The 278,790-nt window shown below is 49.2% G+C and overlaps 13 protein-coding genes and 3 non-coding genes across 25 annotated transcripts in view; 10 read left to right on the top strand and 6 right to left on the bottom strand.

Annotated features, from left to right (window-relative positions):
* Dpysl5 (dihydropyrimidinase like 5) overlaps positions 1–40,828 on the top strand; it is an 85,536-nt gene extending 44,708 nt beyond the window's left edge. Inside the window, exons 3-13 of the mRNA XM_051172444.1 lie at positions 20,617–20,775; positions 21,281–21,460; positions 22,433–22,501; positions 24,912–24,956; positions 26,525–26,600; positions 27,596–27,752; positions 32,300–32,441; positions 34,379–34,521; positions 35,432–35,639; positions 37,556–37,724; positions 40,621–40,828. Coding sequence (XP_051028401.1) covers positions 20,617–20,775; positions 21,281–21,460; positions 22,433–22,501; positions 24,912–24,956; positions 26,525–26,600; positions 27,596–27,752; positions 32,300–32,441; positions 34,379–34,521; positions 35,432–35,639; positions 37,556–37,724; positions 40,621–40,706 — 1,434 coding nt within the window. The 3' untranslated portion in view covers positions 40,707–40,828. The remainder of the gene's footprint in view (positions 1–20,616; positions 20,776–21,280; positions 21,461–22,432; positions 22,502–24,911; positions 24,957–26,524; positions 26,601–27,595; positions 27,753–32,299; positions 32,442–34,378; positions 34,522–35,431; positions 35,640–37,555; positions 37,725–40,620) is intronic.
* Positions 40,829–58,964: 18,136 nt separating this feature from the next.
* On the top strand, positions 58,965–108,467 carry Mapre3 (microtubule associated protein RP/EB family member 3). 2 transcript variants are annotated; one of them, XM_051172605.1, is made up of 7 exons: positions 58,965–59,141; positions 104,150–104,277; positions 104,904–105,049; positions 105,625–105,826; positions 107,157–107,311; positions 107,399–107,551; positions 107,637–108,467. In XM_051172605.1, exons 2-7 carry the CDS (start codon positions 104,157–104,159, stop codon positions 107,703–107,705), a joined length of 846 nt encoding a protein of 281 aa, XP_051028562.1. In that variant the 5' UTR covers positions 58,965–59,141; positions 104,150–104,156; the 3' UTR covers positions 107,706–108,467. The 2 variants fall into 2 exon arrangements, with proteins under 2 accessions (XP_051028562.1, XP_051028490.1); XM_051172533.1 differs by having other exon boundaries at positions 59,002–59,141; positions 105,625–105,781.
* Positions 108,468–112,057: 3,590 nt separating this feature from the next.
* Tmem214 (transmembrane protein 214) lies at positions 112,058–120,003 on the top strand. The gene is made up of 17 exons (XM_051172684.1): positions 112,058–112,244; positions 113,069–113,268; positions 114,214–114,364; positions 114,560–114,694; positions 114,916–114,998; positions 115,352–115,457; positions 115,541–115,622; positions 115,900–116,001; positions 116,363–116,504; positions 116,861–116,952; positions 117,235–117,283; positions 117,463–117,576; positions 117,779–117,896; positions 118,601–118,697; positions 118,874–119,042; positions 119,185–119,330; positions 119,509–120,003. The coding sequence occupies exons 1-17, from the start codon at positions 112,100–112,102 to the stop codon at positions 119,633–119,635; spliced, it is 2,058 nt and encodes a 685-aa protein (XP_051028641.1). The 5' UTR covers positions 112,058–112,099; the 3' UTR covers positions 119,636–120,003.
* A 2,187-nt stretch (positions 120,004–122,190) lies between these two features.
* Positions 122,191–122,293, bottom strand: LOC127196905 (U6 spliceosomal RNA). The gene has a single exon (XR_007831572.1). It is a non-coding gene; the product is annotated as a U6 spliceosomal RNA (small nuclear RNA).
* Positions 122,294–129,066: 6,773 nt separating this feature from the next.
* Positions 129,067–129,155, top strand: Trnay-gua (transfer RNA tyrosine (anticodon GUA)). The gene is given in 2 exon segments: positions 129,067–129,103; positions 129,120–129,155. It is a non-coding gene; the product is annotated as a tRNA-Tyr (tRNA).
* A 355-nt stretch (positions 129,156–129,510) lies between these two features.
* Positions 129,511–129,583, top strand: Trnaa-agc (transfer RNA alanine (anticodon AGC)). Its single transcript has one exon. It is a non-coding gene; the product is annotated as a tRNA-Ala (tRNA).
* A 383-nt stretch (positions 129,584–129,966) lies between these two features.
* Agbl5 (AGBL carboxypeptidase 5) lies at positions 129,967–148,738 on the top strand. Of its 6 annotated transcripts, XR_007830046.1 has the most exons (17): positions 129,967–130,126; positions 130,339–130,563; positions 131,172–131,432; positions 131,634–131,805; positions 132,103–132,266; positions 132,947–133,124; positions 133,541–133,719; positions 134,122–134,578; positions 135,163–135,332; positions 135,653–135,788; positions 136,806–137,008; positions 137,534–137,748; positions 145,696–145,851; positions 146,759–146,871; positions 147,161–147,207; positions 147,649–147,782; positions 148,158–148,306. XR_007830046.1 is itself a non-coding variant. In XM_051172773.1 (16 exons), exons 3-16 carry the CDS (start codon positions 131,218–131,220, stop codon positions 148,327–148,329), a joined length of 2,577 nt encoding a protein of 858 aa, XP_051028730.1. In that variant the 5' UTR covers positions 129,967–130,126; positions 130,339–130,563; positions 131,172–131,217; the 3' UTR covers positions 148,330–148,738. The 6 variants fall into 6 exon arrangements, 5 of the variants coding, with proteins under 5 accessions (XP_051028730.1, XP_050995543.1, XP_050995651.1 ...); XM_051172773.1 differs by lacking the exon at positions 147,649–147,782 and having other exon boundaries at positions 148,158–148,738; XM_051139586.1 differs by having other exon boundaries at positions 147,649–148,300.
* Ost4 (oligosaccharyltransferase complex subunit 4, non-catalytic) lies at positions 148,561–149,842 on the bottom strand. The gene is made up of 3 exons (XM_051139782.1): positions 149,838–149,842; positions 149,575–149,712; positions 148,561–148,795 (listed from the first exon to the last, which is right to left on the bottom strand). Exon 2 carries the CDS (start codon positions 149,709–149,711, stop codon positions 149,598–149,600), a length of 114 nt encoding a protein of 37 aa, XP_050995739.1. The 5' UTR covers position 149,712; positions 149,838–149,842; the 3' UTR covers positions 148,561–148,795; positions 149,575–149,597.
* Positions 149,843–154,954: 5,112 nt separating this feature from the next.
* Positions 154,955–162,838, top strand: Emilin1 (elastin microfibril interfacer 1). 2 transcript variants are annotated; one of them, XM_051139898.1, is made up of 8 exons: positions 154,955–155,575; positions 156,597–156,722; positions 157,045–157,265; positions 158,423–160,342; positions 160,959–161,084; positions 161,496–161,513; positions 161,643–161,780; positions 162,157–162,837. In XM_051139898.1, exons 1-8 carry the CDS (start codon positions 155,406–155,408, stop codon positions 162,492–162,494), a joined length of 3,057 nt encoding a protein of 1,018 aa, XP_050995855.1. In that variant the 5' UTR covers positions 154,955–155,405; the 3' UTR covers positions 162,495–162,837. The 2 variants fall into 2 exon arrangements, with proteins under 2 accessions (XP_050995855.1, XP_050995916.1); XM_051139959.1 differs by having other exon boundaries at positions 155,442–155,575; positions 156,535–156,722; positions 162,157–162,838.
* A 404-nt stretch (positions 162,839–163,242) lies between these two features.
* On the top strand, positions 163,243–174,148 carry Khk (ketohexokinase). Of its 2 annotated transcripts, XM_051140049.1 has the most exons (9): positions 163,243–163,720; positions 167,091–167,207; positions 169,006–169,140; positions 169,332–169,466; positions 170,785–170,857; positions 171,842–171,988; positions 173,428–173,516; positions 173,596–173,753; positions 173,841–174,148. In XM_051140049.1, the coding sequence occupies exons 1-9, from the start codon at positions 163,629–163,631 to the stop codon at positions 173,924–173,926; spliced, it is 1,032 nt and encodes a 343-aa protein (XP_050996006.1). In that variant the 5' UTR covers positions 163,243–163,628; the 3' UTR covers positions 173,927–174,148. The 2 variants fall into 2 exon arrangements, with proteins under 2 accessions (XP_050996006.1, XP_050996089.1); XM_051140132.1 differs by lacking the exon at positions 169,006–169,140 and having other exon boundaries at positions 163,246–163,720.
* Positions 174,149–176,259: 2,111 nt separating this feature from the next.
* On the bottom strand, positions 176,260–179,793 carry Cgref1 (cell growth regulator with EF-hand domain 1). The gene is made up of 5 exons (XM_051153350.1): positions 179,670–179,793; positions 177,778–177,843; positions 177,603–177,673; positions 177,367–177,488; positions 176,260–176,812 (listed from the first exon to the last, which is right to left on the bottom strand). The coding sequence occupies exons 1-5, from the start codon at positions 179,753–179,755 to the stop codon at positions 176,336–176,338; spliced, it is 822 nt and encodes a 273-aa protein (XP_051009307.1). The 5' UTR covers positions 179,756–179,793; the 3' UTR covers positions 176,260–176,335.
* A 15,448-nt stretch (positions 179,794–195,241) lies between these two features.
* Positions 195,242–200,584, top strand: Abhd1 (abhydrolase domain containing 1). Its single transcript, XM_051140258.1, has 9 exons — positions 195,242–195,447; positions 198,072–198,232; positions 198,529–198,711; positions 198,834–198,879; positions 199,084–199,196; positions 199,313–199,486; positions 199,628–199,676; positions 199,948–200,113; positions 200,201–200,584. Exons 1-9 carry the CDS (start codon positions 195,310–195,312, stop codon positions 200,407–200,409), a joined length of 1,239 nt encoding a protein of 412 aa, XP_050996215.1. The 5' UTR covers positions 195,242–195,309; the 3' UTR covers positions 200,410–200,584.
* Positions 200,585–200,905: 321 nt separating this feature from the next.
* On the bottom strand, positions 200,906–204,328 carry Preb (prolactin regulatory element binding). 2 transcript variants are annotated; one of them, XM_051140371.1, is made up of 9 exons: positions 204,004–204,327; positions 203,307–203,496; positions 202,679–202,899; positions 202,427–202,507; positions 202,209–202,333; positions 201,872–202,045; positions 201,649–201,721; positions 201,335–201,494; positions 200,906–201,121 (listed from the first exon to the last, which is right to left on the bottom strand). In XM_051140371.1, exons 1-9 carry the CDS (start codon positions 204,136–204,138, stop codon positions 201,027–201,029), a joined length of 1,254 nt encoding a protein of 417 aa, XP_050996328.1. In that variant the 5' UTR covers positions 204,139–204,327; the 3' UTR covers positions 200,906–201,026. The 2 variants fall into 2 exon arrangements, with proteins under 2 accessions (XP_050996328.1, XP_050996396.1); XM_051140439.1 differs by lacking the exon at positions 201,335–201,494 and having other exon boundaries at positions 200,929–201,121; positions 204,004–204,328.
* Prr30 (proline rich 30) lies at positions 204,152–206,652 on the bottom strand. The gene is made up of 2 exons (XM_051154569.1): positions 205,718–206,652; positions 204,152–204,461 (listed from the first exon to the last, which is right to left on the bottom strand). Exons 1-2 carry the CDS (start codon positions 206,650–206,652, stop codon positions 204,152–204,154), a joined length of 1,245 nt encoding a protein of 414 aa, XP_051010526.1.
* An 11,141-nt stretch (positions 206,653–217,793) lies between these two features.
* Positions 217,794–222,370, top strand: Tcf23 (transcription factor 23). Its single transcript, XM_051153363.1, has 3 exons — positions 217,794–218,149; positions 219,291–219,533; positions 221,986–222,370. Exons 1-3 carry the CDS (start codon positions 217,931–217,933, stop codon positions 222,160–222,162), a joined length of 639 nt encoding a protein of 212 aa, XP_051009320.1. The 5' UTR covers positions 217,794–217,930; the 3' UTR covers positions 222,163–222,370.
* A 51,857-nt stretch (positions 222,371–274,227) lies between these two features.
* The window catches only part of Slc5a6 (solute carrier family 5 member 6), a 6,921-nt gene continuing 2,358 nt past the window's right edge, over positions 274,228–278,790 (bottom strand). The window contains exons 6-15 of the mRNA XM_051140562.1: positions 278,388–278,528; positions 278,095–278,224; positions 277,490–277,578; positions 277,110–277,222; positions 276,792–276,859; positions 275,890–275,976; positions 275,602–275,783; positions 275,316–275,419; positions 274,979–275,094; positions 274,228–274,794 (exon numbers count right to left, since the gene is read on the bottom strand). Coding sequence (XP_050996519.1) covers positions 274,654–274,794; positions 274,979–275,094; positions 275,316–275,419; positions 275,602–275,783; positions 275,890–275,976; positions 276,792–276,859; positions 277,110–277,222; positions 277,490–277,578; positions 278,095–278,224; positions 278,388–278,528 — 1,171 coding nt within the window. The 3' untranslated portion in view covers positions 274,228–274,653. The remainder of the gene's footprint in view (positions 274,795–274,978; positions 275,095–275,315; positions 275,420–275,601; positions 275,784–275,889; positions 275,977–276,791; positions 276,860–277,109; positions 277,223–277,489; positions 277,579–278,094; positions 278,225–278,387; positions 278,529–278,790) is intronic.

The following is a 278,790-nucleotide window of genomic DNA, read 5'->3' on the forward strand; positions in this document are numbered from 1 at the left end:
AAGATTGAGGAATTCAAGGTCAGCCTCAGCTGTGTAGCCGTCTTGAAGCTGGCCAGGCTACGTGAGACCCTGTCTTACAAACAACAATGACAAGAAAAATCTTAAAAACTATAGAGGATGGAGGCCCAGCGTGGTAGTATACGCCTGTAATCCCAGCAATTCCGGAGGCAGAGGCAGGCGGATTGCTGTGAGTTCAAGGCCAGCCTGGTCTACAAATCAAGTCCAGGACAGCCAGGGCTACACAGAGAAACCCTGTGTGGCGGTGGGGCAGGGGGAGGGGTGGGGATACTTACCTAGTGACTCTAGGAAGATAAAGCTGTGGCCTAATGTGGCCTAACTAAAATAACAACTTTCTCACTGACCTATACAACGTCTACTCTCACACCCCATTATAGCGCTGGAAAAGCCACACTGGGAGTGAACTAAGTACTGTAGTATTTTCAATTAATACACAATAGTTAAATGAAGCCTGCTCTCCTGGTGAACGCTGTCCTTGGGGAGAGCATGTACAGAAAGTAAAGGCTATGATGAGTGTCAATGTCCTGAAAACACCTTGGGCTGGACACGTGGTTCAGCAGTCAAGAGCACTTACTATTCTTGCAGAAGACCTGCCTGGGTTCAGTTCCCAGCACCCACATGACAACGCATAACTATTTATAACGCCATTTCCAGGGGGATTTTCTGCCCTCTTCTGGCCTTGGCCAGTACTGCATGTGCTTAAGGCACAGACATACTTGTAGGCAAAATAACATACACATAAAATAAATAAGTCTTAAAAAAAAAAAAACAAGTTTATTGAGGTATGAACATACAGTAAGCTACATATTTTTACTTTAATTATTTTGAAATTAAAATATAGTTATATCCTTTTTCCTCGTGCCTTTCCTTCTTCTAACTCCTCCCATGTACCCTCCACCTTAGTCTCTCTTTTCTATAATTGTTGGGGTGTGTGAGTGTGTGTGTGTGAGAGAGAGAGACACACACAGATAGACAGACAGATAGATGGACAGAGACAGGAGACAGATCCTAAATATATAAACACAACCTGCCTGTCCTTATGTTACTAGTATGTATATGGTTTTACGGCTGACCATTTGGTATTGGCTAGCCAAGTGGCAGCTACACATTTTAAAGCACAGGTTAGTACCTTTGCTGTATCTGTATTAACTGGCACAGCATCCCAGTTAATATAAGAAACACATCTGTCGCCCCCTCCCATAGTTTCTCCACATCCTTGTAACCTTTCCTGTTCCTTCTGGCCTCCCTAGCCCCGGGTATCCGCTGGCCACCTCCCACATAGGCTAGTCTGTATTTCCCAGCATTTCTGTATAGCTGAGATGATGAAATACGTGTCCTTTCTCCCCTCCTCTCTATCTGCTTTCTGGCGTAGCGTTATCATGTGTGGGGGCCACTGCAGACAAAGCACCTATGAGCATCCACGTCTCTGTGTTTGGACATACGTGGAAAGTACTTAGAAGTGGCTGTCTCATTCACACCGTGGGTGTGTGTTTGGCTCTTTAGGAAATCATCAAACTGCTTCCCACGCTGATTGCAACAGTTTGTTCCTCCCAGCAGCTGCTCTGCCTCTCTGCAGTCACGATAGGCCCGTTTGTTGACTCTGAGCCATTCCGACGTGTGATGCGTCCCGTTGTGCTGTCCATTTACATTTCCCTGATGATGGAGGCTGAATACTTCTCCGTGCTCATCTGCCCACGTGTATCTTTGGTGAGGTGTCTTATGCCCTTTGCAAGTTTTAATTCGGTTATAGGAGGGTGGCTCTTATCAGCAAGAGTTGTTTATGTGGTCTATCTGCTTTGTTGGCTATCTGCTTTGTAAATATTTTCCTCCAGTTGCTTACTTAGTTTTAACAATGACTTTTATTTAATTTGTTGTGTACCTGGGGTGAGTGTGTATGTGTGTGTGTGTGTGTGTGTGTGTGTGTGTGTGTGTGTGTGTGTGTAGATGTAGGCACACAGTAGCCACAGCACCCATGTCAAGGCCAGGGGACAACTCGGGTGGTGTCAACCCTAGCCTCCTATTTTGTTTGAGATGAGGGTCTCACTTGTAGCCCTGGATGGTCTCAAACTCGCTACATACACCAGATTGGCTTGGAACTTACGGCGATTCACCTGCCTCAGCCTCCCGGATGCTGGGATTAAAGGCGTGTGCCACTGTGACTGCATGAACCAGGTGTCTTTTGTTTCTGTTGCATCTACTGAGCTCGCTGGCCTTGGACTCCTGGGAGTTCTCCCATCGCTGGCCCCCATTTCCCAGTACAAGCATTAGAATTACAGATATATCTGACTTCTGTGTGGGGGCTGGGGATTCAAACTCAGATCCCCATGCTTGCACAGCCACCACCTTTCCCACTGAGCCATCTTCCAGGCCCCTCAGCAATGGCTTTTAAAGGGTAGATGTTTTTTATTTTGAAGTTCTATATGTTGATCTTTTTTTCATCTTCTTTTCTTTCTTCCTTTCTTTCTTTCTGTGTGTGTGTTGTTTTGTTTTGTTTTGTTTTTGAGGGCAGGGTTTCTCTGTGTGTAGCACTGGCTGTCCTAGACTCTCTTGTAGACCAGGCTGGCCTCGAACTCACAGAGATCCACCGGCCTCTGCCCCCCCCCCCAAGTGCTGAAATTAAAGGCGTGCGCCACCACGCCAAGCTTCATCTTTATTTTCTTTATAGTAGAAGCAAGACGTTTTTTACAAAATCCGTAGTCAGTAAGGTTTTTCTACCTCCCCACCCCACCCCCGCTTTTTTGAGGTGTTATTTTTATTTTATGTGTACAGGTGTTTTCCCTGCATGTAACACGTATGTGCACCATGATCTTGCCTGGTGCTCAAGGAAGCCAGAAGAGGGCATCAGATCCCCTGAGACTAGAGCTACAGATGGTTGTGAGCCACCATGTGGATGCTGGAAGTTGAACCCAGGTTCACTAAAAGAACAACCAGTGCTCTCAACAGTTGAGCCATCTCTGCAGCCCTCCTATATTTTCCACTTTCTGCTGTGTGAACGAAATGCCACAGACCGTAAAGATTAGAGATGTATCAGCTCGCTGAGAGTACCTGCTTGCTACATCATAAGGTGGCGAAAGCCACCACAGGGCAAGAGAGAGCCACTGCCCTGGCTTGCCATTCACGTTGTTTCCAGGAAGCTGCTGTTGTTTACATTGGGAGCCTATTTTCATGGGTCTATTCAGTCCCACATCCAAAACCATCAGCATAGGAACTTAGGGGTTACACTTGTAACACATGAACTTCCCTTGCTTGTCTTCTGAGACAGTAATGGGTGTATAGCAAGGGCTGCCTCTGCCTTCTAAGTGCTGGGATGATAGGCATGCACCAGTCCATCTGACCAGCATGTGACTTTGGAGAGACACATATCAGCCATTACAGTTTTCTTCTATAATTTTAGCCTCGCATACGTAGGCCTGTGACAGTTTTCAGTTAGTTTCCCTGCATAGCACATGGTAAGTGTTGGTGCTCTGTTTTCTCTAATATGGCTGACAAGGTGCCCCAGCACCATGTATGTGACATGTTATCTCCCCTGTTAAAAGTCAGCTGGTCATAGGTATTTCTGGATATTTTTTTCCTCTTCTTTCTGGCCCTTCCAGATTTATCTGTCTTCACACCAGAACCACGCACTCGTTTATAGCAGCTTTAAGTACGTTCCTCAGAGCAGATAGAAGTAACCCTTCCAGCTGTGGCCTTGTCTTTGGGCATCCGTGTACACAAAACCACCATTTTTAGTGCCGGCTCTAAACCAAAACCCTTGAAGAACGAGGACTGGGGTACCAACCAAGCACCTGACAAACGTTCATGGTCCCAGCACAGTTCCTTCCCGGGCAGATAAAAATTTACATTTTTTATTTTCTTGGAGACCAGGACTCCTGTAGCTCAGGATGACTTTGATCTCCTGGTCCTTCTGCGTATACCACCCGGGTGCTGGGATTCAGGCATGTGTCACCATGCTTGGATTTTGTAGTGCTGGGCATCGACCCCAGGGCTTTGTTATATGCCAGGTAAGCTCTCTGCCAACTACTACGTTCCTAAACCCTCTTAACTTCCTTATGTTACTCAAAGGGAAAAATGTTTATGGCATGATTATAGATATTCATGTAAATGTATGTATGGTCTTTGTATAACCCTCCAATTTCAAGTGTGAAAATGTGACCCAACATGGGAGAGAGTTTGTTCTACATTCAGGGTCCCTGGGTTGACTAGAGGATCCTAAGCCAACAAGACACGGGTAACTTGTCCTAGACTGAAAGCCTAAGCACTGTCAGATTCCCAGCTTCTTTGTGATTGGTTTCCTATCAGGCCTGGGCTGGCTTCTCGGTTCATGCTTGTTCCTTGTCTCTCCCTTTGCCACACATAACACACTTGGACTTGGCGTCTTTAATCTCTAAGCCCCAGACTCAATGGCCCTGAGGTGGTCTGTTTTCCCCACCATGTAAAAACCAGAGTTCAAAATGAGGCATATTCAGACCCAGCAGGCTGGGGATCCCAGACCCCTGCTAGCACCTGGAAACATGTCACTCCCCCCAGGACCTTTTCCTGGTATCCCCTTGCTGCAATAGGAGGGCCCCGACCCCCTGTCTGAGCCATCAGACATCTGACTTGTGGTTCAGAGTAACTGTCTATCCATCAGGCACCTGTCCTGGTTTTTCAGAAGCCCTCTCCGGCAGATCTTGCAATCTGTCTGTCCTTCCTAGGTGGGAAGCTGTATCTCAGAGGTCATAGCATTTGCCAGATTAATAAATGGCAGGGCATGCAGGGGTGGGAGGGGACACACACCTTTAGTCTCAGCACTTGGGAGGCAGAGGCAGGCATATCTCAGAGTCCAAGGCCAGCCTGGTCTACAGAGTGAGTTCCAGGATAGCCAGGGCTACACAGAGAAATCCTGCCTCAAAAAAACAAAACAAAAAATAAATAAATACAGTAAATGTGGGACATGCCTGGCATCCTTAACAGTTTTATGGCACTGTCGCCACTTAGCTATGGGACAAAATCAAGGCCCTGATATCATTGAATCACCATGCACAGAGAACAATTAGGGTTACAAGCACTTCAGACTGGAGCGCTGTTCAACCCTCCTCTTGGGCATCTGTAGACAGCCTGGACTTTAACTAAGCATCTGTGGGGCCTGCTGGTCCATAAACTTTCCCACTTTGAGACTTAGAAGTGCCTTTGCTAGAGAGCAGGATGACAAAGGGTCTCTCTGTGCAGCTCTGCCTTAGAGCCGTTTCCACAGGCCCCCTTGGCTTCTTGAGCGCTGGCAGCCACGTTCCTTCTACTACACAGCTCCCTTTGAGGCTCATCTCCGGTCTCCATGGTAACCGCATGTCGGGAGACCGTCTGCACAGCGCTGGGGCTTTGTATTAAACACAATGAATCTAAATTGGGTGCTCGGCAGTGAAGATAAGCATTCTGGATCAGAGAGAGGCCCCCGGCTCCTCGTTTCATAATTTTAAATGTTGGTACAATTCTCTGTGTTAGCCCTATAATTCAAGCCCCAGCCATAACTCTCCTCTATGTCAGCTACAGCTAGGTCTAATTTCCCTTGCACCCTTTTCCATTCTTTGAATTTTGGAAGTGGGGAGCCCCTCGGTCATACAGGGCTAGCCCGAGCTGAGGGAGCACTAAAGTGGAGGTACCCTGGGGCTGTGCTCAGATGGGCTCTCACTCAGTTTGCCTTCTATGTCCCACTATAAAATGAGAGGAGTCACTCCATCCTACAATAGTTTTTTTTTTTTTTAATTATGGTGGTAAATAGATCTAATGTGAAATTTCCCACTTTAACCATGTAAGCATAGCTCTCTGTGGGATTTAGGTATGTTCATTTGGACACATTGCCACCAGTATGTCCAGAGCCTGCCGTCTTAATCGCAGCTCCCCACCACTGAATGCTAAGCCTGCTTCCTCCTCTCCTCCGTGTAGCCGCCGCTCTGCCGTCTGTCTCCTTGAGTGTGACTGGCACGACCTGCATTTGGGTGGAACCCGACAGTGTTTGTTCTTAGCGGCAACTTCCTTCCCTTAGTGTAATGCCTTCAAGGTTCGTCTGTGACGTAGCCCGTCAGAAGAATGTTCCATTGTGTGCACAGACCACATGCTCCGACCCTCTCACCTGCGGCTATGGATGGAGCCTTGGGTTGCCTCCACTCTTTACAAATTGTGACTGCTGTGGACACGGGTGTGTGCATGTCCGCTCAAGTCCCCACATGTAAATTACAGAACATTTTTTTTTAGACAAGTTACACAGCCTTGCATGGCCTGGAATGACAAAACTTTCCCTGGGAAAACACACACACACACACACACACACACACACACACACACACACACACACACACTCATCTCAGATAGGGATCCCATGACAGATTCCACCAAAGTCCAACTTGATACCAGTGAGTTGTATTGGGGTAACTTACCAAAGTGTGGGTGAGGGGTTACTTACAGAAGTGACTCAAAGACAGCTTTAAGAACAATGCCCACCCCAGCATGGGCAACAGCTCACAGAACTGGGAGCCTGGAGCACACTGCACAGCCTGCAGGCAGCTCAGCGGGTCGGAGTGTCCTTTCCAGGTGCCTCCAGTTGGCCTGAACTTCTTCCAGGCACCTCAGCTGGGGCCTGTTTCTTCCAAGCAGCTGGTCTGGTCTCAGCTTTGCTTGTCTGAGAGTCCGTCTAGCTTTATACTATGATAGGGAGGGGCCTAATGAGTCTGGTCAGTTTCAGGGACTTCCTGAAGCTATTTTGAGTTTTTTTTTTAATCTTCCTGTTTAAAGAGCTTCCGTGTAGGATGGAATGTTTCAGTCTTACAAGATACTGTCACAGAACAAGCACGTAGACCAGGCAGCCTTCCAGCTCACGGGGACCCATTTCTGTGGATGCTTGCATGTCTGTCTCCCTGCCCAATCTTGGGTCCTTACCTTGACCAACAGAGCCTGTCTCTTAGGCCAATTACCCTTGGGCACCAGTTCTCCAGTTCTTCTGTGGAAGGAGATTGGCTGGCCTTTGTAGAGAAGTGTGACATTAGTTTTCCTTACGTAAACCTAAGACTGATGTGTATCCATCCTTCAGATCAGTACGGACATATAATCCATTATTAAGAAAAAGGAACTTACATAGTAATTTTGAGGAACATTTTGTCATTTTGAATCCTAGACTGTCTTTGTAAGTAGCTTATCAGCAGCAGGAAGAATGGAGACTTGGCCCAGATGAAGAACATTAGCAAATGTTTGGGATTATGGATGGGAGGTAGCTGGATAGAAATTATTAGAAGCAGATGGCATGGGATTGGGGCAGGGATCCCATACCTGCCCCACTATGGGAAGTAGTTTAGGGGATTGATATCTGCCCTGCCCCAGGTTAAATAAGGCTATTTTAAGATATAAAAGCTGTCTGTGTCTTGATTGATTGCTAGTGGGTTAGAAAATACTGCCATAGCCAGGCATGGCAGCGTATGCCTTTCGGATCGATGTGAGTTCGAGGCCAGCCTGGTCTACAAAGCGAGTCTCAGACAGCCAAAGCTACACAGAGAAACCCTGTCTCGGAAAACCAAAGGAAAAAAATAAAAAGAAAATACTGCCGTAATAATAAACATTATTAGGCCATAGTGATAAACTAACCACGGCAGGAAGGTGTATACCACTATTTCCAGCTTACAGAACCTTAAAAAAATCTTTGTATTTACTTTTCGGCATTTTCATACATGTACACAATGTGTCTTGATCATACTAAACCCCAGCTCCTCCCTCCTCATCCTCCACGCCTCTCAAAATATCTCCCTCCCACCTTGATGACTTTTTTGAGCCCTGCTGGACTGTCGCCCGAGCCTGTTGGCTTGAGCCTGCATAGATAAGCACAGCTTCAGGAAGCTCAGGCGTGCACAGCCACACCATGTTTAAAGATAGCACATTTCACAGCGCCCCTCTTTTTTCTTTCATTCCATCCTCTCTTCCACAGTGTTCCCTGAGCCTTGAGGGGGTCCATACAGATGTCCCACTTAGGGCTGAGCATTCCACAGTCACTTATTTTCAGTACTTTGGCCAGCTCTCACTATGGAGTCATTTTGAGGATCAAAAACTACAGTGAATCTTAAGAACATCGCACACAGTAGGCTATCAGTAGAGTTAAGTTTTTTTTTTTCTGAAGTTAAACCTGGGAGTTACTGTCATGGTGGGCTGATGACTTCAGCGAGGGCGATGATGTCATGCTATGCTAGTGACAGGTTTTGTCTGTCTCCCTAGTCCCTTGTGGAAATTGATTCATTCTAGGGCTTAAAGGAAACGTCTTAGCCGTGGGAATGTGTGTCATGCCCCACCGTAAAAACCATGCATGCTTTTATAGTCCTCCCAGCAATTGAGAGCCATGTATTCCTAACTTCCAAAATGGGAGGGGAAAAAAAGCCTTTAGGCCCACCGCATAGTCTTTCTTGTCAGCAGTCTATTTTAAGCACACCCTCCAGGAACCCCTGAAGCTGAAGGGGCACGGCTGGAGCCTGAAGGCTCTCAGAGGCTGATTCTGAGCCTCACATCTGCTCTCAGCAGCCCAGGGGAGTGTGGGCGTGGGGGCATAGATGCCTAGATTGCAGCCTGCGCCATCTCTGAAAACCCTGGACGATGGCGGTGTCTGCCGTCCATGGTAACAACTAAAGATTAAAGGTAGGACCCGCCCCTGCACCCATCCGCGCTGCCTATGGCAATGAGAGACAGGGCCCAGGGATGGTCTGGGTCTGATTTCACCGCATCTTCTATAGGAAGCACTCTCTTGCTGCCCTGGAACGCTCCAAGTACAAGAACCTCGGACCTTGGATCCATCTTTCCCTGTGGGGTCTGCAGTGCACCTTACCCAGCTCCTGTCAATGGTCCTACTGCCAGCCAACCCCGCTGGATGCAACAGCCCCAGCCAGAGACAACCAACTCCCTTTGTATACAGGAATGCGTGGCAGACAGAGAGGAGATTAGGAGCCCTTGTCCAGCCTCCTTCTGGCCAGTCCAAGGCCTGGATGCCCCGCGGCACTCCTTATTAAAACACGAAAGGAGGAGGAAACTTGGATTTCATAGCCGAGCCTACGATTTCCTTTGACTTCTCAGCAGCGGTTTGCTGCAGGCTATGTATGGGTATGCACCCGCTGAGCAGAAGCCGGGGCGCCTGAACACGAGTGCTTACAGAAGGCCCCCGTCTGCTCCCCTGTGAGAAGGCCCTGCTTTTTAACCTCTAGACTCTTCCTGGAAGCCAGCCGGTCTAGGAGTACCAGCACCTTGGCTTCCATGGCTTCGTGCAAAGCGGGGCTCCTTGGGGATCCCCTGTTGGTCTCCCTCCTGCTCTTGTCTGCAGCTTTGACCCGATACTATTTGGCCTCCTCTAGGGTCTAAAACCAGACTTTTTTTTTTTTTTTTTTTTTTTCCCCTCTGAGTCCTGGTATTTCCCCAGAAAAATCTGTAACCAATGACTCCTCTGTTTAACTAAAAGTCTCTAACACCTGTGGACACCAATTCAAAACCCTCAAAACCAAGCAAGGTCCTTATTTCTAGCAACAGCCTTTCCTCTGCCATCTTCAGAGACTGGTACCATATCCACCCAACCTGAGCTTCCTTACCAATGTCTTAGTTAGGGTTTCTGTTGCTGTGAAGAGACATCATGACCAGGGCAACTCTTTTTTTTGTTTTTTTCACCCTTTCTTTTTTTGGTTTTTCAAGACAAGGTTTCTTTGTGTAATAGCCCTGGCTGTCCTAGACTCATTTGTACACCAAGCTGACCTTGAACTCACAAAGCCCCACCTGCCTCTGCTTCCCGAGGGCTGGGATTACAGGTGTGGGCCACTGTGCCCAGCGACCATGGCAGCTTTTATAAAGGAAAGCATTTCACTGAGGCTGGCTTACAGTTCAGAGGGTTAGTCCATTGTCATCATGGTGGGAAGCATGGCGGCACGCAGGCACAGACGGTGCTGGAGAGGGAGCTGAGAGTTCTACATTCTTATCGGGCAGGCAGCCAGGCAAAAGAGTGAGCCATCGCCTGGATTGGGCTTCTAAAACCTCAAAGCCCACACCCCTGTGACATGCTTCCTCCAACCAGGCCACACCTCCAATAACGCCACTCCCTATGAGTCAGCCACTCCGTATGAGTCAAAGAGGGCCATTTTCTTTCTTTTTTTTTTTTTTTTTTAGTCAACAATGTATTTTACTATACATCTCAGATTTATACATTTCATATATGCTTTTAAAGCTTCAATTAACAGTTCAGTACAAAATTTATATATATATATATATATGTGTGTGTGTGTGTGTGTGTGTGTGTGTGTGTGTGTGTGTGTGTGTGTGCAGCAGTGGTTCTCAGGCACAGGATTTAGGAGGAGGATGGAGGGGGTCTTTTCTTGGCATGTACTGCACACTGTCAACCATGATAGTGGAACGCGTCCTTCTGACTTAGCTGCCTGATTGAATTTTACTACGGCAAACAGTTTGAACATGTATGCTATTGCTCATTGGAGTGATAAGATTTGGAAGTATATAGCCTGTGTTTTCATGAAGTCTTTTTCATGCAAACTACCACAGGTAAGATCATCCGACACCTACCTCACTCCCACAGCGGAAAGTCCAAGTCAAGCTTGCCAGCTTCTAGTTGCACCCTCTCCATCCTTGCCTCTTGTCCCCGTGCATAACTGCACTGCACTGCACTTCTAGAAAACAGAGCACAGAGGGGTCTGGAGATAGACAGTGGTAGAGTGTCTGCCCAGCAGGCATGAGTCTCTGAGTTCGGTCCACAACACTGGGTGAGCCAGGTGTGATAGCATGCCTCTGTCACACTAGGGAGGTAGAGGCAGGAGGTTCAGACAGTCAAGGTCACCGTCAACTTTATAGCAAGTTTGTGGCCAGCTCAGCCTGTAGGAGACCCTGATGAAGAAAAAAATGGGGGGAGGGGGCAGGGAATGACACCTACAGCCCAAACCAAATTTAGCCTGCGCCAGGACCCTCTGCACTGTGTTTATGCTAGATTTCTGCTGGCTCCCAGACCCTTTTGTTAGTCATTCCCGGCTCTCTTCCTCAGCTGTCTCAGCCTGCTCTCTCTTGCCCAGCTCCTGGGTGAGCCCCATGACTCCCCGGAAGTGGATTTTCATGTGCATTTCCCGAGCTTCATCTTGGCTCATACCAGCTTTCAGGGCATTTAGCCTCACTTCCTGGTCTGCTAGGAAGTGTGGGAGCAAGAGTCTGCTGCCTCAGTCTTCTTGGTGGGCCTCTGATGGTCTCCTCCCGTGTCCACACCCTGCCCCCAGTGGATGGCAAGAATAGGTAGGCATAGCAACTTAGCCTCCTCATCTGGCCAATGGGGATAGAGCGCCTTTTAAATGGGGTGTTGTCGGAAATAAGCAAAGTACACAGTAAGTGCTCAGTTATGTTAGTATCCGTGATTTTTATCTCCATCTGAATGTCCCTTTATCAGCTTTATCCCATGATATCTAAAAGGCCCCTCCCCCTCTCCTGCTACTTAATTTTCCCTCCTCCATTGTCGAAACTCCCTTCCTCAGGAAGCGTGGTTCAGTACACCCACCCCACCCCCGTCCCAAAGTCCCGATTGGTCACCCCACACTGCCACTGGACTCTTCCACAGCTAGATTGACATTCTTGTCTGATTGCCTTGGTCTTCCTCTATCACCTGAGGCTGGCCTTGGCTGCACTCAGCTTATAGCCAAGATCCAGGAGAAACCCATCGGCTCTCAAACCGGCCTCTTCCTGGACTGTCAAAGTAAGAGAATGACCTCAGGGCTCTCTCTACAGGAGCTCCTAAGCCCACACTCCCCGACCCCTCACTGCTACCACCAATGTAAATACAAGCTGACAAACACTGCTAATTGCAAGGATTCCAGGCTAATCAAGGTCCGTGCATTCTGGCCTAATTAGACTTTCCACAGCCCAAACCGAACAGGTCCATTCTCCGTCCGGTGCCCCAACTTTGCCACACCACTCCCTACTCTGAGTGCCACACCTACCTTCCTGTCCCAGCGTGACCTTCCCTTACAGCAGTCCTCTCCACATCCCTGAGGACTTTGTCTTGCCCTGGCTTGTGTTCCCACAGCATCCCGAAGTCGATTCTATTGGCAACGAGCATTTCCCCCTCGTCCTCTTTGCCAGTTGGACTCCACTCCATAAGACATTTATTTTCTTGCTTCTGAGGCACAGCTACACAGATGCTGCTTCCAAGTCACTGCTGCCCACAGTCACAGTTTACTGAGCTCCTCCTGTGCAGGCACAGAGCTGGGCACCTGACATGCATGGCATCACTTAATCCTTTTTTTTTTTTTTTAATTTTCTACATTAGTGTGTTATGTGTGATCAGACTTGGCAGTAAGCATTCAAAGGCATATATCCGGTCCCACCACTAATTCTCATAGCCGCCCCATGAGGGCTGTGTTCCCACCTCCACATGCAAAGTGAGCAAATGGGGTTCAGAGTGATTAGATAACTGCTGACGGCCTAACAATGACTGATTTACAGGACTGGGGTGCTTTACTGAAAACTCAGGGTCAACAAAAGCCAAAAGAGATGAAAATTTATTTATTTATTATTTGCTTATTTGTTTGTTTACTTATTTTCAGAGTCAGACTTTCTCTGTTGTAGCCCTGGCTGTCCTGGAAACTAACTCTATAGACCAGACTGGTCTCAAACTCAGAGATCCACCTGCCCCTGCCTTCCAAGTGCCGGGGTTAAAGGTGTGCACCACCACCCAGCTGGGATAAAAAATTTTAAAGTAGAAAAGAAAAAGAAAGTTGGAGTTTTGCATAGTCCAGGCCAGTCTGAAAGGTACTGTGTAGCTGGGGCTGTCTTTGAACTCATCCCATCCTCCTGTGTCCACCCCCACATGCTTAGGTTACAGTGTGCATCACTACACCTGCCTCCGGAACACACACACATGCACACATACACGTACACTAAGTTTGATTCTTGTCCAGGTAATTTTTCCCTTAGGTTTAGCGTTCACATCCTTGAAGCGTCGGGCACACACATAGGAAAGTGTTATCCCTAACACGTGTCATGATTGAATGCTGCCTGTTTCCTCTGAGGAAAGCTAAACAAATGAGGTGTGAGTCTTAAATAGAGGAATGTTCGGGATGAGCACACGAGGAGATCATGAGGTGGTCTACATCGTGAGTTCCAGGCCAGACAAAAGTACATAGGGAGACTCCGCCTCAAAAACAACAAACAAGCAAACGCAAATCAATGAAAGAGCCGATTTCCAAGAAGGCTAGTGAGCAATAGATAACTGAAAGTGAAGGATGTTGCCCCAAGTAAGATAGAAACCACTGAGCCAGTGATTTTTTTTTCAGTACTTAGAATATGAATTTTTTTAAAAAGTGATTTTAAAGTGAAAAGAAAACGTGGTTCAGCAATTTTTTGCAAAGCAGATCCACGTAAACAAGTGATGGCTTTAGCAACTTCATGAAGGTACATCTGCAAAACACAGCTGTATTGGTCTGTTTACTGTGGCTATAATAAAATACTAGAGGCTGCATGGTTTATGATCAAAAGAGGCTTAGTTTGGCTTATAATTCTGAAGGGCCAAGGCCAAGGGGCTGCATCCGGTGGTGTGGCCTTCTTGCCAGCAGTGTCCTAAAAGAGTTCGTGGGGGGCGGGGGAGAGTGCAAGGTGTTACATAGCAAGAGACAGGACAAGTATGTGGCCATCTATTCTCTGGTCTTGATCCCTACAAGACCATAGTCTTAAATCATGAGGCTACACTCTATGACTTTGCCTTAATCACCTCCCAAAGCCCCCACCAGAAATGGTAATGGGATTTTTTTTTTTTTACCCTTTCAACATCTCTCAGTGTGGATTAAATTTTAACACACAAACCACTAGGAAGTGATGCTCAAATTATATCCAAAGCGTAGCAACATCAGATATTTGTCCTTTGAATCTCAGTATAAACTCCCTTTAAAGTGAGTTCGTCAGGCCGTTCGTCAATATAGCAGAACCGTAACCGTTTCCTTGCATATTCCCCCACCCGGCTCCTCCACCTCTCCCCGCACACCCCTCCAGGATCCTGCTCACCAGAGCGTGTACTCTAGGGAAAACCCACAGACTGGCCCTGGCCCACGTGTCTTCTCAACAGCAGAGGACAATGTTTGACCTGTTAATTCTTGGCCTTGGAGCAAGACAAACTGCATTACATGGGAAAGCATTGGGGGAGGGTCAGAGGGCATCTCTGTAGGAAACCGAGGGAAACAGCAAGATCTGTAGCATGCAGCGATGTGGGAGATACTAAGAGAATGATTCTTCAAAGCCCTTTGCATAAAGCTAAGAAGGGCCAACATATTCTTCCCTCCTGTGTCAGCAAATAAAGGTATCTGAGTGACCACAGTACCTGTGCAGTTTGCTGAGCTGCTGTCAGGTGAGCATGCAGATCCCATGTCAGGCTGTGTGATGGAATGCACTTCTGAAGTAGATGTCGTGCATAAAAGGTTGGATTTTAGTACAGGTTCTGGCTCTTAGCTAAATCTATGCCTGGAAACTGTGTCATCAAGTGGATTATTATATGATTAGTGTTTTTAGAGAACAATTAAGGCTAGTATTCCTGTTCATCAAATAAATCCAGACCTACCCAGCAGCATGCCCTACATGTCAAAACCAGAAATCGGTAGCCTTTTTGAAATAGTAAAATTATGTTTCACTCCCTGCCAGATGTGCACAGTGGTGTTTTGTGACTCCTGGTTAGATAAGTGGTCTTCATGTCCACATTAACTGAAAGAGGTGTGAAATCCTAAAATAGAGTAAAAGCCATGCCCATACACATGGGAGGGAAGGCATGATTGGAGAGAAGTGAGTGTGCATGTTCATGCGTGCGTGTGTGAGTGCTTGCATGCATGCGTAAAAGGCTTGGATTGCTAGACAGTGTGGTCAACCCCCAAATTCAAGGACATCCTAATGGGTTCAGCTCTTCCTTCGTCAGGCAGGGTTGTTGAAGGTCTGCCGGCTCCATAAAGTTGCATGTCCACTTCCTGCTGGTGTGCACCTGCATGTGGGGTCTGCTCACACACACATGTGGGGTCTGCTCACACACACATGTGGTGTCTGCTCACACATACATGTGGTGTCTGCTCACACATGCATGTGGGGGTCTGCTCACACACACATGTGGGGGTCTGCTCACACATGCATGTGGGGGTCTGCTCACACATGCATGAGGATGCTGAGGCATGAGGTGAAGCAGCTCATGTTGCCAAGGGGCACCGACAACTTGATAGTGCAGTGTGCATTTGTAAAATCCACTAGGTAAACAGGGAAGAGAAACCTGGCAGCCTCAGAGCAGTGATGGTGTGAACAGCACAGGGGAGGAGCATTGGCTGTATCAGCATTAATACTTCGTTAGAGACTCCCTCAGGCTAGAGAGACCCTCAGCAAATAAGTCACAGCATGAGGACTGGCTTTCAGGTCCCCAGAACCACACAGAAAGTCAGGTGGGTGTGTCAGGGAACCCTGGGCCAAGCTCGCTGTGTAGACTGGTCAAATCAGTGAGATGCTGCCTCAGTGAATACAGTGGAGAACAATTAAGGAAGATGCCCTTGCTGACATGAACGTTTGGCTTCCGTGCAAATGCAGATGAACACATGAGAATGCACACATATGAATATGCACACACATACATACCCAAATATACAAAGGAAAAAATCTCATCTGGGGGTGTGTCTCAGTGGCAAAGCAAGGGTTTAACATATAAGACCCTGGGTTCATACTGCCGTTCCCCTACACACACACACACACACACACACACAAAGCAGTATTTATCTGGAGCAAAAATGTTAAAATTATTAGTAGCTGATAAATTTGTGTGATAGATTCCACGAACACTTTTTTTCTTTTTCTTTTATTGTTTTTAAAGATTTATTTACTTCATTTATTGCATATGAGTGCTTTACAGAAGAGGGGAGCAGATCTCATTATAGATGGTTGGGAGCCACTATGTGGTTGCTGGGAATTGAACTCAGGACCTCTGGAAGAGTAGGTGGTGCTTTTAACCACTGAGCCATCTCTCCAGCCTCACTTTTTTTCTTTTTAAATCTTTGGTGCATTTACTCCACATCTGAAATATCACATAATTGTAACGCCTTTCACCCATGGAAACATGGCTGGCTAAATTTAGTTTTAGCTTTATTTGTATAGTACATATCATAAAGATAACACTGTTTTTAATGTGTGTTGTAAAAATTAGTATATTTCATTTTTTAAAAATTTAGAAAAGAAGAAAAAACAACTCAGGACCATTCACCCCAAAGTGGCCATTGTCAGAATCCTTGGCATGCTTCTGCCTGTGTTTCCTGTAGCGATTCAACGCAGCTCTACGCGTCTTGCGAACACCTGAATCTGCTGCTTTGCTCAAGGCACCTTTCATGTTAGGAGCAGGCTCGTGTTTTGTTTACTTGACAAACTAGAGTCATTTGGGAAGAGGGATCCAACCTGAGAAAATGTCTCCACCAGACTGGCCTGTGGGCAAGCCTATGGGCATTTCCTCTTGCTGAGGGATGTGGGTGGTGCCACCCCTGGGCAGGTGGTCTTGGGGTGCATTAGAAGCGTGAGGAGCAAGTGGTGGCCTCTGTATCAGCTCCACCTTCAGTTCCTGCCCCGCCTGCCTTGGATGGTGGGCTGTGAGTGGAATTCTTCTCCGCAAGCTGCTTTTGTCTGTGCTGTTTCACCACAGCAGCAGAAGCCCTGAGGCAGCCTCCATGAGCGCCCTGCTGCGTTACTGCCTTCAGCTCACCTAAGCAACAGTTTCTGTCTAAGCGGCCATGACGCGTGACAGGCCCACACCACATAGCCCTAAACATGCCTTTCTTAAAGCATCAGGGACAGGACAGTGCCTTGTTCCCCTGGTGATCTGTGCAAGGCCCTTCTGTGGGGTGACGATGACAAGACTTGTCACATCTGTGCTGCCATAGTGTTCCTGTGAACACTGAGCCCAAGGCATTCATCCTGGGCATTAGAACTGTGCCTGTTTAAAAGGCCAGCTGTGTGTGTGTGTGTGTGTGTGTGTGTGTGTGTGTGTGTGTGTCCGTCTGTCTGTGTATGTTTGTGAATCTGTGTATCTGTGTGTGTGTCTCTGTGTGTGCTTGTGTGTCTGTATATCTATGTGTGTCTCTGTGTGTCTGTCTGTGTGTGTGCCTCTGTGTATGTCTGTGTGTATGTGTGTGTGTATGTGTGTGTTGCCTGTGAGGGAATGTACATGCCCAAGTGTCTGTCAGGTAGGCCCTGAGCCCGCAGCTGGTGGGAGGAGGGTTTGCTGAGCCTATGAACTCTGGTTTGGAGGCCCAGAGTAGCAGTGGAGTAGCAGTGGAGTAGCAGTGGAGTAGCAGTGGAGTAGCAGTGGAGTAGCAGTGGAGTAGCAGTGGAGTAGCAGTGGTAGTAATAGTAACATTGCCAGTGTGCCCTTCCAGCTCCCCACAGCTGTGTGGCTGCATGTGGAAGTGCAATAGATTCGGAAGTCAAGAGCACTGCTCTGCATGCTTTCCAGAACTCCTCAGTTCTCCAGACTCCAGAGGATGCTGCTCAGGGCCTCCGACAGCCTGCACTCCCTTCCTCTCGGGGCTCAGAGGCTGTGTCTGCCTAGTGTCCCCTAACCCACACCCAGACCACCGCTGGCCCCTGGAATTCCCTGAGTAAAGGCCAAGAGCCCTTCCAGGACCCACACGAGTCTGAACCTCTCTTCTTGGGGATCATAACGCCAATGTCCAAGGGTGGCATTTTGCAGCAGTGAACAGCGTTGTGACCCGTGTGCTCAGCATGCATCCAGGGTGGAAGCTGTGGAGTGTGGCGGGCTCCGTGGGAAGCCAATGTCTCTGCACTGTAGCTCAGTTTCAGAGGCCCTTGTAGGGACATATTTGTCATAGTCAGAAGATAATGGTTTGTTAGCTCATGTATTTGGAGATTGGGCAAATGAATTGCTCTTCTATCCTTGCCTTGGGGTCCTTGGGCGTTAAGAACATCCTGACTCGGGCTGGAGAGATAGCTCAGTGGTTAAGAGCACCACCTGCTCTTCCAAAGGTCCTGAGTTCAATTCCCAGCAACCACATGGTAGCTCACAACCATCTATAAGGTTACCTGGTGCCCTCTTCTGGCCTACAAGTGAACAAGCAGACAACAATGTATACATAATAATAAAAATAAATCTTAAAAAGAAAAAAAAATAAAAAGAACATCCTGGCTCCTTTATCACTGTGCTCCCCATGGGTTCCCCCCACCCCACCCCCACCCCCTGTCCTCAGCTGCTGCTATGTTGAAGGGGCACAAAGGACAGCAACTGAAAACCAAATAAGAATAAAACAATTTAGGGCATCCAATACTAGTGTATCAGACTCCCCGTGTGCACGTGGACAGGTATGGAATACATGGCAGGACAAAACAGAGTACATCACCTGCCATGAGCATGCGTCAGCCTGGCAGGATCCAGCAGAGTGGGGGAACAGAAGCCAGCTTGGAAACTACAATCTGTGCGTGCCCCATCCCCACCCCCACCCCGCTACTACATGTGTTACACAGAGCTACCACCCTCTGTGGGCTGCTTTGATCAGTGCAAGAAAGTCAGATCACCGAGGAGCTGAGATTTTTCATTCTTTTGTTGTTGTTGTTGTTTTGGTTTTTGTTATTGTTATTGTTTTCTATTATTTCGAGACAGGGTTTGTCTGTGTAGCCTTGGCTGTACTAGACTTGCTATGTAGACCAAGTTGGCCTCGAACTCACAGTGATCTGCCTGCCTCTGCCTCCTTGAGTGCTGGGATGCTGGAGAGATGGCTCAGAAGTTAAGAGTACTATCTGCTCTTGCAGAAGTCCTGAGTTCAATTCCCAGCACCACATGGTGGCTCACAACCATCTATAATGTGCTCGGATGCATACTGTATACCTAATAAATAAAATTAAAAAAAAAAAAGAAAGAAAGAAAAGCGTGTGCCACTGCACCCAGCATGATTTAAACACACCAATCAGGACGGCACTTTACCATTCCAGAAATGATATATTTTCTAGCCCTGTGTGTGAAGAACCCTCTCTTGATTGTTTTAATCATAGCAGGGTTTTATTTCGGAACAGCACGGTTACCCGGAGCATCCTTTGGGTAATGTCAGTTTTGGAAGTTCACAAAAATCACCTGCTCAAATACGTGTTCTGTTTTGAGTTATGGAAGAATTTAGTGTGGGTTTAATCATTCCCCCTCCCCCCACCCCCAGGGCTTTGTTCTGTGATTGTGAGTGAAACTTCTTAAAATTTTCTTCTTATGGACTGAGGGATGGATCAGTGGTCAGAGTGCTTCTCACAGGTGTGAGGACTAGAATTCAGATTCCCAGCACCCAGCCTGGGAAGGTGGAGTCAGGAGACCCCAGAGCAAACAGGCTAGGCCTACTGGCTCGACCAGCGAGCTCTGGGTTTGATGGAGACGCCTTGCTTAGTGGCTAAGATGAAAAAGTAGTTGAGGATTCCCAGCATCCACTTGAGCCTCCACACACACACACAACCATGTGCATGCGTACTTCACACACGTACTTGCCCACATACACGCAAACACACACCCACATGCACAAACACACAGGAGAAATGGAAGAACATCCTTTTACAGTAGCGCTTTGTGAAGCCTGTGAATTGTGGATCGTTTTTCACTTGTAAATTAGACATGCGTCTAAAAGTGCTCTAACCTAGATAAGACAGAAATGAAGCTAATATGCCAGGGGCAGGGACGGGGACACGGGGTGCGGGGACAGGGGACGAGGGTGGGGGGGCAGGGACGGGAGGGAGCAGAGTAGGCAGGGGAATGAGGAGGAAGGGGCTGGTGTTGAACACGTGTGAATTTTTTTTTTTTTTTTTTTTTGCAATCCCACACTAAAACAGTACTTTATTTTGTAAATTTGACCCGTTCATTTTACTCCCAAGTTAAGCAAAACAGTTTCACAAGAAGGGACAGGAAAAAAAAAAAGAAGAAGAAGAAGCGACAGAACAGCTGGACCGTGGTGGTGCACACCTTTAATCTCAGTGGGGGGGGGGGCGGATGGGAAGCCAGGGTGACAGAGTTAGGCAGCTCTCTGAGTTCAAGGCCAGCCTGGTCTACAGAGCAAGTTCTAGGACAGTCAGGGCTACACAGAGAAACCCTGTCTCGAAAAACAAACAAGCAAAAAGGTGACAAAACAGTATCTTCAAAATACCACATTACACACTATGGTTTAATGTATGTATGGAGCTAGATCACCACATTCTATACATGAACTCTTGATTATGTGTCACACTGTATATACTTGGTCTTTGAACATGTTGTCTATATCTTGGGTTTAGCCAAAAATCCCTTGGAGGGAGAGTCTACTGAGAAGATAGAGGCTAGGCTTGGCCTTCGCAGTATACCCAGTACTTTTCCCAAGAAACCAAGCTAGAACTCTGTGTGAGGAAAAAGCAGGTTTGTTTGCTGGACCCACAGGTCGGGAGAAAATCACCCGTCACCCCTCTGAAGCTCTCCTGAACAAGTCTTGCTGCGTCTGATTCTCACAATCTCCATGGTTGTTCTGGGTGCACCCTGCACACTGTGTCTCCCCAGGCTAGTGGCTTAGGTGCAGGCAGAGCTGTGACCAGCTGCCTCTCCCCCTCTTCCTTCAGGCAGCACTGGTTGGAGGCACCACCATGATCATCGGCCATGTCCTGCCTGACAAGGAGACGTCCCTTGTGGAAGCCTATGAGAAGTGCAGGGGTCTGGCCGACCCCAAGGTCTGCTGTGACTATGCCCTCCATGTGGGGATCACCTGGTGGGCGCCCAAGGTAACAGTGCTGATGGAACCCCCAAAGGAGGCACCCAAAGTGGTCTGGTACACAAAAGGTTGTGTGTGGCTGGGGCCTGGTGCTCTCCTGTGTGCATGGACACTCTCCCACCACCCCTCTACCTTCCCTGTGGGCCAAACAAAACATTTAAGTGTCCGTAAAGATGGTGGATGAGCCTGTCCTGCCTAACTTAAAGAACCCATTTCCCAACATTCACAGTGAGGAACAGAGCCCACGGCCATGAGCCAGACTCGGGAACACTGGCTCCCTGCCCTAACTGTTGGTGATCAGTATGTCGTGATGTGCACGTGAGGTACCACAAACACCTAGTGAGGAGGAACGCTGAGTGGCCAGCTCAGGCACAGAGCTGTGTCCTGTGTGTGCTGGGAGTTTGAAGCCTCTGAGACAGTTAGTCGCAGCCCTTCTCAACACTGCCGGGCCCGTCCCTTCACTGGGCCACAGCTGCTGGTGTCACTTGGCACTGACTTGGCCTTTTACTCCCCAGGTGAAAGCGGAAATGGAGACTCTGGTGAGAGAGAAGGGGGTCAACTCCTTCCAGGTGTTCATGACCTACAAGGACTTGTACATGCTTCGAGACAGTGAGCTATACCAAGTGTTTCACGCCTGCAGGGACATTGGGGCGATCCCCCGGGTCCACGCTGAAAATGGGGAGCTGGTGGCCGAGGCAAGTCTGCAGTTGCGACTGCTGTGTGGGGGTGGGGCCAATGGAGACGCTGTACGGGGACACTTTGGTCACTTATCATTGTCCTTCAAGGTTCTCATAAGTCAAGCGGTAAATTGGTGTGAGATATGAACATCTGGGCTGCCAAATCTTGATCTGAAATCCAAGATTTACGTATATTCATACGTATTATATCTATTATATAATACGTAACTATTTATTTACATATATATACATATATTTCAAGAGGTTTCTAAGTCTTAGATGGTAATTTACTATGAATGTTACGATATTTAAATTCTATTATAGCAAACTAATTTAGAGCATCTCCTGGGAATATTTTTTGAGATACAGCATGCAAAATAAACAGCAACACTCCCCTTTGCTATGTGTCTTCATCAGAACTGTTACATCGTAAACATCTCTGGTACAATGAGCAGACACCTTGGTTCTCCTAAGTCTTGGGGTGAAGCTAATCCTATGAGTCACTGATATCAGAGATATTTGTTGAGATTTCCAGGCAGGCATGGTGGCACACGCCTTTAATTCTAGCACTTGGGAGACAGAGGCAGGTGGATCATTGTGAGTTCAAGGCCAGCCTGGTCTACAAAGTGAGTCCAAGGCAGCCAAGGCTACAACACAGAGAAACCCTGTCTTGAAAAACAGAGAGAGAGAGAGAGAGACAGCGCTTGATTTCCAGAGAAGCAGCTTTAACTTTTAAACCAAGTGGCGGTGTTTGTCTTTGGTGTCCCATGCCATTGCTTAGTGGCTAGGTTGTATTTTTAAGAATAAGAGATATTGTCCAGTCCTTAAGAAGTGAAAAGAGAATCCGGAGATGTTTACATGAGGCCCCAGTTTATCCTTTGGAAAATGTACATTACAGACGGAAACATACTAGCATCCTCTACAGTCGCTTAGGTTTGGTAGTTTCTTGTACCTCTGTAATTCTCTTCTCTTTCTCTTGCCATTATCCAGGGTGCTAAGGAGGCTCTAGATCTGGGTATCACAGGCCCAGAAGGAATCGAGATCAGCCGTCCAGAGGAGGTGAGAGAAACTTCCCGTGTCTGCAGTCAGCTTCTTCTCTTTCATGAAGATCTCTTGTGTTATTTAGTTTTCTGTCACTGAAAATAAGGCTGAGAGAAAGATGGTGGTGATTTTTATTAGTATTATTAGTATTAGTATTAGTATTATTACTACTACTCATGGTTTCAAAGAATTCAGTGGCTGTTTCCACTTGAGCATAGTGACAGGCACATGTGGCAGAGGAGGCCTGGTCGTGTGATAATCAACCAGGAAGCAGAGAGTGAAACAGGAAGTGGCCAGGGAACTAGCAAGGAAGGACCCGCCGCCCAGTTGTCTCCTTCTTCCAGATCAGCTTTGCCTCTTGTTTCCAAAAATACCACCACTATCTATAGACCAAGAAATGGTGCCCTGAGACTGTGGGAAATATTATGTATTCAAACCGTAACAATGTAGAATAAATATGGTACACAGCAAGTTTGAGGCCAGCCTGGGCTACATGAGACCCTCTCTCAGAAAACAAAGAAAAGAAAATTCCGTCATTTGTAGTGGGGAAATACATATTGCATAATTCTCCCCCGTGGGTGAAATTCCCGTCCAATGCTTCCCACAGAAAAGCTTTCTCTACCCTGAGACCACCTTGGCTTTCCTCAGAAAGGCAGGGTAAACCCCAGCAATCCCCATTTAATTCTAATTTCAAGGCCCTGGAAAGACCATTTCCAGGCGTCACTTTACCCAGAATTGAACGTGGAGACAAAAGAGACTGGCAGAGTCTTCGTGTGTTAGAAGAAAATTAAGCTCGAAGCCAGGACTCTGCATTCTGGGGACTAGATTCTAACCGACGGGGAGTTTGAGCCCTTCCCACCAGAAACAAAAAGCACGTGGCTGCCCATGCTCTCTCACTCACACTAGTGGAAAGGAAAGGCACTGCGGTCCTCTGCTTAGACCCCTGTGCGCCCTTTCATGGGGCATTGACTAGGATAGCCAGTGGTCTACTCTGCTCGGGTAGGAAGCCACCTTGTGCTAGTTACCTATTCAGACATTTTCACCATTTGCAGCAGAAGCCACCCCTCCTTTCTTCAAAACCCAAAACGAAAAGTAATGGGAGGATGATATGGAATCTGTATTCCCAGCTCTGTCAAGGCCAAAGCAGAAAGAGCCCAGGTTCCTGGCCAGCCTGGGCTACATAACAAGAGCCTATCTCAGTCCACCAATCAGGGTAGTAATTAGATCCAGAAGACCCGATGTGTGGTCCTACCATCACCCACGAGCCAACTAGGCCTGCCTTCTTCCCACCTTGGGCCTGTCTCTGTCAGTCACTGGCTTAACTATAGGTCCTGTTGGACACCTCAGAATCAGTAGAGAAATGTGCAGCAGGGCTGAGAACAAAGTGCCCTCGGTAGATGTCCGCCTGGCCCGTGTGGTGTCCTGGTACCCCCAACACCACCTAAGATGGCACCTCTAGCACTTGAGAGGCAAGAAAATCAAGAAGTTCAAGGTGACCCTCAGCTATGTTGTGAGTGTAAGGCCCGCCTGGGTTCCTGGAGCCTCGGAGCACTCGATTCACAAGGTGGATCTGTGACAACAAGGACGACAAAGGGCCGACTCAGACTCCGCCCTTGGCTGTCTGTGCCAGGCAATAAGAGGAAAGAGCAAGGCTTTGCCTGGTGGGTGGAAAGACCAATGCCTGCTATCATCAGTATCTGCTGCCTAGAAGGAAGGGACCCAGGTCCGTGCCAGGGCAGCCTGACCCTCCAGAAAGCGTTTGACAGTGTCTAGAGATGTTTTTAGCTGTCTCAGCAAGGATGGTGGATGGAGTGATGCTGAGGTCTGAGGGCTAAAGACGAGGGGAGCCGCCGCAAACAGCCCCAACCACAGGACTGCCTGGGCTCCAATGTCAGTGATGCAAGGGTACAGAAAGCCTGCTCCAGGCTAATCTTGATGTATTTCCTGCATTTCTGTGATAGCCACTGCGAGAATGCATTAGCAGACCGGGAGAGTGAGACTCTAAGTTGTTTGTTTACTATCCTTTCATTGGCTTAAAACATTTGTAAAGAGTTATTATTGCTTTGTCGGGGAGGAGGGATGTACACTTGTGTCAGAGGACAGCTCTGTCAGTTTCAAGCAACAAGCTCATGTCACCAGGCTTGCCAGCAAACGCCTTTCTAAACCCTGAGTACCATCCACCAAGGATGCACCTGGTATCCTCAATCCTGGCACTCTCCTTCCATGGAAGCCCTGGTGGATGGGGCCTGGTGCCCCTGCGAGGGTCTTGCTGCTCTCCACAGCCAGTCCCTGTGGGTGAGGCCAGCCCCTCTGCTGGGCCAGCTGCTCCAGCCCTTGCTATACAGAGAGCGCTGGGGCAGATGCAGCTGGCTTGAAGGAGATGATGAAGGGGGGAAGGGTGATTACTTCTTGCCCTTGTTTTTAACAGCTGGAAGCTGAGGCCACTCACCGTGTCATCACCATTGCCAACAGGGTAAGTAGCTGCCATCCTCCACTTTGGGGCCACGGCGTGAACTCATTTACTGGAGGCCAGTGCCACAAGTGCCTCTCAGGACCCCAGCTGAACAGATGTGTTAGTCCCAGGGTTCCGGTGCACATCCCGCCCACCCTGGCTCTCGCTCCTCAAGTATAAATGGCATGTGCAGTTATAATTTAACCCTTTGCTTGCCTACGGCGGGCCTTTGTTCTCAAACTTCTTTCCCTGGTTCCATTCTCGCAAAGCCACTTAGCAAGGCACCCGTGGAGCGTGGCAGGAACCAACAAAACGATGATGCCAGAAACTAGAGCCTTGCTCTTACCTAATAAATAAATGCTTTCAACATGCACGTCACACACACCCCTCTGATCCGCTACTTCATTATGTGAAATCGGAGTTGATAGCATCACTTACTCGGCCCTGGACAGCTGCTGGGCCTCAGAGGAACCAAAACCGAGGGAGAGTGCTACGTGCCATGAACAGGCCACCCTGCAGGTGTCACTGAAGGGTTTGATTTGCTCAGATAGTCTGAACTACAGGCTTTAGAAGGATTGATTTCCCACGGTGTGGTTCCCAGGTGGCTATATCAGCATTGTGTGTCAGAATTACAGACTCAGGAACCCAAGCTGTCCGGCTGCAGAGGGACCCACTAAGTCATAAACTGGGACAGGGCCCAGCAGCTGTATTGGGAGTATGTTTGCTTTCCCCGAATCCTATGATTCTAATGAGGGCTCCAGCTTGGGACTGTCCCCTCAGAAATGGCCTGGGCTGCTGCCCAAAAGGATGTAAACCTCGACGTGTGGTCTTAGGAATGTGGAGGACAGGAGGCTGCATGTCACCCAACCCTAGGATTAGCCAACTCATACAGAATCTAGGAAAGTTTCCTGTTAGCTCAAGGTCTGGACCTTGTTCCATTGTCATTGGCAACAGTTACCATACCAAATACTTCCTGATGGATACCCAGCCTGTAATAAGGAAGGACCAATCTTCAGCTCCTTGGTTCTTAGTTCAAATGTGCCCAAAGAAGTAGACCATGGACAGTATTTGCACAGTGCTTTAGGAGAATGACTGGTCAGTACGACAGTCTATATGTTTGCGAGATTAGTGTGTCCAGCCTTAGACTCTGAGCCTGGTTTTTCTCTTGGGTCCCTTGTATCTGTTGACAAGGTGACCTTCAGACCACAAGCATCAGAATGTCAGGTACAGGATGTAATACCTGACTCTTTCCGGGTCATCATGTTTATGAGCAGAAAGCATAAAGCAGCAAAACCTCACAAGATCTGAGAAAATCTGAGGTTTAGACTCACCAGCTGCAACCTGAGGTCACCTCCTGGGTGATCTCCAGCACTGGCTTCCATCTGCCTCTACCTTGCTCCACACACTTGTGCAGTCGGCTATGTGCTCAGCCTGCCAGCCCTGCCTCCCAAGCATAAACTGTCATCTAGTCATGGGTAACGAGTGACGCACAGGCATGTATGTTGGTGCGGGACTGATGGAGGGGCGGTTTGGGGTGTGTGGCTGCTTTATGGGGGTTACTGCTACTTCCTGCTATCTCTTGCCTTTAGACTCACTGTCCCATCTACCTGGTCAACGTGTCCAGCATCTCTGCTGGTGATGTCATTGCAGCTGCTAAGATGCAAGGTGAGTCCTAGGCGTGCACCTCATGCTGTGGGGATGACAGAAGGGTCCGGCAGCTACCATTCTGCCAGGCTTGGCTGCTGAGACCAGGGATAGCCTGCCCTTCCCATATCTTTGCAATTGTCCACCTCAGAGTGCCCTGCGCTAGCTAGAAGCAGTCCCCTCCTCACATGTGTATGCATAGCAGCTTTCTAGAAACATCTGTCAGGTAAAATGATTGGAGTCCTAAATTGATTCACTAATTGGTGTCTTTGGGGGGCCTGTTACATTGAACTAACAGGTACCTTGGCAAATAACAAAATTCTAAACCAGTTCCAGTGGGCACGTCAGGGAGCAGGATGGAAGACACTGGTGAAATAACAGTGTGTGGGCTCAACTTGAACCCTGTGTCTGACCTCTGAGGGACATCTGCGTGTCTCCTAGGACTGGGAGTACTGAAACTATTAGCCTGGGATGCTGTAAGGGTCTGGTGACAGGAGAGACAAAGTCAGGACAGAACCCTGGGGTGTAATCCAGGAGCATGGGTGCCATAACCTTCATAACATTTGACATCTGAGCCCCACCTTCTGCCTCTCCTCCAGCTGGAGTTCCCTGTGGGATCCCAGCGAGGCTGTCGGCCCAGCTTGCTGACCCAGCATCTCCCAGCGCCATCAGATCGCCTGCCTCCCCAGAGAACAGGCTGGGCTTCCCACAAGACCTGGCACTACACGCCTGCCGTACCACCACCCTACCTTACTCCCCACGCTATCCATATACAGTGGCCCCGGCTACATCAGACTCCTTAGAATTCCCTTCTGTCTCTCCTGGCCTCAGAACCCATGTCCTTCTCTTCCCAGGGTCAATAGAATGAGAAAGGCTCTGGGCTCTTACATGCCCGAGGGAGCTGGGGTGAGCCCTTTCCTCTTTGCCTTCAGCTCCTTTACCTGTGTAGTGAGAAGCACAGCCCAACCCCCTCTTAGGCCAGGGCTTCCTAATTATGTTTTTGACTCTTCTTCCAGGGAAGGTGGTGCTGGCTGAGACCACCAACGCCCATGCCACTCTCACAGGCTTGCACTACTACCACCAGGACTGGTCCCATGCAGCCGCCTATGTCACAGTGCCTCCTCTGAGACTGGACACCAACACTTCCACCTACCTCATGAGCCTGCTGGCCAAGTAAGGTGTTTGAGCCGGACAGCACTCGGGTGTGGGGACTTCAGGCCTTTAAGATGGCGTCCTCCAGCTCTAGAAACCAAACCTGACCTGGGGTTGGTTCTGTGGGGCCCACAGGGTGATGTGGCATGAACATCCTTCTCCAAAGCCCAACAGTCACTTGCTGTCGTTCTTAGCTTCTCTGACAGCTTGATTTGGAGTGAGATCATTAGTCGGCATTTCAGAGGCCACTGGCACCTTACCCTGAAGCGCAGTGGGGAGCTGCGAGATGGGAGCCAACATCCCCCAATATGTGTGATCCTCTCTTTTCCTGACTGTAGTTTATTGTTACTGTAACAAATTGCCGGAGGGAGCAACTTTTAAGAGAAGAAGAGCTAGCCAGCACCGTGGCAGTGGCAGTGGCGCAGGTCTGTAACCCCAGCACCCAGGCAAGCAGAGGCAGGCAGATCTCTGTATTCAAGGTCAGCCTGTTCTACAAAGCAAGTCCAGGGTACATAGAGAAACCCTGTCTCAAAAACAAAAAAGAGACAGACAGACAGACAGACAGACAGACAGTCCTCCATGAAGGCATCGGAGCAGGCAGCTAAGACTTCATATCCCAGTGGATCGAGAGACAGAGAGCAGAGGAACGCTGGCTGTTACCTGGTTTTCTTTCCTTTTTGTTCAGCCCAGACCCTCAACCCTTGGGATGGTACTGCCCGTATTCTTCCTTCGATCCTTTCTAGAAAAGCCCTCACTGACACACCCAGAGAGCACCTCACTAATGCCCTGGCAGTTGACGTGGGCACTAGCCATACTTACCTTCACATCCCCGTGGCCACCTCGGTTTCTCTGCCTCAGTTTGTCCCTTCCTCCTCCTGTGCATCCTTCCTCCTTTCTGTCCCCTCCCTGGTCTCTCTTCTTCCCTTACACCCTCTTCCAACCTCCATTCACAATCCCCATTCTGTCTTGTGCTCAACCCCTACCATGAAGAAAACAGTGGCAGGAGCATTCTGGACTTGGCAAGGCACAGTCACGAAAGGTTGGCTTTGTTCCCATGGCAGCTTGTAGAGTCTTTATCCTCTGCTACTGGCATTCTGGGATGGGACATCACTTTCTCTTCTCTTTGGCTCTGAAAGTCCTGTCTACTTTAGCGTCAGCTCCTAGTCCAATTCTCCAGCTCTCTCTGCTCATCCTGAGGCAGATGGAGGGGAAAGAAAGGTGCGGCATCTTCTCTATGCCCAGGCATGTCTCTTGGTCCTCTCCCAGTGCCAGCAAGAGCCCTGGGGAGGCCGCTTACACCAGGCCACTTACTACAGTGCCCCAGCCTGCAGAAAGCTCATGGAATTTGACTGTCCCTTTGGTGGGAAAGCAGGCTGGACTACCTGTGTCTAACCCAGAGCCTGGATGTAAGGTGAACTAGTGGGGACAGGGTACAAAAGCACCTCTCACGCCCTGGAAAAGAAGTTTATCTTTGGGTCCTGACATGAAGTTTAGGTTTCTGGAGAGGCAAGAGGCACAAATAACTAAGCTATACTGGTCAAGGTGTAGTCTTGCCCAGCACTGAGCCATTCTGGTCTAGGTCCAGTCTCCTTAAAAGATCGTCCAGCAAGTCGTCAGATCTGTGTGAAATCTCTTTGCAGGGACACATTTTTCCTCCTTCTCACCAAGCTACCATCTACTCTCTCAGCATGGAGATTCCAGAGGAAACTCTAATTTAATGGAGGTGTTCAAGTGACCCAATAAATAAAGGGAGGAGATATTGAGGAAGACATCTGATGGCAACTTTGGGCTTCCTCATGCATGTTTGCACGCACGTGCACCCACACACATGCAAACATGCACAATACCCATACCTACGTACCTACATACATACATACATACATACATACATATTTTGTAAAGCACTATGATCTCTGGATTCAAATCCAGAGAATGTATTGAAAGACTCCACTTGCTACAAGCAGATTCACCAAAGACACACAAACACAGTAAGTGTCCAGTCCACCCATACTCAAATAGACAGGAAAATGAATGTTCATTGAATAATTTAAGTTTTTATATTTAGCCTGCTTTCCCACTTGCTTTAATTATTTAAGCACATTCTCATGTAAGAATTATGATTTCATATAGTAGAGAAATAGTCTTCATTCCTTTTTAATCGGTGCACATTGTAAATGTGTGCTATTTTATAGGATTTGGGACACAATTTAACTATTTATAGGATTTTGTGATTACTATAATTTTCTTCTATAACATGTTATTGCTATAATTTATGTGATAGAAAATGCTGGCTGGAAAGCCGAGACAAAGTTACCTTTCCTACAAGAGAATCTGAGTTGCTTGCCCATCATTTACTTTATGGTATAATTTCTTAGGTTAAACATGAGTAAAAAGTACAACTCACACTTGTCCTTTATGTTGAAATCTGGTTTCCTGGGCAGGTGAGGTGGCTCAGCAGGTAAAAGGGACGGTGGCACCAACCCTGACCACCTGACTTTGATCCCCAGAACCCACATGTTAGAAGGAAGAACCCACTCCTGAAAGTGGTCCTTCTGAAAGTGGTCCTCCTGAAAGTGATCTTCCTGAAAGTGATCCTCCTGAAAGTGGTCTTCCTGAAAGTGGTCCTCTGAGTGCTACCTGCTTCTGAAGAAGCTGAGTGCTCAGCTAAAGGGTGGGGGTTGAGCCTGAGTTTCAGGGTTAGCTGGCCTGCAGCCCATTATCCTGTGTTGGAATCATCTCTAGCCTAAGCTCTCTCTGTTGGGGGAGTGGCAGCACTGGGGAGTCGGGGGTGGGGTGAGGGCGAGGGTCTCTAAGAACCCTGAGAGTCCATCATTTCTCATGACTTCTGCAGGGGCAGGGAGCCTCGGGGGACTATAGAACACTCCTATTCTGTGGATGTCTCTTCCTGCCTCCACAGCCCAGGGCAAGGTCAGCCCTGTACGCCCCCACACCAAGAGCTGAGTCATCTTGCTGTGGATTTGCCAGGGACATTAGTCTTTGGCAAGAGCCTTACTGACAGGGCTGCCAGCTCTCTATGTAGCCTGACTGAAAACTGTTCAGGAGCCTCAAACAAGAGCTACTCAGCTCCCAGGGCCTCTCTTGAGTGGGCGGCCTGCTTAGCCCATGCGCTTTCTTGCTTGCTTTCTTTTTAATTTATTTATTTATTCATTTTACATCCCAGTAGTAGTCCCTTCCTTCCTCTCCTCCCTGTCCCACCCTCCCTCCCCTATCCCTATCCCCTTATCACTCAAAAAAGGGGAGTCCCCCTACCCACCCACCCCAGATCATCAAGTCACATCAGGACTGAGTACATCCTCTTCCTCTGTGACCTGGCAAGGGGGGAAATGATCAAAAAGCAGGCAATAGAGTCCATGTCAGAGACAGTCCCCACAGCTCGGGCTCCATGTGGGTCCACTAGCCCATGTCCTGGGTAGTCCCAGCAGTGTCCCTGGTTCCACAGGATCCCGCTTCAGCCAGGTCCCTCCCCGGGGTGTTTTGCCCTAGTGGCATAAGCATTCTCATTGCTGCAGCTTCTAGTAAAGAAATCTCTGAACATGGGTGCTCTGTCTCCCTCCCTCTTTGGCAGAGAGCAGGCCACAGTGTGCTTCTTTAATCGCCCTTCCCCGGTTCTGATTCTGCCTGAGGTCCTGGTTGAGTCTTAGTCACCTGTAGCCCTAATCAGCTGAAGACTTTGTCGTGGATGCTGCTGTTGACATCCCATCATCTTCCAGACAGTAGCTTGTTAAGTCTTGGCACTCTTTCTCTCTCTCTCTCTCTGTCTCTCTCTCTCTCTCTGTCTCTCTCTCTCTCTCTCTCTCTCTCTCTCTCTCTGTCTCTCTCTCTCTCTCTCTCTCTCTCTGTCTCTCTCTCTCTCCTCTGTCTCTCTCTCTCTCTCTGTCTCTCTCTCTCTCTGTCTCTCTCTCTGTCTCTCTCTCTCTCTCTCTGTCTCTCTCTGTCTTAAGTTTAGCACTGAAGCTTGGAGAAGTTTTGTCAAACACCTGCTGGGACAGTGTGGGGCAGGCTGCAGTTGGCATGTGTGCCCTTGACATTACCACCACCTCTCCTATCTCCCCCTAGCTAAACCTTAACTGGTGGGCAAGTTGTCCTCTGCCCAGTTTTTGTTGTTGTTGTTGTTGTTGTTGTTGTTGTTGTTGTTGTTGTTGTTGTTTTTCAAGACAGGGTTGTATATCTCTGTGTAGCCCTGGCTGTCTTGGAACTCACTCTGTAGACCAGCCTGGACTCAAACTAAGAGATCCACCTGCCTCTGCCTCCACACTGCTGGGATTACATGCGCCATTGCTGCCCAGTTCCACCCACTATTTAGCAATCACCAACCCAAGCATTTACTGGAGTCTCCACTCTGCACAGATGCCAGTTCTGAAGATAGATAAATTGCTCATTTAAACGAAAGAAATAAAACCATTAGAAGTCATGCAGCAGATAAGCTTCAGAACCAGGTTAAAAATGGATTCTCTAGGGCCACAAGCCTAGGCTGTCCCCTTCAACTTGTCCTCACCCTCGGAGGCATCGGCCTCCTGTCCCCTCGCTGGTCATTTCTCTCTCCACAGTGACACTCTGAACATCGTGTCGTCAGATCACCGGCCATTCACCACAAAGCAGAAAGCCATGGGCAAGGAGGATTTCACCAAGATCCCACACGGTGTGAGCGGTGTGCAGGACCGAATGAGCGTCATCTGGGAGAGGGGAGTGGTAGGTGTCTGCAGCCTCGCCCGCGCTGAAGATGTCAGCAAACCTCGCTCGTGCTAGGGTCCTCTAGAGGAACAGAGCTGGTGGAAGGAACATATAAAAAGTTCTAAGAGTGGCTTACAGGCTGGTCCGACAATCTCTGTCTCCAAACAGAGAGCCCCAAGTTGCGACACTTGTCCAGCCCATGAGGCTGGATGTCTCTTTTCGTTGGAATCCCAAAGAAACAGGCTCTAATATCAGCTAAGGGACGCCTCAGCAGCAGTGTACCCCACACCCAACTTGCCAGCCAGAGTGAGAGCAAGCAGACAAGGAACACAAGCTCCTTTCGTGTCGTGTGTATATCCCTCACATTCCAGTCAAGCTGACCACCGGGAATAGCCACCCCAAGACAGCTGACCTAATCACGGCTCCCGTTTGAGGCAAGAAGTTGGTAGTGTCGGCAGGTGACACGGTCATGCTTACCTAGGACAGCGGCACGTACATGGGGCGGGGTGGCCGGGGGGTGGGGGGGACTTTACATGTAAGCCACTGTGCCTGGCTACCATACGTCGTTTTAGTAAATGAATTCATTCTTTTTTTTCCTTTCATATTTTAAATCATTTTTTAGTTTCTTCCTAGAGCACTACAAAGTTGTGGACTTTTTATAACACTGGGTTTTTGGTTTTGGTTTTTTTGTTTTTGGTACTTTCGATCTAGCCCAGGCTTTCATACATGCTAGGCTGGAGCTCCGCCTCTGCCACCATCCCTTAAAGTGTCTTTTTAAAATTGCTACATAATATTTTCTCCAATGGAAATGCTATATTTAATTCTTCCTTTGAAGCTTTTGGCTATTTCCTGTTTTCACACTTCAAAGGATGCTGAGCGTCACCATTTCTAATTACTTCCTTAGGACAGATTCTAGAAGGAGATTTTTGGGTCAAGGGATATGAATATAAAGTTCTGGGTATATTTTGTTTAATTGAATTTCAAAAAAAAATAAAGGCTGGAATTTCATTTGAATACCACCTGCCCTGCCCATGATGAGTAAGTATTTTTTGGTTTTTATCTATCATGGAATGCACTCAACACTCAGTATCAGCTCAAAGAGATTTGAAGTCCTGAAAAGCTCAGGGAGAGGCCAGGAGTTAGCTCAGGATGTGTCCCTTGAGGGAAGGCACACAGCTGGTCTGGCGCAGTGCAGGCAGCTCTTTCAGAGCACAGACTATGCAGTAGCCTCCACCCCCCCCCACCCCCCCAATCCCCTTACCCTGCCATCTAGCCACAATCTCAGGTGTTCACAGTCCACAAAATATTAAATGGAAAACTCTAAAAATCATTCCTAAGTTTGGGGGAGTTGTTTGTTGTCTGAGACAGGGTCTTACACTGTATCCCAGGCTGGCCTGGAGCTCACTAACCCAGGCCATAAACTCACAACAGCCCTAGGACTGCAGGCATGAGCTACCACGCACTATACTGTAATTATTAAATACGTTTTGTTACAATATGTAGTTAAATTGTTCTATTGTATTAGCAGATGTTAGTCTCCAGCTGTGCCTAACTTATGAGTTAACTTGGTTGTAGGTTTGCATGTTTAGGAAGCAAGCCTAGTATGCATAGGGCTCGGTTCTCTGTAGTCTCGGGCATCCTGTGGGGGCCTTGGGAGAATTCCAACAAACAAGAGGGGGTGTAAGCTCCTTCACATGAAGTGAGGCCCCTTAGTCGTCCCAAATGGACACATAAGTGGAGCTGCGAGTTACCAGGGTGGCCAAATGGGTAAGGGTTAAAGGAGCAAGCAGATGCCAGTCGACTCACACGAGACAGTGCACATAGCACTGTTCGCCTTAGGACCACAGACGTGACCCTTGGAGATAAAAGACCACAGGCTGGGTAGGTAGCAGATGCCTGGGGAGGAAGCCACACGTGCAGAGCCAGGCTGATCTGACACTTCTGCCACATTCCAGGTTGGAGGAAAGATGGACGAGAACCGTTTTGTAGCCGTCACCAGTTCCAACGCAGCCAAGATTCTCAACCTGTATCCCCGCAAGGGCCGCATCATCCCCGGAGCTGACGCCGATGTGGTGGTGTGGGACCCGGAAGCCACAAAGTAAAGCTTGCCACTAGCTTCCTGGCGTTAAGGGGGACTTGGGGTTTTTTTGTGCAGTGGGGAAGGACTTGGGATTTTTAAGAACTTCTATTTACAGAACTGCAAAGGCAAACAATCTTTGCACCATTTCTTCCTTCCTTCCTTCCTTCTTTCTTTCCTTCCTTTCTTGTTTTGAATCATGGTTTCTCTGTGTAGCCTTGGCTGTCATGGACTTTGTAGACCAGGCTGGCCTCCAACTCACAGAGATCCACCCGCCTCTGCCTCTCCCTGTGTGCTGGGATTACAGGTGTGCGCCACCACACCCAGCTTCTTTTCTTTCTTTCTTTTTATTTATTTATTTATTTATTTATTTATTTATTTATTTATTTATTCACTTTGCATCCAGTCGTATCCCTCCTCCTCTCCTCCCAGTCCCACCCTCCCTCTTTCCTCATCTCCCCTCCCCTGTTCCTCAGAAAAGGGGAGCCCTTCTACCCTCCCACCCCAGCTCATCAAGTTGCATCGGGACTAAGCGCATCCTCTATCTTTGCACCATTTCAAGTGTCGAGAAATGTGACAGTGGCATGCCAGTGACCATCTTCCTTTCATGCTCTATGTACACCCATTCCTTTGTATATCCGTGCGCAATGTCCCTCTGCCCCTCTTCTGGGCACCAGCTAGATGGGGAAAGCACACGCCTATATAACCTCCTTTTACATTCATTCTCTAACGGCTCCGTGTCCAATATGGCCCCATATTCGAGAGGCTGGGGGTGAGGGTTTCAGGCCAAGCATTGTGAGGGGATGGAGGGAAGCCCATATCAGACAGCTCTGGGTACCATTCCCTCCCGTTGGGCAGCCTCTCTTCCCATCAGGAGGCGCTATCTCTACATGTGCTCAGGATACCGTGTCCCACCTTCGCCTCCCACCAGGACCATCTCAGCCAGCACCCAGGTGCAGGGTGGAGACTTCAATCTGTACGAGAACATGCGCTGTCATGGCGTACCGCTGGTCACCATCAGCCGGGGACGTGTCGTGTACGAGAATGGCGTCTTCATGTGTGCAGAGGGCACCGGCAAGTTCTGTCCCCTGAGGTCCTTCCCAGACATTGTCTATAAGAAGCTGGTGCAGAGAGAGAAGGTAAGGTGGGGCTGGAAGGAGGATGTGTGGGGAGGGGCCGGGGCCCTTGTTGGAAGGCATCTTCACTGTCCCCCCTTTAACTCTCAGACACTGTCATGTTATGTGTTAGTTATTTTTGCATTGATGTGACCCGAATGCCTTCAGAGAGGAAAGGGTTAACAGAGCTCTTGGTCTCAGACACTTTAACGTAACCAGGTGCGGTGACCAGGTGTGGTTTACAATAATGGGACTCTGTACAGTGACTGTCCACTTGCAGCAGATGGGGAAGAAGACAGAAGACAGAACTAGAGGCCACCTAGTAACCTTCAAAGGCCAGCCATGTCCCATATCCTGAAGAGCCCAGGGCCCCCAGCCAGGGAATAAGCATTCAGAAGGTGACCCTATGGGAGACAGTTCGGTCTCGAGCCCTCACACACACAGTTTCCCCTGGATGCTGTCTATCACCTTGCATCCAGAAGAGTATGTGGAGGGGCAGGAGAGATAGGGGGGTTGGAAGTTTCTGGTTTCCACCTCTCATTTTGCATACATCTGTGATGATGGTGCCGATGTGTGTTGTGTGTATATGTGCATAGAGTGCCTATAGAGACCAGAAGTTTCAGACGTGCCTGGAGCTAGAGTTGCAGGCTGTTGTAAGCCACCTCGTGAGGTGCTGGGAACCGAATTCGGGGGCCTCTGCGAGAGCAGTACACATTTTTAACCTCTGAGCCATCTCTACAGTCTCAATAGATGAAATTTAAATGGGCAAGCAGAGAGGGAGCTTGGCGAGTGTGACTGTGAGCAGCGAGGTCCTCCTGATACACAGGCTGGTTGCTCAGTTCCTTTCCTCTCTTGCTAATGCCACGGGGGCCTTCAGAGATCCTCTGTGTCTGTTGTTTCTCTCAAAAAGACTGGGCAGGCAGAATGCAACATTGTAATTGAGGTTCCATCCCAAAGGATGCAGTGCTCACATCCCATCCCAAGGATACAGTGCTCACATCATATCCCAAGGATGCAGTGCTCACATCATATCCCAAAGGATTCAGTGCTCACATCCCAAGGATGCAGTGCTCGCATCCCATCCCAAGGATACAGTGCTCACATCCCATCCCAAGGATACAGTGCTCACATCATATCCCAAGGATGCAGTGCTCACATCATATCCCAAAGGATTCAGTGCTCACATCCCAAGGATGCAGTGCTCGCATCATATCCCAAAGGATTCAGTGCTCACATCCCAAGGATGCAATGCTCGCATCCCAATGATGCAATGCTCACATCCCAAAGGATGCAGTACTCCTATCACATCCAAAAGGATGCAGTGCTCACATCACTGCTGCTGCTGCTGCTGCTCCCTCAGCTACCGCAAGTACTACCAACACACTTTCTCCCCCTCACAGTAGCACTTTTAATATAGTGAATCGCCATAAATGACCTAGGCCAAGCTAGCCCTACGTGACAGAGCTGAAATCGGATCCTTGGTGGTCTGGTTTGGGCAGTATAACTCCTGACCCGTTAGCATTGCTTCCAGCAGTGCCCCATGTCCAAACCAAGTGTATCTAGCCTGAGTTTTCACCGTGTTGTCAGGCCACAGGACACGGTCTGGCCTGTTGGGAGCCTGGCACCGTCAGGACACCACTGCATGTGTGTCACCATGCTCACCACGGAGGAGTTATTCAACTGTTTCCTTGCCAAACTCCCCTGGAAGGAGTCCGCCCCTGTGGAGGGCAGAGACGGGGGCACCTCCTGCACATGAGCACATGCACGTGCATTCACACACTCGTCTTAGCAGCAAGAAAGTCATTCTTCAGCACCTGGGACATGGAAGCAACACACCTATCACCTGTGCGTCCTGGGTACTGTGCGTAGCGGCAGCTGTTGGTGGAGACGGCTGCAGCTGTGCACTTGGCTCTGACGTTCCTGTCTTTTCTCTTCACTAGACCTTAAAAGTGAGGGGAGTGGACCGCACTCCCTACCTAGGGGACGTCGCTGTTGTTGTCCACCCTGGGAAAAAAGAGATGGGAACACCACTGGCAGACACTCCCACAAGGCCCGTCACCCGGCATGGGGGCATGCGGGACCTTCATGAATCCAGTTTTAGCCTCTCGGGTAAGGAAGGGTGAGGTGTGGGGGAGCTGGCAGACAGAATAGAGGCCCCGGAAGTGGCTGCAGCCTGCAGGTCTTTTGTAGCCATGAGATGTGCAGCACACGCTGTTAGAGGCAGATAGGCTGAAGGACCTAGGAGAGCTCACTAGCTGCTAGACAGGCCACAGGCCGTTAGACACACTCCCTAGCGGTATGTTTCTGTCATGCACCTCACTGTCCCCTCCCTCCCAGCCTCACTGCAGCCCCTATTACCCTGTTGCTCTTATTACTTATTTCCGCCCTCTGACCTTCACACATCACCTCACCTTTTCTCTGCTTTCACTTTTTGTTTTTTTAACCAGGAATTGTATTATATAGATTTCAATAGCTTTAAAACGTTTCTTTCTTTTGGCTCTGGCTCCCAGTTTCTCAACTTACTTCCATGCCCTAGCTCCACAGAATCCCTAGGCCCCTCTGTCAATCCCCATTTTTATTACCGTGCTCTCCCAGTGACACCAACAAGTGAGCCTGGGACGCTTTATACCTCAGACGTCCTGTGGTCCTTGCGTGGGGACCATTACCTCATAAACGATGAGGCGTTCTCAATGGAGAGCAGACAGAGGCTGGAAGGGTGGTAGTCCTTCAGGAAGCACCGCCACGGTTTGAAAGGGCAGTGGCCCAGCCTCCTTGACTCCAGGACTTGCCAGAGAGAATCCACTGCAGCAAGGGCTGCCTCTATCTGGGCAAGAAAAGCAAAAGGAACAAAAGCATAGAATTCTAAGGTGTTGGGAATGAGGACCAAGCACAAGCCATCCCAGGGTGAGAGGCCTAGGACCAGTTGAGACCCGCCTACTGAGACTCCGCCTACTGAGCTCCCACCCACTGAGGCCCCGCCTGCTGAGGCCCCACCCACTGAGCCACCGCCTACTGAGGTTCCTCCTACTGAGGTCCCTTCTGAGACCCCACCTATTGAGTTCCCTCCTACTGAGGCCCCACCCGCTGAGGCCCACCCCCCCACCCCCCCACCCCCCCACCCCCCCACCCCACCCCCCACCCCCCGCCTACTGAGGTTCTCTCCTACTGAGTTCTCTCCTCCTGAGGTCCCTCCTCCTGAGACCCCACCTACTGAGGTTCTCTCTTACTGAGGTCTGTCCTGCTGAGGCCCCGCCTACTGAGGTCCCTAGGTGCCCAGCTTTGTGCTGAGAGCAGCTTGTGCCAGGGAAGTGTGATTACCCCGGAGAGTGCTGATGGCCGGTGGAAAGGAGTTCTCCAAAAACACATTCCCAAAAGGGCTAGTCGCATCGACAAGTGGTGGTGCATGAGTGCTGGGTGGTGTTTCCAGAGCACTGTCCAAACACATGGAGGCTTTGCCAGTCTGGGACGTGTGGATTCCTAGGACCCGAGCATATCACAGGCGGCAATAGCCGACCCCACAGGAAGTGAAAAGATCCTGGGACTATGGGGCCTGACTTGACAGTGTCTCCTTCAGGCACAGCAGACCTCAAGTTGCCTGTCAGCTCTCTTCCAGCCCCAAGTCTTAATCTGTTGAAGATGAGAACACTAGACCTTCCCTTCTTAGTCTTAGAGTTCCAAGGAGTTGGGGTCATTGGCGTATGAGTCTTTCACTTTCCAGAATAGTTACTGGTTTCCTGCTCTGTCCTCTGGTCTACTCACTGAGCCCTGTGCATGAAGGTCGGTGTGGTAACTGGCTAACCCCTTTCTTGCTCTGGTAGCACAAGTGAGTGAGTGGGAAAGCTCGTGCAGTAGGCTCTGCGTCAGGAAACCTGGGTTCAAATCCAGGCTCTTCAGACCTCTTACACTGTAAGATGTGGAAATTATATGTCTCTGGTTTTCTCGCCCAGATAATGGAATAGAGAAGTGAGGATTAATTGGCCGAGTACCTGGAACTGGGGGGATGGCTCAGTTGGTAAAGTAATAGCTTTGTAAGCACAAGGACCTGAGTTCAATCCCACGAAACTGTAGTACCGAGATTGCCCAGATCGTGAGACCCCCAAAATGGCCACCAGGACTCGATACAATGCAACATACACAACGTCCTGTATTACTGGCTCAAACTTCGGATCACAATCCTTCCTGACGCAGCAGGATAGGAGAGTGACCCCGAGCTTCAAGGGCAATGGGTTTATAAAGGAAAGCGGGGACCCCGGGGATTGTGGGTCCCGGGAATGTCAGCCTTTAGCCAGGTTTGGGGGAAGGTTGGATCTTCAGGGAAGTTGTGGGTCACAGGAATGTTAATCTTTAGGCAGGTTGGGTGGAGACTGAGTCTGGAGGGGATTTTTTTTTTTAATCTCAGAGGAACATTGGGAGCTAATTGTATCTAATCGCTCCGGTGGAGCTTCTGGGGACTGCTGGCAGGTCTAGTTTATGGCAGTGTGTGGTCATTCCCGGAACGCAGGGAGAAGTGAAATCACCTGGAGGACAGGTTCTCACAGAACATTCACGGACCACGGCATTATTTGCAGAATATACATTACATATAGAATATGGCATTAATTTTGCCCTTACAAAACCATTGGAAAAGTCAGGCATGGGGCTGGAGGCTTAGCAGTTAAGAGCATGCACTGCTCGCCTAGGGGACCTGTGTTCAGTTCCCAGGTTCCCAGCACTCATTGCCTGCTGTCCAGCAGCTCACAGCCTGCTCCAGGGGGATCCAAAACCTCTTTGGGCGCATGCATATACCAAACACAGCCCCACGCCTGTCTTAAAGTGGGTGGACAGCATTATCTGGCCTCCGTGTACCCAATGAGGGCCACACGCCCGTTAAGGAAGTGGTGGGAGAGGAGAAAGCAAGTACCCACACACGGTTTAACTCAGCCCCTTGGTCCTCGCGCTGAAAGGGCAGCCTTTAACCCAGGCGGCAGCTTCAGTTTGGTTGACTCGCCCTGCTTCCTCCCTGCAGGTTCTCAGATTGATGACCACGTTCCAAAGCGGGCCTCAGCTCGGATCCTTGCGCCCCCTGGAGGCAGGTCGAGCGGTATTTGGTAAAGGCTCTGACCAGCACTGCCGCCCCCCAAGTGAAGATGCTCCACCGCCACCCGCCTGCACACCTTCCGGCCACAGCTGCAGCGGGTGGGAGAGGTTGGGCTGGGCAGCGCACCATCAGTGGGGGGCTCCAGGAACCAGGGAGCCCTCCCTTTGTCTGAACATGATTCACGGGGCTTTGATCCACCCCTAACAAGGCACTTTGAGCTGTCCCTCATGCTCTTCCTACCTTGGCCCTGGGGTTTCTCTGGGCCCCAGAAGCCCACACTATGCACAGCACCCAATGCATAGCACCTGGCCCCGCCCCTCCTCTCACCTGGCCCCGCCCCTCCTCACCATGACCTCCTGTGCCGGCTCTGGGAAGGCCCAGACTTTAGTGCCCTGCCCTGCTGCCTACACAGACAGGTGTCCAGAGCACTTTAGCAGACATGTTTTATAAGCAAGGCCTTCCCCTCTCACCCTATAGGCCCCATGGTGACATTTCCCAAGTCAGACAGGTGTCAACTCCCCAGTCATGCCCAAGGTGTCACATCTCTCCTGATTCACCCCAGCCATGATGGGTACAGTCGGGACACCCAGCTGTGGCTGTGCTTGGGACACCCTGTGCCCTTTGCTGGCCTCTTTTCACTCCCTAACTCACACCCTCTGAGAGTCTCCGGCCTCAGAAGGGTAGCTGGGTGGGCACGGGGCTGGTGCCAGGCGCGTGTAAATGGTTTTGTTTTGCACGTTTGGTTTGCGCAGTGGTTTGGTTTGACTTGTTTGTACACCCTGTGGAAAATGACGGTGCTTCGTGTCACTAGCATAGCATAGACTCTGGAATAGATTTGGTTTGTAGGAGATGCTGCAGTCACGGCCAACCAGACCGTACGGGGCAGAGGTGGGGGCAGGCTGGCCCCCTCCTCCCAGCCCAGGGTCCTTCTGCTTCCTGAAGCCCTGGACCATGACTCCCCTATCCTACACCCTTACCTCCTCCCACCTTGCTACGTTCAAATGTCCTGGATGCTGACCCTGGAAACCTTCAGGCAGCAAGATGGCCCCTCTCTCATCTCCTCTCCTGGTCACTCCTAGCACTAACCCCACATCCACATGCTCACACCCCTACATACCTTCCTATAACTTGCCCCTGCTGGGCAAGGCCTAGCTACTCCTCCTGTGTGACTAGCAAGAGGCTCATACCTGCTGAGAAAGGGAGGAATAGGAGAGGGTTGGCCAGCCAACCACCAGGGAAACAGGCTCCAAAACACAAGGCTGCACTGTGCCATCCACTCCACAGCACAGTGCTATAGGATCCTGCACTCAGCGCTGTGCTCTTGTTGGCCACTGCCTGGGCCCTGCCCTGTCTCAGAAGCTCTTTGGAGGTTCTCATAGGTGGCTCCACAGCCTGGAAAGTGGCTCAGCTGTCTGCCCCTGATAAGCCTCCCCTCCCCACCCTTTGGCAAGTGATCTCACATTTGTTGGAGCTCCCCAAACTTACCAGAGGTCACAGAGATCTTGGCCCTCATCACAGCATTTTTGTGCTGTTTGGGGCACATCAAGGCACTTCCATGACCTGGCTCTCACCTGCTGCTCTTGGCAGTGAAAGGCTTACTACTCTTTCCTCCATCTCACAGATGAAAACCGAAGCCCCAAAAGTTTAGGCCTTCTGGCCCCAGAAGTGTTCATAGCTGCCCTCGGCTGTCTAACCTAGCTGTGGAAAACAGTTGCGGCGTTATGTCAGGCCCAAAGGGAATTTAGCCAGCTAGAATGTTTTCTCCCTGGGGGGCCCACTCTGCCTTGCTTTGCGCAAGTCATGGGCCAACTAATGTGTGCACGTGGCTTGAGCCCAGACTAGAAAAATATTGGGGGCTTGTGCGTGGTTTTAGTTGCATCCTCACCTTGACTCTGTCCCTGTTATTCTCACTTGGGAGCTGAAGGGACAGATAACCCAGGGGCACAGTAGCTCCTGACCCTGGAAAAGCCTTCATGGGTAACAGAAAGTGTCTGCCTCTCTGTCTCTCCTCTCCCCCTCTGCCCCTCTCCCTCTCTTCTTCTCTTTCTCCTCTCTCTCTCTCTCTCTCTCTCTCTCTCTCTCTCTCTCTCTCTCTCTCTCTCCTTCCTCCTTCTCCTTTCCTTCTTCTTGAGGCAAAGTCTTGCCTATGTAGCCTGGCCTTGAACTCACAGCAGTCCTGCCTTCGTTTCTCCAAGCGCTGGAATTACACACATAAGCCACCATAGCTGGATATACATCACCTTTGTCTGTTTCTGCCCTTGCTGGATCATGGGCCTTGGGCAGATGCCAAAGATCCAAGGGGTGGTAGGGCCAGCGAGGCAGGCCACCTGGCTCAGACCAGGAATGCTTTACCTACTCTGAGTGTCTCCACCCGATAGGCATGTGATGTGCGTGGTGGGAGAGTGTGTGTTCAAGGAGCCACTTAAGGCCTTCCACTTCACTTACCCCCACCCTTCTATAGATCCAAGCCCACCCCCTCATAGACTGTACTCACCCAGGAGCCCAACAAACCATCACCCCCCAGTGTCCACTCCCTGCCCCATGCAGAGCTCCAGCCGGCCCCATCACAGGTCCAGTGGCTGCTGGCTGGAACAAAAAGAGTCTCTGGTTGCACCGAATGCAGCTCTCAAACTGGTCTTGTACTTGCTGAATAAATACTGTTGTTCTTGCCTTAGCTGCTCTCTAGGTTTGTGGGGTTAAATTACCAGAAAATTGTACTACTCTGTGTGTGCGTGTGGGTGGGTGTGGGTGTGTGCGTGCGTGTGCGTGTGTGTAGTGCTAGGAGTCCACAGTAGGTCTCTTATCAAGCCAATGCTGTGATGAGAGCATCTCTTATGTTGACCCAGTAACCACAGAACCACATGGAAGCCAAACCCCCTCCAGCTGCTGAGGTGGCAGGCACAGCCTGGGGTCAGAGTGGAGCTGTTAGCACCCCAGCATCCAAGTGACTTCCTCGCTCCTCTGTAAATGTCATGGTGCTAAGGTTGTGTCAATACCAAGAGGACACTTGGTCCTGTGCTTTGGCCATCGTTTGAGGCAAAAACAAAACAGCCCAATACGTTGTGCTCTGGTGCAGGTTTGTATTAAATTGTAGCTACTTCTCACTCGGCCTCTGTTGTGTTTATTCAAGAAGAGGTAGCCTGACAGAAAGCCTCCTTTAAAGCGGCTATGTGATGCTTCCGTTGCTAGGAGAACAGCTTTGATCCATCACTCTGATCTGGTGGCAGCTCGCTGGGTGGTCTGGGCCAGGTCTGGTGGAAATATAAAAGGAAAAAGGTTAAAAATAAACATTTGTTTTAAGGGTCATCCCTCACTGGAAAGCCCAGAATTTCTGATGGTGGAAAAGAAAACTTTTCAGCCATATTTCCTGGGAGAGTTGGCATGTTATCTGAAATAGGAAACATTAAAGGAGGCAATAGAAACAAAAAAAAACAAAAAAAAAAAAAGGATTTAGGCTTCACATACACACACCTACCCTTTGGCACTTGTTTCCCTAGCTACCATTTTGGAAGCCTACAACCCGGATTCCATTCAGTACAAGTTGAGAGGCTATATCCTCATAAAGGCATGACAAGTGAGTCATCCCAATGCCTCTGTGTGTCTTTGAAGGGCTTTTGTCTGCTCGTTTGCTTTCTAGAACCCCACCTTTGAATATGGCCACTAGACCTCAAAACCTCTTGCATGTGAAGAGGGGTTATCTGGCTAAACTCACACTAAAATGAGTGAAGTACAAGCCACAGTCACAGCATTTGGAAGGTTGAGGCAGGAGGATCGTGAGTGTGAGGCCAGCCTGGGTCACATATACATAGACCCCCGTCTCAAGTAGAGTGAGTGTATTGTTAATTTTGGTATTTACTGTGGGGTACTTTGTGGTGATTTTTTTTGGTTTTTGTTTGTTTGTTTGTTTGTTTGTTTTTCAAGACAGGGTCTCTCTGTGTAGCCTTGGCTGTCCTGGACTTGCTTTTGAAGAGCAGGTTGGCCTCAAACTCACAGCGATCCACCTGCCTCTTCCTCCTGAGTGCTGGGATTAAAGGTGTGCACCACCATACCCAGCCTTGTGGTGGTTTCTTAATCCTCAAAGACACAACCCTAATGAGAAAATTCTAGATTATGGAGAAAAATCTGCACAGCACACTGGGGAGTACAGTAGAGTTTGACTAACTGCTCCAAATCTATAGTAAATAGATGGACTGAGGCAATGGCAACCTTTAGTTCCAGTACTTAGGAGACAAAGGCAGGCAAGGCTACAGAGTGAGACTCTGTCTCAAAAAGGAAAGAAAAGGCACTGTCACGTGGGATAGGCTGTTTGCATCGCACAAGGCAGTGTATAGGTAATAAGCGCTTGGGAAGACAGCAATCCTTACTATATGTGCCATTGAAAAAGAACCACAGTTTTAGGCTTGAAAATTAGGATCAGACAGGAGAGTCCTCAGCCTTGATTTCTTAACTTGGAATTACAGGTTGACTCACAGGCGGGCACAAGTGACATTAGGAACTGTGGAAGGGGTTCACGGGAGCCCTAGGTTTGAGAAAGAAACAATGATACTGGGAAGGATGGGTGTTAGCGTCCTAATTGATAAAAGGGCTTTTACTTCTTTCCTTTTATTGCTTTTGTTGTTTTTTGGTTGTGGGGGGGGGGGGGGGGGCAGTTGCTGTTATAGTTGTTTTTGAGACATGGCTCCGGCATGGAGCCATGTAGAGCAGGCTGGCCTTGAATTACTATATCTGTCTATGAGAAGCTTTCACACAACATTGCCAACACACTGAGCTTTTAACCCACCCACTCTTCTCAATGTCTGGCCTTACAGTGATATCCACATCCTGTGTGAGCACTGTCTTCTGGCTAGTCACATGGGTGCAGTGGAAATTTTCCTTGATAGGCTAGTTTTGTTCACATAAGAAGGAGGCCGTTCTTTTGAGATGGGATTTCTGTGTGCCATTTCTCAGTGCACAGACTGACAACATGGTTATAGGAACTAATGCTCTCCAAGCCCCTCTGGAGGGAAACTTGCTGTACATCCAAGGCCACTGAGCTGAAAACGGTCGCATGCAGCTCTATGTGCTCCGGTGACATCATCTTCCCAGTACTTCTTGTGTTGCTGAAATTCTTCATCGTAAACTGGCCTGAGTTTGGCAGGGTTGGCGACCTGGGAGTCCCTCTCTTGATCAGTCCCCGGCCATGCCACATTCAAGGTGCCTGAGGGGTTAATGTCACTAACAGACTTTTCAGGAAAGGCTTTGACCCCTTTATTCCTGAGGGGACAGAAACTCCTGGAAAAATACCTGGAGAGGCCCAGGCACGTGCTGAGTCCCAAGGACAACACCTTAGAGGCCTGCTCTCATGACAGCGCATCATCAGAATTTCTGGTGGCTCAGAAGAGGAACTTCAGGCCCATCTTAGGAAGAGTTGTTATGTGGGGGCTGCTGGCATTTATTTGGATGTTCAACAGCCAAGTCTCTGTGAGTAAACCATCTGTGATGTGACCCTAGTAGTGCCTTTATTCATAATGCTTTGTAATTCCTCCTTGATGTCTGCACTGTGGTTTTGAAACTCCCAGGACTTGGTACCAGAGGCAATGAAAGAAAGCTACCTTCCATTCATGACTCCGTTCCTCAGATGCCACACTTTCATCTAGTATCGTGGTCATGGGAACTGGAACCCAGCTCCATTCACTAATCAGAGCCAATACTTTGGGGAACCATAATGGTTTAACCCAATGTGAGCAGAGTGGGGCTCCCTTCTAGACCAGAGGACTGGTCATGGGGCAGTTTTGTCCTCCGGGAGACAAGCATAGGGGTTATTTGGACATCCTTTTGGCTGTCACAACTTAGTGGACTATGGCTACTGGAATCTGGTGGATAGAGCTCCAGGACACTGCTGAGCAGTCTATTCAGGGTGTGCTCAGTGCAGCCACCACAATAAGGACTTGTTAAACTTGAAATGTCAACAGCAGTCAGATGAAGACAGTCTGCTCTAGTTTAAAGGTGGCATGAGATCATTACTTTAGAAATTGCATAAGGAAATTTTTAGAAGGAGGGAGGCAGAACTAAGTTTATGATGCAGGTCTGTGTGGCAAGGCATTCTGGATAAAAAGACGTCACGAACAGAGCTGTGCCACAGCATCCCAGAAGTAGGACCCCAAGGAGCCTTACCATGTTCTTTCCCATGGCTTCATCTATCTGTCTCTGCCACCAAGATCAGGAACCATGTTGTGCAAGATTCTGCTTGACCACCATGCAATGCTACAGGAAATGGCTATGCATACAGATTCAATTGAGGCTCTAAATGGAGAGAGAGAGAGAGAGAGAGAGAGAGAGAGAGAGAGAGAGAGAGAGAGAACACAGTAAGTGGCAGCTTGATCACTGTCACATCTCAATACCCTAACCATCAAATGTATATATTTTCTTTGATACCTGGGTGTAAACTAAGCCCCTCTCCAGGAAATATCTTGTGGTGGGTAGAGGAAAAGACCCTTCTAAACTCAAGGAAGGGTGCTTGGGAGGGAAAGTGGGCATAATGCTGCTTGGAAAAGAAAGTAGGTGTTATGGCCAAAAGCAAAATTCAAAAAGAGTACGTGATAGGGTGACACATCTGGAGTGGCTTAAGTAGTCAATAAAGAAGCAGAGTCTTAGCTGTTTCCTTGACATATTTTTCTCAAGTGTTAAGGGTAATGTGTATGAACAACTTCTGAGATCTGTATGCTCAGCTTCATAAGTCTGTATAAAATGACTGTGCAGATGGAGACAGAACATTGCTGCACTTGAGAAGTTGGTGAGCCCTTCCCGTCATCAGTGCCCACAGCGGATAACTGCTTCCCTGGCAAATGAGTGTTGTCTAGTTTTGAGCTCTGGTTGATGGAATCATACTCTTTGTCCTGGCTCTGTCCCTCAACACTAAGTTTTTAACATGTAGAATGATGCATCTTGTCTATTACATGCAGTCTTGTCTAAGGTTAGAGGTGCCAACTTTGTCAGCAGTGTGTACACACACACAGAGGAGCTTACAGGGCAAGTGCGTATATACATGTACCGGAAGTGTGCAAAGTACCTTCCTGCTGGTGTAGAACAAGACTGTGCAATTCAAAAGTGAAATTTAAAAAGCAGGAATTCCAGTTCTGATAGCATCAAAAAGAATAGAGAGCACTGAAGGAGATGGCCCAGTGCTGCTTGCTTCAGTTCCCAGCACCCATATGGCAGCTTGAAATCACATGTAACTGCCATTTGAGGGAACTGACTGCTTCAGGCTCATGCATATACATGCACATACATGCGCATACATACGCTCAGCACACAGACATATGTGTAACCATTTTTAAAATAAAAAGGATTAAGGTATTTAGCAACAAATTTAGCAAGGCAAAGAGAACAATTGTGCTCTGGAACCCGTTAAACTTCCAGGAATGTTTAAAAGATCTAGACAAATGAAAGATGATTCATGGCCACGAATCTAGTGGTTTCATATAGTTAAGGTGGTCATAGTTCCCAAATGGATCCATAAATCCTGTAAAAATCCCCATCAGAATTCCAACTGGATAACTGGTTTTAAAATTGATTTGAAACCGCAAAGGACTCAGAGGAGTGAAATCTGAAAGGACCTGCTGAAACCATCATTACTCCTTTCAGGAAGATGGAGCCCCCAGTGACCTAATTACCTTTCAGAAGGCCTTCCTCTTAATCTCCTTCCACATCAGCCCCACCGCACTGAGGACCTAGCTTCCAACACAGCAGCCTTTAGGGAGCACACTCAACCCTTATCCAAACCGGAGCAAGTACACACGCAACATGGCAGCACTGAAGAGATTTGGAGGACACACACGGTCCCCTTCAGCTGGCAGACTATTGAGACAATGGATGCTAAGAACTGACATTACTCCCCCACCCACCCCCGAGAAGTCTCATGCTGGGGAAGGAAAAGCCTGAGACCTTGACATCAGCCAGAGGGGACTTGTCTCCTGGAAGGAGACTGCACACTAAGCTGATGACACAGGACAGACTGCGAGCCAACAATAGAAGTCAGTGTTGGGTCAGAGAAGGGCAGGACCAGAACTGCCCAGTTAAGCATACCTCCTGCCCTCCAGTTAAACCTCATGCCAGAACTCTGAAGATGGACTTGGGGCACCACTGACCCTCTTTACTTGTTCTTCCAGGGTGGACACATTGAATGAAATCTTTTTCTGTTTGCTACTATTACTTGTCTGTTGAGGATGGTGGCCCAGCCTAGCTTGTCAGAGCTGCCAGGGCCCAGACTCTGACCCTAACAACTCCAGTAGCAATTGCAAGATGATTCAGTGGAGAAAAACGGTTTTCTCAACAAATTGTGCTTAGACACATGGATATCCACATGCGAAAGAATCGGAACCGGAAGTTTGCCTCGCAGTATGCAAAACTCAGCCAAAATGGACCAAAAAATTAAAAGTAAATCTAAGAGATAAAGCTACAAAACTTTTAGGGAAAAAAGCTTCGATCACACACACACACACACACACACACACACACACACACACACACACACACACACACACACCGTATATGTATGTACATACATTTTATTTCAGTGAAATCTAAAAATTTGTATGTCAAATGAGACCGTCATACATACGGGGGGGGGGGGTCTTCATGCCTTGGAAAATGTAGAGAAACAACTGGCGAAGCAGAGGATTCTGGGACAGGAAAGTCTTTGGTATTAGCCTCCTTTGGCATGCCTTCTGTCTTGGCCAGAGCAGCAGCGGCCAGAAAGGTGTGCCTTTCCTTGCCTCATCCTCACCCACTCCTAGCCCGGCTTCCTGGAGGTCTACCAGGGCTTTTCCAGGTTGAGTGGGCTGGACTAGTCATGGTACGTCCCAGAAAGATCTGCAGATGGCGCTCTAAACTCATGAGTGACTACTTTGGCTTAAGCCACAGGCCACTAGAAAGTGAACAGGTAAGGCTCAAGGAAAAACAGCCGGTTTCTATGCTTGGTCCTGGACTCCAGAGCAGCTTACAGCGGTGCAGCCAGCATGCCACTGAGGGACCATAGCAGTTTTGCTCATATCTGGAACTCCCGGAAGAGAATTGACTCACCCCAGTCTCCAAATAAATAAAACAGGACAGACACTTAAATTTGAACTTTACATAAAAATAAGTATGTCATGAATAGCGTTTGTGGTATGCTAAACTGAAAAGAAAATAACAATTAGAATTTACTTTTAATTAAGATGTCACATACTCATCTGGTAATTTATGTTTGGCTCACCTGAATGTTCCACCTTTCATTTAGTAAGTGCCTATGTGTCATCTACTGGGCCTGCATTAGATAGCACAAAAGTGAACGAAGGACAGTCCTACAGAAGAGAGTTGAGGACAACACATATTGACAAATGGTTGTAGTCTAAAGTAGAGCAAGAATGGCAAAGTGTCAATATTGGTGTTAGTCATAACTTCAGGGCCTACTTCTATTTGATTTTTGTTTGGTTGCTTGGTTTGGTTTTTTGAGACAGGGTTTCTCTGTGTAGCCCTGGCTATCCTGGACTCGCTTTGTAGACCAGGCTGGCTTCAAACTCACAGTGATCTGCCTGCCTCTGTTTCCTGAGTGCTGGAATTAAAGACATGCGCCACCACTCCAGGCTCTGGTTTGGTTTTTTGAGGCAGGGTTTCTCTGTGTAGTCCTGGCTATCCTGGAACTCTCTTTATAGACCAGGCTGGCCTCAAACTCAGAGATCTGCAGGCCTCTGCCTTCCAAGTGCTGGGATTAAAGGCATGTGCCACCACACTTGGCTTATTTGTTTTATTTTGTTCGTGTTTTGTTTTGTTTTTTCTCCTTTTGGTTTTTTGTGACAGGGTTTCTCTGTATAGCCCTGGCTGGCCTCGAACTCACAAAGATCTGCCTGCCTCGGCTTCCCGAGTCTGAGACTAAAGCTAGCACACACCACTCCTGCCTGGCCAGAACTTAACTCCTAATGTTCACTAGCTCTGTAGTCTTAGGCACTGAACATCTCTGGGCCTTTGATGTGAAAATGGGAATGTTACCACTTGGAAGATGCCCAAGGAGCACTGCCCACAACAATCCACAGAGGAGATAACACTAAAAGTCACGGCGCAGTGCACAGATGCTCAACTAAAGAGGACACGCCGTAGCTTAAGTCTTAGGCCTGAAACAGCTGCTTTTATGTTTGTAGAGAACCATTGACATGGGAAGGACACAATAAGAGTGGAGAATGAGTCAAAATGGTCAGACAGTGTGTCTAGTGTAGGCAGGAGTCTAGACTCTTGTCTCCAAGCAAGTGTTTCGCAAACTTCAGCATTCAAATAGCCCCACACGCATGGGCGGTATCGTATGAAGACCTTCTTCACTGGAACACCAGCTTTCTTTAAAAGTCTTATTTTCAAAATCATGAGGTTTTGCATCTACTTCATATCTTTAGTCATTTTGGCGAAAATTATATTGCTAGCAGTGGTGGCGCATGCCTGTAATCCCAGCACTCAAGAGGCAGAGGCAGGAGGGTCTCTGAGTTCAAGGCCAGCCTGGCTGGTCTACAGAGTGAGTTCCAAGTTTCTACACAAACCTGTCTTGAAAAACAAACAAGCAAACAAACAAAAGGATATTGTTGTTCTTGCTCTCCAAACAAAACCAAACCCGGAGAATGTGTATCTTCCATTCTATGTATTTATATGACTTTCCCATTAGCCAGTTAGTGAGGGAAAGCCATAAGATTTATGCCCAGGGTTATATATGTGAAAGGCTTTAACGCATAACAAGAGTCCTAAGGCAGTGATGTTGAGGGTGTATCACAACTGGGGAGGCTGACAAGAAGAGCAGTGTGAGATAATACAACATCCTAGGTCAGGGATGGCCATGGTGAGGAAGATACAGGAGGAAAGGCTCAGATGTGAGTGACATTTCATAAGTAGAATTGATCATGATGGAAAAACCATCCTGGGAGTCGGGGAGAAGGGCAAATTAGGATCACACCCAAGTCTGTTTGTTTGTTTGACACCATCAATAACATTGGGACTATAGATATTGGTGGGTGGGGAGGGAGAATACACTTCATTTAAGCAAACTGAGCTTTTCATGTTGGAGATGCCTAGAAGGTCTAAGAGGTGGAAGACTGACTAAGATGGAGGCACAGAGAGTCAGAGTTACAGGAAAAGATGAGGCCGTTCAGGGAACATGTATGGAGAGAAGAAAGCAGACAGAATGGTGGCCGAGAACAAGGGGAGCTATTGTCGGGTGAGGGCAGGATTTCAGTCTTTTTTTCTTTTCTTTTTTTTAATTTATTAATTCATTCATATTACATCTCAATTGTTATCCCATCCCTTGTATCCTTCCATTCCTCCCACTTTCACCCTATTCCCCTGCCCTACGACTGTGACTGAGGGGGACCTCCTCCCCCTGTATATGCTCATAGGGTATCAAGTCTCTTTTTGGTAGCCTGCTATCCTTCCTCTGAGAGCCACCAGGCCTCCCCATCCAGGGGACATGGTCAAATATGGGGCACCAGAGTTCATGTGAAAGTGAGTCTCCACTCTCCACTCAACTGTGGCGAATGTCCTGTCTGTTGGCCAGATCTGGGTAGGGGTTCGAAGTTTACTGCCCGTATTGTTCTTGATTGGTGCTATAGTCTGAGTAGAACCCCCGAGCCCAGATCTGCCCATCATAATGTTCTTGTCAGCAGAAGAATGGATAAAGAAACTGTGGTACATTTATACTGTAGAATACTACTCAGCTATTAAAAACAAGGAATTCCCAAAATTTGTGGACAAATGGATTGAACTAGAAAAAAATTATAATGAATGAGTTAACCCAGAAGCAAAAAAACTCAAATGGTATATATTCACTTATATCTGCATGCTAGCCCAAGGGGCATGTCCCATGAAAGTCTTCACCTACCAGGAAAGTGGGATAGATGTGAGGACATCCTATTAGGACTCTAGGTGAGAGAAGTATGGAGAATGGGGAAACAGAAGGATCCAGAGGGTCCTAGAAACCTTCAGTCTTACAAGATGAAGGGGTTCTTCTGAGGAATGGTGGTGAGAGGAACCCTGGGGACCATCCAGTGTTTACGGTTACCCCTATGGGACAAGGTAGAGTGGGAAATGTCAAAAAGTGTCATGGCAGAGCATCAAACTAACAGGCAACAAAAGAAAATATGAACAAATTGCATTTTGCAATCTTTTTTTTTTTTAACTTATACATCAAGGGGGCTGGAGAAATGGCTCGGCTCTCTTCCAGAGAACTAGGGTTCAATACCCAGCACTCACATGGCAGCTCACAACTGTCTGTAACTCCAGCTCCAGGGGATCTGACACCTTCACATAGACATGCATACAAGTGAAACATCAATGCATGTTTAAAAAAAAAAAAACAGTATCAACAGAGTGAAAAGAAAACCCAGAGAATAAGAGAAATTGATGGCAATTTATATATCTGATAAGAGGTCAATTGCCAGAAAACACTCAACACTAACAACAGGAAAAAAAAAAAAACAACTCAAAACAATGAAAAAGGGGATCCTAAGAGACATCCCCCCTCCAAAAAAAAGATGTATAGGTAGCCAATAGAATATGAAATAGTCTCAAAGTTAAAGGCAAAGTCAGATTATAATGAGAGTCCAGCTCACAGACAGTATGACAATTATCAAAAACAGAAATAATAAATGTTTCCAACAATTCCACTTCTAAATATATGCCCCAGATCATTTAAAACAAGTTCTCAGATGTTTGTGTGCCTATGTTTAAAGTAGCATAGAACACAATAGCAAAAGGGTGGGTAAGTAAAGTGTGATCAACATACAAAGGTGTATAATTTGGCCTTCAGAAGGGGTGAAGCCAGGTATGGCGCACACCTGTAACCCAGCACTTGGGAGGCAGAAGCAGGAGGACCAAGAGTTCAAGGCCTGCTTTAGCTACATACTGAGTTTAATCAGGCTACCTAAAACCCTTTTAAAAAATAGGTAAGCAGATAATAAAAATACATTATTTGTCATATATTGAGCATGAAGATAAATTGTCTGGACTGAGGAAAGCTCAGTCAGTAAACCCCAGGGCTGATACAGATGTGGTGGTCCACATGCAGAACCCCAGGGCTGATACAGATGTGGTGATCCACATGCAGAACCCCAGGCTGATACAGATGTGTTGGTCCACATGCAGAACCCCCAGGTCTGATACAGATGTGGTGGTCCACATGCAGAACCCAGGCCTGATACAGATGTGGTGGTCCACATGCAGAACCCCAGGCCTGATACAGATGTGGTGGTCCACATGCAGAACCCCAGGGCTGATACAGATGTGGTGGTCCACATGCAGAACCCCAGGCCTGATACAGATGTGGTGGTCCACATGCAGAACCCCAGGCCTGATACAGATGTGGTGGTCCACATGCAGAACCCCAGGCCTGATACAGATGTGGTGGTCCACATGCAGAACCCAGGCCTGATACAGATGTGGTGGTCCAAATGCAGAACCCCAGGCCTGATACAGATGTGTGGTCCACATGCAAGAACCCCAGGCCTGATACAGATGTGGTGGTCCACATGCAGAACCCAGGCCTGATACGAGGTGGTGGTCCACATGCAGAACCCCAGGCCTGATACAGATGTGGTGGTCCACATGCAGAACCCCAAGCCTGAACAGATTGTGGTGGTCCACATGCAGAACCCCAGGGCTGATACAGATTGTGGTGGTCCACATGCAGAACCCCAGGGCTGATGAATTTACAGATGTGGTGGTCCACATGCAGACACCCCAGGGCTGATACAGATGTGGTGGTCCACATGCAGAACCCCAGGCCTGATACAGATGTGGTTGGTCCACATGCAGAACCCCAGGCCTGATTACAGATGTGGTGGTCCACATGCAGAACCCCAGCCTGATACAGATGTGGTGGTCACATGCAGAACCCCAGGGCCTGATACAGATGTGGTGGTCCACATGTCAGAAACCCAGCCTGAGACAGATGTGGTGGTCCACATGCAGAACCCCAGGCCTGATACAGATGTGGTTGGTCCACAGGCAGAATCCCAGGCCTGATACAGATGTGGTGGTCCATATGCAGAACCCAGGCCTAGATACAGATTGTGGTGGTCCACATGCAGAACCCCAGGCCTGATACAGATGTGGTGGTCCACATGCAGAACCCCAGGCCTGATACAGATGTGGTGGTCCACATGCAGAACCCAGGCCTGATGACATGATACAGATGTGGTGGCCACATGCAGAACCCCAGGGGGCTGATACAGATGTGGTGGTCCACATGCAGAACCCCAGGGCTGATACAGATGTGGTGGTCCACATGCAGAACCCCAGGGCTGATACAGATGTGGTGGTCCACATGTAGAACCTCAGGACTGAAGAGGCCAAGAGAAGTAGATCCCTGCTACTCACTGGCCAGCCAGCCTAGCCAACTTGTCAAGATCTAGGCCAGGGCAATACTCTGTCTTTGAAAAATTAAAAACATGAGCCACACCTAGAGAACAACATTCAAACTCCAGTGGAGTCAGTGAGAGAGCCTGCCTCAAAAAATAAGGTAGAGGCAGGATGTACTGGTTCAAACCTTTAGTTCTAGGACACACACACACACACACACACACACACACACACACACACACACACACACGGTCCATACTTTTGTCATACAACTTGACCTTTCTCCCATTGCCTTGCCAGGGGTGTGTTTGTGTGTGTGTGTGTGTGTGTGTGTGTGTGTGTGTGTGTGTGTGTGTGTGTGTTTCTAACAGGATGAGAATCAACTATAGAATTTTGAAGCTAGGTTATGAAAGAGATTCTGCTTTTCTCTTCACTGGAACATCTACCCCTAAAGCCTTCAATGACTATGTTGCCCAACTACCCTGAAGCCTCCAGATGGTAGGAAAACCAAAACTAGCTCTGAGATTCCATGAAGACAGGAGGTTATCCAGAAAGGCCCTGATATATAAGGCATCATTTGACTGCAAGGACACTAGAACCAGCCAAATGAGGTCATCTTAAACTCCTAGCCCACAGAAATTAAGATAATGAAATGATTGCTTACACCATAGAAGTTATGGTGGCTCGTTCTGTAAAATCAGATAAACGAACAAACCTTAAAATGTTAACACAGAGAGCATCTGGGAGACGACGGGATAAGTAGAGTGCTTTCTAAAATGACCCTCTTGCCTGTGATGAGAGATGATGACTCAATAGTCACAGTCTTTCATCTCAGGATTACTCAGGGTTTGTCTACACCACTCAGGTCTACACCTGCAGCTTCACAAAGGGGAGGAAAAGGAACTGAGTTTGTAATCCCACCCCTGTATTCACAGCATCCAGACACCTTGTGGGTACGAGCCATCTCTGCTCTCCAGTTCTGTGGCCAGGGGCAAGTGTGAACTGTGATCTACCTTTCTAACACTTTCTCATGGGAATTGTTTGTCAAACAGAACTTTTCCCTGAAAATTGATTTAAATGGGAGGGGAAGGAGAACTACTAATTCACTAGATGTCAGGTCTCCTATCTCTCTCTCTCTCTCTCTCTCTCTCTCTCTCTCTCTCTCTCTCTCTCTCTCTCTCTCTCTCTCTCATCTCTAATCTGTCTCCTCCATTGTGTGAGAAAATTCCTAGCCCACTGAAGTTAAGATAATGAAATGACTGTTTACACCATAAAAGTTATGGCGACTTGTTATATAAAATCAGATAAGTATCAAACCTTAAAATGTTAACACAGAGAGAGTCTGGGAGACGGGATAAATTGAGCAATTTCTAGAATGATCCTCTTGCCTCCTGTGTGATGAAAGATGATGATGTCAAAGCACCAATTCAGGGAGACTACATCAATAGTCCCTACTAATCCTAGGATAGAATTCATGGAAACCAGACAGGGAAGCTTGGAAGAGAAAGGCTAACTCCTAAGTCACTCAAAGAAAGCATAACATCTCTGGCATGTCAATGTGTGTTGGCACATATTTTTTTTACATATTTTATTGGGTTCTTATATCTACCACCCTTGTCCAAGCCAATCCCTTCCCACACTCCAACGCCAGGTAAAAGAGACAGAGGTTAGAGGGGAAAGGAGATGTAGGCTTCTTTAGACTACTTCCTGCTGACTAGGGTGGTTGGGTTTCTTGGGGCAAGTCCAATCTTCATCGTCAGGATATCCAGCAAACCATCAATAGCAAACCTGACAGTAAAAGCAGCAGCTGGATGAAGCAGCAGCAGCAAGGGGGGAGAGGCAGGCAGCAGGGAGATCAGTAGCCGTTCTTCCTCCTCCTCCTCCTCTTCTTCCTCCTCTTCCTCCTCTTCTTCCTTCCCCTTCTCTTCTTCCTCCTCCTCTTTCTTCATGACCCAGTCCATCTCTGGGCTCTGGCATTTACACCCTCTCAGGAGTCCCCAGAATTCCAAACGTAATCTATCTGCAGCTGGCAAAACTCACACCCCCTGCTAGTGCCCAAGACAATCACTATTTGGCTGCTGTGTGCAATATGAGGCAGCCCCATATCCCACACTTGGTACTAAAACATAAACATGCTTATATAACATAACTGGGTTTTTGTTTTGTTTTGTTTTTTTAAGAAACCAAAACTCTCACTACAAACGTGTCCGGAAGAATCCAAAGGAATGTAATCAGATTACGCTTGTATTCATACAGAGTGTGACTAGAGTCAGGAAGGGGAGGAGGAGGAGGATATCTTCAATCAGTGTGAACGTACACTTCAGTGGAAATACTTATGGCTGTGTGGAAGGGAGGGCTGCAGAAAGTGAGGCTTCAGGAGCTAGGAAATGCCGGAGCCTCGCTTATTAGATGACCAGAGTCTTGGTACGAGTGTGGGCCAGCTAAAATAGCAGCTGCAGTAGTTAATGACAAAGTATGTGCATAGACAAGGAAGGTCTGGACTGAGAGTCTGAGGCGGTTAAGTCAGAGAAAGGGGGAGAATGAAAACCTTTGTCTTCACTTGAGTCAATTACATAAACATTTAGTGGGACGCTTCTGTGTGTCACATTCTGCCCTAGATGCCAAGGCAGCTGATGAATAAGACAGAATTCCTGCCCACTAGGACACGGAGTCTGACTGCAGAGACGGAAAGACAAATGTAAACGAAGGACACTACGGTAAAACGTGTGTAACAAAAAAAGGTGTGCACACGGAGGGTTCAGAGGAGACTGTAAGGCATCCATGGGACCCTGGGCTAGGCGAGGGAGAGACAGAAGACGTCTGTACCAAGACACCAAGCCGATGAGATCTCTCAATGCTGCTGGCCAGGACGAAGTCCCAGAGACACTAGTGTGGGCCAAGGACTGCAGGCATTGAGAGGAAGAGGAGGTATCAAAACCTGGAAAAGAGCCACCAAAACACACTTGAAACAAGGAATTTGGGGACATGAATGGGCATGTCGAAGAAGGACCTAGGCGTGAAGGAAAGAGTCCACACCAGCTAGTGGGCCAGAGGAAGGAACAAGAGCTGCTGGCAGGTGCACCGGGAGAGCGACTATACGGTGGGTAAACACGGAGGGGAAAGCTGAGCAGAGATGGTGCATTCAAGGCCCACCGAGCTACCGGTCTTTTGTTTTTGTTTTGTTGTTGACAGAGTATGTCATTCCATAGGCCAGGATGGCCTTGAGCCATCCTCCTGCCTCCACCTCCCAAGTTCTGGAATTTTAAGCGTGAGTCTATAATTCACTAGGCTGGGAGAACCTGTCTCAAACAAACGGCACACAAACAAACCCCTCAAATATGTGTTTTAAGTGCCATTCTGTTAGCCCGACTTAGGGGTGAAGGTGCAGGCTTCCTGTGGGAGGCTAAAAGGGGTGTTTGATCGAGGTAGAGAAAACTACACTCCTGTGAAGATTAGAGTAACAGACCGCGATTGGAAGCCATAAAGCCAGAAAGATCATCAAACCCGGCTTCGGTCCTCCCACGTCAGCGAAAGAGAAGAAACAGTCTCCACTTTTGCCTTTGCTGAAGCGGTGAGAAAGATCCCACCATCCCGCTACTGCGGAATCAGGAGTAAAGGCTTATTCCTTCAACTAGACAGGGTGGAGGAATTGTTACCCTGTTGCTAAGGAAAAAGGAAGGGGCTGTTCCCAGTTGCCATGGTTACGAGGTAAAAGCGTTCCCTCGGTACAGCCGTACGTTTACCAGGCGGTTTCTTCTCCTCGTAACTATGGCGATCTAGAGGGATTGTTCTCATCTCCCGCACCTCTTGCCGCCGTTGCTAGGACGAGGTAGAGGTAGGGGTTGTCCGCCTCTCGCCGCCCGGTTGCCGTGGAGACGGCGGGTGCCTTGGCCCCGCCCGCTCCAGCTGACAGCGGTGGCCGCATCGCGCCTGCGCAGTGCTCTCGTCCCCCGCAGTCTCTGTGCGTTGAAGCCGGAGACCGCGGCGGCCTCTGCTAGGACCCTCCGCCCCGGAGCCGCCGGCCGGAGCCGCAGCCTCTGCCGCAGAGCCCCCGCCTCCCGTCCCCCTCCCCTGCCGCTTCCGCTGGAGCCTCCTCGCGCACTGTGAGTCGGGGCTGAGGCCACGGTCGCCGTGGGGCTGAGTCAGCGGGAGGCCCGGGCCGGGCTGGGGGAGGGGAACCGGGCTCCCCATCTCCGCCAGCCTCCACCCCCACCCGTGTCCCGTTCCTCAGGTCTTCCGTCCTCGGTGGCCCCCTCGGTGGCCTCTGGAGCCAGGCCTCCCCAGCCACTCCTCCTACCCTGTCCTCCCTCTCTCCTTCCCTTTGGACTCACCTAGGGGTTCTTCGCCTCTAGACGTGGCGCTGTCGCACCTTTGCCCATGGCCTTGTATTTTCCCCCAAACTCCCTCCTGTCTGCCCTTGTCCCTTGTCCCTTCTCTTTCCTCCGGGGCCTGACATCTCCAGGCGTCTAGTTTCCCTAAGTGATATGCCCGAGAAACAGTGACAAGGGAGACTGCCAGTGGAGACTTGGAGGAGGGGGACGTTGTATCGGTCCAAACCTTGGGACCCCAAGGTACTTACCCACCCGCGCTCCAGATCTGCTCGTGCCCGAATCGGCTTAGGAAAGCAGGCCTGGAGAGTTTAAGGAGCTGCAGAGAGCCGGCGTGGCTTTCCGAATAGGTTTTGCTGAGAGGGGTCAAGCTATGTTGTGAGCACAGGGCTCCTGCATGGTGGCCTCCTAGTGTGCTGAGCCACTGCCCTGGCCACACTGTGCTGGGAAGAAAAGGGAGTGGAGGGAGGGGGACGCGGTTGGTTTGAGAGCTTAAGTTCTCGTGCTTCCAGTGCGGTTTTTTGTGAATAAGCATCCTTCAGGACTCTTTTAATGTCTTTTCTTTAAAAAGTCACATTACAACCTTGGTATACATGAGGTTTGATTTCAGACCGGTGATAACAACAGCAAGTGCTTACTGATTATATGAGGCGTTTCGGCAGGACTTTTTTTCCAATACTTGTGTATTTGGTGAAGAAACCAATCAGGCAATCGGGGGTTTTGACAGTCTGTTTAGAGCGGCACTGGGGAGCGGCTGAGAGCCCCTCAAGGAGTAGCTGAGGCCTGTATCCATGCCTCCTGCAGCTCTGAGGCTTGGTGGGGGCTGTTGCCTGGTGGGAGCAATTCCCAGGGTTCTGTTTGCCACCCACCAGCTTGCCCATTTTGCAGTACCTAGTGTTGAAATGGAGTCCCAAGCTATTTAGAAGCTCAGCTGAAGCCAGAAAGTTCTTCCCAGACATGCCCCAACTCGAGGGCTCATAACTACTGTGTGTATCTCATTGCCAGCTTCCTTTGAGTTCTTTTTGTTTTTCTCTCAGACTTCAATGTAGTGTTAGGAAATACATGTAAGGCAGTTCTAATGAACAAGGGGCGTTGAGTCTGTTTGATTATTTTTGTTTGCTTGCTTGCTTGTTTGTTTAACTCCAGGCTACAAAGGAGGGGCGTAGTTCACTCCTAAAACTCATGCTGAAAGACCCGCTCATTAGGAGTTTCTGAGATTGCAGAGATTTTGCTCCTAGGCTCTGCTCACTCATGGCCTATTGGCAGCCTCCTCAGGGCCACTCCCTGCCCCCATGCCTATCAGATTAGTTTACAGTAGCAAAGACGGCTGTCACCCTAGTTTTAAACATAGAGATGAAGTTCAGGAAAATGACAGGCCCCCATCCAACAGTGGAGTTTGTTCTGTTGCAAATGCCAGTCTGGGGTTTGGCGGGATGCACCTGCCTGTGGTGCAGTGGGGACTCTGGGGCCTGGGAGCTACATTCCTTCTCCTGGTCTTCTCCGTGGTCGCATAGCTCGCCCAAATACCCGAGGAGGACAGGAGGAGACAGCTGTGCTGGAGAGCTGCTCTTCCTGGGCTGAGTGTATTTTGGGAATCAGTGTTATTACTGGGGTGGAGGGTGGTGAATTAAGCAAGAAAATGTGTCAAGGCTAGAGAGACCAGGCAAGGGTGAGGTGCCATGTTCCGTTTGCAGTTTGCTGGGTGATAGTACCTTTTCAGAGCATCAGAGCGGCTTTCATATGGCTTGATTCGCCTTTGAAATCCATACCAGTGTTTTATGAGATAATGACTGAATGCTTATAAACTGATCGTCTTAAGAAACAAGACTGGGACCTCCCTTATAGGCCTGCCTGGCTGCTATTGTAGGTAATTGTTCAGATCAGGAAGAGGGGCATGGTTTGGATAAAGTCAGACCAAAAGGTTGTGTGCCAGACCTTGTGGTTTTATAGCACTGTATTTCCTTGATCTTGAGACAAACCTGACATTTACTGACAGCTTTTAGGTAAGGTGTGTGTGTGTGTGTGTGTGTGTCTGTGTGTGTGTGTGTGTGTGTGTGTCTGTGTGTGTCTGTGTGTCTGTGTGTGTGTATGTGTGTCTGTGTGTGTATATGTGTGTCTGTGTGTGTGTGTCTGTGTTGTGTGTCTGTGTTGTGTGTCTGTGTGTGTGTGTCTGTTGTGTGTGTGTGTTCAGAGCTATATCCTAGTTTCAGAAGCATGAAGCAGGAAGCCTTGAAGGAGATATTTGTGTGTCTTCAAGTTAGAGTGACATTTCCGCTTCTCTGAAGATGCAGGGCTGCCCCACCTAAGAGCCTATACATTGTCAAGGTGGGCATCTCTGAGGCCCTTCTCCAATCCCGCGCTCTCTGTGGGCTCAGGTGATTAACTAGACGCAGGCAGGCTAGTAGCCACTGAACAAAACGAACTTCCCATATGAGCCATATGAGCCATAATAGGGTACTCTCCAGAAATGTAGCAGACCTCTTATGAGTTATCCTTGAATTTAGGCAAGGAGCATTTTTCAGAAAGTGAGCAGAAGATGTCATTTTGGGGACCAGAATGCATGGGCTGTGGTTTATAGACATGTCTGTGAGGATCCTAGAGTCATTCAGAGTGATAAGAATTCACTAAGTGAATGTTGAATTTCTCTCCCTTTAGAGTGTGAGAACTGGGCAGGACACAAGATGTCATAATGTTCTCATTTCCATGTTTTGATGAGACACTAAGAGTTAAGTGACTCGACTAATGTAGGAAGTATGTGAAAACACTGTCAACTGTCACCATGCAAATGACTGCTGGTGATTATTAGTGTCTGACTCAGGATTAGAACTCACATTTCCAGACTGGCGCTATTCTACATTGCCACAGCACTGCATTTGTCACTCTTAACAGTACAAAGGGCTTTAATAAAAATAATTTGTAGTCTGTAATTAGCCCTGTAGACAAAGGCTTCTTTTATTGTCTGAGATGTTGCAAGGCCAGGCAGAATGTAATGTCAGAGTGTCTAATTAAATATTTATTCTTGCCACCTTAAAAAATAACAAATTTTCCTCACACATCCTAACTTCGGGAGGTCTTCTTTTTAAAAATATGCATCCACTAACAGAAAGCAAATACAGAGCTGGGTGTTGAAGTCTTCTCAGCCTATCCTTGAGGCTGCTTCATTCCGCAAAGCAAGGAAGAGAGGGTTGAAGTGGGGCTGAGAATGGGAGCGAGAGAGACAACATCAGGGCTCCCTCCCAGCTCTCAAATTAACATTGCATAAGTCCTGAGAGCCACGCGGATTTTGCCTCCCCATCCTTTGGAAACTGAGTTGATCTGGCCTCTCCAGACAGGTAGATCTGAGCACAAATCCCAGTCCTTCTACTTCCTGGCCGTGTGACGCTGAGCAGGTTACATAACTGCTAGGTGTTAGTTTTCTGGACGATGGCCATCCCACAGTTCTCACCTGTAAGCCTGGATGGTGGCTGTCCACAGGGCTGTCAGAGGATGCGAGTAAGCAAAGCATGTAGAGTAGCTGCTTGGTAGCCGGCAATCATTGCTTCCCTTTACTGGTGCCGTGCATTTAAAAGTAACGCCTCAAAGTTTGACATGAGAAGCCCATCTTTTCCTCAGAGCCTTGCTAATGTTTTCCACAGAAGCAGAGATTTGTCTCGGGAAGACTTGAGAGTTGCAGTGTCCTTTCAACTGCCAAATGAGAGAGCGTAAAATGAAATGGCCCTTTGTCTCGGTGCGCTCAGCTGACTTGGTTGTCTGACAGCATGGCCAGGCCTGAGCTGTTGACTGGAGCAGAACACAGGCTGATGTGTTGTGAGGATGCTCAGTCCTCCTGCTGGGGAGGCTAATCTGAGGAATAATCCTAATCTGAAATAGAAAAGCTGCTGAGGGCTGGCCTGCGTTCCCGTCCCCTGCCGTGAGCGGCGCACATGACCCATGCCTTTGCTCAGATCAGTCTCTGACCCCGTGGGATACAGAGGTCATGGGGAAAGAGCTCTTCCTCCTAGGACTGAGGAGAGGTAAGGGGAGGTCATTCTGGATGGAGCAGTTGCAGAAAGACTCAAGGCCTTTACCAAGCCATTGGCAAAACACAGAGGGATCCAAGTTCCTAGATCCAGTCCATTTATATACAGGCCTCTCCAGACCAGCTCTGCAGCAGGCAGAGGGGCCGCTGCCATGTGCAGCCTCAGGTTCAATCCCCCGTCCTGCAAATAAACTTGGGAAATACTTACCTCTGGGAGGCAGGATGTGGGTGTAGGGAAGGGGAAAGGAGACTCAAAGGGAAATTTACGTCCTGTGCTTCAGTATTGGGCCTGTTGTTATAAAACACACAGTTTCATGACGTGGAGAAGGTCAATAGAGTTGATAGTGCGCGTATCACATAGTGCACCTGTCAGTAAACACATTTTAATACAAAACCCCGGCTGGAGTGCTCAGCGACGGGGCAGTCAGCGCTAGGTCCCTTCCTTCCACAGACCAAGCCGGTGGCCGAGCCAGGCTCGTGGGTGAGGAAGGGCCCTCTGAAGTGGCTGCTTCCCAGCAGCCCAGAGTGCTTAATGAAATGCCTACTTCGCCAGTCTCCTTGTCCCTTCTGAGAATAGTCCCCTCCTCTGACCAGCTGAAGTAACCATTACTTCCTAATAAGATAATTTAAGTGGCATCTGCCCACGTGACTTTTCCAGGAAGTCTGCGAGCTGGACATGGAATCCCAGCACTCAGGACAACCTGGGCTACACATTGATTCCTCTTCTCAAATAATAACAACATTTTAAATCCTGTGCCTCTAACATCACAGGAGCTTGAAGCTTCAGGGGACCTCGCTGGAGTATGGATACATTCTGAATCAGGCCTGGTGGACCTTTTACACAGTATTAACAGTATCTGGCTAGAGAGATGGCTCAGCAGTTAAGAGCACTTGCTGACCTTATAGAGGCCCTGGGTTTGGTTCCCAGCACCCACATGTTGGCTCACGGCCCTCTGTAGGCATCCATGTGGTGCATATCCGTGCAGGCAAAACGTTCAAGCACATCAAATAAGTAAATCTAAAAAGAAAGGAGGAAGAACTGGCTCATACGGCGTGATAACAATTCACGACGTAGTGCTGAGTTTTTAATTTTGTCATCAGTTGACCAGTTGTCATTTTCAGCCAGGTGTCCTGTTGACCATAGAAAGATGACAAACTTAGCAGTTGAGAGTATGCTTTTGGGTGCTTACCCAGAAGTTGCATGGATTGTGCTGAGTAATTTACAGTCCGTCACCTAGTATTCCCTTTGGCTAAAAGTACAGGTCTCCACAGTAGCTGGCCAGGGTTGGTGAGGCATCCAGTGGCCAAGGGTGGATTTTCCCCAGTGTGATGTTGGCTGGCTAGTTCTTCCACACAGTAGATGGTGTCTTCCCCAGCTCCATGCTCTACCAGCTTTGCCGAGCTGCCTAGATGTTGTTTTCCAGTTTATTGTCATAGCATCAGTGTTCTAAGCTCTGGGTGCTTCATTTCCCTCAAGTATATAAGGATTTAGCCATCTGAAATGTTTTGACTCAATACAAAATTGTTTTTTTTTTAAGATTTGTTTATTTATTATGTATACAGTGCACAACCGATCATGTTATAGATGGTTGTGAGCCACCATGTGGTTGCTGGGAATTGAACTCAGGACCTCTGGAAGAGCAGTCGGTGCTCTTAACCACTGAGCCATCTCTCCAACGCCAAAATTATGTTTTTCATGAAACTATTTCTTAATATATAGAAAATGCATACCACTTATATGGTATGATTAAAATAGTTGAGCAAGAAGCATGACTCTAAATCTGCCTAGTAGTTCAGAATATATATGTGTGCATGTATGTGTGTGTGTTTGTATGTGTGTGTATGAGACATGTAGAGGCTTAAAAGGGCACATATCCTTAGAACATAAGTTGCCATTTTCAGACTATTTAGGACCTTTAGTTAAAGGAGTATTTAAATTATGTAGATTTTTATTAATACATTAATAATATAAAATATTTAAAACAACAGACTTGTTAGCAGCCAGAAGTGTTGGGCATGGTAGCCTACACCTTTAATCCTAGCATTTGGGAAACGGAATTAACCAGATCTCTGTGAGTTCAAGGTCAGCCTCTCCTATGTACTGGTCTATACATAATTCCAGGCTAGCCAGGCCTACAATGTGTGACCTTGTCTCAATCTTCCCCGCCCCACCCCCCAAAAATAAGTAAAACAACCAGAAGTATTAAACACTGAGGACTGGTCAGATTCACAGAAATAAAATACTACATAGGCATTAAAAACATTCATCTAGGGCTGGAGAGATGGCTCAGAGGTTAAGAGCACTGACTACTCTTCCAAAGGTCCTGAGTTCAATTCCTAGCAACCACATAGTGGCTCACAACCATCTATAATGAGACCTGGTGCCCTCTTCTGGCCTGCAGGTGTATGTGTAGGCAGAGCACTGTATACATAATAAATAAATCTTTTTTTTTAAGACATTCATTTAATAATATTATTGAGCCCTTGTCTCAAGTGCATGCATGTGCTCACACTCACACACGTACTGACATCAGAACTTCTTATAAAACAACGTCTTATTCAAAGCAAGCTATGAAATAGTATGCCAAGGATGCCATCCTATTACGATATGAAGTATGAAAAGATACCAGGAGACTACCCACCAATTATAAATGATTGTCATTGAGTGTGTATTGAGGGTTTTCTTAATGTTTTTCTGTTTTTTTAAGCTTTTCCTTATTAAACATCAGTACATTTTACCTTTAAAACCAGCGACACAGATCTCACATAATAGAGAAGTCTCTCTCTCTCTCTCTCTCTCTCTCTCTCTCTCTCTCTCTCTCTCTCTCTCTCTCTCTCTCTCTCTCTCTCTCTCTCTCTCTCTCTTTTTTAATCACAAGATGTTTAGGCTTTAAATGTTTACAATGTTTCTTTACTATGGGGTATGCACACTCCATGAGGGCAGCTCACAGATGGTTCTCTGTTCCCTCTTTCCACCATGTGGGCCTTGGAGAGCGCACCTGGGTCCTCAGGCTTGGCTGAAAGCACCTTTAGTCACTGAGCCACCCCATCCCCTCCTTGTTCAGGATACTCGGGGTTCATTTGTTATTTTGAGGCAGGGTCTTCTGTGGCCCAGGCTGAGTTCAAACTTGCTGTGCACCTGGTAGATAACCTTACCTGTACTGAGCTCATCGGAACGAGCCACCGTGCCTGGCTTTATGGGTTGCAGGGCTTCATACATGCCACTGAGCTGCATCCCTGGCCTGGCATTCAGGCTGAGTGGCTGTTCGCGCCACCGTCACCCGGATTCTGTACACTTCTCTGAGGTGGTTCTTTAGGTAGTGCTCTCTTCTTTTGAGAGAGGACAGCATGTGCCTTAAGCATGAATGTGTCTTAAAACCACAGCTGAACAGCTTGAGTCCATCTACAAATGAAACAGTCTCTCTTGAAGACATAAGATGTCTTCATCTTATGACAAGAAAGTGAAAATTGGGCTGGAAAAATGGCTCAGCAATCTCGAGCCCTGGCTGCTCTTGCAGAGGACCCGGCTCAGTTATCAGCACCCACATGGACGCTCACCACTATCTGTAACCCCAGTTTCAGAACACCCAATGCCCTCTTCTGGCCTTCTTGGGCACTGCACATGTGTGTTACATATACATACATGTACACAAGGCACCCAAATAAAAATATCAATAAAGATAAATCTTTTTAAAATAGGTCTTTAAATAGCCTTATTTGCCTCTTAGCTTTTGCTGTCTAAATTTATCAGCTGGAAATGACAGGGGCTCTGGTTTTGGTGGCCTGCCTTTCCAGGAGTCTCTGAATGGCCAGACCCCAGTGCTAGTGCTCTGAGGCCTTCCTGTAGGCTTTACTTTGTGCTGGATGTACATATTCCTGTTGGAACTGTTTTCAGTTTCTGCTCACACCTGCATAGCCTCCTTCCTTTCTCTGTCCTTGGTCCCATTTCATTTGTCCATCAGCTCAGAGCTCCCTTTTCCTTCCAGGATAGATGTGGCTGTCTGGTTAGGCTGTTGCCAGTAGTGGGGTCTGTTCAACTTTAAACTCTAGGGAAGAGATACGCCTGCCTCCTCCAGGGGATCCAGGACGTGGAGTTGAGAGGCATATGGCCTGCCCCACAGCTTGGCCTGTGTTGCAGTAAATGTTTGCTAAGCAGGGTCTGTCTCTTCTGACTACCCTAACACTCATCCCAGATGGGGCAGACACAAGGCCTGCCACCTGCAGTTATTAGTGAACAAGTCTTTGGTCATGGCTGGCTGGAAAGGCTCCACTACGAAGTGATTGTTGAACAGTCACCTTATCTCGAGGCATTGTTGTCCTGGTCACCTTGTAATATGATATAAGCATAATATAATGTCCCAGTCACCTTGTAGTGGTGTTTCCTGATGGGCCAGAAGTGAAATCTTAGCTGTCTTTAAGTCAGCAAGATCATAGTTAGGATTAATGTGTGTGTTGCCATGTGGAAGAGGCAGGTCTTGGACCACTAGATGGAATTTAATATTCCTTCCACATGGGTAGTGTTGTGCTGAAGGCTTATCTCCAGGGGTGTAAAATGTACCTTGCAGCCAGACTTCCGGGCAGCACCAGACTCTTGGCTGACAGCAAGCCCTCATCCTCTTCCTTGCAGGTCTTTGCCATTTGCCAAGGACTCTGATTTTGTCTCTGATTTGTTCTGATTTTAGATCCGTAGCATTCACAGCTGAAAGCTCGCACTTGGGGCATCCTATTTCCACCCTTAAGTGACAGGACCGCTGCTAAGGATGGAGATGTGTTAAGCTGGCTCCAAAATAGCAAGCTATAGTGTCGTGAGACAACTCGATACGACTTGTATTCCCCAGAAAGTGTAGCTTCCAGGTTCTAGGCTATTCTTACGTTGTCATCACGAGGCCTTGTAAGTCGGGCAACAGTGCCTCACTGGTGTTTTCTCCGACTTGTATGCAGTACGTATGATTGCTATGCACTCATGGTGATCCAGCTAGCTTTTAGTTAGAGTCTAGTGTTACAGTTGTTTTAAAGAGGTCTTCGCGTATTTAGTGGCATTAAAGAATAGGAGCTAGAGCCCTCCCCCCTCCATGTCTATGGATTCAACCAGCCAAAATGCAAACCTTGAATTCTCCATATGTGAAGGGAGGTGTAGTCGTTGGGAATTACAGCATGTGGTCATTGCTTTAAGTATTACGGGTAATATTCTGTGTCCTCCTGCACCATCCACTTGACCCTGACCCTGACTTAGCTTGGGGGGGGGGGTGGCTATGGCTAGGCTGTTTTATAGAAGAACTGAGCACAAGACGACTTTAGCATCCACTGAAAGGTCCTGGAGCTAATCGCCTATGAGATTGTGTACCAAGGGACAGCTGTATTTGGAGACAACCATTCAGTGCAAAGGAGAAAGGAGGCAGTAAAGAGTTGTCTTTGCGACACCAGGGAAGGGAGCCTTCACAGATGAGGGCACTTCTCCCTCTGAGACTGGTGGAAAGAGAAAGTGGCTCTTTTTACCCACTACGTAAAGTTCAGGGAAGATGGCTGGCATCCTGGTAAGAAATGACCTTCGCTTCTTCTAAACCAGCGAAGGTTGCTTGCTGAGGAGGAATGAGGGGATTGTGGTGGGAGATGACGGGTCTTCAAGGCCTGAATTAACCACAGTGAGGACTTAGCCTGGGCATTTGGAGATGAATAAACATGTTATTGTTCAGGGCAAGGGCCCATTTGGGCATATGAATTCATAATGCGCCAGGTCTCCGTGTTGGCCAGAGACACAGCAGGGGGCAGGGGCACCAGGATTGCTGTTGTGTGGCATTTTCCAGACAGGGTTTCCAAGGAGGCAGAATTTAGAATAGCTATGAAGCAGCCTGCCCTAAGGCCAGAGGTGAAAGAAAAAGATCTAGATTTAAGCGCAGCTGGCTGGCCATCAGAATGAGGGGGCAGAGTAAGTAGAGGCCCCAGTGGGAAGAGAAGGCAGATTTTGAATGAGGGAAGAACCACAGAAGGTTAGAGACCGAGGAAGATCTTCAGTGGAGTCTAAGTTCTAGCCATGGCCACTTTACCTGTGTTTACCTTTGTGTGGTGCCTGGAATCGTTTTAAATGGACATGCCTAACTAGCTACATTTTAACAGCTAAACTCTCAAGAGAGGAGGCGGGGCTTTGTGGCGCAGTCTCGCTGTGACACTGATGAGGGAGACATGGAAATGGAAGGAGATCTAGCTCTGTGAGTTGTTGGAACTGAGAGGAGCCTCTGAGTGTCAGCGGTTCCTCGGTGGTCCCAGCTTGTCACCACGATGGAGGTGCCTGGCCCTCGCACGCAGAGCTTAAACTTGAGGCGCTGGCTTCCTGGGGCTCCACAGCTGTATCTTAGATGTGCAGCTGTGTGTGTCAGCTTGCTTCTTGTCCTCTGCCCACATGTACTTCCCAGCCAGTTTTGTTTTGTTTTGTTTTTTGTTTTTTGTTTTTTTTTTTTTTTTTTCGAGACAGGGTTTCTCTGTGTAACCTTGGCTGTCCTAGACTCACTTTGTAGACCTGGCTGGCCTCAAACTCAGAATTCCGCCTGCCTCGGCCTCCCAAGGACTGGGATTACAGGCATGCGCCACCACGCCCAGCCCAAGCCATTTCTTTATGGCCCTTTGTCAGCAAAGGACGACCATCTCTGTCTCCACACGATCAATGGCACCCTGCCTAGACCTAAGTGCAGTCTGTGAGTGGATTTCTGCCTTTACTTATACCCAGAGCACAGTACTTGGTGCGGTGTGTAAGCTGTACAAACTGTATGTAGCAGTCCTTTATTTCTCACTTATTTTCAAGGTGGCCTAAGGCCCTTGCCGCCACTGACTTCTCTGTCCTGATGTCCTTCTAAATCACCTACTTTGCCGACCCTGACTGATGCCCTTGCTGTGGCCTTTCACATGCTAGACTCAGATTACTCTTATCCTGGACAACTGAAGGCATTCGCCCAGCTAGTGCTGCGGAGCGGTCACGGGGCTGGTGACCAGACCCACAGGGTGGAAACCTGAGGGAGGTCAGGTGCGAGCCTGAGTGAGCAGCTGGAAAAGCCGGCCTGCCTCCTCCTTCCCTGGGCCTAAACTGAACCTAAGCCTTCCTTGCCTGGATGCTGTGTTGGTGCCCTTTCCTGAAAGCTGGGGCCTAAGCAGGAGCCTGGCTCCCAGCCAGTCCCCACAGGAAGGAACAAACAGCCGTGTGCAGGCCTCAGGCCAGGTGGGGTAGAGCAGAGGCGCATTGTTTTACAGGGAGAATCAAACAGGCTGTTTGTAAACAAGCCTCATTCATGGCGTTTTCTCCCCCTTTCGCCTACCCTGCCTGGGAGAGGATCATTAGTGCTTGCCTGGTGATGGTAAAATCAAGGGAAAGACCACAGCTAATGGACTGCAGTGCAGTAAAGAACCTGGATCCTGGACCTAGGAGATTTGGGCTTAGAGTTATGGGGCTTTGAGAAGGCCATAGCTCTTTGGTCTTGGTTTCTCTTCCTGTACCATGAGCATGCTCTGTGTGTGCTATGCCCTCTTCGCAAAGCATCCTTCCCTGGCTGGTTTAAGCTGGTTTTCCTTAACCTCGTCCATTCTGGCCTAAGTGCTACTCACACACAAAGCATTCTGTGGTGTCCAGGCCTGTCCACTGTGGTAGCTGCTGTAGTAGCTTCCTGTCCCCGTGACCAGATACCTTCAGAAATCAGCGTAGAAGGAGGAAAGGTGTATTTTGACTCACGGCTTCAGAGGCTTCAGTCTGGTGTCAACTGTTGTTGTTGCTTTGGGCCTGTGGCAAGAAGAGTGTCATGGCGGGCGTGGAGAGGGGCATGTGGTAGAGCAGAACTGCTCACTGGTGACCAAAGGAAGGGAGAGGGGAGGAGGGGAGGGGAGGGGGGAGGGGAGGGGAGGGGGAAAAGGTAGGGAGAAAGGGGAGGGGGAGAGAGGAAGAGAAGGAAGAGAAGGAAGAGAAGAGGGAGAGAGAAAGAGGGAGGGAGGGAAGAAGAAGGGGGAAGGGAGAAGGGGCAAGGGGGAGGGAGGAGAGAGGGAATACACCCCGGTGACCTGACCCCGTTTGGGTTCTACCACCTAAGGGTTCCACCCCTCCCAATAGGACCATATTAAACCAGGCCTTTAATAGGTGGGACGTTGAGAGACATTCCAGATCCAAACTATAGTAGGCCCCATGATAGGCTTTTCCAGATCACAGTCATTAACAGGCGAGAGCAGTTTATTGGGTTGTAGCCATTGTTTTTAAAATGAACAAACCAGGAACTGGGGATATAACCCCCAACTCATGGGATGCTGAGCACCACATACGCTGAGATGGTGGTGCACACATAATCCTGGCACCGAGGAGGGGGCGAGGCAGGAGACCAGAAATGTAAGGTCATCCTTGACTACATAGTGAGTTTGAGACCAGCCTGGGCTAGGTGAGACGTTTTAGCTGCCCCAACCCAAGAAAGAACAGATCGGAAAACGCTGGCAGCCAGTTACTTATGTTAAGGATGCGAGTGCATTAGTGAGTCATTTGCTGCTACATGCACATCTGGCTATACGTATGTTAGGTTATAAAATGTATTTTTATAAGTAGATTAAAGGCCTCTGCTTTAGACGTGTTCTCTCCCAGTATTTGTCCTTTGTAATATTTAATGTGCTACAGCAACAGTTTATAATTATCTACAGTTGTGGGTGTGATTACGCATAACTAACAGGCTCCTTGAGGCAAAGACCAAGACTGACTGACTCATCCACATAAGAATTGGTGATGATTTGGATGTGTCATCGTGTGTGTATGTGTGTGTGTGTGTGTGTGTGTGTGTGTGTGTGTGTACACATATGGTCTGTATGTCTGTGATGTTCGCATCTGAACACATATGTGCAGAGGCCAAAGGAGCATGTCGGCTCCATCCTCTACCCCTCTTCACCTTCTTCCCTTAAGGCAGAGTCTCTCACTAAACCTGGATCCAGACTGGCAGCCAGCAGGCCCCAGCATCTCTCCTCTCTGCCTGCCACAGCGCTGAGGCTACAAACACCATCTTCAGTCTGTGTGTGGCTCTGGGGGCTCGAACTCAGTCCTTAACACTTGCACAGCAAGGATTCCCCGGCCCAGGGGGATAGCTGAGGATCAGCTTGGCATTGCTTTCTGGCTTTCAGAGCTGTGCTGTTGCCAATCCTTCATCCTATAGAGTGTCCCTGGAGTGAGCAGACAGTGACAGCGACGGTGAACTGAAAACCTCAGTCAGTAATGACACTGGAAAGTCCACCCAGCCCAGCTGTTGGAGGCAGGAGGCAGGCTAGGACACATCTGAGCACCCTCCCCCAGCAGCAGCTTCCATTCTCTTCGGGGCCCTTCTGTTGGGGTCTTGAGGACTGAAGCGCTCATCAGGGGCTGCCATACTTTTCCTTGAGAGAATTCTCTTGAGAACTTTCGTGCCATTGCTTCAGCCCTGTCCTGATAACGTCTGCATCCATGGGTCTGCTTTTTCAGAATTTGAAGGAGAAAAAGGTTACTCTCAAAAGCTTGCCCATGTTTTCAGAGAAACTTTCAAGAGTGACAGATGTTTGAAGTGGGACTCCATTACCTGTCCCCCCAAAAATCACTGCCACTCTTCAGTTGAGCGGTCCCTTTTCCTACACTAATATGTTTTATGTGTTTGGTTGGTTGGGTTTGTTTGTTTGTTTCAAGACAGGGTCTCATTATGTAGCCCTGACTGTCCTGGAACTCATTCTGTAGACCAGGCTGGTCTCATAGAGATCCACCTGCCCCTGTCTCCCAAGTTCTGGGATAAAAGGTGTGTGCCACCATGCATGCCCAGTTCTAATATGTTTTTTTTTAACAAACCAAAACTCGAGGGACTGGAGAGATGGCTCAGGATGAGAATGCCTGCTGTTCTTGCTGTGGACCTAGGCTCAGTTCCTAGGACCTATGGTGGCTCACAACTATCTGTAACTCCAGTTTCCAGGAATCAGATGCCTTTTCTGGGTTCCACAGGTACCAAACATGTATGTGCTGTACACACGTGCACGCGCATGCGCATACACACACATACACACACACACACACACACACACACACACACACGCACGCACGCACGCAAACGCTCAAACACATAAAATAAAAATAAATATTTAAATTAAAAAGAAACACATTGAAATCTTACTAATTTTCATTTATAGGAAAATTGAAAGAGTAGGCTAGGCATGATGGCACACATCTTTAATCTCAACACTTAAGCTGAGGCTGGAGGATTGTGAGTTTGAGGCCAGCCTGGGCTACACAAGATCATATGTCAAAAACTCAGAAAGAAAAAAACTAAAATCATTTTTAATTATATACTCAGAAGTTGTCCTAGGGTAGTTTAGCTGGACTTCAGCACTACCTAGTCTCTTCAAGCAACCCTAAGTAGACACAAACCAGGTGTGTGTGTGTGTGTGTGTGTGTGTGTGTGTGTGTGTGTGTCCCTCTAGGTGACTCTGCACAAGTACCTCCTACAGAAGATTTCTTGCCGCGGCGCTGTTTGCCTTGATGAGCACAGGCTGCGTCTCCTTGCATGTTCTCTAACTGAATTAGAGTCGTCTGCCCCCAGGGTTGTGAGCAGCCATGTACCAGCCCCAGGCCGGAGTCCTGTGGGAAGTGCTGCCCAGTGCTCCCACAGCACTGGTGTTCATTCTGCCCCCAGATTATGTTGCATTATTTCCAAAGACTGAAATAAGATATCAGGAACTTTGTTCTGAACTCACTCTTTGTCCTAGTTAGGGTTACTCTTGCTGTGATGAAACACCATGGCCAAAGCAACTTGAAGAGGAAGGAGTTTATTTGCCTTGTGTTTCCACATCACAGTTGGTCACTGAAGGAAGCCAGGCAGGAACTCAAGCAGGGCAGGAACCTGGAGGCAGGAGCTGACGCAGAGGCCATGGAGGGGTGCTGCTTACTGGCTTGCTCTCCACGGTTTGCTTGCTTGCTTGCTTGCTTTTCTTCTCTCTTTTTTTTTTTTTTTCTTTTTTGTTGTTGTTGTTGTTGTTGTTGTTCTGGGGGTTTTTTGTTTTGTTCTGTTTTGTTTGAGACAGGTTTTCTCTATGTAGCCCTGGCTATCATGGAACTTGCTCTGTAAACCAGACTGGCCTCAAACTCAGAAATCCATCTGCCTTTGCCTCCCAAGTGCTGGGATTAAACATGTGTGCCACCACTGCCCAGCTTCAGCTTGTTTTCTTGTAGAACCCAGGACTATCAGCCCAGGGAAGTGCCCCCCCAACAATGGCCTGGGCCCTCCCCCATCAATCACTAATTAAGAAAATGCCCTACAGGCCAATCTGGTAGAAGCGTTTTCTCTCAATTCAAGTTCCTCCTCTCAGGTGCTGACTTCTGCTTGTGTCAGGCTGACACAGAACTAGCCAGCACACTCTGCGAGGTGCTTCTGCAGTACTCTGCCTTGGCTAGACTTACCTGCAGGTGTCAGACTGCAGAGGAGCTGCAGGGACACCCTGGGTCCCATTGCTGAGTGCTAGGTGCTGCCTGCACGTGCTTCTGCTCTCAGAAAGGCTATTGAAACAGAAAGGCTGGGCTGCTCAAAATACTTTTCTCCCCTTTTGGGGAAGGCCGTTGTCAGAGTCTGCCGGCTCCGCCTGGCCATGCTCCAAGCCACTGAAGTACTGCATGACGTTCTTGCCCACTGTATGTCACACCGTATGTCATAAGAGTCTCTTGTGTGTATCATTTCTCCATGTGCACACGCTTGCACAGGGGGACTCCTGAGAGTTAGTCTGAGCAGGGAGAGCTATTTCTGTAGAGGTGGCATGACAGAAGTAGGCCCCGGGGAGCCACCACAGCCAGTGGGGCAGCTGTCATAACCAGAACAAACACTACAGAGCCATACAATGGAGAGACTTCTCAGCTTAATGGGCCTAAGTGACAGGAGATAATGTGTACAGTGATTTTTCAATTGCACCTCTAAGAACTTACAAATGTAGTTGCTTAGAACAACACAGTACCATCTTAGGGCTCTGGAAGTGGGTTAGTGGGCTGAATGGTGCCTCCCAAAATGCCCTGAATCCCAGAACTTGAGACTATTACTTACTATGACGAAAGAAAGAACATCACTTTGTATGGCAAAGGGGGTAGTTAAATTAAAGATCTGGTGGCACACACAGTTAAACCCAGCACACAAGAGGCAGAAACAGTCAGGCCTCTGTAGGTTCAAGACCAACCTAGTCTACATAGTAAGTTCCAGGACAGCCAGGACTATGTAGAGACCCTGTCTCAAAACAAACAACAAACAAACAAGTAAAGATCTTGAGCCTGGGTATCTTGGTAGACCCTAAATGCACTCATGTCTCCTTACTGGGGATGAGATGTAGCTCAGTAGCTCAGTGGTAGACCACTTGCCCAACTTGTGCAAGATCCTGGGTTCTGTCTCCAAGCAGGCAGGCAGGCAGGCAGGTATGCATGCACACACGTGTGCACATGCACACTCTCTTTCTTTCACACACACACACACACACACACACACGTGCACACACACACACACACGTGCACACACACATGCGCGCGCGCACACACACACACACACACACACCCTTATCTGTATGTGTAGAAGAGGTGGAAGGATTTTGTGAAAGAAGAGGAGACTGTGCGCCACAGAGGCAGAGACTGAAGTGGGGTGGCTGTAGCCAAGGGATGCCTAAAGCCCTTGGAAACTAGAAAAGGAGCCAGGAGCAGATTCCCAGAGTCTTCAGAGGAAGAGGTGCAGCAGGCCAACACTTGGATCTGGGCTTCTGGCCTCCAGGGTGGTAGGGAAATGAATGTGTGGTGTTTTTTAGCCAGCCGCCTGGTGACAGTTTGGTGTTGTAGCCAGAGGACAATTGGTGGGTCAGAGTCCAGGTGTTGGCAGGGCGTTCCTTCTAGAGGCCAAAAGTGAAAACGTGTCTCCTTGCCCTCCTTCACTCGTGAGCCTGAGTCACTCTGCTTCTGTCACTACCCTCCCTCACCCCTCCAGCTTTCCATGACCCTCCTGGGTTCACCTAGAAAATCCAGAAAAGTCTTTCCATCCCCAAGTGCTAAACTTTACCACACTGCAAAGTCCTCTTTGCCATCGAAAGGACAGGGTCAAAGGTTCCTGGCATGAGGGCATGGGTTCTTTGGGAAGCTTAACACAACCTAGACTCTTGAAGGGTGTGGGAGGAAAGGTGGATCTGCTCACCACATCTCAGGGTGTTTCTGGCAGATGCTGTTCCTTAAAGCTTGGGAGAGTCGGAATGAAGGAAAGCACTGGGATTGTGTGGACCACATTACTCTCCCGGGTTCCTTTAGGCAGAAAACATACACAGGTCTAAATGCGCAGTGACTTTTAAAGGCAAGGGTCTGGGACTGGCTGTGAGGCTGTTTGGGGAGAGGCACTGGCACATTGTCCAGATGACACGAGTTCAATCCCCAGGTTCTACAAGGTAGCAGGAGAGAACCAACTCCCAAAAGTGTTGTCTGACCATGCATGCCATGGTACACGTAACATCTGCACACACACACACACAGAGAATTAAGTAATAGGCGACGGTGTGAATGTGACCTGGCTTAGATGAAGTCCTCCCTTGGGGTTTTTCAGGGACAGTGGAGCAGAGGGACGTCTCCATAGCACTCAAGGAGGACGTTTTGTGCAGCCACCAGTTACAAAGCTGGTGAGGAGATATTGTCCGCCAGAGATACAGCACAAGAAGTGAGCACAGCGTGGAGGCCAGAGGTGATAAGAGGTGATGGGCGAGTGTTCATACTGAGAGTTGCGGGCTCTGTGGCAGGTGCTGAGGTTCTCATTGCAAAAGATAGGGGTGTTGGCCAGAAGGGAGAAATGAGGGGCTGAGGAGTGCCATGTTTAGCACTTCCACTTAGAGAGAAGCAAGCATGGGGCCAAGGGACCATGTGCTATTGCTGCTGAAGGCAAGTGGTATTTGAGGCCGCTTGAAAATACAGGGACTGGGGGCCTGGAGAGATGGCTCAAAGGTTAAGAGCACTGACTGCTCTTCCAGAGGTCCTGAGTTCAATTCCCAGCAACCACATGGTGGCTCACAACCATCTATAATGAGATCTAATGTGCACTGTATACATAATAAATAAATAAATCTTTAAAAAAAAAAAGAAAGAAAGAAAGAAAGAAAATACAGGGATTGGAGAAGTGGCTCAGCAGTTGAGAGCACTAGCTGCTCCTCCAGAGAACCCGAGTTCAATTTCCAGCACCCACATGGCTGCTCACAACTGTCTATAATCCAACTTGCAGTGATCTGACACCCTCACACAGACAAACCTCCAGGCAAAACACCAATGCACATAAAATAAATAAATCATACACACACAAACACATATATATATACACATCAAGACTATTAAAAGTGGAGTCCCAATTCTGTTCCCACCTGTCTCTCCAGCTCTGGAAAAGAATGATTTCTTCCTTAGAAGTAAATAAAGCGTCCTGCTTGGAGAGGATGATAAGGCATTTATTATTAATGTTTATTTTCACATTTACAGATGAAAGGCATGCTGACTTCAAAGCGGTAGATTGGGACTAGGAAAGAATTAATTCTTGACGTTAAATTTATTTGCTAGAAAACTCTCACGCCAGTTCTGAAAAGTTTCTCATGGGTGAAATATAAAGTTGAGAATTTCAAAAAGATTTGACAACCAATTAAAGGATGAGTAAACAATTTATTAGGACAGAAATGTTCGGGTTCCTAGGCACCCAAACTCATTTCTAGGACGAGGCCCTAGACAAAAATGACAGCAGGCAACCACATCAGGCATGCCGGGAACAGGGAGAGGTTCTAGCCAGATCTCACAGGCTCTCTGCTGTGCCACCTCCCTGCTTATGCGAGGTCTCACTATGTAGTCCTGGCTGGCTTGGAACTCACAGAGATCACCTACCTCTGCCTTCTGAGTACTGTAACTAAAGGTGTGAGCCACCATGGCTGGCCCACAGAAGCCTTACTTCTGCTTCACCTCCTTTGTCATTATACAAAGATTTGAGATTCTAATTGGTGGGGTTCACTTTTGTTTATATATGTTATTAATTTATTCATTTTACATCTCAGTTGTTATCCCATCCCTTGTATCCTCCCATTCCTCCCTCCCTCCCACTTTCCCCTTACTCCCTCCCCTATGACTGTGACTGAGGGGGACCTCCTTCCCCTGTATAGGGAGGGTATCAAGGCTGCTATCCTTCCTCTGAGTGCCACCGGGCCTCCCCATCCAGGAGACGTGGTCAAATATGGGGCATCAGAGTTCATATGAAAGTCAGTCCCCACTCTCCACACAACTGTGGAGAATGTCCTGTCCAGATCTGGGTAGGGGTTCAAAGTTTGCTGCACATATTGTTCTCGGCTGGTGCCATAGTTTGAGCAGGGCCCCTGGGCCCAGATCCACCAGCCATAATGTTCTTCTTGTAGATTTCTAGGACCCTCTGGACCCTTCTATTTCCCCATTCTCCCATGCTTCTCTCACCTGGAGTCCCAATAGGATGTCCTCCCCTTTGTCCCACTTTCCTGGTAAGTGAAGACTTTCATAGGTCATGCCCCTTGGGCTAGTGTCCAGATATAAGTGAGTATATACCATTTGAGTCTTTCTGCTTCTGGGTTAACTCACTCATTATGATCATTTCTAGTTCAATCCATTTGTCCACAAATTTCGAGAATTCCTTTCACTTTTAAAAAGAGCTTTTTGAATACTTGTTCTAGTTAGAACACAAAGTTAAGGCAGTGGTTCTCAACCTTCCTAATGCTGTGACCCTCTCATACAGTTCTGCATGTGGTAGTGACCCCAACCATAGAATTATTCTGGTTGCTACCTCATAACTGTAATTTTGTTACTGTTATGGATTGTAATGTATATATCTGACATGTGGGATATCTGATATGCTACCCCCCAAAAGGGGTCATGACCCACAGGATGAGAACCACAGATTTAAGGTTAAAAGAACCCATCCCACAGCCACTTTTACACAGACAACACTGTCAACATGCACACACACACACACACACACACACACACACACACACACACACCAGTCTAGATGGCCTAGAACTTACTGTGTAGCTGAGAATTACTGATCTTCCTGACCCCACCTCCCCAATGCTGGCATCACACGCACATACCACCACACTGATCAAGCCCAGGGCTTCGTGCACACTAGCACTGTGCCAGTCAGCATTCCCAGGCCCCAGAGTGTACCTCCTAACCCACTGGCCTGTGCCACAGTAACATGGCACCAGTGTCGCTTGTGAACCAGCTTCCTGATGTGGTGGTAGACGGTGTTCCCTGATGGCTTTTAAATTCAAGGCCATTCCCTCCGTCTCAGCATTCTGTGAATGTGTAAGATAATATCTGTCCCCCTAATTTTTAAATTTTACATATCTGATCATCAGGAAAGAACAATGCATACATTTATCTGTTTTAGAACTGTTGGCAGCAAAAACCAATCAGCTAAGTGTCATAACCTGTGACCTACCCCATTGATGGGTTTTTTTTTTCTTTTTACATCTATATAAGATGGCAACAGTTTTTTCCAAATTTTTGTTCTTCGCATTGCATTTATCCCATTCCAACATTCTGGACCCAAGAGAAAATACTGAAATGAGAGGAAACCACAGAGCAAGCCACCATATCTTGCAGTGACTTGGTTTCTTACTGGTCAGGAGCAGCTGGAAGTTGGACTTTGGGTATGTTCTCTGGAGCTGAGCTCTCGGGCATCACCCTACCTCTGACTCACCCGAGAAGCCTGTGGAAACGCCCACACATCCCCTTCCCTGGGCTGACCTTGGAATCAACATTAATAACAGTCCACTCTGCCCATCCACACTGAGTTCTGAAGGCCTCTGCTCTAAGGGGCTTTCCTTCTTGAGGTCAGACTTGGCTTGAAGAGCTTCATCCAAAGCCAAAAGGGATCCTGCCAGTCCCCAACAGGAAAGGGTCCTGTTCTGTGTGTCCCTTTGACCCAGGAGAGAGCTATGCATGACTCAGCATTACCTGCAGGGAAGTCCCAGCTGTACCATTCGCTGCCACCCAACTCATTCATAAATAGCCTACAATTCTAGCATGGTGTGTTCCAAATTGTTTTGAGATGTCGCTGGCTTACCTCTTTCATTGTGTGATGGTGACTTAGGGTCTTACTGCTGTGAAGAGACACAGTGGCCATGGCAACTCTTATTAAAGAAAACATTTAATTAGGGCTGGCTTACAGTTTTAGAGATTTAGCCCCTTATTGTCATGGCAGGAAGCATGGCAGCATGCAGGCAGACATGGTTCTGTAGAAGTAGCTGAGAGTTCTGCATCTGGATCCCCAGGCAGCAGGATGAGAGTGACACTGGGCCTGGCTTGAGCTTCAGAAACCTCAAAGCCCATCCCCTGTGACACACTTCCTCCAACAAGGCTGAGCCGCCGCCACTACTCCTTCTTCTTCTTCTTCTTCTTCTTCTTCTTCTTCTTCTTCTTCTTCTTCTTCTTCTTCTTCTCCTCCTTCTTCATTTTGTTTTTCAAGACTATCCTGGACTCGCATTGTAGACCAGGCTGGCCTCGAACTCACAGTGATCCACCTGCCTCTGCCTCCCAAGTGCAGGGATTAAAGGCGTGCACCACTTCTTATAGGCCTATAGGGGCCACTTTTGTTCACACCACCACAGATGGCATACCTGAGTTTCCTTTACCCCCTAAGAAGAAAAGGCTATGAAGACTTTATGCTTTGTTGGGCATCAGGAAACATCCAGTAGTCTCCAGAGCCTCAGGAAGGCCCTCCTTGGTTTGGGTACCTTGCTGAGCTGGGCACTGTACAGAAAGCTCTGCATGCTCACCTTAATTGATAATGAAAGACACCCTTTATCTGAGTAACCCAAGGAAAGGGACGATAATATGAACAGAATGACGGGCAGGCGTGACTTTTCTCAGCTTCAGTGTTGTTGCAGCCATGCTGGGAGAGTCAGCTCCCCCTGCCTCTCACACTCTCTGAAAAACAGAAAAAGAGGTCACTGCCTGTTCCCGCTGCCTGATCATCAGGAGTGTTGAGAAGGAGGTCACCGCCTGTTCCTGCTGCCTGATCATCAGGAGTGTTGAGAAGACTGAAATTTTCAGATGAAAGATGATATAAAACTCCAAAGTGAAGAGCCGGCTATAGGGCGAAGCACTGGGTGACTGCAGAGGAGGCTACATGGACCAAATGTGCAGGATGTCAGGATGTCCTCTGCTGCCATGGTGGCTCTGGGACCTTTTTCCCATGCTTGTCTAGTGAAGGATCGGAATCACAGTGTCGCGCAGAAAGGCAGCCTAGTGGAGTGGCTACAGCAAAGCCTTGGAGTCGGAACTAGAATTATGGGGCTGGGGGCAGAGCACAGTCCTTAGATGATTCTGATGCACCCCAAAGTTTGCGGAGCACCTCTACCTTGCCAACATGTATTTACACACCTCCACCCCCAATGCACAGCCTCCTCTCCCACCCAGCCCCCGCTGGGCAAGCATCTTGTCCATTACACGTGAAGTAAGTAGCTCCTGATGAGTGAACCCAGCCCTTCCTTCAAGGCCAGGTCACACATGGCCTTTTGCCCCAAGCTTTTCAGGCTGAAATTACTCCCAGAAACAAAAAGAACCAGTGGAGGGTGGGGCACTTCTCTAGACCTACACAAAAGCATTTTCTAAAACATGTCATTTTTTTATTGAAAATGCTAGTCTACTATCCTAGCAACCATTTCCTTCTTTATTGTCAAGCTGAACCCTGTACTGAGCCACTCAATGCAATTACTTCCACACCATAGGAAACACGTAGTTTTATGTATTTACAGCCAGTTATCCCCATAATTTTGTTAAATGCTTTCTTTCATATATAATATGGGAATAGCTGATGTTCTCTATGTCACAAAAAAATTAAGTAAAAGCTGAATATGAAATCTCTGCTTTCCAAAACCTCCGTGACCCCGAATATAAGATACATAGGCAACTAAGGTTTACTCTGGAAATCTCAAATTCTCATTAGATGACTGCAGCTGACACTGGTGTGGTACTGCTGTTCACTAATCACCAATGCAAACACTGTCTTTGGGATACTTGCAATGTTTCCTCTTACAAGAACCCACGTGCAGAACACTTTCTCACACCAAACCAATGCAGCAAGGAAACAGAGCACTGGTATAATAAGGCCCTAAACGAGTGGGTTTTTAGAGGGAAAACAGTCACCTAATTAATATGTTCTGATTTTCTTTTCTCTAAATATTGATAAAATATGTGAACATATAGTTTAACCTATATAAATGTTTAAAGAAAACATGTAGCTATTAATGGAAGGTTACTTGACACATCTGTGTTATTTGTATTTATGTAATTTCAAGCTTAATAATAGAGTAATTGCTTGCATACTTTTCTTCATAGTCCTTGCATATATAGTGTGTCACGTTTGTGCTTGCCACTTCCCACTGTTCAGTGATGAGCTTTGTAATGACAGAGCCCTGTGCTGTGCCATGTCACCCACACTCAGCAGTGTCCCTGACACTTAGAAAATGTGAAATACATAGTTATTGGTCTTAAAGATCTAAAAATTGGACCTGGTGTTAAATGCCTGTAATGCCAGCATTTAGGAGGCTGGGGCAGGAATCTGTCAGTCTGAAACCAACCTGGGTGTCTTTTGAAGAGAGAGAGGGAAGGAAAGACGGAGAATCTAAAACACGCCCAAGGAGTCTCAGGTGGTCATCCTGGCGAGAGCTGTCAGGTCTTGCCCGATGAGTAGCTGACTGTCAGTTGCCTGTTTAGCTCTTGTAGGACACTAGCAAGAAGGAGGTGGTGTGGGGACCACAATTAAGTTTGGCAATGATGGAAGCAAGAAGACGATTTGAAGGTGGCAGGTGGCTGTGCACGGCCTGCGGGTCACCGCCGCTCACGTTTTAAGGGCATGACTCAGTTCTACAGCCTGCACCTGCCAAAGAAACTGCTACTCTCTGAAGATAGAATAAACCATGCCATTCCTTTGTGGTACAAAAGAAAAGGGCTCTTTTCAAGTGTGCTTAGTATCCATGTTCCGGAATCCTGCATTGTGAACTTGCCTCATGGTCTCTCTGGAACGTCTGTCACCTTCTAGGCATCCACTTTGTTTCACATTCACAGGCCAGCTTCTCAGACTGTCCATGCAGCCAGCTATACACAGGTGGCCCCTGCCCGTGTGCCATGCTGAAGCAGTTGCCCTGAGGCCAAGCGAGGCTCTTCTTCACTTTGACCCCCTTTCGGCCACACACATGAGAACTGAGTTCCTACCCTTTACTGCCAAAAGCCAGACACATACTTCGTGCCAACTTTCTAGTAGAAATTGGATGTGTCTTAAACTTTTGAGTCTCATGATTTGGAGAAATTAGAAGCTACGATGATGGCTATAACTAGGAAAGGACAGATGAGATGTTAATAGTGAGTGTTTACACCCAAAAGCTATTGCTACAAAACAAAAAAGAGCGGGCGTAGTGGCGCATGCCTTTAATCCCAGCACTTGGGAGGCAGAGGCAGGTGGACTGATGTGAGTTTGAGGACAGCCAAAGCTACACAGAGAAACTCTGGCTTGAAAAAAACAAAAACAAAAGCAATAACAAGAAGCTATCGCTATACCTTCTAAGGCAAGACCTGAGGATGTCTTATTGCTAGAGCATTTGCCTAGCTTTCTCGAGGCCTTGGACTCAATCCCCAATGCTATTTTTTTTTTAACTTTGGAGCAGGAGAGACGGCTCAGTAGTTCTGAATGCACACTGCCCTTGCAGAGGACCCAGTTTCGATTCCCAGCACCCCCTTGAGGCAGCTCACTATTGCCTGTAAGTCAAGATCTGGGGGACCCAATGCCTCTGGCCTCCATCGGTACCCATGTTCACACACACAAACACACACACATACACATAATTTTTAATTGCATTCTTTTGCATTTATTTTAGGGTCAGGTCACCATGCCATGGAGCATGTGTAGAGATCAGAGGACAACTTGAAGGAGTTGGGTATCTCTTTTCACTTAGGTTCAGGGGATGAAACTCAGGTCATCAGGTTTGATGTCAGACATCTTTACCCACCGAACAATCTCACTAGCACTGTAAAAAGTGATGGTTTTAAAGTAATATTTTAATCATAACACTTGGTCTCACTAAGAAATGTTCTTAGGCAACTTTTAAAAGTATGGACTTATTCTAAGAGTTGGGATGGTAATGTGAGAGGAAGAAAAGAAAAGTCATTCAATAAACAGTACAAATTACTTTGGCCATGTATTAAAATAAAAAGACAACTGTTAAGCAACACTACCCCTGTTCCTGTCCTTGAATTCATGGTTTGGTTTTAATATACTCTGCCATGACCTTGAAAATGTTGCATAAGTCCGATAACCTGGAAGTGAACGGTAATTGAATGTTACTCACCGGCAGCCTCGTCAAGGCACTGTGTGGGCCAGAAGTGGGAAGATGGCTAGCAGCCCTCTGCTCCCTCGTGTGGAGGTTGAGCCTGCATACAGCGTCATTTCTCCCAAAGAAAGCCAGGCTTTGTCTCCTGCACACAATCTACCTGCACATCCATTTTACCCTGTTCCGTTCTTCTCACAGGCTAACCTCAAGGCGGCCCTGAGGCCTGTGCAGCTCCACCCTTGCTTTTCTCTGCAGTGGACAAGCTGGCCAAGTGCAGTGTTAGAAACTTTAGAAACTGAGTCATTGTAGTCCTTTCTTGGCCCTTTTGAAGCCACTTGTATGAGTCACTGTGGGTCTGGTGTCAAAGTGGCTGAGCTTCCTAGCAGAGTACACCAGTCTCTATAGTCCCAGCCTAAGTCTGTCTCCAAGATACAAGTTGTTCCCAGGGACAAGAGTTCTTTGTCTAGTGGGAAAGAGCTAGGGTGATCAGAAGGAAGGGTGGGGCCTGTCTGAATTAGTGTAGCTTGCTGACTTATTGTAAGAGTTGGGCATGTGTGTGTGGTGGGGGGGGACAGGTTCATGAACAAACGTTATCCATCTAGTTTGACTATTTGAGAGAACTGAAAAGACACTGGGATAGGAGACACTACCCTTGTGTGGAGCCACTCGGGTGCTGGCCAGGATCTCGGCGTGTGGATGTGACTTGCTCCTTGTGGGTCTGCCAGGTTGAAGCCAGCTAAGGAACCCTCTGCACTCGCCATTCTCAGCCTTATCGACATATGCTTGCTGGGTTCAGGAACTAGTTCTGCCCCTTGATTCTTCTACTAGAGAGTTGCCCAGCTTGGTTGTGACCACTGGTTGAATCTAAACAAAGTTTTATTTAACTGGAAAGCAAAGGCCACATAACAGAGATGCAGTGATCCATCCTCTTTGAGTAGGAACTGGAGTTCTTTCACAGACAGAGACTAACAGCACTGACTTAAGGAATACCCCAGGAATTGGCTCCAGGCGGGCAGGAGCTGTCCAACACTTCAGCCTACTCTTCATCTGCCTGCTGGCAGGGAATGGAATGGACTCTTAACATTGACTGGGAGCCATCGAGATGACTCAGTGGGTAAAGGCACTTGCAAGAGCCTTAGTTAGGATTTTTATTGCTGTGAGCAACACTATGACCTGAAACCAGCTTGGAGAGGAAAGGGTTTATCTCACTTACACGGCCACATCCTGTTCATCATTGAAAGAAGTCAGGACAAGAATTCAAACAAGGCAGGAACCTGCAACAGGAGCTGATGCAAAGGCTATAATGGGATGCTGCTTACTGGCTTGCTCCTCATGGCTTGCTCAGCCTGCTTTCTTATAGAACCCCGGACCACCAGCCCAGGGGTAGCGCCACCCACAATGGGCTTGGCCCTCCCTCATCAATCACCGATTAAGAAAATCCACAGAAGATCCACAGATCTCATGGAGGCATTTTTCAATTGAGGTTCCCTCCTTTCAGACACCTCTAGTTTGTGTCGTTGACATAGACCAGCCCACAGAGGACCCACATGATGGAAGGAGAGAACCAACTCCAAGTTTATCCTCTGACCTCCACAAGCCTGCTATAGTACACATGTTCACACACACACACACACACACACACACACACACACACACACACACACAGCTTATTGTGTGCTGTGTTTCAAGGAAACCGACTCTGCTCAGGGTCCTAGACGCTCAGGTCTTTAGGTCTGACAATTTCATGATCAATTCTGAAGGGCACACGGCCCTGAAGACACTGTCTACAGTTACTCAATTCAATAGAGCAGGGGCATGCTTCTGCCTATACTGTGGTGCCTTGAAGATCAGAACTGTAGTCAGAGCCTGCTCTGTGAGCATGAGATAAGAGTACGTAGAGTCGGGAGATGCTAAGAAGTGATGCCGTCCACATTGTGCTTAGTCCACGCCCCTCTGCCATCATGGTGGGGACCAGCATATCAACTGCAGCTGAAAAAGAGTGCTCGACCTTCGCTGGTATAGTTTTACTTTGCAGTTGCCATTTCTAGATTCTGAAATAACTGCCATTCTGTTCAAAATTGTCACAACAGCCAGGCAGTGGTGGCGCGCACCTTTAACCCCAGCACTTGGGAGGCAGAGACAGGCGGATCTCCATGAGTTCGAGGCCAGCCTGGTCTACAGAGTGAGTTCCAGGACTGTCTTGAAAAAAAATTGTCACAACAACCAGATTCCACATCATGCTGCTATTACAGTTTTTCAAATCTGTAGATTATTTTGCATTGGTGAGTTAAGTCAATGCTGCTTGGTGACGTATGAGGAGCCACACCAGATATGTATGTGTATGTGTGTGTGTGTGTGTGTGTGTGTGTGTGTGTGTGTGTGTGTGTATGTTATGCATATATACATACATACATATTATGCACATTGCTCTGTTTCTCCTGACAGGCAACCCTGTGTATAACAAATAAATACTTCTTAGTGGGGACTTACCAGGCACTGGCTGTAAGGGCCAATTACAGAAAACTGTACCTTGGCCAGTCTCAGTCAAAGCTGCAGCCCTCTGCTGTTGCCAGATGCTTACAGCCCCTTGCAGCTGCAGGTAAATACAGGGTGTGCCTGTAGTCCAGTAGAGCTGTGAAACCAGAAGGAGCACGGGCTGCTTGTGAGAGCCCTGGTCACAGGCAGGGCTCTTCCCTGGCTTTGCCACAGTCCTCCTAAATATTGGTGTGCGTCTTACACCTTCACACTGGGTTCCAGCCACCTCTCAAAAGTCCAGGAATCTTAAAGGAAAAGTCATCTCGAGACTGGAACTGGGAGACTCCATTGGCCTAGAAAAATCTCTCCATGTGAGAAATTACAGATGGGGGTACTAGGGAGATGACTTAGGGGTTAAGAGCACTAGCTGCTTTTCCAGAGGGCCCAGGTTCAATTCCCAGCACCACGCGGCTGCTCATGGCTCTCTGTAACTTTGCTTGTCCCACTTTGTGAGGTACTTTCCATCTCATTTGACTCATTTGAGCAGGAAACAGAGAGACAAGAGGAAGCAACTAGCGGCAAGGCTCGCAGCTAAGGTTGGCGGAGTCCTGAGACCTGGTGGAGTGTGAGGGTCCTGAAGGCTGCTCCAAAAGGTGCCACATCCCAGCTATATGCTGGGTCACCTTGCTGGTGCCAGCCAGCTACTAGCGGCAAGCCTCTGGTCCTGTTGAGAGGCCACTAAGGACCTTTTAAAACCAGAAAGTCAATAGGAGTCTGAAACACCTGAACAGAAACTGTAGAGTAGCCACCTTGCAGTTGTCACGAGCTTTTCGCTGCCTGGTCCAGGCTTTCTGCACTCATTTCTCTACCCTGTCTAAGTGGACCTGTTGCATGGTTGCTTGCTTGCTTGCTTGGCTGCACTACGAAACCTAGAGCCTTGTTCGCACTAAGCAAGCTCTCTCCCATTGAGCTACATCCTAGCCAAAGGTTTTTTTTCTCATCCTAAAAGTCATCGAAGAAAATTTTTTTGCTTTTTTGAGACACGGTTTCTCTGTGTAGTCCTGGCTGTCCTGGAACTCACTCTGTAGACCAGGCTGGCCTCAGACTCAGAGATCTGCCTGCTTGTGCATCCTGAGTGTTGGGATTAAAGGTGTGCACCACCACAGCACAGTCATTATGGGAAAAAGTTAAAATTCAGACAAATCTAAAGAATAAAGTAAAAATCTATAATTTCACCATAGACAGAACAATTAAAACTGTATAATGCATACTTTTATGACTCGTCCAGGCCTGTTTGTTGTTTGGTTCAGGAATACAACCCCTTAAATTGTGATATGACTGGTAAAAGAACTTAAGGACCGTCTAGCTCCCTTGAGCTGCTGTGCTACATCCTGGTGTCAAGGTAACTCAGCTCTGAGAGAGGCTAGGGAAGCAAGAGTCAATGTTCCTGGCCTCTTTGTGGAGATAGGCAGGAAAGAAAAATGGAGGCTGAGTCAGCAGCTCCTGAAGCTGACGGTGCTGCACACACGTCTGCAGCTCTTACATAGTTTAGATGAGCTGTGATGTGTTTAACAGTTTGTCATGGAGCATTTCTGTTACTAGTTTTTCATGATTATAACTGTGCTCATGCCCAAAGCTAGTGTGGTGGGGCATATGTGTACACTGAGCACCCTGGAGATGGAGGAGAAGGGGAGGAGCGCGAAGCCAGTCTCAGCTACACAGTGACAGCCAGAGGGAGCTACAGAACCCATGTTTGAAACAAGTAAATAAATAAATGCCTGAAGTTTGGGCATATCCATAATTATTGATTATAGAATTCTGAGACATGGAGTTAAAGTCAAAGGGTGTATTTAAAATGTAAAAGACTTTTGATTTCTTTTCTTTTCTTTTCTTTTTTTTTTAAATCAAATTGCCCTCCAGAAAAGGCAAGAGTGGGCCAGTGAGCTGCAGCTGGTAAAGGCACTTCTGCCAAGCTTCCTGGCCTAAGTTCAGGGTCCAGAGATGACTCCTCACAGTTGTCCTTTGAACGTCACACATACACCATGACTCCTGCAGCCATACACACGCACGAACAAATAAATGTAAAAGAGTTTAAGGGCAAGACTGTACCACGCCTCTTACCAGTTGTGTTTAAGAGCCATTTCCTCATACCCCAGCAGTAGGTTTTTAAAATTAAGTCCTATGAGTGTTGATAATGGGCTCCCTTTAGCCATGACCACATTCTGAACTGCCCACCAGCCTCTTAGGACTCAGAGCAGGGACTCTGAAGGCCCTGGGCCAGTCCTCCCTCTGGTCCATTGGCAGCTGGAAGTGGGGCAACAGGCACATTGTGCAGCGCCACAAGCCCCACCTCACCCATTTATCCCTGTGTTGAAAGTCCCTTTGTTTTCCTTTTTTGAAGTGGGATCTTTCTGCATAGCCCTGGCTGGCCGGGAACTCACGTATAGACCAGGCTGGCCTCAAGTACAGCAGTCCTCCTGTGCCTGCCTCCCAAGCGCTGGGATTACAGGCTGTGTGCTGGCCCACCGTACTCAAGTCTTTTCTGCCATCTCATCTTGGTTCTTATTCAAGGCCATCCTGACTTGTCTAGATATGTCTGTACTTGGGATCATTTGAAACGACTGTCCCCACATCCTGCCACACCACCTCAGGAAGGTCACCTGACAGGCTTCTGTCATTGTCTGTGACAAGAGAGCTGATGTTTTGTGTGTGGTGAACAAGGAGAAGAGGAGTGAGTGGGGGTGGCAGGTAAGGGAACAGAAAACTTAGCCTTCTCCAGAGGGAAGGCCGAAAAGATAGTCAGTAGATTCCAAGGCTATTTTAGTCATATTAGGCTGTGGTGACATGTTGCAATTTCCTGGAACATAGTCAAAGCGGCAGATTACCTCAGGCATCACCACTGTTCAAAATACTGCTTAACTAGTGAGCACTCGGCCACTGTGTGTAGTCCTAAGGTGAGGAGTCAGCCATCTTGATGGTGTAATGCCTGTGGTGGAGTCTCTGTGCACACAGCAGGTGCTAAAATGTGCACACCTGTAGGCATAATCATCCCTTGTAAGCAAAGGAGGAGTGGGGAGCCAAGCAAGGCAGTAGGTCAAACATCACTATCTTATACCACACCCCTAAAACAAGAGAAAGAACATTTCAGAATCCTGATACCAGGGGGAAATAAGGATTCCATTTTGGACCTCACCCAGAAAAAGCTGACTCCAGAGTGTGAAGGACACTGTCTTACGGGAACGGGGCATTGCCTTGTTCATTAGTACCACCACCAGAGAAGAGAACGGAAAGCTAAAATCCGTGAAGCATCTGTTCTGAAGCCAGCTGAAGCCAGGACAGGGAGCCAGGACCCTACTCCCCTAACTCCCGCTTCACGGCTTCTTCCCAAATCTCTCCCTGACTCCACCACTGCATTGCTTCGTGTCACACACAGCTTTAACAGTCACGGCCTCCAGTCCTCGTTGGCCGACCCAAGACGTCCACTCCTGGACCTATGTCAAGCCTTCTAAATTCTCTTGCAGTCAGAATTGCATTAATCACCCCTGACCTGTAGCCACTACTAACCTGAACTGACCACAGCCAAGTTCCGTGTGGCTGCCACACTGCCTAAACTTTGACCTTCATAAAGTCTGCCCACAGGTTATATCACATCATATAAAGTTGAGTTTGTATCCTAAATTTGCCAGTTACATTCCCTCTTCCATGAATGACTGTAGCTGTGTCTTTGTTTCATGCTCCACAGTGATGGCTAAAAAACACTTGTGTTTTAAAGTAAGAACTTCTGCCCTAGAGCACTCACTGTCTTCCGTACTGTTGGCCGTGTATGCAGCTAAATGTACCAGGTTATTCGTTGATCCATACGCACCACAAGGCTGTCCGGGTTTTGTAGTTTTCAGTTAGTTTCTTCTCTGGATTCTCTGTCCCCCTACTCTCAGCAGTGACTTGGGAAATCCTAAGTCATTTTCTCTTTCTGAACCCATTCCTCTCCACGCAGCCTTTTCTTTCCTAGACAAAAATTTAAGAGTGGAGTATCTTCAGCTTTTGCTTGGTCTCTGGTAATTTGTGTTTTCCTTTTGGTACCAACCCCCCGTGCCCCCCCCCTTTTTTCAGTATAGCGGGAACATTCTGCTTGTTTAATTGCCTTCTGTGATCTTCGAAACCTTCCATAAGGACACTACCAGTGTCATGTGCTTCAAATAAAACTCATAGACGAGCGAGAACTCTAGTACTGTGGATATGTCTGAGATCAGTACAGATTTGCCTCAGGAAGCATGACCTGTGAGAATCCATCATAGGATTTCCAGATGTTAGACACAACCACACAGATTCCCAGATGGTCACTAGACATTACCATCTCTCAAATGCTACAGCCAGAAACAGTTCACAGAAGAGCACATGTGTGTGAGTAATAAACCTAGAAATAAATTCACCTTTACCAGTCATCAAAAAATAATTAAGACAACAACAAAAGTATCAATTTTATTAAACCAACACATTTAAGAATCAATAATATTCAGGGCTTTGGTTTTATTTAACCAAAAATATTTTAGATTATAGTATTTAGTTCAAGGGTCTTGAACATGAGCAAAATGTATTTTGTTTTGAGGGGTTTCCTCGCCCCCTCCCCCAAGTCAGGGTTTCTCAGTGTATCTCTGACTGTCTTGGAACTCACTCTGTAGACCAGGCTGCCTTCAAACCCCGAGATCCTCTTGCCTCTTTCTCCTGAATGCTGGGATCGAAGACACGCACTGCCACCGCCTGGCATGAATAAACTGTTTTGAAAGACACCATCGAACAGTTAAGAGAACCGAGTGGCATCCATCCAGTCCCCCTCGAGTTCTTAGGGCTAAGTCTGATGACGTTCGAAACCACCTGCCTTATTTTCTACACAAGCTTGCACAACACCCTCTTAAACCAGAAGTACGGAGAACTAAAACAATCAAATGCATGATAGAGGAGGGCCTCGTGTACTTTGAACAAGTTTTCGAGAAACCCTGACGCTCCCAGCAAAGGACGCCAATAGGTGAGATTGTAGCTTTGCTCAGAGCCCTACAACCATAAGGAGTTGCTTCCTCATTAGAACCAAAAAGCAAACAAAAGAAAAACAGTTTTTTTGTTTGCTTGTTTGTATTAGTTGCTGTTTGGAGGTGTGCTGGTCTGTCTGTCTGTCTGTCTGTTTGTTGAGATCAGGTCTCACATAGCTCAGGCTAACCATAAACTCATTAAGTATTGAGCTCCTAATCTTTCTGCCTGTCTCTGAAGTTGCGTGACTACAAGAGTGTGACACATTCCCAACTTGTAGTTTAATTAATGATCTATGTGATGGTTGGTTTTAATTGTCAACCTGACACAGTCTAGAATTACCTAGGAAGAGTGACTCACTGAGGGATTATCTCATTGGAGCTGGCCTGTGGGCGTGTCTGTGCAGGAAGAGTGACTCACTGAGGGATTATCTCATTGGAGCTGGCCTGTGGGCGTGTCTGTGCAGGGTTATCTTGATCACCTACAGGTGACAAGACCCACCCACAATGGGTGGCACTATTCCCAAGGGTCTTGAACTGTATGGGGCGGGGGGGGGGGGGGGGGGGGGGGGGGGCGCGACGACTCAGGCAGAGCACAGGCATGTCTTCGTGCATGGACTGGGTTGTAATGAGCTGCCTCCAGGTCCCGGGGCCTTGACTTCCCTGCAGTGCTGGGCTGTGGCCTGTGGCTACGAGGCAAACTGTTCCTTCTTCAAGCTGCTTTTGCCAAGGGATTTTATCACAGCAGCAGGAAACAAAACTAAGACAACACAACAAATGTCAATTTCCTGTTTTCAGTAATTGTCTGACTGATAGCCTGTTACTGGAGCAGGCTGGGGGATCTGGATGGGGGCGCATGAGAACTCTTTGCTTCTGCTTGAATTTTGAGTCTCAAATCACTTTAAAGTGAAAAGCTTACCAAAATTGGAGAAGTGCTGACTTATGCAGCATTTGGAATTCTCTTCAGTATCTCATAGAAAGGATACATAAAGTAAGACCTGTCAGACTTGTGTGCTGAATTAAATTATAAATGCTGTGACTCGCTTGTAGCAGTTTCAGTTGTGGGGATGGTATATTATAGTCACAAAACACACACTTACATGAGGACAAAAAAACTTTGGAGAAGTCCCCCTTGACCGGGGCATCCAGAATTGCTGGTGCTGTGGCTTTGGCCTCTTTTTACTCATACCTTGTGCCCGCACGTGCATTCTGGGTAGACCTTGGCAGTCCCCCTCCCCTCCCCATTCATTCCCCTTCCTCTAGCCCTCAGTCCAAACTCTGCTTTCCTCTGAAGCCTCTGAGCAGAGGAGAGAGGCTTTATGAGCGTAGTCTATCTCTTCTGGTCATGGCTGTCATGTCCGGCTCCCCACCTTTACCCCGGCTGCCTCCAGCACCCAGGCTGGGGCTCATGGCTTCCTGTAGGCCCCACCCTTGGGCAGTGGCTGGCAAAGGCTGGGATGTAGTGCTGTGTGTGTGGAGCACGTGCTTCGGCTGTGAGGGGTGGCGTGGGTAAGTGAGGAATGTAGTGGAGTCTCTGCACTGCTTGTTTCTTCCTTGTCTGATACAAATTTTCCTTAAAACTAAAAGTCAAAAGGGCTTCTAAGGAGCCACACAGCTAAACTACACACTGAATTAATACTCAAAGCATTATTATTCTCTGGGCTGGAGAGAAGGTTCAGTGGTCAGGAATGCTTGCCATTCTTTCTCCTTCTCCTTCTTCTTTTTCATTCTTAGAGACAGTGTTTCGCTGTCCTGGACTCACTTTGTAGACCAGGCTGGCCTCGAACTCACAGCGATCCGCCTGCCTCTGCCTCCCGAGTGCTGGGATTAAAGGTGTGCACCACCAAGCCCGGCATGCTTGCCATTCTTAAGGTGGACCCGTACCACGTGGTCCATAGCCTCCTAGAGCTGCAGCTGCAGGGAACCTGACGCCCTCTGCTGGCCTCCCCAGGCACCTGACGCCCTCTACTGGCCTCTCCAGGCACCTGACGCCCTCTACTGGCCTCTCCAGGCACCTGACGCCCTCTACTGGCCTCTCCAGGCACCTGACTGCTGTCTGTGCGCATAACACACACTCATAAAAAAATGAAGTAAATGTTTTACAAAATCATTCTTTTATAAATAGTTAACTTCATGTAGATTTTGTTAACACTCCCCCTCACTCTTTTGAGGTACTGTCAGTTAAACCCAGGGCCTTATACAATTCAACTTATAGCCTTATAGCTGAGCTATATCCTCAACCCTGTCCATCCTTCCTTCTATCCATCCCTCCTTCCTTCTTTCCTTTTGTTTGTTTGTTTGTTTGTTTGTTTAGATAGAGTCACTAACTTGCCCAAGCAGGCCTTGAATTGTGCCTCCTGCCTCTTCCTCTTTCTCTCGATCCATTGTTTGAAGCATGGGGGATATGCCCCCGACTCCTGAGCCTCCTTGCAGAAAGGAGATCTAGAACTGACTTAGAATGGGCAGATCATGAACTCTGAAGGAACTCTCAAACCAAGGAGTACAGGTCTATGTTTAATCTATATTACACTTGAAATTTTAACTAAGGGAATCTGACCTCCCTGCTCTACCGGCTGCCACAGACACAAGTGGCCTTGACAGACTCCTGATTTCCTTCCTCAGCAACCTTCTGGCTGGGAGTCCCTAGTCACTTGCAGGTCTAGTTTCTGTCCCCACACTCCCACAGAAAGACTCAGGGTCCCTTCATTCCTTCTTGTGCACTCTAATGACTCTAAGTTCTGATGGCATCACAAACCATCAGCCCCCGCACTCCTGCAGACCTGCCCCTCCCTCTGCTCCTGAGACTCCTCCCCCTGGCCCAGCCTCCTCTGCGTTAATGGCACACCCTAACATCCTCCAGGACTTAGCCACAGGTCTCCTGCTCACTTTGTCAGATAAAGTGCAGTAAACATGCTTCCATGCCCTGTTTCCCCTCCTCTCTGACATCCTGCCATCTTTACAGGCCCAAGCCAGGGACCACCTTCGCCCAGGCCCCCACTCATCTTTTGTATGCCATTGGGGTGCCTGGAATCCAGATGTGCTGTTCTAGGCATAGGATCCCTTAAAATGACTCAGTGGTCAGCAAATGCTTGCTGGTTGAAGTAAGACTGATTGAAACAGTAGATTAGTAGATTAGAGAGAGAAAAGAAACCTCTGGAATGCCTGCCTTCCTCCTCTTACTCAGAGTGAAATCAGAGTGCAGCACTGTGCAGTGCAGCCATGCAGACATCAGCCCCCCTTCCTGTCGGTGTGCTGGTGTTGGAAGGAGCTGACCTGGGGTCGGGAGGTCTGGACTCAACCCTGACTTTGCCGGTGGCTGCTCGTGACTGTGGGCCTTGCATCCAGGGCTGCCATTTCCTCATACATGGAACTGACTTGGCAATTAAGACCTCCACAAGCAATGCCAATGATAGGCCAGGAGAGAAGCTAGAGGAAGTCAGGCCCGCCTTCTGAGAGTTCACCCGTGTGCGTTGTTAAGATACCGTCCATCTCCATTTGGGAGTGACCCTGTAAGGTGGGCAGCGAGGGTGGAGTGCTGGGCTCATAGATTCGGAGTGATGATCGGCTGGACAGAGGACAGAGTCACACAGAACTGAATCTTAAGATTGTTCTGGACAGCTTTATGGCAGGCTGTCTGGTAGAAAGGCTGGAGGGTAAACGAACACTCTGTACCCCGTCGAAAGGTCAAGGGGATAAAACTGGGAGGATTCTAAGGGGACACTGAATGAAAGGAAGGAAGGAAGGAAGGAAATAGAAAGGGCCAAGCCTGGGGCCAGAGGACGCATACTAATCAATTCATAAAATCCAGCTGACCGCAGTAAGCCTCATAATCAGAAGAGATGTTCTGGTTGTTTGGGGTGTGTGTGTGTGTGTGTGTGTGTGTGTGTGTGTGTGTGAGAGAGAGAGAGAGAGAGAGAGAGAGAGAGAGAGAGAGAGAGAGAGAGAGAGAGAGATTTCATGCACATGTGTGCCATGGTGCATATGTAGAAGAGGATAATTTGGAGGAATTGGTCCCAGGGTTTGAACTTGGGTCATCAGGCTTTGCTGCAAGCACCTTTACCCACTGAACCATGTTGGCAGCCCAGATATAGTTTTAAAGGAACATAAAGTAACGTGGTTTATATGTGTCCCCAGAGACACGGCAGGCTTTGGGAGCGTGGAGAGCCACAAAGGAGATGCCAGACCAAATAGGGTTCTGAAAACAGGAATGTTCTCTTCCCAGCAGCTCCTGCAGCTCCATTTCCTGTCCTTGGGCACCTGTGATAGGCCAACTATCTGTCTCCCTGAACCTGCTAGAGGGAAAGACACTCCTGGAATGTGGCCAGGTTCTTCCCTAGAACCGTCCTGAAACCCTTCTCTGAGGAACCTGGAGAACTGCGTTCTCTGCTGCTGGGAAGACTTGAGTTCGTGCTGAGAGTCCCAAGGCTTCATACTGTGTGTAGCCAGAGACCAAGATGGCATTTCCCCTCTCCCTGTAGCCAGTAGCACGCCCTTGGTGTGGACACATAAGAACAAGAACAGAAAACCATCTTTCTGAACCCCTGCAGCCTGGTGATGCCTCTCTTACTACTTAGCAGCTGTCGCGTCCAGGAGTCAGGATTCTAGGCCCACAGTAACTGAAGGAAGAGGAGGACACCAAGCTCCTAAGACACCCTCTGTCTTCCTGCTGAGAGCCTTGGCAACCAGGCAGCAGAGAACAGAAAGCCAAGCCCATCCCTGCCCTCTGCCTCCTCAGGACCCTGAGCAGAGAGTCAGAGTCAGGAAAGAAGGAGCTGAGTTCAGTATGCTGATGATTCTCAAAGCTGCTCACTCCCAAGGTGCAGCCTTTGGTCCTCACAGCAGGGTCTCCTCCTTCCCCTCAGAGCAGCCCCACACTCAATAGTACCACTGTTCTGCTTCTTCAGTCGTGAGAACCGAGGCATCTTACCGGGCTGTCCAAGCAGGAAGACCAGTTTCTCACTGGACGACAGTTCGACTGCAGCACACTCTACTCAAGCCTTGGTTTGATGATGGTTTCTTGGAGTTACGTTGGCTTAAAAAGTGTTAGTGTGGCTGCAGAGATGGCTCAGTGGTTAAGAGCATTTGCTACACTTGCAAAGGACCCCAGTTCGGTTCCCAGAACTCACGTGGCAGCTCCCAACAGACTGTAACTCTAGTTCCAGGAACTCTGATACCCTCTTCCAGTCTCCCCGAACAACCAGGTGTGCACATGATGCAGACTTACATGCAAGCAAAATATCCATCCATATACAAATTTAGAAGACCTTGTCTCAAAAAAATAAATAGTGGCTTGGTGTGGTGATAACCACCTCTAACACCTTTAATCCCAGCACTCAGGAGGCAGAGGCAAGCGGATCTCTGAGTTCAAGGCCAGCCTGATCTACAGAGTGAGTTCCAGGACAGCCAGGGCAATACAGAGAAATCCTGTCTCAGGGCAGCCAGGGGTGGGGGTTAGGGGGGCATATCCAGAGAAAAGCCTTTAGGAAGAAATGCCTGCCTTTCTCCCTGTCCGCCAAGATGGGGCTTATTAACAGGGTTGCTTTTAGCAATGGGTATCTCTATTTCTGCACACCTAGCTCTCCTTTTACCCTTTGACTTATGACCAGATAGAGCATCCAGCCTCACTGTGACTCCCCCAAAGACAGTGGCCATCCCATAGAAACCTCTGTAAGAATTCAATCCCATTTGGCAAGACAGACCCATTATCCAGTGCTGAGACCTCAGCAGGGCTCACAGTCTGGGCAAAGAGCTCCACAATTTCCAAGTGTAGAGAGGACAGACTCCTGAATAAGCTGGTCCCTGCGGGCCTCTGCCACAATCCGGATCCTGTGCTGGATTCTGCCAGGGCGGGTGCATGTGCATCCCTGGCAGACCCCTGAAGTGCTCTCCTTCCCACTACTGCTTTGACTAATCCAGCGTTTCACCACTGAGCCTCTCTGTGAGTCAGGTGCTCACTCAGCTATGAGAAGGTGATTGGCCAGGCATGCCAGGGCTTTGTGACCCGCTGGCAGAACCCTCTGTCTCTGCCAGCCCCCTCAGAGCCCTCCATCCCTACTGGCATGCATTGCCTCTATTTATTCCCAGTAATAGCATGGGTGTGTGAGCCACACAGGGAAGGGGTAGCAGTTTTCCAGTGTTTCCAGAAAGGTGACTTTAGGGCCTGGGCAGGGCCTGAGCAGGAAGCAGTAGCCCAGGGACAATGGGCATAGCCCTATGTCAGGAGTGGAGATATTTTGGCAGGATCCACAGAGTTCTGTCTTCTCAGGTCTCACAGCCTCTGTTCCAGTTTTCCTTCAAGGTAGGATGCCATCTGAAAACAATCATATGGAACTGGACCTAGTGGAGCACACCTTTATTCCCAGCACTTGGGAGGCAGAGGCAGGTGGATCTCTGTGAGTCAAAAGCCAGCCTGATCTACATAGTGCGTACCAGGCCAGCCAGGACGATATCATGAGTGAATGAAAGTGCTATCAAGGGAGCCCAGGGGACCAGAGAAAGAACTGAGGGCTACAAAAACCCTTCTTTAAAAGAATTTTTATTTGCATGTGTGTGTGTGTGTGTGTGGGTGCGCGCGTGCACGCGTGTGTGCGTTCGTGTGTGCGCACATCTGTGGAAGTCAGAGGACAACTTTAGAGTCAGTTCTCTCCTTCCACCATGTGGGACCCAGGGATCAAACTCAGGCATGGCAGCAAGAGCTTCACCCACTGAGCACCTCACCAGCCCTCCAGGGTTTCCTTCTGACTATGGGATATCAAGATTTGCTCTTGTGGCCATTTTTTTTTTTCAGGGCCTCAGCCAGCCGAATAAGCAGCAGCTCCCCTCTTTTTAGAGCTGTAGGCGCCCTCCCTCCCCTTGCCAGCTTTAGCTGTCAGACCCTGATGACACTGGCAAAGTCACAAGATTATACCTCCTAGTGATTTTCTTACAGACTCTAGACCCAGAAACAGGAATTGAGGCCCTGAAAAGCAGGTTTTTCCCAAGACAACATGTTGATCTGACCCTAGAGCTGAGCTAACCTGGAAGGAAGCAAGCTATAACCCAATTGGGGGATGTTTCTTCTGACAGTCACCTCATGACTAGAATGCTGATAGGAAGGTGAGTTAAAGAGCCTGCCGTTGTAGCCTCTGGGAGGTTACCTGCCATTCTCTCCTGGAAGGAAAAAAGCTCTTTGTGATAAAGGTGTTATCACTGAGAGTTTTTGCAGTCTGTGACTGCCTGTGACATGCAGGCAGCTGCTCCAACAGGGACCAAATGCTTGGGCCAGAACTTTATCCACCTTTGTCCCTGCAACTGGCTGCTGGGCCTAAGCCAATCCTCAGCTCAAAAGGCCATCACTAGTTAAACCAGTTGATGAGTTTAACATGTGGCATTAGGGGAAGGGGAGGCTAGGTTCAGCCAGGAATCAAAGTGGAACCCATGCTTACACTCATGCTAGCCACCCCAGCTGACCTGGCTCTGAGGGAACAGGCATCCTGCTCTAACCCCTTTCAGATGTGGGTGGAAATTGGTTTTCTTTGGGGGAAAGGAGGCTAAGATTCCCCCCCCCCCCCCAAGAGAGGCAGATCAAGGACCTGAGTGCCACCTACTGGCGCTGGCATGTCTGTTTCCATGTGCAGGGCCAAATTCAGGACAGGAAAATTAGAGAGCACTTGTCCCCACAGCCTAACAAGGGGTACAAGGGCTGGATTCTTTATAGTGCCATGGTGTGTGTGTTGGGGAAGGGGGTTGTTAGAAGGTCCTCACAGACCCATCAGATGAATCCTCCTGAACCAGGATGCACCCAACCGGAGCAAAGTGCACCCCACTGCAAGAACCACTCTGGCTCTGGTATCAGCTGCTCTCCCCCAAAGGCACATGGGGGAGCTGGTATGAGTGGCTACTCGGCCCTTAAAGGGCCTATTTTGTTTGTTTGTTCTGCTCTCTTCTTACAAGCACTGTTGCCTCTCGAGGATCCTGGATTCAGACTCCTGACAAGTGTGGGAGAAGCTCCCCCATCCCTGGGCACTGACACTGTGAGAGGTATCTGACCAGGCAGTCATGTCACTCTTGGTGACTCCTGAGAACAGCTGTATTCTAACCTCTAGGGAAACAAGAGGGTTTTCTTGGTGCCAGGGAGGAGGGGGCTAATGTAATTCCCTCAAAAGAGGTAGCAAAGATGAATAGTTTGAAAAATAAACAATCCCACTATCCTGGCCTTTGCAATTGCTAAGATGTGGGCAGTGGCACAGCAGAATCACCTGGGGTTTTTAAAAATGTGTGTGGTAGATGGATGGAGATAGTTTGTATGTGTTACACAAACACACACACAGGCACATGCAGACACATGCTTGCTTCTCCAAGTGAGGAGCCTCTGGAATGCATGGAGTGAGCCTAACCCTTCAGCAGGCTTTGTGCCATAGAAGCTCAGGAAGGCCCCTTGGGCTAGAAGACCCTTTAAGGTCATAGACTGAGGAGTGGGTTATAGGACCACTGCCCCTGCTGTCTTCAGTGATCAGCCTTTGAGAGTCTCACCTATTACACAGAATGAAATCCCTAATTTGGCTCAAGAATTCCCAGAGCAAAATTAAGAGCTAGAAGCACTGCACAAACACAAACAAACCCTTTCAGGCTGATCAAAGTATCAGTGGACCCAGAATCATCGTCCTCCCCTGCCACCAAGCCCAGAGACAAAATAGCCCCAGGGAACCCTGGACAAAAGAGTCCCATATTGGAAAGGCCCATTGTTGACAGCCACCAGGAGAGCTGATGCCCGCTGCACCCAGCCCAACAGACCACACAGACCTGTCAGAGTCCGGCCACCCTCACACTTGGATTTACTTAGACCATCTCTCTTTTAATTGCGTGCCTCTTTCTTGACTTTTGTTTTTGCCACATATTAGGACATTTGATTCTATTGTTCCTATAAGATTATAAACTCACTGAGTATGGGGCAGGTTTTTAATCCTCATAGTCCATAACATAAGGAAATAAAATGCCGCCCTCAGCTTACCCATCCTGCCCCTTGAAAAGCTTAGGATCTACCCACCCAGCTGTTCACTACCCCTGATGGTCTTTCAAAGAACTCCCTGAAAGACTCAGAAGCTACAGTGTCTGCTGCTCCCCTCCCCCTCAACCCACCCCCCATAGGGTTAGGCCATTACTGCTCACCAAGAGCTATTGAGGAATCGAGGAATCGGAATCCAGAGGTAAGTAAACAGCCTGGCCACTGGAGAGCTCAGTCAAGTAGAGGGGGCTGGGCACACTGATGATTTGTGTGAGTGCACGGATGCTATTGTAAGCTTTGCCCAGGTACCATAGTGTCCCCTAGTTAGCTTCTAACAAAGTTCCCTGTAGAGGATGCTGACTCCAGATGCAAGGAGTGGAGCTGGGGACCCACGCCAGAAAGTGATGGGGGATGCTGACAAAGGGCGTGAGGTGTCACAGGGCAGCAGGCTCAAACTCCGTCAAAAGGATCCTGGGAAACCTCAGAAGTTGCCAGGTTCTGAGTCTTTAGAAAGTCCCAAGATAATAATTTTTGTTTTTCTTGGCTTCTGAGCCCCGCCCCGCCCCACCCTGCGTGGGCTCCCTTTCCCCAGACAGTGAAGGACAGGGCTTATTTTTAAAAGGAGGAAGAAGTAGGAATAAATAACAGGATTTTTTTTTTCTTTAGTAGTTTAAAGTTCATGCAAGGTAAAGGTGCATATCATGAGGCTCCATTAGGTTGCCATGCTTAGGGTCCAGGGTGGAAGCCAGACCACACTGAGCTGGGCCCTGATCTACAGCAGGACTCATCACATGTGCCTGGCCTAGAGAGTCTTATCAAAGTCAGAGTCCGATGCAGCGGGTCTGGCTAGTGCGGAGTGTTTCTCCAGGTCTAATGAGCAGTGTCTCTGTGAAGAAAGACAACAGCGGGCATGTGCTGCCACATTCGGGGGGTTGTTGTTGGTTTTGGGGGGTTTGTGGTTGTTGTTTTGTTAGGTTTGTTTTGGTTTGGTTTTTGGCGGCAGGGGTGGGAGGCTTTCAAAACAGGGTTTCTCTGTGTAGCTCTGGGTGTCCTGGACTCACTCTGTAGACCAGACTGGCCCCGAACTCACAGAGATCCACCTGCCTCTGCCTCCCTGCGTACTGGGATTAAAGGTGTGCACCACCACACCCAGCTTTTATTTCTTTATGTGGTGCTGCAAACGCTCTGCCCACTGTGCAGCATCTGTGCTCTGGGAAGTGGTATTTTAGTGGGACTCCCTTTCTTCCACTTGTGCTACTTCTGAACAGACCCCATCGCTCCATCTCACCTCTCAGTTCTCCCAGCTGGGAGCCAGAGGCAGCTCTGTGCTCACGCTGTCTCTGTTCCCAGTCCTGAGGTCCAATGGTACGTGGCATGCGGTGCCTGGCCCCACAGCACTGGGACTTTGTAAACACCGTGTCATTAGAGCCACTAGTCCTTGCCTATTACTAAGGGTCAAGTTGTAGGGGTTGTGTCGGGCAGGACAGTGCTGCCCACAGGTACAGGAATTGGGACGGTATAGTTTTCCTTCACAAAGACACTGCACAGTAAACCTAGAAAGACAGCAGGGCAGTGGTGGTGCACGCCTTTAGTCCAGCACTCTGGGAAGCAGAGGCAGGCAGGTCTCTTGAGTTGGAGGCCAGTCTGGTCTCCATAGAGAGTGAGTTCCAGAACAGCCAGAGCTACACAGAGAAACCCTGTCTTGGGAAAAAGAAAAACAAACAAACAAACAAGCTGAAACAAAAGTTCTTTAGTCCAGAAATAGGTTTCCCTGGTATCTCGGGACATGTGGAGCTTTTACCTGCTTGTTTCTCCACTTCTCATAGAGACCTAGTTACAAGAAATTGTTCTTTCTGAGCAACCACAAAGCCCCAGCTGATGCCTGACTTCTGGCGGGTGGTGGGCGGCAGTATGCTCTTGCCTGCCCCCTGGAGGTGGATGAGTGTCTCTACTCTGCACCAGCTGTATGAATGGAGGAACATTTTGGCCCAGAGTGGCCTGTGCAAAACATTCTAGCCTTTAAACAGTGAGCACTGACTCCAGTGTCTTCAGCATCAGCACTGCCAAACAGTTCCTTTGCGAGGCAAATGCATCTGTGGGGGCCTTACTTACCCCTACTGGCCTGAAGTGTGGGGTGTGGGTGTCCAGGCCTGCTGTTAGATCAATTCAGGGGTGTTGGAACGGATGTGGGAGGACTGGAGGCCGGACGGCTTTGGGGGAGGTTCCTGGAGTTTAGTTGCCTTTGGGTCATCCAGCAGACCACAGGCCCTGGGAATAGGGAGTGTGAAAGCAGAGGAGAAGCAAAGGTCGTTTGCCTTTCAAACACAGATCTGGTCAGGTTACTGTCTAAAATCTCCCAGTGACCTCCCATTAACTAAATAGAATTTCCCCAGGGTAAACAAAACTCTTTCAGATCTGCTCCTGCTAATCTCATTGCATCATGCCTCAACACAGAAACCTACGCCCCGGGGGCCCGCTTAGCAACTCAGAGCTCTGGAAATGAACTGTGCCTTTGTTCTTGCCAGCTCTCTGGCTACTGTGCCCTTTCACCCCATTCCTTGGTATGCCCAGAAAATCCCTACTCCTCTTAGGTGCCAACATCTCTGCTCTGCAGCCTTCACAGCCCTGCCAGGCCAAAGAGATTACACCTTTTCCCCCCATCCTTGAACTTCATGTATTTCTCAACCACCCACCTCACAGTGCTGGTTTGCCTGTCTCCCAAAGCAGAAACTCCCCTTAGTTAACAGCACCGCTCCCTGCTCCTAGAGCCTGCCTAGGTATGCTGGGCTGCCGGCCCCCGGCACATGCCTGGGCATCATAGACGCTAGTTACTGTGTCTACGACTGGCATAAGGGGAATGCTTCTCATGTCCCCAGGGGCCATCCAGGCTGGAGCTTGAAGCCCTCATGCTGACGTCACCTCTGTCCTTCCTTTGCAGCTGGGGTATGGCCGTCAATGTGTACTCCACATCTGTGACCAGTGAGAATCTGAGTCGCCATGATATGCTTGCATGGGTCAACGACTCCCTGCACCTCAACTACACCAAGATCGAACAGCTCTGTTCAGGTAGGAGGCCCAAGGGAGAGGAGGGAGAGGAGGAGAGGAAGAGCTTGTGGTATTTGCCACTTAAGAGTTGAAATCAGGGAACAGAGGCTGGAAAAGTGAGAAATAGGTGGGGCGTTCTGGGCAACCAGTGAAGGCACGAGTTAGCAGCACGGGGTCCCATGAAGTCTCTCTGGGTCCCAGCTCTGGTCTTCTCTGTTGCCACCTTGTGGGTATCAACTTCCCCATCCAGACAGAGAGATGCCATCACCTGCCTATGTTGGGTAGCTTAGGGCTGACCTACATACTGAAGTATTTGGAATGTACCGACACATGGAATGTACCGACTACCAATAAGTAGTCACTTGAGGGCTGGGCGTGTAGCTGAGTGGTAAAGTACCTGCTCCATATTCACAGGGCCCTGATCTCCATTAATCCTTGACATTACCCAAAAGGTAAATGCATAACTAGTAATCATGGTGTGGTATGTAATATTCTTGTGAAGCCAAGGGGAATCAAACCATATCGAATGTCACAGTTGGGTTGGCCCTAGCTCTAGGAGAAAGAGAGAGGGACCAGGCTTTGGGGAGCAGACCAGCATGGGGCCCTGTGGTAGCTGAGTCCTCTTCATCAGCCATGCCTCTTCACAGGGGCAGCCTACTGCCAGTTCATGGACATGCTCTTCCCTGGCTGCGTGCACTTGAGGAAGGTCAAGTTCCAGGCCAAACTAGAACACGAATACATCCACAACTTCAAGGTGCTGCAAGCAGCTTTCAAGAAGATGGGTGTTGACAAAGTAGGTGTCGGTACCCCCGGGGTCCATGAGGAGCTGTTCCCCTGGGGAAGAAGACCCACCAGCCAGGGTGACAAGGGCTACTTCTGACAAGGGTTCATTCTGTCACGTGTCTTTCTACCCCTGACGTCCAAAGGGAGTGCTGTCCACCCAACTCAAGACACAAGGGTGCACTTGACCCTAACATCCCACCCCGACAGCACTCCCTCCCGCCTCCTCTGGGGACCTGCCTCCTCCAGACGTTGAGGCTCTTTGTGTCACTCCTGTCGCATCTCTTCAGAGGCCCCCAAAACACATCAGTTCACTATCCAGCCTGTGTAGATCCTGACCCTCCAGGTCACGTGCAGTCATCAGGGTCCCTGCCCACACAATTTCTCCTGTGCCTGTAGGAAAGGCCTGTCCCTGAGTCCCTGGTGGGGCCCGCAGGCCTGCTTGTCTACTCTGGTGCCATGGGAGGGGGTGCAGATGGAGGAGGTAGATGATGTTGAGGCCTAGGGGCTGGCTTTCCTGTGCTCACAGCGGAAGGCAGTCCTGCCCAGCAGGTGGTTAAAACGGTCTGCTTATGTGGTCTATTTCAGATCATTCCTGTAGAGAAATTAGTGAAAGGAAAATTCCAAGATAATTTTGAGTTTATTCAGTGGTTTAAGAAATTCTTTGACGCAAACTATGATGGAAAGGATTACAACCCTCTGCTGGCGCGGCAGGGCCAGGACGTAGCACCACCTCCTAACCCAGGTGATCAGATCTTCAACAAATCCAAGAAACTCATTGGCACAGCAGGTAACATGCCCAAGCTGGTGGAGGGAGTTTGGGGGGCTGGGCCGGTAGGGCTTTCCAGCCAGGAGTGCCCCCCGCCAGGCCACCGGCCCAGCCCTGCCAGCTGGAGGAGACTGTTATCACGGAGTTCAGATGACATCGCTTGCTGCTTCCCTATAGATGGAGAGTCCCATTGTGGGGTGAGGGGGCTCCAAAAGTTGTTCTAAGAGGAGAGCCACCAGCTTTAATCCTGGTACTCAGGAAGCAGAGGAAGGTGGATCTCTGCGAGTTCGAGGCCAGCCTGGTCTACAGCGAGAGTTCCAGGACAGCCAACACAGATAAACCCTGTGTCAAAAAACCAAACTTTGAGAGAGAGACAGAGGGAAGGAGCGCCACCTGGACTAGCCACGGTAGCAGCTCACTGAGACCCAGGATGCTCTGAGCTAGCTTGTTTGCCTCAAGCTGGATGGGGCATGGTTCCTCTTTCCAGATCCATCCGGCCAGTGCCTGGAGCCAGTGCCCAAGCCCCTTGTGTAACCCTGCCACTGGACACCCAAAAGCAGGAGTTTGCCAAGTTTGGCTCTGCATTCCTCTATTCCAAAAGCCCAGAGATCTGTTTCCAAAAATGACGCTTTGCTGGGTCGCTAGGAGCATGAAGAGAAGCAGTAAGGCTTGTAGTGACGAGGTTGTGGCAAGGAAGAAGGGAGCAGCCTCACTCGCATCTGGCCCGTCATAGCAGAGCCACCTCCCCTGTTTGCGCTGCTGTCCTGCCTGGGCCTGTCCCCACTGAACTGCTTGCTTTGCATTAGTAGCAGCCGCTGTCTAGGGAGGGGCAGTCGCTCCGGAGCAAGAAGCCCTAGCATGCAGGCTGTGCTAGGGAGGAGCCTGGGTCCTCCACCAGTGCGCAGTACTAGTCCAGCCCAGCAGAGGGAGATAGAGGCCAAACTGAGAGGGAGCTGGAGGGGTGGGGCTGAGTTTCGCTGAGGGTGGCTTTGGCTTGTGCTAAGACGGACTACATTTATTGCTCTCCTGGGTCTCATCTGTCAGTACAGAAGGCCCTGAACCCTCCGAGCTCCACTTCATCAAATTCACCATCCCAGTGTACCGCATCCCTCCTTCAGGCCAGCTTTCTTCAGGTCCCAGTAATGAGATCACCTTTCCTTTAGGTTCCTGTGGCTCTTATGCTCCCAGGCTGGCCAGGGGCTGTCCATTTGCTCTAGTGTCACGTGGGGCTGAGGCTGGAGACCTAGCTGTAGATGCTCTTCCTGAGGGAGAGTGCCTGCCTGTTGCATGGTCCTCACACCCAGGCTCCCATATGCTGTGTCGCCTCATCTGACTCTTGTCCTCTGGACAGTTCCGCAGAGAACGTCCCCCACAGGCCCCAAAAACATGCAGACCTCCGGCCGGCTCAGCAACGTGGCCCCACCCTGCATCCTCCGGAAGAATCCCCCCTCAGCCCGAAATGGTGGCCATGAGGCTGATGCCCAGATCCTTGAGCTCAACCAGCAGGTGTGTGGCATGGCAGAGGGTAGCTGACACTGGGGACAAGAGGAAGACAGGACCATCTGGCGTAAACATTTCTTTCTGCCTGAGCAGCTGCTGGACTTGAAGCTGACGGTGGACGGGCTGGAGAAGGAGCGAGACTTCTACTTCAGCAAATTGCGCGACATCGAGCTGATCTGCCAGGAGCACGAGAGCGAGAACAGCCCCGTAATCTCGGGCATCATCGGCATCCTCTATGCCACAGAGGTGAGCCCTCGCTTCTAGGCCGCATGCAGAACCTGATCCCTCAGCTTGGTGAGCTGACTCATCATTTCTCTCTCCTCCCCTCCAGGAGGGATTTGCACCCCCTGAGGACGATGAGATTGAAGAGCACCAACAGGAAGACCAAGACGAGTACTGAGGGCAGTACCGGCCCTGGCTGACTGTGGCTGCCCTGCCCACTCCCACCCCCGCCCGGTGCCCACCCCACATTATAGTCCTTTCCTTACAGCCAGTCAGCCAGCCCGGTGCTTTGTATCAGTGCCGCAGCATTGGGGAGCTGGGCAGGTAGGGCTTGGGAGGTTGGGGCAGGTGAAAGGATAAGGCCCTGTCTGGGTCCCTCAAGTGACACTGGCTCAGGGGATGTCCAGGACCCCTGTCCACTCCCCACTCCTATTTATTTCCGTTGTCTCTATGCTGTGTTGGCCAACACTTTCCAGGGTGCTGCTGTCACCCACAAGCCAGCCACCTGCTCCCTGACAGCCAGCAGCTGTATATTTGACAAAGTCATTGGTATATTTTTACTTACTGGATTGTCCTTGCACTTTACCTGTTCTTTTCCAGGGCTGATGACAGGGCTTGGGGCAGTCTTCCTGGCTTGGCTCCCCTGCCCTATAGCCAAGACTGGGGCAGGACTCACCAATTCTTATTTATTTTGTCTTTTGACTTCTCTCTCAGTAGTTGAGGGGAAGGCTGACATGAGGAAGGGGGTAGGGGGCTGAGGAGGCAGTGCTGTGGGCCCCGGGGTCAGGGAGACACAGGGGAGCACTAAGGAATAGAAATGACCTCCAGGCACTGGGCTCACCCACCCAAGGCCCCTGCCTCAGCACCGAAGCCCAGCACTGCCCCGAGGCTTCCTGCCCACTCCCTCCTGCAGCCTGGTTATACCACACAGACCCTGCTGCCCTCCCTCCCCCCCCCCCCCCCCATTGTCTGTCTGTCCCCCACTCTCCCACTTCCCCACCTTTGCCCCTCGGGCACTAGCCTGCATATGTGTTCACTTTTATTTAAATAAATTTGTGTGGTAAAAGTCCTTGCCTTGTTTCCTTTGACTGAACCACAGCCAGGGATCAGAAGGCATCACCTTCTGTCCTCCTCTCTCTTGTAAGAGGACAGCCGCGCAGCACAGCCTCACATTATCAGAAGCCTCCACTGACACTAGGCTCTGACCTAGACCCAACTCCCAATACTGATGGCTAGTCTTTTGTTTTGTTTTGTTTGTTTTTCAAGACAAGGTTTCTCTGTGTAGCCTTGGCTGTCCTGGACCCACTTTGTAGACCAGGCTGGCCTCAAACTTACAGCGATCCACCTGCCTCTGCCTCCTGAGTGCTGGGATTATAGGCGTGCGCCACCATGCCCAGCTCTGATGGCTACTCTTGAGGCAGGTATTATGGGGCCTTTTCAGGGAGATGTAACATTGTCTCCTAAAATGAGATGGCACCTACAGCCCCCCCAACCCCACAAAAAAAAATGATTCCCTCAAGTTTATCTTGATGAGTATCGAGTTTATTGGGGATGACTTCCAGGCCAGTGGATGACAAAAACATGTTTCCACACACGCCCCTGCCAAGCTGTTACACACCTCAACCTCATGTCTAGAGCAGAATGGATGCAAACACTGGGCACTACCTTGTGTTAAAACACCAAACTCAGGCAGCACAAGGCATAGACCAAGCGAGACGCTGAGAAAACTGTGCTTTTATGTACCCAGTCCCTGCTTTGTCAGGAACAGGGCCAGTTCCAGCAGACACCACCCAGGTGAAATAACGGATGAAGGGAAGGATGCCTTGTCTGATGCACCAATGGTGGCTTGCTGCAAGACAGTTCTAGGATTTGCAGTAGTCTCACCACAACAGGGGACCCTTAGGAGGAAGGAGGAAGTCTGAGGCTGGGGCTGTAAGAGGGGAGCCCAGAGAGTGGCTGTGGGGTAATGGGGGGGGGGATATTTGGTCAAGGAATGTTTTGTTCCAGTCTCCTTTAGACTGGACTATATGATAACCCTCCACTCCTTGTGGGGTTCTCACACCTTACAACAGCAGTGCAGCAAGCAAGCCTGAGGCCCAGAAGACAGCAGTGTCTACATGGTGGTTCTTTTTCTTTTTTGTTTGTCTGTGTGTGTGTGTGTGTGTGTGTGTGTGTGTGTGTGTGTGTGTACAGTGGGGGTTAAAAACCAGAGCAACAGGCTGAAGGGATCAGAAGCACTTCCATGTCATCCCCACAGCCCCACTCTCCTGGAGTGTGTTTGTTAAAGACACATGGTATCTAAGGCCCTGGAAGCCCAGCAAAGACTAAGAATGCTGAAGTGAATGTGAGCCCCTGGCATCACCTAGGCCAGCAGTTCTCAACCTCCCACGGGGATCTCATATCAGATAGTTACATTATGATTCATGAGAGCAAAATTAGTTATGAGGTAGCAACGAAAATAATTTTATGGCTTGGGAGTCACCACAGCATGAGGTGTTCTAGACAGTGCATAATGAGGCTTGCTCAAGGTGGCAGCAATCTGGGTTAGGATTCAGCCTCTTTTTTAAAAGAAATATTTATTTATTTATTTATTTGAGTATTCAATTTGCATGTATGACAGAAGAGGGCATCAAATCCCATTATAGATGGTTGTGAGCCACCGTGTGGTTGCTGGGAATTGAACTCAAGACCTCTGGAAGAGCAGACAGTGCTCTTAGCCGCTGAGCCATCTCTCCAGCCCCAGGATTCAGACTCTTGTTTAAATGTTTTTTTATTATTATTTTTACTTATGTATCTGTATGTGCACGTGCACATGCATGTGGATGCCTCCAGATGTCAGAAGAGGGAAACAAGTTACCTGGAGCTGTCGTGGGAAAGCCAGTTCTGTTTCTCTTCTCAAAATAGGGTCTCTTCTGTGGTCATACATGTGACAGGGATTGAACAAAGGGAGCATTGCTGGTGTGAGAGTAGAGGCAAACAGTGACTGGCTGGTGATCAGCTCAGATACCTTCTTGGCAAAGGCACTCCATCTCAGAGCTCCCTGAGACAGTCGGCCATGGCCAAAGGGGATGGAGGGCACTAAGAGGAGACTACAAGGGTTGGTCCTCCCTCACCTGCTTTCTCCCTCCAGGAGCCGTCCTCCACACAGTGCTGTGTTCTGTTTCCTAAGGGTCATGTCACCTTTCCACTTGGTTTTCTAGGGGCTAGAGAATAAAATCCAGATCTGGCAGCCAAGGCCAGGTATGGTGGCGCACGCATTTAATCCCAGCACTCAGAGAGGCAGAGGCAGGTGGACCACTGTGAGTTCGAGGCTAGCCTGGTCTACAAAGTGAATCCAGGACAGCCAAGGCTTCACAGAGAAACCCTGTCTCGAAAAACCAAAACAAAAGCCAAAAAACCAAAACAACAACAAAAAGCAAAAAGACAAATCTGACAGTCAAAATCCTTTTCCAATCCTATCAAGTCCTGTCAGGTAGAACTGCATCCAGTTTTACCACTCTAGACCTTTGCCTAGATTAATAAAGCCATACAACTGAAGTATTCTCTCCATGGGCTATGACCCCAACCAAACAAAATTCTCCCTTCCTAGGAGCCATCTCAACTGCCGCCTGTTTCAGAAACCTTTCCCTCCTCTTCCTAGGACTTAGTGTGTCCCCCAGCTGACCCGCTCATTCTGTAAAAATGTGTACAGTCTCCAGTGCTGGTATGCTTAACGCCTTTAATCCCAGCACTCAGGAGGCAGGAGGCCGAGGCAGGCAGATCTCTGCGTTCAAGGCCAGCCAGGTCTACAGAGTGAGTCCAGGACAGCCAGGGCTACAAAGAGAAACCCTATCTTGAAAAGCAAGTACACAAAACAGCACATTTCCTTAACTGCGAAGATCTCATTGCTGCTTTACCTTACGTCATGCTCTCTAGCCGGGATGATTCGAGGTTTGGAGGCCAACTAGGGTCTGGACCTTGCTGAGATGCCTTCAGTCTGGGGCTCCCCGCCACTTAGGCCACTTAGCGGAACATCTGGAACACCGCAATGAGCCAGAGCCTTCCCACTGCCTGGAAAGGGAACAAGGCCTCGCTTCCCCACGCCTTTTCTCAGCTACGTTAGTAAGTTTTCTCAGCCTCTCTCTCTGACTCTCCCAGCGCTATACTGCCTCCCCAAAGTCTTCATCTTCCCACTCCTCAGCAACTAAGTTTATTGCCCGCCAAATATAAAGTTTAATCGCTAACAGACTATCACTTTCAAAAAAGGAAGGAAACATTTAATCCTCAAACTCTCCCGAGGTGAAAACTATTTTCATTTCATCCTTCGGGAGCATTGCAAAGATAAGAAAAAAGGGAACACCCTATTCCCACGCCGGCCTGCCAGGGGTCGAGCCTAGACTGCAGGTGCAGGGTAGGGATTTTTGCGCTTCAGAGGCGGGGCCTGGCCGCCGCCCCACCCCCACCCCGGCCTGCAGCGCGGTGGAGCGGACGGACTACGAGTCCCAGGCTGCCTTGCGGCGGCGGCGGCAGTAGACGTGGCAGCGCGCGGAGGCTGTGCCGACTGGAAAGCCGGGAGGTAGCGGAGCCGGAGTCATGGCGGCCAGGGCGGCGGGCAGCGGGGGCTGGGAGGTGGTGAAGAGGGGCCGGCGACCTGTAGCAAACAGCGATGGACGAGGCGGCGGCGGTGACCGCCGGGCCCTCGGGGAGGCAAACGGAGTGTGGAAATACGACCTGAGCTGTGAGTATCCGCCGCCGCCCACCTGGGCCTGTGGGGCAGGGGCGCGGCGGGGCAGCTGCGGGAGCCCGGAGCGGATGCGCGGGGCCCCGGCCACCCTAGCTGATAACGCTGGGAGAGGTGGCCATTCCCCACTGCACAGTTGGGAAGCGGAGCCCCAACGAGGCAGGCTCTCGAGTGGGAGGAAACTAGAATTCCGATCTCCATCTGTTCAGGCCTTTGCACACAACCCTCTCAGCTGTCCCGACCCTCTCTGGCCAGATGTCTAAGCGACAGAGCAGAGGCATCTGGGATACTTATTCGGTGTCCCTTGTTAAGTAACCAACAGTTCTGAGAAGGGTGGACGAGAAGCCTAACACTTGGAAGAATGACCTGACATACGCCCCAACCACGAATTAATCTCAGTGTCACCTGTCCCTACAGCTTCCAGAGGAGGAGAGAAAGCTGCCACTTGTTGAGTATAGGGTTGTCATCTCAGAACCAAGAACAGTTGCAGGGTGGAAACCGTACTGGAAAAAGTCAGCCCTCACAGACTAGCAGGAGAACCACTGAAACCTACCCCCTGTACTCAAGTCTGGCCTGGCTCCCATGCACTTTGATTTGTCTAAGAAAACGCTGGAAGAGCCAGGGACCTGCCTGTGGTGACTGAAATCAGCCACCAAGAGAGGGCTCTTTGCTGCGCTTCTAAGCAGCTCCCAAGGAAGAAGGGGCTTGGGACAGCATTTCCCTGTAGATGACTTAGGTTCCCCTGCAGAGAAGAGACCACGGTACTGTGAGTCCTGGGGACTTAAGGGTGGCCTGCCGTTTTCTTCCTGTCTTCAATCCAGCTCCAATCCAGACCACAAGCACGCTTTATGAGCGTGGCTTTGAGAAAATCATGAAGCGACAGAATAAAGAACAGGTTCCGCCCCCTGCTGTGGAGTCTAAGAAACCAGTAAACAAGAAGCAACCCAAGAAGGCAACAGCTGACACTAGCCAAAACCAGAAGCAGGGCCCCTTCCGTAGCCTGGAGGACGCGCTGAGAGCTGTAAGTGTGCCTAGGCTTGGGGTATAGAGAAAATAGGGGACTGGGAGCAGATGTGTGTGCCATTTGGGACACTCAGCCGAGAGGAGTTCCAGAGAAGATGGAAATGCCGAAGGAAGGAGTGTTTGCACTTACGACAGAAAGGAAGTGGGGCATGCATAAGGAACACGGGGGAGAAGCCCTCTGTTCTTACTCTTGAACACGTGAGGGGCCTACAAGTGTGGGACATTGATGTCAGCATTCTCAACTGTGCTGCCCCATGTTTTCTTCGGCTCTGGATGTGAAACACAGTGGTTGGCTTCCACATACAAAACCTCCGTCAGGACTTTAGGCGAGAGTAGCATGGAAGAATGGGGAAATAGAAGGATCCAGAGGGTCCTGGAAACCTACAAGAAGAACTTTATGACAGGCGGATCTGGGTCCTGGGGTCCTCCTCAAACTAAGGCACCAGCCAAGGAAAATATAAGCAGTAAACTTCGAACCCCTACCCAGACCTACCCGATGAACAGGATATTCTCCACCGTTGAGTGGAGAGTGAGATCTGACTCTCACACGAACTCTGGTGCCCCTTTTCTGACCACGTCCCCTGGATGGGGAGGCCTGGCGGCACTCAGAGGAAGGATAACAAGTTACCAAGCAGAGATTCGATACCCTAAGAGCATATATAGAGGGAGGCGGTCCCCCTCAGTCACAGACATAGGGGAGGGGAGAAAGGGGGAAGCAGGAGGGAGGGAGGAATAAGAGGATACAAGGGAAGGGCTAACAATTGAGATGTAATATGAATAAATTAATAAAAAAAAAAAAGCAGCTTTGGTGTGCAAAAATAAAATATGCAGATGAACTGCCTAATTTTTATTACTAAAAAAAAAAAAACTGTCAGCCACTTCCTACCCCTGTCCTGCTTCCCTTCCTCTTACGACTCACCGTGGAAGTCTCTGTCTCTGACAGCTGGATGTGGCAGCTCTGCAGAAGGAGCTGGACAAGAGCCAGAGCGTGTTCACTGGGAACCCCTCCGTGTGGCTGAAGGACCTGGCAAGCTATCTCAACTACAAGCTCCAGACTCCACGGCTCGAGCCCACCCTGAGCCAGTATCCACACGGTTAGTCCCCGACCCCTCAGCTCAGATAAGGCCAAGGACATTCCGAAAGGGTTGGTGTTCCTAACAGCCCAGTGCCTTTACTGTCCTAATTCAGGCATGTGGCTGTGCGAGTGGCTGGGCCTCCTTGGGGAAGAGAAAGCCAGCCTCAATGCAACAGCATTTGGTCCTAGCACTCACAGAGGCCAATGGCCCCAGATTATCCCTACAGCCTCGTGAGCCGAGAGCTACGTGGGATCATCCAAGGGCTCCTGACCAAAGCCTCAGCATCTGTGGAGCTCTTTTTCGACCACTGTCTGTTCACCATGCTGCAAGAATTGGATAAGACCCCAGGTAAGAGCACCGTCTGAAGGATGGCCATCTCGGGAACCCAGTCCTTCTTTGTTGCGTCCAGCATGGTCATCAGTCCCCTTTGCAACAAGAAATGTGCTAATCGCCACATTGTTTTTGGGATGGGGGGAGGAAGAGATTAGGACTTGTCCTCACATCTTGGGGAAAAAAAGTCTAAGATGCCAAGTGATAAGAGTAGCTCTGAAAACATAATGTCTCTCTAGGAGAGTCACTCCACGGCTACCGCATCTGTATTCAGGCCATTCTGCAGGACAAGCCCAAGATTGTCACCTCAGACCTGGGCAAGGTGAGACCTGGGAGGTGCTGGGGACACCAGAAGTAGGACTAGTGGAACTAGACAGCCTATGTCGTTGGGCTTGGTTGTGGAAAGTTCTAACATGCACCATTAGCAATCACCATGTGTGTCTATTGGATGAGGTGACCTATACAGTCATTGTACCAATGGACTGGCTGGGCCATAGAGAGGTCCCATAGCTTTCCTAGAATTGGTCAGCCGGTTTGAAAAAGTGGGGGAAACTATCATCCAAATCACTGTTCTCGGCACCTTTCCCATCTATAACCTTCTTCCCTTTAGGATCTGTAGTGATCCTGGTGTGCTGACCTAGAACCTGTCCTTAACCTGTCTCCCCATCTCCTCAGTTCCTAGAGCTCCTGAGGTCCCACCAGAGCCGACCAGCAAAGTGCCTGGCCATCATGTGGGCCCTGGGGCAGGCGGGTTTCACCACCCTCACTGAGGGACTGAAAGGTAACCACAGAGAAGGGTGGGTTGGTCTCTGGGGGCCCCTGTGCGTGAGTGAGCCTAAGCCTTCCCAACTTCTGACTCTACAGTGTGGCTGGGGATCATGCTGCCTGTGCTGGGCATCAAGTCTCTGTCTCCCTTTGCCATCGCATACCTGGACCGGCTGCTCCTGTGAGTAATGGGGGGACAGCGAGGGGAAGGCCCAGGGTGTCCACAAGAGGCTGTTTCGGCAAAATGGGATGCCATGATCCTGGTCTCCATAGATGCAAGGAAAATCAGGACCAGCTCCTCCCACCTCCAAGTGTGATGGTGAGGAAGGAAAGGGAGGGAGCCATCAAGGGCTGTGGCTGGGGTAGAGTCCATGCCCTTCCTCTGTACACTGGCTTAGCTGAGTTTATGGCTGGAGCACCATACTGGTTTCCAAGAAGCCTGCTTCTTCTTCCCCTAGGATGCATCCCAACCTCACCAAAGGCTTTGGCATGATTGGTCCCAAGGACTTCTTCCCACTTCTAGACTTTGCCTATATGCCCAACAACTCCCTAACATCCAGGTAAGACTGCCATGGAGCATGCACACTGGGGAGAGATCCCAGCCCAAAGTCCAGCGGCAGCACTGCATTTCATCCTCTCTCCCCAAAAGCCAGACTCACAACTGGGAAGTTCAACAGTAGATTTCAAAGGGTCTGTGGAGTCCAGAAATTATGTCAGTCCTTGAGGGTGACAGTCTTTTTAGTGTAACATCAGGCAGTTTTTAGGGAGAGAAGCTTTGGCGTTTGACAAACTTTGCATGGTGCTTCTGTGTACAAAGACTCAGGACCATCCCCAGGCACTTAGTGATTCTCTCTTCAGGCCAGGGATGAGCTCAAGTGTCACAATTCTGTTTACATCCTGAGCCTGGCCCTCCTCTCCTAGCCTGCAGGAACAGCTGTGCCGGCTCTTCCCCCGACTGAAGGTGCTGGCGTTTGGGGCAAAGCCAGAATCCACCCTGCACACCTACTTCCCTTCATTCCTGTCCAGAGCCACTCCTAGCTGTCCTGCTGAAATGAAGAAAGAGGTGAGAAACCTTGCCTTGCCCTGAGTGCAGCTGCAGGCAGCCTCGCTGTTGGTTTCCCCACTGCCCTGCAGCTCACTCCCACAACCACCTGTCCCACTCACTTGTGCTTTACCACAAGAGCATGGGCCTGAGAGGTGGGAGGCCAGGTCGGTGACGCCCTGTCACCTGTAGACAAGATGCTGAAGCTCAGGCCGTAGCTCAGGAACCACGCCTACCCTGGGTTAGCTTCTGAGCTTCTCAGGGCTCTTAACACTATTTCTCACCCTTTGTGATAGCTGTGCTGTTACCAGAAACCCTGGCACCCTCCTTTTCACCATCCTGAGGCCCCAGCATTCTCTCTCTTTTGTCCTGTGCAGCTTCTGAGCAGCCTGACCCAGTGCCTGACTGTGGACCCCCTCAGCACCAGTGTCTGGAGACAGCTGTACCCGAAGCACCTGTCACAGTCCAGGCAGGTGGTGGTGGGGTCACCTACTCTGATCTACACAGAGCAGCCTCCTACTGTATGCTTCCCAGTCTAGGGCTTATGTGTCATACCAGAAACACTGGTCAGTGTTCGCTAGGCTCGCACCTCCCAGTTTGAGTGAGACCACAGCTGGGGTGGCCTTTAAGGAACTACTGTGGATATGGGTCTTTCAGCCCTAAAGGTTGGGGAATTGGTAGGCAGAGAGGGCAGGCAGGCTGGGGCACTGGGGGATGGGCTGCTGGCTGAAACAGGCGTGCTTTTCCACAGCCTGCTGCTGGAGCACCTGGCCAAGTCCTGGGAGCGCATTCCCAAGAAGGTGAGGAGCTGAGTGATTGTGGGGTTGGGAGTGGGGCTTGTTTGGGTTCTCGCTTTGTGCCCCTTGACCTCTCTCCTCCCTTGTCTGTGCCTTTGACACAAGTATGAAGCAAGGTGGAGGCTCAGGATCCTCTTTCTGGCCGGGCTTGTGTTCTCAGCTTAGCTCTTGGTATTTGGTAGGCGCGGAAGTCTTTGCAAGAAACCATTCAGTCCTTCAAGCTTGCCAACCAGGAGCTTCTAAAGAAGAGCAGCGGCTGCAATGAGCATGTTGTCACCTGTGATGTAGCCTGCAAGGTGTGACGCCCAACTTCTCCAGCCCACACAGGCTCACGTCTACCTTGACACCCTCGGGTTGGGGGGTGGGTCATATCCCTGCCCCACCCATCTGTAGAACCCTCACTACCTGAAGCTTATGTGTAGGCCTCACCTAGGGCTTGCACAAGGAAGCAAGAACCAGCCCTTTCCCCTCTGACCACTGTCTTCTCTCTCTTACCAGGCCTTACTACAACAGGCACAGGGTCCTCGGCCACCCTGGGCCCGCCTATTCCTGTTGCTTCTGGTCTTTGCAGTAGGATTCCTGTGCCATGACTTTCGAAATCACAGCTCTTTCCAGGGTAAGTAGTGGTTGGTCATCTGGGAAGAGAACACAGTGGGGGACACGGAGCTGTGTATAGTATCACCAGACCCCACCCTTGTCCTGATGAAATCTCAGCGCTGTAGAGCAAACACTGTCCACCTCAGCTAGTCCATGCAGAAACCAGACATTCTTCCCACCGGACTGCAAGAGAGAAGTGATTATAAATTTGTGTCACCTTTTAACTCCTGAGGAAGAATAAAGATTTAGCCTCAGATTAAGATCATAACTAGTAGGACCAGAAAGATAAGTGGTTGAACATGGTGCTGCCAAGCATGACAACCTGAGTTCCGTGCCCAGGGTATAGGTGGTAGAAGGAGAGAACCAACTCAACAGAAGTCCTCTGACCTCCTCATGCATGCTGTACCATATAGACATGCATACGCACACACTCAATAAACTAGTAACTTTAACTTTTAAAAAAGAATCACAGCTAGTAAAGGACAGACACTCAAACCTGAGGCTTTTCCTGACTTCTAAGTCCAAGACTGCATGCAGTGTCCCATTCTTCCTGTTCCTGACCCAGCAGAAGGTATTTGGGCCAAATCTCCTTCCAAACCTGTCTAGTGAGACCCAAGGGCACTCTCCCCCACCCCACCCCCAGCCTCACTGTGCCTGCCCAAGGGTCTGGAATGTCTGTCCTCCAAGCCCTGCTCTCCCAGCTCACTAGAGCTCCCTTTGCAGCCTCCTTCACTGGCCGGTTGCTCGGATCATCTGGGGTTTTGCCTGTTGGCCAGGAAGTGTGTGCCAAGCTCTACTCCTACAGCCTGCAAAGCTACAAGTGAGCTGCTGCCGAGGACGGCAGGGAGTTGCCGGTGGTCAGGGTGGGCATGGGCAGTGGGGAGTATTTAGAATACTCCTGTCCCCCATCCTCCCTTTTTTGGCTGTTCTTTGGTGAGCAAGTTGGCCAGGGGAAGCCCAGAGTACATACACCTCTGCCCTCCACTTTCTCCATAGCTGGCTACAAGAGACATTGCCAGTCTGTGGCTCCCACCTGCTTGCCGTGGTACAGCCCAGTTTGCAGCTGGCCTGGACACACACCAATGCCACAATCAGCTTCCTTTCTGCCCACTGTGCCTCCTACCTTGCCTGCTGTGGTGACAGCCTTGCTGGCTTCTTGGAGAAGGTAAGCTGGGGATTAGGAGCCAGAAAAGGATCCATCCTCCCAGGGACAGAGTCCTTGGAACACTTCTGCATGGCCAGAATCCTTAGGACAGGGGACATTGCCCTCGGCATCTTATCCCAACCCCTCTGTGGTCCTGCTGCAGGTCCAGCTCCCTGGGGCCCTGCACCAGCTCTTCCACTCCTTGAAGGAGCTGCTGCTGCTCTTCTACCATAGTGTGCTGGTGCCCATGTGGCACCTGCTGCTCGCGGCCCTGGCCCGAGTCCAGGAGCATTGCCACGAGGCCTGCAGGTAAGAGCTTCACTCTAGGCTGTATAGGTCCCCCGGGGATCCCATTTCTGGTCCCTGGGGTGGGGGTGGCAAGCCCACACCATTCATTTTTTTCAGAGCCACTCTGGCATGAGTTATGGGTTTACACTGCAGCGTGACATGATCCCCATCCCTCATAAGTGTTCTGCTTTTCTCATAGAGGGGAAGTGACATGGGACTGCATTAAGACACACTTCGGTGAAGCTGCCAGATGGACCTGGCTCTGCCTGCAGGATGTCACAGTGGCTTTCTTGGACTGGGCGCTCACCATGATATCCCAGCAATAGACCCTGCCTGCCTGGCCACTGGTTTCTGTGGTGGACAAGCTACCAGAGCCTGCTGGAGGATGGAGGAGGTGGCTCTCTCTTCACTCGGTGCCTGAGTTCTGTCTCCTAGGCAGGAGGCCGGGTGCCTCTGCCTCACTCTCCCATCTTCAGGGGACTGGGCTGGAGCTTCTCAGCTTCCTCCTCACAAGTCGGCTAGGTATCTCAGGCCCAGTTGCACAGCTCTCAGCCTCCTCTGGGATGATAGCCTTTCTCTATGTCTCACCCCTCTCTGTCCATCCATCTCATCACTTAAGCCCCCACAGCCCATCTCCAAAAGAAGGGAGGTGGCCTTTTGTCCCCATTCCTGGTCATAGCTTAAGCCACAGCAACAAAAAAAAAGTGAAAGGACTTCAGGAGGGCCAGTAATACCACAGTAGGTGGCAGCAGCCTGGGTGGCCGTCAGTGGGCATGCAGGCCATGCGGACATGCCTGTTACCTCAGAACACCCAGAACAAGCAAGCCTTCCAGGGCCGTCAGCAAGCGCCCTGTCTTCTCAACTCCATCCTCCTCAGTGCTGGGACTTCTCCCTCACGTCAGTCAGGTTCTGTCCACAGCACCAACCACCTGAAGAGCAGCAGCCTTCTGTCAGCCTGTGGAAGGGAGTCCACATGTGGCTCCTGGGTGGAATAAAGGACATAGACTGGATTTCTAGCTTTCCTTTCTGCATCTTCATGTGGAGATCCCCAGAATGGGGACAGACAGCCTTGGGCTTCTGCAGCACTAATAGAGCTTCTGGCAGGGAAATCTACCTGTGTATCCCTCAAAGCTCAGTTGCTTGTACTAATTTTGTCTGGCTTGTCAGTAGTTCATACCCAAAATTTGCCTCACTATGATGAAGTCAGGAGCAGAGCTGGGTAGTCTCCTGACCCTTCACTTATTAATTGGTTCATTTTATGAGACAGTGAGTTTAGAACTCCAAGAGACAACGCCAGGGCTTATTTCTGTTTCTCTTGGTTTGAGACAGCTTGTTACGGGTGTGTTCTCCATCATCTCTTGGGCTCCTGGCAGCTTTGTCTCCCCCAGAAGCACCACAGTGACAGCCAGTCCCTTTTACAGCCCCTGTTGTGTGGCGCCTGGAGATACCGCTGTCCCTTCCTTAAGCTAAAGTAGCAAGTTTGGAAGCATCTTGACCCAATTTCACACACCTTGCCTTTACCTTTAGGCTACTTACTTTAGGAAGCAAACAGCCATGGCAGGCTGTTCCTGCTGCCTTACAGTCATGACCACTGTTCCCAGTGAGAAAAAGCCCTGCCCATCCAAGGACCAAGCTCAGCACAGTAGGCCGATTGTCCAAGTGCCCTTCATGTTCTGTCTATTCTTGTCAGTGAGCCACAAACAGTTCAACCCTACCTTGTGTTGGAGAGGACAGCCTGGAGCCACCATAGACAGGGCAAGACACCATGCTGTATGGAGAGGTTTTGTTTTGTTTTTTAGTCCACCAACCTTGGGCATGTCATGGTGCTGTGCTGGCTTACACTCTGTAGTGGTTTAACTTGGGTTCATAATATCTGGTATTAAAATCCTTAAATTGCAGCATTTTCTTCAACTTAGATCAGTTGGCATCTCCACAGTGCCTCACGGGGACACTAACACCAGCCTTACATGGCTTTATAAGCCTTGGGGGAGGTGGCTCTTTTTCAATTCCTCGCACCCCCCCCCCCCCGCCATGACTAGTACAGCGCTTTTCCTGTCTGTGGATGAGTACCACCTGTTCTCCATTAAAGCAAAGTCAGACATCCAGACAGTTGGTTTTTACAGAGCTGTCAACAAATTGGGAGTCCAAGCTGAGCTAGTAAAGTGAACCAGTGTGAGATCCAAACTGTATTCCAGTGTTGCTGACACTGTTACCAATAACAACAGTGACTGGGAGTGTGGGGAGCCACGCCTCAGCCACATCTCCTACAACTGAAGTTCAACAAATAACATGCCATGAAAGTGAGGGGCGGTCTGAGTGAGTCTGTCTCTCACTATTGCTACTTCCTACTCGGACTTGCTGAGCACTTTTTTTTTTTTTTTTTTTTTAACTAAGGGGCAAAATATATGATAATAAATAAATGTTCACCCATATTGTGAATGGTGGGAAACTATTAGGTAAAAGAATGAATCATTTGAGCCAGGCGTGGTGGCACACACCTTTAATCCCAGCCCTTGGGAGGCAGAGGCAAGTAGATTTCTCAGTTTGAGGCCAGCCAGGACTACAAAGCAAGTCCAGGACAGCCAAGGCTACACAGAGAAAACCTGCCTCAAAAAAACCAAAATCAAAAAACAAAACAAAGTGAGTTTCAGGACAACCAGACCTACACAGAGTAACTTTGTCTCAACCTCCCCCGCCCCACAAATAAAAACTAATACAGCTTTTTATGATATGTTAGTGAGGTTAGCATATTGGGGTTTTTGTTGTTGTTTTTGTTTGTTTTTTGAGATTCGCCTGCCTCTGCTTCTCTTGAGTGCTTGGACTATGGGCTCAAGTCACCACACCTGGCTTGGTAAGCTTTTTTTTTTTTTTTTTTTTTTTTTTTAATATGGAACGCTTCATGAATTTGTGTGTCATCCTTGCACGGGGCCATGCTAATCTCTGTATCATTCCAATTTTAGTATATGTGCTGCCGAAGCAAGCACTAAACTTGTTTCTTAAATAAGTGTTATATTAGAGCAGTTTCAGATTCATGTCAACAGAAAAAAATTAACTTGTCCTCAACACACACACACACACACACACACATATGTTCCCCACCATCGATGTCTTTCACTAGTGCAGAACATACATACACATATTATCATCTGACCCTACACTGTCTCAGCTACCACCAAAGATCCATAGCTTAGAAAAGTACTTACTTCCATAGTAGGTTACATGAAATAGCTATTGCAGAGCCTGGGAGAGAGCTCAGTGACCAAGAGCACCCACAGCTGTCACTCCAGCTCTGGTGCTGGATGTCTTTGGTATGCATAGACACCGTCTCTGTCTCTCTCTCTCTCTCACACACACACACAGAGTTAAAATTACAGTAAAATTTAAATGTCTAGCGATGTGTTCACCACTTTCCAGACAGGTTTCACTGACCTAGAATTGCTTCGGCTCCCCACGATGCCTCCTCCGCAGAGCCACTAGAGGTCATTAGTCATTGGTCTCCAGATTTTTGCCTTTCCCACCCCCTCACGGCATTGGTTACTGTCCATATTTTAAGTTGTAATCTCTCCTACCTCAGAGAAAGGTCTTTGTTCTCAAAAGAGTCAAGGGAAGCTCAGAAAGGATGTAAAAATCCTTAACTGGCCTTTAAGCACCAGCAGAACTAACATCCTGCAAAGGGAAACAAAGATTCTTTTGATGAGTGGTCTCGGTTACATTTACTATGTTCCTATCACCCCACATACATAGTCCAGAGTGTCTGTGTCATAGCTACATTTCTTGGTGGTTTGGCCTGCTGCACACTACTGGGGCAGGTCTGGCATCATAGAGTGTTACACAAGGGACAGAATGCCACTCTTAAAGGCCTCACATTAAGAAGTTGAAAATGATCAAGAAATGTCTTGAGATCCCAGAAGGAAAGTCGCATTTGATACTTTTGAGTGTGGCCGCATTACAAAAGAAAGTGGTGCGTGGTCTTCACATTCAGATGTTACGTCACTCTCCTCATCAAGGGTAGGTAGAGGAAGTGCCCTTGTCCGCAGAAGTGGGGGCCCTGTGATGGTGAGGTCAGTGGGAAGGAGTTGGAATGCTCTCCACAGCTCATGAACAGACCGTTTATTTAAGTGAAATCTCGTAGAGCCAAATCAGGGCCATTGGCTCCCTGACCCCATTAGCACAAGTTATGACCGTTGAATGGGCCCACAACAACTGTCATTTTTAAACACGAAGAGCCACTGAGTGGTGGTGGCACACATCTTTAATCCCAGCACTCTGGAGGCAGAGGCAGGTGGATCCCTGAGTTCGAGGCCAGCCTGGCCTACAAAGTGAATCCAAGATAACCAGGGCTACACAGAGAAACCCTGTCATGAAAAAAACAACAAAACAAAAAATGCCCCCCCCCAAAAAAAAAAACAAATAGTAATGGAGAGCCAAATGCAAGGCATACCTCTAATTCCAGAACTTGAGGATGGAGGTAAGTGGCAAGACAGCCAGTTCTGTGTAGAGAGACTGTGTCTCAAAACAAAACATCCTAGTGTACCAGTACTGAAAGTATGGTCAGTAATCCTCTAGAACCTTATAGGGGTTCTAAAGAATTCAAGATTGTTCTCATAATGACGCTAAGATATTGGTTGCCTTTGTGACTAGCATGAGTACAGCTGGGTTTAAACACAAGTACAATCCCAGGGCATTGGCAGGAGTCCAAGTATTAGTCCTCACGGGCCTTGCACTTGAGCATCCTTGGTGGAGGGGGATGGACAGTGACCAGAATTCATGAACTCACCAGACGGAGGAACTCAGGGCTTTTGAGAGACTTGTTAGGGAACCTGAAACAGTCTTTCTTCAAATAACGTAGCAAAAGCAACAAAGGGTCTCTTTTGGAGCTGGGTTTGTGAGGTACCCAAATTTTAAAAAGATGTTTCTATGGTGTGTGTGTGTGTGTGTGTGTGTGTGTGTGCGCGCGCGCGCGTGCGCGCGCGCGCGCACGCGCACACACCCAGAGAGGCTATCAGCTCCTGAAGCGGGAGTTCAGGCAGTTTGGAGGGCACTAGACTTGAACGCTGGGGACTGGTCTCTGGCCCTCTGGAAGAGCAGCAAGTGCTCTCTCTTCACTGCTCACCTGTCTGCAGCCCTTACCCGGGTTATCTTGCTTTTTAAATATTTTTTAAACAATTTGCTAGAACTCACATAGAAGTTCCCTGGTTTTAAGTTTCCTTCTGTTTTTATTACTTCTGTTTTGTGTTATTTTTTGGCTGTTCAAGACAGGATGGTTTCTCTGTATAGCCCTAGCTGCCCTGGAACTCACTTTGTAGCTCAGGTTGGCCTTGAACCCACAGAGATCTGCTTGCCTCTGTACTCCCCTGTGCTGGGATTAAAGATGTACAGCACTACCACCCAGCTTCTTTTTCCCCCTCAAATCTTTTTGAATCAATCTAGGCAATTTGAGTGTTTCTAGGAATTTCCCAGATGTGTGTAGACTAACTAACTTTGTTATAGAATTGTTTATGGTTCCTGCTTTATTTATTTATAATATTTATTTATTTATTTATTATGTTTACAATGCTCTGCATGTACACCTGCAGGCCAGAAAAGAACATTAGAGAGCACATTATAGATGGTTGTGAGCCACCATGTGGTTGCTGGGAATTGAACTCGGGACCTCTGGAAGAACAGTCAGTGCTCTTAACCTCTGAGCCATTTCTCCAGCATCCCCCCCCCCCACGCCCCTGTTTTATTTCTTAATTCCTTATATGCTTCCTCTGTGTGTGTGTGTGTGTGTGTGTACATACATGTGAGTCTGTGTGCTGCAGCATCGGTACACACGTGTCTGGTATACTTAGAGGGGAGAGGACAATCTGTAAACATTGGTTCTTTCCCTCCACCATGTGGGTCCTGGGGGTTAAACTCAGTTGCCAGCCTGGTAACAAGTGTCCTTACTAACTGAGCCCTCCTGATGGTCCAAGCACTTGTGTTTTAAAATGTGTATTCCATGCCTAAACATATTTCAAATAGATTAGAATGAAATAGGAAAAAGTTGCTGGGTGGTGATGGCGCACACCTTTAATCTCAGCCCTTGGGAGGCAGGGGCAGGTGGATCTCTAAGTTTGAGGCCAGTCTGGTCTACAAAGAGAGTTCAGGACAGCCAAGGCTACACAGAGAAACCTTGTCTCGGAAAAAAAAATAAAAGAAAAAGTTAGAAAGATTTGTGAATATCTAATACTCATTTGCATAATAATGTGCTAAATATCAAAGCAATAGAGAAAAATCCTAGAGGAAATGGGTGATAAATGTGAGTCCGGGTTTCTCTGTGTTAACAGCTTTCACTGTCCTGGACTTGCCTAGACAGGTAGGCAGAAATATGGGCAAAGATTTCTAGGAATGTGCAGCTGGGCTCGGAGGCTCATGCGTTCAACCCCAGCAGAGGTGGCAGATGGAAGGACATCGTCCAAGTTTACAGACCAGACTGGTTTATATATGAGTTCCACTCTAGCCAGGGCTAAATTGTGAGATCCTGTCATACAGGTGTGCAGAGGCAAGGGAGGTGGTGTAGGTCTGTGATCTCTGAAACATGAGCCCTTGTCTCAAAACAGTAAAACCCACAAAAGTCTGAATAATAATTGTAACAGAAGTTGTACTGAAAAATTAAAAACTGTCCAATAGGGCTGGAGAGATGGCTCAGAGATTAAGAGCACTGCTTGGCCTTCTAAAGGTCCTGAGTTCAATTCCCAGCAACTACATGGTGGCTCACAACCATCTATAGTGAAATCTAGTGCCCTGTTGTGCCGCATAAACAAACAAACAAATCTTTAAAAAACAAACAAACAAAAAAAAAAACCTGTCCAATAATGGTCTAGAGAGATGGCTGAGCAGTTAATGGCACCAACTGCTCTTCCAGAGACCTGGGTTCAAATCCCAGTACCCACATGGCAGCTCACAACTGTTTGTAACTCTAAGACCTGACACCCTCACACAGCCATACAGGCAGAACACCAATGCACATTAAGTAAAAATAAATAAATGAGCACAGGCCTTTAATCCCAGCACTTGGGAGGCAGAGGCAGGCAGATCTTTGTGAGTTCGAGGCCAGCCTGGTCTACAAAGTAAGTCCAGGACAGCCAAGGCTACACAGAGAAACTCTGTCTCAAAAAACCAATCAATAAATATATATATATATATATATATTTTAAAAACTAATAAGATGAATAAATAGTGATAAAATCAAAAGATCTAAAATGATATTCAACCAATAATTTCAAATGTTTTTGATGTCATAAGGAAATGCTACTGATGAACTGAGTTCACTTTACTAAAGTCCTGGCTATAAAATGGAAAATAAATGTTGACAAGGCTGTGGAGAAATTGGCATCCACATGCACTTCTAGTGGGAATCAAAAAGATTATATCCACCCCGATTGGAGCTTTTCACTCACTGTGTGGCACATTCACAAAGAAGTAGGAGTGAGGGCTGGGCTCCTTGGGAAGAGGAAAGACCATCGGGGTGGGGAGGAACATGATCAAAATAGATGATAAAAATGTCAGTGAAACCCATTATTTAGCATTCATGTGTACTAATAAAAACGTTTTTAAAATGTTGCAGCTTTGCTGGTAGCTTGGCCATTCCTAAAAAATTAAATAGGCAATATATCCATTAGATACATTGCTAAAAGAAAAGCATAGGGCCTGGAAGCCAGTTGGTGAGTGTGTGCCAGGGGATCAAGGGGAGCAATAGCTGGAGGGAGTAATTGCTTCAAGGGTAGTGGATGTTCTGCCTAGTGACATCAAAAGAAAAAAAAAGTTTTGGTCCGATGTGGTGGCGCACGCTTTTATCCCAGCATTCTGGATGCAGAAGCAGGCAAATCTCTTCAGGTTGGAGGCCAAATTGGTTCCAGACTCAAGCCCAAATATTAAAAAACCACACACACACACACACACACACACACACACACACACACAAAACCTCTAGTAAAAAGGAAACATTTGTACAGCATTGTGATTATACTAAATGCCACTGAATCACTCGTCCTGAATTTCTCTGATAAGCCCGGTAGAGCCTGGTTAATACTTGGGTGGAAGACTCCTTTGGAAATACTTGCAGGCTTGAGGAACAAATAGATATGTTGTGTGAACCTCAAATAAATTGTAAAGACTTCACCAATATAGCAAGGGAGGGAGGAAGAGGGGAGAGTGTGAAAGAGACAGATAACGGGGTAGGGTGGGAAAGGGAAGGGAGAGGAGGAAAGAGAAATGTGAATTCAATTAATTTAATGGCCTTAGAATACTAAGCGCATGCCCTGAAAACTATCCACTGATGGGGTTTGATCACATTCATAGCCCGATCTCTGGATACACCTATAGCAGAACTTTCAACAGTATAAAGAATTACACAGAGGCCTTTTCTCTCTCTCTTTTTAAAAAAAGATGTTACTTCCTTTATGTATGAGTGCTCTAACCTGGATGCCAGAAGAGAGCATCAGATTCTAGAATAGATGGTTGTGAGCTACCATGTGGTTCCAGGGCCTCTGGGAGAGCAGACAGTGCTCCTACCGCTGAATCATCTCTCGACTCTTTTTTTTTTTTTTTTTTGAGACAGGGTTCCGCTGTGTAGCCTTGGCTGTGCTGGACTGTGTAGACTAGGCTGGTCTCACAGAGATCCACCTGCTTCTGCCTCTCCAAGCCCTGGGATTACAGCACATGACTACAGAGAGGCTTTTTAGTATTTTAAAGCTTAGGCCTTTCAGCTAGAGCAGCCTTCCAAATAGTTTTCTAGCTTAACCAGACTAATCCTGGCACCACATCCCACCACCAGAGCTATACCTCTCTGGCCCTGTTCACGGAAATTTCCTGCCTTGCTTTCTTCTCCGAGTCTCTCCTCCCTCTACCTCCTTCCCTCCCTCTCCTCCCCATCCCCTCACCCCCTCTCATCCCACCCTCCACTTCCTGCCCAAATACTCTCCCGTTAGTACTCTGTGGGTTTAGCAACCAACAATTGAATATAGAGAGAGTACACGCGTTCAGATAACGTACCCCAACACACACCCACTCCTCCAGACACAACAAGCTGCACAGTGTTGAGTTTCTTTGTTTAAAAAATCCGATAGCTTTCGGTGAACCAGTGAAGCTGGCCCTGTGAGGAAGACAAATAACCAGATGTGGGGCAGTGGCTGGGTTTGGCCACGAGGCCAACCCATGCCCCTAGAGGGGACACTTGTTTGCTAGTGGTGCCTAGGTGGGGCGGAAACCCTTCCCAGACCTCGACAGCAAGCGAGCTTGTTTCACCGGCACTGGGCAGTACCCAGCCCGAGGGCGCCCTGGAGCAGGAATGTGTCCCCTGCCACACTGCAGCGTCCAGAGCACAAGGGTCGCTCGCTCCCTGCGGCTCGCTGCCTTCTGGCGCGGGCCTCGGTGAATGGACCCCGGCACGTGAGCTGTATTTTCACCTCGCCAAAAACCAAAGGAAACCTGCAGAAGCAGCGAGCTCTATTTGCAGTCCCCAAACATCGAAACTACCGTCTGTCAGCATGGCAAAAGGTGCGCCGCCTCAGCTCAGCCCTAAGCAGGCTCACGGCGGGCGCGCTTCAGCCGCAGGTTGTGAGCCGGCAAGCGCGCAGCCACTTCCTTCGCTTTTTCTTCCCGCCTGGATTTCCTTAGCTTGCAAGAAAATGTGCGAGGAGAAAGAGAGAAGGGGGGAAAAAAATGGTGGGGGGGGGGGGGGGGGGAGTGGTAAGCTTTAGAGGGAAAGTGGCAAACGTACACGGAAGCGGAGCCTTCGATAGCTCAGTTGGTAGAGCGGAGGACTGTAGTTGGTAGATTGCGGCAATCCTTAGGTCGCTGGTTCGATTCCGGCTCGAAGGACTTCCTGTAAGGTTTTTTTTTTTTTTTTTTTTTGTTAAAGCCTTTACCCCTAAACTCAGTTGCTCTGCGGGGACAAAACGCTTACTTTCAAATGGGCTGTCTCCTGGCTACGGCTGACGTTGGGTGAGATACGTAGGCAGAGTACAATGCGGCTTGTTCGCGCATTAAGTGTAAAGATACACTGACGCGTACTTCAGGAAAAGTCCTTATTACTTATGTGATTATTACATGGCTCTGTTTCAAAAGCTTAAGTGTTCCACCACGCTTTATAGATACTCTGAGTTACAGCGAAACCTGCCCAGTGGACTTCCCAGAAACCCTTGAAAAGACAACAGGAAGGTAGGGAACTGCAGTTGGGGGATTAGCTCAAATGGTAGAGCGCTCGCTTAGCATGCGAGAGGTAGCGGGATCGATGCCCGCATCCTCCACTTCCTTTTTGCACTCCATGCTGACGCTCTCCCTAGCTCTAAATGCCGTCAGGTTCTCATGATTTGTCACAGGCGGTGTTTTGTTATACAGTGAGTGAGGGGCACGGTAAGGAAGGGTCCGCTTCCCACGGTTTCTTCTTATCCGCAGGTGAGTCTCTTCCTGTCCGTCCGTGGAAGCCCCCCCTCCTCGCTTAGTCTTTCCCGCCTCGGGAAGGCCGGCCGTTAACCGCCTACAGAGCAGACCGTCTGCCTGAGCGGCGGACAGCGGTGGCCCGCGGGGAGCCCCCAAACGGCTCCCTCGCAGGTACCTGCCAACGTGCGCGGAATCCTGCGCGCCGACCAATGGCAGCGCGCTTTACTGGGCGGGTAGCCAGCTGCAGCCGCGGCCAATAGGCAGGGGAGTTCTTGTTTCCTGGCAGAGCGGGGTCCCGGCACCGCGGCTCTCTGGTTTTGTGTGGGTCCTGGGTGGAGGGCCCGGGTGCCGGGGCCCAAGGTGCCGCCTCGCTAGCGGGAGAGGGAGCGGGAGCAGCGGCCCGGAGAGAGGTGAGGGGCTCTGCGTGGACCGCGGCCCCGCCGGCCGGCCGACCCCGCCCCCTTCCCTCGGCCCGAGCCCCTCTCGAATGCCACCCCGCCCCCCGGCCTGGCGCGGCCGGCCGACCCCGCCTCTCGTCGACCACCCCCTCTCCGGTGGCCTCACCTCTGACCCCTAGGACCAGCCTTCCCATCCTCTGTGTATCTGTCTCGACCCCTCCCAGGCCTCCAAACCCCACCCTCCCTGGACAAGCCAGTCAGTGCGAGGGTCCTGGCGAATTGAGGAGCTGCCCTGCTACCTCCCAGCGGGATTCTACTGGCCCAGCCTTCCCAAGGGTGCTTAGGACGCCCGTTACCCACACCGTCGAGGGTAGCTTTTGCACTGCCTTCAGTGTCTCCAGGGCGGGAGGATGGAAGCAGACCCTAATTGGAACTGAGGGTCAGGGCAGGTGAGCAAGTGGCTTTGACCGGGCACAGGCCACATTCTTCTAGTTTTCATAATAGGCATGGTAGAGTAAGGGGGTGGCAACAACAGAAACAGTTCTTCGCGGTCTCAGAGAAACAACAGCTTAATTCTAGTCCGTGGTTGTGAAGACAAAGGGGTAAAGAAAGGAAGCTACCATTTATACTTAGAAACATGGTTCTTCCTGCTCTAGGCTGCACAGTACAAAACCAGTCTAGAAAACTTTAAAAGGGGCCCCTCCCCCATGGACTCTGGCAGTTCGGACTTCTAAGTCTATGCTCTTTAGGCTGTTGAGAAGTTTGAGAATCTAGCGTTTCCCAACTCAGCTAAGGAAGCCATTGAGCATCTGATTTGGGAACAGCAGCATAGTAGTAAAATGGGGTCTTTTTAGGTCACTTATAACCCTTGGGTGTCCAGGGACAGAGTTCTACTTTCTCTTGATCTTGCTAAAAGTCTACTTCCATGCTTTCTAAGAAAAGGAGTATTTTGCTTCATAGAGTACTAAAAACATGTTTCATTTATCCGAAGATACCCAAAAACATTGTTTCATTTTCTTCCCCCTCCTCCCTGTCTGAACTTTGATTTTCCCCCCAGCTCTCAGGGCCTGTGTGGGGCAAGAGGATGCTTTCCCAGCCCCACCATGGAGCTGCGCTGTGGGGGATTGCTGTTCAGTTCTCGATTTGACTCAGGGAACCTAGCCCATGTGGAAAAGGTGGAAACTGTGTCTAGTGATGGGGAAGGAGTAGGAGGGGGGCCATCAGCCCCCACTAGTGGCATTGCTTCTTCCCCTGACTACGAGTTCAACGTGTGGACCCGGCCAGACTGTGCTGAAACAGAATTTGAGAACGGGAACAGGTATGAGGCCTGTGAGGGTGGGCAGGAATGTCCGGGTGCATTCTGTAGTCAGTCTTTCGGCTTTGTACACACCAGCATAATCTCTTTTTTCCCAACACTGACTCCCTTTCCTCCTTACCAAGTAGCCCTTTGCTGTTTGGGCTTGATTCAGCTTTGCCCACACATCTTCTCTCTACCCCTCCCACATCTGTTGGCCCTCAGGTCATGGTTCTACTTCAGTGTCCGAGGAGGAAGTCCAGGAAAGCTAATCAAGATCAACATTATGAACATGAACAAGCAGAGCAAACTATATTCTCAGGGCATGGCCCCCTTTGTGCGCACATTGCCTTCCCGGCCACGCTGGGAACGCATTAGAGACCGGCCCACCTTTGAGGTAAGTTCTTCATTAGAAGGAAGGACTGGGTGTTAGTAGAGGAAACATTCCTGACAGAGAGTACCAGGCAGGTGGAACCCCTAAGCTTTAGTATCTTCTTTCTTCCACCCCTAGCTGGGGTCCAAGATGAGGCCCCGCTTCAGCAAGCCTGAAGAAGCTGGTTATCATATGCAAAGTGTCAGAGGGAGGGGAGTTGGTAAAGGTGAGAAAGGCATGAGGTCAGTTCCTGGTGTCCCCAGTAGGAGGAGCTCGGTTCTGACACAGATGACTGTTTCCTCTTCTCCCTCTGCTCCCTAGATGACAGAGACACAGTTTGTGCTGTCCTTTGTCCACCGTTTCGCAGAGGGCCGGGGAGCCACCACCTTCTTCGCCTTCTGCTACCCCTTCTCCTACAGTGACTGCCAGGATCTGCTAAGCCAGCTAGACCAGCGCTTTCCAGAGACTCACTCTGCGCATAGCAGGTGCGAACCTTACCATTCTCAGCCCTGCCACACTGTCCTGGATCCTGTAGTACCTCTTCTGCTGCTGGCATTTGTCCTAAGAGCTCTTAGCCTGAACTTCAGTCATTTCCCTGGGTAGAATGTAGCATTTTGGAAAAGGTATTCCTCTGCGCACTGAATGAGCGCATCACTACCTATGTTCCCTTCTCCCCCTACCCCAGTTCTCAAGTGACCTAGAGTCTAGCCAGTAATGTGGCTGCTCAGCTTAGCTTCTTCCCCTTCCTCTACTGAGGACAACTCTCTGTATACACAAATTAATCTATCCTGATATTCCACAAACTAGGAAAGCAAACAAAAAGTTCACCCTTAAATAAAAGGGGTGGAGGAGTGACAGTAAGATGGCATGACAGGAGAGAACCAACTAATGCACACGTCGTTCTCTGACTTCCACATGTGTCATGCCATGTGCATGCACATGCATGTGCATGCAAGCATGAATGCACACACACTAAAAACTTCAGTCCTGTATTCTGCATCTGGCAGCCCAAGCCCACACATATCCTTAGCTTCCCCAGTCCAAAGGACTACGATGCCCCAAAAGTTGTGGTGAGGGACCAGATAACATAGGTCCTGAGCTGGCGATGCTGCATGCCTCTTGCTAGAATTTGAGGGACGTCTGACTAATGATTTTACCCCTGTAGTCCTCTGGACAGCATTTATTACCACCGGGAGCTTCTCTGCTATTCTCTGGATGGACTTCGGGTAGACCTACTAACAATCACTTCCTGTCATGGGCTTCGAGAAGATCGGGAGCCCCGTCTAGAGCAGCTATTTCCTGACCTTAGCACTCCCCGACCATTCCGTTTCACAGGCAAAAGGGTAAGTGGGGAGAACACAAAAGCATATCTCCCTCACCTTCCTCAGTTTTAAGAGCACTTGATACTCTTACAAAGGAGCCTTGTTTGGGTCCCAGCACCACATTTTGTGCAGTTGCCTGTAACTCCTGCTCCAGGGGATATAGCCACTTTTTCTAGCCTCCACAGGCATCCATATACACACACGCATTGACATACACATAAAATAAAACAGTACCCTAGCCTTATCCTAGGTCCAGCCACTGTGAATAGCTTAAAGCTGTCACCTCTATACATTTTGGACTCTGATTAGCTTGTGGCCCAGGACAGAGGATTATAATCTTATCCCTGTGACAGAAAGACAGCTAGAAGTGTCAAGGCTCTCTCTGCCTCAAGCAGCCCTGCCCACTGACCTCATGTCTGCTTTCTTCTCCACCGTAGATATTCTTCTTAAGCAGTAGGGTACACCCTGGAGAGACTCCATCTAGCTTTGTCTTCAATGGCTTTCTGGACTTCATCCTTCGACCTGATGATCCCCGGGCGCAAACTCTACGTCGACTCTTTGTCTTTAAGTTGATTCCCATGTTGAACCCTGATGGTGTGGTCCGGGGCCACTACCGGTAAATAACCTAAACAGCTGTTCTGCGTTTCCCCAGTTTCTCTTATGTCCTACTTCTCTGTGAAAGTCAGCTAGCATTCTGACTTGTTTGTATTTCTAGGCCTCTTGAACCCTAACAAGGGCAAGCCCTGCCCCTCTAATCTAATGAGAGGGGATGTGCTTGCATGTAAACACACCCTTGTGGAGAGCAACAGTAGGTGAAGGCTTACTTGGGTAGAAGGAATTGTCCTTGGATGTCTATGGTAGGATGACAGCAAGTCAAGGAAGGGTCATATCCGCCTTTCTTTCCCAGCATAATTTAAGCCTTTCACTTTACAAGTCTACCAGTCTCCTTGTCACCTACTCTAGGGCCTCCTTTGCTGGCCCAGACATCTAGACCCTGTTCAGTCCTGTCTTCTTACAGCACAGACTCACGTGGAGTGAATCTGAACCGGCAGTACCTGAAACCTGACGCCATCCTGCACCCAGCCATCTATGGCGCGAAAGCAGTGCTTCTCTACCACCATGTGCACTCCCGTCTCAACTCCAAGAACCCCTCTAACCCACAGCCCAGTCTTCATCTCCCTCCTGAAACTCCTCTTTCTGACCTTGAGAAAGCCAATAATCTCCACAATGAAGCCCACCTTGGGCAGTTACCTGATGGCGAAAACTCTGCGACCTGGACTGAGACAGAACCAGCAGAAGAGAAGTCCCACACTATGTGGATTATGCCACAGCAGCCTCCTGAACTTGAGGAGCCAGCCCCTGACACCATCCCCCCAAAAGAGAGTGGTGTTGCCTATTACGTAGACTTGCATGGACATGCTTCCAAAAGGGGCTGCTTCATGTATGGAAACAGCTTTAATGATGAGAACACCCAGGTAGGACTCTAGACACTGTGTGGCAGAAAATGTTGTAGCTTAGGAGATAAGAGGTGGTTACAACAGGGCAGGATGGTAGCCTTCTGGGGGAGCAGGAAGGCCTGTGCGCAGGACCTCTGTACTGGTGGTAAAGGACAGAGCCCTAGGGCCTTACATCTCAGCCATTTTATCATGACCTCTGAGTGAAGAGCAAGCTACCAGCATCCCAGTCTTCAAAGAGCTTTGAGAGCCAGGGTGACGGAAAATTTGGAGGGAGAATCTAAGAACTTTAAAGAACTGATGTTCAGCTGGGCATAGTGGTGCACACCTGTGATCCCAGCACTCAGGGAGGCAGAGGCAGGGGGACCTCTGTGAATTAGAGGCCAGCCTGGTCTACAAGGCAAGTCCAGGACAGGACTGCCAAGGCTACACAGAAAAAAACCCTTTCTTCAAAAACAAAAATGAAACAAAAAACTCTAGTGTTGAACAATGAGACTGCTGATGGTTGTCATGGTATACGCTGCAGTCTCATGGCTGTGTGCCTGACTTTCCTGGTCTGTCCCTTCTTTCTCATCTTCTGTTTTGCCTTCTCCTCCCCCAAACAGGTGGAGAACATGCTATATCCAAAGCTCATCTCCTTGAATTCAGCCCACTTTGACTTCCAGGGCTGTAATTTCTCAGAGAAGAACATGTATGCCCGAGACCGTAGAGACGGCCAGTCCAAAGAGGGAAGCGGCCGCGTTGCAATCTACAAAGCCTCAGGGATAATCCACAGGTTGGGAGGAAACTGGCATAGTTGAGAAAATAACTTCTTTAAGAAAAAAAAAATATGTATTCCAGGGTCTTTGAGGGGTTGGAACCACCTGAGTCTTCTCAAAAAGTGAGCCTCAATTAGCAAGGTTGGCATTAATCTGGAAGTCTTACTTTTGGAAGACTTGGGCACATGGTCAGCTGTTACTTGGGAATTATTAGCATTTTCTCGTGGTCTTTACTTGTTTCAAAGTGATTACCTTCTTAGACCGTCTACAGTGTCCCTCAGTGTTCTGTCCTGACACTTGTTCAGAGGAGACATTAATAAAGGTCTCTGTGTCTTAGCTACACACTTGAATGCAACTACAACACTGGACGCTCAGTAAACAGCATCCCTGCTGCCTGTCATGACAATGGGCGTGCCAGCCCCCCTCCCCCGCCGGCCTTCCCCTCCAGATACACTGTGGAACTATTTGAGCAGGTATGAAACCATAAGTGGGAAAGGGGACCCTCAAATCTAGCAAGAGTTGATGGCCAACCCTAAGGTCCTCAGTTAATAGTCATGGCAGTAGATGAGAACACAGGCATGGTTTGTGACCCCCAACTATAGGCATTACCCTAGCACATCTAAGTAAATCACCTGATCTGAGCTGATCTCCCTCACGGGTTTATTCACTCTGAGGTTCAGAAGCACCCCCATTATTGTACTTAAAAAAAAAAAAAAGATCTGTTATGTACACAGTATCCTGCTGCATGCCAGAAGAGGGCACCAGACCTCATAATAGATGGGTGTTGGGAATTGAACTCAGGACCTTTGGAAGACAGTGCTCTTAACCTCTGAGGCATCTCTCCAGCCCAATTTTGTTTTGTTTGTTTGTTTGTTGTTTTGTTTTCAAGACAGGGTTTCTCTGTGTAACCTTGGCTGTCCTAGACTCACTCTGTAGATCAGGCTGGCCTCGAACTCACAGAGATCCGCCTGCCTCTGCCTCCCGAGTGCTGGGATTAAAGGCGTGCGCCACTACGCCTGGCCAATTTTGTATTTTTGATGTGTCTTTTTTCTAGGCACATAAGAGAAATAGAATTGTATGTTGTGAACAATGCAAACTCTTCTGGGAAATTCACTCATGGTGTCAACCAAAAGTACACCAGCCTCTACCCAGAACAGCAAACTGTAAATCTGCTTGACATAACGAAGCTGGGCACAACCAGGTGGTGGTGGCGCATGCCTTTAATGCCAGCACTCGGGAGGCAGAGGCAGGTGGATCTCTGTGAGTTCGAGGGCAGCCTGGTCTACAAAGTGAGTCCAGGACAGCCAGGGCTACACAGAGAAAACCCTGTCTCCAAAAACCAAACCAAACCAAACCAACAAAAACCTAGGCACAAAATTCAGGGTACCTACTGTTAGGTCTAGCTTCTTCTCCCCTGTTGTGCTGTGTACTACACCCCCAAATGGCAGGTGAGAGGATAAAGATACTGAATTGAACTGAACTCCCTACAGGTGGGACGAGCTATGGCCATCGCAGCTCTGGATATGGCAGAATGTAACCCATGGCCCCGAATTGTGCTGTCAGAGCACAACAGCCTCACTAACTTGCGGGCCTGGATGCTAAAGCATGTGCGCAACAGCAGGGGTCTGACCAGTACTGTGACGGTGGGCATGAGCAAGAAGAGAGGATCTCGAACTCCTAGCAAAAGTAACAAGTAAGACGAGCAGCATGGAAGAGAGGGCAGGAAAGCTGGCAGGCTCTAGAGGTAGGGGTTTTGGGGAAAGTGCCACATGGTGTGTTTTGGGCAAGTAGGAACTGGTAAGATTACCTCAGTTTTTGAGAATGGGATCCTCTTCCACCTAGAGCTACATCTAAGGAGCTGAAAATCAGGCCAAGGGGCTCTAGACCCAGAATAGTGCATAAAACCCACTGTCTTTGAGGTGAGGGTGTGGCAGGTCGGATTCCAAAGGTTGTGACTAAGTGAGGAGGGCTCTAGAACCAGCACCAACAAAAAAAGGGAGAAATTCTTTGTGAAGTTAAGCTACTTAGGATGACCCAAGATGAGCTGGTATGCCCCAAGTTAGATCTCATTCCTGGCCATGCATTCCCTCCCTTCTTCCTAGGAACGGGTTTCTATGCCCTTTTACCCCAGAAGTGAATTTTAATCGCCATATCCTGAGGAAAGCCTTAGGATACGTCTTCCCAGGCCCAGGGTTAACTGGCATCTGCTTCTTTACAGTGGATTGCCCATTTCCTGCTCTGAAAATGCTTTGAGCCGGGCTCGAAGTTTTAGCACTGGCACAAGTGCTGGTGGTAGTGGCAGCAGCCAACAAAATTCTCCACAGATGAAGAACTCTTCCAGCTTTCCTTTTCATGGCAGTCGGCCTGCAGGGCTGCCAGGCCTGGGCTCTAGCACCCAAAAGGTCAGCCATCGGGTGCTGGGCCCTGTCAGAGGTAAGCCAGTCTGGGAACCCCTGCAGCAGGTGTTCGGTTGTTTGGGGCTTTGCTGGGGGAAAAGAGCTTGAAGACATCCAAGGGGTGAATCAATAAAACTAGTCTGTAGCAGAAGAACCTGCAGCCTCTCCTGCGCCCTTGTTGTTCCCTGCGGCATGACTTGATCGCTACTGTGCATGGCCGGCCATAGGAAGAAGCCCTGGGGATTGTAGCTTCAAGCACATGCTAGGAGCCAGGGACATTTGCAAGAACAAAACACTAGCTAAAGCAGTGCCAAACACAGACATGGGACTTCTGCATCAAGGACAATGTCACAGTGTCTTCTTGTTGGCAGTAGGAGGGAATGTCTTTAGCACTTAACTATAGCACTGTGGACTGAAGAACACTGTCCACCATCTCTGTGGGCTGAACCTTCCTGGCTTCACAATAGTAATGTCAAGATTCCAGTTCTCACAGAGAAACAGACCTGAAGCAGCTCCTAACTAGGCTTACAGACGGACAGCCTACCCCTTCTCAGCGCAGTTGGTCAAGTACCCTTAGGTCTCACCTGGTAAAAGACTCTACCAGGAAGCTGGACTATGTTGTGGGAGAGGCCTTTGTAGTATTATTTTGGAAATAAACAACACAGATCAGTACTTTGGATGTCTTCTAGCCGTAGGACTCTGGTCAAAAATGGAGGCTTGTAAGCTGGAGCTAAGAACTTTGTTGATCCAGCTGCCCCTTTGAGCATTTTTCTGTTATTCAAGGCTGCAACCAGGCTTTTGGAGTGGCCCTGATAGGCACTGGATCACTGTCTATAAACCTGGCTGCTAGTTAGAGAAGCCGCAGAGGAAGCCCAGCTTCAACTAATTGGGATGTTCCTATTTCTGATATGAAACTGGCTGTTTATATTCCAAACCCCCTTTGAGATTCTAATTTGTGCTTTAAAGTATTAAATTAGTAACAATGATGCTTCATATTTAAGATAGCACTTGATAATGAATAAGATGATACCAGAAACGGCTTCACCTATCTAGCCAGGCCCTGTGGGGTAGATGGTATTCTCATCTTTCTGACAAGAAAACTTAAGACTGTTTTAGGAATGGCCCATTCAGCTGGGTATGGTGGCACATGCCCGTAGCCCTAGCTGGGTAGGCTGAAGCAGGGGACTAACAGGATGAAGGCCAATCTGAGCCACCTAAGGAGACTGCCTCACAGGCGTGAAGCTAGGGAAGAGTAGTTTATTCCTTAAGCAGAAGTTGGCCAGCTTGTCTTTCAGGCTCCAGTATACCTGCTCTCCCATGCTAAATCTGGATGGAGTTTTTTGGGGTTGGTTTTGGTTTCTCTTGTCACCTTTCCTAAATCATAGCTCATAATTTTTTCAACAGCATTATACATCCTCTGTCCTTGACACAGACCTTCCCTGGGTCAGTGTGGAGGACTCAAAAGTCATTTTGGCTTTGAGCCAGGGTAGTATTGTACAGCTTAGATCAGCTGAGCTTAGGACTGTCTTGCTTCAGCTTCCCAAGCGTGTCCCAGGCAGGCTGCCATTCCCAGCCAGGGCACTTCCTAGTCTCTAATTGACATCTTCCAGCCTCACTTGCATTGAGTTTTGCATTGAAATCCTTGAGGTGAGGGCCATGTATTCTTTCTCTGTTACTTCCTCAGAGAACTAATGGAAAATATGCAGCCTGAGTAGTAAGTAATTCTTGGTTGATTGACTTGAAGCTTAACAGAAGAAACAAGATAATAAATACAACATAAAAATGACGTGCACATTATAAACATCCAGGGCACTTGGGGAGTTACTGTGGTAGGTCATGAGTAATTAAACAAAGCATGCTCAGTTGAGAAACAGCTTTGAAGAACAAATAGTATGTGGTTTGACAAAAACATTTCAAAAATGAGAAATGACAGCCATGATCAGAAACAGCTCCTGGGTAGACAACAAAAACATGTATACTTAGTTGGCATACAAAGGGCTACACCCTTCACCCACAAAATCTGGTGAAGAAACATGGGGAGAAGTGTTTTGAAAACAAGGATGTTGAGTTAAATGAGGCATATGGTAGCAACTATATGCTTCTAAAAAGGGTGACAAAAGAGACTGCATTGTGCATCTGGACAGGGGACGGGAGGCTTGCAGTCATTACATGTGAGCTAACTAGAACCTGCACCCAGTTCTGCAAAGAAAAGAAGTCTTAAGTATTAGAGCAGAAGCAGCAGGAGCCAATAATGGTAAGAGACAGATGAACTGGGCGTGGTGGTGGCGCAGGCCTTTAATCCCAGCACTCGGGAGGCAGAGGCAGGCGATCGCTGTGAGTTCGAGGCCAGCCTGGTCTACAGAGCGAGTCCAGGACAGCCAAGGCTACACAGAGAGGCGCTGTCTTGAAGAAAAAAAAAGAGACAGATGAACTAAGAGGCTTCAGATCTGTGCACTAGAGGAGAGTTACGGCAACATTATGACAGTTGGCAGAGGGGCCGGGGGCGGGGGGGGGGATGAAAAGCTATTTAAACATGCCTAGACTCCTTGGGTTATCTATGAAGATGCTTTGTAGGCCGAACCATAGAAAGTGGAGGGGTCAAAGATCTAAGTCATGATATGGAAGTGCCAGTAAAGCCAAGCGAGAAGGCATATTTCCTCAGGTGAATGAGCTTGGAACAGAAAGGGCTGGTTAGAAAACAGATGCCCCCAAGACTTGCATAAATACTTACACAAAGTAGAAACCTATGGCTTTAAAATCAAGGGCCAAGATAAAAGTTTTATCAAAATAGAGACTGTAGGCAGTTAAAAAGTGAGGTCCTAGGAGTCTTAAAAGTGTGCCCTGGGCATTTACTGGCACAGTTCTTTGAAGACCCCAAGGAAAGGAAGACTAGTTCTGATTTTAGATAGGGCTGAAATGCAGACGAACATTTGGACATGGCATTTTGAGTCAACTCTTGTGAAAACTTACTGTCCAGTGTGATCTGACTTACCATGTTCTTTGTGACATTTGTTGCCATGCCTCTGGCTCTTTGACCTCTACCACAGCAAAAGATATGGTTTGTTTATTTATTGTGTGTGAGTGTAAGTATGTCTATTGGTAAGGGCACATGCCTTGGCACCTGTGTGGAGTGAGAGAGCAACTGATGGGAGTTATCTTTGTCTTTCTACCATGTGGGACTTGGAAGTTGAACTCAGCTTGTCAGGCATGGTGTGTATTTGCTCAGCTAATTGGCTGGCCTGTTGTTTTAAAAGCTAGAAAAAAACATAACCCCAGATCTTGGAAATTTTAACTGTAAATGAGCTATACTTTCTAACCCCAAAATTTGGATTGTGATTTGATAATTTTGTTATTTTGACTTGTAAATTTATTTATAAAAATTTGATGAGTGGTGGTGCATGCCTGTAATTCCAACACTTGGGAGATGAAGACAAGGTCATCCCTTGGCTACAGAGTGAATCTTAGACCAGCTTAGACTACATGTGACCTATCTACCCACCCACTCCCCATAAAAAATTTCAATTACTGTATATATATTTAACTATACATTTTATTGGTTTTATTGACTAGAACAAGCATGAGATTGGAGGTTCCAGGAAGTTTTCTCAGAAAAGACATGGGCAGCTCAGCCAGCAGTTTAAGGCAGACAGGGAACTAATCTGAAAGGCTCCATCTCAAACTGGGAGATGGCACTGTAGAAGGCCAAGAAAGCCAATGAATCACCAACTTCAGACACACAGGAAAGCTTCTAGCACAGGAGGCCAAAAATGTCTAAGTCCTAATTCCCAGTACCTACTCAGCTCTCCCCAGCTGCAAAACATGCTCTACCTACCTTCCCAGATCCATAGCACAGTCCCCGTCTACTGTCTCAGAAACACCAGCAGTAGTTGCTGTGGCCGCAAGGGAAAAAGGTCATTCGAGAACAAGAGAAGAAAAGTCAGAGGCATGCAAGGCACTGCAGAACAGAGGGAAACAAAGCAGGTGAGGCACCAGGACACACAACTCCAGGATCCTTCAGCTTTGCATTCTGGGGATCTCACTTGTGTGATGCTAGTCTTGACCCTTCAGCCTATCCTGCCAAAGACTGACGTCCAAATTGAGGCACTTCAGTTGAAAGGCAGAAGCCTCTGTCATCCTATCTCCAGCACCTCTCTCATCTGACTCCCAGCTCTGCCACCTGAATTCTTTTCTGGTCTTGTTAATGCCTTGGTTCAGGCAACAGGCAACTTTTGGTAGAGGAGTTAATATCTAGCTAGCAGTGGCAGCTCCTCTGCAGGGAGTCAATAGGACTTGCTGCCTTTATCACCATCGCCACTTTTATTCTTTGAGCTGCAAATAATCAGTGTCAGGAACTTTCCCGAACACTAGGACCTAGCACTGTGCCTAGCACTTAAGTGTTCAGCAAATGAAAAGTTTGGTTGGGAGTCAAATTAATGCTTATCTCATCTTCCTCATGTTCATAGAGCTATAAGAATCAGCTGTGTAAGCATTCCAAGGATCCAGTAACATGGAAAGATGTCCCGAAGATGTTTGGAGAAATGATGAGTGGAGTCTAGGTATAAAGCAACAGACTGATGCCTCTAACCTTGAGGCCTTAAATTATAAGGCCTTAGAAAAGATACCCTAACACATTCCAGGCGAGAGCAGCTTTAGCTCAACTTAGCAAACCATGACTCCTATCCTCCCAGCCGGTTACCATAAAATACCATTTTACCAATTTTGGACACAGAGCTGATCACATTACCCTGCAGTCAACACTAAGCTGTTGTCTGTAACTCAAAACTAATAGAGAATTGGGCTCCTTTTATCCTCTCAACAGGACTAGAGTAAGGCCTGGGTTAATAGGAGTCAAAGTCAAACCACAAAATGAGCCAGCTGTGTGCTTTCACTAATGACAGGAAGGCCTGGGCAGACTGTAAGTAACTGCTTAGAATATACTATCTTTAATAACATACATACATATGTGTGTGTGTGTGTGTTCCATACCAATCTGACTAGGAATTAAGGTTCCTGGGCTTAGCCTTGCTATCTTTCTCAGGATCTAGTCATATTTTTGTTTTGTTTTTCGAGACAGGGTTTCTCTGTATCCTTGGCTGTGTATCCTGGACTCACTTTGTAGACCAGGCTAGCCTCGAACTCAATGATTCACCTGCCTCTGCCTCCCAAGTGCTGGGATTAAAGGGTTGCACGCCCAGCTAGTCACATTCTGTACTGACTTTTCCCCCTTTATCTGTTATCTGGTTTGTTTCATTATTTTCTGGAGTGACACTCATCACTCCAGTCATTACTTGAACCTACATCTGCCCCAAAGGCTTTAATCACATTTGTTTATGTGACAGAATCGCGTGTTGTCTAAGCTGGGTTCAAACTCACTTTGTAGGAAGCTGGCCTTGAATTCCTTCCTCCACCTCCACCTCCAGAGCGCTGCGGCGAAGAGTGCATTATCATACTCCAGCCACTTGCTTGTTTGTCCCTTGTGTCCTTCCTTAGAGTGGGGTGAAGGTTTGGCCATCTCATGATTTCACCTGTCTGTGTATAGACTGATCATCTGCAAACCCTATTATTTCTGCCTTCTGTGCTGAGGAACATGCTTTTATTTTTGTGGCTAGGCTCCTCTAGAACTTGCTCTATAGAGCAGACTGGCTTTAAACTCATAGAGATCTGCCCAACTCTGGCATTAAAGTGCACATTCAGCCCTAAGAGACATGATTTTGTATCCACATTTTAATCAGACCAGATCTATACACTTGAGTAATTATATCACTGCGTCACTGATGGTAGCTAATGTTTTAGGTCGATGTGGCCACAAGTCTGTCTACTTCTGACATCATTTATCAGCATTCCTACTAACTCTCACTAGCCCTGTACAATCTGGTTGTTTGTACTCCTGTGCTCTCCACCTTGGACTCTAATTGGTACTCAGTACAGTGTCACATGGCCAGAACGGCTTCCACCCTAAGATCATTCATTCAAAGAGTCATTATAGATAACTTGAACTTGGAGATTTCAGAAACAGTCTTTGAAATAGGGCCTCATTATGAAGTACAGGCTGACCTAGAACTTATGATCCCCCTGCCACAACTTCTGCATGCTGGCATTACAGGCATGTGGCACTGCCTGCTAAAACCCAGTACAGACAGGATGAAGTTATTGTCACTGATTTCTAAAGTTAGAGGCTTCTCATAACATAACACACATACATGTAGCTTGTATTAGAGGACATCTAGAATACTGACACCACCATTTTATTTGGTTCTATGATGACTCGAGAGCATGTGGCACCTGCTAAAAGCTCCTGAACATGCAAGTCCTCTATCCCATCCATCTACCATCTGTCTATCTGGGATCCTACCCTTCAGAGCTTGTCAGTCAAGTTCCAGCCAAAGCAGGACATCAGAGTAGTATCCCTGAAGGTTAAACATGCCCTTAGACTTACAGGTAACTGATCTATAAACAACTACTAGCCATGTGGGGGATAAAAGGGCTCTGAGAACTAAATCTGCCTGTAAATGGCCAAGGTAAGATTTACAGGGGAAAAACAAAACAAAACAAAAAGATTTACAGGGAGTTGATTTTTGGGATGGAACATGGAAGATAATCAAAGTACTTGGTAAAGAGAAACACAGACACTTCAAAGGAACCACACAGCTCATAGCAACATCAGCTGAGGTGTAGGAGATCAAGTTCAGTATCCTAATGATAGGTAGCCTGGAAACACAGCAGACAGAACTCTACGTTACTGTGTGGAAGGTTTACAGTAGACTTTATCTGTAAAAGACCTCCAAAGGCTGAGTGTAGTGGCCCACACCTTTAAGCCCAGAACGAGGGAGGCGGAGGCAGAGGCAGGTGGATTTCTGAGCTCAAGACCAGCCTGGTATACAAGTGAGTCCAGGACAACCAAGGCTACACAGAGAAACCCTGTCTCAAAAAACAAAACTAAAACCCCAAACACGTAGTGGTGCACACATACACAGTCCAAGCACTTGGGAAGGTGTGGCAAGTAGACCAAGAGTTCAGGTCTAGCTTAGGTTATAAACAAAGAGGACAGTCTAGGCTATCCAGTTAGGATGTCTGCAAGTAAATGGTTTTTCCTTACCCAAGCCACAGTGATTGATTTTAAAAACAGGCTTCTATTTTAGGATAACAACTTGGTGGCACCTATAGAAAGGATGAATTATTTTTAAAAAATTAAAATCTGGGCTGGAGAGATGGCTCAGTGGTTAAGAGTATTGGCTCTTCTAGAGGTCCTGAGTTCAATTCCCAGCAACCACAGATGGCTCACAACCATCTGTAATGTGATCTGATGCCCTCTTCTGGCCTGCACATGTACATGTAGATAGATCACTCATGTTAAAAAAATTTTTTTTATCAAGCTAAGGGAGAAAGGAAAATGAGAGTAAAAAGACGTTATCTAGACACTAGTAATGTCATGAGAGCAGGATTCCACTGCAAACCTAGAACCGTTAGGATTTGGCTAAACAAGAAGAATGGAAAATGGAAAAATGAAAGCTTTCTAAGAGACAGGGAAAAGGATTGGGGAGAGGACAATGAAATTTGGTTTGGCAGTTGGACTTAGCAGGTTGAAATGTCTGACAGAATACATTTTGGGTTAAAAGGGACTTAGAGGTTTAAGGATTTAAGAGAAGACCAAGACTCTGGTCCTTGAGTGGCAGGAAGATCAGTGAGAAGACGAGCAGTTAGAAGTAAGAGAAAAGCCCAGCAAAGCTGTGTTTTAGAAGCCAATTTCAGTAACTTTACCAAAATAAAGTGGTAGGAGAGAGCTGAGGTCTAGATGACTAGAATGGACATTAAGAGATCCTTCCTCGCCTCACAGTTGCTTCAGAACAGAGTAGGTGGCTGGCTTGTTGACAGACTTGAAAGCAGGCATCCTCTGACCATGCCTGACCCACGGAAGGTCAGTACAGGCTATCTTACAGTGTCTCTCATACTTGATCTTTTTCCTGCTTGTGTCCTTTCCATGCAGAGCCCCGATGCCCAGACAGAAGACGGCGGCAGCAACCACTGAACCATCGCTCTACCACAAGCAGCCTGGCCCCATCTCCAACTCTTGCTAGTTCTGGTCCAGCCTCCTCACGAAACCTGGGCTCCTGCCTACTGCCCAATTCACTCAGCATATCAGGTCTGTACCCACTGCCCCTGAAATCTGAGTTGCCCAGCATCTTCCCTCCCTACCATCAGGACTTAGACAAGCTACCAATTAAGCTTCAAGAAAGCCCTTCAGCCATACTGCTACCTAACCTAGACTTCTTTCTTGACTTGATGTATGTTATGTGTACGTGTGTGTACACACACACACACACACACACACACACACACACACACACACACACACACACACACACACACACACACACAATTCTCATGGTACTTCATACTCCTAACACATGTGCCTTTATATAGGAGGCTGGAATTCAGTGAAATGAATTTGTAAAATAAAGTAACAGTTAACATTTATTGAACGTTCACTCTGTGCAGGCACTACTGTATACTATCTAGACCTCACTTTTACAGTTCAAGACCTGAGGGCTTTTTCTGCTTGCAAAGTGCACTTACTCCGAGAGCCAGGAATGGTGGATAAAACCAGAACATTTGAAAAATCACCAGCTCTTCACCTGTCATTATTACAAATGGCATCCTATGTGCTATACTAAACGCAATGCCATCCACTCCTCTTTTTTATGTTACAGACCCAATTAAATGGGATTGGTCTTTTGTTTTTTTTTGAGACAGGGTCTCCTTTGTAGTCTTGGCTGTTTGGGATTCTTTGTAGACCAGGCTAGACTCAAACCCTCCCACCATCATGCCTAGCAGGATTGTTTTCTATGATTGGTTGTTACAATGGGAAAGAGCCTTCAGTCATGCTGGCGGTAAAGGGCTGCCAGTATAGCTCAGCAATTGAGCACTGACCACTGGCTTAGTATGAGATCCTAGGTTTAATCCCCAGGAAAACAAGGTCAAGAAACTGATCTAAATTGAATTACCTTCTCCTCTAACCCTACTCTGATGATGTTTCCTCTGTTTTCCAGAGAGCAGCTGCTCATTCTCATCTTCAGGGGACAAGCCAGAGGCTGTCATGGTGATTGGGAAAAGTCTACTAGGGGCTGGTGCTCGGATTCCCTGCATTAGGACTCGTTTGCAGGTAAAAATTTAAGGGTCTTTCCATGTCCTTGGCATTAGCAGAAAACAGCAAGACATTATTCTGAGCACTGGGGAGTGGGGGTGGGGGAGATGTTCAGTCCTGCTTTACAGCCTTTTATCACCAGCCTGTCAGAGCTGCTGTGGTACCTGTGTGCTAATCTACCCAGTCCCAATCAGCCAGGCATCTTGCTTGCTTCAGACTCCATTGTCCCTGCCAGATGCACCCCAACCACAGCCTGCTAGCTTTGGCTTTCCTACCCGTCCTTAGCCTCTCCTCTCTTTCTGACCAGACCTGCCAGAGGAGAGTTTCCGCCAGGAGGGGTCCCGGATTCCCCAGGTAACACATCTGGTTACTGCTCCTAGTTAACACCTACCATAACCTCCAACACAGACAAGCTCCCCTTCCTAGTTTGACTATAGCTGGGAAGAGGGAGAAGCTGACTGGACGGGCGAAGTTTAAGCTGCTCTGGCAGGGACAGAGGCTGAGAAAGCTGAGGGATATCTGCCAGTGCCCTACCATCTTTTTTCATAGTGCTTTTCTACTCAGCCACCTCTTAGCCATGGTATACCCATGGAAGCAAAATGCTGGGTCCTTTTGCTACCCACAGATAAGTAATCAGGGAGTTCTACAGCTACCGTCCTGTCCACCCTCTCAGTGAGGAACAGTGCCCAGGAATCCAAGGTCCTAGCACCTGTTGACTTCTTATGCATGGAAACTCTAAAAGCAGAAAAGCCTTGTGGAAGAACCCAACCTCTTAGTTTACCCCTATCCACACAGGCTAGGCCCAGGTTGGGCCGGAGCTCACCGCCGACTCGCAGAGGGATGAGAGGCTCTTCAAGCCCCACATCCCTTATCCCCCAGACCAGATAGAGCAGTGAGCTGGAGCCGGGACCCCGCTCTGCTACACCAGGGTGAGCAGCGGCGTCCAGTCCTTCATTCTACCCCTCATGTCTACTATTCTTTCACCCCCATCTCTACCATTCAGGATAATTTCCCCACTTTCTCATTGATCCCAAAGACTAAATGCATTTTCATTAAGAATCAAGTCCCTGATTTTTATTCTACTATGGCCTCGGTCTTCATTTCAAAGGATGCCTTCTAGTTCGGCTCTTAAGGCCTAGGCACTAGCTAGCTGGTTCTAGTATCAGACTTCTGTGCAGTAAGTAATAAAGCTGCCTATTCCCGCCCATCTTCACATTTCCCCTTTCACCTCCCAGCCCTTGGCTAACAGGCCAGAAAAGGGGCTGTTTCCACAACCCTGACTTCCTGTCTCTTCTCTGTTGCAGGCTGCCTCAGGCTGGCCCCCCACGGCCCCACTCTGCCCCTGCCTTTTCTCCTATTTCCTGTACTCTATCTGACTCCCCATCCTGGATTTGTTACAGCAGGGGGCCCTTGAACCAATGTGAGGTTTGTTTTGTCCCTAAATCTCCACCACTCACTATTTCTCCCAGGGTCTGATAATGCCTTTACCTTAATGCCCAGGACATAGCCCTCAGGTGAAGGGAACACAGTGAAATGGTAATATTAGTCCGTCTTCCAGCTGCTGATACCGTGTGACAACCATAGCTCCTTGGAATATCGGCCACACTGTCTGAGGCCTTGCAGAACATCACCTTGAAACAGCAAAACAGGGACCTGCCACTCCCTTCCCTCCCTCCACAGCACAAGATTTTGGGACCACAAAAAATATATATCTATATTTTTGTATTGGGGGAGGGAGTAGAAGAGAAAGCAGCCCCTATACTGGGCCCTATTCAGTGGCAGCTTCTTGTTCCATGGGGTTAAGGAAGACTTTGAGGAAATAAAAGTTGTTTGGAAAAATCCAGGTGTAGTTGCTTTGTATGCTGTGATGGGTAGGAGAGATGAAGTGAAGTGTGAAGGCCCCTCACACCCTTCATCTTGCCTCAGACTATGTCCTGGAACCCTAGAAAAAAGGGGAAAGACCCAAAGTAAGGAAAATGCTGCAGCTTTCCTGTGGGGGGATCCTTTAGGAGCCAACCCCCATCTAGCCCATGCCCTCTCCCCCCTCTTTTTCCCAGACAAGGTTTCTCTGTGTCACTTTGGCTGTCCTGGACTCACTTCGTTGTCCAGGTCTCAAACTCAGAGATCCGCCTGCTTCTGCCTGAGTGCTGGGATTAAAGGCATGTACCACCACGCCCGGCTCCCTTTTATTTAGGAGCACACTTAGTTTCCAGACTCTGCCTCCTTTTTCTTTCTGGTTTGTATTTGTAGTTAACCCATAAAACAACGTCCTTGGCTTCAAAACATGGGAATCTACATTTTTCACTATCATGCTCCTCCCCCAAATCTACCTACAAAACGCCTCAGGCTCCGTGGGAAAGTGGGGCTTAGGACCTGATCCCCCATACTTGTATGGCACAGTTACTGCCTTTGTACTGGTGTCAGCGCCTCCTATCCTATAGCGTAACCATATCCTATAACTTGGGTCTCTGTCTACTGGGAACCTTAAAATGGAGACCGAGGAGGCTCCGGAAACCCATCTTCACTCTAATAGGACGCCATTTAGGTGAAGAAGCAGTACATTTCAAGGCATAATACACAGTGCGAACAAGGGGCCAGGTTCTGGACTATCAAGCTTAATTAGCTCGACACTTTCTAAGTTGAAGTTCCTAACCCTGCAGACCGTGGCGCGGCCTCATCAGTCAGCTCTCCAGGGCCTGGGCGCTACTGCCCGACAGTTACCTGGGGCGGAGAAAGCGCCACTTTTATTCCTGCTTCTTGGGATTGTTGACTGCCACGTAGTGATAGAGAACCACGAGCAAGAAAAGCGACACGCCCAGCATGTTGGCGAAGATGGCGAGCTGCACGTCCGTGATCATCCTGCGGACAAGGAGATGGACTGAGCCTCGGTTCACGCACTCCTTGCCCTCACCAGGCCAGGTCCTCGTCACCACCGTCCAGCCTCCGCCGGTTCGCCTGTGAGACAGCGCCTGCAAGCCTCTCACCTGACCAGCTCCGCTCGACTCCGACGCTACCGCCGAACAAGCTTGAGGTAAAAGACCTGAGCCGGAACTCCGTAATGCCCGCTGGGAGGCAACGAGGCACTTCCGGCTTCTCTACCCCGCCGTCTTGTCTGCTCCGGCGGCGCGCGCACACAGAGTGGGACTTGGGTGGAGCCTCGGGGAGCCGCCCAGCCGCGGGGGGCGGGGCGGGGCAGGAACCGGGCTTGCGCAGCTGGCGGCAGCTGGCTCCGCCGGAACCGCGGTTAGCTAGCGATGCTGTGGCGACAGCCTCCCTGAAGCCGAGGAGTGGGCTAGGGCGAGGGTGCAGCAGGCGGGAAGCTAGGCCTGACACGCAGGCTCCGACCCACTTTCCTGCATGCTGCCCACCCTTCACTTCCCTGCCCGACCCAGCCAGGTGCTTCCTTTGGGTCCTGCCCTCCTGGTTCCCTCCCAGGCTCGTTGGTGGTGGGGATGGGGACAGGACTGAGGATACCGGTGCTCTCACGGATGCTAGTCTTTCTGAGACCACGTCCTACCCAACAGGCGGATGCTGACTACTTGACCAGTGCCAGTCTCAGGCGGGCTCCCTGCCTGCATCCCACTCCTGGAGGTGGGCATTGGAATTAGGGTGGACCCTCTCATAACCAAAAAACAAACGTGGGACCTCGGCCAAGTGGGAAATCACCCCCCGGATGTGAAGGAGGGGGTAGAAAAGGAAGGGCTGGGACAAGCCAGAGGGGTCGTGGGTTTGTGGTGAAGAAGAGAGTTGGCTGCAACAGACATCCAGACACCCGAGGGTCCCTGGTGAGGGGAACAGCACCCTGAATCTCTGCAACCGTCTATCCAGCTAGAAACGGGTTCCCCCCTTCTTGCTTTCTCCTCAGCTTCACCATAAAAGGGAACGACGTGGAGTCAGACAGGGCGGGGGTGGGGGTGGCTGGACGATTGCTCTAGAGCTGTCAGGGGTAATGGAAGCCAGTTGCTTTGCGGTTGAGGGGGGCCGGGGCTCAGGGGAGGCCTCCACTTCTCAGAGCCAAAGAAAACTCTACAGGAGCTGCTATAGGGCTCAAACAGCTGGGACAGGGGACCACATTGCCTTCTGTGAGCACAGTGAGCTGGGCTTGCCACTATTCTAGTGTTGGTTTCTTTGGTCTCAGACCATCAGCAGTTTGTGTCCAGTTTGCTCCTACACAAGATCTTAGCCAAAAGACCAAGAAGCGATTCCAGTTTGCTCCTAAATTCAATACTTGCCTTCAGGGTTACTTTATAGGTCTCCACGCCGCCTCCCACTTCTTACCCCAGCCCCCACTCACTGTTTCCCAGAAGTTTCATATTTAGAAATCCCAGGCCTATGTTCCCTCCACATGCCATGGGTGAAAACCCAGATGTGCTTTCCCCAGGCACTCCTCCATGAGTCCATGTGTCCCCAGCTCCGCCCTGAAAGAATGATGTCTAGATTTTAGGATTACACATTATTATGCTTCATGTCTCCTGGAAAATTGGAGCAGATCCAAGTTCAAGCACTTAGGTGTGCAGCTGACTCAGAATTAGACCATAGTTTTAAAAGAAACTGCGCCTCTAGGCTGCAGATGACAAGAGAAAGCCTGGGAAAGTGCTTCAACTTTCGAACCTCCTGAGCTAGGCTTATAGTATCCTAGAGAGCCACAACTGAAAGGCACCTCAGTGATTTGTTATCATCATTTTATTTATTTATTGGTAAAGAAGGAAACAGGCCCAGAAGGTAACCTAACTGAGGCCCCTGCAGCTGGCTAAAGGCAGTGTCACCTGTTCTTCAGACCCTCCCCCCACAGTAGGGTAGACTCAGGAGGTTGTCCAGAGGTCAGGGACAGCCGGGAAAAGATTTGTTTGAGAGCTACCCAGAAGCGGCCTTCACCTCCCCTTCCCTTCCCTTCCTCGAGCCTAGGTCAGAGAGTCCTTATCAGCCTTCAGTGGGCCATTTGGCCTAGAGCCTGGAGGAACTAAAATACAAACCAGTCTCAGGACTGAACTAGACTCAGCTATCCTGGTTCTGGGAACTTGGGCTCCTTGCTAAGTCAGTGATAGCTAAATGAATCAGTTGCCTAGTAGAGTCAAGATTCCCCACAGGCATTAGGTCATTGGAAATCCCCACCTTATAGATGTTATAAAATAGGCTCTGTCTTACTACAGGGACTTAGGTTTGTTGTTGTTGTTGTTGTTTTGGTTTTTTGTTTTGCTTTCTTTTGTTTGTTTGTTTGTTTTGTTTTGTTTTGCAAGCAATTATTTGGAAATTTGTGGCTGCCTGTCAATACTACCACAGCAATTACACTGGCACCATCACTCCCACTACTGCAGCCTGCTCACTCCCCCTGAGGCCAGCGATGGGAGTTTTCTTTTATTGTTGTTGTCATCTTTTTGTTGGTTTGTTTTTTGAGACAGGGTTTCTCTGTGTAGCTCTGGCTGTCCTGGATGCACTTTGTAGAGCAGGCTGGCCTCAAACTCACAGAGATCCCCCTGCCTCTGCCTCCCTAGTGCTAGGATCAAAGGTGTGCGCCACCATGCCCAGCAGCAGTGGGAATTTTCATTGCCAGTGAATGGTGAGTTGGAGATTTCACAATCATTCATGTCAGATCCTAGGTCTTGGCTCCTAATAAAAAGGCTAACTGAAATACAACTGACTGCAATTACTTTTCAAAGCCACCAGTGTCTTACTTGACACGTTTAAACTGTACAATAGAGTTTCTAATTCCATAGAGCAGGAGGGGGAGTGTGTGGCAACTGGGCAGCAGCAAGACAGACTAATTTCTTTTTTTTTTTAATGTTGTCAGTGGCCTCCTGAAATCAGGACCTCCGGTGGACACTTCCTTCAAGTCTGCCTTGTGCTAGTCCCCAGGCCCCTGAAGAGCAAACATATAGCCATCATGGTCATATTCTAGGTCCATGGCCCTCGGGAGCAGGGGCAGGTCACTGAGTCTCAGAGAGGAGTTGGTGACATGCATTCATGTGGCCCCAATAAGCACACTGTAAATTGTTCCCAGGATGCAGGTCTGCATTTTAACCTGTTTATAGACAGTTATTTCTACTAACACGTGTTGCGCTCTTTTTTCCGGTATGTTCAGACTGAAACAGCCTTTCTTCCCTCTAGACCTACTCTCTTTAGGCTCTGGAATTTTCTGTGGTGTTCCCCTTTCTCTCCAGTCACTGAGCAGGCATGGCCTTTTCTTTCTTTCCATGGGCATGCTCACAGCACAGCTCCTCTTCTGCATCGCTCTACAGTGTAGAATTTGGAAAAGATCCTCAAGAGCAAACAGTTTCCCAGTTGCGCTTTTGGAATGTAGTCAAAGTTGCAAGCTCCAGAAACTGAGCCTAAAGTCCTTGTAACCTCACTCTGAGTTCACTGCTCTTACTGACTCCAGACAGCCTTACCAGTGATGGAAGCCTCTCTCTCACTGGCCCATAACCAACGTCTCCTGACTTCCACCCTGCTCCTTCCTGACAATTAACCGCTAACAGATGCTGAGTATGGTGATATCAGCACTCAGGAGGCTGAGGCAGGAGGTTTCCCACAAGTTTCAGCCCAGCCTAGGCTACATACATATCAAGACCTTGTCTCAAAACATAAAAACAAAAAAGAACTAACATAGTCTAGGCCTTGACCGTATTCTGGGCACTATTCAGAAGTGTTTTGTTTGTATTAAACACCACAAAGCTAAGATGGAAGACGTTATCCCTGAGTTTGAGGAAGAAACCGAGGCAAATGGCAGTCCCTGAGCCTGAATCACTGCTCTTCCCTCATCTCTGTCCTTTACTCCTCCTCCTCCCCTGCCACACACTGCCTTTTCTAGCAGCTTTTCCCACTACCCCTGCAGCCAGCTGTCCCCCTCCCCAACCCTTAGCCAGAGAATGCATCATACCATCCTTTTGTCCTGGCTTCTTGGCAATCAGTCTGTCCGTCCTGTCCTGCCTTTGTGGTTCTGTCTGGGGGCCCTGTTCCATTCCCCAACCAGCCTGAGTTGCTCCTCAGTTGACAGTGACAGAGTTTTAGACTTGTCTGTGCAACTCAGGGACCTCGCCAGGACCTGCCACACAGCAGCCTCTGGCTGGCTGGCACTTCAGCTTTCCTCTTCTACTGTCCCCGGGAGATGCGGGTCTGGAACATGGCATGGAGAGAACAGACAAGAGGCAGGAGGAAATGCATTGCTTTCCCACTGTGGGTCTCTAAAAGGAGGCAGCGGGGCCCAGTGGTGACGAGGTCCTGAGGAGCGCCACTGCCATCCCCACGTGCTTTCAGGTCAAGCCTTCAGGTTAAGCCAAGGACTCTCTGCAGGCTACAGAGAGGTGACTGGCCTCCAGACTAGAGAGCATCAAGGTCTTACCTCCATCACCACCCTAAGCACCCTGCTGGTTGCACTGGCAGCCTGAAGGAATTCCTTTCCCCACGGTCCCCTCCATTGTTTAAGAAAAGACTGCTCTTTGTTTTCTGATCTCTCTCTCTCTCTCTCTCTCTCTCTCTCTCTCTCTCTCTCTCTCTCTGTCTCTCTCTCCTCTCTCTTTCTCTGTGTTCTCATCTGTCCCATCTTTCTCCATTGGGTACTTTTCTTTTTCCTCCCTGGCCTCCTGAGTCACTAAAGTCATTTAGAGTCTAACCTCATACATGTCACTGACTTGCTGTGTCACCTTGGACAAATTAATTACTTTCCCACTGTGGGTGTCTAAAAGGAGGCAGTGGGATCCATGGGTGACGAGGTCCTGCAGAGCCCCCCCCCCCACATATGCTATACCCTTCTGTCCTCAGGGCTCCCTCTCTCTTCATCTTCTCAAGGGTCCTACTCTGACCTGACCGATACAGCGAATCTAGGACTCTGATGCTGGTCCCTGGTCCTAGCCATCCGCCTGGGCCTCCTATCCAAATTTGGCCCCAGCTCCATGTGGCCTGTCTGAGAGGCTGGCCTTAAGCCCGGCGGCAACTCCACATTTCTCTGTTTTTCCTTTTTCCCCCCCTCTTTCCCGGAGTTAACAAGAAGCAGATGTGGCTCACGATGGTTGGAGAGGTGGGGGAGGAAGGGGGAGGCTGGCCCGCCAGCCAGACGGGGAAGGGAGGGGAGAGAAGGGAGGGAGGGAAGAGGCTGGCCCGCCCCATGGTCACTCTAGTGCCTTTCAACAGCCACAGGGGCAAAGCTCTGTCATCCTTAGGATCTAGTCACCAGCGAACAGACCAGGGAGACCAGAAGAGAGCCAGCTGGAGGCAGGGGGTGGAGGCTCAGGAAGCAGCCTCGGAGAGGGGCAGGGACCAGGCACAGGAGGCCAGGGGCTGGGAGAACAGACTCCCCTCAGAAGTGCAGAAGAGGGGAGCGGAAGGAACTGAGGGAGGGACAGACAGGAGCCTGAGGAGGAAAGAGGAGGGGGAGAGAGGGGTCAGGCCCAGCAGCCAAGGAGGAGGCGTGCAGCTGGGGGCTGCAAGCAGGAAACTAGGGACAGAACTGGCTTAGTGCGCTGTCCCCTAAAGCAGCGGCATCCCCTGGAGGCTCTGGTTTGTATCAGTGCTCAGGCCGGGATGTGTCTGTGAGGGTGGGTGGCAAGGAACCCCTCACCATGGCCCTCAGCACCCTCTGGAGCTGCTATCTCTGCTGTCTGCTGACTGTAGTTACAGAGGCTGCCAGCTACCCTCCTCGGGGTTACAGCCTCTACACAGGGGGCAGTGGGGCCCTCAGTCCTGGGGGACCCCAGGCCCAGAACTCACCACGGCCTGCCAGCCGCCACAGGTAAGAGTCTGTATACTAGCCAGGGCTGGAGGCTGTGGTTGGGAAAGTCCCCAGAAGGTGGGCAGCAGGCTTAATGCAATGAAGAGGAGAGAGAGCAAGGGTGCCCACCCGCCAATGGCCTGCCCATGTGCACTTCCAGCGGGACTTTTTCCAGGGCTTCGGTTGCCTGAGGGGGATACGCTCTCACCTCTTCCCTATGGAGGCCTGCAAGTTGGGTGCCTAGGGAAACTACACAGAGAAGCGTGGACCAGAGCTTTCTGCCTGCCAGCCATGTGGCAGCCTGCTCTGGATCAGGCAGACCTTTTGTCCTTCTGTAGGCTTCCTTGGCCCGTCCACTAAAGTATAATTCTGACACTCCTCCTGTTCTGTCCCCTCTGGCTCCACGGCAGCCCACAGACTTGAAACCAGTGTGAACGGGGCCAAGAGTGCAGCACCGCAAGCCCCGGGGGGACAGAGCCCATCAGTGGCTTATTCTCTACTTAACTGTAGGCCAGACATCTGCCTGGCCCTGCTCTTCTCGTTGAGGGTGGGCGAAAGCTCGGGTGCAGTGGACTGTGTGCAAGAACCCAGTTGGTTGACTTTCACAGCTGGGGCTTGAAACAGGTCCAAAGAAGGACCCAAGGGGCTGTGAATTCTAGGGTGCCCTGGGACCTCACAGTCATGAGGACTGACTTCTCTTTGTGTGTGGGTTTGTTTTTTTTTTTTTTTTTTTTTTTTAATGTCCTTCCCGTCTTGAAAAATCTTTATCTGCTACAGTGGCACAAGGAAGTTTTGTGTGTGTGTATGTGTGTGTGTGTGTGTGTGTGTGAGAGAGAGAGAGAGAGAGAGAGAGAGAGAGAGAGAGAGAGAGAGAGAGAGAGAGAGAGAGAAAGAGAAATGGGGGTTGGGGGGCTATCCCTGCAAACGCCCTAACTTTCAACTGGTCCTCAAGGCCCCTTCATCTTTCAACCCTCCTTCAGCCTCTGGGCCCACTGGGGCTTGTGTCTTTGGTCCTTTGGCCCAGGTAGGGTTGTGCCTACAGGAACTGGTGTGCCTACGTGGTGACTCGGACAGTGAGCTGCGTCCTTGAGGATGGAGTGGAGACCTTTGTCAAGCCAGATTATCAGCCCTGTGGCTGGGGCCAGCCCCAGTGTCCCCGAAGTATCATGTGAGCCCCCAACTCTAGGGGATTGGGTACTGAATGGGAGTTGGGCAAGGACAGACAGCTGGTGACCACCTAGGGAGTGTGTGCAAAGCAGGGAGCAGGGGGGAAGACAGGAATTCAGTAAGAACCATTTTTGAGAAAATAGTCTGGTCCTGACTTGGCTAGCGAGCTACTACAGCCTTCAACCTGTTCGGCAGGTCAGCCTCAAAGAGATTAGCTCAGGGGTCCAGCTTTCAACTGAGCAAGACCATATACTAGCCAAAGAGGGAGTACAAGGTGACTGGCAGCACCAAGAGAATACAAAGCCTTCCTTTCCTCTGGCCAGGTACCGAAGCTTCCTTCGCCCTCGCTACCGAGTGGCCTACAAGACAGTGACAGACATGGAATGGCGGTGCTGTCAAGGGTATGGGGGCGATGACTGTGGAGAGGGCCCTGCTTCCGTTCTGGGTCCCGCGCCCTCCACACCACACCCCCGGCCCAGGCCCGCGCGCCCCAACCTATCTGGTTCCAGTGCAGGCAGCCACCTCAGTGGACTAGGAGGAGAAGGTGAGTCTGCAAGTTGCTAGGGAAGGGGAGATGCCGAGTGGAAAAATGTGGAGCCCAGCTGTGGAGGGAAACCTCTGTGCTCTAAACTGGGGGGAAGGTGAGCAGAACGGAGTTAATAACGTCCCTGAGATTCTGCCATGTGTTCTGCATGGTTGCGTGAATTGAGTATGTCCAGGCCAGGCACGAGGGGGCGGGGCGGGGGCGGGGAAGATTGATTGAAGGACCTAAAAAAAACGTAGAGCCGAATAAAAGAAGGCATAGAGACAGTTTGCTCACATACGCCCTCATGCGGCCAAAGGTCCTTCCTAGTCGGGAGCAGCTATGGGAGAAGAAGAAAATTCCTTTTGAGGCGCTGTCTATAGGGAAGACAGTTAAGACTACAAATCCTAGCATGCATTGCACCTGACTACAGGTCTCAGGCCCCTCCTTGGCCCCTGGAGACTGCAGATCCCAGAATGCAATGGTTCCCTGTTGCCTTTTCTTTCCTCCTGTGTGTTTGTGTTAGGCTAAGCACACCGGATGCGCGCTCTTTTCCTGCCAAAGAGATAACTGAGCTATAATTATGGAAACAGGAACTTCTGGCTGACTGGCTAGCCAGCCAGCACCCCAGCCGACTTGCTCCAAGAGCTTCTTGTTTGTCCCTGTGGTGCTATAGGGAAATGCCCAGTCATTGCTCAGTGGTATGTGAAGTACTTTCCCACATTCCCATTTTGAACCTTTTGACAGCCCTAAGAGGGAGGACACATGGTGTCATTCTCATTTCCCAGATAAGGAAACAGTTTCCAAGAAGTCACGAGGCCCTGAGGACAAGCGGAAAAGATGTGCGTTGGGTGGCTGGATGACCTAGGTTGGAAACTTGGCGTGGCCACTGGTTAAGCTTATACTCGGGGACTCCTAGCCTAATTCTTCTGGTCTCTGTTTCCTGTGCCATTAAAAGTCAAGAACATCAGCCTGGTAGAGAAGTTTTAAGAGCTGTGGTTCAAATCTGGCCTATGGGTATTTCCCCCTCCCCCCCCCCCTCCTGCCCAAATCATCCAAAGGAGAGCCAGAAGGCCCTTGACTCTTGCTGGAACTGGGGTAAGCAGGGCCTAGCCATGTATTCTGAGCTCTGAGGTCCAGCCCCTCAGGCATCCGTCTGCCTTTCTCTCTCTCTTCAGGTCCTGGTGAGTCAGAGAAAGTGCAGCAGCTAGAGCAGCAGGTGAAGAGCCTGACCAGAGAGCTGCAAGGCCTTCGAGGTGCCCTGCAGGGAATGAACGGGCGCCTGGCAGAAGATGTACAGAGGGCTGTGGAAACGGCCTTTAACGGGAGGCAGCAGCCCGCAGATGCAGCTGCCCGCCCCGGGGTGCGGGAGACCCTCAGTGAGATCCAGCAGCAGCTGCAGCTCCTAGACAACCGCGTCTCCACCCACGACCAGGAGCTCGGCCACCTAAACAACCATCATAACGGAGGCCCGGGCGGAGGCAGCAGGGCCCCTGTTCCGGTTCCTTCTGGCCCCAGTGAGGAACTGTTAAGGCAGCTGGAAAGACAGCTGCAGGAATCTTGTTCAGTGTGTCTGGCGGGACTGGATGGCTTCCGGCAGCAGCAGCAGGAGGATAGGGAGCGGCTGCGAACACTCGAGAAGCTACTATCCTCCATGGAGGAGCGGCAGCAGCAACTCGCGGGACCCGCCATGGCCAGGAGACCCCCTCAGGAATGCTGCCCCCCAGAGCTGGGTCGGCGACTGTCGGAGCTGGAGCGGAGGCTAGATGTGGTGGCCGGCTCGGTGACAGTGCTAAGTGGACGGAGAGGCTCTGAGTTGGGAGGAGCTGCAGGGCAGGGGCGCCACCCCCCAGGCTACACCAGCTTGGCCTCCCGCCTTTCCCGCCTGGAGGACCGCTTCAACTCTACGCTAGGTCCCTCAGAGGAGCGAGAGAAGGACTGGCCTGGAGGAGCAGGCAAGCTGGGCCGCTGGTTGCCTGCTGCTCCAGGACGCCTAGAAAAGCTGGAGGGCCTACTGGCCAATGTGAGCAGGGAGCTGGGTGGCCACCTAGATCTGCTGGAAGAGCAGGTGGCAGGAGCTGTGCAGGCTTGTGGACAGATCTGCTCTGGGGGTCCCGGGGAGCAGGAATCTCAGGTCAATGAGATCCTTAGTGCCTTGGAACGCAGGGTGCTGGATAGTGAGGGCCAGCTACGCTTGGTGGCCTCAGGCTTGCACAAAATGGGCGCAGCAGGGGAGGCCCAGCAGGCCATGTTGGAGGGACTGCAAGGGACCCTGGGCCGGCTTCAGGAGCGCATGGATACACAGGAGGAGACGGCTGCAGAGCTCTCGCTGCGCCTCAATCTTACAGCAGCCCAGCTAAGTCAGCTGGAGGGTCTGCTGCAAGCCCGTGGGGATGAGGGCTGTGGCGCCTGTGGCGGTGTCCAGGAGGAGCTGGGTCGCCTTCGGGATGGCGTGGAACGTTGCTCCTGTCCACTATTACCCCCGCGGGGACCTGGAGCTGGTCCAGGTGGTGGAGGACCAAGCCGTGGGCCTCTGGATGGTTTCAGTGTGTTTGGGGGCAGCTCAGGCTCAGCCCTCCAGGCCCTGCAAGGAGAGCTCTCTGAGGTCATTCTTACCTTCAGCTCCCTCAATGACTCACTGCATGAACTCCAGACCACTGTGGAGGGCCAGGGTGCTGATCTGGCTGACCTGGGGGCCACCAAGGACAGCATCATCTCCGAGATCAACAGGCTACAACAGGAGGCCACAGAGCACGTGACAGAGAGCGAGGAGCGCTTCCGGGGCCTGGAGGAGAGCCAGGCGCAGGTGGGCCAGTGCCCTAGCCTAGAGGGGCGCTTAGGCCGTCTTGAGGGAGTCTGCGAGCGACTGGACACTGTGGCAGGGGGACTACAAGGCCTGCGTGAAGGCCTTTCCAGACATGTGGCTGGGCTCTGGGATGCACTACGGGAAAGCAACAGCACCAGCCTGACACAGGCCGCCCTGCTGGAGAAGCTGCTGGGGGGCCAGGCAGGCCTGGGCAGGCGGCTTGGTGCCCTCAACAGTTCCCTGCTGCTCCTGGAAGACCGTCTGCAGCAGCTTAGCCTGAAGGACTTTACTGGTGAGAACAGAAGGCATGACAGGGGAAATCCCTTTTCAAGCCATTTCTTTTATTTTTCATTATTTATTTATTTATTTATTTATTTTTGAGACAAGGTTTCTCTGTGTAGCCTTGGCTGTCCTAGATTCACTCTGTAGACCAGGCTGGCCTCAAACTCACAGTGATCCAACTGCCTCTGCCTCCTGAGTGCTGGGATTAAAGGTGTGCAACACCACGCCCGGCTTCAAGCCATTTATCGTTCCCTTCCACCCTACGACAGGCAGCAAGGAGGTCTGATTTCATCCACCTCTTTACTCTGCCCCAATTGTAGCCCCTACTGTTTCTCGGGGGGCGGGGGGTTGAAGTGTCTCTGCAGAGAAGCTGCCAGGGTGTGGCTCCCTGCCCTCCCTCTGGTTGCTTAGCTGGGCCTTTGGGTGGAACTGGGACATGGCCTATAGTGGAATGTGGCTCTGTCAGCCAGGGACCTGGCCACAGCACACGGAACCCCACGTGCCCATCTTCCTCTGAGCCCATCCATTCCACTCATCTGCTTACGTGTGCAGCCACCACCTCTCCTGTCCGTTGGAAACTCCCTTTACGAATCTCCTTCATCTCCGTTTTGGTTTTGTTATCCTAGGACCTGCGGGCGAGGCTGGGCCCCCTGGGCCCCCTGGGCCTCCTGGGCTACAGGGGCCTCTAGGCCCTGCAGGACCTCCAGGACCTCCTGGCAAAGATGGACAAAAGGGGGCCATTGGACCACCAGGTACGTCGGGGAAGACCCTCGCTACAGCTGGGGTCGTCACTATGCTGGCATCCCAGGCGTTCTTGACTGGGAAGTAGAAAGCAGTTAAGGAGATAGAGGCGCTGAACGTCTAGCAGCGGGAAGACAGGGAGTGACTAGGGGCTGAGATGACCATTTGGCTGCTGGGATTTTGGTGTCCCTGCCATCTTACAGATTCGTGCTTAGCCTACAAGGGCTGTCTGGGGGTATGAAAAGCTCAAGAATCAGGCGGTGGTCCAGCTGCACAGCTTGGACCCCAATTGTGCTCTTTCTTCCTGGTGCCTCACTCCTGCTCGGAAACACACCTAACACGCAGAGCAGAGCAAGCTAGCAGTTTGCTGAGTGGCACAGGGAGAGAGGCCTTACTCACTGTTGCTCCCTTTCTTCCCACAGGTCCTCAAGGTGAACAGGGTAAGTTCTCATTAGACTCTGGAAGGGGAAATGAGCTTGGGCCTGAAGGAGGACAGTCCTCGAGCAGCCTGGGGACAGAAGCGGGGGCTTTATGAGCACCCATTCTTAATCTCATTCCGTCCTGTTCAGGAGTGGAGGGACTACCAGCAGCCCCCGTGCCCAGGGTGGCCTTTTCAGCTGCCCTGAGTTTGCCTCGGTCAGATCCTGGCACGGTCCCCTTCGACAGAGTCCTGCTCAACGATGGAGGCTACTACGACCCAGAGACAGGTACCCTAGGAGGGCTGGCTTGAGGAAATGGATGAGGCTGGGCAGTGCTAACACCTCATGCCTCTGCAGACAAGTACATCTTTTCACTTTGTAATTAGAAAGGCTTCTACACTCTCTGGTGAATTCTCACCGCAGTTGGCCGAGGACAGAGCAGGGAGGGGAGGAGATATTCACATCACAGATCTTTATTGGGACGGACTGCTAGATTACCGACCCGCTCCCTGCAGTAACTGCTGTGGATGCAACAGCAGATCCCCTACAGTCTAGTGGAATCACAGCATGCAACTCCACAGTCCAGGAGTGCGGTACCCACTGTCTGAGAGCCCTTCCTTGCCCAGCCACCGTCTCCCCTCCTGACTATCATCCTTGTCCCCAGGTGTATTCACTGCGCCACTGGCTGGACGCTACTTGCTGAGCGCTGTACTAACTGGACACCGGCACGAGAAAGTGGAAGCCGTGCTGTCACGCTCCAACCTGGGCGTGGCCCGTATTGACTCCGGAGGCTACGAGCCTGAGGGACTGGAGAATAAGCCTGTGGCCGAAAGTCAGCCCAGCCCTGGCGCTCTGGGCGTCTTCAGCCTCATCCTGCCACTGCAGGTCGGAGACACCGTCTGTATCGACCTGGTCATGGGCCAGCTGGCACACTCAGAGGAGCCGCTCACCATCTTCAGCGGAGCCCTGCTCTACGAGGACACAGAACTTGAACAGGTGTAGACAGGGTCGGCCCAGCCACCAAACTTACCTACACAGGCAGCAGAGCCACCTGGGTGGCTGCTCCTCACCAAGGCTGGGCCAAGTCCAGGGACCACGTCCTGCTGCGGGTCATGCATCCAGAGTGACCACTTCACACGGCGGGACACCGTGGTCTCTGGGACCTAGGCATCTCCTCTTGACTTTTGGCCTCATTGCCGTCCCCACCAGAGCCCTCTCCAGGACCCCAGCTGCGGAGCCTCGCACCCTTTGCCTCCTCAATCCTTGGGGATCCAGGGCTCTCCGAGCCCACACCACCTTACTAAACTATTCAGGAATAAAGACACTTGTTTTTGTTATTGTTTGTTTGATTGGTTGTTTTTCTACAAAACGTAGCTATTCTGCTCCAGTTCATGTTCAAGGGTAGATAAGGGACAGGGCGGGAGAAGACAGAGTCGGACGGAGGGAACCCGGCCTGGTTCTCTCTCGTAGATATCTCTCTCTCTCTCTCTCTCTCTCTCTCTCTCTCTCTCTCTCTCTCTCTCTCTTCTCTCTCTCTCTGTCTCTCTCTCTCTCTCTGTCTCTCTCGCTCTGTCTCTCTCTCTCTGTCTCTCTCTCTCTCTCTGCAAAGGGCGCCTGCAGACGCAGCCTCAGTGGCCGCCAGGGGGCGCTGGGCCAGAATCATCTCTCAGGCTGGCAGCGTTCCCCATCACGTGACGCCCGCAATCCGGCGGAGGCAGAGCCTCCACCGGGAAGGCTCGGGCTACCGCAGCTGGGTGGAGAAGGGAGCGAGAGCGTCAGTTCTCCGCCTACACAGGAGAGGTTTCTGTTGCTAGACCGAGTTAGTCGGGGTGGTCGAGGATCTGCAGAGGAGCAAGCACAGAGGGACTGGAAAGGCGATGCATTACCAGTGTGCTTTCGCTCTGCGTTAGTGGGGTTGCCCGGCACGACTCAGTCTGACAACTGAGGCGGAAAAGTGAGAGGTTCTGCCATTGGCCGAACCAGTTAACCCCTTGCAGCTGCAGGAGGAGCTCTGCAGGCGGAGGAGGAGCCAGGGTAACCCCTGAGAAATTGGAACCCTTTCCTCCAGTAGATTAGAGGCAGAGCCCAGTAGGAGTCCCCTCCGCTTGCGGGTAGGAAGCTTGGGGAAGCCGACTCATGGAAGAAAAGCAGATCCTGTGCGTGGGGCTGGTGGTGCTGGACATCATCAATGTGGTGGACAAATACCCAGAGGAGGACACGGATCGCAGGTAGGGGCGCCCAGGCCCCTCAGAGACCCCAGGGCCGCTGTCGCCCTGTCTTTGTGCCTGTCCCCCTTCCCATGCAATGAGGCAGGTGTCCAGCCTTAGAGCGCAGGTGTTCTTTGCCCGCGAAGCCTAGGGCCTCTCTGCGTGAAGACAAGAGACTGGAGGCCTTTAAAATTAAGACCCAGAAGGGGGGGCGGGGGATAGACTCATGGGTTTTTGTTGTTTTGTTTTGACGGGGTCTTGCGACAAACACTTCACTTGGATCAAGACCTAGGCTTTGGCTAGTACTATTGTTAGTTGGTCCCCATTTCAATCCTAGGACTGTGTCGATCCTCAGAATCCTCGATTTAGAGAGTGGGCTTGAAATGATTTGTCCCTCCCAAGGACACACACCTGAAAGGTGCCAGATAAATTTTTTCAGTTTCCCTACCCTCAACTCCAATGCATATATATATTGGTATTTGAGACAGGCTTTCTCTGTCTCTGTCTATTGGACTCACTTTGTAAACCAGGCTGGCCTCGAACTCACAAAGATCCACCTGCCTCTGCCTTCCAAGTACAGGGATTATCAGCATGCGCCACCACGCACGACTGCCTATGCACTTCTAATTTACTGCCTACTGCTAAAATAAAACACCGAGGTAGCTAACAGTGAGTGGCATGTGCAATTAAATCACTCAAACATTTAACAGCTCGGCGTCTGAGCCTTGCCCAGCTCAACGGCCGGCTGGCAGTGTAAGCAAAACTGAAGTCTCTCTGGGTTAGATAGGGAGAAATTTGGGTCGGGAGCCACAGCAAGCTTTTCCCTGGAGCTAAGTGACTAATGGGGTCTACTGGGAATCTCTTTACAAAGAGAGGTAAACATCTTAGAGGATGTTCTCAGAACATTCTCCGTTGTCTGGGGGAAGCCGAAGTGTCCTTTGATGGGCCTTATCTTCACTCTTGATAAGGGCCACTCCATTGTGCTGGTGCAGGCACTGCTGTGGAGCACAGCACTGGCTTTCTGCTGGTCTAGTGCCCTGGGCAATGAAGATTGTATCTTGGATATCAGTTGTCCCAGCAAAGAACTGGATGAAAGGAAGTTACAGGAGGTGGAGGCTTGGTTACTCACTGGGCTTTGGATCCAGGGAGTACTGTCCCAGGCTCCCTGGGACCTGTGAAAGCACCGTTCAGGTCCTTTCCGTAGATGAAAAAGCAGAAGATTTGGAGGAGATGAAGTGTGTTTATCAATCCACATACTTGGGGAGTGCCAGGGTTAACCCTCCGGTCTCCAAGTTCAGCATGCTGCCCTAGCTCTCCGCTGCCTTTCTGGGTCTGTCTCTGTTGCCACCCATCTCGTGGAGTTTACCTTTTGCTTTGAGTTGCTCTGTTTGCCAGAGGTTAAAGCCCTTGCCATGGGCCACAAGGACAGTGGTGAAGGCGTACAGGATATTTAGTTGTGTAGACCCAATCTGCTTACCAAGGTAGAGCCACCAATACAGTCTGATGCTCTTGGGGGATGTTAGGCAGGCTCCCTGTCTGTCTCTGTGTGTGTGTGTTTTAATTTATTTTATTTTTATGTGCATTGGTGTTTTGACTGCATGTATGTCTCTGTGAGAGGGTCAGATCCCCTGCAAGAGTAATTACAGACAGTTGTGAGCTGCCATGTGGTTGCTGGGAATCGAACCTGGGTCCTCTGGAAGAGTGGCCACTGCTCTTAACCACTGAGCCAGCGCTCCAGCCCCTGTCTCTCTTTCTCTTATTATTTTCATTCTTTCTTTTTTGTTTGTCTTGTAACACTTATTTTTTTTAAATTTTATTAATTTATTCTTATTACATCTCAATGATTATCCCATCCCTTGTATCCTCCCATTCCTCCCTCCCTCCAATTTTCCCCTTACTCCCATCCCCTATGACTGTGACTGAGGGGGACTTCCTCCCCTTTTATATGCTCATAGGGTATCAAGTCTCTTCTTGGGATTTTTTATTATTTTCATGTGTGTGAGTGTGTGCATCACATGCAGTCCTGGAGCCTGCAGAGGTCAGAAGAGCTTACTGGATTCCCTGGAACTAGAGTTAGAAATGGTTGTGAGCCACAACATGGGGTCTGGGAGTCGAACCTGGGTCTTTCGCAAGAGCCACAAGTGCTCCTAACTGCTGAGTCATCTCTCCAGCCCTCCCCCTACCTTTTTTCCTCCTCCCTTCTTTTACATGATTTATTTTTATTTTATGTGCATTGGTGTTTTGCCTGCATGCATGTCTGTGTAAAGATGTCAGATCCCCTGGACCTGGAGTTACAGACAATTGTGAGCTGCCATGTGGGTGCTGGAATTTGCCAAGCCACATCTCCAGCCCCATATTTCAGATTTACTTACTTTATGTACGAGTGTTTTCTTTGCCTGCGTGTGTATTTGCACCGCGTGTGTACCTGGCGCCTACAGAGGTGAGAAGAGGACTTTGGATGCCCTGAACTAGAGTTACGTAGGAGTGGTTGTGAGCCACCATGTGGGTGCTTGGAACCCTGGAAGAACAAGATGGCTCTCAAGCATGGAGCCATCTCTCTAGCCCTAGGCTTTCTCTTATACCAGGAAAACATGCTTATTTCAGGCTCCAAGTTCTCCAGAGACTGCATTTGAACCAGAACGTATGCAGTACCACATTCTGCTAGACTGAAGACCCCCTTCTCTTGAGCTCAGTGAAAGTCGGGAGAAGGAAGACCCTTTATCTTCCTGCTGATGGGTAGCTCCCATTCGGAAGGTGGATACTTCCGGAGGCTCCTCTGTGGGAGCTCCTTCCCTTGTTCGTCAGTTTCCTGCCCTCAGGGTGTCCCTTCCTCTGTGGACCTGTGTTTCTATTTAGCATCCCTCTTTCTGGACTCTGCTGAGTCTCCCAGAAGAGCCAGACCAAATAGGACCCAGTCCTTCCTGACACCTCAGCCCCATCTCACCCAGGGAGTCTCAGAACTTGGGGTTCGTAGACAGAGATGACCTGATAAATGGCTCCTGTCTCCCGGAGTTCATGCAGAGGAGAGCATTCCAGAAACAGATCCTTGAGCTGATCTCCTCTCCACAGTTTGACGCTTCAGCGCAGCTTTGAAGGGTTTCACTGTGAAAACCCACTGCGACTGAGGATGAGGTGACCCAGACTTAAGAGAGCCCTCAAACTGAGATGGCCCCAGCAGGTGGGTTCCTGGCTCCCTGAAAACTGGTCGATGCAACTGTGTGCTTGAACGCAGCCCAGGATGTGAGAACAGACCTCTGCCCTGCCCTCATCCCAGCTCCTTCCCAGAACGCAGCCTCCATTTAGGAAATGAGGTGAAGCTCTTGTATCATGTGGACTCCTACATAGGGGACCAGCCTGCTGAGGCTGCAGGGACTTGCTATGTGCTTTACAGGTGCTTGTCCCAGAGATGGCAACGTGGAGGCAACGCATCCAACTCCTGCACTGTCCTTTCCTTGCTTGGAGCCCGCTGTGCCTTCATGGGCTCCTTGGCCCCTGGCCATGTTGCTGAGTAAGTTTAGGAGGGCGTACCTGGCAGAGGGGTGCTTGCCTGCAGGGTATAGGGAGAGCAGAGTTGTCTGAGCCCTGGGTGGGCAGGATGGTTGGTGGGTGGTGACCCACAGGAGAGTCCCAGACTCCCCAATCCTTCTGGGGTGGCCTGTCTGCTGTTCAGTTGCTAATGTCACTCCTGTAAGGGTTCCATTTCTACAGCTGCTGCAGAGGCTGCCCACCCTCTCCTCCCTTGCTTCCTGTAGACTCTGCCTTTGTCCTTCCCATGTCTCTTATCCTGGCTGTGTTTGAGGTAAAAGGCAGTTAGGGACATGCTGTCTCCTTCCCCACCTCAGGGGTGTCCAGCATCCATGGATGAAGGCTCACAGTTGAGGATTAGGGTAACTGCTCACTGTCTTCACTGTAAGCACTAAGAATACACTCCTTGGGACATCCTGGGGTCACATGTTAACACTGGGTCCCAAACCCATTGGCTCTGGAGGCTGCTGTCCACAAGTGACCCACGAGCCTTCTCCGTGTCAACTTCTGCAAGGACACAAGAGCCCTTTGACTCCTGGCACTGTCAACTCAGCACACACTTATCAGGAGGTGTGGCCCACACTTTGCCCACTGTGGGCACGCTGTAGACTGCCAGGTTGCTGGACTGTAAAACACAGCCCTTTGAACCCTAGTTTGAGGGGGCTGTTACCAGCCAAATTCCCAGTCTTGGTGAACTGGAACAGAACTAACAGAGTGAGAGACCTTGTCCTGGAGATGGGACAGTACTTCCTGCCTAGGTGGAAGCAGGGCCCTGGTCCTTCCTTAGGATGGCCAAGTCTCCTGTACGGAGCAATCACATTGATGGGTGAGCCCTTCAGACTTCTCTCTCTGCATTCAGCAAACATTTCATATCCCAGGCACCATGGGTGCAGAAAGTCAGTTAGCAAAGCAAACCATATTTCTAATGCTTTGGGGGTGGGGGTACTATCAAGGGACCTTTGAGTTGTCCAGTCAAGGGATGATGCACTGTGTGGGTGCCTACAACTCGGCCCGTCCTAGGTGCTGCTTACAGAAAGGGAGTTCTGCTCATAGTGAGAAACCCCAGGAAGGCTGGGTTGCTGGGCAGTTTCCCGGCAGGAGGTGGGACCAGCTTCCTTGCTTTCCTGCTGGCCTGATCTTGAAGTGGATGACCCTAGAGGGCACGATGTGAAACCATACTGGATCAGCCCCATATTTAGTGACCCCCCACAACTGCACCAAGTCATTGCCCGTAGGGGTTAGCCCAGCTCTTAGAAGATGGTAACAAACAGGTCCCCTAAGCAACACCACTTCCTGACTGATCAGACCGGAGGAAATGTAAGATGAGAGACATGGCAAGGTTGGAAGAGACACCCCCAGAAATCATCGGGCCACGAGGACAAACACATAGAGGGCAGCTGGAAGGGGTGCAGAGTATCACCTTGGTGATTAATCATTAATTCTGCCTGGGTCTTGCACGAACCAGGCCATAGTACCCACACACATTTAGTTCAAAGGGATTCAGGCTCAAGCCTTAAATCTACCCGTGTCTAGCTTTAAGGGTTGGGGCAAAGCTTTCTAGTGTGAACTGGACTGAGACAGACCTGGAATGTTCTGTTCGCTCCTACTTCTCTGATGTCCAGGCTCTGCCACCTCCTGTGACAAGACTGAGATTGCTAGTTCCCTTTGACTTCCCTCTGCTTACCCCCGCTGCCTTTTCAGGGTCCCTGGTGGCCCTATATCTGTTCTAGTCCCCCCAAACTCTTGCCAGACTGCTCTTCTGGGTTACTCCACCCCGGCAGCTTTGTCCTAGATGACCTACGCCAGCATTCTGTGGACCTACGCTATTTGGTCCTCCAGACTGAGGGCTCCATCCCTACTTCTACTGTCATCATCAATGAGGCCAGTGGGAGCCGCACCATCCTGCACGCCTACAGGTTTGTAAGCCGGTCTGCGCTCTGTCAGCTGCTGCTGCTGCGGTCACTACACTCTGAGGACAGGACCCCTCTTCTCTCAGAGGCCCATGAGCTCCAGTGCACCCTTCCCACTCCTGGGGGAGGCCTACGCTATGTGTAGCCCTAACCTGTGTCTCCTTGCCTTCCCCCTGGCTCGGGTCCCTCCCTCAAAGCTTCCTGGTGGCTGACTTCAGGCGGAGGGGTGTGGATGTGTCTCAAGTGGCCTGGCAGAGCCAGGGAGATACTCCTTGCTCTTGCTGCATCGTCAACAACTCCAACGGCTCCCGTACTATTATACTCTATGACACGTAAGGGCCCCTTGGCCTTGCCTCACCACAACCCACCAATCAGTGCTCTTTCTCACCACTGGGCAAACCAACTGCTCTCCATCCATGGCTCCTCTACACCAGAAATTGTCCCCATGCCAAACTGCTTGGTAATTTTTGAATTGTTTTTCAATTAGGGGAGAAGTGAGGTGGGAAGGGGTCGGCCCTCGCCTGCTTGGTAATTTGCCCTTGACCATTCAAGGGTGGGCAGGCAGGTCTGTAAAAACTGTAATTGATGACATGATTATTTCATAATTAGTCAATTGGTGGCTTGGGTCCGGGTGTGTGGAAATGGGAGACAACCCATAGAAAGCCTTGGTGGCCTAAGGGACCCACTGAGACTTCTAGGGTCCATCCCAGGGTTTCAAGCCTGCAGCATGGCATCAAGGAGCTGAGGTTTGGTCCCCTCCAAAGGGGGCTGTTTATCTCAGAAGTGAGTGGGCATTGACATACTAGAAGTGACTTCCAGATGAGACTATCTTTGTCAACTATCTGTTAGGCAAGTGATAATTGGCAGCAACTCTGATCAAGGACATACACATGGTACGCTCAGGCAGGGAGAGGAGGCACTAAGGACAAATGTTCACTGCCCTCTGGCCTGGGTCCAGGCATATTCACATACAGAACTCCAACTACAAAAGGCCCAAGAGACTAAGGACTTTTAGCCTTGTGTGGTGATGGGAAAGCAGCCCCAGAAAGGCCCACGCTACCAGTGAAGTGGACGGAAGGTTCCACAGCACTACAGAGAGGACATACGCTGTGCAGCCAAGGAATGTTGAAGCCAACACTTTTCTGGGTTCCATACCTAGCTGAGCCAAACATAAACTCTTCTTCAGAATGCCAGCGTTGACCTTAGGGATAAAGTGGGGAGCCCAACTCAAGACAGGATATTCTGTCACTGGCAAGCTCCCAAACTAAGAGAATGTGATTAAAGACACCATTCAGGGCAGCCTTGGATTTTGTAGTTCCCTAGGCCACTGCATGTTGGGAGCTGTGTGCTCCCAGCGAAGGTCCTTCTGGGAAGTGTAGTCTCTTTGCCTGTTAGCACATTCTGTGGCATGTGGTTTCCAAGGAACGTGGAGCTAGCCTCCTGTCACTTGTTGCACTTGTATTAATCCTTAGATAATGTCACCCACCCACCCCCCAACTCAAAAATGGCACCTCACCCTTGGGCTCAGAGCCCTGCGCTTCCCAGTTTCCTGCCATGCTGCTGGTGTCGCTACTAGGCAGAGGGGTCTCCAGCCGTCAGAGATCCTGGCTGTGGCTGACTCCCTTTTTTCCTTTCCATCTTGTGATATAGAAATCTGCCAGATGTGTCTGCTAAGGACTTTGAGAAGGTTGATCTGACTCGGTTCAAGTGGATCCACATTGAGGCAAGGCCTTCCCTACCTGTGTTTCTAGGGGGTTAGCCTGCACGGTCAGCCTCTTCTGTGAGTCCTCAGAGCCATGCGGTGTGATAGGGATGATGAACAGCCCTCCCTCATCCCTCTCCACCCTTCCTTACATTTTCCCATGAAGAAACTGAGGCCCGGAAAGATGGGGAGACACAGCAACATTTAGGCACAGACAGCAGCGGGCAGAAGACCCCCTTTTTTGTGTTAAGGCTACCTTTTTCATGGAATCTGCCTCTGCTGACTTCTTTCGCTTCTGGGGAAACAGGAAGGAGAGGGCCTGAAGGGAATTAGAACTTTCTTTCCACGGGAGAAGCTTTGGAATCCAGCTGGGACTTAAACCCAGGGTTCCAATCCTAGTCTTAGTGTTGCATATTCAGGTCTGTTTTCATCTCCTCTTCACCTTCCTCTTCTTTCCCCTGCTCACCTCTTCCCTCGCTCCCTTCTTTGTTCTCTCTCTCTCTCTCTCTCTGTTTTTTGTTTGTTTGGTTTTTTTTTTGACAGGGTTGGACTATGTAGACCAGGCTGTCCTTGAACTCACGGAGATCTGACTGACTCAGTCTCCCAAGTGCTGGGATTAAAGGCATGCGCCATCATGCCCAGCCTTTGCTTCCTCGCTTCTTTTTCTGCCCACTGCCTTTCTAGGGTCTTGCTGTGTAGCCCAGAATTCACAGTCTTCCTTTTTCAACCCCCGCCCCAAGCACTGTGGTCGCAGGCATATAGGTCCAGCGCTGTGGCTGCAGGCATGTAGGTCCAGCATCTTTCATTCCTCACTCTCATTGGCCAAATGAAACATTTGGCCGATAAAGTCTCCAAGGTCCATGACAATCGTAGAATTATGCAGCTCCAAAGGGGTTCCAGCCCGTCTTCCTCCAACCCATCTCCCTCCCCAGCCAGAGTTCCATCAGGGAGGAAAGCAGGACCTCTTTATCAGCGGGGCCCTGAGCTGCCCTGTCCTGCCCCCAGGGCCGGAACGCGTCAGAACAGGTGAAGATGCTGCAGCGGATAGAACTGTATAACGCCTCCCAGCCTCTGCCGCACAAGGTCCGGGTGTCGGTGGAGATAGAGAAGCCCCGGGAGGAGCTCTTCCAGCTGTTCAGCCATGGCGAGGTGGTAAGTGCCCTGCAGCTTCTCTCTCTATCTCTAGCTAACTGGGTTCTTAGGAAAAGGAGAGAGGACCCGAGCTCTGCCCACCAGGCTCTGAGCAACAGCTTGGCGGCTCCCAGATGGCGACAGCTCCTGAACTGTGGTAGCCAGAGGTGGCCCAGAAGTAGAAGTTTCTTTTTCAGGTTAAGTACATAGGAACGAGGATGGACAGAGCTCAGACAGCTGTGGGCATTTCCTTGTTTTGCTCTCCTCAGCCTTGCCCTCTCCAAAATGAAGAAGGGAACGAATCCGTTCTCTGAGGTTACTTGTCAGATTAAAGTATGGTCCTAGCCCAGCCATGCTGACCTGGCTACTTCCCAGCCCTGGCAGCTCCTGGGCCATCTTTGTCCTAAGGTCGACTCTTTCATGGTGACTTTCTTTCTCTCTCCTCCACCTGGGACCCCCTAACTAGGATCAGAAGTGCCACCTCAACTCCCCTCTCCTGCCCAGCTATTGGCTGATCAGCTCTTTATTAACCAATCAGAGATGATGGAGAAGGACTTTTACACAATATTGAGACAGGAGACTGCGGCCAGATCTTTGGGCACAGAAATCAGCCTCTGAACACACAGCGCACAAAACCATCCCCCAGCAGTTACTAGTTTGGTTTTTTTTTTCCCCCTACTTAGGTGGCAGGTTGTGAGAGGCAGTAGCAATGACAGGAGAGTGGGGAGACTTGTATAAGGAAAATGTCAACAGGGCTGTGTGGAAAGGGAATTTAGGCTATGATCCTGGTAACACTGCTAAGGCTGGTTGGACACTGTCCAGATGTGGTTTGTTGGCCTTGGTGCCCAATTGAAAAAACATGACAGGTTGAGCCCCACTCCCCCAGAAACTATTCTAGGGACTCTAACTTGAAGCCACTGTGGAGAGAGCCTTATTTTGCAGATGAATAAACTCACTCTGAAGGGCTTGGCTTTGTGGGGAGCAGACAAGAAACAAAACTCAACCTGGTTTGATTTCACCCCAAGATGACACTCCAGGCTCTTTCTTGTTGTTTGTTTTGTTTTTTCTAGACATGGTTTCTCTGTTTAGCCTTGGCTGTCCTGGACTTACCATGCAAACCAAGCTGGCCTCAAACTCACAGAGATCCACCTGCGCACACCTTTAATCCCAAGTGCTGGGATTAAAGGTGTGTGCCACCACTCCCGGCTCTTTCTCAGTTTTGAATTCCCTCATCCTAGACTAAAAACACCGGGTCTGCAGGGTCACAATTCACAAGGCTGTATTTTGTCACAGCTTAAGCAAACATAAAATGTGTTCCTTGGGGACAGCAAGATGCCATGCTGAGGGGGTTTATGCGACTGCGTTGGAGAAGTTGTGCTAGAACCCGGAGGTAGCACCCGGCTGTTGGTAGCGAGTGACTCGTTAGAGATGGCTGCCAGTCTCTCTTTCACTGCCCACAGGTGTTTGTCAGCAAAGATGTGGCCAAGCACCTGGGGTTCCAGTCAGCAGCAGAGGCCCTGAGGGGGTTATACAGTCGTGTGAAGAAAGGGTGAGTGGGGAGGCCAAGAAGGGGCCTGAGGGGTCTGGGGGATGAAGTGGACTAACACTGATCTGAATGGGCCTTACAGGGCTACGCTTGTCTGTGCCTGGGCTGAGGAGGGCGCCGATGCCCTGGGCCCTGATGGCCAGCTGCTGCACTCGGATGCCTTCCCACCGCCCCGAGTCGTAGACACTCTAGGAGCTGGAGACACCTTCAATGCCTCTGTCATCTTCAGCCTCTCGAAGGGTGAGCCCATCAGCATGGGATGGGGCAAGGTCGGGCCTGTCCCTGTCCTGAACACCGGGCTGACCCTGCTACTTGTCTCTTCTCCAGGAAATAGCATGCAGGAGGCCCTGAGATTTGGATGCCAGGTAGCTGGCAAGAAATGTGGCTTGCAGGGCTTTGATGGCATTGTGTGAGAGGTGTGTGAGTGGGTGGTGAGAGGCACCAGCTCAACTCCTCAAAGGCTGACACCAATTGCTTGCCTGCCATCGCCTTCTCCGTGTAACCCAGCCTGGCACCCGGCTGCCCTATTCCCTGGGCAGGTGTAGGCTGTGGAAAGGACTGTGCCTGTGTCCGTGTTTCTGTATACCTCCATCTCCACTCTGCAGAAACTCGGAGCAAATAAATCTTCCTCTGAGCCAGCCTTTTCTGTCCGAGTGATTTTTGTTCATTGTTTTTTTGTTTTTTCTGTTTGAGATAGGGTCTGGTTGTGCAGCCCAGGTTGGTCACTGTACTGGTTGTTTTTGTGTGTCCATTTGACACAAGTGAGAGTCATCAGAGAGGAAGGAGCCTCAGTTGAGAAATGCCTCCATAAGATCCAGCTGTAAGGCACTTTCTCAATAGTGATCAATGGGGGAGGGCCCCAGTCCCTGGTGGGTGGGGCCATCTCTGGGCTAGTGGTCCTGGGTCCTCTAAGAAAACAGGTTTGAGCAAGCCATGTAGAGCAAGCCAGGAAGCAGCACCCCTCCATGGCCTCCGCATCAGCTCCTGCCTCCAGGTCCCTGCCCTGCTTGAGTTCCTGTCCTGGCTTCCTCCAGTGATGTAGAAATGTAAGCCAAACAAGCCCTTTCCTCCCCAGGTTGCTTTTTGGTCATGGTGTTTTGTCACAGCAATAGAAACTAAAACGGTCATGAACTTGAAGTCCTCCTGTTTCAGCTCCCTGCGTTGGGAACACAGGCCCGGCTCATTTGTCTTTCTTGGTGTTCACACTGCTCTGGTTGAGATTCCTGAGGCTTTGGCCCTACAGCTCTCCCCACCCCCTCCCCCCTCTCCTTCAAATTAGCCCCACCCACCAGCCCAGAGAAGCTGCGTTATTGAAACAGCTGGCATCAGCCGTCCTTGGAAGTCTCATCCCAGCCAGGAAGGACAGCCCTGTCCCCTCTAGAACACAGCAAGAGAATAAAGCTGTCCAGGCTCTAATCGGTGTGGACTATGTGGTGGCCAGGTGGTCAGCGAGCCTGCTTTCTGGGTCCGTGAGTCTTTGTCCAAAACTACTTTTTTTTCCCATGGGTTTCCTGGGAACCTAAAAGTCCTCGGAGCCTACTTTTAGTCAGGTTGGTGCCTCAGCTACAATGTAACCTGACAGAGAGCAATGTTGTTTCTAGAGTTTCTGTCCTGACTTCCTTCAATGATGTACAAGTCTCAGCCAAATACGCCTGTGACATGTCAGGATCAGGTTCTGATGGGAGATGTGGGACAATGGGACAAAAGCATGAGCTTCCTTGTCACGCAGACCTGAGTTAAAATAAGTTATTTAATTAGGTGTTTGCCCCCTTGGGAAGCATTGCTTAACTCCATCATCTTCAGCTTCCCGTCTGCCAGATGGAGTTGATTTTTTGGTTTGGTCATAGAATTATTGTGAGGATAAAGCCCAGGTAAAATATTATATTAAAATATCATCCTGGTGCTGGGTGGTGGTGGCACAGGCCTTTAATCCCAGCACTTGGGAGGCAGAGGCAGGCGGATCTCTGAGCTCAAGGCCAGCCTGGTCTACAGAGTGAGTTCCGGGACAACTAGAGCTACATGGAGAAACCCTGTCTCGAACCCCTCCTCCCCCCTAAAAAAAAGTCAGTCTGGTTCTCAGGAGAAGGAGGAGGAAGAGAAGAAAGAGAGAAAATGGTTATTAACGCTGTCACTAGGAGTGGGGAATGACAAAGGGGCGTGGCGGGGGGGCCATCTGTCTGCCTTGAGCTACAAGGGAGCACAGGTCTGAACGCTGAGTCAGGGAGGCTGAGGGGAGGGGGCGTCCAGAATGTTTGTGCTCCCATGGCAGACTAAGTTTCCTTTCTTGGTTTGGTTTTTTTAAAACAGGGCTTCTCTGTGTGGCCCTGGCTGTTTTGGAATTCACTTTAGACCAGGCTGCCTCTTTCTCTCTGCTGGGATTAAAGGCATGCGCCACCACTGAGCTTTCACTCCACCCCCACCCCCACCCCCAAGCCCCTGTGGTCCAAGGGGAAGGACCCGGACAAGGACACAGGACTATGAAGACAAAGTCATTCTGTTCTTTATTGGTCGTGTGGGGCCTGACAGCAGCTTTCTCAGCTTAGGGTCTCCCTGAGCTGCAGAGAATGCCCTGCTTCCTACCGAGGCCTTTTATTCCCTCATCAAGACAGGCTCTTATAAAGTTCCCAGACAACCTTCGGACGTGCTATATAGCCTAGGCTAGCCTGGAGCTCTCAATCTTTCTGCTATAGCCTCCCAAGTTCTGGGATTACAGGCTTGTACCACCATGTCAGGAGTGGCCCGAAGCCCAACGTATTCGCCCGGCCCTCCATGCTTCTGCTTCGCACTGAGATTCTGAGGGAAATGAGACGGAGTCGTCTAGTTTATATCTCGTCATTCTCCAGCTGAATACTATGAGCCTCGACCTCATTTGGAGTGTTAATGGTCTCTAATGTTTCCACCAGCAGCTCTTTGGCTTGCCCTTCATTGTCCTTGCTCTCTGCCTGTGGCTCGGCATCCTCTCTGGGGCTGGGGACATCTCCTTCAGCCTCTGCCTGTCCCCTAGCCTCACCTTCAGCCCCTAGCTGATGCCCAGCCTCCTGTACAGGCTCCAGGGACTCTCCTTTGGCCTCTACCTGGCCCCTGGTTTCTTCTTTGGTCCCCAGGGATTGCTGGGTTTCTGCTTGCAGTGGACTGTTGGCCAAAAGCCTTCCGGCAGGCTGTGGCTCCTGGAGAGCTGGGGGAGGGGATCCTATGTGCTTGGGGGCCTCGCCTGGGAAGTTGATGAGCTCGGCAGGGGTCATGAGCCCATCTCCATCCAGGTCCTGGGTTGCAAGCACCATGTCTACTACCAGGATCACCTGTGGAAACAGTTACCATAGATACGTTCAGGAGCCCAGCCCCCTCCCCAACACCCTCCGCTCTGCCCCCATAGGATCTGAGCTTCCTTTTTTCTGGGGAGTCTTATCACAAATCATGGCTCAGAGGTTAAGAGCACTAGTGGCTCTTCCAGGGGTCCTGAGTTAAATTCCTAGTAACCACATGGTGGCTCACAACTATCTATAATGTGATCTAGTGCCCTCTTCTGGCCTGCAAGGGGGAGGGGAGAGAGAGAGAGAGAGAGAGAGAGAGAGAGAGAGAGACAGAGAGAGAGAGACAGAGAGAGAAGAAGAAAGTTTTAAAAGAAAATGATAGAAAGGATCAAAGCACCAGGCTCGGTGACTCACAACTCTGGGAAGCAGAGAAAGGTGGGCCTCCATGAATTCAAGGCCAGCCTGGTCTACAGAGAAACAGTGTCTCAAACAAACAAACAAACAAACAAAAAAAGAAACGAAAAAAAGAAAGAGAAAGGAAGGAAAGGAGGGAGAGAGAGGGAGACCAAAGCACGGTTCTCATAGCTCCCAGCAGCGCTTACCGGGTTGATGGGAAAGTGTGCGGCTTCAGGGGCCAGAGCTGCTGTCAGCATAGACAAGAGTTCCAGCCCATCCAGCTGTCTGTTCTGGTCATAGTCATGTAGAGCAAAGAGGTAGAGCAGGACTAGGAAGGGGAATCTGGGTCAGAGACGGCAGGAACCCACAGGGCAGCCAGCAAACAGCCCCAGTTCCGTTCCCAGGAGGTGCCCAGCCCCAGTGCCCAGCACCAGCCCCTCACCTTGCTCCCGGTCCATGTGCTCCGGATCCTCAGCCATCTTCTCTAGTCCCTTGAGGTAATTCTGCAGGCGTCTGTGGAAAACATGGCACATCAGCCAGGAGAGTCCTGCCTGTGACCCAAGACCTGACCAGTTAGTACTTACTAAAAGCCCCGCACCCCCACCCTGCTCACTCACCGTAGCTGCTCAGGGCCTGGCTGGAAGGGGTTGGCCATGAGCTCCTGTTGCACATCAGGGTCCGGCCTAGAACAGAGAGAGAAACATCAGCCCATAGCTTAGCAGCCACTCGGCAGATTTCTCCAAGGGAGTTGTTGCTCCAAATCCCCAGCAAAGGCTGTATGGGAAAAGCTCTTTGGGTGTCATTGGAAACAGAACCTAACTTCCTAATGCTGTTTTCACAGCTCAGGTGCCTTAGTTAACTTTAGAAAACCCAAAGAAGGGACTGGCGAGATGTCTCGGTGGTTAAAAGTGCTTGCTGCTCATTGGAACCCGAGTTCAATTCTAAACGTCCATATGAGGTGGCTCACTTATCTTTAACTTCTTCCTCAGGGGAACCTAACCCCTTCCTCTAGATCCTGCAGGCATCCCCATACTCACGCACACACAGACATATGCATGTAAGTAAACATAGAATTAAAAAGAAAAAAAGAAGGGCTGGAGAGATGGCTCAGAGGTTAAGAGCACTGACTGCTCTTCCAGAGGTCCTGAGTTCAATTCCCAGAAACCACATCGTGGCTCACAACCATCTGTAATGTGATCTGATGTCCTCTTCTGGCCTGTAGGTGTACATGCAGGCGGAGCACTGTATACATAGTAATAAATAAATACAATCTTAAAAAAGAAAAAGAAAAAAAGAAAATGCCTAGTGAGGTTGAGGCCACCATGGCAGACACACACTAAAGGCCCATGACCGTGGTCCAGTGCGTATCAAGACATAACGGCTTCCTGTGATCTCTCTTCTTCAATGGTAGGATTGAAGAGCAGGCCTCAGGCTAAGGCTGGTGGTAATGCCCAGGTCCCTACAGACCCATGCTGCTGCGTGACACATCATCACCTCTTCCTTTTTTCTTTCTTCCTTCCTTCCTTTTTCCTTTCTTCCTTCCTTCCTTTTTTCTCTTTCTTTCTTTTTTTTTAATTTTTAAAAAAGATTTACTTATTTACAGTGTTTTGCCCACATTACATGTAACCTATGTGCCAGAAGAGGGCACCAGATCTCTTTATAGATGGTTGTGAGCCACCATGTGGTTGCTGGGAATTGAACTCAGGACCTGTGGAAGAGCAGTTAGTGCTCTTAACCTCTGAGCCATCTCTCCAGTCTACCTCATCCTTCTTTCTTTCTTTCTTTCTTTCTTTCTTTCTTTCTTTCTTTCTTTCTTTTGAGACAGGGTCTCTCTGTATAGCCTTGGCTGTCCTGGACTCACTCTGTAGACCAGGCTGGCCTCGAACTCACAGTGATCCGCCTGCCTCTGCCTCCCAAGTTCTGGGGCTAAAGACGTGCGCCACCACGCCACCTCATCCTTTTTCAAGCAGAGGGTATCGATGGCAGTCCAGACTTTAAGTCTGCCTAAGGCCTCAAAACGTTATTCCTACTTCTGCATGTGGCTACTGTTTGCCCACATCCGCCTAGAGTGGCAGAACTGACAGGAGGTGTTGCAGACACTTCAGTCACCGTTGCCAGCTCCAAGGCTGCCCCAGCATCACTCTCTCTCATTTCCATGATCCTGCTGCAGTACTGGCCGTAGGAAAGTAGTTCTAGTAAGTCAGAGATGGTAAGATGATGGTCCCTGTTTCTTTGTTATTCCTGATTCTAAGATGACAGTCCCTGCTCCAGCTTCTAGCTTCCTTCTGATGCTTCATACCAGTGTAGAGCTCAACTCTTGGCTGCAAAGCGGTCTTCAAACATGCACTAAGTTCCTACTTGTGGCATTCTGATAATCAGAAGGCAGGAAGTCGGGGTCCTGAACAGAGAAATGAAGGAGGCTACATTGCTGCAAGCTCCTGGCTCCCTAGAGTCCTGACATCTTTTCAGAACTCTCCCTACCCCAGTCCTGCCCTCTTAATCCTCTTACCTTGCAGCTCCATCCTTGGGAGCTGCTTGACCCAAAGGGAGCAGCAATAGTGGCAGCATCAACACTTGCATCAGTCTCCGGAACATCCTTCTGGAGACTGGAGCTAGGAACAGAATCAGGAAGTCAGGGGCAGGGGTCAGTTGGATCAGACAGAAATGACTTTCCTCCTTGCATGTGGGAACATGCAGAACAGAAGAAAGGACGCCTGCATGGAACTTTGCTTGAGATAAGTCCTGCACATAAGAAAATATAGAAATCCTGCCCTGATGGGAGGCAGTGTGGGAGGTAGCTCTGGCTGTGATGGCTCACTGGCACTGCTTAAGTATGTCTACTCTAGAACAGGCCACTTTATTTACAGAAGGCAAAAGGATAAATTAGAATGCTGGGACTCACTGAAGACCAGTGCGTATATATAGAGACAAAGAGGGAGATGGACTGAGTTTGCATTCATGAGACAGTTACTGAGGCCAGGTGTGGTGGTACATGCCCTATATAGTCCCTGCACTCAGGGGTCTGAGGCAGGAGGACTGTGAGTTCAAGACCAGCCTGTCTGTCTTTACATTAAGCACACTTGGGAATGGAAATGGTCAAATGTAAAACAAACCACTTGAAAACACAAAGCATACGCTGGGTGTGGTGGCGCATGCCTTTAATCCCAGCTCTCAGGAGACAGAGGCAGGAGGATCGTTGTGAGTTCCAGGCCCCAGCCTGGCCTACAAAGGGAGTCCAGCCAAGGCTACACAGAGAAACCCTATCTCACAAAACAACAACAACAACAACAAAAAACAAAAAACAAAAAAAAAAGAAAGAAAAGAAAAAGAAAACACAAAGTGTAAAGCTTCCCGGTTCGTTTCCAAGGAGACAGAAGCCCACCAAAACTGAGGCATCCTCTGCCCTCCGCCAAACTATCTCTGTGCAGAGAAATAAACAGATGTTTGATGGTCCAAGCAAAGAATCAGACTTCCCGCCCACAGACTCTGGCGATCACTAAATTTTCCTAAAGGACATTCTGTAGCTTTTAGCAGATTCTCTAAGAGGTCTGTGATTCTAAGAAGGTCCAGATGCACATCCAGGGTGGACATCTGTTCCTAAGAGTTCACAGGGAGAGCTGGTAAGCACCTGGCTCACAGGAAGATGAGCAAAATGGTTGCCTTTTTGAGCTGCCTTGAGCAAAAAGTGAAAGTCCAGAAAAAGATGAAGTCATCACGAACACAGAACCTGTGTTCATTTTTCCACTGTGTGTGTGTGTGTCCATGCATGTGGAGGCTGGGGTCAACCCTGGGGTCTTCCTCAGTCACTGTCCCACCTTAACTTTTTGAGACAAGTCTCTCGAAGAATCTGAAGCTCACCAATTTAGGTAAACTGGCCATCTTGCAAGCCCCAGGAATCTTCCTGTCTCTACCCCACAAGCACTGAGATTCCAAGTCACACAGCTGTGTGTGTGTGTGTGTTTATGTGTGTGTGTGTGTTAGTACAGAGGTGCACATACATGTGAGGGTCAGAAGTTGACCCTCTTTCTTTGGTCACTATTGTTGATCACAAGGAACTTTAATTAATTTTTAAAGATATTATTATTGTGAGTGATGTTGGAGGTCAGAGATCAACTTTGAGGAGTCTTCACTTTCATCGGTTCTGGGGATTAAACTTGGGTCCCCCAGGCTTGCACTGTAAGTGCCTTTAGCTGCCAAACTACCTTTATTTTTTTGAGGCATGATCTCTCGCTGAACTTCAAGTATATCAGTTCAGCTAACCTGGCTGCCCAATCAGCTCCAAAGATCTACCTGTTTCTACTCCCCCGCAGGGCTGCACCTGACTTTTTGCGTGAATTCTGGGGGTGGGGGGTGGGGTGGGTCTGAACTTAGGTCCCCAGCAGGCACCTTTCTCCCAGCGCTGAGCCTGGCTTTCTCCATGAGTGCTTGTGTTTTACCAACTAGGCCATCTCCCCACTCCCCAGCCTTCCTGCTGGTTTCATTTGTCTATGCATGCAATTGGTCCTGACAGCTACACTGAGAACATGTAGCTGGTTGACCTCCATGAGTCCCAGTGGCCAAAGGGATGCAGAAGCCACCACCACCTGAAAGGTATTTGTAGCATTAGCTGGTACCATAGAGCCTTGGGTTCTAGTTGTACTGAGAAGAGATGACAGGGTCTCGTGGTCACTTAAAGTAGGCATCTAGAACTGAGTTCTCCATCCATAAAACCTTCAGAGGGACACAACCTAGTGACAGAGTGAGCTATACTGCCACACCCAACCAAGGGAAGTAACTACAAACCTGACACTAAGCAATAAGTAGTTCTCCAGGACCACTAAGTTACAAGTTTACCTAAGCACAGTGGGAGCAGCAGTGGGGGATGGTGAGTCTGACTCCTCATCAGGGGAGTCTGTCTGCCAAAGCCAAGGCACATGGACCAGAGCCATCCATGCAAGGGCTACAAGCCACAGAGGAGACCAGAAGTAAAGCATGGCCTCGCCTAATATGCATGGGATAAGAGGAGAGTCCATACATCGAGCTGAAATGCCAAACAGCTATGCTCAGTGTAAGCTGGGGAGATGGCTCAGTGGTTAAGAGTGGTTGTCGCCCTTTCAGAGGGCCTGAGTTCTGTTCCCAGCATCCTTGTCAGGCAGTTCACAGCTAGCTGGAACTCCAACTCCAGGCCAGCCAAGGCTACAAAGTGAGAGAGACTCTGTCCTATAAAACAATCACCATTAACAAAACAACAACAAAGATAAAACATCTAAACTTATCAGATGTTACATTGAAATTTTTTATTTATTTTTTGCATATAGATGTTTTGTCTGCATGTGTACCTGTGTACCACATGTGTGCCTCATGCCTGCAGAAGCCAGAAGAAGGCATCAGATCCACTGTGACTGTGAACTAGCATGTGGGTGCTACAAATTGAATCTGGGTCCTCTGGAAAAGCAGAGTTCTTAACCGCTGAGCCATAAACTTTCAGTATTTAGGAGGGAAAAGGTAAGGCAGATTTGAGAATTTCAAAAGTCTAAATTTCTACAATCATGGAGGTTCAAGGAATCAAGGGACGGCAGAGTTTGGAGGTTACCTGGATGCCTCAACTGAAAATGGAAGGCAGAAATGGCAACAGAAATCCAAACTCTGCAAATTGGCACCTTATTTCCTTTCTAGAGGGTTAGAGAAGAAGATTAGAGAGGACACCTTGCCCTTGAGACTTGTGTGGCAGGGGGCAGTGGGCTAGGGAAGTAGATGGCAATCTTAGAAGCTCTCTTTGGGATCTGGAGAGATGGCTTAGTGGTTAAGAGTACTGCTCTTCCAGAGGGCCTGGGTTCAAATCCCAACACTCACGTGGCAGCTCACTCCTGTGTGTAACGCCATGACCCCATACCCTCACACAGACACTCATGCAGGCAAAACACCAATGCACATAAAATAAGAATATATTTAAAAATATAAAATAAGAATATAAAAATAAAAAATAAGAATACTTTTTTAAAAGCTCTTAGAGGCAAAGTCTCTGGGATAAGAATGGGCTAGGCAGGGTCCCGTCTCTAATATGAAAAGAAGGGGTGCATGATGCTTGAGCAGTCAGGAGGAGAAAGCCAGGACATGTAGACCCTGGGCTGGATAAGAAAAAAGACACAGTGGTGTGGTAGTTTGGATCCGTATTGTCCTCTAAAAGCCCACGTAGTAAAGGTGAAGGTGTGATTACCAGCTTGGTACTACTGCCTCTGCTGTCTCATACTCTCTTTGTAGACCAGGCTGGTCTCGAACTTGCAAAAATCCGATTGCCTCTGCCTCTGGAGTGCTGGGATTAAAAGCATGCACCACCACGTCCAGCTTCTCTGTACCTTTTTTGTTGTTTTGTTTTGTTTTTTGAGACAGGCCTTCTCTGTGTAACAGCCCTGGTTGTTCTGGACTCACTTTGTAGACCAGGCTGGCCTCGAACTCACAGAGATTCCATCTCCTCTGCCTCCTGAGTGCTGGGATTAAAGGCGTGCGCCACCACACCCAGCTCACCATCGCCTTCTCTAATGATGAGTGGCAGATAGACTTTCAGGTGTCTAGCAAAGGGGTGTCTCACCCTGCATCAGAAGAAACCAATGCCCCAGGACTGGCCCAACACCAGGCTCCCACAATTGTTCGACTAACCAGTTCAGCTACCTCTTTCCAGATTAAACAATACCAACGACCCTGGAAACAATAGCGGGAATGCAGTCCATATTACCTGGTTTAAAGAGACAGGCGTCCCGGAGCCCTGACAGTCACCCTAGAACACACCTCTCCTGTCTCTGAAGAAACCCATGACCTCTGACCCTCAGGAGTCTGGTTCTTCCAGAGAAACAGGTGTCCACTGTCTGGGACCTGAAAGATGTCCTCTTCGGCCTCCCACTGGTGGAGCTGAGTCAACCCATCTTTGTTTTCACATGGACAGATCCAGAAAGAGGTTGTGGTAGGCAACATGGCTGGACCAGGCTGCCCTAAGATTTAAAGATGCTAAACGCAGACTTCCTGCCCTTCGGTTGGAGGTTTCCTGGAAAAACAGGTTATAAAAGGGCCACCGAGGGACTGTGCCCAAGTTGCAGAACTTAGCCTACAAAATGTCAGCTAAGAAAGCCCAACTTTGTACATCAGAGGCTACCTTTTTCGTTGTTTTGTTTTGTTTTTTGAGACAGGCCTTCTCTGTGTCTTGGCTACCAGCTGAGAGGAGGCAAAGGAGCCTATAGGGTTGCTGCCACCCTTTCGATCCCAACTTCAAAGACTAGGAGAAAGGTTAAGGATTGAGAGACAGGTGCAACTGGACGTTGCTGCCTCTGGAAGCCAGAGTTGTAGAAATAGCAAGATTGGCGGCCACTGAGCCCTAATCTGGACTGAGACTAAACAAAAGACATGGGGTCACGCCCTGTGACATACCTGTCCAAACAACTGGACCCTGTGTCCACAGGACAGCCCCACCTGTCTAAGAGCTGTGGCAGCAGCTGCTAGCTTAATGAAAGAAAGCAAACAGGTTAACTCCGGCTCGAGCTCTGATTCTCAGGGCACCCATGCATGGTTGAGGCGCTCCTCTGAGGACTGGCACAGCGGCTGCCTAAGGACTGTGTGGCCCAGTACCAGGCCCTACTCCTGGCCCACCCTTGAGTCCAGTTTGAGAAACCCACCACCATCAGTCCTGCTACCCTCTTGCCTGATGACGACCCACAGGTGCTCATCCGTGACTGTCCTGGGGTGAAGGAGGAAGCCAGGTACGTGGGAGCTGCAATAATTACTTCAGCTGAAGCAATCTGGGCTCAAGCCAGGTAGGGAGCTCAGTGCAGAGAGCAGGACTGGGTGATTTGACCCAGGCTCTCTCTCAGACGGGGGAAAAGGAAAGTCCACCACTCTACGGTCGGTTGATATGCTTTTCGTTTGGTTGGATTAGTTTTGCAAAACAGGCTGTGTAGTCCTGGCTATCCTGGAACTCACTCTGTAGACCAGGCTGGCCCCGAACTCACTGAGATCCACCTGCCTCTGTCTCCTGAGCATGTTTTTTACTACCTGGTATGTCCGCGGTATGATCTATAGAGAAAGAGGATTTCTCACCGCTGGGAAAAGGATTGTTTAAGAAAAAAAAAATCCCCCCTAGAGACTGTTTGGCTTCTGCTACAAATTGCTGTCCTCCACTGCTGGGTCTCTGACCTGGCTGCCCAACAGACAGCTCTAAGACTAGTGGGCCTATTGCTATTCTGATGACATGCCACGGCCTGGTGCTGCCTGAGACTCCATAATAAAGAAGAAATGAACAGCTCAGCCAGGCATGGTGGTGCACACCTATAATTCCAGCACTCAGGGAGGCAGAGGCAGAGGCAGGCAGATCTCTGTGAGTTTGAGGCCAGCCTGGTCTACAGAGTAAGTTCCAGGACTGCCAGGGCAACACAGAGAGACCCTGTCTTAAAAAACCAAAAAACAAAACAAAACAACAAAAAAAAATCGATATATAAAATAAAATACTTTAAGTCAGGCAATGGTGGTGCATGCCTTTAATCTCAGCGCTTGGGAGGCAGAGGCAGGAGGATCTCTGTGAGTTTGAGACCAGCCTGGTCTACAGAGAGAGTTCCCAGACAGCTAGAGCTGTTATACAGAGAAACCCTGTCTCAAAAAACCAAACCAAACCAAACCAAACCAAAAACCAAACAAACAGAAAGAAACAAAGCCCCCAACACTTTAAAGATATATGTATGCGTGAACATGAGTGTTTTATTTGCATGTGTCTGTGTTTACCATGTGAGTGCCTGGTGCCCGAAACGATCGAAGAGGTTATCAGATCCCCTAGAACTAGGATAAAGACAGTTGTGAGCCACCATGTAGGTCAGTGGTTCTCAAACTTCTTACTGCTTCAACCTTTTAACACACAGTTCCTAAGTCGTGGCGACCCCCCCCTCCCAACTATAAAATTATTTTCATTGCTACTTCACAACTGTAATTTTGCTACTGCTACGAACTGCAATGCAAACACCTGATACGCAGGATTTCTGACATGTGACCACCATGAAAGAGTCGGTGACCTCCAAAGGCTCGTGACTGCAGGTTAGGAACTGCTCATGTGGGTGCTGAGAACTGAACTGTAGCTCTCTGCAAGAGCAATAACAGGTACACTCGTAAATGCTGCGCCACTGTGCCCAGCCCATTTCTTTACTCTTTCCTAAGTGCCTACTTTTAAATGAGGTTCTCTCTTATCAGTCAGCTGAAGGTATGAGATCAAACTACCTCTTTTCCTCCTTAAGGCTTGCAAGATGATACAGTCAGGAAAAGATACATGTGTTTGAACAAAGAACAGATGGGCAGAAGCCAAGTGCAGTGGCACATATCTATAATCCCAGCTCCCCTGGAGGCTGAGGGATGGGAGTCGTGAGTTCAAGGCCAGCCTAGGCAATGCAGTAAGATCCTGACAGAGGGCAGGAGAGATGGCTCAGTGGTTAAGAGCGCTGCCTGCTCTTCCAAATGACTTCAATTCCCAGTACCCACATGGTGGTTCACAACCATCTGTAATGAGATCTGGTGCCCTCTTCTGGCCTACAGGTGCACATGCAAGCGGAACACTGTCTACATAATAATAAATATATAAGACATTTTTTTTTAAAAGATGCTGACAGAAGGGAAGGTAGGCCCACAGAAATGCAGAATTGCTGTAAGGTAAAGGAGGTATAACCCAAAGGTCAGGCCTGAAGGCCCTAACCAAAGGCTTCCCAGGTCCCGATGCAGGCTCTGCCTTGCACTGGCTGCGTGCTCTATCTCAGGTCTCCATCTGCAATGCAGGCTTCCTGAGGGCCACATCTGCAGTGGCGTCACACATTCCTGCCCACACAGGAGCCCTTCAGATCACTTTCTCCTCCCCATTCGTTACCTGGCCCAGCAGCAGACTCACACAATCTAAACCCCTCAGAGCTGTCAACACTTAGGAATTATCTGCACTGAATCTGTGCTTTTTAGAAGAGTCTATCAGAGTGCTAAAGACTCACCCTCACAGTGGCACTTTGGGCCCAGCAGGAAGTAACTACTAATCCAGTCACTCCTTAGGCTGAGTGTAGGGGGTCCCCAAAGCATGCTTACAGTTTTGTTTGGTTGGGTTTTTTTTTTTTTTTTTTTTTTGCGGAGGGGGGGGGGATTGTTTGTTTGTTGTTGCTGTGTGTGCGTGTATCTGTCTGCCTGTCTGTGGACATGTGTACCACAGTGCACAAATGGACATCAGAGAACAACTTTCCGGAGTCAGTTCTCTTCTCCCACCATGTAGGTCCTGGGATCAGACTCAGGTCAAAGGTCTTTACTATCCATCTTACGGGTCCATGTCTATAGTCTGTTTTTACTTTCCTTCCCACTAACCCTGGAGTCTAATCCCCTCTCTCATACATTTGGACTTAGCGATTGGCTTCCAGGAGGCTAAGGTGGCTGAAAAGACTGCCAAATCCAGGCAGTGTCTTTGTCTCAAAAACCAAAAACACCTTTTAGAGATCTTGGGGCCCTGCTACGCACCAGCCAATCAGGTGAGAGAATGACCCTACCATGGCCAGTTGTGAGCCTTCTAGCTGTCCCAACCAACAGCATGAAAGGAAGAATGCTGGTCTCCTCGGCCCTGCCTAGACAGCAGCCATGACTAAAGCCAAGGTCACCGTCTGAAGCTACTAAGACGTTTAGTTTGGGTGGTTTTATGAAACTAGGGCTTGCTATGCAAGGCTTTGAACTCAGCCTAGCTCAGACTAGCCTTAAACCCACAGAACCCTTCTTGTAGCAGCCTGCCTGGCATCACAGCCACGTACCTCCACGCCTGGCTCTGGTTGTTATTATGAAACATCAGTGACTTCAGTTCTAGAGGACCTGATGTCCTTTTCTGTCCCGTCCGCCCCTCCCCCCCATCTCCTCTGAGGGAATATTGTACAAGTGATATACAGATGTACACGCAGGCCAAACACCCACACATAATAAAGTAAACACAACAAAGGCCAGGCATGGTGAGGCAGGTGCATCTCTTGAGTTCCAGGCCAGCCTGGCCTACAAAGCAAGTTTCAGGACATCAAGGGCTATAGTGAGACCGTGCTGCAATTAATTAGTTACTGAAAAATCCCACAGGGTCCCCTGTATCCCAGGCTGGCCTCTAATTCACCATGTAGCTGAGTCTACCCTTGAACTCCTGATCCAAGTACTAGAGTTACCTGTGTACACCGCCCAACAACTCTGAGACCTTTATTAGTTCTGTTTTTGTCATAGTCCAGAGTCCCCACCTGTGGCTCAGGTGTCACACCGTCCTCGTCTCACCCTCCAGTGCGCCATTACAGCAAGCACTGTTTCCAACAGTGGCATACACGATTTTCTTACTTTAAAATTTTTTTTATAGTGTTTTTGTCCTAACCTGTTCCACCTTCAAGCTGGACCCTCCTGATAACCTTAGCATTCAGTTGCAGTCTAACCTCAAAAATTAAAACCACTGCATGGGGACTTTGAGTCTAATGGTCTCTTGATGTGTTCAGTCATTGTTTAAGAGAATCTAGCCAAAATTTCACTTGAGGTATAATAATGGTGGTGTAACATGACTTGCTCGAACTAACACAGTTTTAAGCGCTTATAAGAGCTTTTGTAAGCAACAGAAATAGAGTGGTCAGTGAACAATTTCTTGTAAAAATAAAAACAGTCCTAGCCATTTCCTATAGTTATAACATGCAATAAACATAACAACTCAAATAAACACTTGAAAGCCACCATAACTGCTAATTAACAGTTGTGATATAATTCAGTGAGGTTATTCAAGTCAGACACACACACACACACACACACACACACACACACACACACGTTTCCACAATGACCTTCTGCCTTCCTTTTCTTTAAGGCTCTGCCCTAGCTCGCAGGAGAAGACTTTGGCCTTAAGGTTGGACCTTTGGACGTTCCCTGCCCTGTTATCTGCTTCAGGCAGGTGTCTTAGCCTATCTTAAGCCTGGGGTCTTCATTTTTAAGATGAGGATGTTTCCTAGGGACTTGGGGGAAGGTACAATGAGATAACACAGGTTAAGCAAGGGCCAGTGGATGCTCCATGATCTGGCAGGGAGGTCTTTGGGGCTTCCCTCATATGGCTTCCCATCCCATGGACAGCATCCCTGTCAAGTAGCTACAACGCCTCTCCTAACTCCAGGACAGGAGCTGCACCATGAAGGGCATCCATTTCATTCTTAAACAAGTGGAGAAGTTATCTGTATCCAGGCGTCTTCCTGGCTTTAGCCAGTGTCCGTGTCTAGGGAAGGGGAGTCTTAAGAGACTGTTGCTGTGCAGCCAAAGGGGTGGACACCTGAGCTAGACCATGACCGACCACCGATGGACAGTGTCCTTCAATCATCTCCAGGGTGGAACCCTGGCCAGCTAATCACAACACCACCTGCCAGGCCCTTGGACCTACTATCAACCCCAGGGGTCTCGGGGCCGCTTTCCACTTTCCCTCTTTCTGCTGGCAGAGATGACCTCTTTCCCAGTGGTACCTCCCAGCGGAGTCCAAGGCACAGGAGATGCAGAGGACTGCGCTCTCTGCATCCTAACCGCAGGCAGAAGATCTCCACCCTCACCCCAGTGATGCGGGGTGCCCCCACCGCCCACAGGGTTCCAGCCCCTGCCCTAGCCCGACCCACCTGCTCTGGCGGCGCTGTGAGCAATTGGGGCTCCGGGTTCGTGTTTGCTATATAGGCACCGCGCCGCCCTCGCCAGGCTGCCCGCAGCCGGCCCTCCCCGCCCCGGGCGGCTCCACGTGGCCGGTCCACGTCGCCCTCCTGCAGCAGCCGCCGCCCAAGCTTGGGCAGAGTCCGAGCCAGCAACAGACACCCGAGGGCCACCTCCCCGCCTTGCCCAGACCTGTCCCGCAGCGCCTCCATCTGGCCTTGTTCCATGTGGCTCTGAGGGAAGATGGATGGAGTCCTCAGCATGTATCCCTGTGACCCAGAAGGAGGCAGTCTGGGTTGTGCTTGTGTGTGTGCCAGGCAGAGCTTGAGTGTATGACAGACTGGAGGGTGCTCGCGCGCGCCTGGCTGGTGAGGCATATGTATAGGAGGCATATATCCTAGAGATGGAGTCAGATAGTGAGTCCTGCTAGTGTATAAGACAGTGTCACAAAATGGTGCGACTGAAGTGCATGCGTACATAAGATGGACACAGAAGACATACAGCGATGAGGTGGCGCTGTTGTGAGACAGAGACAGATAGAGATACAATTAGACAGCTGTGTGGCTGCATTCATTAAAACCATCTCTCAATATGCTATGCTGTGGGTTCCACTGCCTTTATCTGAGAAACTCATTTGTGACTAAATAGAATGTGACTTACCATTAGTGTGAGCGGTTGTGGCCTTTACTGCAAAGAGCAGTGTGGCCAGTCCACGGCCCGTTATCCAGGAGTGTGACAGTGTGAGTGTGAACAGGCTCTGTGCTTCAAGGCCTCGAAACAAACTCCTTTCAAGTTGTTGGAGCTGAGATCCAGGGAAGGTATCAGTGTGTCGCTGGTTCCCTACACACGAAGGAGAGGCAGACGGGGCCACGTGTCGGGAGAATTCATCGCCATAGGAGCCGTTGTTTTAAATGGTGCAGCTCTATGGCCTCAGCTTTATAATCAAAATGGAGTGTCACCTACTTTTATCCCAGCGGCGAGTCCATCGATCTAAGCTCCGGGCTACAGCCTCACCCACTGGCCCATGCACTTGGTGTTTTTGGTTTGGTTTGGTTTTCTGAGACAGGGTTTCTCTGTGTAGCCTTGGCTGTCCTGGACTCGCTTTGTAGACCAGGCTGGCTCACGGCGATCCGCCTGCCTCTGCCTACGGAGTGCTGGGATTAAAGGCGTGTGCCACCACGCCCCGGCATGTTTTTGTTTTTTGTTTTAATAATTTCTTGCCTCAGAGCCGTCAGTCAGCAGCCATCACAGCCATGAGCCCCTCAGACTGACCTTTACCACCACGTTACTCACCTCTGCCTGGTCGGTTGGGTTCAGGTTTCTGTGGGCACTGGTGTTCCCTGCGAGTCCCTCCTCAGACCCCCCTTGCTCGTGTGTTCGTCGTTCTGTTCATGTAACCTCCATCGTTATCTGTCAGGGGCTCAGATGTGTTTTCCAGACCTTCATCTGTTGAAGCTGTAACCCCCAGACATTCCATCTTATTTGGAAAGAAGATAAAGGCAGAGGGGATTGATTTAGATGACGTCACACCAGAGGCTATGATGCTACATGACCTGTGTCCTTAGCAAGAGAACAGTTGAATATGTGCAGAAATAACACTGCCATGGCCTGAAGCATCTCCCAAAATGTACGTCTTGAGAGGTACCCTGGTCGTGATGCTAAGTGGTAGGGACACTCAGACGCAATTAAATAGAAAATTCTGCCCTTGGCCATGGACCAATGCCCTTGTGGGAGAGGCTGTAGACCGCTGGATCTGCTTCTCTCTTGCCCTGTTCTGTCCACCGTGTGAGGACACGTGAGTGGCATAGTTCCTGAAGAACTGCCATGACCGGACACTAGGCCCTGTTAGCACCTGATTGTGGACTTTTCACACTCCCAAACTGTGAGCAACAATCTTTCTTGCTTATAGACTGTGCAGGGTATGGCTGGAGAGGTGGGGTGGGGGTTGAGAGAGCCTAGTGCGCCCTTGCAGAGGACCCAAGTTCCCTTCCCAGCACCCATATCAGGTGGCTCACAACTGCCTGTAACTCCAGCTTCAGGAGACCCAACGTCGCCCTCTAGCCTCCTCAGGCTTCTGTAGTCACGTGCACCCCCAACACACACGCATGGACAAACAAACATGTGCAAAGACACAATGAAAAGTAACCTTTATAAAACTGTCCAGTCTCAGGACATTCTCCACAGTTGAGTGGAGAGTGGGGACTGACTTTCACATGAACTCTGGTGCCCCATATTTGACCACGTCCCCTGGATGGGGAGGCCTGGTGGCACTCAGAGGGAGGATAGCAGGCTACCAAGAAGAGACTTGATACCCTATGATCATACACAGGGGGAAGAGGTCCCCCTCAGTCACAGCCATAGGGGAAGGAAGTAAGGGGGAAATGGGAGGGAGGGAGGAATGGAAGGATACAAGGGATGGGATAACAATTGAGATGTAATATGAATAAATTAATAAACTATATTACAAAACTGTCCAGTCTGGTTTTGTTACAGGATCACCATATGCAGACAGACAGACACCAGAGTGCCTGTGAACACTGGAAATTATCAGCAAACCATTAAGTCCTTAAGGAAACAACTCTGATGACACCTTGATGCTGTGGCCACTGTGAGAATACACATCTGTTAGAACATCTAGTTTGCAGTACTTTGTAAAACCAACTGAATGAACAAATTCATCATTTAAATGCTGATGAGCCAAACATAATGGTTTACACTTTGTAACCCCAGCACTTAGGCAGAGACGGGAGAACCAGTTCAAGTTCAAGGCCAGCCTGGTCTAAATAGCAGTTACTGGGCCAGTCAGGAAAACAGTGAGACACTGTCTCAGATAGATAAATAAATAAATAAATAAATAAATAAATAAATAAATAAATAATGCAAAACAAGCCAGGTGAGGGCTCCATACACCTTTAATGCCAGCACGTGGGTAGCAGAGGCTGTCAGATGTCTGTGATTGAGTCCAAGGGCAGCCTGGCCTACAGAATTCCAGGACAATTATCAGGTCAGCTTAGCTACACAAAGAAACCTTGTGTCAAAAAACCAAAGCAAGGGGGTTGGAGAGATGGTTTAGAGGTTAAGATGGAGAGATGGTTTAGAGGTTAAGAACACTATCTGTTCTTTCAAAGGTCCTGAGTTCAATTCCCAGCAACCACATGGTGGCTTACAACCATCTATAATGAGATCTGGTGCCCTCTTCTGGTGTGCAGGCACACATGCGGGCAGAATACTTACTGTACAAATAATAAGTAAATAAATCTTAAAAAAAAAAAAAAAAAAAACCCAAACCAACCAAACAACAACCCCCCAAAACCCTAAAACAAACAAACAAACAAAAACACAAAATACCACAAAACCAAAGCCACCCCAACTAAATAGAAATCATTCCAAGATCTCTAGCTCTAGTCTAAAAGGCCTAGATCTCAGGAATTCAACACCCTACTGATTGTGCCTAGGTCCAGGTTTTGTGGCTGTGTGCTGGCACTGAAGGCGTCAACAATTTCAAAGAAAAAGCTTAAGGATCTTCAGTTACCTTGGAGACAAAAGTGGAGACAAACTGTGTACAGTGTCAAGGGGGAAGCACCACGTCCCTCAGAAGGTGGACAGTAGCGAAGGGCAAGCTCAAGTCCGTACCTTTTTTTGAAGGAAACAAGGCAAGGGCAGGCCTAGCATGAGCCAGGTCAGTCATTGGAGAGGGTTGGAGAGGGCTCTGGAGCATAGAGGCTGTGCTTGCTGGCTTGGGCTTCTGAGTCTAGGAAAAGAGAGCACGTGCCAGCATTCTAGTTCAACATGTCTGTCTCTGGGTGTGTTATCTTCCTCCTGTAGCCTTTCCCTCCTTAGTCTCCCAAGCCCAGGGATAGACACAGTTGCATCTGTACATTCAGGAACCTGAGGGTCATCCCTGCTCCTCCTCCTCCTCTGCCTCATCTCCACCCCATTAGAGAGCCTTGCCAGCTCTGTCTTCCGTCTTGAAGATCTTCACTCTTCTCCTGGTGGTGGCGCAGTACAGCCAGCTGTTTTCTGTGCCCGGGATGCTCTTTTTGTTTCTTTGTTTTGGTTTGACAAGACAAGGTTTCTCTGGGTAGCCCTGGCCGTCCTTGACTTGCTTTGTAGATCAGGCTGGCCTTGAACTCCCAGTAATTTGGCTGCCTCTGCCTTCTGAGTGCTGGGATTAAAGGGCTGTGCCACCATGCCTGGCCACACGGAGTGCTCTTAACAGGGCCCAGTTGGCCCCCCTTTTTTTCAGTCTTTACCCTCCTTGATCTCTAAGTAGCTGATACCCCACCCCCACCCCATCCTACCCCCATTCTCCCCCTGAGCCCTCTGATGGGGTTTCCTCTGCCCTCAGGAAGCTGCTAGGCACCCACACACTCAGCCACACATCTTTTGGTAAGCCCCTAACCTCCAGATTTCCACTTGTCCTGGAGCTATCACTCTAGTCTCCCACTTGCCTGGGAAATTCCTACTCTTCCTTCTGCCTCTCCCCATTGAAGTCTGGGCATTATTCTCACCTGCTCCCGCACAGTAGCAGGGAGCACTTTCTTTTTTTTTTTTGTTTTTTTTTTTTTTTTTTGTTTTTCTAGACAGGGTTTCTCTGTGTAGCCTTGGTCATCCTGGACTCACTTTGTAGACCAGGCTGGCCTCGAACTCACAGCGATCCGCCTGCCTCTGCCTCCCGAGTGCTGGGATTAAAGGCGTGCGCCACCACGCCCGGCTGCTCACTTTCTTTTTCTAGTACCCTGTCCTAAGAGTTCAGGCCCAAGGAATATTGAACTCTCATAGAGAGATTTTAGCATGACATGTGTTGATATATCCACGCCTTGGCTGGTCCCTGGACCAACAGCGGCTCAACTCCTAGATGATTCTAGTCTACAGATATCATAGGAAACCAAGGCTCTAGCGCAGTCCTTATTCAAGTAATGAAAACAAGGACAGGATGGATCCCTGGGACGTTTGTATCCAATGCCTGCCACAGAGCAATCATCTGTTGTACCCTTTCTGTTGACGTAGAGACACATAACCTAGGAAGAAGAACGTCACCACTGAGCGCTCAAACCTCAATACGTAACAATTGCTTGGGAGGGCTCGTGCCCACTGTGTGAGGGTCACGGTGAATGGTTGTACTCTGTGATTGCACAGAACAATCAAACAGGAGCGGCTGCAGAACCATCCCAGGCTGCCTGCTTCACCCTTTGCCTTCCAGGGACGGAACGCACCAAGATGGCAGCTGCGGGGGTGCTGCTTGCCCTGGGCCTGCAGTGCTTTGCAACACCAAGGGGAAACAGGAGGAGTGGAGGGGCAAGGGGGACAGGGCTGGTGTGGCTCGGGATTGAGAGGGTTGTCTGAGAGGCTAACACCGCCCCTGCCTCCCCAAGGCGGTGGGCGGGGCGGCGTGGGATCTGCAGCCAATGGCGTGCAAGAGGTGGGTCCACGACAAACCGCAAGCGGAAGAGTCAAAGTTCAGGAGCTAGAGCCAGCCGGGAGCCTGGGAAATGGAATACCCCTACATAACCAAGATGCTGAGTTCCTCCCTGAGCCTGAAGAATGGCACCTGGTCAGACACTGTCTCTCTGCTCTTAGCTGTCGGCCTTGCTCTCTACTTGGGCTACTACTGGGCATGTGTGCCCCAGGTGGGTGAGGGCCGAGCTCTGGCCGGGGTGTTTGGGGTAATGAGATAATCTCCAGATTGGGGTTGAGCTTGGAGAGTTCTGCCGCACCACGTGAATTTTGCTATTATGACCTACTGGAGAGCCGGTTCTGCATCTTTAAATTCTTGGAATCTTCCCCTGCCCGCTGGGTCTTTGGAGCACAGTAAGGGTGCTCCCCCTATGCTCTTGCCTGACCGTTGGATAAAGGTAGGGTGGAGGATACCCCCAAAGTGTCAGAAGTCTGCGCTTTTCTGCTGTCCTTTTCTTTTTAGGTGGCCTAACTAAAATATGTAATTATGTTCGCCAGCTGCACAGAATAATGATGGGACGGATGCCTGTGTGGTTGTGGCACCAGTCCATCAGCTTAGCGGCGGCCCCCTCTCCCTTGAGGACTGGCTGAGGTTCCTTCCAAGCTTAGGATAGATGATAATTCTATCCCTACACACTAGACTCTTTGTGTATACAGTGGGAAAGGGCTGAGAGTCAAGCCTCTTGTTGTTTGTTTGTTTGTTTAAATCAATTTGTTGATTACCTCAACTGAACTGAAGATAAAATACATAGATTACCTAGGAAAGCTAAGGTTTTGGATCTCATTAAAATCTATTTCTGTAACTGAGTCTTAACAAGAAGCCCCTTGATTCAACTTTTTACAAAAGCTCTACAGGAGGTAAACACTTAGTCCTGGATCCTGGGAAGGCTAAGACATCACTTGAGCCCAGGAGTTTTGAGCCATTCTGGGCAACAGGCAACATGGCAAGGCCCTGTGCCCATACAGTGAGGTCATGGGGCCTGTTTTAGAGAACTCTTGTGGCTTCTGGTAGAGGAACGTAGTGTATATCTGGAGTAAAGAGGTGGTTCAGTGTTTAGGGCACCTAGCCTTGGTCCTGGCAACTCCACGGCACTTCCAGTTCACAACTATCTGTAACACTGTCTCTGGCTTCCAGGCATATATGTAGTACACAAATATACAGGGAAAATCATAAATAAAAACAAATCTAACATATAAATAGTAAAGATTAAAAATGTTTTTTAAAAATCACATAAAATGCTTACTGAACACAATACCTGGAATGCAATGAGCAGTCAACACATTTTACTGTTGAAACTGTGATGATTAATTCTGCCTTGCTCTTATTTGCTCTATCTTTGGGCAGACTTACAACTTCCCTATGCAAGTCATAATTTCTTTACTTCCAGCTTATCGAATAAGGTTGGCATTAGTCTGCAGTATAGCACAGTGATCTCATTGTCGCTATTCCAGGGTTTAAGGACCAGGGTCCAAGTCAGTTATCAACTGGGCCTCTTTAGTGTATCATTGGCCTAGCCCCTTCTGAGTAGCAGGACTGTAAGATAAAACAGGATGCCATTAGGTTCCTTACAAATGCAATTTATGATAAAAAAAAAAAATGACTTCCTCAGTGCTGGAGATTGAGCCTAGGGTTTACCGCTGAGCTACTACGTTGCAACCCAACCCTTCCATTCCGGTCTTGAGCTAGAGTCCTCTGATCTTGTTCAGCATACTCTTCTCAAGTCTAGGAGGCCAGGCCCCCTCACTTACTTACAGGGCTATGCAGAACCAAGCAAAGAGGCTGCGTCAGGGCTTACTGCCCACTGACCTCGTTTGTCCCTATTATCCCATCACTTTTCCCTTTGCCCTAGTTGGCAGGAAGAAAGGAAGTGTTTGTTCATGTTAGGATGCTTCCTATTGTAGAGCACACCGAAGATCTGGGCCTCCACAGGAGAATGTGGGAAGCCCTTCCTCACTGAGCACACACGTGCCAGGCTGGCAGAGATAGGAAGACAATGGGGTGCTGAAGACAGTGGGGCACAGGGGCTGCCAGAGTGACGGAGCAGGCTCCAAGGAGATGCACTTGGACACCCGAGCCGCAACATAAAGATCTCAGATTGAATGGTGCTCACATTTCTTTGCCTGGTCAAGAATCCCAACCAGTACACAATGGTGACAGGCGGCCAGCTGGGAGGCAGGAGGATTATGATGAGTTCAAGGCCAGCCTGGGCTATGTAGCACAACTTGGTCTCAAAACACCCAAGCACCCAGGGCTGGAGCAAGTCTGCCCCTGAGGATCAGTTTGTTTCTTAGCACCCATGTTGTGGCATTCTCAACTGCCTGTAACTCCATCTCCAGAGAATCTGACACCCCTTTTCAGGACCCCCATAGGCAAGATCTGCACTTGTGTGCCCATTCCCACACAGAGAGGCACATGGTTAAAGTTAAAACCAAATCAGAAAAACAAAACAAAGCCCAAATTCCAACCCACTGGAGGACCACAGCCCAGATTGTAGGGGACCGCGTGAGCAGTTTATACCATGTGCTCTCCCACAAATGGTATGAGGGGACAGGCTGAGTGAAAGGGCCAGTGTCCAGTCAACTGCAGCAGTGCCCCCTGCAGGGTCAGTGTTGGAGGTGACACTTTACGACTGGGGTTTTTCTGGGGGTCACCAGATAACTTTATTATTTAGGGTGTCCTGGCCACTCCAGTCTGAGCTGTGCTGGAGATGTCACTGTGTCAAAGTGGTGTCCTTAAGGCCGCACCGTGGGGAAGGGCCCACTCACCCTCCAGAGGCCAACTGTGTTGTGATTACAGAGGCCTCGTCTGGTGGCTGGCCCCCAGTTTCTGGCCTTCCTGGAGCAGCACTGTCCGGTCACTGTGGAGACTTTCTACCCCACACTGTGGTGCTTTGAGGGGCGGCTGCAGACCATCTTTCGAGTCCTACTGCAGTCTCAGCCTGTGGTCCCTTACCAAAGGTAAGGCAGGTCAGAACCAGGTGAACACATTATGGGTATCCAGGAGAAATTGATGCACCTCTTTAAATGAAGCCATCTTTGCCTTAAGGTGTGATGAGGGCATGAGACTGGGTGTATCGAACGGCTCTCTATGTACACCCACACAAGGTTAACAGTTGATCTGTCCATTCGATTTGTTAATATAAAGCATACCTTCAAGTAATACCCGTGACAGGCTGCAGAGCTTGTGGGTGAGGCAGAGGGTAGACCTTTGAAGCCCGCTCTCTGTATTCCTCCCTCTTTCTCTTAAACCCCAGTGAGGTCCTCCAGACCTCAGATGGAGGCCAGGTCCTCCTAGACTGGGCTGAGCAGCCTACCAGCAGTCACTACCGGGACCCCACCACCCAGCCCATAGTATTGCTGCTTCCAGGCATCAGCGGTAGCAGCCAGGAGCCGTACATCTTACACCTGGCTGAGCAAGCTTTGAAGGATGGCTATAGGTAAGGATGGGGGTGCAGACCTTGGGAAGGGAAAGGTGGACCTGACCCTGATGCAGTACTCCCATTACCACAGCAGAGGCTCTTCTTGGGAGGGTTTGCCTCACATCCCTGTGTTACCCCAGGGCTGTTGTGTTTAATAACCGTGGCTGCCGAGGGGAAGAACTGCTGGTGAGTTCCCCGGCTTCCCTGTGGTGGCCCTCAGTTCCTCCCCGCCCCCCCCCCACCTACCCCCCCTCCCATTTAGAGACCACTGGCCCTAGGGCTCCACCTACTTAGCTCCCCCTCCCGCCCCGCTCCTGAGCCCTTCCATTTGGTTGCCTTTTTGCAAGACCCCACCCCCACCCCCCGGCCAATGACCCAATCTGCCCTCAGACTCACAGGGCTTACTGTGCCAGCAACACTGAAGATCTAGAAACAGTTGTGAAGCACGTAAAGCACCGCTACCCCCAAGCTCCGCTGCTGGCTGTGGGCATCTCTTTTGGAGGGTAATAGTTGTCTGGGCTTCTTGCAGAGGCCCAGTTGTTCCTCTTCACTTTTCCTCCTCCGCTGCCCCAGTTTACTCAGGCCAACACTTTGCACGGCCCTTCATCCCATCTTACAGCATACTGATACTCAACTACCTGGCACACACCGGGAAGGCCAGCAGGTTGGTGGCAGGATTGACAATGTCTGCGTGCTGGGATTCCTTTGAGACTGTTGACTCCTTGGAGACCCCACTCAACTCACTGCTCTTCAATCAGCCCCTCACTGCTGGACTCTGCCGGCTCGTGGCGAGGTAGGACGCTGCACATACCAGGGCCTGCTAGTGTTTGGGTGAGTTCCACACTGTGCTTTCTTGAGGAGGTAAGAACACGGAAGCTGTGAGCTCTGGGTTAGGTGCAGGAGTCCAGACAAACCCTGATGTATTCTTTTTCAGAAACAGAAAGCCAATTGAAAAGGTGTTGGATGTGGACTTTGTGATAAAGGTATCTTTTAACCACTCCCTTACCCCAGTGTTGGTATCCTATTTTCTATCTTTTTTTTTTTTTTTAAGTTAATTTTATTTTATGTACACTGTCGGGAGGGTGTCAGATTCCTAGGACCTGGAGTTACAGATAGTTGTGACCTGCCCTGTGGGTGTTGGGACTCACGCCCAGGTAGTTTAGAAGAGCAGACAATGCTCTTAACCACTGAGCCCTCTCCAGCCCCGGCCTCCTCTTTTCTAATATCATAGCCTATCATACCTCTACCACACAGGCCCGCACAATCCGTCAGCTGGATGAGCGCTACACAGCCCCTGCTTTTGGGTATAAAGACTCTGCGGCCTATTACCAAGCCTCAAGCCCAAGAACCAAGGTGGATACCATCCGTACCCCCATCCTTTGCCTCAATGCAGCAGATGATCCCTTCTCCCCAGTCCACGGTGAGTGAACCCCAGATGTCGGCTGAACCTGAGCCTGGGTCCTCACTGCAGGGCAGCTTTTTCACCTCCTCTCTGACTCCCTCCCAGCCTTCCCCCTACAGGCTGCCCAGAAGTCTCCCTGTGTCGCACTGCTCATCACAGCTCGGGGCGGCCACATTGGCTTCCTGGAAGGGCTGCTGCCTCGGCAGCACTGCTACATGAATCGTGTCCTACACCAGTATGCCCGCGCCATCTTCCAGCACTCAGAGGAGCTGCCTGGCCTTGGAGCACTCCCTCCTCAGGGTGGAAAGAGCTGACCAGAGGACTGCTTGGGGTCTCAGTTCCATATCTCTCTGTTTATTAAATATCAACTCTTCCTGCCTGATGAGCTGAGGTTCCCTGTCCCTTTCCCCAGCCTGGAGCAGACCACCCAGGAGCTTACTGCGGATCTAGCCTGGCTGGTTTGCTGCTAGCCACCGGAGCCCACAGATCACTGCTGAATCTTCCTTTTGCCTCGTCCTGCCCTAACAGCAAGTGCCAGCCCAGACTTTGTCTCAACAAAAGCCAAGGACCTGGTGTGAAGGCTGTAAGGGGAGGGGAAGAAACAGTTTCTGTACGGAGGCTGGCAACGCCTCCAGGCTCTTGTGCATCTTCACAGACTTCTAGAAAAGGAGGAGCTCAGCTCTGGAGCCCTGGGAGGCAGAGGGAAGGAGGCAGGTAGTGCGCCCTGGGCTTGGGACACACTGTCTTGAATGGATCCACAGGTGTTGAAAGCAGGACTCCCAAGATCCATGATAGGGGCCACAGGCAAGCTTTAGCTGAGAGACAGGCAGTACCCATCAGTCTCATCGGAGGCAGCCTCAGCCGTGGACCTCAATGATTCTGCTCGGGAAGGTGGCAGTGTCCAAGCCTGTTTCCCATTGACCAAGGGAGGCTAAAGGAAACCTGGAAAGGCACTCTGGAGCAGCAGGATGGTCACAATAATAAGGCCGACACACAGCAGGAGCAGGAGCCACACAGGAACACTCCCTGAGGGTGGGACAAGGGAAGACACGAGTGGGCAAAGCAGCCTCAAAGCCTGAAAGCCAGAAGCCTTAACCTCTTTAATCCAAGGAGGGGCAGGTGGATGGATTAAAAACAGTCCATTTTCCAGAGGCCAAGTTCTGCTATAGCTAAAGATGAAGTGATATACCACCACCCACCCACCTACCCACCACCCACCCACAGGCCACAGTGACTCACGCCGTGAGGGCAGCAGGTGCAACTGGCAACGACTATCCACAGCCACGGAGAAAAGGGCGGTTTCATGGGGCCCAAGAAGCTGTGGACCACAACCCTTCTCAGGCAGGAAGGTTACATCTGTCACCACAATGCCGTGGGCCTCCTTCACATAATAGAGGCGCTGGGAGGGGAGAAAACAGTGTGGAGAGCCTGGTTGCAGGCTCCTTTCTTGGAGCAGGCTTCCCCTATGGACTGGGCCAGACTCCTTCCTGTGTCCTCAGGGCAGAGTAAGCCTGCAGCCCTCCCATAGGGTTGTGCCAACCGCTACCCTTTACCTGGAGAGAGAAAGCTATGTAGATGGCGACAGAGCCAGTGACCGTGCCTAGGCCTAGGAAGGTCCCCGATTCACTGTAACATACAACAAAGTACTCGTTGTTCTGGAAGCTTCTGTAGAAACCCTCTCACCCCAGCAGTGGTCCTCCAGGGACTAAGCCAGGGCTCGACTCATTCCCGAGCTCCGTCAAGCACACTCTATCCAGCCAAGCGGCACCCTCACACCTGACACTGAGGCAGGAGATGACTTCATGGCCACAGGCCCTGGTCCGAAGTGGCAAGAAGGTGGAACTGTCCCAGGCTGTGAGGTAGCAGGGCGGGGGCTGACGTAGGCGCTTGTGGGGTATCTGCACTGTGAAGAGCCGCAGCCCACCAGGCTGGTCCGGAACCTGCCCAAACCTGGAAGCCGGGCAAAAAGCTTTTTAGCTCCTGTTAGCCCTCAGGTGTGTGCCTTGCTGGGCCCTCCTCACACCTGGGACAACCTCCAACATGGCTGCAGTCACCGCCAGCTCCCTCAAGCCTCTTCCCACTTCCCTCTAGCCACCCTCTGTGATCTTCACACCTGCAGGCCTGGTAGCGGTACGGTGTGTTAGCAGAGGCGGGTCCATTCTCTTCCCACTGTAGCTGTGTCACAAGTTGATCCTTCTGCCACACGGAGGCCTTAAAGTCCCAGCCCACAGTAACCAACTGGGCAGGAGTAAAGATGGCAAAGGTGGACCGTTAAGACATCTGCTTAACGTGCAGACAGCGTAAGAGCCTCCCCCTCCCCCACCTCCTTACCTTGCCGTCAGGACCCAAAGCCAAATCTCCAATCTCCCCTTCATGGGCTTTGAACTCCAGAACTTTCTCCAGGCTAGGTACCTACAGCCAAGCCAGTATCATGGTTACAGACTGGACAGCAAGGGCATCGCAATTCCAATCCCTCTTATCCTAATGGCCGCCCGCAAGCTTCCCAGAAGGCACATGCAGGTCCTCACAAATTTGGTGTTCTTGCACCTGCTATTCATCTCCCTTAACCTCCTAAAACCGTACCTTCCAGACACGCACGTGACCATCGGCCCCTCCAGTGGCAAGCAGTGTGCTATCGTGGTTAAAGCACACAGCCTTCTGCAGCGGTTCAGCACTGAAATCTGTCTGCACCGCCTCCAAGTTCTTCACTTTGAGTTCGACTCCTTCGGGGTGAATTTCTGCTCCCGATTTCTTCTCTGCTGGAGCTGTCCCCTTCCTCTGTCGAGGTCCCTGCTCCTTGGAACCTGCAACACAAACAATTTGCCAGGATCCAGACTTCTTGGCTGCTGTTTTTGAAGGCAGCGACTTGCTATGTACCTCAGGCTAGCTTTAAATATTCTCTTGCCTCTACTCCCAAGCACTGAGGTTTACAGGTGTGTATACCCACAGGCTTGCTTCTATGTTAACGAGTCCTCTACTGACAGGAGTAGAAAGAGTTCATCTAATCTTTTTGTTGTTGTTGTTGTTTCGAGACAAGGTTTCTCTGTGTAGCCTTGACTCGCTTTTATAGACCAGGCTGGCCTCGATCTCACAGCCATTCGCCTGCCTCTGCCTCCCGAGTGCTGGGATTAAAGGCATGTGCCACCGTGCCCAGCATCTAATCTCCTTTTTAAAGATCAAGATTAGGGTGACTTTTTCCAACGCTCCTTACCCGACTTCTCTGCTTTACTGCCCTTCGGCTGATGGACCTGGAAACGTAGAAGCTGACATCGGGCATCCTGTCCCGCAGCAAGGATGTCACCTGACAGTGCCAAGTTCATAGTAGCCCGCGTCTCTGTGTCATGAGAGTGCAGCAGGGAGGCGCTCAGGCACCCGTTGATTTGCTCTAGCTGCAGAAAGTGCTGTGAGGGAACCAAAGTGGGCAAAGTTCAGGTGAGTCCGGAAGTCACTTTGAGCCTCGGTTGTACTTCTTTGCTTCCTGCACCTCCAACTCTTGTGGTTTATTGTTGTGGTTTAGAGCTTTATTCCCTTACTGGAGTACCCCAATTTAAACAGCAAGCAGGACTTAGATTACTAGGTTCGGTTTACAGAAAGAAAGGAATTCAGCTGCTTGAGGGCAGACAAGACAGTATGACTTCCTGGAAAAGGTTAGAATAAGAGCCCTGGACCAGCTCCCCTGGTCCGGCGAGTAGATAGTCTAGCCTTAGACCTACACAGCTTCAGTCTAATTTTGGATGTCTCCACCACTCTGCTCAGGTGAAGCCAGCACCCAAGCGTCTATGCGGGGTTTTCCCACAAGAACGGGCAGGGTCTAAAGCAGGGGTATCGCTCATCCCTGCATCCCCCAGCCACCCCGGAATCGCCCTCGGCCACGATAAAACCTATTCTCTGTGGCTCTGCGTTCTCACCACGCCATTCTTTATGCCAGTCTTGGCAGCGCCGCCTCCGCCCGCAGCGATGAGCAGCCCAGTCTTGGGGTCCACCCGAAGCGCGTACAACGGGAACGGGGCCCGGTACAGCTCCACACCCCGGCGCCGACCCATCCCGCCCGCGCGTTCACTGCCAGCCCCGCGGAACCCACGACATGCCGCGCCCCGCCTTTGAAAGCTGCCGAAATCGGTGCCGCAGTCGCTGCGAAGACGCGGGACCCCTCTGAGCCGGGCGGTTCACCACCACTTCAAACCACCGATCTGCGCTCGCGCGACTGACCGGGTCGCGCAGACGCTTAGTGCGCACGCGCCGCGCTCCTTGGCTCTCTCTGCGCAAGCGCACGACGCCAATCCGCGTCAGCACTAGCGGGACTTGCTGCCACGGAACCCTGGCTTCGGATCCGGTTCCTAACCCCGAAGGACGGCGGATCTGCCATCTTTGTGTGGGGCATGAGAGGTGGGGCGGGGAGAGATTACTGAAGATCGGTAAACCTGGAATTAAACGCGTCTCGAATCGGGACGGCCCCCATTTCAGGAGAGATACACGGACTCTTGGGAGCTAGCCCTTTATGTTACTCCAGAGAGGAAACGATTTCTCTCAGGTCACAGCGAAGGCAGAGACTCCAAAACAAGCCTGGCTTCAAATCAGATTTCACTGCACTCCCCACTTTGACAGCCTCCTCCGCGCCTCATTGGGTCCTTACAGCTTGACATCTACTTCTGGGTGGCACTTGCTCTTCGACAGGTGTCTTCTGTATGCTGTGCGTGGCACCCGTCCCCCGCTCAAGTTTTTGCCCCTCCTCATCCCTGTCTCGTAGGGGTCGGGGACGGGGGAGGGCGGGGGGCGTTGCTTGCAGGTGCCCCCTGAAGCCAGAAGAGGGCAATTGGATCCCCTGGAGCTGTAGTTATAAGCTGCCATTTGAATGGTAAGAATTGAAGATGAATCCGCTGGAAGAGCAGCGGCTAGCGCTCTTTTCCCCAGAAGCCATCGCTCCAGCCCCTGGCTCCTCCACTCTTCTGAGGGAACCTTCTGGTTTCCAGTCCGTGCATGGACTTGTGCTCCCCTGTGAATGAGTTAACAATGTCCTTCCCTGTGAGGAAAAGCTGCGCCCTTGCCATGCCAACCTGTCCACAGAGAAATAGACCCATTCGTTGGCCTAATCTTTGGTTCCAATTATCGTCCATAGACTTGAATTTAAACCTGAAAGGAGCCTTCTAGAGGCCTCTAAACAGCTCAGGTACTGGGGTGTACTCAAGTGCATGGCACCTGCTGTCCTTAATCCTTCTGTCGTCCCCCACCCCACTCCACCCCATCCCCACCACTAGCCTTTTGGGGGACAGGCTTTATCCTATAGGCAACCGTTCCATCCACAACACAAGCTTCTCAGGCTTTATTGGACACACTGAAGGCTGAATGAGGCCTAGGGGTGCCCTGGTCTCAACTAGGGGAGAGCAGGCTCCACAAGGGGTTCCCAGGGTTCAGGGCAGGAGAACACACCTGGCCTCCAGCCAGCCAGCCCTTCAAGGTGTCTCTCTGGCTCCCCAAGATCTGAGAAGTCCTGGTAGGAAAGGTAGGGTTTGGAAGGGGTGCTCCAGAGGATCTCCGCTGCTCTGGATTCAAGATAGCAACTTTCGAAGAATAGACCTCTTTGGGGCAGGAGAAGTCCTGGGCTTTGGGGAGGCAGTGGCCTGCCTTGGTGGAGGCCTGGGGCACTGCCTGGATTTTGGTGACTGAAGATCTGCAGACCTGAGCCTCCCGGCCTGGGAGTATGCGCCTGTGGTCTGAGCTGATGGTGCCTGGGTTGCAGGCTTTTGTCTCTGGAGGGCCTCTCCCTGAGACTCTGCTCCCTCCTGCTTTTTTTTTGGCAGCAGATGCAAAGCCTTCGCCTGGCCCCGAGGCAGGCAGAGGCCGAAGCCAATGCTTACTTGGAGAGGCCCAGCTTCCTGGCCCCGCACGGGAACCCGTAGTTGAGGGTAGGCAAGCAGCCGGGGTACAGTCTTGTACTTGGTGGTGGGGCAAGATGGGGTGCGGTACTGGAGGCACACTAGACATATAGGATACGCCACGACTGGGACCTGGCCTTCTGTGCCTAGCCACATGTGCTGCAGAAACAGTAGCTGCAGGTCTATAGCAATTCTGTGGGGCCCCAGACGACCCACCAGGGTTTGGATGATGGCGTCTAGGTCCTTGAATAATGCAGGATCCACCTTGCTTGCCACGCATCCCCTTGCCCCCCCAGGTGGTGAGCGGTGCCTACCGGAAGTGAGCCTGGAGCTATGGGGCGGAGACTGGCAAGCGCGAGGAGAGGAGTTTTGTAGCTGAGAAAGATAGGATTGGATAAGAGAAGAAGAGAGGCACAGCTGATAGTTGGCGGGAGAGGTCGGGTATAGAGAGAGGGGGTTTTCACCAAAAGAAGTATAGTTTTGGTGGGTGAGAGTGGGGAAACTTGGGGGGCCCTGCGTGGCAGGGGGCAAAGAGAGGTGGAAAGGAGGGAAGGATTGATGGAGAGGAGAACCAGGGCCTAAGTTGGGTGGAGGGGAATCCACAAATTTTGAGAGGACCAGTGGGGGACACGCTGGGGGCACTGTGGTCTGTTGCAGCACCTGGTCCTTGTTGTGAGATAACATTGCCTCAAATCCAGGATAGGAGTGAATGGGGTAACAAGACCAGAGAGTGGAGACCTAACAGAGTCAGTGCTGGGGGCAGGTGGTGGCGGTGGGGGGGGGGGTGTCTCTGAGGCCAGCTGTGGCTGGCAATCAAGACCGCCTTCTGTGTGCAGGGTGGCTGCGGCCTTGATCTGCTGCAGGTGTCAGCAGCAGGCCAAGGGGCCACACAGCCTCTTCTCCTCAGCTGTGGTGTGCTCAGTCCAGAGCCTGCATCTAAGCTTCCATCTTCACTTTGTTGTCTTAGCCATTCGCTGGGGACGTATGCAGACGAGGAATGAGAGCTGTCCCTTGGAGGGCTGAGGGACAGCTGCAGCTATTTCGGTGGAATCGGGAAGACACGGTTTGTAGGACCTGCAGAGAGAGAGAGAGAGAGAGAGAGAGAGAGAGAGAGAGAGAGAGAGAGAGGTCAGAATCTTGGGATGGCTGGTCCACTTCTGGACTCCGCTTCCGGTGCTCATGTCCAGATGTGAAGTCTTTGGGTGGAGTTCAGCTGGTGGGCTGCCTGCCTGGCATGCATGAAGTCCTCAGTTTGATTCCCCAACACCACACGCAGGGCCTGCTGGCATAAGCCTGTAATCCCAGCAGGGACATATAAGGCGCTCGAGACTAGCCTGGGTTATGTGAGTCTGTCCCCAGACAGCAAAGACACTAGCTGTCTGCCACCTTTGAGGTCAGAAAATCAGGCAAGCTACCCCAGAGAAAGTTTAAAAGAAAAAAAAAAAAAAATAAGCGGAGATGATGGCTGGAAGGCGGGAGGGGCAGAGCTGAAAGAGGCGGCACAGGGCGAAGAGGACCAAGACCAGAAAGGGATGGAAAGGACTGTGCGGGGAGTTTTACCAATGTGGATTCCTTCTGCCGTTTTGCAAGACACTTCATCAGATAGGGGACCTGGGAGAGAAAGCAGAGTCACAAAACAGTCTATATATCCACCCCACCCCACCCCACCATCCCCCTTTCAGCCCTGAGCTGACTCTGACCGAGAATTCCAGTCTGAAAGGTGCTCAGTCCTTGTTCAGACACACAGCGCTCTTCTGTGGTACAGGGCTTGCCCTTTAACCCTTACACACAGATTTTGTAAGCATCCTGTTTTGTTGGCATGCTGGTTCACCTGGCCTCTTGTCACCCTTAACACTGGTGTCCCTCTTGCTCAGCCTGGTCTTGGCTGAGAAAGATTATCAGACTCGGTGAAGGCAACACTGGGGCCAGGTGGTAAAAGGCTCCAAGAGACCGAGGCTTTGCCTAAGGGGTGGCGTTGCCGCCCCTAGTGGGAGCTGAGGAGTTCATTCCCTGAAAGCAGCTCTAGCTGGCATCAAAAGCCTATGTCACAGAGCTTGGACGATGACATCATAGATTCTGCCTTCCCCCTCCCCCTCAAAGCTCTGGCTCTTTCTCAGGGACATGCTGGGCTGTTTTGGTAAAATTGTCAAGTAGACAGAACTGTTCAATGCACACCCACAAATCTAGCTCTGCCTCTTCTGCTCATGAGCCTAACAGTTCTCAGCACTCCCCAGAGGCTGGGGCTGAGCCTTCCAAATGTCGTCCTCCGCTTGCTTTCCCAGGAAAGGAGTTGTGTTCCATACTCTTTCATCCTTGTGAATATTACTGTTTTAACAGCCATTTTTAAAGATTTTATTTAGGTGTGTGTGTGTGTGTGTGTGTGTGTTTCTGTCTGTCTTGTGAGTGTCATATGTGTGCATGTGCCTGTGAAGGCCTGAAGAGGGTGTTGGACCCCCTGGAGCTTGATAGAGTTGCTGATACGGGCACTGGGAACTGAGCTCTAGTCCTCTGCAAGAACAGCAAGTGCTCTTAATCCACGAGCGTCTTTCAGTCCCATAGCTATTTTCTTTTTAAAATTTTTATTAAATGGTTATTTATTTGCTTATTTTATGTGCGTTGGTGTTTCGCCTGTATGTATGACTGTGAGGGTGTGTCTCAAGGTTTCTATTGCTATGATGAGAACACCATGACCAAAAAGCAAGCTGGGGAGAGAGGAAAGGGTTTATTTGGGTTACATCTTCACATTATTGGAGAAAGTCAGGACAGGATGGAACCTGGAGGTAGGACCTGGCCCAGAGGCTGATGGAGGGGTGCTTACTGGCTTGCTTCACAGGGCTGGCTCAGGACCATCAGCAGAGGGATGGCACCATCCACAACAGCCTGGGGCTTCCCTCATCAATCTCTAATACAGAAAATGCCCTACAGCTGGATCTCATGGATACATTTCTTCAACTGAGGCACCTTTCTTTCTGATGACTCCAGCTTGTGTCAAGTTGATACACAAAACCAGCCAGTGCAGGGTGTCAGATCCCTTGGCACTGGAGTCACAGACAGTTGTGAGAGCCTTCGTGTGGGTTCTGAGAACTGGGTCCTCTGGAAAAACAGCCAATGCTCTTAGCCACTGCGCCATCTCTATAGCCCTAGCTATTTCTCTGTGTAACCTAGGCTGTCCTGAACTTACTTTGTAGACCAGGCTGGCCTCGAACATACAGTAATTGTCCTACCTCTGCCTCCCCGGCTTCCTAGGTATTTTCTTAACACTGTGTGGTGTCTGTGTTCATGTACGTGAGTTAATGTACATATGTGTGTATACATGTGGAAGGTAGAGCTTGTTGTCAGATGTCTTTCTGGATCACTTCTCCAGTTTATTTTTTGAGACAGGGTCTCTCACTGGGCCTGGGGCTTACCAACTCGTTTCCTTCATCTAAGCAGCCAATGAATTCCAGTAATCTGCCTGTTTCAGCCTCCCCACTGCTGGGCTCTGGGGAACCAACTCAGTTTCTTCTGTTTGCAAAGCAAACACTTTTATCAACTGAGCTTTCTTCCTAGCCGATTTTACAAGTACTTCCACTTGTTCATACACTGTTTATATTAAAAATCTTTGGCCCACCATCCAATTGTTTTGTTATTGAATTTATTTAAATGTTTATGTATATGGGTGTTTTGCTTACATGTACGTCTGTCTGTACACCATGTGCACGCATGGTGCCCTCAGATGCCCGAAGAGGTCATCGGAGCCCTTGTAACTGAATGTATAGATGGTTGTGAGCCACCATGTGTGAGTGCTGGGAATTGAACCCCGGGTCCTCTGGAAGAGCAGCCAGTGTTCCTAACTGCTGAGCAGTCTCTCCAACCCTTGCATTTATTCATTTTATGTGCACGGGCACACACATCACGTAGCACATATGTGGAAGCCAAAGGACAAGTTGGTCCCCTCCTTTCCCCGTGCAGGTCCTGGAGTCGTTAAACTTACAGCAAGTGCTTTGGACCCTCTGAGCCATCTTGCTGGCCCCAATATTTTTTATTGCCTCCTTTTGGGTGCCCTGAAGCATTTTCACCCCCAAATAATGGACCATAATAAAATTAGGAATGAGTAAAAGGCATGGCTTGTGTAAAATTGGAAAAGGGGAGGCGGGGCCATGGTAAAGTGCTTGTTGTACAAGCAGGAAGACCTGACTCGGGATCCCCGGCACCCACATGAGAGCCCACATGGAGACTCACATCTCTAGGCCCTCAGCTCTGGGGAGCAGAGACAGGTGGATTCTGGGGGCTTGCTGGCCAGCCACCCTAGCTGAAATGGTGAACTCCAGGTTTAGTAAGAGAGGCTTTCAATAAATAAGGTAGACAGCAATAGACGAAGACACCTGACCTTGACCTCTGACCTTCATACCCACGCAAGGGCAATCGAACCCTCTCCTCAATATTTCTCCCCCTTGATACACACATGCACACAATAGAAGGGCACTTATAAAAGGGTGTGTAGTAGGAATGGAAAACTAGTCAAAACGTCAGCCATGTCAGTTTTAGAAAGGAATGAATGTAGAGATTGAGACCTGGCCACCAGGACTGACAAGACTTGAGACTTTCAGCACAAAGACCCACAAAATCCCACATAAACTGGGCTGTTTGGTTACCATACTATTTGAGTCTTTTTGGAAAGTGTATACGTTCTAGGGATATGGGAACCATAATTTGAAGATCGCTTGTATTATAAAATTTGCTGTCTTGATTTTCATAATGAGCTCCAGTCAACTGTACATCAATTTATGCTACCATGATGTCTATTGGTGGGCCCATAGCCAGAAGAGTAAACAGGGTGATTAGTAGGAGGCAAACTCCAGCCCTGTTTACTGACCTTCAGGAAGAAGAGAGGAACTTGACACTGGATTCAGTCATCGATGGCGAATAGTGTAATCACTGTGCCCATATGATGAATATTCATTTAAAAAACCCCTAAACAATAGGGCTGGTGTTCTCATGGAGGTGCTGGATGGATGGTGTGCCCAGAGAGGGCAAGGAAGCATGGCATCCCTCACCCTTCATCCTCCATGTGCCTTGCCCTACATGCCTCTTCCCTTTGGCTATTCCTGGGTTCTATCCTTTATGACAAAAGAGAAAGCCTAAGAAAGGTTGAGCCCTGGATTCTATGAGCTGTTCTGATGATTTGTCAGACGGACAGAGGAAGTCATGGGAAGTTCTGGTCCTCGGCCAGTCCTTTAGAAGTACAAATGGTCCCAGACTATAGGATCTGTCCCTTTGACCTACGGGAGCCTCTGGATACATGGTGCTAGAATGTCATTGAATTGTTGGACAACCAGTTGATGGCTGGAGCACTGGAGCAGCTGTGTCTGAAACACTGCACATTTGGTTTCAGAAATGTTAGAAGCGGAACTTCTCACTGGGTGAATGAAAAACCAGGGGAACTCGAGTTCACGATGAGCAATTCTCTTCCGTGGTAATGACTGTTAACACATTTGCTGAGCAAGTGAAAGGAAGCCTCGAATCACTTGGCAGCCGGGTTGTAACGCAGTTGTTTTAGTTTGCTGGTCGTTTCCTGTTGTAGATATTATCTACCACGTCTTCTTTCCACCCAAATTCCTCCAACTCTGGGCTCAGGAACATCATGTGCTATTTCTTTCGAATGTTCTACCCTGAAACCTACAAATGGTTGCTGTGAATATGCTAACTGCAGTTGGCTACAAGAGTTTGACCCTATCACCTTTCCTTCCCTTTTATATCTTGTTTTCATGTGTGTGAGGCAGAGAGTGAGGGTGCTCGTGTGCTATGGTGTGCATGTGGTCAGGGGACATCTTTCAGGAGTCAGTAATCACTTTCCACCTCTCCCCCACCGAAGTTTCTGTGTGTTTATTACTGAGCCAATCAACTTACTCTTGTAGGGCAGATAAACATCAACCCAGGCTCTTAATTAAGCATGCCCAAATCTTCAGAGGTGAAAACTTTCAGCTCAACCCACTAGGATTGCTCCTTGGCTGAGAGTCAACATAAGCTGTGATGCCATTACAGACATGGCTGGTGGCTGTCCTCCAGTGTCATCTCTTGCTGAAATACCTGATTTTGTCACCAGGTTTCACTAGAAAACTTTTGGTGACCTGTTACCTTTTGCTTTTGTTTTTTGGCCAGAACTTACTTGGTGAGAAGAGACATGTTGGGAAAGCAAGTCAAATGGACAGCCCACCACGGTAGAGAAAAGAATAGCTTATCTTGGTTTTTGTTTCCTTCCTCTTCTCCTCCTCCTTCTCATTCTTTCTTTCTTTTTTCAAGACAGGGTTTTTCTGTGTAGCCCTGGCTGTCCTGGAACTCACTCTGTAGACCAGCCTGGGCGCAAACTCATGAGATCCACCTGCCTCTGTCTCCTAAGTGCTGGGGATTAAAGATGTGCACCACCAACCACCAGAAAACTATCTTGTTTTTGAGGCAGAATCTCTCATTATTTCTGCCACAGCCCTGTGTACTCTAGGCTAGCTGGTCCTTGAGTTTCTGGCTGATTCCTCATGTCTCTGCCTACCATCTCACCATAGGAATGTGAGACTGCCACCACACCAAGACACCCCCCCCCCTTTAAAAAGAAAACTCAGTATGTCAGGATCGCAGGGCAAGAACTTTTACCTTCGGAGTTTCCTCTCCAGCCTCTCTCCTCCTATTGGAGTTGTACATTATGTATGGGGCAGGGGGAGAAAAAGAAGCCACTTGAAGAACTAACCATTCTTGGGGGGAATTATGACCATGAAAAAGGTGCCAAGCAACTGTAGATAGGTAAGTATTCAAAGAGAGAAAACAGAATGTCCAAAACTTCAAACCAGTATATCTCTAGCTGCTGGTCAACAACATTTTCAATCACACTATTAAACGATACAAAAATGCCTTTAGGATATGGCCAAATGGATTCAAGAACACAATGTGTGGAGCTCTTCTTCCCTCTGGCTTATAGGCTTTGTCCTCAGATGTCCTAGCATGCTTTGTGTTGCTATAAAAGAATACTTGAGACTGGGCAATTTAATGAGGAACAAGATATGTTCCTAGTGCTGGAGAGATGGCTCAGAGGTTAAGAGCACTCTATGTTCTTTCAAAGGTCCAGGGTTCAAGTCCCAGCAACCACATCCATCTATAGTGAGATCTGGTGCCCTCTTCTGGCCTGCAGGTGTGCATGCAGGCAGAACACTGTATCCATAACGAATCTTTTTAAAGAAAAGAGATGTTTCTAACAGTCCTGGGAGATCTAAGGTCAAGGATCTCTATTATTATGAAGGTTGGCTGGCTGGCTTGCCTCCTCCTCTCTTTTTCCTTCTCCCCCTCCTTTTTCTTAAAGATTTTTTTTTTTTTTTGAGACACTATATAGCCTTGGCTGGCCTGGAACTCACTATGTAGACCAGGCTAGCCTCAAACTCCTAGAAATAAAGATATATGCCATCAAGCCTGGCCAGGCCTTTTTATTGTACCATCTCATAGTGAAAAGCGAGAGGGTGCAAAGTATGTGTTGGGAATTAGGGAGAGCACACAGGAGTGCACACAAGACAGGGGGGTCCAGGAGAGCTGGCTCAGCGATTAAGAGGAATTGCTGCCTGTCTTAGTCAAGGTCACTATTGCTGAGGTGAAACACCATGACCAAAAGCAACTTGGGGAGGAAAGGTTTCATTAGCTTATATTTCCATGTCTCCAGGGCAGGAACCTGGAGACAAGAGCTGATGCAGAGGCCATGGAGTAGCCCTGAGTACTGGCTTGCCCCTTGTGGCTTGCTCAGACTGTTTTCTTAAAGAATCCAGGACTACCAGCCCAGGGATGTTGTCACCCTCCGCGGACTTCACCCTCCCACACTGATCACTAATTAAGAAAATGCCCTAGAAGACTGGAGAGATGGCTCAGAGGATGGGGAACACTGACTGCTCTTCCAGAGGTCCTGAGTTCAATTCCCAGCAACCACATGGTGGCTCATGGCCATCCATGGTGAGATCTGGTGCCCTCTTCTGGTGTGCAGGTATACATGCAGGCAAAATACTACATACATAATAAACAAATTTTTTTTTAATGTCCTAGAGGTTTGTTATAGCTGATGTTATGGAGTCATTTTCTCCACTGAGGTTCCCTCCTCTTGGATGGCTATGGCTTGTGTCATGTTTACTTAAAATTAGCCACCTCACTGCCCCTGAATCCAGTTTCTAGCACCCACACTGGGCACCTCACACTACTGAGCACCAATTCCAAGAGGCCTCTGCCTTCTACCAGTACCTGCACTTACAGTACACACTCATATACAGACACATTTTTTTTTTGAGACAGAGTTTCTCTGTGTAGTCCTGGCTGTCCTGGCCTCGATTTGTAGACCAAGCTGGCCTTGAACTCACAGAGATCTAACTGCCTCTGCCTCCTGAGTTCTGGGATTAAAGGTGTATGCCACCACAACTAGACAGACACATAAACATAATAAACTTTCATAAATAAATTAAAAAGTGGTAATTTAACAACCTGGGCGTGGTGGCACAGGCCTTTACTCTCAGCACTTGGGAGGCAAAGGCAGGCGGGATCGCTGTGAGTTCAAGGCCAGCCTGGTCTACAAAGCGAGTCTAGGCTAGCCAAGGCTATACAGAGAAACCCTGTCTCGAAAAACAAACAAGCGAGTGGTCATGACAATAATCTCTTTACTTACTTTTTAATTTTTATGAGAGGGCTGCAGTTTATTGGAAGACATTTTTGACCTAGGCCTTAAGAATGAAGGTTGAGAGAAAGAGCAGTGCTCAGGAGAAAGTAAGACACAGCCAAGAACATGAGTTCTCAAACATAAATCACCTTAAAGTGTTTGCTGTTGTTTGTGGCAGGGTCTCATGCAGGCCAGGCTGGCCTTGAACTCCTTAAGTAGCTGACAATAGCCTTGAACTTTAGGTCTCCCAGCTGCCACAGCCTGACTGCAGGGGTTCCAGGAATACACCTCAGCTCTGTTAATGAGGTGCTGGAGATCAACCGGGGCTCAAGGCAAGCACCCTGCCAACTAGGCTGTGTCCACATCCCTGCCTTCCATCCACGTAGAAGGGCAGAGCCATCGCCACTAATCGCCACTCACAAGCCTACCGTGCTGGGGGTCACAGTTCATATACTTTGGCAGATGAACTCACTCCGCAGTGGTGGTCCCATCTGACTTTTCACATCTCAGATTGGAAATGTGCACTTGGCCATCGTAACTAAACCACAACTGCTGACAAATGTAACGTCAAAGGGCTTATGGTACCAGACACAGAGGGCAACACGTCTGGCATCATTTTGTCTTTACATCCTTGGAGAGTCAGTCCTACTATCACGGGGGCTGATGGAGCAGGCAGGAAGCAGAACCCAGAAGGAGCAAACCTGCTGTCACTCACTAGAAGCCACAGTGGAAGCCACGAAGTGCAACTTTCATGAGCTGAAGCAGTACCGGCTGGAAGCAGAGAGCACGTTTGAGGACGAGGAGTAGCACGTTGTGTGTTCCTGCCTGTCTGCTGTCTCCATCCTCGATAGAGCCCACAGGGAGCCTACTGTCCTGCTGGGTCCATCTGCTAGAAAATGAGCTGAGGCACAGGGCTGAGACACAGTTCTCACAGAGACTGTTCTCCAAAAGCACATCCCCCGGCTGCCGTTATCCATGCACCCAGGTGGTGCCAGGTCAGCAGAGATCCAAGCCCCACTTGGCCTGAGCTACACCCTCAGAGGATGGTCACAGCATGCAAAGCCCTTCAGAGCCAGCTCTCCCACAGCCCCGGTGCCTTCTCCGCTGCTTGCAGGAATATTTGTACAAGATACTGGGATGCTAGGCATGGCCCCTGCACCTGTTGGTATGGGAACCACAACTCTGTGCATCCCTCTCACCTTGCTCTTATTTACTGGGACAGATGTATTTCTTTTGTCTGTATTCCCTTTCTTGCTCTTTGTTGTTTCTTCTTTCTGTGGGAAGAGACTCCTAGGCTGTCCTGAGACTATGTAGCCCAGGCTGGCCTCAAAATTGAGGTGATACTCTGCTTGTTCATCTTTCCTTCCTTCCTTCCTTCTTTAAACAGAGCCTCACTCTGTAGCCCAGCCTGGCCACGAATTTGAGGTGACCCTGTCTTACTTAGCCTCCCACATATCTCCCTCTCTCTCTCTCTCTCTCTCTCTCTCTCTCTCTCTCTCTCTCTATGCTGGGAATCACACTCACAGCCTCACCCACTCTAAGCAGACACTGTCACATTGCACCATCCCCCTCAGCCTGTGACCCCGCTTTTCACTGGGTGGGTGGTACCTACACTGAGGACGTGTCTCTGAGAGGCTGCAGCTTCACATGACTATGACTTTGCAGGCCTCCCAAGGACTGAGCACTCAACAGTAGAGGAGCCTCTTGGAAGTGTTCAGGCCACCTGGCTCTGAGAACAGACTTAGGCACAGAATCTCCTTCCATGCAGCGGCTTTAATGCCTTCTTCCTCCCTGCACTGTGCCCTTAAAGTTAGAGGATCCTACCAGACCTTTCTCCCTCGCTGATGGCAAGAGAGAAAGGACCAGTTTCTGTGTGCTGAGGGCTTTCCCAGCATCCCTGTCAATGTAGCCTCAGCACTGGCCAGATCCAGCTTCTAAAGGGCTCTGGGCAATGCTTCTGGAAGAAGGCCTTTCTGAGAACATTGCTCTGAAAGCTGAGAGAACTTGCCCCTCATCCCGTAGGCATCTCTAGCCTCACTATTCCCTGTATTTGACCTTGTACTGTAATGCCAGCACTTGGGAGAGCTAAGGCTGGAGGGCTGCTATGTATCAAGGCCAGCCTGGGCCATGCAACAAGTCTCTGGCCATCCAAGATTATACAGCATAGTGTCATCACAAACAAAAACCAAACCAAAACACAATGGCCAAGTTATTTCATCTCCTCACACTGCAATTTCCTACATCCGAAACAAGTGGGATATGTTTGCTTGTTTGTTTGTTTTGTTTTTACACAAGGTTTCCTGCAGCTTCACTGGCCAACCGGCCTATCCTAATCTGCAAGCCCAGGTCCCAGAGACAGAGTCTGTCTAAAACAGCATGTGGGGGATGTGATATAATTATATTTTAATTAAAATTTTAAAAAATGGGGTGGACAGCACCCGAGGAAAGATACTTGAGGGTGACCTCTTTACCTCCACACACATGTGCACACAAGTACACCCACACCCAAACACATACATGAACACACACACGTGATTTCTTTTCTTTGTGGTTGCTCTAGAGAACAAATAAGATGCTTGTATCAAGTGCAGAGCACAGCACAGGGCATATAGAGTGAAACATCTGCGTGTTATTAGGATACTAGCCAGGCTGAGGTCCTGCCAATCAAACAGGGATATAGGCTGGTGGCAGGGTGGGGTTAAAGTCCATATAAGAGAAGGGCAGAACCCTAAAGGTGGCACCATTCCTTTGGAAGCATGGGAGGAAGGCACCGGGCATGGAAAGGCAGAAGTTAGAATTGGGAGGCATGTTTGAGGAGTTGGAAGTAGCTCCTCGGCGCATGTTCTTTGATGGGAAGAAGAAAGGCCATTGTGCTGGCAGCCTCTGGCACATGGGTGGAGATCCACAGCCCCGGACTACGGACTTGGGCCCCAAACCTGAAGTCGTAGCTCCATCAGAGAATCATTCTGTTAGGGTCAGTCATGGTGTGATAGGGCACGCTCTTCCTGCCCATCCTCCTGTCTTCTTAGCACGGGGCCTTGTCCTAGGACTTGGCCACTCCCAGCATGCAGCAGCCCCCACCCCTCAGCCAGGATGGGAGGCAGGCGGAGGCTTTTTGCGGGGGCTGTGCCGGGTGGGCAGTTTTCCCAGAGCAAGGAGTGAAGCAGGATTGAGTTGGCGCCAGCTTGTTCAGATACAGGCTTTGCTGGCTGGATGGTCAGCCCGTCCGGGCTAGCTTGAGCCCAGGGCTCCTTCGGGTACTGTGTTCCTGCTCTAGGGCCTACAAGCCCCATACTCCAAGACAGCGACATGTCACAGGAGGCCACAGACACACCGGAAATGCCAGGAGCAGGGCATGGCCAGACTAAGGGCAAGGCGCGGTTACTTCTGGGCACTGACAAGAAGAAGAGCCGCCTCAACAGGACGCGGCAGGACCTATGGGAAGACACCAGCTGGAGCAATCACAGGTTGAACAGAGCCACCTCTGCCTCTCGAGGGACCAGAGCTAGGGGAACAGCTCATGGCAGGGTAAGGACACTCTGGACCACAGGAGGGAGCTGGGGAAAGGAGGGTTTGGAGGACAGTGAGATGCCACCTCTGAAGGCAGAGCCTTGCTCAGTGTTGATGGCTCCGCCAAGAGCAGGATGCTGGCTCCTTAGGTCCGTGGTACCATGCTAGGGGTGGGCAGGACAAGTCAGAGCCTCGAGCACAGCTCAGAGAGTTGACATGACTTATTTCTGCTGAGGAAACAGGCCCAGAGGAGAGATGTGACTTGCCTAATGTCCCTGAGCAACAGCAGCCAATGGCAGGTGACCTAGACTGCGATCTATCTATCTATCTATCTATCTATCTATCTATCTATCTACTACCAACCCACCTGTTTTTGAGTCAGAGTCTCATGTATCCCAGGCTGGTCTCAAATTTCCTCTGTAATCTAGAACTTGGACCTCTGGCCCTTCTGCCTCCACATTCCAAGAGCTAGGAGTCTGTGCTACCACACCTGGTTTATGGAGCAATTGGAGATTGAACCCTGAGCCTCACACATGGTAGACAAACGTTCTACCGACTGAGCTACATCCTCAGCCCAGGACTGTGGGTTTTGATCCTTGGTGCAGCGTCCTTCCCTCTTTACCATAGCAACCTCTTCACCTCAGGACCTAGTTGGGTTCAAGGGTCAGCCCTGCTGAGCAGGGGTATGGCTCTATGCTTCTTGTGGCCTCCAGGGTACTCTGATAAGCAGCCACAAGACTTGGGAGTAGAACAGAAGTTAGTGGAAAATGAGACTCTTGGGGTTCTGAGCCAAGAGTTGCTACCTTCTGGTCCTCTGACCCCAGCCCAGGCAGTCCTTCGTTTGTATTATGAGGATGGCTTAAAACCAGCGAGGCCCATTAACTCCAGCGGAAGACACTAATGGGCCCTTAGAAGTCAAGGTCAACCAGGCTGGCAGTATGTCCCTGGAACCCCGGCCTCACTCAGTGTTGTTGGCTTGGGAGGTGGAAGCAGGCGGATCCCAAGTTCAAGGTCATCCTAGCCTACACAGAGAGTTCAAGTCCAGCGTTGGCTGCAGTGCCACCTGACGCGAAACTCTGTCCCAGCACCAGCAGCACCAACAGGAAGCCAGGGGTGGATGGGAAGCTGGGTCAGATGCACTCCCGGGCCCTTTCTGCAGAGCGAGGCCAGCCCTGAGAACGCAGCACGGGAGCGGACCCGGGTGAAGACTCTACGCCAGGCCTTTCTGGCCCTGCAGGCTGCTCTGCCTGCAGTACCACCGGACACCAAGCTTTCCAAGTTGGATGTGCTGGTGCTGGCCACAAGCTACATAGCCCACCTCACCCGAACACTCGGCCAAGAGCTGCCTGGCCCTGCCTGGCCGCCCTTTCTGCGTGGACTCTGCTACTTGCACCCTCTCAAGGTAGGTCGAGAATGTTGGGGAGGGAGATGGGAATTGGGATCTTTTTCTTCCTGTTCCCTCAGGAGGAGGATGGAGGCTGGCTCTTGGGGGTGGGGTGGTGACTGGGTGTGTTTGCGTGGGAACGTGCTTGCTCCGGGAGGAGGGAAACACAGATTCTTAGTGTCAGGGAGAAGAGAGGAGCAGGTTCCTGGTCTGAGGCCCAGAACCCAGGAGAGCCATGCATCTCCAAGCAGCTTCTCCCGTAGCACCTGTCTTATTTCTCTCTGGACTACTGTTGCTGCAGACATCTGCTCTCTCGGAGGACAACAGCCTAAACCCACAGTGCAGAAGCAACCGGATTGGAAGGCTAGCGATACGGGTTGGAAGGCCTCCAGCTTGCACTATGCCAAACGGTTACCTAGTTTTCCTGAACCTCAGCTGGAGGGTGGGCAAGATGGAAACAAGGCAGGAGCCGGCCTTCTCTTTTGGAGTACATATTGAGTGAAAGGGATAAGGAGCAGTAACCATACAGCAGAGGCGGCCACTACGGTTGAATGCTAAAGAAAGCTAGAGGCAGTTGGGCCCTGTGGCACACCCCTGTGATCTCAGCACTGGGAAGGCAGCGGCAGGCGGATCTCTGTAATGAGTTAGAGGCCATGCTGGTCTACAAAGTGAGTCCAGGACAGCCAAGGCTACACAGAGAAATCCTGTCTCCAAAACTGCAACACAAACAAAGCAAGCAAACAAAAAAAAAAAATCCTGCTGTGTTATAAAAGAAGAGTGACCTTTGCCTTCTAAAAGAATCACTTTTCTTTTTTTCTTCCTTTCTTTTTTTTTAAAGACAGTATGTCATATATTCCAAGCTGGCCTCAAACTCAATATGTAGCCAGTATTATGGATGTAACCTTGAACTTCATGTCTCCCACCTCCACCGCCCTGAGTGCTTGGAATTCAAGTCTGCCCACCACACTTGGTTTACACTATGCTGGGGATTGAACCCAGGGCCTCACACATCCTGGTCAAGCACTTCACCAATCAGCCACATCGCTAGCCCTCAACTTTATTTTTATGATGGATACTTTTTATTTGGCTGTTTTTTCTTGTTTTTGTTTGTTTGTTTTGTTTTGTGGGTTTTTGTTGTTGTTGTCATTGTTTTCTTTCTTTCTTTCTTTCTTTCTTTCTTTCTTTCTTTCTTTCTTTCTTTTTTAAGATAGGGTTTCTCTGTGTAATGGCTGTCCTGGACTCACTTTGTAGACCATGCTGACCTTATGATGGATACGTTTTTTTTTTTTTTTTTTTAAATCACTCTTTCTCCTACATATTGTTCTTCTGAAATATCTTGAAATTTAACTTTTATTTCCCTTGAGAATAGAGCTGGAATACAAACTTCTGAGACTAAATGGGGTAGGTCTAAAATGCTATAGGTAGCACTGGGCACAGGGACACAGGGTAAGATAGTGTGGTCCTTGTCTGTAAAACGGTGATCAATGTAAAACAAAGCCCTTGTGAGTTGTAGGTGAACAATAACTATGCTGGTTAAAGAACAGAGGAGAAGAGTTGGGAGGGGAGGGGAGAAGAGGGAGGGGGGGGGGAGGGGAGGGGGGAGGGGAGGGGAGGAGAAGAGTCAGGAGGGAGGGGAGAATGGGAGGGGGAGGGGAGGGGGAGGGAGGGGGAGGGGAGGGGAGGGAGGGGAGGGGGAGGGGGAGGGGGGAGGGGAGGGGGAGGAAAAGGAAGGAGAGGGGACAAGAAGGAAGGAGAAAGGAGGAGAAGAAAGGGAAAGTAAGGAGGGAGGGAAGGAAAGGGGAGGAGAGGGGAGGGGAAGGGAGGAGAGGAAAAGAGAGGGGAGAGAGGAGAGGTCTAGAACTCTGACAGGTAGTGGAGAGAGGCATTGAGCCCCCAAGTGGGGGATGACAGAGAGGAGGAGGAACTCTGAGCAGAGTAATCCTTGCATTTTTTTCATCCATCCATTTGTTTGTGTTTGTGTTTGTTTTTTGAGACCTGATTTCTCTGTCTGTAGCCCTGGCTGTCCTGGAACTTGCTCTATTGACCAGGCTGGGCTCAGAGAGATCCACCTGCCTCTCTGCCTCCCAAGTGTTGGGATTAAAGGTGTGTGACACCCCTACCCCGCAGCTAGCATGGCATTTTTAAAAAAACCACCCTTGCTCCTGTTGCAGAGGCCTTGACATCCTTGCAGGGTGTGAGCTGAAGACACCCCCCCCCCCATCCTCAACCTCTTCTCCCTCTCACAGTGCTCGGGCCAGTGCACCTCCTCTCTCTCCCCCAATCTCTCCAGCTCCTCTTAAAGCCCTGCTGCCCCCCGTGGGCTCCCCCTGTGCCTCTGCCAGACAGTTGGGAGATAGTTTAAGGCTGTGATCTTTGGGGGACATGTCAAGCAGGGAATGCTAGAGAAGGTTCTGCGCTATGTAGGCCCCCTGTAGCTGTGTTAGTCATTTCCCATCTTATGTCTTTTCAGAAGTGGCCCATGCGATCTCGTCTTTACGCAGGAGGCTTGGGATGCTCTGGCCTCGATTCCACCACAGCCATCGCTACTGGCCAAAGAACCTGGGATGCAGAGGTGGGGTCCCAGGTCTCTGTGGCAGCAGATATGCTCCTCGCCGGCCCAGCCTCTCCAGCTCTTGGTAACAAATGACCAACACACTCATCCTATTCTCTTCGACTGTGACTCTCATTCAAGGACCAGGATTTTCTACCCCTTCTACCTGTCTTCCCCCTGATTCTTTGGATTTGACTCAAGCTCAACTTTCAAGCCCCCAGCAGGCAGAAGCAGCAGCGATGACGTCAGCCTCCAGCAGGCAGAAGTGACAGTGATGACATCATTGGTATAGAGTTCCGAGGGAAGCCAGGATGGAGACCTTTCTCCTTTGGCTCTTCACCTATGGCAGTGACAGGAGTGAAAGAGGAAAAGTGTTCGACATGGCTCAAAGTCAGCTTATGGGATCACCCCTCACTTTTCTCCCCTAAGGCTCTTCACATAGTAAGAAGACAGAAATTGCTCTGCTAGTACCAAGCGGGGCTTAGGACAGCCATAGCCGCAAGTTCTCATAGGCACACCAGGGGTCCTCATGGGTGTACCAGGGGTCCTGAAGGGCTTTGGGTAGCAGTAGGTGTGAACACATCTGGGATCAGCGCATAGAGCCAGAGAGGAAACTGAAGAATGGAGTGTGATTTTTTTTTTTTTAACTGCCCTACAAGATGCTTATCCAACAGCAAAGACGCAGAGAAGAGCTTAGGGTCCTTCGCCCTGGACTATGGTCTTACCAGTGGGCCCTTCATCACCACATTCCTGCGCCAGGGCCCTGCACCCTTTCACACCTTCTCAGCAGGTGAAGCCTCCAGACCTAATGGCTTACAATCCAGGGAAACTTAGTCCCAGCTGGCTAGGGGCCAGATCATCTTATCCCAAAGGCAGCTCTCCCTTCACTCATCCAGGCAGCCACTCACAGTCCTGCCTACAAAGGACATTGATGCACTCAGCAGTATTGCCTTGAAGGGCCTAAAGCAAGGCTTATGTGTCCCTTTCATGGGGTGGTGACTGGTATTTTCTTTCTGTTATGTTAGAAACCTCACGTCAAGGAAATATTAGACAAGGTGGCCTTCAGGGTGTTTCCTGTGCCATCAGTGATGGGGATATTATTGGTTTTGGTATAATCTGTACATTTCTAAAAATCAGCTCCCAAAGCCAACTTCTCCCCATAGGCAATGACATCCTAGGCTTGTACCTCAAGTCCTGGTACAAGGTGCCAACTATTTTTTCTAGAGCCTTTGCGGTGCTTGTTCTTGGCCCTGAGCATGCAATGAGATGGTCTTTCCAAGTCAGGGAGAGCTTTAGATTGGCCCCTGAGGTATAAGCATGGAAGGAACCACCTTCCTGTCATGTTTCAGCAACTGAGGCTGGGTGGAGTCCCAGCAGGGTGATCATGAGTCGAGCGGAGGCTTGGTCAGGCTAGGAGAGACTAGTCTGCTCCTCCATAGGGCTGACGCTCTAGAGCATCCAGGAAAAGGGGGTTGAGGGGGGTGACTCAGCAAGCTGGGGTGGAGATAGAAGACACAGAACGTCCCAGTCTGAGCCGCATGGGCTGTGAGAGAGCAGCTGGGCTGTGGCTAGGAGCCATGGCAGAAGGCCTCAGCCAAGGCCAAACTCATAAATCTGCCTGGTCCCACATTTCTGCTAAGGGACCCTGAGAACTTGTACAGAGCCGATCCGGGCAGCTGGACGGGGCAGGCAGGGGCAGAGACCAGGTGTGGGAGGCCAGGAGCAGCAGTACTCTTCACAAGACCATAAAAGTCCAGCCTGGGTGTTCTATTTTTAAAACCAATAGCATCACCTCCCTGGTTGAGTTGGAGGGTGGTGAAGAAAGAAGTGTGCACGATTTCCTCCCAGTCAGTGGCATGCGATCCAATCCATCCCAGGGCAGGCAGGGGATTGGCTTTGGGTCCACGCTGGGAGGCCCCTTCATAGACTAGAGCATCTTTTAGTAATTGAGTTGAGTCTGATCTGGAGCTTGAAGTGCCCACCCTGTGCAGACTCAAGCTTTTGCCTTGTTTTGACAAACCCTTCAGGGCTGACCACATAATTCCACCCTTGTGGAGAAGCCAGGGAAGGAAAGGAGGATGGAGCTGGTAGACGATTTGCTAAGGAAGAACAAGTCCTCTCAGGAGGTTTTGTTTGTTTGTTTGTTTCGTTTGACATGATTCACTGTGTGGTGCAGGCTGTCCTTGAATTTGAAATATTTCTGTCTCAGCAGGGATTGTTATGGGCTCACAGGCCTGGACCACTCTGCCCAACTAGGACACTTTTGTAAGGCTGTTTCTGGGGAAATCTGCTTTTTTCTAGTGATCAGGAAATCACCTGGCATGGTTACCCCTGGGAGCCAGAGGTGCTGGCAGTGGGGAGGGGAGCCAAATAAAGACCCAGGGCATGACTAGGCCTCACCTTCCCCAACCAGCACAATGCTGCCCTCAAGGAATATCATGTGGAGGGCCCAGGTCTATAAGCCAAGCAGAACCACAGAAGAGGAAGAAAAACTCCTACTGACCGAGAGACCTATGCTCACCTGTGCTGGGGACATAGTGGCTAAGAGCAGTTGGAGGCAGTAGACGGAGCTGAAGTCTGTCTCCAACAATAGCTAGTGTTCCCTAGGGAAAAGTGTGTGCAGGAAGACCGTGCAGAAGTTAAGGAGCACAGATGACAAGTGGGGTGAAGGTGCCCTGGTCGAGGATGGCAGAGGGATGGCTGTGTCCAGGGAGCCTAGTCCATTCCCTCCCAGGTGAGGTGCAGGCAGAGTGGTATGCAAGACTGATGCCTCCTTCCACCCAGCTGGGTGTGCTGCGAGAGATCAGGACTGTGGCTTAGATGGAGCTAGGGGAGGGCAGAGCTTGTTTAGCCCAGTGAAGGGGTTCGCCCTCGGCGACTGTGACGTTCACCATCTCGGGATGAAGGATGACTAATCTTGACTGTGAACTTCATTGGATGGAGAGATGGTTAGAGGGTTAGTAAAATGCACATCTGGGTTTGTCTGTGAGGACTTTTACCTACCAAATGACTTAGCCCACGGATGGCTTCGAAACAGACTATTGATAAGCTGGGCATGGGGCCGCATACCTTTTGTCCTAGCACTCAGGAGGCAGAGGCAGGAGGCTCACTATGAGCTGGAGACCAGGCAGGCCAGCCAGGCCAGTCTCAAAATTAGACTATTGGGTGGGAGTGGAATTGTGGACAGGCTGGAAGGAGGAGGCTGGGGCCACATGCTTGGGGCTGTGTATCATCCCCGACACCCTCCCTGTTACTGCTATGCTCCTGCCTCCCCTTGCACATACTCCTGATATCATGTTTTGCCCAAACCCATGAGACCAAGAAGCCATGGACGGATCTCTCTGAGACTTGGGACCAAAATAAATCTTTCCTACTTTACGTTGTTTTATTCAGAATTTGGTCACAACAATGTGAACTCTACAGGATAGTAAAAAGGTCAAGATGTTTTCTAAGAACTAATCCTGCCTTCTCCTTTTGGAAAAAGCCTGGCTAGGGTGGGGTCAATAATGTCAGCCTCTCCCTTATTCTATTCTAGGCCTAGGCAAATCGGGGCAAGGAGGTCAAACCCAGCCTTTATCTGTTGTGTAAATAAAGTTTTATTGGGACAGCCCCATACACTTGCTAACATTATTATGGTTGCCTTTCTCATACCGAGGATGAAGAGCTCAGACAGATACTGAAAATTCTAGAACATTGGTTATCTAGACTGTATAGAACATTTCTGAGCCCTGCCTTGCCTGTACCTGAAAAACACCGTGGGTATTCCAAGTGTTTCTGGGAATCCTGGGTAATCTAAGTGGCCAAAACTATTTTCATAATATAAGAAGACAAAATGCTATATGCCTCATTTCTCTCTTGTTTCCCATCCTTTTCTTCTCTCTCTTTTAAAAACTTATTCCTATTTTTTTATCTTTGTATTGGTGAATGCCATGGCACACACATGGCAGTCAGAGGACAACTTGTGGGAGTTGCTCTCCTCCCCCCAAGTGGGCTGCAGAGACTGAGCTCACATGAGCTTGGTGCCAAGAGCCTGTGCCCTCTGGACTCTCTCACCAGCTCTCTGTTGTTGTTGTTGTTGTTGTTGTTGTTGTTGTTGTTGTTGTTGTGACAGGGATTCCCTAAGTGGAACAGGTTGCCCTTGAACTTAGCAGAGTCCTCTGGCCTCAGTCTATTACCACACCCAGCTACAGGTATTCATGTGTGTGTATGTGCGTGCGTGCCCACTCACACTCACCAATGAATGTTAAGGCCAGAGGACACTCTTGGACATCATCCTCAGGAATGTCACCCACCACAGTGTCTCTTATTGGCCTGACACCAAACAGGCGAGACCGGCTGGCCCGAGACTCCTGTGTCTGTCTTCCCAGCATGGGCATTACAGCCATGGACCACCCTGCAAGTTGCCTTTTTACGTGGGTTCTGGGGAGTTGAACTCAGGTCTTTATGCTTGTAATGCAGGTTCTTTACAGGGTGTGCTAACTCTTCAGCCCTCTTTCTTTCTTTTTGTGTTTTTCTAAGATGGGGTCTCATGTAGCCCAGCTCGGCCTTCAAATCACCATGTAGCCAAAGATGGCCTTAAACCCTGGATCTTCCCCCTTATACCTCCTCCTTCGTCACCATGCTCAGGTCAATTCATGTTTTGGAGTCTTTATATTTGCCTGAGTGTGTCTTAGGGTAGTCTGTGTGTGTGCATGTTGGTGCACATATGCACGTGTACATGAGAGTGTGAGTGTACATGTATGTGAAGGCAAGTGGTTGATATCAGGTGTCTCAGTTATGCTCTGTCTTACAATTTATTTAATTTTATGTGTTTCCAAGCATGTATGTCTGTGCAGCATGTGGGTACAGCATCTGCAGAGGCGAGAAACGAAACGGATCATTTGGAACTGGAGTTACAGACTGTTGTTAGCTGCCAGATGGGTGTCGGAGAATTGAACCCCGGGTCCTCTGGAAAAGCAGTGCTCTTAACTGCTGAGCCCCAGTAGAAAGTCCCTCACTGAACCTGAAGTTAGTTCAACATTTTGGCTATCCTGGCTGACTAGTAAGGGCTCCAGGCACCCAGACTTCCAGAACAAGGTAAGGAGTAGTGCTGCACCCCAGTAGGTGAGGACTCAGCTGTCTCTTCTGTCTCTGCTGTCCTGCTGTACTGTACCCCAACCCCTTTCTTCTCTTGGGGAACATGCAGGGCAGGGTAGAGATGGCGGGGGTGGGCAAGGGCAGGTACAGGAAGGCATGCTCCTTGAGGGTGCTAGCCAAGCCTGGCATGGGGAGCAAGAAGTAGGGTGAGCAAGGGTGAAATAACACAGTGTACTATTATTATAAGTGCACATTCAGTTATATAAGTGCACAAGTTATTTAAGCAATGCCAAAAAAAAAAAAAAAGTATTAAAACCCAGTGGTGGTGATGCACACCTGTAATCCCAGCATCCCTTCAGAGCCATCCCATCTCTCTGGGCTCCATGGGCACGCACGCACACACACACACACACACACACACACACACACACACACGCACACACGCACACACATACACACACACACACACACACACACACGCACACACACACACGCACACACGCACACACATACACACACACACAGAGTAAAGGACTGAGGGCTGGGGCTGTAGCTCTTGTGATACCCTGAGTTAAATCCCTAACACGTCAAGGCCAAACACAGTGCACAAGAGATGGGGTGGAGCTAAAGGGAGCCAGAGGCAGCTTCAGCTTCCTCATCTGCACAATTACTGCTTCACAATGTCAATGCTTCTCCTGGCAAAGGCCAAAGTGGGCTATATGCTCCTAAGCACAAGTGTGACCACCCAGAACTTCATTTCTCACCCTGAAGGATGAAGTTAAAATTCCCACAGAGGGACTGGTGAGATGGCTAGGCCTGGACAGACTTTTTGCTCTTTTGAGGGTTAGGATTTAGTTCCTAAAACCCACAGGTAGCTTGGCTGGCAACCAGCCTTAACTTCAGTGTCAGAGGATTTGGCGCCCTCTCCTGGCCCTCACAGGCACCAGGCATGCACACTGCACATACATACATGGGTTTGAGACACTTATGTACATAAAATAAGTCCATTTAAAACACTCATCTGGGTTTTGTTTGGTGGCACAGGACTTTAATCGCAGCACTTGAGAGGCAGAGACAGACAGATCTCTGTGAGTTCGAGGCCAGCCTGGTCTACAGAGTGAGTTCCAGGACAGCCAAGGCTACACAGAGAAACCCTGTCTCAAAAAAAAAAAAAAAAAAAAAAAAAAAAAAAAAAGGAAAAATTAAAACATTCATACAAATAAAATAAATAGATTATAAAAGGGTGGCGGTGAGCTGGAGAGATGGCTAAGCGGTTAAGAGCACTGGCTGCTCTTCCAGAGATCCTGAATTCAATTCCCAGCAACCTCATGGTGGCTCATATCCATCTATAATGTGATCTGATGCCCTCTTCTGGCCCGCAGGCATACAAGCAGGCAGAACACTGTATACATAATAAATAAATAAATAAATCTTTAAAAAAGGAAAAGAAAAACTGCACAGAGTAAATGGACTAGAAACTTAATAAGTACTTTATAAAAATGTATCTTATCTAATGGCAAATGATGCTTAATTTCAGCTGGGAGTGGTGGTAAATGCCTGTTATCTTGGCACTTGGAAGGATCAGGAGTTCAAGATCATCCTTGGCAACAAACACATTGAGTTTGAGGCCAGCCTGGGCTACATAAGACCCTGTCTCAAAAATAAGAAAGCTCGCCAGGCATGGTGGTGGACTGCAATCTGGTATTTTAAGATGAAGTAAACCCTTTTCTCCTTTAAGTTGCGTTTTGTCCGGCCGTCTTATCTCAGCAACAGACACGAGACTGAGAAAAGCCCCAGCCCGGGAACTGTTGGTTTTCTAGGTTCCTGGGGCTGTGGGATTCCACAAATCCCGTTGTTGTTGCTTGGGTGGAGGTGTTGATTGATGGGTTGGACTTCTCCCGCTCAGGCTCTGGAGGTTTCAGATTTAACAACGAGCACTTTGTAAGGCTTCACCAGTAGAGGGAGCTACAGGAAGCCACAGGGCTGGAGGAGAGAGGCAGGCTCGCCCAACTGTCATGGCGGTGACGGGTATTTATCCCAGCAGCTGCACTTGGCTCGAGTTTCCAGCTTTTCCTCCCTCTCGGATTCAACTTTTATTGCACTCCTTCAAGCTTCTAGTGTTCTGGGTGTGATAGCACTCCCTGTAACTATAGCGCTGGGGACCCCAAGGCAGAAGGATGGTCTGTCTCAAAAGAAATAGATAAACAAGGTTTGGGCTGTAGCTTAGTGGGTAAACTGCTTGCCTACTGCATGTGAAGCTCTGGGTTTGAATCTCCAGTACCACAGGCACCAGGCACACTCAGGAGGTAGAGGCAGGAGGTCAGAAGGTCATCTTGGCTAACAGGGAGTGAGTTCAAGGCCATGTAGAGTACATGAAACTTTACCTCAAAAATAATCAAGTAGGGCCTGGAGAGATGGCTCAGAAGTTAAGAGCACTGGCTTGTTGGGGGGATGGTCTGATGTACTTTGATGCTAATTACTGTCTCTGTGTCTCTGTGACCCACCTTTTGATTAATAAAAAGCCATCCCACCTGGGCAGGGCAAAGGAGACAGAGGTGTGGCTAAGATTCCCTGGCTTAGGGGAGAGAGAGGAATTTGGGGAAGAAGGAGGGACCAGAGGAGAGGGTCCCGAGAGGAGAAAGCAAAAGCCAACCATGAGGAGGAAGGAGAAAGACCCGAGGAGGAGAGGAAGGCCACCACGGGTTAGATGAAGGAGAAGCACGTGGCTGGTGTGGATAGAGAATCCGGCGCAGATGGAGAACATAAGCATGTGGGTTATGGGTGGGAGGTAGCGAGACAGAAATTATTAGAAGCAGATGGCATGGGATTGGGACATGTGATACCTGCCCCACTATGGAATAGTTTAGAGGATTGATATCTGCCCTGCCCCAGGTTAACTAAGGCTATTTTAAAATAAAACAAGTGTTGAGCTGGGCGTGGTGGCACACACCTTTAATCCAAGCACTCGGGAGGCAGAGGCACGCAGATCACTGTGAATTCGAGGCCCCTGGTCTACAAAGCAAGTTTAGGAAAGCCAAGGCTAAAGAGAGAGACCTTGTCTCAAACACACACACACACACACACACACAAACACACACACACAAGCGTCAGTGTCGTAATTGATTGCTAGCCAGGCGTACTGATAATACTACTAATACAGATAATTTAAAAACAACACTGGCTGCTCTTCCAAAGGTCCTGAGTTCAAATTCCCAGCAACCACATAGTAGCTCACAACCATCTATAATGAGACCTGGTGCCCCCTTCATATGGGCAGAATACTACATAAATAATAAATAAATAAATGAACCTTTAAAAGACTAAGTGAGTAGGGTCGATGAGATGGCTCAGCAGACAAAGGCGCCTTCCTGGAGTCCCTCCTTTCACAGAACGGTGGAAAGAGAGAACTGACCTCATGGAGTTGCCCTCTGACCTCCAGACACATGTTATGGCTCGAGTACACTACCGTCATGCAATATCATGCAAGCACACACACAAACAATAAAGTATAAATAAGTAAATAATACACTGATTAAAAATTAGTTATGTTTTTATGTCCCCAATTGGACTACGTGCTACATTCTATGGGTATCTGGCCTGCTTTTTAATAATAGTAATAATATTAAATCAATAGTACCTTTTCTTCTTTCTTTTTTTTTTTTTTAAAGATTTATTTATTGGCCAGGTGTAGTGGCACACACCTTTAATCCCAGCACTCAGGAGACAGAGGCAGGAGAATCTCTGTGAGTTCAAGGCTAGCCTAGTCTACAAAGTGAGTCTAGGACAGCCAAGGCTACACAGGGGGACCTTGTTACAAAAAAGAAAAAAAAAAAACAAAATAATAATGATGATGATGATGATGATGATGATGGTGATGGTGATGGTGACAACAATAATAGATGATGAAGTATACAGTGCTCTGCCTGCATGTACACCTACATGCCAGAAGAGGGCACCAGATCTCATTCTAGATGGTTGTGAGCCATCATGCGGTTGCTGGGAATTGAACTCAGGACCTTCAGAAGAGCAGCCATCTCTCTAGCCCCTTTTCTTCTTTCTTAATTTGTTAGTACTTCCTTTTTAAATAGGAAAATTGGCTGACTGTGGTGGCACACGCCTTTTACCCCAGCACTCAGGAAGCAGAGGTAGAAGAATTTCTGTGAGTTCAAAGACATGACATCTTTGGTCTACAAAGTGAGTTCCAGGACAGCCAGGGCTACATAATGAGATGCTGTTTCAAACAAAAACAAAACCAAAAAATAAAAAAATAAAAAAAATAAACCTGAGGGGTACAATGAAAATTCAGATCTGCACAGCTCAGTTAGTTGATTGCCCACGTTGTGTTGGCATGGTTACAGGAAACTGGGCCTCTGAGAGCAAAGCATCATGGATGTGGCTTCTGGCCTGCAGGTTAGAGGAGCATCGGTCTGCACGGACACTATTTGGCCAAACAGTTTCCCTCTTGCCTATGAAGATAGATGTAGAAAACGGCTCACTCTGTAGCCCAGGCTGGCCTCAAACTCACAGCACTCCCCCTGCCTCTGCCTATTGAGTGTTGGGATTAAGGGTGAGCGCTATGGTTGACTCTAAAATGGCATCTTTCTTAAAGTCTTCATCACTCTTCTAGGTTGGTGCCGTGACTGAGAAAGACCAAGGCAAGAGGCAGCTTGCTGCTGCTATGGCCACCATTGTGTGTTTAATAACGTTTTTGTAAAGGCTGATTCTTTTTGTTTTGTTTTCTTTTGGGCTTTTTGTTTTGTTGGGTTTTTTGTTTGTTTTTGTTTGAGACAGGGTTTCTCTGTGTAGCCTTGGCTGTCCTGGACTCGCTTTGTAGACCAGGCTGGCCTCGAACTCACAGCGATCCACCTGCCTCTGTCTCTTTGAGTACTGGGATTTCAGGCCTGCAACACTACGCTCCACTTAAAGGCTGATTCTTTTATTGGGATGTGAGCCTGTGTGTGGTGACTGCCCCAGCCAACTTGCCAGAAAGTTATTCAGTGTGTGAGCAAAGTCACACTGCCATGAGAGACGATTTTATTTTGTTTTGTTTTTAGTTTTTCGAAACAGGGTCTCTCTGTGTAGCCTTGGCTGTCCTGTACTCACTTTGTAGACCAGGCTGGCCTTGAACTCACAGTGATCTGCCTGCCTCTGCCTCCTGAGTGCTGGGATTAAAGGCGTGCGCCACCACCGCCCAGCGAGAGATGATTTTAGACACTAAGAGAGAGTGTAGACGCAAATCACAGTGAATGGCATGGCTCACCCAGTTAGCACACCTCTCCAAACCCACTATTGTTATAATCTGCATCCCAATAAAGCAGAGGACAAACTGCTTATTTTAAATCTATTTTTATCTACACAGAGTCAAACTGTTTTCTTGAGATTCGCCAAAGGTATAAATACAGCCTTGATTGTGCCAGGCTTTGGGTTCTGTTAGAGACACTAGACAGGGCAAAAATGAATAGATTTTTTTTCCCATCTCACTTCAGATAGCATGCTTTTTATTAGTCTGGTTGTATTGTATGAGTCAGTCTTGATTTAAAAAAAAAAATGTAGGGCCAGGTGGCGCACACATGTAATCTCAGCACTCGGGAGGCAGAGGCAGGTGGATCTCTGTGAGTTTGAGACCGGCCTGGTCTACAAAGTGAGTCCAGGACAGGCAAGGCTACACAGAGAAACCCTGTCTCAAAACAAACAAACAAACAAGCAAAAACAAAAAATGTAGGGCACTGGGAAGATGACTCAGTGAGTAAGAACACTGGCTGTTCTTCCAGAGGACCCTGGTTGAATTCCCAGCACCCACATGGCAGCTCACAACTGTCTGTAACTCTAGTTCCAGGGAATCTGATGAATCTGATGCCTACTTCTGGTCTCCACACAGGCCCCAAACATGCATGTGATACACAGATATATACACACACATACATATATATATGCAAAATAACCAACCACATGAAATAAAAATATTTTTTAAAAATTAGCTGGGCAGTGGTGGCACATGCCTTTAATCCCAGCCCTCAGGAAGGCTAGCCTCAGGAAGGCGGGTAGATCTCTGTGAGTTCGAGGACAGCCTGGTCTCGAGTTACAGGACAGCCAGAAACCCTGTCTCAACAAACAAACAAACAAACAAATGAACAAACCAAACCAAAAAAACCAAAAAGAAAAGAAAACAAAAATCCCAAAAGTAAACGTAAAATGTTGGACCTACTGAGTTCCTTTTTTTTTTTTTTTTTTTTTTCCGAGACAGGTTTTCTCTGTGTAGCCTTGGCTGTCCTGGACTCACTTTGTAGACCAGGCTGGCCTGGAACTCACAAGGATCCACCTGCCTCTGCCTCCTGAGTGCTGGGATTAAAGGCGTGCACCACCATGCCTGGCTCCTACTGAGCTTCTTAAAGGCCCCAGGAACCCAATTCATTCCCACTGGAGACTGATCCCCAGAAGACTGTTTGGGACTTTGTTTTTATGACCCTGGGTGTGACACAAGGGTAGAGATAAGTCTTCCCCTCCTGGAAGCCTGGGACAAAGAATAAACTCAGGAGAGATGCGCTTGGCCAGCGCCGTCGGATCCTCTTGACAGTGGATCATGATCTTCTCGCTGTTAAACTGTGTCACCTCAGAGCCACGGAAAGCCATGGAGAAGCTAGGTGTGGTGGTGCAGGCTTTAAACCCAGCAGCACACAGGTGGCAGAGGCAGGTGGATCTCTGTGAGTTCAAGACCAGCTTGGTCTTCACGGTTACATAGTGAGATCCTATGTTAAGGGGGAGATGGAGCAGCTCCTGGGTCCCGTGTACTCCTGCCCTGGGCGGGCAGCCTCCTTCCCTGTCCTCTCCCAGTCATCTAGGGCTCACAACTGGGGAGCTTTTTCAGCTTCCATCCGTGAGTTTAAAATGACTAGCTTCTCATCTTGAGTATGTTACCTTGGTCTCTGACAGGCCCTGAAGGCCTGTTTTGGATGACTCAAGACCAGGTATGGAGGCACAGGCACTCGTGAAGCAGAAGGCATTAGATCTCTGAGTTCAAGACAAACCTGGGCAGTTGTGGTGCACGCCTTTAATCCCAGGACTCAGGAGGCAGAGGAGGCAGATCTCTGAGCTCAAGGTCACCCTGTTCTACAGAGTGAGTTCCAGAATAGCCAAGGCTACATACAGAAATCTGTCTCAAAAAACAAAAACAAAAAAGACAAACCTGGTCTATGTAGTGAGTTTTGGGACAGCCAAGACAACATAGAGAGACCATGTCTAGAAACAAACCAAAACAAGCTGAACAATTCATGCAAGTAATTTCTAAAGAGACAGGGCCAAAGGAAGTGAAAAATAACTTTCAGGAGTCTGTTCTTCTCTTCCACCATGTGAGACCAGGGGATTGAACTCAGATTGTCAGGCTTGTCAGCAATCACCTTTCCCCACTGAGTCCCTTTCCCCTGCCCCTTCTCTTCTTATTTTTGTCATCAATCTGTTAGTTTCAACATCCAAATGTTGATTTATACAACACCATGACTTCTCAGCTTCAGACTCCTAAAATGAAATTTCCTGTTCCTTCCCTTTTAGCTGCTTCTCCTGGTCACACCCTTTCCTTTGGAATGGCCAGGGTCTCCACCATTTTCAAAATCTGCTTCAAGTATTGTGACTTGTCATGTTGATCCCTTACCTCTCATCCTCCCATCATGTAGGCCAGCGCTTTGCTGTCCAGGATTTCCTGCAGTGGATCCATCTTAGATTCCATAGTACTGTGGTTGCTCCTTTGAAAAGATCTTTATCTATCAAGTATGGTGGCACACGCCTTTAATCCCAGCACATGGGAGGCAGAGTCTCTGTGAGTTTGCAGCTACAAAGTGAGTTCCAGGATAGTCAGAGTTATTACACAGAGAAACCCTGCCAAAAAGGAAGGAAGGAAGGAAGGAAGGAAATATCTTTATCCCTTGTGTCTCTCCCACCATTGTCCCACAGACTCCTTACCCTTTTCTCTCCACACTTTACCAGAATATACAACGGTATTCATTTGACTTCCTTGAAATTCTCAATCTAAAAATCTCAACTTACTGGCAGTTATCTCATGTTTCCCCTACATTCAAACATGTAAGGTGGAGCGAGTTGGAGTTGGAGGAAAACATGCAAAATTGACCTCTGAACTCTATTGCACATGTACATAATACATACACAAGAACTTGCATGTACATACATTCACAAGCCCATACAAACACATACACATACCACGTGTGTGTGTGTGTGTGTGTGTGTGTGTGTGTGTGTGTGACACACACACAAGAACATGGCCAGAGCATGTCATCCCCCTAATATGTATGTACATATCTACAAAAGGAAATACATAAACCACACACATATACAACAGAAGATGGTCGGAGTATGGTGGTACATGCCTCTAGTTGTAGTAGTCTGCAGATAGAAACAAGAGGACCAAGAGTTCAAAACCAGTCTCAACTACAGAGTGAGTCTGAGGCCAGCCTTAACATGAGACCCTGTCTCAAAAGAACCAATAAAGCCATGTGTAGCGGTTCACGCCTTTACTCCCAGGACTCAGGAGGTAGAGGCAGAGGCAGGCAAATGTCCATGAGTTCAAGACCAGTCTGGTCTAATATCGAGTTCATAACCATCCAGGACTACATAGTGAGACCCCCCCTTACCTAAAGGAGGAAAGCCCGATAAGTATAAAAATAGATAAAAGTGAACCAGGCACAATGGCACATATCTGTAGTCTTAGCATTAGGGGTGGAGGTAGAAGAAGACTAAGTTCAAGGCCAACCTGGTCTTTTTAGAGAGTTCCAGACCAGCAATACTTACATACTGAGAGACTGTCTCAAACAAACAAACAAAAGGAAGAGTGTGGGGCAAACAATCAAGGAGAAAATTGCTATAACCAAAGTTTCTAGACTGTTGACAGCTGTGCCACAGGATTTGCAGGTCACCATGGACATGGAAATAACTTCCCTAGTATTTAAATATCCTCTAAAAACAAGCAAGAAAAAAGGCCAATGTTCTAGTACAAATGACCCTTGCACAACTGAATCCATGATGGAAGTGTCATTTGGGCCATAAAACTCAGCATATAAGGGCTGGAGAGTTGGCTCAGCAGTTAAGAGCATTGTCTGTTCTTCCAGAGGTCCTGAGTTCAATTCCCAGTAACCACATGGTGGTTCATACCCATCTATACCGGGATCTGATGTCCTCTTCTGGCATGCAGGTGGCCATGCAGATAGAGCACCCATATATGTAAAACAAGTAAAATAAATCTTCAAACAAAACAAAACAAACCCAGCACATAGACAGCATCACCTGCCAAAACAAAAGCAAAGGCCTGATCCATTAACATCCATAGTTCTGGAAAAATCTCTAAACATACCAACCTTGCCTTTTAGCTTCTCTCATTCTGCTTCTGGAAAACTGTTCTTGTTAACTGAAGTATGCCAACCCAGAATAAGGTTTTTGTGTCTGACAGCTCAGAGCAAGACTCAGAGCTATAGTAGGATCCGGAGCTCCAGGGTAGTCATGACTGGCTCATAGAATCTCTCTCTCTCTCTCTCTCTCTCTCTCTCTCTCTCTCTCTCTCTCTCTCTCTCTCTCTCTCTCTGTTTTTCAAGACAGGGTTTATCTGTGTAGCCTTGGCTATCCTGCACTCACTTTGTAGACCAGGCTGGCCTCGAACTCATGGTGATCCTCCTGCCTCTGCCTCCTGAGTGCTGGGATTAAAGGTGTGTGCCACCACTGCCCGGCCTAATAGAGTCTTTCTATTGACTTAAACCCATGTCCAAGTGGTGTTGTAATGTGTGTTTATTATGCTACCAGAAAATGTCATTTCTGGTTTTCAAAAACAATGTTGTTATTAGTTCTTTGATAATTTCATATAAAAATATATTTTGATCATATTTGCCCCTCCTCCGCAGTCCTCCCAGATCCGTCCCTTACTTCACCCTCTCTCAACTTCAGTTTTGTTTTGTTTTGTTTTTTTAAACTAACCCACTGAATTCAACTTGTGCTGCCCAAATACTCCTTTTTGTTTTGTTTTGAAATAGTCTCATGCAGCCATAGATGGTCCTGAGTTCCTGGCATCTCTGCTCGTCTCTTCTGAATCCTGGGTCGCAGGCATGGACCACCTCACCTTTCTCACACAGGCTCTTCTTTAGTGTACATCATAAATCCAGTTTAGGACACCGAGGCTATGTTCTCTTAAATAAAGAGAAAAATGTTATCTATGCAACCAGGTTCTCCGGCCTGCCTCAGAAAATAAAGGTGTTGGCCATTAGATGTTTTTCTGTCCCTAGGGTGACATGTTTTTAAGCAAAGTTGTCATGCGGTTTCCCATCTGGCGACCAGGATTCCCAGTACTGCTTGGGCTGTGGGCCAGAGTTCACGGGGTCTGACAAATAAGTGTTTTCCCCTGCCCCTCCCTGGGCTGGGGCCACAGTGGAAAGACAGTGGCTTTGCAAAGGAGTTGTGGGTTTGCATCTGTCCGTGAGTGCCTCTCCAGTATTCAGAATCCAGCCTGTAGTCAGAATCCGCATGCTAATTATCTCTTCATGAAAAAGCATAAATGTAGTGTGGAAACAGCACCAGCTCCCACAGAAAATATCCCCACCCTTTCTTTGGCATCTTGATCTTCTATCCATAGTGGGCTTGAGAGAGGCCAGAGTACTGAAAAAAAAAAGTCTTCAACAAAGAGAGGCTCACAGGGTCTCCAGAGGAGGTGTACATCCCATTCTGTGCATCTGTGGCAAAGCCAAAGGACCCTGAGGGACGGCTTTCAAGGCGTCTGGTCACGTAAGTGACAGCTGCAATGTTCTTGTGCCCTGCACACAGTTTATTTTTAAAAAACTCTGTCACTGTGCATTGTTACCAGCTAATCCTGTGATGTGAAACTGCGATCATGTGCGGGATCCCAGCACTTGGGAGAAGGAGGTAGGAAGAGACTGCTGAGAGCTTGAGGCCAGCCTTATCTACATAGGGAATTCCAGACTAGCTTGGGATACAGAGTGAGATCCTTCCTTTTTTTAAAAAAAATGTGATTTTAAAAATTTCTCCTCAATGCTTAGCTGTATCTAACTCCATCTCTCTGTCTCTCTGTCTCTCTCTTTCTGTCTCTCTCTCCCCTATATGTTCATAAAACTTTGTAGGCCAGAGCTTTTCCTTTTTTAAAATTACATTTGTTTATTCACTGTGTGTGAGTGTGTGTTTGTGTGCGTGCACACATGCGTGTGCATGTAGTTGAGTGCATGTGCCATGACACATATGTGGAAGTCAGAGGACAGCTTGCAGGAATCCGTTCTCCTTCCATCTGTGAGTTCTGGAGATTGGATTCAGGCTGTTGGTTCTGATGGGCAGTGCTTTGACCCACCGAGCCATCTGGCCATCCCAACCAGAGTTTTCTTGACTGACAATTTAGAACATCTTGTGAAGAAATGAGGCAGACCATATCCACTGGGTCTACAGCCTTCTTGCTAGCAGAACTCTGGTTGTCAAGGGTGGGCTGACAATGGCTCAGTGAGGCTAACCATGTCTCCCAGTGGGGTCGCCACATTCAGCAGTTAAAATACAGGATTCAAAGGTGCAGCTAGAGCTCAGTTGTGGAGGGCTTGCCTAGCATGAACAAGGCCTAGAGTTTGAGAGGGGAAAAAATTGCATAGTATCCAGTTAAAACTGAATTTCAGATAAAACAAGGTATAAACAAGCTGACTATGATGGTAGCACACCTGTCACCCTAGCACTCAGGAGACAGAGGCAGGACGGTCAAGAGCTCAACATCAACCTACGATACATAGCAAAACCCTGTAAGCGGGGGGGGGGGGGGGGGGTGTGGGGGGGGGGGCGGAAAGGAGAGGAAGAAAAGAAGGGAAGTGGAGGGGAGGAGAAGAGAGGGAAAGGAAAGGGGGGGGGAGAGGAGGGAGCCCTATTCCTCAGGCACTAAAAATGAGCTACGAGCAAGTCAAATGTCCTCACTCCTTGTCAGGAATGGATCTGGAGTGTGGGCGTGAAACACAACTCTAGCTAGAGCTGAGGAGAAGTGCACTGGAGGCTTCTGGGAAAGATTTTTCTTCAGATTAAAGTCATAAGGCAAGAGGACAAGTGCAGTGTGGGAAGCACTGAAGCTTCCTGCCTTCACTGACCACTTGTGGTCTTTGATACAGCAGAGGTCATCTCGTCACTAGGAAGGAAAACTCCAGATAGAGTCAGAGAGAACAAGCCGGGTGTATGACATAGTACTGGAGTCAGGAGTTTTGAAATTCTCTTCCCCAGACACCATGTTCTGTGACATAATGAGCGACCTCCCTGTGGGAGCCACTTTCTGTTCACGATGCTGGCAGCATCCTAAGTGATCCAGCTGACGGGAAGTGGAAGTCCCGTCAGCAGGTGTTAACTGGCTGTGCTCTGAGCTCAGCAGCCAAACCTTCCTCCAGTCACACACGCCCAGCACTGTTCCCTTGTGAGATCTCCTGGGCTGTGGCTGTGTGTGGGTCTTCCTCACGCCCCACACTTCAGAAACGACAAACGCTACACAGACTGTGTGTGTGTGTGTGTGTGTGTGTGTGTGTGTGTGTGTGTGTGTGAGAGAGAGAGAGAGAGAGAGAGAGAGAGAGAGAGAGAGGCTTTGTTTCCTCAGATGAACAGCTATTTTTGCTAACAGTTCTGTGTCCTCAAGGTCATTGACAGCTTTAGAGGCTGAACTGTCTGTACCAGGAAGTGCTAGCCAGGCAGGCCAATGTCATGGGACAAGTGGATGCTATTTAACAACTGTGGGCGTGCAAGGAGGGACCTTTAGCCACGAAGTTGGAGATGGTGACCCTGAGATAGCATCAGCATCTGCGGCATCTGTGCCGTCACTTTCCATCACAGTGTGGACAGCACTAGCTGCTTGACGGGGTTTTCTCCTGAACATTCTAAGCATAAATTGACGCAAGCAGGTGTTTAATAAGACGGCTTCGATGTGTGTCGCGTGTTCTTACTGTAGCGTGTTTGCCACGGTTTCATGTGCACGTGTAGAATTCATGTCAATAACTCCATCTGTGTCTCCTTCTTCCCTTCTCTGACGCAACCACGGGTTATCAGTTAGTTATTTATTTATCTATTTATTCTTTTTGCATGCTTTACATTCCAACCAGTTTCGCTTCCCTGCACTCCTCCAAGCCCCTCCCTCCCACCTCCCCTCTCTGGTTGTCTGATTTTTTGTGTATATCTCCAGAGCTGTGTAGGCCTTGGAAACATGCATGTAGAGATGGCTCCTTTCAAACACTGTTGCTGTTGTTTAAGTGCTGGAGAGGAAACCCAGGACCTCGGCATATACTAGATAACTGAGTTATATTCCTAGCCCTATAATTCTATTTTTTCTGAGGAAAGAGATAGGTATATGAAAGTGAGGCACAGTAATCTTTTTTTAACTTTATTTATTTAGTGTGTTTGCGTATGCATGTGGGTACCCATACCACAGAGCATGTGTGGAGGTCAGAGGACAACTTGTGGAAGTTGAGTCTCTCCTCCCATCAAGTAGATTTCAGAAACTGATCTCAGTTTACCCGGCTTCATGGCAGTCCTTCCCTCTGCTGCCCCTGTCCCATCCGTTCCCCCCCCCCCCCCCCCACTACACGTGAGTGAGTGCCTCCTGCACAGAGAAAGACGTCCCTGGGACTGGCACCATTAAGAGTAGCAGCCAAGTTCCCAGGACCTGTGCTTATTGTGGCATGCAGTTCTTGGGCCCAGGCCAACATTCTGAACGCTTTCTTTACTCATCAGGCTGTTTCCAAGGGTGGTTTATGGCTCTATGTATGAGGGTTAGCCTTGAGCCCGCTCCCCCATCCTGCCAACAGTTACCTCTATTACAAACCACTTTTAACTCTTCAACCAGTTACACCTGCTGTTTGCAACCAAGAGCCCTGTCTGAGACAGGCATTTTTTGTTTTTAATCCCCAATTTAAGTTTGCGGGGGGTGGGGGGTGGGGGTGGGGCTGGGGGGTGGGGGGTGGGGGTGGGAGCTGGGGGGTGGGGGGATAGGGGAGCTTCTGGAGATTCTCCTTGCATATATACCTCTATGCCACCACATGTAAATCTGTGTTGTAAAATGCTAGGACACTGGGGCTGGAGAGATGATGGCTCAGGGACTTTGGAGCACTTCTCGCTCTTGCAGAGGACCTGAGTTCCATTCCAAAGCACCCATGTCTAGAGCCAGGCATTTTGAGTTAGAATCAACAACGAAGGTCTGGGATTGTCTATAGAAAGGTGGAAATTCAAGCCAGGCAGTGGTGGTGCACCCCAGAACTCAGGAGACAGGGCAGGTGGATCTTTGGGCTCAAGGCCAGCCTGGTCTACAAAGTGAGTTTTCAGGGCAGCCAAGGTTACACAGAAAAACAAAATTGTTTATGGGGCTGGAGAGATGGCTCAGCAGTTAAGAGCACTGACTGTTCTTCCAGAGGCCCTGAGAAAAATTCCCAGCACCCACATGCTGGTTCACAACCATCTATAATGAAATCTGATGCCCTCTTCTGTCATGGAGGCATATGTGCAAACAGAGCACTCAAATAAATAACTAAATCTTTAAAAAGAAAATAAAAGTAGGAGGTCTTCAGAGAAAACAGTGGGAAAACCCAGAGTGCCAGGTCAAGCAAGCTCGAATCCACTTCAGAAGACCTGAGTTCAGCAGTCACATGTCAACCACTTGTAATTCCAGCCCCAAGGGTCTAGCGCCCTCTTCTGGCCCAGTGGGTACCTGCACACACACACACACACACACACACACACACACACACACACACACACACACACACACACACACACATGCACATACACACAAATAGTAACAGATCTTAAAGCAATAATGCAAGTTAAACAAATGTTCTGCATCTGAGCCTGCTTGCCTCTTGGAAGTTCTTAGCTACAGCACAAGTGTTTGGTGCCATCCATGCTTTGGTACTGGGGACCCCTTTTGGACAATCCCCACAGAGCAGAGGCTCTTACAGACAGTTTGTCACACAGGAGGTAAGATAGAAAGCCACATATGCTTGATCCTAGGTCACTCAGCAAAAGTAGTTCCTAGTTCTTGTGTATGTGTGTGTGTGTGGGGGGGGAGGGAGACAGAGACAGAGAGACAGAGACAGAGACAGAGACAGAGAGACAGAGACAGAGGAGAGAGAGATACGAGCACTTGTGAGCCAGCATGGGTGCTGGGAGCCACATTTGACAGCAAACGCTCTCAGCCACTGAGCCATCTCTTCAGCCCTTTTCCCACAAAGTTTTACAAACTGGAATCTAAGAATTCTCATTCTTTATCTAGCAAGATAGCACAGCGGCTAAAGGTGCTTGCCATCAAATCTGACGGCTTGAATTTGATCCCCAGGATCACCTATTAGAAAGAGAAAAATGAATCCTATAGGTTGTCCTCTGACTTTCACAAATATACTGTGGCATGTTGGCATGTACAAGACACACTCACACACACACTCACTCACACACTCACTCATACACACTCACACAGACACATTCACACACACTCAATCATACACACTCACACAGATACATTCACACACATACACTCACACACACACACACACACACACACACACATTTTAAACAATTGTAATAGAACTCTTGACTCTTGGGCTGGAGAGGTGGCTCAGCAGTTGAGAGCACTGGCTGCTCTTCCAGAAGACCTGAGTTCGATTCCCAACAACCACATGGCAGCTCATGGCCAGCTATAAATACCTGGTGAGCACACAGAGGAAGGGGAAGCAGGCTAGCTGGTGAGACCTGATAGGCTGTGGTCATATGGTGGAGGAGGAGGTCCTCTTCTGTCAGAGGTCTAGGGAAGGGGAATAGGGCAGAAGGAGGGAGGAGGGAACGGGAAGATACAAAGAAGGGGATAAGAATCTGGATGTAGCCGGGCAGTGGTGGTGCACGCCTTTAATACCAGCACTTGGAAGGCAGAGGCAGGCAGATCACTGTGAGTTCAAGGCCCAGCCTGGTCTACAAAGTGAGTCCAGGATAGTCAAGGCTACACAGAGAAACCCTGTCTTAGAAAAAAAAAAATCTGGATGTAATCTGAATAAATTATAATAAATTGAAATAAAATTTAAAAATTACTTCCACAGGATCAGATGCCCTCTTCTGGCTTCCTTGAGCATAGGCACACATGTGGTGCGCAGACACACCTGCAGGCAAAACACCCATACAAATAAAGTAAATTACAAAAAAAATATTGTCGGGCAGTAGTGGTGCATGTCTTTAACCCCAGGACTCAGGAGGCAAAAGCAGGCTAGCTTGATCTACAGAGTGAGTTCCAGGACAGCCAGGCCATACAAAGACACCCTGTCTGGAAAAAAAAGTGGAAAATAATTCTGATTTTCTTTGGGAAGAGAAAGTATCCTGGGAGTGTCGCTCAGTGATAAAAAAAAAAAACAGGCTTGAGGCGCTGGGTTCAATACCCACCACCAAAAGAAGTTTTTTTTCACTAAAAAGCCCCCTAAAAAACAAAAACAAAACTGACCAACCAAGTGTGGTGTTATACGCTGTCTTTGTTGTTTTGGGGGTTTTTTTGTTTTTGTTTTTTTTTAAGTTAGATCTTCCTATGTATCCCTGGCTGGTCTTGATCTCACACAGATCTGCTTGAGGGAGACCAGCCTGAGGGAGTTACCAAGGCCCTATCCCAAGGTAAAAACTAGTTTAGAAGAACTTAGGATGTGCTTCAGAGGTAGGGCTCTTCCCTAGCATGTGTGCTCAATCCAATTGCTAGTACAAAATAAAACAGCTGTAGCAGCCATGTTTACGTGGGTCTCTAGATTATCCATCCGCACCTGGGTGAGAACTAGAAGGCATGTTGAACCCCTCCCTGATACTGTTGATTACTCTCTCTGATAAAGATGTCATTATCTTCCTGACTCTGTGGCTGACAACTTCTTTGCTTTAAAACAAACAAACAAACAAATAAACAACAAACAAACGTTTTAACACCTTCACACAGCATCATAAATCCTAGAGCTTGATTTTTTTTTTTTTTTAATTTTTAATTTTTAGATAGAGCTGGCTGGCCTCCAACTCCCAAAGATCCATCTGCCTCTGTCCCTCTAGTGCTCAAACTAAAGGCCTGAGCCACCATGCCTGGCTTTTAATTCTTTAAGCAGCAGAGCAAACTATCCGAACCCAAGACCCTTAGGTGGTAACATCTTGAGGTGCTCACCTGGGGTTTCTGAGGATCACTGACTCACTGAGAGCAGTATAATCAAACTAAACCCTGAAACGGGGGGGGGGGGGGGCAGCGGCGGCGAACATGGTGTCTTGAGGAGAGATCGTGGCTGTTGAATTTACCCAGGCTTCTCCTCCATCTTGGGGTGGGGGGCACCCCCCTAAACAAGCTTAGCACTGTGATATCCGGGCTGGTAGGTTTTTTTTCTTTCTCTTCTCTGAGAAGGAGGGTCCCTTTTGATGGATTTTATTTCTAATGCTTGTTTCAAAGACCAAGATCGGGTTTGTTTTGTTTTGTTTTGTTGTTTGTTTGTTTGTTTGTTTGTTTTTCAGAAAGTGCTGTACTTCATCCAATGCTGGCACCTCTCTCCGCTCTGCTCCCTCGAGGCTGAAGTCAAGGGTCACACTGAGTTAATTACTGACAGCTGGCTCCAGGGAGACTTCACGAACTTTACTCCTGATGGGACAGAATTTCCCTTCGTCCTGTGGCCGATGGGCGACTCTACCTCTGTCGGCGTCGTACCTCCCCTCCCTGTGCCTGTGGCAGTTCTCTAAACCAAAACGAAAGAGGTCACTTAAAAATCACTTAAAAAAAAAACAAACAAACAAAAAAAAAACAAAAACCAAGAATTCTTTAAACAAATGAACCACTTGGTAATCTATTCACTATCTAACACCCCAATTTGCGATTAGAGCCTAACTTGCTCCCCCTACTGGCCTGAACTTGGTATGACTTGGGGAGAAAGAAAATGGGAGAAAACGTTTCGAGGGGACCTAAGCGGCTGATCTGGAGAACTCCCCTTCGCAAGAAGGACTCTCTGAGGAGTTTCACAGTTGAGAATTCTCCTGGTATTATAATGCAAAAATTGCCACACGCACCACTCGAACACCAATCTCAGTGAGATATTTATTGTTTATTAGAACGCCACACCCCAAGACTCAGGAGCCGAACTGTCTCCTCCCCCTCCCCCCGCCCCGCCCCGGTCTATTTTTAAGGCAGATTTTTTTTTTTTTTAAATAAGGAAAACCATAACCAGGTAATAACCAGGTAACCATGTGGGAAGCAAGGGAATGGGCAGCATGGCATCATTTTGACCAGTTAACCACAAGAAGAATCGATTTTGTTCCAAGCCGAATGTACCCAGTTGGCTAGACAAAGCATTTTCACCTGATTGACTTGGATCATAGGCTTGGGGTCTTTCCAGCTTCCCACAGGTCTGGGAGAAAGGAACATAGCAGGGTGTTGTGGTTTTGTTTAAGTAGAGCATAAATCATTAATTCAAGCAGAACGTTCAACAGGGATTGAACTGTGAGTAAAAGGCTGTTCAAGCTCCCAGGCGGGACGAGTCTGAGAACTTGAGCTTAATTTCACCTTAGGATCAGAATGGAGACTTGGAGGCAAAATGGCTTCTGATATGTTAAGAGCTGGTGTTAACAGAAGAGCTACAGTTATGCTGGGAACCAAAGTAGGTCTCAGCGGAGGGGCTGTAGAGTTTAAGCAGGTTATAACACTGGAAAGACAAGAGGCTAACTTTATCAGCCCAGTTAAAGCGGGCATATGCCCCTCTCTTCTCTTGTTTTTGTTTGTTTGTTTTTGTTTTTCTTCTCAAGATGGGGTCTCTCTCTATGTAGTCCTGGCTGTCTTGGAACTTGCTCTGTAGACCAGGCTGGCCTTGAACTCACAAAGATCCACCTGCCTCTGCCTCCTCAGTGCTGGGGTTAAAGGTATGTGCTGCCGCCACCTGTTGGCTCTCTTTTGTTTTTAAAGATTTTTGAAAATTATTTTTAATTATGTGAAGGTATATACACAAGAGTGCAGATACTCACAGAGGTCAGAGGTGCTGGGTCTCCCATGAGCTGGAGCGACAGGCAGTTGTGAGCCACCAGGTGGGTGCTGGGATGGAACTCAGGTCCTCTGGAAGAGCAGCAGTACATGCTCTTAACTGCTGAGCCGTCTCTCCAGCCCCAAATTCCTTTAAGGATGTTTGGGCAACCACCACTAATGCCGAAGAAGACCGAGACCTAAGATGAACTGCATTCCTCTATCTTTTATCCTGTAGCCTTTTGCGACCCCAAGAGTAACTAACTGTGCATGAAACACCACACATCTTCCCTAGCTCCCTCTGCTGTCTGGGACCCTCAGCAATCATTTCTGGCTGAGGGGCTATTGCATTCTTGTTAATTGTTTGTGGAGGCTATTTGAGTAGCTGGGTGCCACTCCCCTTTGGATGAGACAGGGGTCACCCCGAAGAATAGGACCTTAAGCCATTATGTAGCTTCTGAGAAGGAAAGTTCTATCTTTCAGACAACAGGCTCTTCCCACTTTGATCTGTTCACTTATGGATAAAACCAGACACGGTTGAGTGTACTTTTACAAATGAAGAAATATCTAGAGTAGAAGCAGAAATACCAGGGACCAGGACTGCAGGCACAAAAAAGCACAAATGGGAGTGGGGTCTATCTGCTCATCCTAATCGTCCCCATCAGAGGCCAGAGCCACCTCTCCAGACCTAGGGCTGAGAGCTAGCAGAAGGATGGGTGAGCCTCCATCAGTTTCTCTCTTTATTGTTTTCAACTTGCAGGTAGGGATAGGAACCTCAAGATTCAGCTGGACAGCTGTGGCACATGCCTTTAGTCCCGACACTTGGGAGGCAGAGATATGTGGATCTCTATGAGTTCAAAGACAGCCAGGTCTGTAGAGTGAGTTCCAGGATAGCTGGGTCTATGAGAAACCGTGTGTGTGTGTGTGTGTGTGTGTGTGTGTGTGTGTGTGTGTGTGTTGGGAAGAAATTCCCAAGATTCTTCCAGGCTCCCCACCAGCTTGGCTCTTTAGCATCTGGAACAAAATAACCGCCCCCCAAGTGGCTAGAAAGAAAGCCCTGGTATTTTTCTCAAGCCATACCTGGCCTGCACCCCACTGGAGGATGACTGAAAGTAGGCTTGGAGGGAACTCTCAATTACATCATCCTCCAATTACACTTACATTAAGCAGGAAGGACAATCCTCTGAAATACCCTGTGTTCAAATCCCACCTCCATAAGACCACCCAGAGTTCACCAAGACCATTCCGACTTTAGCCATCGTGTGCTCCGGGAGGGATGATATGGAAGAGAGACAAAAGGTAGAAGGAAAACTCTCACCTGAGAAAATCCTATCAGTAAATAACCCCCACTCCGCCCAGGGATCTACTCGAAACTATGGAAAGTCCAAGGACCCCAGTGCCCTGAATGTCCTTGTCCCTCATATCCTAAGGAGAAACAAGGAAGCGACATCTCTCTCACTTCCCTCCCCCTGAGAGGGTTGTTTCTCTTAAGGAAATGTTGGGAGGAGAAAACAGCTGCAAACGTCCACATGTCCATTTCCCAGGCAGAACTGGATGACATGGGGGGAGAACTGGGAAGTTGTTCCAGGATCAGATGCATCACTTAACTGGGTGATGCATGATCCTTAGCAGGGACACTCTCTTCACTGCCACAGAGCAAAGGGGGACAATGGCTGCCCCAGGGAGGATGAGGCTGTCCTCCCCAAATCCTCATCGAGATGAAAATCCAGATATCTGTGAATAGAGGAGGATCCATTTTCTTTATTGTGTCACAGAGGGTTTCAGGAAGGTGTCCCCAAGATCTGGCCCCTGTTGTCCCTTATGCTTTGGGAAAAGAAGGAGACTCCGTTCTTTTCCTCAAAAGCTGAAGAGGTCAGGATGACATACGCTAGCATGCCATCAGGTTCATAGGAGGAAGAGGCTCTCCTGAGACAGACTCTCGACCCATTCACATCCAGACACTGTAATACTACTACTACTACTAATAACAACAACAACAACAACAATGTAAAACTCCAAATCTGTGGGCTGGAGAAATGGCTCAGTGGTTAAGAGCACTGGCTGCTTTTCCAGAAGATCCAAGTTCAGATCCCAGCATTTACATGACAGCTGACCCCTGTCAGTAACTCCAGTTCGAGGGCTTCTGACACCTTTACATAGACATACATGCAGACAAAAAACCCAATGAATATGAAATGAAAATAAATTATAAAAAAAATAAAATAAGACAGGTGGTGGTGGTGCACACCTTTAATCCCAGCACTTGGAAGGAGGAGACAGGCAGATCTCCAGGTTGGAGGCCAACCTGGTCTACAAAGTGACAGGATAGCCAGGGATACACAGAGAGACCCCGTTTTGAAAAATAAACAACAGCCAGACGTGGTGGAGCACATCTTTAATCCCAGCACTTGGGAGGCAGAGGCAGGTGGATCTCTGTGGGTTCTGAGACTACCCTGGTCTACAAAGTGAGTCTAGGTCAGGCAAGCATACACAGAGAAACCCTGCCTCAAGAAAGCAAAATAAAAAAAAAGAAACAAACAAAAATTCATAAATAAATAAAAATAAAAACTTCAAAATCTGACTGCCTGCCCAAACAAAACCCTGGAGGATTTTTTGTTTGTTTGTTTGTTGTTTTTGTTTTTTGAGACAAGGTTTCTCTGTGTAGCCTTGGCTGTCCTGGACTCCCTTTGTAGACCAGATTGGCCTTGCGACAGGGTTTCTTTGTGTAATAGCCCTGGCTGTCTGGACTTACTTTGTAGACTGGGCTGGCCTCAAACTCACAAAGATCTGCCTGCCTCTGCCTCCCAAGTGCTGGGACTAAAAGGTGTGCGCCACCATGCCCGACTCATCAGTTCCTTTATTATCAGGACCAAGAGAAATGTTTTATTTAGGGTACTATTGCTGTGTTGAAACAGCATAAATAAAAGCAACTTGGAGAGAAAAGAGTTTTATTCAGTCTATATTTCCACATCACTGTTGATCACTGGAGGAAGTCAGGACAGGAACTCAAGCAGGGCAGGAACCTGGAGGCAGGAGCTGATGCAGAGGCCATGGAGGAGTGCTGCTTACTGGCTTGCTCCTCATGGCTTGCTCAGCCTGCTTTCTTATAGAACCCAGGACCACCAGCCTGGTACCTGATCCTCATGCTCTCATCACCCAGATTCTCTCTGACATGAGCTAGACAGGTGCTTTCTTTTACCTCCTGCTTCATCTTGCCATCCACTCCTAATCGCTTGGAGGACCCCACTTGCAGAGGCGGACAAGTCACTTGGATGCTCTTCCCCTGGGGATCTGGAGACAGTCTTTACTTATTTTGTTTAGCTCTTTGTCCTTGTTTTATTTTATTTTATTTTTCATCTTGTTTTGAGACAATGTAGCTGTGGGTTGAGTAGCACTCACTCTGTAGACCAGGCTGGCCTCAAACTCACAGACATCCACCTGCCTCTGCCTCCTAAGTACTAGAATTAAAGGAGTGTGCCACCATGCTTTTGCCTTAGCTCTTTCCCATGATCTGGTAGGTTGGGGAAGTCAGCACAGGCTTAGGGAAATGCAAGACATTTAGAATGAGCCGCCTTAGGGAAGAGACACTCACTCCAAAAGGTCTCTGTACAGATAGACTATAAAGTTGGCATGCTATTCCAAGAGGAAGGGAGGGGCCAAAATCCCCACACTACAGAAAACACAGGCTTAAAGGAATGGATAGCTTCCACAGAGCACATATGCCAGGAAATGCCTCTCTCCCCACCTGGGAAAGAGCTTGTTTCCAGACTCAACCAGGTCTGCTGGACATCCTAATTTCAAATGGGCTCCAAACTGACTATGGGGCAACAGCCCGCATTCTTAAATACTGAGGGCAGAGCCACCTATGGTATGCCTCATCCCTGGAAAATGGTCTCTTGTAACTATAATGAGACATCCTGTGTCCTGATTGCCCATGATTGCCCATGTTCTCCGACTGAATGAGGCAATCAGATACCCTGTTGTCAAACTCACAGGGTTAGGAGAAATTGTTCAGAACACCAGTATTGTGCCTGTGGGATGTCGCTGGCACTCCTATGGAGCAAAGCCCAGTGGGATTACATTTCCCTCAATTTTCAGTTAGAAAATGGTGTCTGGCTTTGCCCCAATAAAAATGGGAATCAGATTTCACACAGGCATGGCCTCGGCACCCGCCCCCACCAAGAGCCACGTCTGGTATATGGGAAGGGCTGTGTATTGTTGGAATATGTGTGGCTAATGAAACCGTTGCTCTCCCTGACTTCTCATGTGAGGGTTCTTAATATTCCCTCCCTTTGGCAGGACCTTGGTGCGCAGGGAAACCACTTGCACAATTACACTTCTCTCTCTCTCTCTCTCTCTCTCTCTCTCTCTCTCTCTCTCTCTCTCTCTCTCCAGGGTGTCTCTGTGTAGCCTTGGCTGTCCTGGACTCACTTTGTAGACCAGGCTGGCCTTGAACTCACAGAGATCCGCCTGCCTCTGCCTCCCGAGTGCTGGGGTTACAGGCGTGCGCCACCACTGCTTGCCACACTTCATTTTCTTCTTTTTTAAAAAATATATTTTATCAATTTATTCATATTACATCTCAATTGTTATCCCATCCCTTGTATCTTCCCATTCCTCCCTCCCTCCCATTTTCCCTTTACTCCCCTCCCCCATGACTGTGACTGAGGGGGACCTCCTCCCCCTGTATATACTCAGGGTATCAAGTCTCTTCTTGGTAGCCTGCTATCCTTCCTTTGAGTGCCACCAGGCCTCCCCATCCAGGGGACGTGGTCAAATATGGGGCACCAGAGTTCGTGTGAAAGTCCCCACTCTCCACTCAACTGTGGAGACTGTCCTGTCCATTAACTTTCTTAAAGAAGACCTATGTTAATCACAACATACAAGAAGTCTGTTTAACTTTACCTCCCGATATTCCTAGTGAGGAGGTAGTGCTGGGAAGGACAGTGGCCAAGATCTAAACTCAAATTGGCTAATGGAAGACTCCTTGAGCTCTTAAATCAAGCCAGTGGCCTTCACGGCGCAGACTTTGTGGTGGACAGTGGTGGAAACCACATGATCAGGGTCAGTGACCCTGATAACAAGTGTCGCAGAGGGATCTTTGCACAGTATTCTTGTCTGCTGTCACTCTCTAATAAAGGCAGAATCGCTGCAATTCTCCTAACTATTCTCTCAGTCGGGCTCATAGTTGCACTAGTGGTCTAGGTTTGTGTGTGTTACCGGTGTTACCATGCTCTCATAGCACACCCTAAGGAGGTACGCTGCCATCAAGCCACTGTCCTTCACTCTGGAGACCTGCTAGCAACAAAGATCTACCGTGGCCACTTGGTTCAGTCCACCCCAGAGCCAATCTTACTACTGTCCCCCTCCCCATATCACCCGTGTTGTCAGCAGGAAGCAGCCAGAGTGGTCTTCGTCCCCATGTCCCAACAGCAGTTAGGGTGACCTCTGAGGCAGAGCAATGAGGAAATACAGGCATCAGGGGTATACAGATAGGACAAGAGGTCACAGGTAGACAACAAGATAGCATCCCTCCAGCTGCATCAGAATACACACTTGGTATGATCACTCTCTTCGCCGTGCCCCCCAACCCCCACCCCCAGGTTTGTTTGTTTGTGTATGTGCATTGGTGTTTTGCCTGCATGGATGTCTGTGTAAGGCTGCCAGATCTTGAAGCTCCAGACAGTTGTGAGCTGCCATGTGGGTGCTGGGAATTGAGCTGGGTCCTCTGGAAGAGCAGTCAGTGTTCTTAACCACTAAGCCATCTCTCTAGCCCTGGCCGACCTCACATTCACTTTGTAGCTGAGTATAACCTTGAACTCCTGATCCCCCTGTTCTTGACTCTCAAGTGCTAGAATTACAGGTGTATACACCACCATGCACAGCTAATGTTGCTGGTATTTATGCGCTGCATTTAGGAAGGGTCTTCTTCTATGCTCGCTGTGATATCATAAATGTAAATCTAGAGCTAATAATCCTTGAAGAACGTTTCAACAGTGACACCTGCAGCCTGCGGCTTTCTTCTACTGTTGCCGTTTCTTTAGTGGAATAGAACTATTCACATTAGCCACGAAACATGTCATTTTGAAAAATTCTTCCATCAGCCTGGCGGTGGTGGTGCAAGCCTTTAATCCCAGCACTCGGGAGCCAGAGGCAGGCGGATCTCTGCGAGTTTGAGGATAACCTGGTCTACAGAGTGATTCTAGAACAGCCAGGGCTATGGGGCTACACACAGAGAAATCCTGTCTCAAAGAAAGAAAGAAAGAAAGAAAGAAAGAAAGAGAAAGAAAGAGAGAAAGAGAAAAGAAAAATTCTTCCATCCTGGTTAAATGGTGACAGTTCCAGAAACTAGAGTAATTAGCATTCCAGAACTAAAGCCTGGATTCCCGCCACACCACCCTCCCTGAAAACCCCTAATAATGGCTGATCACAAGAGATATTTGTCACCTGACATTCTTTTGCTCACTAATCTTTGTTTGCTCCTAGTAATGGCCGATCTCAGCCCAAAAAGGGGGAAGGAAGCTTTCAGCCTCCCTCCCTGCCCCCCCTCGGTCCTATGACTGTCCCAGCTTCTAAGTGCACCGTAGGCTCTGCATGTTTTTCTCCAAAATAAATGCCTGAAGGTTTTTTGGTTTTGTTTGGTTTTTTGAGACAGGTTTCTCTGTGTAGCCCTGGCTGTCCTGGACAAGGCTGGCCTCAAACTCACAAAGATCCACCTGCTTCTGCCTCCCATGTGCTGGGATTACAAGCGTGTGCCACCACCACCACCAGGCCTGGACTATCTTAAGTCTTGTTCTTTCGTCTGTCTCACCTTGTGACCGTTGAGTTCAGATCCTTTATTATTTCTTACACTTATTTCAGTAAGTAACATTTTTCTAGCACTTTGTCTATTTTATCTAAAGTTTCAGGATTGGCCAAAGCTGTTCACATTTTATCAGTGCTTTGATGCTTTGATAGCAATTACATCTGTGACTGTGTGTCTTTTGTTGTTGTTGTTGTTGTGGTTTGTTTTTTTCTCAGAGTTGATGAATTTCACTCTTCTTTTCAAAGCACTACATTTTCACTTGTTGACTAAAGGTCACTTCAGATAATAAATCTCTATATATCTAATTCATGATTTTCCAGGAATTTCTTTTTTCTCATGCACACTTGGCTCTAAAGCGAGTTTTCATGTGGTTCTTAAAGCTGATGGCCTCGTCCTTTTGGGTCCCAGCTTTGTAGACAAAAGTCTCCTCTTTGTCTGCAGGTGCCAATCATCCCCTGGGCTACATTTCTACTGAAGCTGAAGCTGCTGAGGCTGGGATACGGGGCTCTGGGAAAGCATAGCAGCCGGAGTGGTCATCTGTGTCCCCACCCCCACCCCCACCCCTTCCACTGTGACATGTCTGCTGATGTTCCTGTCCAGGCAGTCATGTTGGTGAGACTTCATGGGTGTAGCTTCTGACACTGCCAGGAGACACCATCTCTCGGGAAACGCCCCGAGCCTCTGGCTCTTACACACTTTCCAGCCCCTCTTCCGTAGTGTCCCCTGAGCCCTAGGCGCAGTGTTCTGTGGATGTGTCCTTTGGGACTGGGCATGACAAGTCTGCTTTTTGATTGGTTGTGGTCTCCATCTGTTGCAAAGAGAAACCTCCTTGGTGAGGGGCAAGAGCTACACTTATTGGGCTAGACCCTGGAGGACAAGATGGAGTATTTTTGGTTTTTTATGGGGGGGGGTTGTTTTAAAATATTTATTTATTTATTATGTATACAGTGCTCTGGCTGCATGTACACCTGCAGGCCAGAAGAGGGCATCAGATCACATTATAGATGGTTGTGAGCCACCATGTGGTTGCTGGGAATTGAACTCTGGACCTCTGGAAGAGCAGTCAGTGCTCTTAACCTCTGAGCCATCTCTCCAGCGCCCCCCTTCCCCCCTGCCTTTTAAAATAGTATTTTTGTTTTTTATTCTCAGGACCAGTTAAGGGTCGGTCCATAGGTGTTATTTAGGGTAGTGATGAGCCCCTCCCACTGACTTTTACCAGTTCCATCCATGTGAGGATGAGTCAAAGGTCCTGCTCCACTGTGGCTTTACTTAGAAGACAATTCTCTGTGTTAAACTCCCTTTGCAGAACTGGCTCTGCAGAGTCCACACAGTGGGGTGCCCTTGACTCTCCTGAACAAAAGGACAGGTGACTCACCAGGACTATAGAAGAGGTTGAGAGGTGCCCTCAGTCCTCTGGGACCTAGTTAATCTTAGAGGACAAAGGGCAATATTGTCCCTTTTAACTCCTCTGTCGACGTTAGGAGAGTCCTCTAAATGTGGTTACTGAACACCCAGGAGAGTACAACCATCCAGTGCTTTTAACTACTATGTGCAGGGCAAAGAGGCTTGTCTGGAGCAGTCTTTATAGTCTGCAGAGATGGGGTGTTTGTGTTGTGAACGAACATGAGGGCAAATTAGGAAGGGATCCAAGTGTTAGAAGAGAGAGCACACAGGGACAGGGGCACACCTACACAACCATTTGATATACTGTGTGTGTGGGGGGGGGGGTAGATAACCCAACAAAGTGGTGACTGTGTCCTTTTCCCATTGGCTGAGGTCTGACTTCACAGTCTTATTTGGCTGACTAGTCTCAAAGTAATTGGTGAACAAGAAATGGAGGAAGGGTGAAGGGGTCAGAGCTCAGGCCATCAAATACCTGGAGTGCCACAGAAGGTCTTTGTACAAACAAAGCTGTGCTCCTGTCTTCCACCCAGAATGCTGGTAGTGGACACACTTAATGGTGATCTGTCCCGGTGAGGATTAAAACATTTGCACAAAAGAAAATCTTTCAGGATGGGGACAATAAAAAGATTTTAATTGCTTGTTTTTTTTTTTTAATTCCTTGTTCTAAACATAAGTTTTTATAGTGTTTGATTAGAAAAGGCTCATATTTAATAGTTCATACAAACCTTTGCTTATTTTAAACACCCTTTTCTTCAAACAGGGCTTCATTGATACTTTGCCTTTCTGCCTCCCTAAAGAAGCAGCCCCGTGGAGTCACTTAGAAACTAGGCCAAAGATCAGAGCTCCCCAGACACGTTGGGCATCTTTGGCATCTGGCAAAGTGCAGAGGGGCACAAGGTCCTTGTGGCCACAGATACACACTAGGGAAACCAGGGATGTTAGACACCCAGCCTCGTCTCTTCAAGGGAAGAGCTGTGCTCCTGTTTTCCACACAGAAAGCTGGGAGTGGGTGTAGTTAGTGGTGATCTCTGCTTTCTGTAGGGCCAGGCCACACCTAGATCACCCAGATCATTGTGATTCTTCCTCCCTAGAACTTTCTCTTCTTTTCTTTTTTCTTTGGTCTTTTTTTTTTTTTTTCTTCCTCTTTTTCTGAGACAGGGTTTCTCTGTGTAGCCTTGGCTGTCCCAGACTCGCTTTGTAGACTAGGCTGGCCTTGAACTCCCAGCCATCCACCTGCCTCTGCTTCCTGAGTGCTGGGATTAAAGGCATGCGCCACTACACCTGGCTTTTCTTTGCTTTTTCAAGACAGGGTTTCTCTGTGTAGCCTTAGCTGTCCTGGAACTCACTCTGTAGACCAGGCTGTCCTGGAACTCACGGAGATCTGCCTGCCTCTGCCTCTTGAGTGCTGGGATTAAAGGTGTGTGCTACCAGGCCTGGCTGAAGGTTTGCATTCTTAAACAATGCCATTTAATTAAAATGCATTAAAAACTAACAAGAAATAAGCACAGTTTCTCAGTCAACAGAACCCATCCTGAGGGGAGATGCCACATGTACTTTATAGCCCAGTGGTCTCTATACTATCTGTATGACTGATAATATACCACATCCTAGGCCCTTAAGATGTAAGAGGTCACGCATCTTCACAAAAGAGTTTCAGTGTAGTCACCCCTTATGCTTTTGTGCACATGAGATTTAGATCATTGTTACCAGGAAGCTTTTTTTTTTTTTTTTTTGCCCCAAAGTTGTACTGAACTTAAATATGTCTGAAATAAACCGCCCAGGTCAGACTCTAGAAGTTTGAACCAGTACCAGCTAACTATGTCCTACTGAACTAGATTTCTTTCTTGCCTCTAACAGATGATGAGTCTACTTGCCCTGGTCTTTGCGGTGGTCCCCACACACCTGGAAATCTATTCTTTGGGTCCTATTTGGGATCTGCTCTGGACATATGCAAATTCACACGAACCTCCAAGTTTAACCATTTCAAAGTGCCAGCTTCCTTTGATACCTGGCTAGTGTTGGAGGCACATGGCTGAAAAACTATTAAGTCCTTTTAAGAAACACAAGAGTCTGGAGGAGAAGGGTTTTCTGTTGAAGGATCGGAAAGGTGGACAAGAGACACAGCGACCAGACCATATTACAGTAGAAAGTCAGTAGGCAGCTAGAGGATTGCTGGCCCATAGTTTTGGGGAGGGAAAGAAAGATTTTTTCCCAATAAACCAGAGGTGTCATGGGATAGCCACCAGAGAAAACTGCTCAGATATGAGTTTAAGCCAATAGAAGGTCTTTATTAGCTTCCTGGTGACTACACGGGGTGCTAGGAATCCCAGTGTAGCCCCGAGTCTTTCTCAGGGTGAGCTGTTAAGCACAAGAACCAGGTCCTGGCTTGACATCCTTCAGTTAAGGGATGGGTGGCTTGCATCCAAATTTGAATGTAGTTCGGTTGTTTTGCTTTTGAAAACCATGGTTATGTTCTATGTCTTTACTCTTTAAAAGGTACTTTATTTTAATATTAAAAAGACACAAAGTTATGATTGGTAAAGGCTGCCAAGACTCTAATCTACTTTAAAAATTCCCTATAAACATGCTATCATAAATAAGCTGCTTCAGGTATCAATCAACATAACTAAAGGTGTGCATTCTTATTTCTTATTGTTGATTGTTGTTGGGTTTTGGGTTTTTGTTTGTTTGTTAGTTTGTTTTTGTTTTGTTTTGTTTTGTTTTTCGAGACAGAGTTTCTCTGTGTAACAGTCCTGGCTGTCCTGGACTTACTTTTGTAGACCAGGCTGGCCTTGAACTCATAGAGATCTGCCTGCCTCTGCCTCCTGGAGTGCTGGGATTAAAAACATGTGCCACTGGGCCTGGCTACCTCAAAATTTTTTAAGTGTCAACAAGACAGGTAACAAAGCTGCTAAAAAACAAAACAAAACAACAACAACAACAAAACAACCCACTAGATTTTAGAATAGAATGCTGAATTAAATCAGCTTATATACCCTAAAGATGTGACATTGGGGGAAAGGTTTTTCTCTTATTTCAACAGAAAGCAAAAGACTGTGGATTCCTTAAAAGTTAATAAAAATTATATTTGACCAGAAAAGACCTCCTGAAAATCGTGGCAGCAGACATGAAGAAAGAAACCCAGAAGGAAACAAAACAAAACAAGTGATGTGTAATCTGGTCATACAGTCCAAACAGATGCCTGTCACCTGCTCAAACTTAGAGCAGAGAATCCTCATTAGCTGATGCGTGCACACCACACATTCCATACACATGTTAATGCATCCACAATGTTACCTTAAAAGTGTGTGTGTTTTCATGGACACAGCAGAAGGACCGAGGAAGCGGAGGAGGCACCACCACCAACAGAACAAGATCTCCTGAAAGGACATCCCTGATCTGGTGGCCGCTGCCCAAGGCATGTGCCTGCCACAGACTTCCCCTCCTGTTTTATTATGACCATTTTCCTAACTCTTCACTCTAACCCTGCTACTGCCCAGCCTCTCCCTAGCTCTCCTAACACCCACCACTGGAGAGTATTTGTTAAGGAGACCTACAACAGACTCCACAAAGTCATAGGAACCCAGGACTGCCCACTTAAAAGGATGCCAGACCAGGATTGAGATGCCTCTACACTCCAATTCCATCTCTGTTATCCCCAGCCCTTCTGCTTTCATTGTCAGAACACAGGTGACTGCCTCCAGCAGGCCTTCATATATGGAGGTTGCAGACACTGGGGATGCTGAATTGAACCCACCAGTTGTGGTGGCACCATGCTCGCCAATGTTAAACCTGTTTTGAGCTTTCCATCAGCCAGGCCAGGGATGAACAAAGGCGAATGGGAGCCTGGGAGCTCTGGGTAAGCTCTACCCCAACAGCTTTGCTAAACACCTTGTAGCCGACCTACACATCTCTTGCCAGCTTGTCCCCGCCTCCAAATCAATCTTTAGTCACATTAACATTCTTCAACAGGAGAATCGAACTCAGGAGTTCCATGACACCCTTTCCTGGCTACGACCTCCTCCCCCTAACCGTGCACCCCAATGCCTCTCGATGCCTCTTCTGCGCTTCTCTCTCCTGGCAGCTGTAGGCAGCTGCTCCCATTAACACCTTCCTCATGAGCCCCATGGACCCTAACCCACACGACTCTCCAATCTACCTTTCCCTTTTTGCCTTGTAGGGTCCTCTTCAAGATCCATCCTATGCAGCCGAGCGCTGCAGTGCACACGCCTGTAATCCTAGCACTCGGGAGGCAGAGGCAGGCAGATCTCTGAGTTCGAGGCCAGCCTGGTCTACAAAGTGAGTCCAGGACAGCCAGGACTACACAGAGAAACCCTGTTTCAAAAACCAAAAAAAAGAAGAAGAGGAAGAAGAAGAAGGAGAAGGAGAAGAAGAAGAAAAGCCAATGTGTGCTACACCCTCCACCCCAACCCCCACACCCCTGCTCTTCTCTGGTGCAGTAACACCACCAGCTCCTGCGTTAATCCCCCTGCTTTCAAGGCTTCTGTACCTCCGTAATGATTGTTCCCTAGGTTTGTCTCTATGAGCCTGATGACCTTGCTTTACAGCTAGCTGGGAGGAGACCAAAAGGAAAGAGAGCTTCGTCCATCTGCTCATCGGGCTGGGCCTCAGGGTCTCGGTGGGTGCCACAGGAGCTGCTGAAGCCCCCCTGGTCCAAACACACCACCTGGCCAGTGACTCTCAGGACAAGCTTGACCAGGCCACGGCTTCCCCTGAAGACAGTCCCTGGTCCCAGAAACCAGAGAGCTCTGGACATACTGACTGCTGAACAGGGAGGGACTTGCATTTTGTTGGGGGAAGGAATGCTGCTTGTATGTCAAAGAATCAGGGCTAGAGGAGCAAGAGATACAAATGCTCAGAGGTCAAGATCTTCGGGTGTGCTATGCTCCCCCCCATCCCTACGCCGTGGTGCTCAGACCCTCTGGTAGCTTGTCTTCTCCCCCTTTTGGCCCCACACTGTCCATTGGAGCCGGACTTTTTCTGGCACCCTGCCTCATCCAATTTCTAACCTGGCAGATAACTACCATTGTAAAAACCACCGCCAATCAGGCTCTGGTTCAAACTGTTCCCAGCGTAGAGGCTACGATAACAACTCTCCTTTTTTTTTTTTTTTTTTTTGGTTTGGTTTGGTTTGATTTGTTTGTTTGGTGGTAGTGGTGGTGGGTTTTTTGTTTTGTTTTGTTTTTGTTTGTTTGTGTTTTGGTTTGGTTTTTTGAGGCAGGGTTTCTCAACGTGTAGCCCTGGCTGTCCTGGAATCACTCTGTAGACCAGGCTAGCCTCAAACTCACAGAGACCGGCCTGCCTCTGCCTCCCAAGTGCTGGGGTTAAAGGCATGCACCACCACTGCCTGGCCATCTCTTCTTTATAGAACAGAAAGGAGGAGATGTGGGCACATGAACTATAGAGAGGGAGGAACTGGCCTGGAGCTAGAGTGAGGTTGAGACATGGCCAAATCCTGAAAATCTCTCCCTCCCTGTTCTGTGCCTGTTCTGCTCCAGAGCCTGTAGACTTGCCACTTCCGCCATTCTCCAGGTAGTCACACACCCTGGTGACCAGGACTTGTCCAGTTAGTACCTGGAATTCCTTTGCATGCAAACAAAGCATTCCCAGAACCTCAGCCCCGGTCGATGATGTACATTCACCAGAAAACTCCTTCGCGCTTCCCCAAGGCTTAAATAGCCTTTATTCTCCCAAGTAGAGAGCTGTGTCACTGAAAGTGGTGGGGTGTATCATTGAAAGAGCTGTACTGGAGAGCCCCCCACCTCACCCCACTACCCCGACACTCACTGCCGAATTGGAATCCTGCTGACCTACCCACTAACAACAGGGTGGGAGACAGACAGAAGCAGGCGAGTCTCTGTGAGTTTGAAGAAAGTGAGTCCTAGGAGACAGCAGTTAGCTAGAAGCAGAACTACAGCACCAATATTAGTAAGTGTTGAGACTTTCCCAGAGCTTTACGGACGTTGATGGATCAGGTCCTTATCTTAGTCTTGGCAGGAGCTGCTGCCTATGTGCTGAGTTTACAGCCTGAATGACACTTCCATCATGGAGTCACTTGTGCTAAGGTGGGTGCAGGGGGAGGGAGGGGGCTGTTACTTTCTCCACTGGTCTTAGTGAATGAGTCCAATCACGGACTCATCCTGTTTTAGTTGTTTAAGATGTGGGGCCTCACTGTTAATCTTATTATCACGAGAATTAAAGACCCATCCAGTCCTGGGGGAACCAAGAAAACAGAGACTGGTAACAATGACTTCCGCAATCATGGCACCATTTTCTGTAACTACTCCTGATCAATTAGCACAGAGACAACAGGCTGCCTCCAAGCATAGTTTCCTTTATCTCGTGCACAGTAGATCTAAGCCCTTCCATTCTGTTCGACCATTTTTGTAAGGGAATCTAACTGTTGCTTTAATTCAGAAATGGAAACTTTTGACAATTCTAGGTCCTCATCGACCTGTCTTCTTAGTTTAGAAAACAGCAGAGGCACATTTAGCCAAACCATTAGTACATGCCCAGTCAGATTGCTGGTATCCCTACAAATTAACCTGGTATCCCTATGAATTAACCTACAAGGCAGAGGAGCAGGAAAAGGAGTGGGGCCTGGTCAAAGGGTTTGGACATTAGACAAGCTTTAGCCCTTTGCGTCCTCTAGCGTTAATTTGAGCTGCCCCTGTCACAGTGAGTTGGGGGTTTTATGCGGGGTTTTCGAGACAGGGTTTCTCTGTGTAGCCCTGGTTGTCCTGGAACTCTCTTTGTAGACCAGGCTGGCCTTGAACTCACAGTGATCTGCCTGCCTCTGCCTCCCGAGTGCTGGGATTAGAGGCATGTGCGACCACACCTGGTTAAACTGGTTGGTTTTTTTGTTTTGGTTTGGTTTTGGTTTTTTTGTTCTTTTGTTTTTTGTTTGTTTGTTTGTTGTTTGTTTTTGAGACAAGGTTTCTCTGTGTAGGCCTGGATGTCCTGGACTCACTTTGTAGATCAGGCTGGCCTCAAACTCACAAAGATCCATCTGCCTCTGCCTCCAAGTCCTGGGATTACAGGCGTGTGCAACCATGCCTGGCTCTAAAACAAAAAATGTTTTGTTTATTCTCTTTACCTGGCCAGAACTCTGAGGTCTATATGCATCATGAAGTTTTTAATCGATGTCTAAAGCTTTAGCTACTAATTGAAAGGCTTTGGCTATAAAGCCAGGCCATTGTCACGGCCCCTATTGCTAGGGGGAGGCCGAGTCAGGGAGTGGTTCCTGGAGGAGCTTTTTTAGCTCCTATTAGAGCAGTTTCTGTTCAGGTGTTACCCACCCAGAAAACATATCTTTAAAAACTAGCAAGTACTTTTATCCTCCTCCAGCAGGCCAGATCTTGGTGATGTCATTTTGCCCAGAGTTCTCTGGGGCATTGACCCCTCCTTTGGAACTCTTCCTGGGAAAGGGCTCTCTTGTTTTGGATTTACTTGCACACAAACCTGGCCTCAGGCTGAGATTTCCCATGCTAGGCTGTCCAGTCTAGGTAGAACACACCTTGATCTGAGCAACTCAGAAAGTTTTGCAGACTCTCACACGAATAGCCTGGTGAAGGTCAGTTACCATCAGTCCTGCCAGTTGTTTGTGGGAGCATGGACTTTCCCTCTGCTGTCCTCCGTCAATCTGTGGGTCTGAGCTGTTCATTTCTTCTTTACCGTGGAGTCTCAGGCAGCACCAGGCCGTGGCATGTCATCAGAATAGCAATAGGCCCCACTAGTCTTAGAGCTGTCTGTTGGGCAGCCAGGTCAGAGACCCAGCAGTGGAGGAGAGCAATTTGTAGTGGAAGCCAAACAGCCTCTGGAGGCGGGAGCACAATTTTTTTAAAATAACCTTTTCCCCGGCGGTGAGAAGCCTTCTTTCTTTATAGCTCATACTGGATGTTCCCGGTAGTAAAAACATACTGACCGATGGTCCGTGTATATAGTGGTGGACTTTCCTTTTCCCCCGTCTGAGAGAGAGCTTGGGTCAAATCACCCAGTCCTGCTCTCTGCACTGAGGTCCCTACCTGGCTTGAGCCCAGATTGCTTCAGCTGAAGTAATTATTGCAGCTCCCACGTACCTGGCTTCCTCCTTCACCCCAGGACTGTCACGGATGAGCACCTGTGGGTCGTCATCAGGCAAGAGGGTAGCAGGACTGATGGTGGTGGGTTTCTCAAACTGGACTCAAGGGTGGGCCAGGAGTAGGGCCTGGTACTGGGCCACACAGTCCTTAGGCAGCCGCTGTGCCGGTCCTCAGAGGAGCGCCTCAACCATGCCATGGGTGCCCTGAGAATCAGAGCTCGAGCCGGAGTTAACCTGTTTGCTTTCTTTCATTAAGCTAGCAGCTGCTGCCACAGCTCTTAGACAGGTGGGGCTGTCCTGTGGACACAGGGTCCAGTTGTTTGGACAGGTATGTCACAGGGCGCGACCCCATGTCTTTTGTTTAGTCTCAGTCCAGATTAGGGCTCAGTGCCTGCCAATCTTGCTATTTCCACAACCTCTGGCTTCCAGAGACAGCAACGTCCAGTTGCACCTGTTTCTCAAGCCTTAACCTTTCTCCTAGTCTTTAGAGTTGGGATCTGAAGGGTGGCAGCAACCCTACAGGCTCCTTTGCCTCCTCTCAGCTGGTAGCCGAGATAGGTAGCCTCTGATGTACAAACTTGGGCTTTCTTAGCTGACATTTTGTAAGCTAAGTTCTGCAACTTGGGCACAGTCCCTCGGTGGCCCTTTTATAACCTGTTTTTCCAGGAAACCTCCAACTGAAGGGCAGGAAGCCTGCATTTAGCATCTTTAAATCTTAGGGCAGCCTGGTCCAGCCATGTTGCCTACCACAACCTCTTTCTGGATCTGTCCATGTGAAAACAAAGATGGGTTGACTCAGCTCCACCAGTGGGAGGCCGAAGAGGACATCTTTCAGGTCCCAGACAGTGGACACCTGTTTCTCTGGAAGAACCAGACTCCTGAGGGTCAGAGGTCATGAGTTTCTTCAGAGACAGGAGAGGTGTGTTCTAGGGTGACTGTCAGGGTTCCGGGACGCCTTTCTCTTTAAACCAGGCAATATGGACTGCATTCCCGCTATTGTTTCTAGGGTCGTTGGTATTGTTTAATCTGGAAAGAGGTAGCTGAACTGGTTAGTCGAACAATTGTAGGAGCCTGGTGTTGGGCCAGACCTGGGGCGTTGGTTTCTTCTGATGCAGGGTGAGACACCCCTTTGCTAGACACCTGAAAGTCTATCTGCCACTCATCATTAGAGAAGGCGATGGTGAGCTGGGTGTGGTGGCGCACGCCTTTAATCCCAGCACTCAGGAGGCAGAGGAGATGGAATCTCTGTGAGTTCAAGGCCAGCCTGGTCTACAAAGTGAGTCACACACTACAAAGAAAGACACACAGAGACAACCAGGGGTGGCCACCACACACTCATATACCTGAACAGACAGAGGGATCCAGTGATGCCTTATATGGATCCCAGACACTGGATCAGCAGCCACTTAGGGCCTGTCCTATGTGTCCAAACAGAAGGCTCTGTAACCAGACTTACTCTGGGGGTAACAGACTAGGCGACTTTTTAATTTGTTTTCACTGGGGGAGGTGCGAGAACCTTCTGAAGCCTTAGGCAGAGATTAACAGAGAGAACCCTTGGGACCGGGACCATCTCAAGTTGCGCACTCCCTAGGAGTGCCCTCACCATCACATTCTTCCTCATTCCCTGGTGTCTTGCGGTCTGGTCTCTAGGGTCTCAGTGGGATCTCCAGAAATATTAGCTGGCCAGTGACTATTACAACTGGATGTTTGGGATCTCAATGTAACACTAAGCCTTTTTCAGGGTGAACTTTTAAGCGCAAAAAATCACATTCTGGGTTGGCATACTTCCGTTAACAAAAACAGTTAGCCAGAAGTAGAAATATAGAATCTAAAAAGCAAGGTTAGTCCATTTTGAGACTTTCTCTGAACTATACGGACATGGATGGATTAGGCCTTTGTTTTGTTTTGGCAGGAGGTGCTGTCTATGTGCTGAGGTCTACAGCCTGAATGGCGTTTCCATCATGGAATCAGTTGTGCTAAGGTCTGAGGCCTTGTTGCACAGTGTGGGAAAGCATTCAGAGAAAAAGGTTGAAAAGCCCCTCCATCCCTTTTTTGGGCCTGAGATTGGACTTTGCTAAGAGTAAATGAAGATAAGTAATGAGCAAAAGAATGTCAGGTGACAAATATCTCTTCTGGCCAGTCATTACCAGGGGTTCTTATGCACAGGGCATGGCAAGAATCTAGGCTTTAGCTCTAGAATGCTGATTACTGTGGAATTGTCACTCTTTAACCAAAAGGAGAAAACCTTTGTCTTGTTTTGGTTTGGTTTTTTTCGAGACAGGGTTTCTCTGTGTAGCCCTGGCTGTCCTGGAACTTGCTTTGTAGACCAGGCTGGCCTCAAACTCAGAGATCCCTGCCTCTGCCTCCTGAGTGCTGGGATTACAGGCATGCACTGGAAAGAACTTTTTAAAATGGCAAGGCCATAGTTAGCAATAATCCTGAACCAAGAACTAGGCGTGGTGGCACATGCCTGTAACACATGCCTGTAATCCCAGCACTCGGGAGGTAGAGGCAGGTGGATCTCTGTGAGTTCAAGGCCAGCCTGGTCTACAAAGAGAGTCCAGGACAGCCAAGGCTACACAGAGAAATCCTGTCTTGAAACAAAACAAAACAAAACAAAACAAGAAAACCAAAAAAACAAACAACAAAACAACAACAACAACAAAAATACTGAACCAGAGCTCTAGATTATATTGGTTGAAAAACAAGATGGCTCAGCAGTTAAGAGTGTTTGGTGTTCTTGTAGAGGGCCTGCCTTGAGTTCCCAAATCTACATCAGGCACCTGTGGGATTAAATGACCTCTTCCAGCCTCTGTGGGTATCACATGCATGTGATGTACATACCAAGAAGCAGATATGCACCTACACACATGAAATAAGGATAAAAATAAATACATATCTTTAAAAGTAAGTAGTCTTGGGCTGGAGAGATGGCTCAGTGGTTAAGAGCCCCGTTGCTCTTGTTGAGGACCTGGGTTGAGTCCCAGCATCCATATGGTTGCTCACAAAACATCTGTAAGTCCAGTTCCAGCAGATCCAACACCTGTTTCTAGTGCCCTTCTTTAGACAAGATCTTAGTACTTCTCAGCCTTTTGGCTAAAATCAAATGTAAGACCAGATTGACCTTGAACTTGAGATCTCACCTTGACTAAGTATTGGTTTTCTGAGCATGAGCCACCACAGCCAGCTCTAATTTTCACCTTTCCTCTCCCAGGATCCTCTCCTCTACTCAATCTTTCAAAGGACGTCTGTATTAACCACACTTTCTGAGGCTCTTCATACAAGTAAATGTCTTGTTGGGTGGTGGTGGTGGCAGCACATGCCTTTAAAACCCAGCCCTTGGGAGGCAGGTGAGACTCTGAGTTCAAGGCCAGCCTGGTCTACAGAGTGAATTACAGGACAGCCAGGGCTACACAGTGAAACCCTGACTCAAAAAACCAATAAGTAAAATAAAAGATGTCTTTATTTCTTCTGATTAATTTATTCATTTAGAGATGGGTTCAAGTTGTGTAGATGTCTCAGGCATGGGACTCACCGAGTCTGTCTGCTCTGCATCCTGTAGGATTAAAGGCATACACCGCCATGCCTGGCTTTACCTTTGTTCTAAATTATAAAGATTCCAGGCATGGTGGTGCACACCTGGAATGCCAGCACTGGGAGAGGCAGAGGCAGGTGGATCTCGGTGAGTTCAAGGCCAGCCTGGTCTACAAAGCAAGTCCAGGACAGCCAAGGCTACACAGAGAAACCCTGTCTCGGGGTGGGGGTGGGGTGTGGAAGAGAGATCTGGGTCCTTTTGTGTTCCAAATGCCACCATATCCAGCTCAAATTTTGGTTTCATCTGGGGTTTTCTTAAGATTAGAGGCAGGTTATGCACATCTGACAAGAAGGAGGACTGAAGGGATTCTCTGTTCTTTTAGATGCTTATCAAATGGTGGGTAACTTTGACTCACCCACTACCAGTGACCTTCACTTTATTTACTAAGATGGGGTTTATCAGGGTTCTTTACTAAAAAGTTAGTGGTTTTCCTTAGTAACTAAATCACTTTTGCAAAGGAAGAGGGTTTTTTTGTTTTTTGGGGTGTGTGTGTGTGTGTGTGTGTGTGTGTGTGTGTGTGTGTGTGTGTGTGTAGTTTATGCTCGTTTAGGTTTAATGCATTCTCATTTGTCAGGTGGCAGGTGTCTTCTTTGACTGCTTCCCACCTTTTTGGGGGGAGGGATGGAGGTGGGGGGAGGGAGTAGCTCCAGGTGGCCTGGAACTTGCTCTGTCAACCTGAAATCACTGAAATTACACACCTTCTGCTTCTTCCCTTGGAATTCTGGGATTAAAAGTGTGAACATGGCCACCTATTTTTTTTGAGCTCAGCTCAGGAATCTACCTGTCAGTTTACAGATGCACATTGCCCTGTTCTCCTATTCTGCTTTCTCAAGGGTGCTGCTGGGCCTCAGAACTCAGGTCCTCCTGTTTGCACAGCAGCTGTCACCTACTGACTGAGCCATCTTCCCAGCTCCACATAGGAAGGCAGCAGAAATAACATAGATGTGACATTCTTCATCTAATTTCTGATTTTATTGCTTACTTTTATCAATATGAGTTCAGGATTTCTATTTTGCTTATTTAATCAGTTATAATCCAATCCTAGGTATTTTTCTGCTATTACAAGTGTGGACCACCACACCTGGGTTTTTGTTACTGTTTTGGTTTTGGTTTCTTCATGTCAGGGTTTCTCTGTGTAGCCCTGACTATCCTGGAACTCACTCCGTCCCTCCAAATGCTGGGATTAAAGGCATGGGCCACCAATGCCCAGGACTACACTTTGTTTTGTGTGGTGCCAGGAATCAAACCAGGGCCCATGTGTGCTAGGCAAGAGCTCTACCATCTGAGGTATAACTCAGCCCCATGTCATATCATTTTAAGGCTTATAGTGTTCCAGATTTTGCCAGTTGGCTTTAATGTCCCTTTGAGATGATCTTATCAGTCATTGAGAAATAGTTGGCTTTCTTGCATAAGAATATTCCTGGTACAGCTTGTACTTTGCCTTCAGTCCTAAAATAATCTATTTCTCCAAGCAACTATTATCTTTATTTATTTACTTATTTTTGAGACAGGGTCTCTCTGTGTAACTCTGGCTGTTCTATGTAAACCAGGCTGACCTTGAACCCATAGAGACCTGCCTGCCTTTGCCTCCTGAGTGCTGGGATTAAAAGCATGCACCAGGATACCCAGCTTTTGGGTTTGTTTTTTAGTGTCAATGGTATTTAGAGACCCAAAATCTATGCATAACGACTTACTGAAGGGCCACTGTTCAAGGCCCTCCCAAAAGAATTACTTCCACGCCTATTTATATCTATATGTATATAGCACATGCCAATAACATCTCCTGTTCCAATTCACTGCCACCACATTTGCCTGATTGATTGATTAATTGATTAAGAGTCTCGTATAGTCCAGACTGGCCTCATCATGAGCTGATGATATTTTTTAAGATTTATGTATTTTATTATATTTTTTTGTACATGAGTGTTTTGCCTACATGTGAGTGCCTGATGTTGGAAGTGGCCAGAAAGAGCCTCAGATCCCATGGGACTGGAGTTACAGATGGGTATCAGCGCTGGGAATCAAATCCAGTTCTGCAAGAGCAACACGCGCTTTTAAGCTCTAAGCTTGTCTCCAGCCCAGCAGCTGATGATCTTGACCTCCTGCTAATGGTCCTGCTCCACTTTTCGAGGACTGCACTTAGGGTGCTGTTAGGAATCAAACCCAGGGCCTGTGCCTACTAGGCAAGCGCTCTACCACCTCACCCATGCCCAGCCCCGGGGTCTCTTTCTTACTTTCTCCTTTTCCACTCATCTAACACTTTTCTCCAATAGAAAAAAAAATGGCTTGTACTTTTCTTATTGGCGTCATCTCTTTGTTTGTGGCTAAGCCTCTGTCTCAGACCTTGAGTCTGCACTGTGTGATTGCTGTGTGCATCCTCCCCATGTGGGCTCTGACAGGGGCTCCTGGCTGCCTCTATGGTGGAGGACCTTATCTCAGGGGCCCTGCTCTTCTTCCTCCCTGCACTCTGCCTCTAGCACACCCTCCTCATCCCTTCCATCCTCTCACTGGAGTCGCCACATCCCACGCCACCCACTACAGCACACAGTGTCCTTGCTCTGCTCCACACGACGGCTTTATCAGTAAATTATTAAGAACCTGGGAAGGGTGGAGGGAGCTCTGAGAATTATAACTGCAACCTGGCGTGGTGGTGCACACCTAGAGTTCCAGGGAGGTGGAGGCAGGGAGAGCTGAAGTTTGAGGCCAGCCTGTGTAGCCTTGACTGTCCTAGACTCGCTTTGTAGACCAGGCTAGCCTTGAACTCATAGCGACCCACCTGCCTCTGCCTCCCAAGTGCTGGGATTAAAGGTGTGTGCCACCACTGCCTGGCTCACTCTTTTATACACAAGGTGTTTTAGTGCTTTTCTTCATGAAAATCTGGTTCTATTTTTTTTTTCTTAGACAGGCTCTTGCTATATAGTGCAGACTCCTGAAAGTTGGGATTACAGGTATGTGATGTAATATCCAGTGAAATTCTAGTTATAGTAACATGTACACAGGCTGGAGTGAGTGGATCTCTGAGTTCAAGGCCAGCCTGGTCTACAGAGTGAGTTCTAGGACAGCCAGGGCTGCATGGAGAAACCCTGTCTAGAAAAACAAAACAAAAGACAAGACAAAAGAAACAAACAAACAAACAACCCTCCCCCCCCAAAAAAAAACCAATGTAAAATTTCAGCTTTTTGTTTGTTTGTTTGTTTTTTGAGGGGTTTTGGCTTTTGGTTTTTAAGGACAGGGTTTCTCTGTATAGACTTGGCTGTTCTGGACTTGATTTGTAGACTGGGCTGGCCTCAAACTCACAGCGACCCACCTGCCTCTGCCTCCCAAGCACAGGGATTAAAGGTGGGAGCCACACACTGCTTGACTAGTTTTCAGCTTTTGTATCACTGTGGCAAAATACCTGATACAACTATCTTCAAAAAAGGAAAGGAGATGTCCACCATCATGGACCGCAGGAACGCTGCTCCCTCCCAGCCAGGCCCCTTCTCAGTCAACTCTCCTCTACCTTTGTAGCATCCCCACCTGGCTGACGTGGTCTAATGACATGAAGTTGCTATTTACAAACTGGCCAAGAAAGGCCGACTCCCTCCCAAATCACTGAGGTCCTGGGGGACACATACGGAGTGCACAAATCCATTTTGTGGCTGGTGATAAGATCTTGAGAGTCCCTAGGTCCAAAGGCCTTGTCCTGGATCTCCCTGAGGATCGGCTCCATTTAATCAAGAAAGCAGTTGCTGTCCACAAGCATCTTGAGAGGAAGAGGAAGGAGGAGGATGCTAATTTCCATCTGATGCTGATAGAGAGCGGACTTCACTGACTGGTTTGCTATTATGAGACTAATGAGGTTGGATTCTCCCACCCAGCCGGAAATACGAGTCATCCACAGCGATGCTGCTCCAGCGGCATACGTTTGCCTTGTGCAAGAAATCACTTTAGTTATTTTATAAGAGGGAAGGTCTGGTGCTTTGGCTGTACACTCCTAGTGACTTAAGAGTCCCCACTGAAACGCCCACAGCAGAAGCCGTTTGTTTATTTACATGACTGTTTGAGACAGCATATCTTTGTGTAGCCCTGGCTGTCCTGGAATCAGCTCTGTACACCAGGCTGGCCTCAAACTCAGAAATCTACCTGCCTCTGCCTCCTGGCATGTAGTGAGTATAAAATAGGACCAATGTTTATTATTAGCCTCCTAATTGTTATGGCGATATTATCTAACCCACTATCACAATCAACACACAGACACCTGATTTTAGAATTGTCTCACCTGTGGCACGGCAGATATTGCTTCCTAGGCTACCTTTGCCTTCCAAGCCCCCATAGTATGGCATCTGTTCTAATCAATTCTCTGCGGGCTGCCTATCATCCGTAATTCCAAAATACTCGGCTCATGTTCTTCATCTCCCACGTAGGCTGATCTGGCCATGCGCTCATCTCCACACTAACCCATCTCAGCAGTGCCCTGCTTCCTTCCTCCCACAAGGCTGTCTTCCCCCTTCCCATGATCCTTCTGTTCCCAAAGCCTTCAAACCGCCCACCTTCCTCCTGCCCTTCTTTTTTATTGGTCAAACAGGACTTATTTCTTAGGCAAGGTTTACACAACAAAGACAGGTATAGTGAGATCTTGGGAACCAATAATTAACATCAGGGTATATATCCTCAAACCAGCCTCTAATTCTGGCATTAAAGGTGTGCAATACCACCTCATAGGCTAAGCTTTTTCTTTCTTTCTTTCTTTCTTTTTTTCCAGTTTGTTTGTTTTTTTAAAGCAGGGCTCCATTTAGTCACACATGCCTTAATCCCAGGAGTTGGGAGGCAGAGGCAGGTAGATCTCTTCAAGTTCCAGGCCAGCTTGATCTACACAGCAAGTTCCAGAATGCTCAGGGCTACATAGAGAGATCCTGTCTCAAGAAACCAACTTCTAAAAAATAAATAAAAATTAAAAATAGCCAGGTTGGGTGATGCATGACAGTACTCCAGCACTCTGGAAGGCAGAGGCAGGTGGATCTCTGTGAGTTCGAGGCCAGCCTAGTCTACAAAGTGAGCCCAGGACAGCCAAGGCTGCACAGAGAAACCCTGTCTGGAAAAACAAAACAAACAAATCAAAAATAAAAGCTGCAAGTCTTGCCTTGCTGAGCCCTAGAGCACTTCTGTGTGGACCCTCTTTGTTTGAGTCTCCCAAGAAATGCCCTCCTTCCAGAAGTATCAAGAATGGTCCTAGAAAACACCATAGTGGGTCTGAAGCTTTAGCTCAGTTGGTAGAGAGCTTGCCTTGCATGTATAAGTCCCAAGTTTCATCTTTTGCACTGCCTTAGCCAGGTGGGCACATGCAAGTAGTCCCAGCACTTTAGAAGATTAGAAATTCACCACCTGGTGGTGGCACACACCTTTAATCCCAGCACTTGAGAGGCAAAGGCAGGCAGATCTCTGAGTTCGAAGCCAGCCTGCTCTACAGAGCAAGTTCCAGGACAGCCAGGACTACACAGAGAAACCCTGTCTTGACAACAAAAAGAAATTCAATCCAGGCATGATTGGGCACACCTTGGAAGAAGAGGCAGGCAGATATGAGTTCAAGGCCAGCCTGGTCTATGGAGTGAGTTCCAGGTCAGCCAGAGCTACACAGAGAAACCCTATCTCAAAAAACCAAAACAAACAAACAAAAAGAGGCCAGGTAGTGGTGCATACCTTTAAGCTCAGCACTGGGGAGGCAGAGGCAGGCAGATGGATCTGAGTTTAAGGCCAGCCTGGTCTACAGCTCAAGTTCCAGGACAGCCAGAGCTACATAGCGAGACCCTGCCTCAAAAACAAAGACAAAGAATAGAAGGACCTACGAGCCAAGAAGTTAAAGTGAGGTCCGGGTCACATTGTTGCACAGGCCTTCCCGGGAATCCAGTTCCATCTACCTGAGTCTCTTTAGTCATCCTCCAAGACCTGAGAGTTTGCAAGAGTGTAGACCCACAGGCTTTCTGTGAAGGCTTGGAGGTCACTGAAGATGGGCCTTGCCTTCAAAATTGGCATTGCCCCTGCTTACAATGAACAATGTCGTACAAAAGAGAGAGACGTGGCGATGTCAGGGTTTACACTGAGGTCTGCTAAGGGAAAACTACTTCCTGGTCAAAGGAATAGAATTGGGGATGAGATGGCTCAGCAGTTAAGAGCACTCGTTCCTCTTACAAGGTTGAGTTCCCAGCACCCTTGTGGACCATCTGTAACTCCGGTTCCAAGAGATCTGATGCCCTATTCTGGCCTGTATTCAGTACATGCATACACATAAAATAAAAATAAAGCTTAAAAACAAAAAAAGCCCCTGGTGTTAAATAGAGACAACATTCTAATTTGTCCTGTTTACAACGCTATCTATATACTACTGTCCCTTCCCTTAGGAGTTAATCCAATGATCTCCTCACCTGAGGAGGGGTCCCCCTCAGAAGAGCTGATTGTACCTGATGACAAGTTAAGACTCTCCTCCATGATATCATGCACTGAGACCGGAAGCTCTTACAGATAACTTTCTTTTCTCTCCTCCTTTCTTAGCTGTCAGCACACTTGTGTTATCCTGGGCATTCTCTGAAGCCCACTCTCCACTTTCTACACTTTTCTTTCTCTCTTTAATTTTTTTTTTTTTTTTTTGAGACAGGGTTTCTCTGTGTAGCCTTGGTGGTCCTGGAGTCACTTTGTAGACCAGGCTGGCCTCAAACTCACAGCAACCCACATGTCTCTGCCTCCTGAGTGCTGGGATTACAGGCATCCACCACAGTGCCTGGCTTCTACATGGTCTTTAATGACCGCCATTGCTGACTCTTACTCAAAAGCATGCCTTTCTTTTTATGTGTTTTCTTGCATGGGTGTGTACCACATGCAAATCTAGTACCTATAAAGATCAGAAAAGCAGATCAGAACCCCCCACAACTGGAGTTACAGATGATTGTGACCATCATATGGATGCTGGGAAGTGAACCCAAGTCCTGTGCAAGAACACAGATTTTTACCCACTGAGCAACCACTCCAGCCCTTGGAAGGCAGGAAGTGACTGCAGTCTGGTTGGGCATCAGCCTCGTTCCTCCACAGCGCTAGCCTGCCCAGCAGAAGAAAGGGACTGAAAGGTGACTCATGAAGTCACACATCTATAGCCCAGTCATGTGGGACGCTGGGGCAATAGGACCATGTCATCCCAGGAGTTTGTGACCAGCCTAGTCAACAGTGGGAACTAGCTCCTGTTGTGATCTTTGTGGCTCCCCAAGTTCTGACACCACAGATGTGCTCTCCTACATGGTGTGTGTGCACATGCCACGGGCTACTAGAGTCATGTTTTTGCTATCTGACTTTCCTGTATGCCTGTCCTGGGGATGGAACTCAGGTAAGTGGGCTTCACAGCCATCTCACTGGCCAACACTTTACTTCTCTAGCCAAACTTGGGGTGGAGATTGAGGCACACGGGGTACGGAACAGCATGAGCTGTTGCTGAACCCTCAGATCTGCCTGGCCCCGTGTCTCTATTGAGATCCGGGAACTTGTGTACAGCTGCTCTGAATGGCAGGATGGGGCCAAGCAGGGGAGCACTGCATCTGGGCGGCAGCGGCTTATTAGTACTCTCCTCAGCACACAAGCCAGTGCCATTTCTTCAGTTATACTCTTTCTCTAGCCGCAACAGTAAAAATCTCAAAGCAGTTCTTGTGTTGACAAATGAAATTGGCAGGTGATGGGGTGAGACTTCAAAGGGCAACGAACCTAACTCTGCCCCCTCCCCCTCCAGCCACCGCAGAGACTGGAGGCCACAAGTCCTCTGCCTCAGTAGAGGAAAACACCTACACACAGAGATTCTATCTTCTCCAGGGGACAGGTGGTTACTTGAAGGAACACAGAGGACAGACAGGAGGTTTAACAGCTATTTTTATTCCCTAGGAACAAAATGCACGAGGAAACTCCAAAAGGAAATAGGTGCACAGATGACAGAATGACACGAAGGTGCCCCGGTTCAGGACAGCACACTGTATAAGGGTCTCTTAAGTGCCACCTGGGGAGAGGTGGGGCCTGTGATGTAGAAAACTTGTTCCCTCTACACAAAGTGACCCAGGGACACCAAAGCCTCCCTCTCAAGAATCGAGGTAGGCAGGAAAGAATGAGAGGGGATTACAGATAACCTGCAAGTGAGCGCAGGAGTCCACGATGGCTGAGACGACCCAGGCTGACTTGGGAGTGAGGGAATCAGCCCCATGCTAACTGGTGGAGCTGGTCAACCTTGCTAAGCCAGGCCCCAGGGCAGTTGTAAGAAATGCTGTTTCTATTCACTCCAAAGGTCCCTGGTCATACTTAGTCAAAAGCCACCCTTTTCTCGGAATATTCATTTATTCCCCCAATTGTAACATAATTCTGTACCTTACAAACCTGATCCTAAGAGAAGACTGGCAAGGGATAAGGAAAAAACTGTCTCACCCTTGCATGCAACAGCTTCCATGGAAGTGAAAACATTAAAGATCAAGGTCCTCTGCTATGTGCTAGGTTGTCCTCGGCGCAGAACACTGCAGAGCACCCCAGTGACTCATCTCTGCATTATAAAATGCCCTCTGGCTGCTCTTCTGCTCTGAGGACGGACTGGAGGCTTGCGTTCCCATCACTGGTCACAGGGAGGTCTCCTGGACAACGTAGGCAGGGCTGCGCGGCTGGTGGACAAGGCTGTCTTCAGCCATCCTCTCTTTGCTGTCATGCAGCGCTCCATTCCTCATCTTCTCTGCAAACAGGTTGGGGACCACGGGAACATCCTGGGAAACACAGAGGACAGAGATGAGGATGGGCAAGGGCAGGCAGAGCAAAGGTGAGGCAGTCCACTTCAGACCTTCCCAGGAGGGAGCCAGGCAGGCCTAGTGTGGGGAGCAGGGAGTGACAGGCTGAGCACAGCAGATGCAGGAGAGTGGTAGAATGGCTGCACAGGACAGCAGGTCTCACCTGGCTGTGGCTTCTCCAGCGAAGCCGCTTCTGGCAGGATAAGGGTAGGAGTGCGAGGAGCTTTGGCAACACAGGGTAAATGGTGCCGGGGTTCAGGGACCGGCCCCGCATTCCCCCTGAAGGCAAAGGTGCTTGTCAGTCAGAGCCCCTCAGAGCAGCAAGCACCCTGCTCTCCCTGTGCTGAGGTCTCAGTCCTCCAGACCACTCAGATGTCAGCAGAGAAGATGACCGGCTACTGCTGACCCTCCGTGTCCCAAGGGCAGGGTCCCACCTCCCCCAGACTAAAAAGTCCCTGTCAGCTCCTCGTTTTTTCTGTGTGGCAATCCCATGCCCTCACCGGTGAGCAGACTGACAATCAGGCCCACTACGACGACTGTGGTAGAGTTGTGCGCACTGTACCATAAATAGGACAGGGAGTAGAGCCGCTGCAGTCCTGTGGGCCTGGGGGGAGAGGAAAAGACAGTGAGCAGTACTTTGGCAGGGCATTCTTCAGGCACTTTGAGCCACCCACCTACCTACAAGGTCTCAGAACCCAACCTAACCCTGCTTATGGCCTATGGTGACCCCCGCCCCCTTAGAAAACTGAGCTACCACCCAAGGAGAAAGAGTGAGCCCTGCCTCACTTGGATAGTGTGGTGGAAGGCATCAGAGTGGTCACAGTGGCGATGGTCAGATTGCTGGGCAGGAAGGAGCTGGACCCATTAAGGGGAGGGGACGCCACAGCAGAACTCATCCTGCTCACTATGCTCCCGATGCCGATCCAGAAGGCCATGGTGAGTCCAGCCAACAGGCCGATGATGGCACCCTGCCCAGAGACACCGTCAACTCTCCTGTCACAGGCCAACCACAGACCTTCCCAGCAGCCCAGTTCCATCCACATGCATATCTGAGGAGCCAGATGAGCCACTCACAGGAGGGTTGGCACATGGAAAGAACATCCCAAGGCAGAAGAGGCCCAGCAGTGGCCCTCCAACCATGCCAAAGATGCTGAGTGCCGCCTAAAGTTGATGGAAACAGAGAAAAGAACACACAGGGTCAGAGACTCCAGCCTCAATGTCCAGTGACATCAGCTGCTGATTTCTTCCAGAGCAGACATGGTTGTGGGCTCTGGGCTCTGAGGCAGAACTCTAGGTCTCTCTATGCTAACAACATCCTAGAAATGACACTGGGGCTCCTGGTCACTTGAGAGTCTGTTTATAGTTAAAGGCTAAGAATTTATGGGGCTAGTGAGATGGCTCAGGGGATAAAGGTGCTTGCTGTCAAGGCTGACAGCCTCAGTTCAATGTCCAGGACCCACACGGTGCAAGGCAAGAGCCTCCACTTGAATACTAGCATGAGCATCCACACACAGGAAATAACTAAATGTACTTTGCTTTTTTTGATTTTTTTCAAGACAGAGCTTTTTTGTATATAGCCCTTGCTGCCCTGGAACTAGCTCTGTAGACCAGGCTGGCCTTAAATTCAGAGATCCATCTGTCTCTGCCTTCCAAGTGCTGGGATTAAAAGGTATGCACCAAAAGCTGGTCGTGGTGGTACACACCTGTAATCCCAGCACTGGAGGCAAAGGCAAGTGGATCTCTGTGAGCCCAGCCTGGTCTACAAAGTGAGTCCAGGACAGCCAGAGCTATAACACAGAGAAACCCTATCTTGAAACCCCCATTCCCCACACCCCCTCACAAAAAAAATGTATGCATCACCAAGCCCAACTTAAAGGTAATTAGATCCCTCTCAAAACATATGTCTTCATTTCCTGTTTCAAACATACCCTCCCACCCCCTGCCAAGAGCTTCTTTCTCGTCTCCACAATCACTACCTGGAGCACTGATCCCAGATAAGAAGAAATATAGGCCATTCCCAGGCATAGTAGTCCATAGGCAAAGGCTGGAAGAAACAAGGGAGGAAATAAATTGATGAGCAACACACCCTCCAACCAAACTGCCACGTCTGTACCCCCCTCCCCAGCCCTGGCTACTCTGACCTCAGCCAGAGACCCTCGTTCCTGCATGCAGTACATGATGAAGGCTGTGTGCTGCATGAGGCACATGCTGAGGCCAGGACAAACAATCTCAGAAGAGCGCTAACAGTGGTCAGGGTCTATCTCAAAATAAACAAGACTTAAGAGCAGCCCTACCAAGGATTCGAGAAAGCATGATGGCGCGGGTTTCGGTCAACTCAGGGAACCAAGGCTGGACCAGGTCTTCCATCGTGACAGTTGCCAGTGAATTGAATGCTGAGGATATGGTGCTGCAGGAGGGCAAGGAGACGTTCTGGGTCGGCTCTGAGAGCCAGGAAAGGCAGAGCTAAGGACGCTACACAGGCATAAAGATAAGACACCACCCTGTCCATAGCCCAGGCTACCCCAGAGGTTTGAAGGCAAGCCTTTTCTGATGAAAGTACAGATTTGACCAAGTAGATGACTGATACTGTCAAACGAAAGTTTGTCTTGGGAGAAGCTAAACTGTGCCCTGCCATCCAAGACAGATGGGCACACTGTTCCAGCTGCAGGAGTACCTGAGGGATCCACTGAAGAGGCAGGCAACGAAGAGCCCAGGCAGCCCTGGCATGTCCTTCAGGAGGTCCATCACAAAGTAGAGGACTAACTGAAAGCACAACAGAGCACTCAAAGCAACACCACCTTCTGCTTCTGTGTGGAGAAGCCCCTGGACACACCCTTGCCAACCCAGAACCTGGGTGCACCAGGAAGGGGAGCCAGACATGAAGGCATCTGCCTCAAGTAGGGAGAAAATGGCCTCTGAACAGCAACCACACACAGCCCAATCAAGGCCACCTCTGATGAGCAGTGTGACGTCAGCATGCTGCCTACCTCACCAAACCTGTCTTCCATAAAATGAGGCTATTGGGAAGCTTAGATGAGAGCAGGCAGGTAACAGTTTCCAACAGAGCATGAGGGGAGTTGGTATCAGTTGGTCCCCACCCACGTAATGGGGTGATTAGATACGATGGAGACTGGAATCTGACATGCTAGACAGCTGGGAACTCAGGGCAGCAAAGAACTATTCATCTGTTTTTTTCCAGTTCAGCCACACAAATGCTCTGCTTAGGGACCCAGACTAGCTTCTCATGAGCACAAGAAGGCGGCAGAGTGGGCTTCTCACCTGGTCAGGGGCTGCTTGCTCTTGCTGGGGGCTCATATTATATTCCTTATAATAGGCAAACATGACCAGGCCAATGAGGCAACTCAGACAGAGGGTCACTTGCTGGCAGGGGAACACTGCATAGCAGGAGCTGCAAGAGACCGAGATGACATTAACAGACTCTTACACATGACCGTCTGAACTCCATAAAGTCCCCAGTAATGGTTGGGCACCCTGAATCCTATCCCATCCCACTGCCTTTAGGGAAGCCCTTCCCAAGTGCTTTCTCCAAACCTTCCCATCCCTGCACTCACAGCACAGCAGCCTTCTCTGAGTGGGAACTGAGGTAGCGCTGCACTTGAGCCTGATTCACTCCATACAAGGAAAGCATCATAAAGACACCCCCAAAGGCCAGAGTCCAGAAAGTATGACGCACAAAGGGGTCGGGATCCAGCCTGTAATAAAAATACTACCTGGTGAGCAAGGTGCGGTGCACACCTGAGGTGCACTGGGGAGGCTGGGGGTCCAGGACAACCAAGACTACGCAGAGAAACCCTGTCTTGGAAAACAAACATAACAAAACTACCTGGTCACTGCCATAGCCAAGATGCTCATCTCTATGGTAAGAGAGGTCAGTGAAGAACAAGACTGAGCCACCACCTCTAGGCCGAGAGCATGACAGAAGGCACGGAGCCAGGGGACTCAAGGGGTGGCTCA

This window comes from Acomys russatus, chromosome 1 (genome assembly GCF_903995435.1).
Source record: "Acomys russatus chromosome 1, mAcoRus1.1, whole genome shotgun sequence".
In the NCBI taxonomy this organism is placed as follows: Eukaryota; Metazoa; Chordata; class Mammalia; order Rodentia; family Muridae; genus Acomys; species Acomys russatus.

What these genes read in the sequence shown, in the direction of transcription:
- Tcf23 (XM_051153363.1), top strand. Translation starts at nt 217,931, where the DNA reads ATGTCACAGGAGGCCACAGACACACCGGAAATGCCAGGAGCAGGGCAT. An exon ending in GGGGAACAGCTCATGGCAGG is followed by an intron (nt 218,150 to 219,290) that starts GTAAGGACACTC and finishes CCCTTTCTGCAG; the next exon opens with AGCGAGGCCAGCCCTGAGAA. An exon ending in GCTACTTGCACCCTCTCAAG is followed by an intron (nt 219,534 to 221,985) that starts GTAGGTCGAGAA and finishes ATGTCTTTTCAG; the next exon opens with AAGTGGCCCATGCGATCTCG.
- Tmem214 (XM_051172684.1), top strand. Translation starts at nt 112,100, where the DNA reads ATGGCGGCCAGGGCGGCGGGCAGCGGGGGCTGGGAGGTGGTGAAGAGG. An exon ending in CTGCTGAAATGAAGAAAGAG is followed by an intron (nt 116,505 to 116,860) that starts GTGAGAAACCTT and finishes TGTCCTGTGCAG; the next exon opens with CTTCTGAGCAGCCTGACCCA. An exon ending in AAATCACAGCTCTTTCCAGG is followed by an intron (nt 117,897 to 118,600) that starts GTAAGTAGTGGT and finishes CTCCCTTTGCAG; the next exon opens with CCTCCTTCACTGGCCGGTTG.
- Cgref1 (XM_051153350.1), bottom strand. Translation starts at nt 179,755, where the DNA reads ATGTTCCGGAGACTGATGCAAGTGTTGATGCTGCCACTATTGCTGCTC. An exon ending in CCAGGCCCTGAGCAGCTACG is followed by an intron (nt 177,674 to 177,777) that starts GTGAGTGAGCAG and finishes TGTTTTCCACAG; the next exon opens with ACGCCTGCAGAATTACCTCA. An exon ending in CACACTTTCCCATCAACCCG is followed by an intron (nt 176,813 to 177,366) that starts GTAAGCGCTGCT and finishes CTGTTTCCACAG; the next exon opens with GTGATCCTGGTAGTAGACAT.
- Ost4 (XM_051139782.1), bottom strand. Translation starts at nt 149,711, where the DNA reads ATGATCACGGACGTGCAGCTCGCCATCTTCGCCAACATGCTGGGCGTG.
- Abhd1 (XM_051140258.1), top strand. Translation starts at nt 195,310, where the DNA reads ATGGAATACCCCTACATAACCAAGATGCTGAGTTCCTCCCTGAGCCTG. An exon ending in GCTTTGAAGGATGGCTATAG is followed by an intron (nt 198,712 to 198,833) that starts GTAAGGATGGGG and finishes GTGTTACCCCAG; the next exon opens with GGCTGTTGTGTTTAATAACC. An exon ending in ATGTGGACTTTGTGATAAAG is followed by an intron (nt 199,677 to 199,947) that starts GTATCTTTTAAC and finishes TCTACCACACAG; the next exon opens with GCCCGCACAATCCGTCAGCT.
- Mapre3 (XM_051172605.1), top strand. Translation starts at nt 104,157, where the DNA reads ATGGCCGTCAATGTGTACTCCACATCTGTGACCAGTGAGAATCTGAGT. An exon ending in GATCGAACAGCTCTGTTCAG is followed by an intron (nt 104,278 to 104,903) that starts GTAGGAGGCCCA and finishes GCCTCTTCACAG; the next exon opens with GGGCAGCCTACTGCCAGTTC. An exon ending in TCCTTGAGCTCAACCAGCAG is followed by an intron (nt 107,312 to 107,398) that starts GTGTGTGGCATG and finishes CTGCCTGAGCAG; the next exon opens with CTGCTGGACTTGAAGCTGAC.
- Prr30 (XM_051154569.1), bottom strand. Translation starts at nt 206,652, where the DNA reads ATGTTATCTCACAACAAGGACCAGGTGCTGCAACAGACCACAGTGCCC. An exon ending in TGCCCCAGGCCTCCACCAAG is followed by an intron (nt 204,462 to 205,717) that starts GCAGGCCACTGC and finishes CCCCACACAAAG; the next exon opens with ATGGCAGATCCGCCGTCCTT.
- Khk (XM_051140049.1), top strand. Translation starts at nt 163,629, where the DNA reads ATGGAAGAAAAGCAGATCCTGTGCGTGGGGCTGGTGGTGCTGGACATC. An exon ending in GAGGAGGACACGGATCGCAG is followed by an intron (nt 163,721 to 167,090) that starts GTAGGGGCGCCC and finishes TGTGCTTTACAG; the next exon opens with GTGCTTGTCCCAGAGATGGC. An exon ending in TGTTCAGCCATGGCGAGGTG is followed by an intron (nt 171,989 to 173,427) that starts GTAAGTGCCCTG and finishes CACTGCCCACAG; the next exon opens with GTGTTTGTCAGCAAAGATGT.
- Agbl5 (XM_051172773.1), top strand. Translation starts at nt 131,218, where the DNA reads ATGGAGCTGCGCTGTGGGGGATTGCTGTTCAGTTCTCGATTTGACTCA. An exon ending in CTGTGGAACTATTTGAGCAG is followed by an intron (nt 135,789 to 136,805) that starts GTATGAAACCAT and finishes AACTCCCTACAG; the next exon opens with GTGGGACGAGCTATGGCCAT. An exon ending in ACTCCTAGCAAAAGTAACAA is followed by an intron (nt 137,009 to 137,533) that starts GTAAGACGAGCA and finishes GCTTCTTTACAG; the next exon opens with TGGATTGCCCATTTCCTGCT.
- Emilin1 (XM_051139898.1), top strand. Translation starts at nt 155,406, where the DNA reads ATGGCCCTCAGCACCCTCTGGAGCTGCTATCTCTGCTGTCTGCTGACT. An exon ending in CAGTGGACTAGGAGGAGAAG is followed by an intron (nt 157,266 to 158,422) that starts GTGAGTCTGCAA and finishes CTCTCTCTTCAG; the next exon opens with GTCCTGGTGAGTCAGAGAAA. An exon ending in TAGCCTGAAGGACTTTACTG is followed by an intron (nt 160,343 to 160,958) that starts GTGAGAACAGAA and finishes TTGTTATCCTAG; the next exon opens with GACCTGCGGGCGAGGCTGGG.
- Preb (XM_051140371.1), bottom strand. Translation starts at nt 204,138, where the DNA reads ATGGGTCGGCGCCGGGGTGTGGAGCTGTACCGGGCCCCGTTCCCGTTG. An exon ending in CTGGCATAAAGAATGGCGTG is followed by an intron (nt 203,497 to 204,003) that starts GTGAGAACGCAG and finishes GTTCCCTCACAG; the next exon opens with CACTTTCTGCAGCTAGAGCA. An exon ending in CAGTAAAGCAGAGAAGTCGG is followed by an intron (nt 202,900 to 203,306) that starts GTAAGGAGCGTT and finishes TTTGTGTTGCAG; the next exon opens with GTTCCAAGGAGCAGGGACCT.